We start from the raw sequence: 288,358 nt of genomic DNA on the forward strand, positions 1-288,358 counted from the left end.
ATGGAAAGATTATTTATGGGCCCACGGTATGGGAGCCGAGCGGGGCCTTAACCGCCACGTGCACACATGTTCGCCGAGTCGACGAACGGTAAGAAATAGTTTCAAATTTGGCAAGAAGCCCAAGTTGGGTTTTTTTTTGTTGTTGGCTGCCGTATCCGTTCATTACTGTCCGTTGTATCCTGCGAGGTTTGCGCCCAATGCAAACGGAACCTGTTCCTCGCCGTCGCTCGACAAACAACTGTTGCATTGTCGTACAGGTCCGCTTACGATTACAATGATGGAGCGAACGATACGATAATTTGATATTAACCGTAACAGTCCTCGGTCGGCAAGTCGTATTTCTGCTTCGGCAGCATCCGACTTGAAACAAGTTGAACCGACCCTAATGCTACGCCCAGCAGTGTGGGCCCCTGCTGTCTAAAAAAGACAGAAAAACAGAAACCAGACAGGTTCGGCAGTCTGAAGCACCCCTCCATATAACGCCGTATGGAAAGAGCAGCAGGTAACGGGCAAGTAGCTAGGAATCGGCAAACGCTCACGCGAAAGGGCCCACATAAACCATACGGAACACCTGCTGGAAGCGGTTTCAATTTCGATATCGCATCGCCTGCTGGCTTCGATCGGGGGCCGGTTTACCGTCTGCGTCCAGACGGTGCTGCTGCTGCTGTCGAAGCCATGGCTGGCATCAGCTTCAACAGCGCAGCGCTGTCGGCGGCACCGAAAACGGTCCCCCGCGGGACCCGCGGCTTAAAATTCGGCGAAGGCAAAAACGCTGCGAGCGAAGGAAAACCGGCACCGCACCGCAGTTGGCATCCGACGGCGGCGAAGGCCGTCGGAGCGATAAGCAGCCACCTCATGGAGCGCCGTGTCCGTCGGGAAGGGATTATAATGGTCGCGATAATGCGGCTCCACGGCCGGCCGGCCAAATGCTCACCCCGGCCACGCAGCAGGACCACGCGGGCAGGGAGCATTACCGCGTGCGTTGTTCTACACGATTGCCCATAATTAACTATGCATGATTTATGGAGTAAATATGTTTTCGATCGATCCTGGTGGTCCGATCGATCAGCGGGGCCCCCTGGATCACTGGATCCCGATGGCCCGCGGCGTTCGTCTATCAATTAGATCGGTACAAATTTCATCAAAGCGGTCTTGCCCGGTTGCACCGGCCGGTAGCCTAATTTGGCGTCCGCTGATTATGATCAATGATCGGTAGGGATCACCGGCACGTTCGATCAATCACGCACCCGCAACCCGCGGACCGCCGGGGCCGAGTTCAAAAGTCAAAATTCCCAACCGAGCGGCCGCTACGGAAAGCCGAAATCCGTCCGGTTCCGGTTGGTATGCGGTCCCGTCAGTCGCTCGATCACGATACGCCACGCCGGTCGGGGTCGGCAAAGATCAGAACACCGCTCAGAATCCTGGGGTCCGACGATCCCAACGGCGGGGTCGCGAAAAAATGCGACAAAATTCCTGCACGCCAGCGGCACGACTTCAAACGGCCGGTATCTGCCGCCGTAGCGACGAATTGAACGATCGGGCCAATCGGGCCCGGGACGCAGGAATTGCATCGCATCCTGCGGCCACTGCAGGATGCTGCAACCCAATATCTATATTTATTTCCGCCCGGGAGCGGCAAATCGATTCCCAATCTAATTTGTGAACATTTCTCGGCCCCGGCCGGAACGCCCGGGAATTTCATTTCAACGCTGAAATCTCACTTCGGCCTGATGATCCTGCAACCCGGTCCCCGGCCCGGGCCCGGCTGCATTATTATTTTCATTAAAATACACACCCGACTTGACACACTGCAGCTGATGATGGTTTTCGCGGTATGGCCGTGGGAGATTGTACCACCGGCCGGGCGGGAGAAGAACCGGCAGTTCTTGGACCCGGACGGACGAACGGGTTCGATGCCGCCCGGGGATGCCGATCATTGCCGACATACTTCGGTCGCTTTCGTCTGTGGCGGCGGCGATGTGACGGCCGCGTGACTGATACAACTATCGAAAGTGTTTTGGGGTCCCGGTAATTGCGATCGCCGTCTAACCACGGGCCGAAAAGGACTCCCTTCCAAGGGGTGGACCAGCGCATCTTTGGCGCTATTAGTGAGATATGCTTTGTTGGAAAGCGACAATCGCGCGGTCGGTTATCCTGGACTGTTTGTGGTTTTTGTTTTCTCGGGAAAAAGGTTCCCTTTTTGAGTTGGACAAATAATCTCACGGTTTTGTTGACCCAACCCAAGGGTGCGGAACAAACCGGGAACAGTAGGTCCTTATTGTTTCGGGAAACATTTCCCTGGGTTTTTTTTCGAACAAATTAATCAAAAGCTGGCTCATGAAAGAAGTCACAGTTCCAGCTACAAGAATTATTCATAAGCACGAGCATTATAAAGTCTTTACTTTCGAAGAAGCGCAAACACCGAGAGATGTTATCAAGCTGCGGCCATTTCTTCCACCTTTTCTGGTAGCCAGCGGGGGCGAAAGAAATGCCAACGGAGAAAGCCAATAATAGAAAATCAATTAATATCCTTGGGCCATTTCGTTGTGTCACTTCCGCCCAAACGTGTGCGCCGAGCGGCTGTCGCTGTCCGTTCGAGGCTCTCACCTTTCTCTGCCGGCAGCTGGCGTGCTCCCTGTGGAAGCTGCGCCGGGTGGTCGATTGAGTGGCCAAACTAACGCCTCGGTTAGCACGCACTCACTTGTCAGCCGCGTGCAACAGGTGACACGCTTCTGGTCGGGAAGCGAGCTCTCGGCCGCACTTGGCGAGAGCGTCTGGACGTCTGCAATTATAAGCCAATTAAAGGATTCCATTTTCGGTCCGGAAGCCACATTTGGAACCCGCCGGACTTAGTTCCGAATAGCTGTTCGCGCACAGCCGGAACGAAGCGGAGTGGTTTGCCACAGGACTTCGGGGTGTCCTCGTGGGAGGACCTAACCCGGGGCGGACGAGGGCGTGTGTGGTACCGTTCCATGTTGGGTTTGACTGGTGGCAGCGGTGCGGTGACCAATTGTGGAACTTGCATGCACCGGAAAGCTACACCCAAAGGGCCAGCCCAGGGATCCGGCCACCTTGACCATGGCCGTGCCACGGCCATTTGGAGTTCGCGCCAAAGCCGGACACGGACGGTGTTTCGATTGTCCCCGAGGTCACCGCGAACGGTGTGGGTCTTGCATTGAACTGTCAGCGGGAAGTTTATTTTTTTTCTCGCCCAACTCGAACTCTAACCGCACCGCGCGGATGCTGCAAAATGGGATCGTAAATTGAATTGTGTGCCATGCTATTTCTATCGCACGAAAAATAGTAAAATCCGTGCGGGAAGCGGATCAACTGGTGGTGGCTAATAAGTAATGGTAATAGTCGAAAAAAACTTGGAAGTAACATGATCGTGTGATTTTTTGTTGATATTTAACTGCCATGTTGAATCCTCTGGGGATGGTTAGATGCAGAGGATGGCTTTTAATTGCATTTGAATAAATTAAACACTATAAAAATAATATAAAAAATAAATCGTTTTATTGGATCAGTTTTAAATGTTTGTTAACCTTTCTCTGCTTTAGAAAGTATCCGTCAAAATGTAGTCGGTTAGTGAAGAAGCAAATTAGAAGAAAGCTAGATGTAGATTCATTCCTTTCGCGGTGTTTAATAAATTTTTTGAATATATAGTGTTCAAGAAATTATTTTTACTTACCCGATCATTAGGCCGAGAGGCTTAATTGAATCCATGCATGATAAATTACTAGACCCTAAGTATGGGTCTTCATGATACGCGGCGGTTCACGATACCCGTCCTTATTGTTTGAAGCACTAGGATTTCTGGCCCGTTTGAATGAGTAAGTATGTAGCAGCATTTGTACCGGATCTTTTCTATTAGTAAAAATCTGAGATCAACCAACAAAACCGAAGACAAATGTTACATGAATTTGGTACTCCGCGAACTGTTAGCACTATTTGGCCGTGGCCGTGCTCTTACATTAAAGTCCGTTAGGTCGTCAAACAAGAAACGTTTGATTCCAGCAAACCCATCTGCTTCCCGCTCAACGCCTGCCAGACAAACGCCCGAAACAGTGCCGTAATATGCATTATGGATTTCTGGAACCAGCGCCCCGAAGAACGGAACAGAGTTGCGAAAACGGCAACCTGTGCCCCCCGTCGAGAGCGTCGCGGTGTGTCGCAATTTTCCCTTCAAACCTCCAAAGTCAACACGGCAGTGGTGCCATTTAGCTTGCCCGCAGATGGACGGGGCCCATCACGGCAAACCGGTTCCGCAGTTCCCACGCTTTACTAACGAATAATTACATAAATCGTGGATGCGCAAATGCGCCTACCAGCGGGTCGGTGCAAAAATGGGAAAAATCAACAGGCGGCAGAACACGGGTTCTATCCTAGCGCACGGACGGCCCACGGTGGGACGGTGCCATATGCAGTGAAGTATGTCCAGCGCTTGATGATGCCCTGATGAGCATTTGCGGTAGGCGAGCCTCGCCCGGAGCCCGAACCAATATATGCCACCATCCGGAACACAATGGCGGCCTTTCTGCTCGGCCGACCGATGCTCGCCGATTCACACGCTTAATCTTCACCTACTCGCCCGAGGAGTGCCCGACCTTACACCGGACACCGGGCAGACGCTCGCCGCTGGCCGTGAGATTGTTTTACGGTTTGTAGATTTCGGGTTTCCATTGTTCCGTGTCGTGATGGTGGTGCTCCCGTTGCATGCCCGGAATGGGCGGCTGGCCGGCCGGCCGGCGTTGTTTATATGTGCATACATTTTCCGGTCATTTCTCCCGGTGGGAGACCCACCCGGGCCGGGCCGGGCCGGGTGTCCGATGTTCCGTCCAGGTCGGGTAATCGCCGCTCGCTGCGGCAATGTCAGCAATCCGTGTTTCTATCGATGTACTACACCCGCAGCGGGCGGAAACGAACGCCATCTTAAGAAAAGCAGCCATCATCATCATGAACAACGTCATCATCATCATCATGTGTGCGACGGTAAATAAGGTGGCCAGGGTGAGCAATATTCCTCGCCGGTTCGCCGATGCCCATAAACACATCCTACACACTTGACTGGTAATTGTGGGAATTTACGCATCGGTGACTTTCTTCAAGACAAGCACCGAAGCCCTGGCGGGCCTTCGGGTTGAGTCGGACTCGGCAGCCAATATTTTGTACTCCTCGATTCGGAACAACATTTCTGATGGTGCGTTTCCACGCCAAAGTTTTGTTGGCCACTTCGTCGGGGGTGAGCTCCAGGAATTCCAAAACTAATATCCAATCGAGCCGGCGGACACTCCCCACGGTGCTAGCGATGGGTAATGGTGAAAAATCATCGAAAAATGGGTGGAGTGCAATAAAACTCGGACCGGCCGGCCTGGGTCCTGCTGGGTTCGGGAGCCACGGCAGGTGAGCCAAACGGTCTGCCGAATTCGGTGGTCCGGCGAAAATTAAGCAACGCGAAGCCTAGAAGACGTCGATTTTCAACGCGCCAAACGGGCGCGGCTCCGGGAGCATAAAAATGGGAGCATAATGTTGGCACGGTTGGGGACGGGGAACGGAATGGTGCCCAAAATGACCGTGGCAGCCACTGATTGCTGCAACATCCTGTTTTCGGGGATGATTGGAATTCCTGACTTAACTGCCACACATCCACACACGGTGCAGCCGGGCACGCAGAATCCCTACGAAGATCCAGGCGATCCAAGGCGATGGGTTGAACTGGAATGGGCAATTTTTATCTTATCTCGGGTGGCTTCCCCACCGGTCGCGGCGGGATGCACTTCCAGTAGCATCGTCAGAGTGCAACCGTAACGACCGACGGTGATGGCGTCGCCGAGGAAGGATGCAATTACGGCGACGACGATGACGACGAAACGCAATCCGCGAAGAGGCCTTCGGGATACGCAAACCGGTGGCTCGATTCCGGCTGGCCCCGAGCCAATATCATTATAGGCATATGATTAGAATTGGATTTTGTAGCCCGCTCCGCTTCGCGCTGGAGCCGGGAGCCCGGAGGCTGCCGGGCTTCTTGGGTTTGCCATAAACCATGAATCAGTGCGCACGGCGGTCCGCGATCGATCGATCGGAACTGGGCGCACCATCGACACAGTGTGGTTCAAAAGTGGCGAAAGGAACCCTCCCGTTGAAGTAAGCGAACTAAATTGGGTTAGACAATTTATTAATTGTTTCTACAACGCATGTTTGAGTCAGCTCCAAAGAAGCAAAAAAATTGGGGATAATAATTTAATGAAAAGTCTCAAAAGATTGAAAAATTGCTACCGCTGAATCAATTTGACACCAATGAATGAATTTCGCCTAGGCTTATGTTTTCATATTTTTTTACATTATTTTTCATATGTTCCTATTTTTGAATCACTCATATATTAATCGTCTTTGGTTCCTTTGAATAAAAATAATGTTTTTCGAATATCCCAACAAACTTCCCATCTCGATTATGACATTATGATCGCTGATTTGACTATTTCATCATAAAATTTACACCAACAAAGTAACTCGGATTCTAGTGGTGCACCCTGTATTGCCGGCACTATGGGCGTCACACCAAGCCGGTGCGTGATGAGAACCAGTTTCTATCGCCGCCGTGCCCGGAATCGTACTCCGTGGCCCGGGTGACAAGTAATTCCAGTGGCGTTTGCGATAATTCTCCTTTTATTAATAACGATATCGGCGGCGGCGGCGGCGGCCGCGATGGGCGGCGATCGATACGGACGGTGGAACGGGACCAGTGGACCCGCGTCGCCGGAGTCTTAGATACCGGTGGCCGCCCGATAGAGATTGTAATAATAATTTCTGTACTTATTCAACCACGGACCCAGATCCGATCTTCGGCCGGCAGTCCGCCGCGATCCAGTTGTGCGATTGTGTGCGATCGAAGTGTGCGACATATCCCTGCGATATTAATCCTTCGCGATCCACCGGCATCGTCGTCGCCGGTTCGGTTTTGCTCGAGGGCACTAATCTAGTAATTGATTCTGGGGCCCCGCGTCTTTTCCGACGCCGTTCGGTAGCAGCCTGTGTCGGACGGTAATAAATACTGTCATTACACACCACACCACCATTAGCCGGGCCGGGGCTCCTGTTCCACTCGGAGGGTGCCTTTCTGCACCGAGTTCCCGTAACTCATGGGAGAGTTTTCTTATCGCGCAGATTTCGAACTCGCATGCGGACGGAGATGAGCTATGGTTGTCCGCTGGTGGCTGGTGACATGCTTCATCCGATGCTAACGCAATACATTTAAAACCGGCCGAAGGTACCGTTCTGGGGCGATTAAATGGGCGATCGAAACGAAACTATGAATGAATCGGGCGGCCCCGATTAGATGCGGTGAAACCCGTTTCCGCCGCAGGGAAAAGCCGTCCGAAAGAGTGAGCCGGAAAAATACAGTAATTAAATAAACATTGTAACACAACGATAATGATAGCCGCAACGACCGTCGCGACTGCGACAATAAAGCTTTCACGGGCACCCGGCGATGTGTTTTATATTTGTGCTCCGATTCGCTTTTCGCCTCTTTTTGCCTGTGTTTTGCCACCATCCACCTTACCAGGACGGCCGGCAGTGCGGCCAAAGCGTGATCTTGTTGCGTTCATTTCGATCGATCGATCCGGTCCGACTCTCGATATTGCCCTCCCGGCACCCGGACACATGTGGGCCCGCCGTGGCCGTGGCCGGGGCCGGGACATAAACAAAGCGATGTCGTAAACATAAGAATAATTACATAATGACAACAATAACAATAAAATATCCACGCAATTGTTTCCACTCCGTTCGGAGTCGGGAGCCCGAGAGACGGAGCGGCCGCCATATTGCGGTGCCCCCGGAGTCCGAAGATCGCCATCAAGATTGTGTCGCCGCCGTCGCCCGGAATGGGATCAGGGCGGCCGCGAGGACGCTTTTCCCGGGTGCCCGTCCCGAGACACGGACATAGGTGTGTTCGTGTAATTGGGTAGCCTATGCTGTGGGATGATCGTTGTGGTGTTGTTATTATTCCGTTCCTTTCTCATTTCGAAATTCCACCTTCGGCCCTTCGCGCACATATCGATTTGAAAGAAGAAGCGCCCGCTCCCGAGTTGGGCGGAATCATAAAAAACGACCCCACATTAGCCGGCGGCCGGTGGGCCGTTTTGTCCACCCGGCGCACCCTTTTTGATGTGCTCAAAGCGATGCCGATTTCTATATTCCGCCCACCCATTGTCTCCGATTGGATTGGCCACGATCTGTGTGTGTTTGCTTGTGAACACAAATACATATCCAGAAATGCGCACAAATGAGTGGCGTGTGGGAGGGTCGGTATGTGTGGGAGCGCTAGCCGAGCGAAGGAAGAGGCACCCGGGCGTGATGATGGGCCACCACCAGCACCATTCGTGGGGGTCTCGGGCGGCTACTTTTGAATTTTCATTATTTTGCCCACCCGCCCCCGACGAGATCACTCGAGCCAATGGGTATGATTATGTGGCCATCGCTGGTGACGAGTAATGAGAGCGTATTCAAGTGGTGCATAGAAATGTGGCCCCCGGAGAGGTTCTTCTTGTGGTCGGTGTTTCCCTGCAGAAGTGTTCGCCAGTGAAGCGGCATCTAAGAGTCTATAAAATATCGTGATCCTGTATCTTACATTCCCAAGTACAACAAGTTCTTCATCAAAAGCAACAGGAGTCCATAATCGGTACAGTCCATCTGGTCGTTTCTTCGTCGTTTCAAATTCTAGGGTTTTGTAGTACGGGTCTAGAGCCTACGCTGTGGTAACTAGTAGCAATACATAGCGAAGATTCTATCCTTCGCCATTTTTCCTTAATTCGCAATGAGTAAATGAAGGTTACGGGAACTGATCGTTCAATGAAAAGGCAACTGCACAATAATCTTTAAAAAGCAATAACAGATGTTTATGGAAATCTTTTGTTCTTCATTTTGAAGCCCTTACTTGGTGAAAATCTCACATTTTCCTTCACAAACGAGTCGTCATTTCCTTCTTTACGTAGCATAAAGACCACTAAAAACGAGTAATATTAGGTTGGCTAAAAAGAAATCCATTTTTTTTGGCTGAAATTCAAAACTATATTTATCACGTTTCCAATAGTCCGACTTGCGTCAAATATGCACTATTTTGCTGGAAAATTTGTTAGCTTTTTGAAAATATTTTCACAATGCCTCTCTTGCAGAAGATTTAGTCGTTATTTGCGAAAATCTCGAGCAATTCATTTTTACAGTCCTTTTTCGAACTCAGTTTTTCATCCTTCGGGAAATTTTGTAATGCGCGAACAAGGTATCAGTCGCTTGATGAAAGGTTCAGACTATATTGTGGATGCATTAAAACGTCCCAATCAAGCTTCCGGCCTTTCTGGGGAATCGGTAAAGACTTGCGTGACATTTAGTTGTCCTGGTGGAACACAAATCTTCTTCTGTTGGTCGATTCTGATCAATTACTAGCTTCGAACTTTGCAGTAATTGACTTTAGAGGACTGAATTTAGTATTTGGTTACACGAAAGCAACTCAGAATAAACGATTCTCTTCAAGTCCCACCCAAATACCCAGGAGAAACTTCCTAACCGGTATTCCTGGTTTGACCACCGGGTAAGCTGCTTCACCACAATTAGACCACGAATGTTTTCACACAGTTTCATCGCATGTATCCCATTCTTCATCCCGAGTACCCATCCGTTTAAGAAATGCTACGATTTCATTCCGTTTGGCCAAAATAGCGCAGATGGAAATTGGAGCCATTATGTTTTTTGGTGTAAATAGGGTGGCGCCCAAACATCGAGCTTCTTTCTATATCCAGCTTTGCGCAAATGGCTTAAAAATGTTAGTTAGTTAATCTTTAGCTCCTGGTCGTTGCTCTGATTACTAACATGCCTTTGAATATTTCTGTGATTTTATCGATATTTCGTTGACAAGGTGCATCTTTAACATCAAAAGTAACTGAAACAGATCGATCAACCAAAATTTAACCGAACCAGCTGTTAGAATATCGGCACCACAAACACAATGCAAAATTTCAGCGGCCTAGCTTGAATTTTCGCCTTGTGCGGGAATAACCTTTAAAATGTACCGAATTTTCTCTTCGTTGGCCTCCATTGTTAACACCCTGTAGCTCACAAACGAATAGAACAAACAATAAACAATGAAGAATTGTGTACAATATCAGCTTTGAAACGAGCCTAAATTTGAATCTGTACGATTGATACTTCACGAGATATCGATCACTAAAGCCATCTTCCGAGAAAAAAATGGATTTCTGTTTAGCCAACCAAATATTATTTATAATGCTAAAATTGGGAATTTTGGAAATTAATGAGTAATTTTTATTTATTAAGTACTACTACATTAATTTAACAATATGAAATAAATTCGGCCTACTGCTTTTTGATATGAGCTCTCTCGGTTTGAATTCCCTACGGAGCGAGCGCTACCGAAATAAGGGCCGCGATCGCTGCCGAGCCGAGTGTGCACAATTGGAGGCGACCTATGGTTTCGGTCGCTTTGTGTGTCACGGTCGCCACCCTTGGTGGCAGTGTGTCGGATGAGCACATCTTTCCCCTACGAATCGTTCAATAAACCCACGTGGGTGATGAATAATCGAATGTCGATAAGAGAAAAGCTTCATTCATTCGCCACTCGGGACGGGACTTCCAATCAGAACCGCAACACGCCGCCGCACGCCAATAGGTTAACGATTGGCGACCGCCAGTCAGCGGCCACCGAAATGGAAGCTTGCTCTCCGATCCGTATCCTTTTCCGTGCCCAAAAGTCCCAGTTATTCCCATTGCACGATGCTGATCACCAGTCGGGGTTGCCTTACAGCAGCAGGGCAGGCGATTGGGCTCTTGGCAGGCTCGAACACAATCAGCCCGCTCAGGTCCACTCGCGGGTGCCATATTTGTCAACTGTAAAATCGACTGTCAACGGGACATACTATTTCTTTCCGCTTATGTTTTCGCTTATGTTCAAATTGGTCACAGGCGAAAACAAAAACGAAAACAACAACTACCGAGAAGGTCCTACTTCGGAGCGCAATCCTTGTCCCATCACACTTGGGCAGGGCCCGTGCCCGGAGCTGGAGCTGGAGATAAAGTCACACGGAATTACGCTCCGCACCGCACGGGGCCGGTACTTATCCCATTAGAAATGATAATTTATTCTCGCCAATCTATCGTCATTTTTCTCTCTCACTCGTGTGCACGGATCGGCCGGCACTCCCGGCCCGGCCCTACTGCACTAGATCGGTCCGCCATCCAATATATCACTCTGATTGGGATACGCGCGTTCGCGCGTTCGGTCCTTCTCGTCCCATCGTCGAGATGTCACCTTCGGCTCGGGAGTGGGCAAGAGCGTGCAAAGGAGAGACTGCACAGTGAGGGGGACCATAAAAAAGGGGGCCCGCGTTGGGTGTAAAACATGCCGGGCTACAACACATGCCGCAAGTGCGGCGTGTAAATTCAATTAAGGATCCTGGCTGGCTGGCTGGCTGGCTGGCTGGCGGAAGCGCATCCTGGGCTGGCGGGGCGAATACGGTATTTTAACAAGCTCGCACGGCCAGCCGTCCGTCCGTGGCGGGGTCGCCGGGCGTCCCCGGGGATTATGGGCGATGCACACGCGCGATACCTTCCGCGCGCGACGACAGCCGCCGCAGCGGATTCGGATCCGGCCAAGTGGTGAAAATCAAGCGTGGCCAAGATAATCACCTTCACCTACCGCCCGATCGCCCGGGATGCGCGGGATCGCGGACCCCAACATGAAGCGATAATCCGCGGCTAAGGGGAAAGCCAGTCCGGTGTGCCCGTGTCAAGACAACGACACGCACCGGACGCGACATAAAAGCTCATGCGTAGCGATCGAGCATCAAGCGCGATCGCTGAGCCGGGCGCAGACTGATGATCTTCACCTTCGTGGCCGCGCTCGCGTGGACCGATAAATCTCTATCAGCCCGTCCCGGGCCGGGCCGGGAAAGTCGAGGACCCGGCCCCGGGGCGAGATATTTCGGTCAACCGTCACGTCCCGGACCGGGCGGTTCGTGCGAAAAATGGCCGCCGAACCGATATTGGAAATGACGAGCATAAATAAGGCGGGAATTTATTCACTTTGATTAACTTTGGAGCTGTAATAAAAATAAACAAACTCCCGCCGGTCGCACGCGGGCCACACGGACCACGCGAGGCGCAAATCAGGGCGCATTTTTGTGCGCCCCGTTATTTATGTGCTTCGCAGGGCTTTTATTGCGACGCGCCCGCGTTTCATATCGCGCCCCGCGGATGGCGGTGGAGCGTCCTTTCACGGGACGCGATGCGCCCCAGTTTGGTCGCGGTGATCGTCGGTGAATTGGGCCCCGGCCCCGGGGTGGCTGATTGGCCAGACACCTCATCCCGGGCCGTTTTGGTGCGGCCACATTCTGCGCATCCGCCGAATGCGCAGCATCGCGCATCGCGATATGGAAAATTAATTCAATTTTATGGAACGATCCGGGTGGACCACGGAGGGCCACGGAATGCGCTGCTCCAAAAACGGCCCAGCAGCCCGGCGCATTTTTGGGCTTCAGTCACCGAACGTGAGTGGCATAAATTTACACGCAGCGCAAGCGTTCGTCATCAACCGATCGTTCGGGTTGGGGTTTTTTTTTCTGCAGGCGATTCATTACTTTGTGGCCACCAGCCACTCCTTAAGAGGCCGATGCGTGTCGATGAGCCACAGTGTGTCGTCCCTTTAGCATTGGTGCATTCAGCGAACATTCCCAGTGCGCGCCTAGGGGTGCCTTCAGATTGCACTTTGATTTAGCCAAACGTGACCTCGATTGCCCGGGCGGCAATTTTTGGAAGCCCATAGTGCACATCTTGGCCCCCGGAGTCGGACACGCGAACGGTGAACGAAAGGAAGGAACCGGCAACGGCAAAATAAAACCGGACACGAATCAGGAGAGTGCAACAAAATTATTTGCCCGCATTCCACTTTTCGCCTTCGATTATTGGCCGGAGTTCGGCGCAGCTGTCACGAACTACGGGCGCGACTTTATTGGGACCCCGGGGACAACTCCGGGCGCGCGCTATGAACTGGTTTTAATTGGTTGATTTCAATTTGAAATTTAATTGATTGCCGCCGTCCGGTTCGTCGCCGATGCCGCCGTCGAAGTTCTCCGCGAAGATACAGGTCAGCCGAGGGCGCGTTTGGCCGCAGGACCGGGGTCTGGAGCGAACTGTGAACCGAACCGGGATGCAACCGCACTGCAGCGGGCGCAAAAAGAGGTATTCCTTCTTTTCAACTTCACCAACCGGCACTCTGCTGCGGTGGAAATCATTTCTTGCATCCATCACACGGCCTCCCCGTCGCATTCCCGGACGACTTCGTGCGCCAAACACGCGGGAACCCAATTCTGTGGTGAACCATTTTTCATAACTGATGATGAACGAGATTCTAGAAAATTACATTTCATTACGATGCGATTAAAAGTAATTGGACCAAGTGCGACGACGACGACCAAGACGACGATACAGTCCGCGATGGTGTTGCTGCTGTTGTTGTTGATGGTGGCGACGTTTTCCATCGACTTCTGGACGTCGGGCGGCGAAGGCAGGAGCAGCTGGTGATCGATGATTTATCACCGGCGCGGCTAGTGCGCGAAGGCAGTATGGTGCACTTGGCGCACTGGCGTAACCCGTTGCTGGTGCTGCTTCCATAATAACTCGGCTCGGCTGACCCTCGTCAATGCTGATGAATTCGCTGGCAGGATGGCAGGATCGGGCCACTGTTTCGTTGCCCCCGTTTTTTTTCTCGCTCGTTTGTTCCATTTTTATTTTCCGCCCCTGGTCCCTGGGCTGCCTGGGAATCGATGCGGATCGATCGGCCGAGATCCTGGCCGGGAGATGAGATGCTTTCTGATCCGCTGCAGGAGATTAGAAAACCCCCTTCTTTCGATCGGCTCAGCGTCAGCCGGGCCAGTAAAACCAGTCCAGGGTACCAGGGAAGCCCAGGCTGGCGAGAATGGGGTGGTGAGTGAGTAAAAACCCGGTAGCATCACCGGTAGAGATTAATCATAAATAACTCACTCCTCGTCAGGCCGACAACATGCTGTTATGCGAGAATTCCTTTATCCGTTACACAATGCCTCCGGGAAGCTGTAAGCCATAAAAAATGTTGGGCCTTCAGTAACGAGGCCCTGGAACAATCGGGGCTTCGGGATTCGTCAGCACGCCAACGTATTATGCTCTTTTCGGTATCCTTTTCTTGTTAATGCGTGTCAAAAGTGAGTCATAGAAGTCACGTTACAAATGAGTTTATAGGTCCACAAAATGCTTTAAAGATCGTTCGACAAGGTTTCAGACTATCAACTGCACAGTTCTAGAGCCTCGATAAGATGATTGAACCACACACGTAACCCGAACGGTGAATCCTGTTCTGTTCAGCATAAAAAGTGGGGCGGCCCATGGGCAGGTAGACCACACCACGAGGGTGGCCGATAAATCAAACCTCTAAACAAGCGACAACTTTTCTTCAATTATCCGCTTAGGTGTCGCATAAATCAACCACAAGGCGCTAATTAGTCCGCCCTGCCGTGGCCGAACAGCGGAGTCCGAGAGCAGGCAGCCACCGGTACCGGGAGTGTCCACTCAGTTCCGCCAGCCAGCCAGCAGCAGCCGTTGGCGAAAGAAAGGCCTCCGTGCCGATCCGTTGGTGGCCATAAATCTCGCTCCGACGAACCACGGCATCGCGCGCGATATGCTAATGGGTTGCATTTAGCAATTTCTGTAAAACATAATCTTATTAAAGGTGGTGGGTAATCCCGACTCATGTCAAGGTGATCACACGAAAACGGCGAAGCTGCTCCGAGCGGGTGGCCCTAAAGTGAGAGAGAGAGAGTGTGTGGCGGGTGACAGGATATCCGTCGAAGCGGGTGGTACCGGTGTACAACGGTGTGTAGCATGTAACACTGGTACCGTTGCCAAACGTTCTGCCTCCCGGTCGTTCTGCCCGCACCGGTCCACTTGGCCGCGACATTCCAGGCAGGTCCGGCCGGCCGCACGGTCACGGAATTTTGCGAACGCACCGAGGTGCAGGTGGATTTTTTATTGCCGGACCAGACTGCAGAAGAAGTTGTTGGTTGGCGCACTGATTTATCGTCGCCGGACTCATTTATCAACATTCCTCCGACTTGTCGAATTCCAACGGCGCGTTTGAAGGGTGCGATCGTTTCGGTTGGCGGTCGCGTTGCGTGATTCGACCCGGCCGGCCGCTGGCGGGGCTGGCTACGGGACTGCCGAAGACTGCCGTATTTGATTTATCCATTTGCGAACCGAAATAAATATGGAAACAAATCACCTCCGACGGGGTGCTTGCACTATGGTCCGGAAGCCCCCGGGGGGGTTCCCCGACGCCGAAGGTGATATACGTGACGTTTATTGTTTTAAGCCCAGGACCAGGGAGTGGCGCGTTCGAGAGAGTACCGTTCACCCCGATCGTTTATAATGTGCGCCACACTTGCCAACGGAACATCAACATCATAATGTAGCAATACGATTATTTAACACGGCACGGCGTGCCTGGTGAGTGATCGCTTAATGCGGGTCGGGTCCGTTGCCGGGCCGGCCGTTTCATTTTCCGTAACGCTCCTTGCGCCGATGCTGAGCCCATTCGTACCTCATTTACTGCCCATTCGCTGGCCCATTACGGTCGGGATTAAATCCCGCGAGATCCACACCCTTTCTCTCTGGGCAGTGATCGACCGTTTTGCAGGTCCAACCGGCGGACCGATACAGTTCACGCGAAAGGCTAACTCACGGGCGCGTTAACTGAGACGGATCGGTAAACTGCGTGAAGATGAGGCTTTCGCGGGAAATGGATTACGCGGGTCCGGGCGCGAAACGCTGTTTATGGGGGTCCCAAGATTGGGCCCGGCGTGATCATTACTCCGGGTGGCGAGTATGATGGTTTCAAACGATCGCGATACGATCGCCTTTTCATCGGATCATATGGCACCGTTAAGTGTCCGAAGGAACAGCAAGTAAACAGAGGGAGAAAATCGTTTCATTCTGATGGAAAACGCAAACATCGTACAGTAAATCACTTGCATTAACTTTTGGAGAGTGTTTATTTTGTAAACTGATGCCAATTTTATGACTTTCTGTTGTGGGGAACGATGTATATTGAATCGAAACCTGGATTCATTGAAGAGTAATACAGAATTTTCAGAGCTTAGGAATGATTGTGATCTTGCGATCCGAACTTTGGTACTGTTACTTTGGCCAACTTTGGTTTTGCTGTTATTTTGGTACTGTTACTTTGGTTATAACGATTTCAGGGCACTTTGTAAGATTTGTAACACTCAGAAAGTAATAATAGCCTTCAGCCGCGCCGGGTAACATATTCGGGAGTCAACATTATACTGCTTCATAAATAGAAAGACAAAAGAGATCCTAGAGAACAAGATACTCAATTACCAGGCAACATCACTTTAAAAAAGGATAAGGATAGTAAACCAAAACAAGTTTTAAAAACTAATCCTTAGCTTACCCGTTCTGGTACAATATAGTTTTGCGTTACAGGACTCAGCGAAATAGGTAAGGTGAATCTGTTAAACCTGCACCTCATTCAAATATGCTTGTTTTGAGATAAATTTAGTAGATAAACTGTGCATAGTTATGGTTGAATTTAGTTAAGAAAATTGTTAAGTTAATATGCAAATCATATTATGAACAAACAATGTACTGTTGCTTTGGAAGTGCGCTTTTGATTCAATTCTTGAACTACGATTTCACGAACTGCTAACTGTGTGGTTTTACAGTTCAGTAACTTATTATTGTTAGAATGGACAGAGCTGTATGAATCAGCGACTTAAATTGAAACTAACTTTTGCACTCAAGTTGATGCACTGCCCGGGTTCGAACTGACGCCTTTCGCACACCAATCGATCATTCGGTACAGCAATGATCCACGGACTAGCCAGAATACCTTCACGATTCTCAGAAACTTTTAAAAATTTGGATATTTAAATCACAAAATTATTCTCTAACATAAAATGCTCTTACGCTGTTTTAATTTCCATAAATGTATAGAAGGCTCGAAACTAATTTTAAACAAGGCAGATTTGAAGAAATGCCAAGGAAACTAATCCACCCGTTCACTTAAAGTCCACTCAATGGGTGAGTCAGGCTGAGGCAGGACCTTTGAGTAATTTTAATTTTTGGACGAAATGTACGTTTTTATTGATTTAAATTTGAATTTAAGTAAATTGCTGGACCAATATGAGAGTATTTTGCGTACCTCAAACCGTTGTTCATTTCTTGTTCTGCTAAATTAATGTCTCTGTTTCTCTTTTCTTATTTTCACTTTCCCCCCCAGACCAGTTTTTTGTAGGCACGATCATGCACGATCGCACTGTTAGTACGCTAACAACCTCCGGCGACTTGACGTTTTTAACAAATCGCAGCTCTTCATCGCTTCTGACGGGCGGCCACTACGGGGTGGCGACACTCGTGATGGATTACAGAACGCACTGCATCCCCCCCCGAGAGGTCCCCGACACTTCATCAGCCTGTCGTTGCGACTCATTTGCTGCGATCGCACCGGTGATCAGCCCCGGAGGGCGTGTTGAGCGTTTACCGTCTACCGCGCCGTCCCGTCCCGTCAGCTCGTGTCACAACACGGCACCCTGCCCTCCAACGGTGGCAACGGTGGCGGCGGCGTGACTTATTGACAGATCCATTTCGCCCTCGGCAACCCACCAGAGGATCATTGCTTCCAATCGACGGGGGCGGCCAACGTAATTGATTAATTTCGTATAATCGTCGCACGGCGGGTTGGACTCGGCCGGGTCGCGGTGCTAATGATGCGGTGCTCCACGAACGGTGGCACGTGGCTACCGGGGCTGGCAAAGTTCAGTGGCCACCCTTTTTTGCATAAACGGAACCGTGAGCGACTTCCTGCTACTCTGGGCTATCGCACTAGCTGGGCTGCGGGCCTTTCCCGGTCCGGCTAAACGACCAACACAAGGAACAACTGTTTTTGCACCGCCGATCGACCGGCGGGTCATGATGCAGCTGGACCGTAACCGGAAGATCGGCGAGCGGATCGCGGGGGCGATCGCTCGGGGGCCATTATTCTGGAGCGCCGAAAGGAATTTATGCTCCCGCCGGTGCAGCATCGCATAGCGGATTCTTTTGTCGGTCCAGTGGTCACGTCGCGGTGCCGCAACTCTCGTGCTCGCCCGCGTTTTGCATCTCCCGGCAGGCCTCCCGGCGGTCGGCGGAGCGCACACAATGGCAGTCAGCGGACCGTACCGGATTGCTAACGATCGGCACGGTGCGATCGAACCGCGATTATCGTCGTGCATCGGAGCAGTTAGCGGTTCTAAGCGTGGGCCCCCGCCGTTATGCAACATCTGCCCGGACGGTTCCATTCATGCCTATCGGCATCACGACCACTGGCGATAAAGCCAGGAAGGGATTTAATGCCCCCAACCTAAGCCCGTTTGCGGACCCGTTCTCCGCTCCACTTTGCCGATTCTAATAGCGACCTGGTTAGGACCCTTTAGGTGAGCCTCCGACCGAGATGTCGAGCGGTATTCGCTACAAATTGACCACTTGGCACACAGGACTTCTAGCAAACAGCTTATTACGGATTTGGAGTGGCGATTGGACTGAGCGCACAGTTCGTCAATCAAGCACCAATGCAATGACACTAATCGACGCATGGATTCGCCAGCGACAAAAGACCCCGGTAATGGAGTCCGCGAAACCTCCCATTCTGCGGCGGTGCCCATTCCATTCGGCTGCGATTATTTCGGAGACACTGGGCCATACCGGACCGGGCAGGTGAGTGACAGGCCTCCGACACCTCCACAGCTCGCGGGCTTTTTCTAGGTTACGCGCCGACTTCCATGTGATTAATTATTTCAACAATCCGAGCCATTCCGTTCGATGTCAATCGGCACCATCGGCCACCGAAGGCCCACTCGCTGATGTCACCGCGTCCGTCGGTCGGATGTTATTTTTTTCGGAGGTCCTCGTTGCAGAATGGCCAGCCGGCAAAAAGTTACATTGCAGCGGACCAGTTGTTGGGACCGGGTTTTTTCGGGCGATGCGATCGATCGAAACTTGATCGATGGTCGGTCGCGTCGGTCACCACACGGCTGTTGTTGACACATCAATCCTTGCCTAATTCCTTGCTTCCTTGTCCCCAGCTGGCAGGGGCCGGGCAGGTTACCCTTTGGGGTAGATTAAAATCAATCAAACGCGTGTCGTGGGTTGCGTTTTTTTGGTTTTTCGCTACCCGCCACCCGGTTTGGGACCCGGTTTGGCGAAGGATTTGATGCAACGGCGCGCTGGTACGGTACCGGGAAAGAGTGAACGAATAAAATGTAGCGTCCACAGACAACTCGTTTGGACAGTCGGCGTCCGTGGGGTTGGCAGGTTCCCGATCGATGCCCGAGTTAGGTCAGCCGGCAGCTGGTTCGACCTGATCGTCGGACCCGGTCCAGATATCTCCCGGACCGTCTCTGCGCTCGCAACAAGTGTACTCTACTGGACATGGAGAACACTTGTTACCGGATCGATCGTTTGCAGGCCACCTCGGCTACCACGGCGCGCTGACGCTGACGTTGGTCCACCTCGACAGGTTTCGGATTACGGCTCAGCCGGCGGGGACAGGAAGTGCGCGCAGGGTAGGATTTACGGTTATGCGGCGGCTCCAGCTCCAGACTTAACATGCGTGCTAGTGGCCGGCCGGCAGCCGTAGAGCTTATTAGTTTATGGGAAAATTGGAATTACTCGACCGGACTGACCGACCGACCGACCGACCGACCGAAGAACTGCTGATAAATTATCTCGCACAGCAACTCGACACTTCGAATCCCCCCCCGCCGGCGGGCCAGGAGCAAGGAGAGAGAGAGAGAGAGATTTGTTTTTATTTGGATTTGAATACGTAATTGAATCAAGGTTACCGGTTCGCGGCAAGAGCCCCACTCTAGTGGCCTGGCGGGGCCTGGTTTCGCGCTGGGGCCCGGTTCAATAATAAACGCCACACTCATTTATCGTCGAAACGACACCGGCACTTATGTCGAGTTCCCATTCGCACTACCCCCCTCGAGGGCCAGGTTTCCTGGGAGTACACCGGGGGTAAGTGGCAATGATTGAAAGTCGATCATTTTCGAAGTTCATTGTGCTTCCCACTCGCGATCGCGCACGGCTTGTTAGCCCCGGGTTAGCCTTGTTGAACTCAACGCTCTTCCACGGAGGCAGGCCCCAAGGGTTCCCAATTACTCACGCTGGGCTCCAAATTTGCTCCGATTATGAGAATTGTCCGTCCGGACTAATCTCACGGGATACGCGCGAGGTCCAGCCAATCGCCAGCCAGCACGGCACAGTTAATGCTCAGCCGTTCCCCCGTTCGGACCATATCCGTCGATCGGACCAATTGTTGACGAATAATTGAAACTTACTTAATCATCTTTGGCCAACCAGCCCCACCAGGGGTAAGTGGGGCCCCCATTTGTCGTCCGGCACCAAGGGGGGGCTCCGCACAGAGTGTGTCTTTTCTCATCGGCAAGCGGAACCCGGAGCCGCGGGTTCGCTATATCGCTCGGGAGCGTCACTGGGAACGGCCAAGGTGAATGGAACTGAATGATGGAAGTCACGCTGTCTCGGCTCGGCTCGATTTGTAAAAGCCTCGGGAAGCTCCGGCTCGGCCGTGCCTGGGGCCATTAATGATCCTTGTCATTAGAATACAATAAAGTCCCCGTGGCGGAGTCAGGTTCAAGTTCGAGTCCGGGCGCGTCAGGCATTACTAATTTCGGACCGATCAGGTCCATCAGGGAATCGGACAGGATTTCTTTTGTCAAACGCAAAACCACAAAACCGAACCGAGTGGAGACGAACCGTGGTTTCTTGTCCGACGGCCGCTGCACTCGGCTGCAGCTAATTAAAATCGTATTTTCCACGGTGTGCATCGGCACACGGGGGCTTTGAGTGCAACATTGTTGGCTCGGTTCGCCAACCGATGCTGCCCGATGTCCAGCGTGTGATCAATCAAACGCTCTTTCTCGCGGCTCGCCGGTTGATCGCTGCTGGCGGCCCCAAGACTTCTGGTGTCAGAAATCGATACAAACCCACGAAACGGAAGGCCTTCGGGGTGGACTGGACTCTCTCTCTTTCGCTCTCTCTCTCGCCCTAGGTCCTAGACCGGACCGAAGACGCTCTCAGCAAACGGCTCAGCAGCATCCGGGGTCAATCCGGGGCACGGGATTAGACCGAGCGGAGCGGGAGCTGTGAAGTAAATCCCGTCGAGAAGCAAACCACCACCAATTAAGGGCCGCCGGGTTCTGGTCTACCGGATTCTGGTTCTTTATGGCATCGGAACGTATCCATCATTTCTCTTCGCGCTTCACCCTCCGGCCTCCGGCGACCGCCGTGATGATTTAATTCCAATCACCGGCGCGTCAACAGCAAGCCACGGGCCAACGGGTTGGATTTTCGGTGTCGACGTTCAGTGCGACGGTGGCCGCGAGAGAGAAAGAGTCTCCATTTTATGATCGATCACCTTACGCGTGCGGATGTGAATAGAAAAATAAAATTATCGACCAAAAAACATCACGGGGGAGCGAAAAAAAAAAAAAGCAATCGCTAAGAAGGCGGGTTAATGATGGCCGCAATCGCAATGGCGTCCGTGCGTCCACGTATGTGAAATAATTGATGGACAATATCCTGTCGGCGTCCGGTGTCTGCGTTCGCTGGGCACCCGGGCTGAGTTCTCCTAATTTATTGATGTCCGCTATACTCCGCTCCTTCGCTGGCCGGGCGCACAAATGATGCCCCTCGGTCGGATGGCTGGCTGGCTGAGCCCATATTACACGCGGGCGCGCGCGCGTGAAGGACCTCACCGTCCAACCGTGTGTGTATGTGTGTGTCGCCGACGGTCAGGGAAACCAGTTCGATCGATCGCGCCGCTTGATCGGTGGTGATCATTATTTCCAATTATAGTTCACAGAATCACTTGTCGCTGGGCCCCGTTGGAAGGCTCATCGGAAGCTTCGCTTCGCGTCCTCCTCGCTGAGCTGGAAATGATCGATCCCCGAGCGGCGGGGCCCCGACTGGACCGAGTCCGGGACATTTGCCTACGGGACTGGTTCCGGGGTTCGGTCGGCGCCGAGCGAACAGAAGTGCGTGAACGAAGACCCCGAAGGTAGTCCATCATAGCGGGCGAGTCTGGCCAGAGCGAGTGACAGCAGCACCGTTGCGTTGCGTGCGGGTATGTGGTGAAGTATTCTTACCCCACCCCACCAGGGGGTGGACAAGGGTTCTGGGGATTAATCCCCGGGCCCGGTGAGCTGAGCTGACAACCGCCCTCAGACTGGGGAAGCCGAAATGAATCGAATTCCCTCGCCCGGCCCGGCATATCTTCACGATCAACTTCTTCCGTGGACTTCAAAGGGTGGCCACCGCCTGCGTGGTGCGTGTGGAGTGGATCCTTATGCCTTAAGCGTGATCGTGTGACGTTCAAGATTCTTCTACCAGATGACACATCATCGCAGACGGATCATTACGCAGGCGGCCGAGTGTGGGGTGACTTCGAAACGATCGCAATCAGTCGTTCCATTCAATCATAGCGCACTGGGTGATGAAAACGGCAATCATCGTACGGCAAACGATCTTCTTCAATTTGGAAAAATGTGGAAATCATGTAAAAAATCTACATTGGAAACTTTTTCGAATATTTTGTGAAATAATTACAGCAAGAGTAGGTAGATCAATAGAAAGAAACTAAAGAATATGTAAGTAATTGTTATTACCCAAGTCGTTGCATTGATACTTGTATAACTAATGTTCTGGTCCTAATAAATCTCTTGAGGGCCATGGTTACGCTGAGGTCCCTGAAAATTAAGGCAAAAACAATATTTCTCTTATTACTTCCGGGAATTTTTAGGTTTGTGATCGTTTAACAACAATTTTGAATAATGGAATTTACAGTTTATCAAATTATTGTATTAAAGATATGGTCATAGTAACGAAGGTCTTTAAATTATCTACTATGTTCTACGCATAAATATCTCATGTAACGAAGTACGTATTGAATACAATTCTTCTCCAATTTGTCGTCGTGTTAAATGATTAACGATCCGACAGCATCGATTTTGAAGGGGTTTGTGAAAATAAAGACATTCCTTTTCAACCTTTTTAATCGCTTATCTTTTCTGCTATACATACAGAAATTCCTATTCTCTAATTTTGAAAACTTAGGAATTGACGGTCCTTTTTTACACAGCAAAGTCTGCCTAGTATCTAGGCGGAACATAATAGTACGACCATTTCGTATGTTGAACCATTTTTATTACCACCCTTCCATATTAGTCCGTTTCATACTGATTTGTTTTTGCGTAGTCGGCCTCGGGCGATTTAAAGACAATTTTCTAGACAACAACACGTGAATTAAAAAGGCATTAGGTGGGGTTCGGACCGCGAGAGTGGTGAAGATTTCGCACACATACCGAACCACCATCGGATCCTCGCGTATCGAGGGAGTTAATCAGTAATTATTCCGGTCCACGCGAAAACCACACGCTCGGCGAGGATCATAAATCATCCGGCGCGAAAGAAAACTCATTCCACAATGCGGTTCGGGTGGAGACAACAAAAAAAAACGGCAACAACAAGCCGCTCTATCGACACCTACGAGCCACAGTTGGGCCTTCGAACTCGAGGCGACGGTCCGGCAATTGGCGATTGGCAGTAGTGCGCCGACGAAATTGCAGATCGCGACCGCCCCGATCGACTCGATTGAGACGTCAGGTTTCATTTATCATTCAAATGTGGGTCACCTGCCCGGCTCCTGCCACAGTGACAGCGGGCGCGCTCGGTAGCGACTACACTATGTTGCAGGAAATCATCGGCCCAATCCAAACACTAACCTGCCCGAGCGGCTGCAGCCACGGCGTCGACGACGGCGTTTAAAAAATGAACTCCCGCGAGTCCTTTGCGGCGTGATGCATACCGGGGCCACACAATAGAGCCACGGGTGGCTCCTAGCGACGCAACCGTTAGCATCTGTACCCCTGCGCTGACCGCGGACTCGTACGGTGGAGTTTTCCAACATGCCTCTCGGCCGCTGTCATAAAGATCATTGCCCGATAAGATCTGGAGCCTGGGTGCTCCGCTCCGCGTCGGTTAAGCCCGTGGGCCGTAGGGACTTTCGAAAAACCTGTTTTGGGTCGGCCGGCCGCGTTGCGTGCGGTAGCAGGCGATCGCGCACCCCTTGGCGTGTGTCTGTAAACGCTAAACGGTTCGAGTGAAATTCGATCGCGCAAATGAAACAAATCTCGCCACAACGCCGGGCGAACATCATTTGTCCACCTCCCGGGGTCCGGGGTTGGCGATGCGTGCGTGCGTGCCCCGGCACCGGCTTCACGCAATGCCTGTCCGGGTCGGGCGTTATGACAGAATTTCTACGAAAGATTTGATACATTTCACAGCCAAGAGGCCACATTCCAACGCACCGCGCTGCTCAGCTCACATTTCCAAACCATGGTCCAGGAAAACCCCGACGACGACGACGGGCGAACCCAGACGCACCCGACGGAAGTGGCCCAACCGGGCGATTCATCAAACTCGCGATCGGGATCTGCGCCGTGGCGCCCACACTTCTCAACCGCACGATCGGACGTGTCGATTCGTGCTCGCGAACGTCAGACGCCTCTCGCCGAGCGAAGCATAATTAAATCAAGTGTCGCACCGGTTCCGATAGCACTTAAATCAAAAGCTGTGCGCTACAAATCGTGTGCAGCCCCCCAAAAGTGTCGAGGGGGGTGGCTCCAGGACCGGCTTAGACCCCGGGACCGGCGGGGCCCGAGCGAAGCGAACGACTCGGCGGCGGTGGCAGTGGTGACATGGAGTAATTTAATATCGACAACCGGCCACTATTTGCACTCGGTTCGATCGGTAACGACGATTGGTTCGTGCTGTGCCGAGGTGACCACACGAAGCGCAAATTGCGGCGCAAAACATCACGTAATTTATGGCGCGCCTCGACAACCCGGTTCGCGTTGTGAACTGCAGCGTTCGAAAGACTTCAACGCTCGGGCGGACGAGGAACTCCCGGAGCCACGCCAAAGATGCTGGAAATATGAAAAAAAAAAACGGATGCAGTTCGTGTGATCTATTCATTTGGCGACAAACAGAACGTACAATCGAGTGCATTTGACACCCGGCGCGGCCACAACGCCTCGCTCGGGACGCGGGACAGGTCGGAACTTTCTCTTTCTTTCTTTTAATTACTATCCAGGACCGATCGAAGCCAAGGGTGACAATGCTGCGAGTCGCGGTGTAAGTCACGCAGCAACGTGACCTGTCCGTAGATGGCCAAATTTAAGCCTCGACGGTGGCCCCGACGGTGGCCCCGGCGGTGGCCCCGGTGATCCGGCGATTGATTGAAGCTCACGTCACGTCACGGCGGTGAGGTGGGAAATTAATTGGATCGCCCGGAAGGGAAATTACATTCGCCGGCCGCAGACGGTTGGCCCAACATGGCTACCGAAATAACGTAAATGCGCCATGTACGGTTCGCCAGGATGTGAGCGTGTTCTCATAGAAGCTCCGATACCGATCAGCTGACAGCTGATGCATGGCAGCGCTCGCTACTCGCTTTGTTTTGACATCCTAATTCAGGCGGCAAGTGCAACCGTTGGCAGTACCACCGAGACCGGGACCGGGACCCGAACGAATCCCAACGCTAATCTCTTTCGGGCACAAAGCGAAAAGGGTGGCACCGTCGGGTGGGCTCAAAAAATTCCGATCAAACGATAGCCTCCGCGCGAACTACTGGGTCCAGGTTCCGGTTTCGGCCCTGGCGAACGGCATTCCGAACGGTGGGCTCCCGCGGGCCACGGGGTGGCCAGGCGCTGGTGACCCCCAACCGGGAACACCAAATAACCTCTGGCGGGTTTGTGTCGGATTTTGTGGCCGGGTGGGTTTATTGAGTGATAAACGATCGAACCTATTAACAACTACAAACTGCTTCCAAATTAAAATTTCATCCCGAAACGACGGTGGTGGTGGTCGGCGCGGTCTGAAGCTCCCGTCACGCACGGCGGAGTATGGACGTGGGGCACAAAACATTGGGGAAACATGGGGGCCAGGTAGCCAACGGCGGTCAGCAGGAGCCAACCAAGTCATCTGATTGATGGACGCCAAACGGCGGAACGGTCTGTTGTTTTCGGTTTTCAAAATTTCGGAAAGCCTAGGGGTGCTGCGAATGTATGGGCAAAAGGCCACACGTCCTGGATCCAGTGTCCGTCAACATAGACAACCAAAGTACCCAACATATTAGTGGAATATTTATTTATGTAATTATTGCACTGAACTCTGTGGTTTAGATGAAAAACATAGAAGATGAGTGAGGCATATGGATGACCATTTCGACATAAGGAAAAGAAAAAATTCGGAAAAGTTATAAGATCTAGAGGTGTTTGAAGTATTCTTGTTCACCAAATTCATTAGACTAGGGCACTGTTTTGAGGTCCGGACACAGCCAGTAGCCACTGGTGGTCCATACCGAAGAATACTGCGTTTTTCTACCTTTCACCTGAAAAATACAATTACATAGCTGGTAGGACCTTATCATTTGAGGAATTATGAAAAAAAATGTAGGTCTGGAAACAGATAGAAGTCTCTAGGGACCAAATCTACTGAATACGGTGATTGCTCCAACAATTCGAACTTTAATTCATGGATTTTTTCCATTGATAAAATACTCTTGTGAAACGTGCATTGTCCTGAAGAAAGAGCTTTTTTTCTTCTTTAAACGGTCACCAAAATATTCCAAATTTTTTGTTTTACCAGTCTGCAAGTAATTAACAAACAAAAATTTTTGTGCATCCCAAAACACTGATGCTAAACCCTTTTTGGCCTATTTCTGGATACGAACTCGTTTCGCATCGCAAAAATCAGGTTCACACCGCTCTTTAGCCTCTTGTTTTGATGCAGGGTCATGGTGATAGACACAGCTCTGATCCATAGCGATAAGTCGCCGCACAATATTCTCTTCTTCCTTTCGAAATGCCCAATGAGAAGCCTGGGGTTTTGTAATAAATCTCTTTCAGTCGCTCGACGGTTTTCCAATATGATATCCTCTATTTTTTCTTCCAATTTTAGGTGTTGCTACCGATTTTGTCAAAGTCAAAGATCGTGGATCATCTTCGAAGACTTGTGAAGGCCAAGGCCAGCGCAAGTAACGAACTCTATTCAGCAATGCAAAAGGGGACCCGCTATAGTCCTTATAGTTTACTAACGCATCGTGTTATATTGAAAAGCTTGCATGGCCAGCATGAAATACCGGCCAAGATGATGCAACGTACTCAACTGATGCAGCGGGTTGCAATCCAAATTGAACGGTAAAAGGGACCGAAAAGGACCGGACATCAAATTGGCTTGTTCTTGAAGAAATCATCAGTAAAGAATGAGTCGAACAGTTAAACAAAGACGAGTAATGATCGAAAGTGTTTGTTCGGGTGATAAAGCTTTGATTGTTAGCATGGCGGTGACGTGGACAAGGCATCTCACTTCAAATTCAGCAACTCATTTTTGTTCTGTACTAATTGAAGGCGAAGAGTCCTTATATAGTTTCAACATTAGTTCACACATTTCCGTTGCTTTTAAACCTTCCAAAAATATTCAAAAACAGTACTCGAAAATAAAGCTGACTTTCGGGCTCAACAGCCGTTTCGATTCCCTTTCCGCCAAACATCGTGCCCAAGCGTGTCGTTAAAGCCATTACCGTTTTCGTCACTCACTCGCACGCACTCGCCGGTCTATCGGGCAAGGACACCGCTTGCTCGACGCCCTCGGTTTCGGCTCCGCTCCGTGTTGATTGTCACCGCGGCACACGAAGCTGTCACTGGACCGCACGGGCGATAGAAAAACACCTCCCCAATATGTAATAGCCCGAACACCGCCCGACTGGCCAGCCCGCCCGACCTAGAACAAAGAAGTCAATTAGAATACGATCGAACGCGGGGAAGGCCAGTCTCGGCGGGCCCGATCGCCGGTCCACCGACCAGGCTGCACGTTGGCGGACGGGTCGATTCGACACATTTTAATTTATCTACTTTTCTCATGATCTCGGCGCCCTCCACACCGGGCGTGCTCGGTGCCCGGCTCGGTCACTTTCCCGTCCAGCACACCCTGTCTCTCTCCCCCCCTCTCTCTCTCTCTCGTTGCTCGGTCGCCTAAGTGCGATTAAATGTCAACGAGGGGAAAAGGCTTTAAATTAAATGTACACATGCGATAAAAGTATACTTTACGCGAAATATTGATATCAATAATGTACGCCTCTGCTGCGGTCCCGGGCCGCGCCACGGCCTGTCAGCGTGTCGCGCGGGGCGAGATTTGTCCCGGGCGAGACGTCGTGCTGAACTAGGCCGCAGGAAGGAGGGGGGCCCCACCGATCCGCCGGTTCTCACGCGAGATGTACCGGTCCGTGCGGAATGGCCGGCGCCCATCCGAGCGGGGCCCGACGATATCGAGCGAAATAAATTCAATATTAATTTATTGGAAGAATATTACCAACATGATATTGCAATAAATCTCGTTTAAGATATGTTTAGTCGGCTTTAATTACGTGCAAGAAGGAATTTCGTTCTTCCTTCCTCTGCGTCCGGCGTCGTGGGTCGCGCGAGATGCTTTCTCGGGGTGAGCTCGGGTCGGGCAGAGGAACAGGATCCCACCTTCGGGGCGCATGGCACGGCCTGGCTGGCCGCCGGGGCGAAAGCAGGAAACCTGAACTGTTAACACGCGATATTGCACCATGTTGTCGTCCCGACCGGCCGACCGACGGCTCGGTCTCGGTGGAAAATCTTAATAAAATACCCGTGTCCCGGTCGGCCGTAGCGGGTTTTGATAAACGGAGCTCAGTGTTCTGACCGGTCCTCGCCGGTAAGGGTGCGCAATACCAGAGAAACCCCCGAGAGAAACGCGGCACACGAAAGCCAAAAGCCTGTGTGCGGTGAGGCAAGTGACCAACTGGGATCAATTTGATGATTGATTGTAATTTAATGCCGGGGCTACGAACGGCACTTCCGGTCACCGGCGGGGCACAGATTTCGGTCGGTCCTATTCATTACCCTGCTGCTTCCGGCGAGTGCCATTCTGAGTGGCGCTCGGAGCGCATTAGTTCGAGAATTGAAAAATAATTGCCACAGGAACGGCGATCAGATCAGCGAACAGCATTTGACATCATCAATCACGCGCTTCACGAGGGCCCCACTGCCTGGAGTTCCGTTTCCGACATCGGTCGCGTCTTCTTCTTGGGTCTAAAATCATAATTAGTCGCGTCGGAGGAAGTCGGATAAGCCATTAGCCCAGCGCACTGCACCCCATTCCTGAGGGCGCCTGGAAGCTGCGGTTGCGATCTGCTAAGTCCCTTGTGGCGAAGAGCGACAGCTCGACGTGGTACATTGTGCCACATAGTTACACAGGTCCTCCACAGATCGGACCTGCGACCCACGGATGGATTGTGGAGGTAACCGCCCGTATGTGAGTGGTCGAGTTTCAAAATATTGTGATCGCTGGCGAGGAACTGTACCGAACCTGATCCCGAACCGGCTTGACGTGGCCACAGGTGTTTGCGAGCGCGAAGGACGACACCGTGGCCTCCAACCCGCCGTGCCCAATGCTTCACGGCCTAACAACGGCAGGGCGAACGGCAGGCAGCTGCTCGGCGCGTCTGGGTAATGGATCGGATCGGAGAGCCCCCAATTCAGCCAGCCTTGCCCCGGCGAAACAAAGTGGTTTCGCCAACATATGCTTCGTGGGCCACATATGGCCTCGGGTGTGGATTGTTCCGATTATTGGAATGCCTAGAACACACACTGATGTACACACGCGGGGACCCCTTTGAGACGGGGAGCAGCGTAGCAACCGTTGCCTCATGACACAGGTTGTCATGGCGACACCGTTTGACAAGTCAATTAATGGGCCAGTCTCTGAATGGCCGGCGTTTGATAATAATTCATATTTTGTCCTTTGAAACCATTCGAACCCCCGTCCCCCACCGTGCCGCTCCCGTGCCGCTCCCGTGCCTTCGGTTGGTGCGATTTGTCGCCGAATGCCGCCGATGGCCGCTAATTCAGGCAGGGACCCCGGACGACAGCGTGCTTTGTTGATACGCGGCGAGCCTTTCGTCTCATTTTAATCATCGGTCCGTGGTATAATGAAGCGAGCGTGATTAAAGCCAACCGATGCCATGGGGGGGACCAGCTGAAGTTTGTTTTGGCCAGCTCAGAGTCCGTTTGTTTCGAGCTCCCGCAGGGGGTTTCGAGCACCAGCTGCCCGTTGTGGGGCCCGAGTGGTGCAATAATCCGTCGGTGGCCTCTTTTGGGCCTCATATGTTGTTACGGTTCGGTTGGTTGTATGTTGCTAATTTAAGGAAACAGACTAAAGAAAGGTTAGGCACCCAATCGGTATGAGTGTGCCCGGTTCGCCTTTCGACCTAATCATTCACGACGTGGCATTCGCCAAAAAGGAGTTACATTCGAAGTTGGTCGCTCGCCTAAATCGAAAGCTCCACAGAAACGTGTTTCGCTATCACTTGCATAAACACGTTGGCTAACAGGTTCCAAAGAGCATTGCGATTGCACTGGGTACGAACCAAAATACGGAAGCTTTCGAAGGTCCTCTAAGATGGCTCAATGTACGAGGTGTGTTCAAAAACTTTCGCCACTTTTGAATTTTCGCGGGCTACGTACATACGATTTTCGGCGTTAATTTTTTGGAGGCGTTAAGTTGCTACACATGTCAGTGACTTATGGTAAAAAGTTCGGTCATTTTGGGTAATCAGTTAATTTCTCTACAGCTGTTTTGCTTAGACAAGATTTGGCTAATCGTCGATTTTTCTCTGTTCCAAAAAATCGGATGGCAAAGACATTTTATCAAATTTTGCGTGGAAAACAAAATTAAGAGCTCGGACGCAATTGAAATGTTGACTGTGGCTTATGATGAAGCTATTAAGACCAAAAGCAGCGCTTATGGGTGGTTCAAAATTTTTTGAGAGGGCTGAATAGATGTGAACGTCGAAAACCCAAATTTGGTCGAATGTGAACAGTTTTCGTGGTGCATTATGAGTTGATGCTAAAGGATAAAACGGTCAATAAAAAATATTTCTTGCAAGTTATGCGCAATTTGCCTGAAGGAATGCCTACCAAACGCCGAAATTTGTGGGGAAAACACATCGTTGTTTCTGCCCAAATTTTTTGCCTAAACAACACTTTAGTGATGCTAAATTTCAATCTCTTCATTCCTCAGATCTGGCCCCCTGTTATTTTTTGCAAAACTGAAATTACCGTTTTGTGGTCAATTACTTTTGGAGTAGACAAAAATCAACGATGGACCAAATCTTGTCCAAGCTAAACAGTTGTCAAAAATTGACCAATTACTCAAAATGGCCGAACTTTGTATCATAAGTCACTGACATGTGTAGCGCAATTCAAAAGTTGCGAAAATGTTTGAACACACCTCGTATCAGCGAGAGTGATGCTCTAAGGGAGATGCATAAAATAATGTAAGGCCACCGGAACGACGCCTTATCAGTGAATTGAGCAGCGCAGAGAGTTGATATAAACACTCAGCGAAAATCTAGTCACGCCACCCAGGCGATGATCGACAGAGTTTGGCCTCGGTAGGATAAGATAATTTGATTATTTGATAATTTTAATAAAGATTATTATCGATTCGGCCACGGATCCAGCAATCTCTTTGCAAACCGTATTCCGTGCACAAAGTTAAGGAAAATGTTAGACAATTAAACCCACACAAAAAAGTCAGATTCTTGAATGTCCCAAATTTGGTCGGCTGTCAGAAAGCGACATAAAGACTTCTTTGGATTTATTTTGACGTATTTGATCGAATGGGTCGGTGGCCAAAATAGTACATCACTGCTGATCCTCTCTACCGATAAACCCATGTAGTAGGTGAGTGAGCTTTGCTTAAAACGCCATTTGTACACTGGTTTCGCGGTGCGGTGGGCCCCTTAGTCGGCACCCTCCCCAGGACAAACCGTCCGCCAGATATCAGAACCACAAATGAGCCCGAAAGAAGCTGCGAGCGATATAAAATTTAATGACAGGGCACCTTTTTGTCGAACTTTTCTCCTCGCGGTCGTCGGCGGCCAGGATGCGAACGGGGCGGGGGGGGACCCGTAGTTGGCTCTGGGTCTCTGGGTCCGTTTTTCGGTGCTGCGCGCTGATGTCCGGTAATTTAATAACCCGAATTCGCCTTTAAATTCGAAGCCCGGGCCGGGCCGAGTACTGCCACTTCATTTGTGCAAAGTCGCTTCCTCGGCTGCCCTCGGACTTGTCATAAATAAACTGCCAGTCCGCCTGGGGGGTTGGGGAAGACGGGTAACAAAGGGGGAACCAGCCGAGTGTGCACCGCCGGCGCCGCCGAGTGTGCGCGGTCGCCATAAAGTTGGGGGGGCCCATTTCGGAAGGGCAAAATGGAAATGGCAGGAATTAAGTTTCGAATTAACCGCAACAACATGCATACCCCGCCGGAGGAGACCGACCAAATCGACCAACGAAAACCACACGGCGACGACGACGACGACGACGAAAGTCCTTTCGCAGTTAACGAAGACACTCCACCGCCGTGGCCACAGATGACATTCAAATGCTACCAGCGATGGGCCGGTGCCGTGTGGTGCTGTTTCGAGGCTTTTTATCGCTTCATCAGGCGGGATCATTTCACCCGGGGGTCCGGTCGGAAATCAAAACGATGTAATGTACACACAGCACATTCACAGGTTTGGCGCACATTCGGCCCCCTGCACGCACCCTGCCGGGTAGGACCTTTTAGGGAATCGGAACGTCTAACGGGTTCGAACCGTGGTTGATTTAGATTTAACCGCCTCTTGGTGGCCTTGTTAAGAGAGCGAGCGATCATCCGTAAAATTAAATTATAACCACAGTTGGACTGGACTTCCGTTCCGTCCGCCTGATCCGTCAATGCTCGGTGCAGAGAAAAAAAAACCGGGCGAAACAACGCCAGCAAGCGTTTGACAAGTCACGCTCTACTTCGAGCCGTGCGCCTGTGTAGCTGTAATTGATTCCTTCCAGCCAACCGATCGGCCCCGGGATCGCGTGCCACGGCAGGAAATTCGTTCTTTAGCCCCCCGGGGGACAGGGCAGGGATTCTGGGCGATGGTGGTTGCACCCGGTTCATTGACCAAGCGGCCAGCCAACTTTGTAGCATCGCCGTGAAAGTCGTGAAAGGTGGCGTGCAGATTTTCCTCGATCCTCCCAACCCGGCCGGGGGCCGTGGAAAATTGCAGGAAACACAGTCGAATCGGCGGATAAATTGAAAGCCACGGCCAGTCGTGGCCCGCGAAACGGAAGCTACCGACCGGACAAAGCCCTAGAATGGCAGATTCCTTGCCATTGTCACTGGCGCATCAGAGTGGGCCCCCCTGTGAATGGCCGATCATTAGCCGGTGTGACGGATGGTAGGCAATGGGCCGCCGATTGCGATCGGGAGATGGGCAAACATAAATTGCACATTCAGCAAATGATCGGGTGCATCGGTCAGTGATACGGTGACTCGTGGAATCCGTCGTCATCCCGATTGTCTGTCATTCCCGGGGGGGCACCGTCAATAGAACGCGATTCGTAATAATGTGAGCCGCCCGTGTGATTGCTCCACACGCTGCGAATCCGACTCCGCCATTGCCATAAACCGTTATGGCAGATTCTCATTATGGCACAGTAAATTCTTATTACGCGTTCTGCTTCCGTCCAATGGGCTCGACGGCTCGTTCTGAGGGCCACTTACCACGATCCGCGACTTATCGGCGGCTCCCAAAAGCCAGTCGCCTGACCCCGGACACCGGGAGAATAATTCTACTTGTTATTACCACCATTACGGTGAGAATAAATGTTTCAATTAACGATCCCGTGCCCCGTGGTCGAGACCGACAGTGCCTCCGACGTGGGCAAAGTGTCGGTTAATTCGAACCGACCAAACCGGACCTCAATCGCTTCCTTTTCCGAACGGGCTGTGGACGTCGGTCGGCTAATTCCATCGCCCGGCGAAGTGGCCTTAAATCGCTGGGCCCACTGCTGGACGGGTCACATTTCAGCACCTCATCCTGATCATCCGCCAATCCTCTGGCGCGCGCGCCACGGTGTTTTATGTTGAATGTTATTTTATACGCACTTTTAAACGGCGGCCATCAATTCGGTGCAACGGCCGAAGGATATGGGGCGGTTTGGCCGGCTGCAATTCGATGCGGTGATTCGGTACACCCATTCGGCGGTCAGCCGAACAGCGTCGCCGGGTGCCATAAAGAAAATGATTGAAGGCATCCTGCGGCCCATTAACGTGCGGCGTGAGCTACATGACCGCAGGGATCGGCTCGGCTGTAGCTACAAAGTATCGTCTGATCGTCGATATGGCTCCGGGCGTCCGATCGTTCTGGGACGACCGTGCTCCGATTGTGGCACCGATCGGCCAGATCGTTACCCGGTTCGGCCGCACCGCGGAATATCTATATATTTCGCCCAACTGGCCCGCTTTTATGGCAGAATAAATACACCCTTTCGTTACGCCTCGTTTCAACGGACGGACCTTCTCGCTTCCTGTCCGATCGATTTCCGTGTCCATGGGCGGTGTTGGCCGTGCTCCGTGCGGTGCGTTGTAACAACATTCCTAGGCGCACCGTAATCGTTAGCTGATCACACGGGACGCTGGCGGGCTTCGACCGACTCGGACATGAATGAATTCTAGCGGTAGCTGACCCATTCCTAGAACCGGTGGCCGGCTGGCTAGCCCACGGGGCGATTCCTCTCCGTCTCTCCCGGGTCTCTTTGGTACAATTATAATGCCATCTTCTCGAGCCCTGGAGGCTTCTGAAACAGGAGCCCTGGGTTCGACCGGGCGCCGGGCCCTTTCTAAAAATAAAGCAAATCCCCGCTGCCTCATTTTCGATCCGATTGCCACTCGGCTCGGACCGGCGGCGTGACTTTCTCTTCTCGGCTCGGTCCCGGCGGCGTCCCCCGATGGTTTATGGTCTCGTGAGCGGTGCCAATCGTTCACCAATCATCCTCTGGCCTGGCTCGGCCGGGTCACGACACGCTCGTACGGCTGCCGACTCGTTAGCGGGTCAGGTGCACCCGGACTGCGGAGATGATTTGCGAAATGGCCAAGCGGCCGAGTCGAAGCAATTAATTAAGAAATTTAAATTAACCGAAACCCTGATGTGAGGGCCTCCTGATCCGCGTCCGTGGGGCCGATGATTGTCAATTAGCCGAATCGGCAAGCGCGAAAGGGTCCCACCGCGAACCGGAAGAATGCTTACATACTCTCTGCCCCTCTGGGTCCCGGGGAGCTCGCAAATAAATTAAGTTGTTTTATTTGCGGCCTAATCCCTTTTTCCGTTGGTCGTGGAGCTGGGCGGTCGGTGAGGAGGCGATGACGATTGAATTGGCACTGGGCTGTGGTTCGGAAGGGGAAGTCAGGACACGGTGGATTGGGGCAACCACCCAAACAATACGGTCACGATTCCAACGAGATGGCAGCTCGGAGGGCATAAAACCACCGAACAAACGGGCTCAGTGAATCGGAACGCGCAAGTCGCGCGACCCATCGCCGGTGGTTTTCCACTCGGTTTTCCACCCAACCGGGTTGGCCAGGCCAACCACGATGTCGTTGTCGTCGAGATGGAGTGTACGTGATAACACGGTTCCCTCCTTGTTGGTGGTAGTGATGCTCCGTGACATCGGACCCAAACGGTACGGCATTCGGAGTGGCCACGCGGTGCTCACTCGGATCGTGGTGCTGATGTTTCGGGCGCGCTAATAAGAAACTTTCTCGCGAAACATATTAAAAGTCGTTTAAATCAAAACGAAAGCCGCCCGGCTCGGTCCAGTCCCGGGGCCGTCAAGAAGCGCAGTCATTACCATTAATAAATTCAACACTCTACCAGCACACCGGACACCGGACCTCGGGAGCCGGGAGACTGTTGGGCCGGTCGACTCCGGAGTGGAAATTAAAACCACATGCCGATCGCGCGCGCGCTGAACTTAATTTGTTTCTATTTCTCTTCGCTGCTCGGGTCATTCTTGGCCAGCGCCACGGTGCAACGTCGTTGCAAAACCCGACGCGATGACACTGCCACGGCCACCGGCCGCTTCAGGACCGCCCGAGAAAGTCATTCACGGTTCATTAGAAATGAAAACCGTCCAACGGGTTTCGGGGTCCGTCCCGGGGTGGATCGCGTCGCCCGCGAGTAGTTGCCCCGGCTTGGCTTCGATTTTTCTGCCAGTCATTATTTATCGCCACCGCCTGGGTGTCCTTCTGGCTGGACCTGCCTGCCCGCTGGACACCGCTGGCCCCGGGCGCGACACCCAGCGTGGCCCACTTTGCCAGGCAGGGCCAACGGAGCACGCCAACCAAGCGAGCGATCGAGCGCCTCCGATTGCGGATTAAAAATTACCCAATCCGCAATCGGCCGCGGGCGCCGCATTCCACTCGAAAGCGATTAGAGTCGGGCCGGCATGACGTACGGTTTTAAATAACAATCGTCGTGGATTATCCATCGCGTGGTTGGTGAGTGTGGCTGGGACTTCTGCCCGGTGGCTCCAACATTCGGGAGACACTAATTAGAGCGGTGCGCAACATTGTGCCCGATGCGCAGCTGCCGGGCCAACGGTGGAAGCCAATCCGCAACACGTGGGTCAATAAGTCCGGACGATGTCTTGAAGCATCCGGGTGTCACTGCACTGTGCACCGCAAAGTCCTAAGGAAGCCCGAAAAATCCAATACGACTGGACTGTGGAATGTTGATTTGAAACTTTTTTGTGATTCTAATTCCGAGCGACAAATGTTTTTATTTTAAGGCTGCCTACACAGTCCCCAACATCTGTTTCGAATTATGCGTCAAAACAATAATTTGTATTACGGGGCCGGCGATACGGGTCCTTTCGACAACAGTTGATAGTTGATTATTCGTTTTTCATAATGACTGAAACTATCAATCTTCATCAGAATCAAAACAAGTGTTTTGTAGAGGTACAAAAAGAGGATCGGTAAAGCCTTGAAAATGGGGCACGACGGCCAGGGCGACCATCAATATTAACTGATGAGCTACAGATCAATAAAATCAAAGAATTGGTTGCAGAAAATCGTCGATTTACCATTCGAGATCTCACTGTTTTTGTTGGAATATAAGGTTGGGGGAAAAGAAATAGACACAGAAGGCTTTCGGTGAGCAAGTTCAAAACAAGAGTTTATAAAAGGTACAAACTGTTCAAAGAGGATCGGGAAAGCGTTTGAAACGACGCACGGCAATAAAATCAAGGAAAAAAATTCTAAATCGGCGTCCGAGATTTTATTAACATTTTTCAAAAAGTCAAAAGGATCAGTGGAATTTTTCTTGAGTGACCATTTGGGCCTCAGAACTGTGAAATGTTGAATGGTGTCAAAAAAACGAGATGTTATGGTGATTATTTCGTGATCATTCCTTAACAAACTCGACCCATATCGCAACCACCGTATTCACTTGCTTTATTCCTTTGCACTTATTGACCCACGTGCTGCGTCCGATCCATACTGCCACCTGCAGTTTGGCCAAACTGCACCGCCACCACCGCTTCAATTAAGCTTCCCAACGAGGACCACGCCGGTAATGTGTTTTTAATTTTAATTCCTCGAATTATGACCGCTCGAATTTTCGCCATGGTCCTTTCGTCAGCGTGCCGATGTCAAGCGCCAACAGTCTGTTCGCGCGGGTTCGGGCCCACAACCTGCCCGCAACTTTAATCGGAAATCTCAGAGAAAACGCCCCGCTCGAAGGAGTGCATCAGCCTCGGCGGAAGGCGGATTAAATTGAAATGTTCACCGTAACGCGCCTCGCGCTGATCCCGGGGACCTCGCCTTTCATCCGCAGCTTATCGTTCCATCCCACTCCACGCCAGCTCCCCCAACCTGCGGGGGGGGTGGAGTGCCAGAGCGAGAAGTCGTGTGGCGTGTGCTCAATTTGTGGCCAACGTTGACCTGCCGGGGTCAGCGCCAATATTTGCTTTTAAGTTGTTATAAACGGGGTAATTTTGTGATCATTATCGGGCTGATTTGATTTATGCGAACCGGCCGCCCCCGGCCCGCGGTCGAAGGTCACCGCCGGTGCAGAGGGTTCCAGAGCGCGGCCGAATGCCGAGGGCGACGCGGTACAGGTCGTCCCGGTGTCCTGGGTCTTTGCTTCCTCTTCCTCGCCGGGCAAGAAGACGCTGCTCCACTCCGAGCGCATAATGATCGTTTATGATCGCACCCGGGACATCACGCGCCGTTCTTGCTCTCTCTCTCTCTGTCGCTCGCTCTCTCTGTCTCACTCGTTTTTACTGCGCATCGTGCGGTGTGTGTCGATGTTTCCCATATTATGTCGGGCCATCAAAAATTCTCGCAACATGTCGTCCCGAGCTGATTGGGTTTAATTTTGGGACATTAAATAAGGCGAATAATGTGTTCCCGGGTCGTCGAAATGGGTGGACCAAGGACCAAGTTCGAAAACAACCCGGGATCGTTTAGGTTTTCGTTTCAATTTCGGAAGCCATTTTGGATCCGACTCATCATCGCGGCGATCGATCTTGGTTGGGAGCGCTCGATTAACGAGTGCCCCGGTGATCGGTGAGGCTGCTCACCATCCGCCTTCTATGATGCAATTAATCGTCACCCGATCGTGGCCGTGCTCGTATTAATAGGTTATGGGCCACGGGTTTGATGTTGTGTTTATTGTTGTTGACGTTGTCGAGTCCATCCGCTTGACCGGCCGACGGCGAATGGCCGGTACCCACACTTCACTTCACTGACCTATCTTTCTGGCCGGTCGACGATGGCGATCCCGCCGGCTCCCGGAAGACCGAGCGCGGCCATCCTCACGGTGCGACCGTGAGAACGCCCGCGAGATCCCGCCGTCCGCAGGGGCTGATAAATTAGCGCGGTCCCAGGGCGCGTAAAGCTTTTAGAAGATCGATCGAGTTTACCGTGCGAGCGTTATGATGTTTCTTATAGATATGATAATTGCTGGTCCTCCCGTGCGATCGCGACCGAAATTAAGCCACCGAAGTGGCACGCCAGCAATTAATGCTTTCCTTCCGCGCGACAGGACGGCCCCAGTGACAGGATAGGCCCCGTGTCTCGGAGTGATTTTATTGCCACGGTCGTGGTCACCGTTTCTCACAGCCATCAGAAGCGGAGCGAATCGAGAGATGTCACTCCAGGATTGTTGTTGGAGGGCGCATTACAAAGTTGCGCTCGGCTCGGCAGATCACATTTGCAACAGTTGTCGTCTTATGAAATGGTGGCAGCCCGGGATTAACAGCATAAAAGGAATACGCACAATGTGTCCATCGGTAAGTGGCTATTCTGCCGGGCCATGTTGAACCCGGGACCCGGGAGTGAAAGTGCCGTGTCGTGTCGTGGATCGGGAACCGTTTCTCGATCGATTCCGGGTGAGGGACAAAGTGGTTCGGCTCCACTTCTGGGTCGGCAAGCGCGATCGATTCGGTAGCACTCTGGCCGGCTGCTGGTGATCGAGATATAATGGTGGCAGCCCACTGCACCCGGCCACCGGTCGAACTATCAATCGTTCCGATGATGGTGGTCCCCAGCTGGTGGATTAAGCCTGCAGCGCACCCGGTGGCTGCGATTTAATAAGCAAATTGCACACATCAAAGCCGACATTGATCGATACACATTCGATCGGATGTCGGACTTATCGGCCGCCGCCAACACCGATGCCCGCTGGTGGCCAGGTGGTCGATTCGCTACTTTTAATAACTTAATTAATAATTGATACACTTTTGATTAAATATTTATTTAAATTGATACGGCGTACGAGGCGACCGGGCGACGGGAGAAGCACCGTAATGATTGTTATTACGTGACTCGCAACTCCATTAACATGGGCTTTGGCAGAAGCAAAAAAAACCTCCGTCACTTTCGTGCCGATGACGAATGCCGATAATCTCCCCCCATTAGTCGCAATGCGGTGGACGGATCCCACGCCAAAATCCATCAGCGAACCAGATCCGCGTCAACGCTCGATGTCACGTCGCGTCGATAGTGATCGAGCGCAGAGTAGAACCACTTCACACAGCCTTTGGGTGGCAATGCATTTTGTAAAACGCAAAAAGAAAGGGGGTTTCAAACGCCATTTTCGGTGTCGATGCGAGATCGCACCGTGGACCCTTTTCCAGCGCGAACGAAGCAAAGTACGTGCGCACGCAATACGCGATTTAATTGCGGGTGAGAACACGGCCACTATGCAAACGTCTAATTAGTACGCGCTCGTTCGAATCGTTAGTGGCCAGCGCAGACCAGCGCAAACTTTAATCGCCGTTCGGTCAACTACCACCGCCGAGGAGCCCGGTGGAAAAATTCAAAATTAAACGGTCCGGGCAGGGGAGATTTGATAAAAATGGCTCGTGTTTGCTCGGTGAGTAAAGGCCTGGTGTAGACTCCTGGAGTCGTTTCACCTATTTATTAGTTTTATCCGCTGCTCGACACGGCGCGTAACGAAATCCGCAGCGTACAACACCCCACGATCGACATCGGGATCCGTTTCTAGTGGGCCTGGGCGATGGAATCCGAGAGGCGCTCAATGCGCTGGGCCGGATTATCGTCCAAAGTCCGAGGCAGCGAGAGAAAGACGGGGGATGTTTGTAGCACTATGTGATAATTAATAATGTTTTACAACGATAAATTACCGTGCACGAACGGAAAAAGGTAAATAGCGAGCGTGAAAATGAGATAATCGAGCTTGGATTCGAAGAACAAACGAAAGACTTGAAGCGACGAACCCGGTTCTCGTTTGTATGAGCGTTTCACAACTCGCTGGTTTAAGGTACTAACCGTGATGCTTAGGGAACCGGACATTGCTCATTCACATGAATGGTTGAGTAAACACAGACCCGTACATTGTTTGGAGGGCAGGATCCTTCAAACAGACTGCTCTGTGGCGGTCACCGTTCCTATAATTTATTATGACAAATGAAAGATCATGATTCGACTTTCAGCACCTTGGCGAAGCTGTTGTTGGTGCATTCGTATTTCATTCTTTCGACTGCCACACAATTCGATGCAAATGTGTTGCAACGGGCCGACCGCACTCCAGCTGCGTGGATGCGAGGAGAACAAAAATCAATTTCCAGTTGTGATTCATTTGCGCGAGCTCCGCGCTCCGAAAAGCTCAAGTCTTCCTCAACAATGTACGGCGAGCGTCAGTTAGTCAGCTCGTCGCCCGATAGCCCGGGTTTATCTTTTTTTTTTTGGGTCGCCCGAGTTTGTTGTCAGAAAACTCATTCCAGAAGCCGGAGACCTGTCATTAGCATTGCTTCGGCCTCATCTTCACCGTCGTCATCGTCCTTTGGCGCGGTCGGTCGTCCGGTTTTTCGCGCCGCTCACGTTATGAATATAAATGCCACAATTGCAGGCCGGGCCTTAGTGCCACTGGTTTTACGCGGGCTGAGCTATGAAAAAAAAGGGGGAGACGAGACACCGCATGATTTCGTTCTGCTGTCGACTTTGGCTCAGCCCCAGTCAAACCGGTGTCCTGGTTAAAAAATGAGCATTCATTTTTTCTGTCATGTTCTGACAGGCCCTGACCGGGTCCGGACCGGGCGGCATAGGCCGGAACGAACCTCACCGCGCCATCTTCCGGGGCCAACTCAATCTCATCCTCTTGCTGCTGCAAACTGCGATCATTTGAAAAGATGATGCTGAGGGGTCGCACTTGTCGCACCACAATTTGAATGATGCCACAAGGAATGCGCAATCAAACGCACCCGGCTACAGCAGCTGAGCAAAATCGGCCGTTCAAACGGTATCGGTGCCAGGTGTTTTGATAAGGCGACCGTAGCATAGGAGGTAACAAATCAATGTTTTTTTCACGCCGCCCGAAGCGTACGCATAAATTTAGCAACATTAAACGCTGCGCACATGCCACTGAGTGCCGTTAGATCCATTGAACCAGCAAAGTGTCCACCTGCTGGCCACTTTTTATTGACCGATTTGAACCGTCCGTCCGTGCACATGACACGTGTTTCGTTTTTCAAACAAACAATTTGAGCGACCATAGCCAATTACCCCCCGTTGGCCGGGGCACGATAGCATAGTTATGCTGGCTGGTGGCACCTCAATTTGATCGAATCGCACTTCGCAGAACAAAGACAGAGGCACACAGCTGGGAGCAGCTGGCAGTGCCCGGCAGGGGACACTTATTTCGCTGACCGGTGCTGCTAATGTTTGTCGAGTTGATGTTACCGGAAAAAAATGGAATCAATTGAACTGCTCATCATCAAATGGCCACGTGCCTGTGAACTGGACGCTGTATCCGAGCAAAATTGAAACGAAAACTGACGATGGTCTGACTTGAGAAGATCTTTTGCGGGTCTCATAACGTATTAAATTTTATGTTCTTTCGCAACGGGTGATTTTGAAAAGAAATCGAGCAAACAAATAAATAGGGGCACAGTCCAGGGGACTAACCGGTAATTTTGGTTCTCCGCTATCGAACACGGAGTTAGTTCTGCGTTCCGCATAGTTTTGAACCAAGAGCCTCCAAAAGAGAATGCCACTGCAATCGATAGATCACTTAAATGGTCCCCAAATGGCAAACCCGAGCCCCCTTTAATTCGCCAGCATACACTACTGGTCAATTAAATAAGTAAAAGTATTTACACTGCGTTATTTGATCATTTTACAAAACCTATTGCATTTCCAGATATTACAATGATAGCACACGATAGTAGTACTAAAAATAAGACAAACATAGTCTAAAAGAAGTGAAAAATTCTAGGAATTAGCTTATTACAATAGAAAGCAGTTAAAAGTACCTGGCCAATAAAGTAGGTAAATGTGCGTATAGGGCAAATGCTAATGAATTTACACGGTTTACACTTTTCCTAATATCAAAAGTCAATATTATATATCAAAATTAGTCAGTATCCCGTGTATCCGCCGTTGTTTTGAAGCATTTTCCTTGGCAGCGAATCGACCAAATCCTGATCCAAAGTTTTTGCTGGAATGGAATACCATTCCTGCTGCACTTTTGCCACAATTCATCTTTGTTTGAAAAATATTGTCCAGCTAACTTTTGCTTCAAGGTATTCCACAAGTTTTCAATCGAGTTTAAGTCAGGAGACTGACTTTGCCAAGGCAAAACTGATACATTTTTCTGCATCAAACCACGATTGCATAAGCTTCGACGCATGCTTGGCATCGTTTTCTTGTTGAAATACCCATCTCAGTGGCATGTTTTCTTTTGCGTAAGGCGGCATAACGTCTTCCATGATTAATGTATACTTGAGAGTGCCGTATACTCTGAAAAGGGGACCTATACCAGATCATGAAAAATATCCCCAAATCATGATACTTCCACCTACATGTCTTAAATTTTCTTTTGTCAACCTGGGATGGCATTATTTGCCAGCAGGTCGTCGAACATTCCAATGGGAGTCTGCTCAAAACAAATGTATTTTGGTTTCGTCGCTCCATAAAATATTATGCCAATTTTTCCTAACCTTCAGTACCTTCCCAAAAACGATATTGAGCAGCACACTGTTACCTCATCTGTAATTTTTTTTATCGATAGTGGCACTTTTCTTGTACTTAGCTCTGATAGATTAGCTTGTTGCAACCGCTTTAGCTTGTTGCTGGATGTTCTACCTGGAAACAACGATTTTTTTTGACTAACAATTGAACATTGATTGCAGCAAGATCAAATAACCCTATTGCTTACAAGAATCCGGGTGAAATTACAGCGTACAAAACGAATTACCTATTTTGTTGACCAGGCCAAATCAGACTGCTGTCAAAATTAGTGGTAACACATCTGTCACTTTTGACATAAGTATCACCAACATAGCAAAAAAAAAACGTAAACTAGTGTACTAGCGTACAGTATCAGTTTGGTGATCATTGGTTTAGGAGTGGCTTGAGTACAGTTCAAATTGTATCAGCTTCACACAATTACCTATTTTATTGGCCAGCATAAATCAGATGGTGCATACGACTTCATACCATAAACCGTAAAGAACCGTGGCCAAGGACCAAGGTTGCCTCTAACTTCCTCATGGGACACCAGCGACACTCGAGAATGGGCCGTCCGCATACAATTTTCCATGGAATTCTTTCGATTGTGTGCGTACCTACCGACTTGACTTCCTATTTAACCACGGCGGCTCGCGATCGGATAGATCAAAATCGGCCCAACACTAGCCCGCCATTCCTGGAGCCGGCCCGGGCTCGTCGAGGGCTCTTCAGGCGCGTGATTTGTTGACCGGCCGACACCACCGTTCCGACATACATCAAACACCGGGCGTGCGGCCACTCGGGAGAGGGGCCACGTGATCGACCACGCGGTGGGCACCGTGTCACGCTGGGTGAGCGCGCGCCACCACCGCGTAGAAGGCGTCAAATTGTTTGCGCAAAATCGTGGCGGCTTCGGTGCCTTTGACCGTCATCGTTCATTATTGAACGAATTTCTTCCGCACCCGCTGCCCGGAAGGGCCCGCGACAAATCACGGCGGACATGACCGTCCCGTGCCCTTTTTTCGAGCCGTTTCCTTTTATGTTTGCTCCCATTTCGATTCGATGCTGCTCGCCCCGGACCCGCGAGCCTGCCGTGTTCTTCGGCCACCCTTCTTTCTTTGCGCTCGCCCTCGAAACACAGACACACACAGTGGCGCATATTGTTGCCGAGGTGGGGTGGAGATCGATCAGATTTGGATGGGATTGCTTTTTTTGTATCGCCCCTTGAGGTGAGTGTTAACTCATCTCACCGCCACCGGCCACCGGCAGCGGCGTGCGGCGACCGCGGGTGATTTACAAGAGTTTCGCGGAACAAATTCCCGAGATCCCCATCTCGGGGTCCGGGTGCCGTGTTTGGTTTGGGATTCGATTCACTTTATCGACATTGATCGATTCGGCAGGCGACCGACGGCGCGCGCGGCACAGAAAAAGTGATTAAATTACATCGCCATCCGTGGCCAGCGCGAGGGAACCTGGGGGGAGACAGAGCGAGAGAGAGAGAGCCGGTTGCGGTTCGTGTGGGGCTTTTCTGCTTAATTTGAATACTTCCCGTTGAAGAAAACAAAACGTGATTTCTTGCCCCGGGAACGGCTGGCCAGTTGGCCGGGAGCCTTACGAGGCGACTGGCCCATGGCCTTCCCCGGGCAAGACGGTTGCAATCAAGAAGCAAACAATGTAATCATAATGTTTTTCTTACAAAATAACACTCGCGTCCCAGGGCGTCCCGCGAGAGCGTGATCCCGACGCGGCCATATTGTTCTGGATCATAACGATCTGGAGCGGACCGCAGTTCGTGCCGCAGATCTCATTACGGTGATGGGCGAACCCGGACCCGGACGGGAGCGGGGGTTGTTTATTTTTTCAATCGCCCGAGAATCGATGGGCTCCAACCTGCCGCGGTCGCGATCGAGTGGTCGCGGCCGGACACTTGTGCCTTGCGCCGCCGGTTCGTCGCTGACCTAGGAAATTGAAGTCACGCGGCCACATAATCCGCACACAGCGCCAGCGAGCGGTGCGCATCATCAGCACCTTCTCATCTCATTGATTCGATTTTTACCCCCTTGAGCAGGGGGTGGCGGATGAGGTGGGGGGACAAAACGGGGCCAGTTCTATTAGATTGTTTGGGTTTGGTAACAAGCTCCACTCGAACGGGCTAGGCCCGGGTTCAAGTGATGGAGTCTCGTCTCTCTCTCTCTCTCCCGCTCGGTGTCTTCCCGCTTCCCATCAGTGATCCCGGACACAACCTGCGCCACACAGTATCTCACCCACCGCAAGGCTTAAGGGTCCCGGGCCGGGCCGGGGCTGAGGCGAGCGACTCGCCCTCGGGCGGATGGATGGAGCGTCAAAATTACGTACCGTCGCGCGATCGCGATCTAATCCGATTTTATGACGCAGCGAAATGAGCCGCAGCCGCAAAGGCGGACTCCCGTCCCGCGGGGTCAACGACTTCTGGGCGGGGGCCGGGGCCGCGAGGAAGATTAAATTTTTGGAGCCTCCGGTGAACGGAGTGCGGAGAAGCTGCGCGGAGACCCATTTTGTGGCCGCTAAACAAACAACCGTCAACCGGTAACCGGGTTTCTGTAGAATCGGCGCTGCGGGGCTGTGTGGCGGTTGATTCGTGTGGCTCCGGTTACCGGTTCGGAAGGTGCACTCTGACCCGCATCAGGAGATTGATCAGGGCGATCGATATACGGTCGGCCGTCCGGTTGGCCGCAAAGTTCCAATAAAGATCACTCAAATGATAAAAGTTAAATAAAAACAGAAATGCCACGGAAGAACCTGATATTATCTATAATTTTTCTAAAAGAGTGAACTGAAGCCATAGATGAAAGTCCGTAAATAACAGTCTCAGTGGCCTAGTTGCGGAGTCGGCCACGAGTTCAGCACCAAACTAATCATGGCAGTGAAGAGTTGCTGAAGAAATCATCCGGCGTGGCTTTTCATCAAATGGTTTCAATTCAATGTAGGCAGTCCGAACTTTATACCCATCAAGATCTGCGATTTACTCACCACATTAATGCTGATGTTCGTAACCAAACTAGTGTCTAAGAAGGACTTTTTTCCAACATGTGTCTACAATCACAAAGGGATACAATACTATGGCAACTTAGATCATACAATAAAATTTTTGGTTCTTCAACAGAAATTCACGGTCGATATCAAACAAACTGAATCTCAGAAGGCATTGTGTGGAAAAAAGTCAACATTGGAGTCAACTGATACTGGGGGGCTACATGAGGTGTAAAAAGTAGCGTAAAATTAATTTGTAATGCCACAACGTTTACGCTTCGTGTGGCAGCAAAAATATAAAAGCGAAATGTCAAACGTGTTTACGTTCGTGTTTTTGGTCCGACAAAATAGAAATAGAAGAGAAATAAATTGATTCATGAATATTTTTTTTTTTGTTTTTGTTGCTATACCAGCAAATAAGAACTTGAATTATCCTCTGTTTGTAAGCAAAGCGTATGCAAAAAGTATTTACGCTCGGATTAACGGCTCGGCCGACCCGTAAACGTTTTGGCAGAGGCATTAATCTGTAATGTCAAAACCATTACGTTACGCCTCATGTAGCCCCCCCGATAGACTTATTAAGCTTTGTTGGTTATTCAACGAAAGTTCAATCATAGTTTACAAACTATCAAATAAATATTTAGGAGTTTATACAATCAAAAAAGCTGTCTTTCAAGGTACGTATTATTAATAATATCAAAATCAAGTTTAAGTAAATATTTAGACCACTAACTGTTTGAAATTGAAATTGAAGTGATAGGGCTGTGGATTTTCGGATTTTAGACTGGGCTTAATTGTGGGTTAAAAAATAAGGCAGCAAAATAAGGCTTTTGTAAAAGGCTATCGTTTGACGTTTAAAGTTCTGATCAACCTTCGCAACACGTCAATGAAGGACAAGCTGTCATGGCTTGGCAAATTAACTCATTAGAAAGACATCCTTTAAGGTACCAAAGAAATATATTGCGACCTAAAACATGTTTATTTGTGAAGAAACATTAGCTTCCATGCCGGCTAAGTACAAATGAATTTAATTGAAATTTCAATGCGTTGCATAAAAACTAACTGAAGCCATCGGACCGAAATGAATCACGAACCCCTCAGCCTCGGGCACTGCCGGTGGCCCCCCCGGGGCCGTAAACAAACTGTCCCCTTCCAGGGGACTCTCAACCTTATCCGAGATGATGCGGTGAAAAGTATAAGCATCCACTTACAGCCGTCGACCGTCGACAAGCCGGGCCCGACAAGAGACAGGTTCTTAGAACGCCGGCGGCACCGGGCAGAGCAGTAGCAGTGACTGGTAGCGGCCCATCCATCAGCCCGCGCTGGGCTGGGTTGGGCTGGGTCGAATCTGGGCCCCGGCTGGCCACGCTACGACAATGGCATTTTGTAACATCTCCTATCATTACCATCCGGACACCCTCGGCTCGAGCTCGGGCAAATGGCGTGCATTTTAATGTGGAGCAATTAAATCCCGGCCCAAGACGCGCTCGGGGGACCTTCCGTCTTTCGCTCTAGGAGCGCTCCCAGAACATGGCCTCCGGTGGAAGCGGCGATAAAAGAGCATAAGTTGACCGGCAGCGCCAGCATCATCATCATCATCATCATCAGCGGCGACGCCATCATTTGACGTTCGATGTTTAACACCGTGGAGCAGACCGACGGGTCCGCGGGGCTCTGTCATGTCAGTAAACATCCCGCACGCCACCGGAGATGCGCCCATTGTGACACCGGCAACCCGAGCAACAGCAGCGGCCAATTACAGTGTGTTTAATTGCGACAGACATAAATTATCGCTCCCGCCAACCAAGGTTCTTGGGGCCCTGGTGTCGTACCGACTTACCCTCGCCGTCGTCGTCCGGGTCTTCGGGTCCGGCTCCCCGAAGGCAAAGGTTAATGTGACGCGGCCCCAGCCGGACTCGTGGCACGAGCCTGGGGAGCACGCGACGCGACCAAACCCCCGTTAGACACGACGGTACAAATGCGGCACGTCCGGGCGGATCGGAAGACTCGTTGGTGAGATTGATTTCATTCATGGCCGCCGTGTGTAATCGAATTACGACGTGGACGGTTTGACGTGGACCGGATCCGAACCGGGACGACGTTAACCGGGAGTGGTTAATGAAAAGTTACACCCAAATTCCGGGACCGGGCGCAAGTCACGCTCCACATCGACGGCGGACGTCTCGAGCGCGCGCGCGCGCGCCCCGCTCGTGCTCGTGTAATTGATTCCTTCCAGCGACGGATGATGCCGCGAGGTGGGGCCTCAGCACGCGCGCTCCGGTTCTAGGCCTAGACCCCGATCGGTAGCGGTTCATTGACTCCCGGAGGCCGGCCACCACCACAAATCCGGCGTGCAAATTATTGTACACATAATTGAAGATTCTGCTCCCGAGGAGCCTCTCGGAACGGATCGCTCGGGGCTGACCGCCCGCCTGGGTGCCTCGGATCGAATCGGATCGAATCGAATCCACATCGGTTCCAACTCCGGGTTCGGTTTTCTAGCGGAAGTCGAACCCCAACCGGGGTTCCAGGTGCAATTTAGCGCATGGCGAATGCAGCCCGGCATCCAGAAGTCATTGTTGCAGCTAACAAGGATGCGGTGGACCGTGTGCTGGCCGATGCTTATCAATCAATGGCCCGATCCGGTCCGGAGGCCTCTCGAATCGGTGTCAGCTGACAAAGGGTACCGGAGGAGGACCGGATTCTGGACAGAAGATGAAGAAGAAAGGCTCCGATCTAGGCCACGATCTGGGCCACGCTCATGGGCGCACGCTAATTAATAGCTCAACCGCGGAGCACTTCAGCGCCAGAAATTACAGCCATCCATCATCCGACGGTGGCGCACTCGTCGCGTCGTCTGTCGTCGGTGCTCGGTCGGGAGCCGTCCAAAAAGGGGCAACGATCCTGCTTCTTCTTCCTGCTAGCCGGCCCCGGGAGAAATCATACGCCAAGCGACACCGCGCGCGGACACTCTCATTACGAATGTATCAATGTCTAATGATGATTATCTTTCCTTTCGGAGTTTCTCCCCGGACCCTGTGGGGGATGGTGGGAAGGGGAGGGGGGGTGGAGGGAGTGCCGCCCACTGCCGCCTTTTATGCGCGGCCCAGGAATGTACCGCCATGTACCGGGGTCGGGGTCAGACCTTCGGCGAGAGGAAGCCTTTTTTTACGAGCACGTGCTATCGTGCCACGAGGAGCGCCGTTTTTGTGGTGGCCGCGGCTGGGCGGCTGGGCGGCGGTCTTCATCTGCTAAACCGAGCTAATGACAGACAAAACACCTGCCCGTCACCCGCTGGCCCACGCTGACCCGACAATCTCGGGCGGGCGAACATTACTTTTTTACCTCTTCTTCCCAAATCGTGGCTCCTGGAGCTAGGTTTCGTTTCGGGAGGTCGGTGTGGGCCACAATTTAATGTCCCGACCGACCGACCGACCGACGGACGGGAGTGGTGTGCGGATGAAACAATGGACAATGGCGGCTCGTGCGCACGGGGGTTTCTTCCGCACGTGGAGCCTCCTCACGGTAACCACCGCTAATCACGTCGTTTAATGATCTCCGAGAGACCTCCGAGAAAACCGCGAAACTCGCGTATGAGTATTCAAATGAGTCCCAAACTGGCCACTGCCCCAAAACGGGGGGGGGCGGCCGGGGGCGGGGGTGGGGGGTGGGGGGGGGAGTACACTTCTGAGCAGCGAGCGTGACCGGGCCACGGTCCTCCGTCGTGTGTTTAAAAATGGACGAAAATTACCATTTAGTGGCAGGTTGGTGTGAACCATAAATCAATTATTGGCGATTAGCCGGAGCCCGGCACGGGGCCAGCCAGTAAGCGGGTCTGCTGGCGTGAACCTAATTACTCTGAACTTCACCAAACGATCGCCATGATTGATGATGAGCGGTCACACCCGATCGATCGATCGGTCGATGTTTGTGTACGCCGCCGTGTCGTGTGTCGTGAAAGTGGGAAAGTGGCCTAGGGGGTAAGAAAACGGGGACCCCAGCGGGTGGGGGGGGGGGGGGGGCAACACAGACCCAGGACATTGTTTCACAATGATGATGGGTTTCCCCTGCGAAGAGCGATGAGCGCAACGCTTAAAGCCCAACGGCCCACGACAGAAGCTATAAAGCATCGCTCGAACTCGATAATCTTTGGCTTTGGGCCGCGCTGAGCCTAGAAACTACACAGCCCGGCTAATCGTTTCGACAACTCAGCGCACCAAACTACGGCACTCGGCTCCGATGGCAGTAAAATTAAATCATCGCGACCCGCGCGTAAATAAAGTCTGTCCACCGTTCGCAGCGCCCTCTGCTGGGCGGCGACGGCGGCGGCGAGAGTTATCTGAGCTCACGAATCGCGCCCCACTAAACGGTTCTGCACCGGACAGTAATTACCCGCGTGTCACGATTTGCTAGCTAGTCGAGACCGCGAACGGACTCTGAGGCTGCCGGGTCCCGGGTGACTTCAACGCGTCGGACGCAGCGAAACGCACCCCAAGCGAGCGAACGGCCGGTTGACAGATTCAAAGTGATGTGAAAACACTTCTCTCATATTGTCTTATCGCACCCGCTGCATCTCCGATGCTGGGCCACCGTCCACCGGTCCACCAGCACACCCACCTGTCCGCGTAGAATCATAAATTTCACTGCACTCCCGGTGGGAGCCCGGTTGGCCACCACAAAAAGGGCCCCCTTCTCGGGGGGCGCGATCGCAGATAGTTCTATTAAATTTATTATTTTTAATAATCGATACGCTCGTAAATGTTTTGTAATGCCCCGTTCCAAGCCGATCGGGAGCCCTCCCTCGGTGTGCGGCGCGATAGGGATCTCGTCGGAGTCGCGCGGACCAATCGATTCCGGTGACAAGCCTAGCCTAGCCGCGGAGTGGTGCGAAAAAACCCCGCCGATTCGCACTTCGACGGCCACGAGACACGGAGAGATCGGTTTACCCCTGCGCAGGCCAACGGGGTCTTTGCGCCAACGCTCGGTTTATTCCCACAGTCCGGGCTTCGCGCGCGACGGAAGCCTTCTTTTCCCACCGTGTGATTGTGTGCGTGTGATTTGGTGTGCCTGGCAGGCAGGTCGCGTGGCTAGGCCACTTTTCCAGCCCCCAGTTCAGCTTTGAGCCTCAATTCGCCGGTTTGACCTGAAGTGACTTCGAAATGATAAATTGCATCCGTCGGCCGGTCTAGGATTTTTCGTCTTACGCACTCTCAAAAAATAAAAAGGACGGCGCACGTGGGTTCCGCACACTCACCCCGCCCCCGGCACTGTATCCGGTTCGAACGGGAGTCACTGCAAGAAGGTGGCAAAAGTCGCGCGGTTCTAAATCATTTGCGTCGTGACGCGAGCCTGAAAGGGGGGCTCCATTTCGGGTGGTCGATTGGCTCTTTTTGGGGCATGATAAATTGCGATCGATGTCTTAATCGCGTTGCGCTCCGGCCGGGGCCAAAGATCAGCAGTGCGCGGTCAGCAGGCAACCCAGCCAAACATTGTGCAGTTCACCGCCCGAACCCGGCTGGGTGTTGATAAACGTCACTTCTACCGTTTGAGGCTCCAAGGGGTCTCTCTCTCTCTCTCTCTCTGGGGTTTGGAGTGCTGGCTAAGCATTGGCTGTTGTTGATGATTAATGATGCTGCACCGCAAGGAGGCGCGATTCGTGGGAAAGGATGGAAAACAAAGCTGAAGGTATCGGTCGTGTCGCTGATTAGCACCTTCGGGAGCTCCTCGCACACAAAGCTGGATCGGGACACTGGGAAGGGGTTTCGGACAGGTGAAGACAGTAGGCAGCAGTAGGTTGCACCAGTTATCACTTTCTTTCTAATGTGAACCCCCTGGCAGGGGGTCACATCGAATGGGGCTCGTCTCGGATCGTGAGCCACAATGGCGAGTCACACGCTCGTAACTGATCGATGATTTTGTCGATCCGTCAGCACGATTCATGGGTGGAAACTTCAACCGCACTTAGGATTGCAAATATCTTTGGGTTGTCTGTTGTCTTACTCGTTTCACCTCTTTTTGGGGCCCTGAAAACCAATCAAACTCAATTAGATTTCAACTAGATATTTTCAGGAAGTTACACTTTATAAGTCCATACGATTCCTTTATTTGTGTTCATTATTTATTCTTATTGGAATGTTTCCAAATTCAAATGATCATCACCAAAAGTGAAAGATTTCTTTCGGTTCTAAAGCACTCTAAAGCATCGGCTTATATGCGAATGACGTCACCTCGATCCGTGCTGGTGTTCTATAATAATAATAAATATAACAATTGGCCATTAACACTTCAAGACCTTCAAAAGATAATCTTACTCGATTAGTACACACATTAGCTAACATTAATTATGTTTCATTTCATCTTCTATCGTCTACACTGCGCCGTTGTTTGCATCAATTTGAATAAGAAAAAGTCAATAAGTAAAAAAAAACTCATATAGGACCTCAACATGTCGTGTAATTTACAATTGAAAAATATTAGTATTCTTCTAAAACACCGGTTACGATTAGCGGCACAATGTCAAAAATGATTTCAAACACCCTGGCCCGTTCCTAATTTGATCGAACAAGCCTACAAGCCCTCACCGGGGTCTCATTTTAGCATAATGGTTCATAATTTGGTTGCATATTATTTCTAACTTTCGGGCCACATTCCGCGAAGGGTTCAACCTACGGAGCCAAACTAACCGGAGCCTTGCCGTAGCATTACAATGCTGCTGCGGCTGCTGGACCGTACGACGGCCACATGGCGTGGAAGGCGCGCAGCACAAATGGCAGCAGCAGCAGCAGCGGGAGCATGGAACTGAAGAGCAAATAATTACATGGTGTCACATTTTTGCACCCGGGAGACCTGCTGCCGCTGCCACGCTGGTAGTGCGCCCGGGATCAGTTCGGTCTTTTATTCATGCGCCTTCCTGCTGGCTGCCGTCCCGACCTCTCAAATGATCTCTCAGCTGCATCGTTGCATCGGTTGGCGTGAGTGTCTTATGCTGCCACAGTGAGAAGGCCGGTGGCCTGTGCGATGCAACCGTGAATTTGCAGCCCACCGCACGCTCGCTCGCTGCTTCTCGCGGGAGGGAGTCTCTCTGCGGTCGAATCGGAATTTCGAAACATGTGAGCCCCGGCGAGGAATGTACCGATGTAAACAAGTTTTTAATTAGCCGTCGAATCTCCGCATGCCGCCGCCAGGCCGCCTGGCCGCCTGGCGGTAACTAGAGCCCCGAATGCTACCGGATGATTGCAGAGTAGCTCGGGCAGGCGAGGCGAGATAAGCTATACACGCTTCGGGTGGCAGAATATTCATCATCCGTGGGGCGATGTGATTCGGCACCGACCACCAGGGTCCACTTAGATTTAGATCACTTGCCGTCTGGGGATCACTGGGAAAACACAGGACGAACGCGTGATTGATCGAGTAGTGAAGCTATCGCAGTCCGGAGTGCCTGAGAATCCAGCCGGTCTGGGGGGCAGTGTCCGTGTTAAGAACGCCCGCAGTCTGGGGCAGCCGGGCCCATAATCATCTTTTGGGAAATAATAGAAAACCGTCCCGTAATGCCTCTCACACTTATCCATTACAATTTGTCTCCCACTGTGAGGCTAGCCGCGTTCGGACGCAGAACATACTGTGAGGCCGTTTTGGGCTTCCCTACCCACGGCCGTCCGGATGGATGAAGAAAGCTGGCTTCCGAGGCTAAGACCGAGGTTGGCTCGGATATCTTCATCACCGATCTGACGCTGTGCCGTGGCCGTAAAGGGAAGCAACCACCAGCGGTAGCGCGCGTTACGCCTGACAGACAACGAGGTCTGGGACGATCCGGTCTGATAATGAATGACATTTCGGGCCGCACTTCGGGAAATTACCCTTTTAGGTACGGTACGTTCTTTTACACTCATTTTTCGGGGGCTCCCGAGATGTCTTGGCGTGTCCACATTGTCTGGCAGGGGGGCCCGAATTAGAGATCCTCCCACCGGAACTAACCCCGGTGACCGGTGGCCATCGGAAGCTCCCAAGCAGCGGCAATTTATGGTTATTACTATTAGATTGAGGTAATTCACGTAATCAGATTTAACCGAATCGAATCAACCGGGAATCGATGTTGGTTGGCCGCAGGGACTTACGATGCGCCATGGCGGAACGTCTGCGCTGCTCAATGGTTGCTCACGTGTTAGGCTTTGCAATGGGTGTTGCGTGCCCGGGCGGACTACGCGAATCGTCACGAGTGCCCAAAAACTCTGGAATGTCATGCGGAAATCGCAGATTAACCAATTATCACACGAATCGCATCCAGCCGAACGGGAAGTGACGGAGCGTGGTGTGCGATTGGATTGGAACCATCCTCACCCCGGGGGTGTGTGGGGTGGTTCCTGTAAGCCCGTGGGGGGATAAGCTTGCTGACCCGGAAAATCCCACAACCGCTGACCGCTTTCTCGCCACTGGGTTCGTTTGCTAGGCATACTCAGTGGCTGTGTGGCTCCAAAATGTTTGTAAATGCTAAGGGTCAGGTTGATACATTCGTGAAGGGGCACTGCCAAATGTCGTTTGGATGAATATTTCAACACGCAAATTGAGTAGCTCCAATTTCAGGTCTAGGCTATTTAAAATATGTTATGTAACTATACGAGAGGGCAATTTAATTCGCGGAAAATACTTTCGTTGCGGGCAGCTTTTTTTTCGTTAAATACATTTAAAAAATCGCAATAAAACCGTTGATAGAAGATAGAAAAAGGGAAAATACCATTCGCACCTCGTAACGATTTTTTGAAAAAATCCTTGATTTTGAATTTCAAACCAAGTCCCATCAATCTTGCATACCACATGAATTTCTTGTGTGGTTTGTTTCAACCTTATAATCCCATAGATGGTGCTAGTGATTACCCGTTACGAGGTTGGTGTCTATGCTAAAGGGTTTCGAATGCAAGCCGGCAGGTGTCGCTAGCTTCGAAGCCAATCGAATCGATTCAAATTTAAATTACGAAACGTGAAAAGTTAACAATCATATTTGTCGAGCATTGTTTCTGTTTTGGTGTTGGAAGTGGCATTAATAAATGCCACATTGGTTTGCTAAGGTTCACTACCTTCAAATTGCTTTCTTACTTGTGGTAAAAAGCAAAAGTAAACCTGACGCGATTGATGTTGTTGTAATTCTTGCTACAACCAGTTCGCCCTAGCAAAAGTTTCTAGCAAACTCACATCGGATGAAGAAAAGTGTCCTGCTTCCTGCAACAACTATCAAACTGTGTATCCTTCGCCGGGACAGCCGAACCCACGATAATCTTAATTAGTGGGACTGAAGAGCGATATTTATCACCCGAACTTACCGCCGCCAGCCAATATCGTCAGCCACCCGATGTCCGCCGCAACTTTCGGCCTAACAGTGCCTGCGCCACCGTTTTCGGTCGGTTGGGCTTCTTTCCAGCTCCCGGCGTCTTCCAGCTCGGGAGTCGCGGTTCAACGCCAATCATAGCCCAAAGTCTTCGTGGCGTGCACGGCAAGATAAAACTTTGGCACGGATTATTTCGTCTTCACTTTACAACGGCAAATCGCTTTCCGAATCCCGAACCCCACCGGTTCGCTCCCGGTGCTGCGGACGTGCTTCTTACCGACCGGAAGAGCGAGAGAGAGGGAGGCAGCAAGCGAATGTCCCGGGTACCCTGTCCCGAGGCGTAATGCCATTTCTTTTGACAGATCCAGAGACAGCGGGAGCGAAAGTTTTAAGGCAAATCCCGGCTCACGATAGGAAATAATCACTATGTGTTGTCTTAGTGTATTGGTCCTCCGTAACACACTCCGACTCCCGAGGACGACTATGGCGTCCGGAACGGTGCGAGGAGCAAACGCTGGGCGACACTTGAGACTGAGCGGAATAAACAAGTCGAACCAACAATCCGATAAGGCGTCCAATAGGAAGGTACAAAACCGACGCTCGGCGACCAGCGATATGCCCTCGGGATGCTGATTGAAAGTCGAAATTACTTCTGTACTTTCTGCGGAGATTCGGGTGCGGCTTCGGAAACTTCCTTTCGGCTTACGCTGCTGGGGCTGACTAAGAACCGTTGTTCGATTCGGATGTTCTGCCTACAGCCGACAGTTAAATAAATATCCTTTCTGACGGGGCAACAATGCTGGTTCGATCTGTCCAACGTGGCGTTGTGATGTATAGTGTTACCAATTATTGTGTGTTCAAAATGTGTTTTAATTATGAACCGCCGTCTCCATTAGTGGAGATGATTCACCAGTCCAGCGCGTTTCGCCCGTTCTGTTTGCTGTTAATTTCCACAAGAAAAGCGTCGCCGGTAACCGCATTAGTGGGTCGTGGGTCCTGGGTTATTACAATTAGTTCGCAATTTTGTGCCGGCGCCCGACCTTCCGCATCACCTTCCGAGGGTTCCGCGGGCATCCAGCCCAAGACGGAAACACGGTGCTCATAAATTATGACCCGTCTCGATCGGGAGGTGTTAGCAGCAGCAGCACCACCACCATCAAGCTGCTGGAAGGGTTTTCAGCGGGCATCCGGACCCGGGTGCCACAGGTGCCGCTATCGACGAGAGAAAGTTTTCTATTTATTTATAAGCCCGCAAATGAATGCAGACACTTGCAGCAGCGCCATCCGGCCCGGTCCCGGGGCAGGTGCGAATGAAAAATGGAAAGTAAATCCTTTCGCCCGGAAAATGGGCCAGGTTGGAAATTGGGGAGGCGAACGCACGGAGCGACGAAGCAATCTTCGCTGCATCCTGGACCGGCTCCTGAGTGGACCGTTTTTTTTTCACCAACCGGAACCGGAACCCCAGAACGGTGATGAGTGTTTGTGGAACCGAGCTCTGTCGTTGTTTTGTTAAGATTTTCACCAGTGCGCTTTTCACTGAAAAAGGGTTTTCCGGTGCCGCCATCGGGTCGAAATCAAAGCCGCCATTAATTAGACAGCCCAACGTTTCTGTCCCATGTTTTTGTCCATCCATTGCGCGTCCCACACACGCATCGCAAAGGAAGGCGGAAATAAAGCAGAACTCGTCGTCGTCTTCGTCGTCCGACAGTCGGCACGTCGCCCCGCCGAGGACGTGTCTGGAAAAAACCATCTCCGGGAAGTTGCCGGTCCGGGCGCCGGTTACACCGATAAATGAAAAATCATCTGCCGGCCCCCGGGGGTGGACTGAGAAACATTTGATATTCCTCACACGGAATTGGTGCGCAACACAGCACTCGAGCCCGAGCCGGATTCGGAAAATCAGTATGCAAATTTGGGCTCGGCCACATAATCGTTCGCCGCCACGGCCAGGATTGGGGATGGTTCACCCGAAATACGTGAGCATTTATTAAGCGCAGCATGAATAAGTGACATCATCAACTTTTCACCTCCGGGTGATTTCTCTTTGGCGCTGGCGGGGGCCTTTTTTCGTGGGGGGGTCCTGCCGCCCAGCACTTTTTGACAGACGTCAGCCTAAAGTTCTGGCGCCTTCCTTCGGGCGGCCATGTTTCAAACGCCAGCACGTTTCGGCGCTACCGATCAAAGCAGGAACGCTCAACATTATCTTCGCCCGGTCGTCCTGAAAATCGGGCACCTGTCGAATCTCGGCCCAATTCGGGGGCCACCGAGCAGAATGGTTAAATCATCTTATCAATCCGCGCGATCCGGATGCCACGGGTTCGCTGAACGAGTCCTTATTTGCCCTATTTTCGGTAGCTGAAAGCTCCTTCGCCATCTTCGCGCTCTGGCGTCCAACGTGCACTAATTTAACTAATTTTCTTTTCAACTTTGATTACACTGTCCGGCTGGCGGGTGGGTTCGCCACGGGATAACCCTCGGCTCGTCCCGGTTTCTACGGGCTTTCCTTATCTTCCGGCGGTCGCCATGTTGGCGCCATGACGGAAAGCACACGGCAGTGGGTTACTTTAAAATGGTGGTCATTGGTCCTGCGGAGCGAGAGCGTTTTCGTTAAAAAACAGGACGTGGCCGGTGTCTGCTGGCCGTTGGCAATTATTTGGTGGGGCGTGTGAGGCGTTCGCCATTTGTCGAAAAACGCATTCACTGCACTGAGTGACACAGACCATCGAACGTGCGGTGCGCCGGAACACCCTGGGCCGGGACAATTAGAGATGTACGATATGTTTAATTAAATTCTCCAAATAATTTATGACTTTAATAATGAAATATCTGGCGGCCAGCGGGCGACCGGGAAATCGCGGGAAGCGACCGTGTGCCCACCAGGCATCGGGTGTGGTGGAAATGGCGCACAGCATTCCGCCGCTAAATCTCGCTCTCACGGGGCCGCCAGGGCTTAGCGCGCTTAGTGTGATGAGGTTTTTAATGCTAACCTAGATTTGGGAGCATTCGGGCGGCTAGGGAATTCCGCGCCCGGCTTGACGAGGAAGGAATTATTTCATTCAAGGACCCGGCGTATAAATCACGAAAGGTCAAATGTGTGAGGATGGGCTGCGCGGCGTTCCGCCTGACTTATTTGGCATGGGCACGATGGGAGCTAGGACCGCATTCCAGGTGTCCGAATTCTGGCTCAAAGCTAGCGCAGTGAGTTACGCCAGGATTCGAATCCTTCTGAAACCGAAGCAAGGTTGAAAAAGTTCGAGCATTTCCCTGAAAGGGGCAAGCGTGAGGTACGTCGTTCTATTTTGATGAGTAATTGAGACCCAACCAACCACGGGCAACAGATGCCATCCAGTACCACTAAGTAATGTTAGAACTCATTTCACGGTGCCCAAAATTGGTATGTTGTCCAGATACAATGAAAAGTATTCGTGTATAATTTTATTTTGTTTATTGAATTGCATTGAAAGTCCCTCGAATCCACTCGAATAAGGTTTGCAACAAAAGCGCCAATGCAACAGTATTAATGGACCGAGCGGACATCTGAGAATCGCGGATGAATCTACTCGTTTCTATGCTGGTGAAGGATGCGTATTGATATGTTTAAAGCCCCGACGTAATACTAAATGTTCACTACCTTTCACAGTCCATGGCAGTTGATGTTGGTCGAAAATTCGCAACAATCATTTTGCTTCACGAATCAAATCGTGCATATTTAACCTCATCCGAATCACTGTTAAACAATCCTTTTACACGGCAATAATCGTTAGACCCCTTTTATAGTTGAAATCTTTTTTACTGTGAAATCGTTGCTATTGCGGCACAGGGTATAAAAAAAAGCTTTTGACCCCAAGCTATTGTTGCGCCACGGTGATCTGTCTTTTGTGCCGGTGTAATGTGTTATGTTCGATCGAATAATTGCAAACGGAGAGGTGGGTAAAACATGTCACCCGGACCGGTTCAAAATAAATCATAATGCATTTTTATGCGAACAAATGATGGTGCATCGACAATTTGTTTGTTGACACCGACGATGGGGAAACGGGCTGAAAAGAAATGTGGATTTTTCCATCGATCAATTTCCATCTCGGGGGGGACGTCGGTGGCGAGAACTCCAACCACGGGCCTTCCACGTATTCAATCAACGGAATGCAAACGAACGGGCACGGGTTAATGCAGCCCGCCTCCAGTGCACGTGTCCGTCGCGCTCGTGGCAGATGGAATGACCTTCCGTCGATCTGGCTAGCGGGATGGGCTGGACGTAAAAATCTCATCAGAAACGGATGGGGATGTCCCCGCTTTGGACGAAGCCAGTTTGGAGCCTTTTTTATGCTTCCGATGTCATCAATCATTGACTGTTTATTTGTCTTGAGTAGTGAAGCAGCGCAAAAAAAAGGGCGACCAAACGCCATCACGGGCTGGCGCAGGAGAGTATATTCATTAATTACACCTTCCGCTGTCGCGGGAAAACACCTACAAAGTAACAAATCCGTAGCCCGTTGGGGTGACCTGGATTCAATTCTATGCACCAATCGATGGCACTGACTTTCGGCGGGCGTGAAGATTCCGCAGCGAGTTCGCGGCTGGCCGGCCACGGCAGGTACGATGCTGACAGCTCGTTTTAATGAAGCAGTAAGCAAAACAAAGATGAAATTGATTTTGACAACCGTTTTTCCACACGTTTCGCGCGCTCGACACGGCGTCCGACATCAATCAAATCGGAAGCAACGGAATGGGGCCACCTGACCCCCCCGCCGTCCGGGTTGCGGACCAGTGTCCTGTGGAAGCGACGCGGAGAAGACACGCGAATAGTTTCGAGCCCGGACGCAGCCCGAACTCCTTGAAGTGGGAAGACTACAGTTGCACTCCACTTCCGGCCACCAGGCACTTGGCGTGGCGTGGCCGTAACCCCGGTGCCGGAAATTGCGTTTTCCTTTCGCAACTCCTGCACGGAACGGAGCGAACTACCGACCGATACCGCTTTCCCGGCCTGTCGGGGAAATTAAATTTCTGCCGTAAATAAGCATGAAATAACCTATCTTTGTCCGTGATTTCATAATTGAATATTCGCAGCAGTAGTCGCTTCCGAATCGGAATCTTCCGCCCTGCTCGTCAGCTGACAGATGGACGGGCTAGAGGTCGGACGGGGACGGATCACGCTTTACCGGTAGCGGTGGCTGTCCTTTTTCCCTATCGGCCCACCGGTATGACTTTGACAGCAAACGAAGTGTGGAAGACAGGATTCTTCGGTTCCCACACCGGCAAGTGTTTCAAACCGGGCACCCAGGCCCAGGCCCTTTCTTTCGCCCTTCCTTTGCACATCCTGCTCACCGAAGGGGCGAGCCAAAAGGGAAAATTCAATTTGCCAACTTGCACAACACGGCCAAGAATGCTGCACCGATCGTCGGGAAGGCTGCAGTGCCTGCCGACGGAAGTGCAAGTGCACCGCACACCGTTCCGATCGGGTTCGGGGAAGAACTGGGCTCCATAACGGGTCCTTTTGCCGCACCGGTTCGGTCGGAAAGTGCTGGGCTTAGGGAGCGTTTGTTGTTTGGAGACATATTTTAATTTATTTTGAAAATATATCATTACGCCCTTTGATCGTGCACCTTTTGTGGATCTATCAAAAAATGCGTCCCGGGGCCCGGGAAAATCTCTACACAAATTGTCCATTCCATCGGCAATCGCTTGCCGAGTGTTCCCCGCATCCGAACGCAATCGGTGCCATCCGGACACAGATGCAGCTGGTTCCCTCGCTCGATTCGGCGGGCTTGAAATATTGACACGAGCAGGTTGCGTATGTTGCGGGCTGTTTGATTGAAATGTGCGCCATGTGCACGATTTCGTTTCGTTTGTCTACTTTCGAGCCGAACCCGTACCCAATCGAATTGGGACGCAAAATTGTTCCACAACTGAACCCGCGCCGCGCCGACCGATTTGAGACACCGATTAGTGTTTCTTCAGCACCAACATATTCCTTAAATCTGCTAGGTCTCTGCTGCTTGGCAGATCCTCGACGGAGGAAAGCAGTTTTCAAAACAGCCCATTCAAATGCTGAACGCTGTGATCACTCTGGAAGGCTAATAGTTTTTACGTGTTTCTGAGCATTCGCTTCAGTAAATTTAACTTAAAATGTAAATCTATTGCATAGTGTATTATAAATTATATGGAAACATATCCTTTTTAGACAGAAATAAGACACGAAGGCATGCTTACATTTGTATAACAGGAAGTGGGAAAGGAACCTTATAAAATAAGTACAACAACGGTTTAAGAGAACATAATTAGCAACAACCATATACAAAAACCTGACAACCGAGTAAATCCGCGATAAGCCTCCGAAGGGTTGAAAGAGTCATCAAATAATTCTAAACTGTGATGATTCTGATTACATAAGCTCAAGAAATTTAGGTACCAATATGTTCACAATTTTTATTTTCCACTTTTAGCGCAATCATCTTCGATCGCTTCGGCATTTGAAGTTGAACTTTTATTTGCCGCCACTGTGTCAATATGTCACCGACCGACATAACCGCATCACTGCTGATTGAATCATGTTTAATGAGTGTTAATGCCGATTGACGGCAAATGACTCGAAACCTTCCCCAGTGGACAGTTGAATCGTTTTTTTTTAATGCTCGTTGCATGATTAACGTGCCACTCCGGGTCAGCTGCTACACCGAAACATAGAATTTAAAGCGTTCGCTTTGGTCGCGACCCATTAGCGGCCACTTCCATCCGACGAGCCAGAAGCTGTAGTTTTCGGCTTCTGTAACATTCAGACGTTGGGGTCGTAAAAGGCACCGCTGCGCGCCACATCCGCCTGGAAACGGGCCGAATTCGACTGCAACGGCTGGCAACAGGGAGCGAGCGAGCGAAAGGATGTGGCAAACGGCATCCCGGGAGTGCCAGACCCGGTGCCATCAGCGGCCGAAGAAGAAGTTCACTTTACAACTTGACCCTTAAGCACCGTTTTCCGTAACAACAAAACTCTCATCATCTGCACATAGTACGGCCCGCCGGCGGCGACGGCGGCAGCGGCACCGTTGGCCGTTGGTGCCATCCATCCGGCGTCAACGGAACAAGGTGCCAACAAACTGCAATAATGCATTAATTTGATTCTTCGCCCGGCCCGGCCCGGCCCGACCCAACCCGGCCTCCGGTGGCTCAATTACGTGGCCAGACGGGGGAACCCGTGCACTTTTGCAGGATTGCACCCGGCTGCGCCCCCCCCGTTTTGGCCACACGCTGCACGCTGCAAAAGCCACGGGCTAAGTGGAAAACACAAGATTGTGCAATAAACTTTACTTTACACCGGGGCTAAAGTTTCACTTGCGCGGCTTATGATGACGGCGACGATGAGGACGATGAGGACCCGGCCAGCGCCAGTAACAAACGGTGCCCGGAAGAGGGTGCCTCGACAAGTTGTACGGCATTTGGGATGAATGGGGCGGACGTCTTGAGCGGCCTCGGAGTCCGTAAACTTTCACCGAGAGCCAGCAGACACGGGCCCGGCACCGGCCGTAAGTGAAATTCTGACTCCAGCCCGACGATCCGAGTGTCCTTTTCGGTTGGGGCCGCAAATTTATGCGGCAAGCTGACTGTTTACGCAGTTTCAGCATCCCGCCAGTTATGTGTAATCGTTTGCTCATACACTCAATAAGTAATCAAACGCAACACAAATGCGAGTGAGTGAGTGATCCGCTTGCGGCCACAGTCACCCCTCGGTTGGCCCTGTGCCCAGGACATTGTGTAATGCTCGCTCGCTAAAAAACAGGAAACTCGCCCATTCCGAATGAAGCACCGCAAATGCAAAAACTGTCCGCCGGCCGGGTCCGGTTTTTGGCAAACTTTCCGTGATGTGCTTATTAAAAATTCGCAGATTAGTGCTAATTATTTTGTGGCCCACCGTGAAAGAGTGGAGTGGCGGGGACACCGAAAAGGCCACATTTATGACCTGGCGCGAGCGAGGAATGTTCTCGCAAATGACCTTAATTAAGAACCATCCTTCCGGATAATTCTTTACCCCGTTCCCTTGGTCAGCGGGCCGCGTTTCCGCGCCACGTAACAGTGGCCGATGTTTTCTGGTGGTAGAATGCGAATTACTGGATGCCCTTTTCTGGTCCTACTACTTGTGGCCAGAAATGACGGATCTTTTGATAATAAGAGTTATGTGGAATGTCTGGAAATGATTGGGGAATCCAAAAAGAAAGATCGATGGAAATGTTACCAACTTCGTCAACTGATCACTGGGACATCGACCGAATGGAAGCGGGTTTTGAAGGTGCTCCCGGAAGATAGAGGATTTTTGTGGACTGTTTCGAGTGTTGAAAGAAACAGATGGATACGAAATAGATGCAGCAGTGTAGATGTTGAGATGTGTTGAGTAACAACCCCTTTCCCGCCCTTTATTGTCCAAAGTAGTATGTTAATTTTTCGCACGACACCACATTAGTTTGCACTGTGACATTTTTGTGCTCCACTTTCGAATCGAAACATCGGGGTTTCGAGTGTGATAAGGATTTTTTTCCCGATGACTTTCAATGGGAAGAATAATAAAAAGGAACCAGCGCCATCGGAACTATCGTCAGGATCCTTGTGACTTTTACAGCGACAGGGACTCTCCGGGAGTAAAGGAAAAGGCACTAAGCGTAGCAGCGGATGATAATAATCCGCTTTTTTGCGCAAAATTTTAAAACATTAATCCGCTTTACCGTACCGACGGAAATATGCGCCGCTCCAGGCACTCCAAAATGCTGCGCATCATCTTCGCCGGCGGCCAACCCATCCGTCCGTTCGTCGTCGGGACCGCTACAGAGCGAGGAATGGACAAAGTTTCCATTCGCCCCTAACCACGCGGGAGCCGGTGGAATGTGTCAGCCCGCGGCAGCAGCAGTGCAGGGGAGCATATGTCCGCTCCGCTCCGAGTCCGGTCCGGTTCTTCTCCATTCCGTAGTGCGGTTTGTATTGGCCGTTGGATCAGCCCCGACTGTCCGGCGGCTGGCTGGCCCCGGGACGTTACGTAAAATAAACCACCGAACCCGAAACGGACCGACCCCGAACGCAACAACAAGGCCGAGGGCCGGTGTCTGGCCCCCGAAAAGGATAATGCCCCTTGGTGTGCGTTCCCTGGGCGTGTTGATGGTCGCCGTCGAGTGGTCGGAAATTTCCGCCGGATTGAAATTTCGTCATCCAAGTGGTGTATTGACGGATCCCGTGCACCGGCGGCTGACCGGAACCTCCTCCCGGCGAAGTGGAATCCGGTGTGAAAGCATTTAAAACGGCAACAGGAAAAAGGACGCAAAAGGTAATGACGGATGCGTACGTGATGGGCCGGGCCCTTACCCGGTGGCGAGTTGCGAAAGCTGTGAGCTCCCTCTCAGATCAGAAGCGGCTGAGGGTCCTGCCAGCCCATCCGGGGGTTTGTTTTTTGACCGTGACAACGGCATTTTTTGTCCGTTTGGGAGAAAAGGAAATTGAAGTGCTACTTTTTTCCACACACTGCTGGATGGTGCTTACGTTGCGACCGGCAGATGGATTGCCGCTTTACAATGCCGAAGGTATGCCGAAACGCTGTAAAATGAAGCTCCTTTCTACATTTTTACATACTCGTACGGGTGCCACGTATGGCGAGAGAGTAGGGATTAAATTTATAGCGAATGCTAGCATAAAGCATAAAGTAACGGTGCGGCTTACGATGCTGGGAGCAGCACTGACGCCGCCCCCAGGGGACGGATTACGAACAATTATTATTATTTCTTAACGCAGATTATGCATAATTGCACGGCATATGCTTCCTGCCGAAAGTGTTGCACTTAAGCGGTCCGGTCCCGGTCGGCCGGAGGTTTTACAACCAGATGATAGGTGGATCACCGTGCCGGAACCGGCTCGTGTAGACTAACTGGGAGAGAGAGAGAGAGAGAGAGTAATGACAATAATATGGGGAAACAAATAATCCTCAGTGGATCCCGGCAGAGGACACAGGTTGAAATCCACCGATGGGCAAATTAGTTCCCTTTATGTGGCGGTTGAGTAGACTGGAACGGTAAATTACTGCGAATGGTAATAGAAGGGATGGACATTCGCAAATTGATAAAAAAGAACATGCCCAGGAATCAATGTAAAAATAATCCGGTCACATTTGATTAACATGCAAAACAACAATTCAATAGCAAATAAATATATTACGTTCAAATAATGGGACAAACTGAATGACGCAAAAAGTAGATCGAGGACGATAGTAATCGAATGACCTATGGTCCGACGTTCGTATGATCAAAGCCAAGCTACGGAGCTGAACGGGAGTGTCTATTTGACTAGCAAATGTGTAATGTTGTAGTTTAGATGGAGAAATTGAGACTAACTTAGAGATATTGGAGTTCGAAAGAGAGGAATAGCGCACAGTTTGAGGTCGATCGGGGATATTGTTTTGAAGCTCTGCTTATCTGAAAATGTAGTCAACAGGACAGTGAGCCACTAGCGAAATAACAGAGTGAGAAATTTAATGAAAAGATGATAATGAAGAAAGTCAAATTATTCCTACCAAGACAACGGCTTTTTAGGTTCTTCACTTAAACTTCCATCGGCATCGGGAACTAAAGATTAGCGATTTTCCCACTTAAAGTGCCTTCCAACCTCTAGCTATTGTATAATTCATCCCTTGACGAATAACTGTCAAGTCCTATCTCGAGTGGACTCTATTTGAAGTCCACATCCGGCACCAGATAGACTACAAGGGAAACGTACGGATCGTCTCGTCGAATCTCGTACCAGCGATTAGGAAATACATTTTACCGAACGCCACAGCCGTCACGCCGTCAGCTTGCCGACCCTAAGATCGCCGGTGACACGCGGCTCGATTGGTAATCGCTCGCGACCGAGCGCTGTCCCCCTGAAAAAGGACTCTCGGACTCTCGCTACGTCACAGATCTCTTTCCCGGATGGAGGCGCATGATGTTTCAATCAATTGGTAAATAAATCATCAAAGCAAAACAACAAAATGGGGGCCCCACTAACACTAGAACTCGCTTAAAGAACCGGGCCGCCGCCATTAATCTCAATTTGGATCCGATTTTTCTCCGTCACTGTTGCCGGTCGGTCCCGTCCCAGTAGCTCCCGCATCCGCACCGGTTTGCCGAGAGGCCCAGCAGTTTTTTCTCTTCATTCTCCTCTGTCTGCTGTTACCATCAGTCACGAGTGTCCACGATTTTATCGTTCCGAACTGGGCCGGAGCTCGAGATGCGACCGCTCCGATAAAGACTATCGCATCGCAACGATGCCGTCCGAACGGCGGAGATCCGGAAAAATAAGCCTGCCAATGAGCCGACCGGCGTGTTGAACCAGGATCCCGTTTCCGGTTACGCCGTGCTCTGTTGCGTCTTCTCGGCGAGCTTGCTCGCTCCGTGCGCGCTTCGATTCGAATCAATCAATCAAACGGTAATGATCACCTCGAAAAACCGACCACCGTGGTCGTGCCTATCACGATATTGGCCGTATTACTCTCCCGTCGCCGTCGCCGGGGTCGCTAATCGAAAACGTTCGTCCATCCGGCCGGAGCCGGATAGTTGTCGGAGTTCGTTTCTTAAAGTTTGCTTTATGCGATCCCGGCTGGTTGGGTTGGCCGCTCTTCCCAAACTCCTTTCATCTCTTTCGGGGCCGGCTTTTGATCAGGGCCTCCCATCACCTAGAGTTTTCAAACGTCACTTGCTTTACTTCCAATTCACCGCGTCCTCTCAAACACGGTCTTCCGGTTGACCGTCGGGACCGAAACATCCTTGCCCCAGGGGTGGAACTGGGAAAGATTAATGCACCACCTCTGAGGGCATGATCATTCGAAGGGCCTGAGTCGGGAACGCCTGCCGCATAAAGACCCGAACTTGCTCGCGTAACAAGAGCCATTGTGGCCGCAAATCTTCGCACGGAACTCCGGAAAACTGTTTGCGGACAACTGTGGGCGCGCGTAAACTTTAATCGAGAACTCAATCAAATGTCATAAAAAGGGAATTGGTTTTCGGTCGTTCGTTCCCGATTCTCACGCCGACCGGCGGGGCGCACTCGCTTTCAGGAGCTGGCGAGCTTTCCTAAGACAAATGCGAAAACCCACCCGAGGCAAAGGCCACGGCTCTCATGGCCACTTTCGCGCGTGCAAGGCTCTGCGTCGGGTGAGGGGGGGCGACCGTGGACAAAATGTTTACACCGCCATTAAATCGGAAATCTCTTGCCGTGGCGAAACCGTACGATGTACCGATGGGGGCTCGGTCCCCAAATCCTAGCTGCGGCACTCTGTTTGTTCAGGCAAATTTGATTTCTTATCGCTGCGCCGAGCCTGGCACGTTGACACAGTTCCGCCCGAACCTATCGAGGAGCGGTAAGACGGTGTGTAATGGCATTCCGAGTAGCTGAAGTGCCGCCCGTGAATCGGTTTAATCGAGTGACATAAATAAATCAGTTTGATTCGGAATACAGTTCGGGTGGCCATCGGAAGGAGTTCCCTTTTTACGATGATTGTTTCCGTTTTGGTTTTTGTTACACAAAATTCGATTCGATTTCTTTAAATTAACTCCATGCTAAAAGTTATGAACCGTTTGCCAGACAGCGGACCTAAAACATGAATGGATTCGCCTAATTTTTTGCGATCTTCAAACCCGTTTAAAGGGCGGTCTCGTGTAATCTTGTCCTCATCCCACGGTACTTAAGGCTGGCGCTGGAACACACAGGACTCAACGTTCAACAAGTCAACCTCCTAGTCGCCGTCGCCATCGGTCGGTCAGCCTGGGGCTCCCGGCAAATTAACAAAGTCAACGACGGTAGCCTTTATCTGCAGAGTGAAGCACGGTTGTAAGTGAAGTGAGTCTCAGCGTTATGCTGATGCCTTTGATAAGCCCGGCATAACGATCGAACGCCTCCGGATAGGGTACCGGTCCGAGTCGAAGAAGTTAAGGCGGCCCCGTACCGTTACAGTGGCTGCCTGGCCGAACCTGCTCATCGTTCGTCGTCTTGCCGGCTGACAGACATCGACAACAAATAATAATATCCGGTTCCACTCCGGTGGCTCCACAGGATGCAACCTCCACCGTGCAGGCACCCGTCCTGCCCGAGTGCACCAAGTGGCCCGATGCATCATCGTCGTCGTCGACTTTATTACCGGCCCAATATGCGGAGAGGTATTATAATTTTCCAATTTCCAACCCATGCATATTTTGATCGGTTCGGTTCGATGTTTCTTTCAGCAGCGCAAAGACGTGCCGTAGCGTCCCGAGTGCCTCCCGGGGATTTGGCAGCCGAGGGCTCGCCTTTTCCCGAGAACCGTTTTATGGGTAACTACTTGAAACGTTTTAATATCGGGCTCGGCGAAGCAATAAGGCCGTCGAAGGGTTTGTTTTGCGGACCAATCAGGGGTTCAATACATTGTGAAACAAGTGACTAAACTACAGCCACACTAAATCCATTTCAATTAAGTTAATCACACGATCCCATGTTGTACTCATCGCCGGCGTACTAGTTCCGGGGCGATCCGTTGCCAACCGTGTGGGAAATGTATAATCAACCTGCAAATCCTGCGCCACACACTGTGCCACTGCACTGCAAGGATGCACTCCGGATTGGCTCTCCGACGGAAGACGGTTCGTTCAATCTCCTCACCGTCTTGTCGAGCGAAAGGAAAATGCAAAATTTTCGTAAACATGTTTGTTTATGTAGGACCTGGGGAGAACCCGCATCCTTCGGCCCCGGCCACACGACCCCCCTCCAGGCGCCAAAAATTGACTGCCGGGCAGACAATGGCCATCGGAGATGCTAGCCATAGCGTGGCTCCGAAATGAGGAACCTCCAGGTAACGTTCCCCAACAAAGTACCGACCCAAGTGCCCAACCCGACCGGGGCACATGGGGCCGCAGTCAAGGGCTGCGGGCGAAATATTGAAAACTAGTTGCCGAAAAAACGGGGCGGAAAACTATATCCACTCTTGTAGGACATTTATGGGAAAAGTTGCCACTCACCGGACGAGCTCCTCCCCGATATGGGCTCGATGCTCTCGATACGCCACGGGTGCACTTCCCAGGACGAAGTTCCAACATCAATCCCATCACGCTGTCGGTTAGACGAACGAGGACGACGACGGGGGCAGATAAGCGGACCATCCGGTCTGGCTTGTGACGTGTGTGCCACCGTGGACCGTACCCGGCCCGGCCAGGATATTTGGCTCATTTGCGAACTTTTTCAAAGCCACCCCCGGCCACCGGCGCGCTAGCGGTAATTGTGCGGCCAGAAGTACTCGACAACATTCCCCCATTCAACGGGGCCGCCCGGAGCCAACGGAACGAGCACAAACCAGATTATAGGGATTTGATTCCAGTCATGCTCGACGAATTAGATTGTCGATTGGCAGCGAAAAGTTTGCGCCCATTTCATCTCCAACTCCGGCCCCGTGGCCGCTCGGAAAGACACCTTTCCCCCCCCCGGGGAAAGTTCGATAGTTTCAGCCGGATCAGCCGTGCGCTGGCTGGGCTTCCCGCTCCAGGACCGGGCGCCGGGCGCCGGGAACTTTGGCGGTAATCGAAACTCATCAACTAATTACTTCCTGTTTATGTAGTTTGTTTGGCATTTGCTTTCCCGCGCGGTTCGATGTTCCGTTTCTGTTTTGAAGTCCGCCATTTGTTTTTTTTTTGTCGGTTTCCTATCGCGCCTTCACACACTATCCGTCGGCGCTCCGTTAGGATTCGCGCGTGTTCGATTGGTAGGGAATCTTTAAGAACTTCAACGGCGAACGATCGAACCGTGGAGTGTCCGTGAATGTCCGCGCTTTCGTCCCCGCTCCGCGCCATTTCGCCGTTTATCTTCGAGCTCCACTTCCGGTGGCAGGGCCTCTGGCCGATTGCGATCGGGCTCTTTCATCCGCGCGAGTTTGCCCTTCGCTAGAAGTTGTTCATTTGATTTCGGGCCCAGCCGTCTTTGATGGGGAGTTTTACGAATCGCGCCCACCGAGAACGTTGTGTTCGGTGCGGAAAACTTTACTCCGTCCGGCGAGGGTTCCGTCGAACCGACGTTCAATTAGCAGCCCGAAATAGCAACGATAAGCTAATGAAGAACACACACTGAGCGATGCTCCGGGAATCCGCTTCGGAAACGGGGCACTCCAGTAAACCGGTGTTGCAGCATAATGTAATCCATAAACATGGCATTCGGACGCATTTTTCCCATCATCACCCGGGTGCCCGGATGGAGCTGCGTAGTTCTTAAGCCACAAAGTCGGATGATCTTTTTAAGCCTTTCGCAGCACCACTATGTTGCTAACGTTGCCAGTACGGGTGCTGACTTTTAGAGCCACTCGAAGCACTCGGCAAACCGGGCAAATCTGGGCTGGAACTGTGGGCCTGAGCTGAACCCATTAGGGATTAATTCTTGGAAAATCTATCTTCCAATTTCACTCCTGCAGATGAGTACCGCAGCTATGTTGATAATACATTTTCCACTCACAGCGTGTTGAGTGTTCGGGACATAACATTCAAATGGAGCTAGTTTGTGTTGTAATTCACTAATCGCTATAAAATGGGCGTTCGAAGAAGACACTGCCGACGTCCAAACCAAATGGACACACATCCCGAAAATTCCTGAGAGATGGAACGAAGGCGTTGATGGTAAAAGTGCTCACCTAATATAATTCATCTAGATGAACAGATTTAATACTCCGAAATATTCACGGTTTAACCTCGCAACTCCTTCACCTCGATGTAGTTCGCTTGTTGTGGCCGACTCCGGATACGCTCCGAATCGGACCAGCGGTTAAATTAAAAACTCATTCATTAACATCAGGTGCTCCGATGAACCAATATTGCGAACATGTTCGACGTTGAAACGGAGATGAAAGATTCTCGTTGCCACGGCGAGCCACGGGCCCCGAGAGTTGATGCTTATCTCCCGGGTGATTCGCAACCCTGGCAACGTGCCTTTCCTACGGGTTCCCACGAGGCAAAGACAATCCCCAAAACCGAAAGGGATTGTCTTATGCCATCGGAGAGCAATTTGAAATTCATTCTTCCGGCTTCCGGTCCTGCGGAGGACCCGTTTTTATTGCAACCCCACCGCTTGGGGCTGCTTTATGATTGCATCTTGCCGCTCACATCGGACACATGATGCTGGCCGAGCCGGGCTGGAAGTGGTAACTGTCGTCACGGGGAGGGTGGAGTATTAGTTCCCAGGACCGCTTCCGCCGGAAAGCCGCTTATGAGCGGATCGGTTTTTGCGTTCGTTCCTAGACCAGGTTTACCAGGCGGGGTCGGTGCAGTTGCATTTAATTTAGATGAGTTCCGTTACTGGCAAACGTTATTGACTGGCGGGGGGGTTGCTTGGGGCAGCAGACACAAAGCTTCCCCCCGTTGGGGGTTGTAAGGAAGGCGTAATTGATTGAATCATCTCAAGCATTCCTAACGTTCCAGTGGCTCCCGTCGGTACGACGTTTGCTCTGTGTCCTTAGCCAAGGAAACGGAATGCACGGCTTCATGAGGAGATGCGTCGTTTCGCAATTAAGGACACCGCTTTCGAAGCGGGCTCTGGCCTCAAATCCAATATTCAAATACGGTTTATTATATTATTTGTTTTCGGCAAAATATCGCAAGCACGGAAGCGTACCCCGGGACACAACACTGCGAATATGCTCGGTCGGGGGGGCCTCGGCCATCTTCCATTACAGGGCCCGAGCGGACGCCCGAACCGTCTCATTAACCGTTCGACACGCCATTATTGGTGCGGAAATTTTGGTTTCAGTCTGGCCGTTTTGCCCGTGTTTAATTTTATATCGTTATAATTATCGGTCCACGGGCCGGGCCACGGGTTACGGGATGGCGGGCGGGCGGTCGGGCGGCCGGGGTCCCGGCGTATTTTCCTTCGGTGCATGCGGTTCGCTGCATTTCGCTTGTTTAATGAGTTAAATCAAAAGCAACTCAACTCGAGCCTGCCCAGAATACACATCCCACCGCACACGCATTCCGTTAGCAGGGAACCGGGAAAAGACGGCGCAAAGGTGTGCGGGGTCGATGGAATTTCCCGTTCGTTTTCCTTGTTGGTGGTGCAGCATCATCAGCACACACTCGCCGGGGCTTCATCAGCAGCATCGAGTACAGTGGGAGCGATGATTGCGAACCACCCATTAGGACCGACCGTGTCCGGCCGGTTTTGGTACGGATCGGACTGGGTTCCGATCCTGTGGGGAGAGGAGGCTCATTTCCTGCTGCTGCTGCTGCCTAGGCGTCTAGGGGCGAGAATAAATTGAAGGGGACAAGATTATTTATATCGATAGATATCCACGCTAACCCGCCGGTGAGCTCGATTGGCCACCGCACTAGGGCTCGGTTTCCCGAAAGGATCCCCAAAAGGGTTTAACAATATTTTCCAAACCGACCACTTTGGTGGGAAAAATTCGAAGCAATGTGTAAACATGGAATGCTCATCAACCACTTACGTTGAACTTTGGAACTTTATTAAAGTTCCTTTTTTTCAATGTTCATTTTCATGAACGTAAGCTTTTCTGGAACGTCACTGTAACGAGCTAGATAATTTGCTGCGTAGATAGTCGCTATCGGGTGGTGGGATTTTATATTCCGGCGAGCGGCTCAAGTGCCCGTGCCTGAACCTGGCACACCCGGTAGTGTCCTTTTATCTTGGTACAGGGCACGCTGAGTCATTTCCACACTAAGGGCAACCTTCTGCCCACTGGCCACCGGTCCTTGTCGTTATTATTAGCAACGGGCAGCAGCAGCAGTTTCCCATCCGGGCCCAAAGTGGGAAGGTACTGCCATCAGCGATGCTCACCGCATCGTACGCACACCGCACTCTGATAAACCGAACGCATTCAAATGTACTTTATTATACCGGGGGATGCCTCGGCTACGCATCTTCACACCCACCGGACACCGTGCCTCTCTTCTCCCCGGGGGTGGGTGGCCCCTGGGTCTCGGGGCAGGATGTTTTAGTTTCGGTCCAGTGACTTTCCCGAAGTTCGTTTGAGTGGAAAAGTTCCCCACGGACGTGGCCCGAGGCCCGGGCACACCCATAATCCATGTGTCCTTAATTGATCCTCTCACGGTTATCCTTTCGCCGGACGACGACGGAGACCGGAAAAACGGGAACCATATTTTATATTCGCAACCCGGCGAGAGATTACCCGGGAAAGCCCGGAGGGTCGGCCAAGCACCAACATGGCACAACCCCTTCATCAATTACTACCCCTAGCGGCTTTCCGAAACAATTAGACATCCATTCTCACACAGCGCACAGCGTGACAGCGTGCCACGCCACCCAAAAGTCCTTGCGATTCATCACGGCGACCCACATCCGTCGGCAGCACCGATCGATTAGTTTGCGTGTTTGGGTTTACTTGGCTGAATGATGGCATCCGTTTGGCCAACGTTCGGTGCACGCCGAAAAGAAAGCTTCAATCGATCGCTCCGCCATAGGACACTTATCGAGAGGCCTTCGGGGTCCGCAGGGCCAAGAAATGGGGTCGGTCAACCGATCCGGACGGGGCAGATTTGTGACGGGTGGATGATAATCTTCCCCCGGATCCGGATCGGAGGCCCGGTTTCCGATCGGACCTTCTTCGGCGGCGTTCGGCGGATTGCATAAGTTCGGTGAAGCGTACAAACGCGTGAATCGTCGTTCGAATGTGTCACAAGCGGATTTAAGAAATCGAGTTTCTGGGTTCTCTCCAAAATCAGCGAGGTGTGGTCCCCCCTTCGTGGCGTACACTTTAAGCCATCAATCTACTTTAATAAGTTTGGTGGGAGCGATCGAAGAAATCCCATTCATCATCCCATTGGGCTTTGCCAAAAGGCCTAAACGGTCAGGGTCTTGGCGCAAGGGGAGGGAAGCATCGGGAGGAATCACACTTTTTCCCCGAAGAAGTTTAATCAGGCAGCCGGGAGTCTTTGAAGGCTTTCGAATGAAGGCTCGGCGCTTTATCAATTCGCTCACTCGCAAGAGATTAATTAGCCACCGATTAGGGAGCATCAGCAGTCGAACTTTGTCCAACTCCGAAGTGGTTGACGGAAGACCTACCCGGGGACGTCAGTCAGTCAGAGACTGATTTTAAATTCATTACGGACCAGTTGACGAGCCAATACGGCCCCATTCTGTCAGCGACAATCATCTCATCATCTCTTGATAGTTCGCCTTTGGCGAACGACCTGGTAGCGGAGAACCATCGCCATCCAGCCGAAGATGTTTACCGCATAACAATTCTCGGTGCATCGCCGATACAAAACACGGGTGCTCGGTGCCGAAAGCATCGTGACAAAGTTTGGCGGTTCGCGAGAATTGCTGCAGGAAAGAAATCACGCCCCGGCAAAAGGATGCACGAAGCGAAATAGTCACCGTTCGCGGCATCAGGAGCACGGCTTCCCGAGCCGAGCCCGAGGAACGAAAGTTTAATTTCATCAAAAGTCAAAAGTAATTTTTAGTTCACTTCACACAAGCATTCCCTCTCGCCCTCGCCAGCGTCGTCGTCTGGCCAGTTGAGGGTGGTTTGTACGACAGTTTTTCATTAAACTTTTTCCCGCTTGAATTAACTTTAGCCACCTCCCGGCTCCGGTGGGGTTGCCGGCATGTCGGGCTGAGCGTACCGGCCTCGCCAGGCCGTTACTTATAGCAAAGTTCTCCCCCCAAAGCGCCACGCTCGCCTTTCGCCTTCGGAAAGGACCGTTTTCCGTTTTTAGCTCTCATTTAGCTCTCAGACGAAAGAAGAAGGCAAAAACGGGTGACTCCAGGGACACGAAACCCAGCGCAGGATGATTTATAAACTATCCACCGGCCACCGACGTTACTTTTCGACTCCGCCGGTCTCCAAGATTCCAGAGGGAATCCCCCGGCCCGGGCCGGGCATCGTGCCGGGGCGCCATCGTTCACAAATCGCATGTGAATTTGGCATCAAGCATTAAACCGGCGGAGCTTTTATCGTTCGTATCACTCATACTTTGGAGAGTCGGAGGAAAGTTTCCTTTAAGGCGCACACCGGGCCCAGACAAAGTGCTAACACCCAGAAGGGCCTTCGCAGCCCTTCGGGGCGCTTCTTATGGATGGTGGAGGTGAGTAAATAAATTCGTTCCGACTTTGGGGGGAGATCCTTCTAGGACTCCTGGAAAAAGGTGTAATTCATTATCATCGATGGAGGATGCTCCGGGCGACTTACTTCATTGCGCGTGGCCTCCATTTTTCCTGCGACGGCGACATAAAGTTGATTTTAATCAAGCCAAATGGCGATATCTTGGCTTCTCGGCGTGAACTTTGCATGGAGCAGCGTCTGGAGCGAACGATGGTAAACTCGAATCTCTGAGCTCAACGGAGCGTGCAACAAGTTCAACAGTGGCCCATACGTGCCTGGCAGCGACGGGAGCATAAACTTGACGAGCTCACGCTCATAACCCACCGGCGGATTCACGATAATGAGCACACTAACGTTAGGCTCTTTTAACACCCTTCAGACACTCGCTGGCTGGCTGGCTGGCGAGACACAAAGAGAAGCAAAAGTAGTGCCCCTTTTTCCGACAACGCCGTGGATGAGTTTGCCACTCGGATTCTGACTGACAGACGACGCAGGATTCCGAAGTTACGTTAGATTTTGTTGTCGCTTTGCTAAATTAATAACGCTCGTCTCCGTTCTTCGGGGCTGCCAAGGATGCCGTTCGAGGGAAAAATGGTGCACGATATTTTTGAGAAACTGTGATTTTGGAAAAAAAACATAAATTGTTAAACTTTCTTCGAAATCTCAAAACCGAAACCCCTAAACGATTAGTTGTGCTTCGTGTCACTTAGCTCTTTAGATGCCCTGCGTTGTCTAGCCCTCGACCACGCTGGAGTGGTTTTTGATCAATCTAACTTCTCGAGTGGCGCTCCGGACCGCTGGGTTGGAGTGAAATGTGCCACCGAAGCGTTGACTGGCGTCGCTGCTGAAGAACTTTCAATAGTTCTTAATTTGTTTGACCAAACACTGTGCGGCTATCTCGTTGACTGCAATCCACAGCACATCCGCGATCGATATTTGAGCAACTTTCTCAACTCGATTGTGGTAGATATGAACTGCAACGGTCGGATGAAGAGCGATTTCGTTACAAGTTCATCTTATAAATGAATAAACTCCACACAAGATGATCCTAAGCCAGATGGCGATCGTTTGTTTTATCCTTCCGGGCAGCCGAATGCTATAGAGAGCAGTTACTGAATGTTTCCAAACTTAATTTACACGTTCAGCTACTAACATTGGTAAGTTGCTACTTTCGCTCACAGATCCCAAACTTCAGCCCGCAAATCGAAATATAATAAGTATTATTTGCTCCAAAAAATGGCCAAGCCTCGTACGCTGCACGGGCGCCTTTCGATTTTGCCCGGGCCGTAAACGGCAGCAGAACTTAGCCAACCGCAACCGAAAATCATCCCGCCGGATGCATGTTTCCGCCCGAGACGGGATAGGCGAGAGCGAACCGGGATTCCCTTGACGCCGGTCGTGCAGTGCGAGTCGTGCGCCGAAAGGAAATGATATTTGTGCAAAAAGGACGACGGCAGCTGCATGCTGACGATGGTACGAACGCACCAGAGAACGAACGCCGGCGAGCAGCAGCAGCATTGGTTGCAATCGCAAACGAACATCAATAATAGATCGAACTTGACTTTTGCTGCTTCTACCTCGGCGTCCGGCTTCCCGACCGTCCCGAGAGATGGTCAAATTCCATTAGCGAATTACTGTTTGGCCGTGGAAAAAGTGCCAATTTCCGACCACCGCCACCGTAGCTTCGGTTCGTCCTGCGCCGGGCACGGAACTGATGCTTCTCAATTGCATCAGCAACGCAACGAGCGAGGCGATAGAACCTCAGGCTGACGTGCGACACCACAATGCACTTGCACTTTGGCAAGTTGCATTTTGCGTATCGCTGGCGCTGGTAGGTCAAATTCGAGTCGAGTCTACATTCGAGCAGCCGTTCCAGGCGTGGACATCTGGATGAGAGCGCCTGCAGGTAGCAATGAATTTTTTGTATCCCGCTCACCGAAAAAAATGGTTCACTTAATTTGATAAGTCCAACGCGTTTCTCGCGGACAGATCGAGGCTAATTGGAGTGGCGTTGGTCATTTCGTTGGTTGGATCTGCGCATTAAATAAATGGCGTAGAAAACTCTCCGCACACTTAACCACTGGCCGTAGGTTAATGTTCGATTTGGGGCGCTCAAAATCCGGCCCTTAAACTCTGGAACTATTCACAGCCCACCCCAGCTCCCGAAAATCCGATCCGAGTCCCGGAAACCACAACCTGGAGCACCAACAACAGAGGAAGGATTCGGACGATTCAGTGATTAGTGTTTTAGTGCCGCCTGTGGCTGCTCACCGGGCCAGCCAGCCCGACATTCACCGGAGCTAATGTGCCATAAACAAACTACGAAAGGAACTACGGGAAACTTTGGAACCACAGCTCCGTGCTGGGCGCCCAAAAATGCAGCGCCCAAGCTAAAACTTTACCATCGCTCAAACGCTGCAACGGGCCGTGTTTGCTGTGTTGTAAAACTGTATGTAATCTATTAAACAGATTACTTCACGGTCCACCGGTTCTGGAAAATCAACAGTAAATCAACCCCCGGTCCCCGGCACGGACTCGAAATCGGAGGTACTTAGGTTAATTACAGCGCTGGCGAACGGGTTGCCAGTCGGTGTTCCGGTGTCCTGCGCCGCATCGGGACCATCGGGAGATTGGCCATCGATTTCGCTCGCGGGAATACACTCGGTGATAAGTGGCACGAGTTTCCGCCACTGCAATCAGTGATATTGTTTCCCAAGAAGCGCCATTCCGCGCTGAGCTTGTGTCGTCTTCCCACTCGGGGTGAGATTTGGTAAATTATAAATCTTTATTTGCTCAGCCACCCAAATCCCGTGGCCCAAGTGGTCCCAAAATTAAAATCTTCTTCACCGTTCGTCGGCGCAAATTTTCCGAAGTTTCTCTTCCATGCGTAACTTCCCATCCAGTGGACTGGTGCTCCGTCCATTTTGTGGGCCCGAGCAAACACCCGCAACGGTGTCCCGGTGTCCTAGACACTGGGTGGCGCCGTTAATTGCTACCAGCAGCAGCAGCAGATCGACTCGCAATTTGTAACCGAGCGTCTGGCCGAGGAGCTGAGCGTGCCATTCCGGGCGAGATGGTGGCGACGGTTTTCACACCGTCACCATCGGCACCCGAACCCATCGATTGCCCTCCCCGGTAATGTCCTACCAATGGATGGCCGGGCGGGCCGGGTCCACCTATTCAAACAGCGTTCCCGGACCCCCGATTGCCCACCCGGAGAAAGTTCTTCAATCGGAAAATGATGCGAATCATTTGAATAATTTGATCACGATCATTCAACCGGCCGGGGCACCGGGGTGGAATGTCCGCCGAAAGTGAATCGCCGCGAAAAGCAAAAAAATGGCGAAGAAAAGGGCGGAAAAAGCTAGTCCACCAGGAACAGGGACAGCGCAAATGGGAGGAAAAATTTCTAAATCGATGCAAATGAGTTCGACACCGAGCGAGAGGTTTTTGCTTCGCGAAAGATTAGCTGAAAATTTTTGATTACTCGCCAGGACGACACTTGACCGGTTTCGGTTTCGTCCCTTTTTTGGGGAGCCTTTTTGTGTCCAATTTATCACACCATTCGGTACGGTACATTCGCGTTGGGAAAATTCCTATTAAGACGATTGAATCTTCAAGTTTCGTCGATCAACGATTCGCTCAATGTACGAAGAGTGATCAAGCAATAAAGTCCGCTTTAATATTGAGCGGAAAGGTCTTATACGGTCATCAATATTTATGTTGTCCCTTTTAATAGAATACTTCGGGCGATATTATTCCCTTGTGGGTGAGATTTTTGTACGCGATTCGAGATTCTTCGGCGATTAGATCCTAATCATCGAAGCCAGAAGACATGACTAAAATGGTAGGAGGTTCTTTTCTGTAAGATTTACTTTTTTAACATTTATTTCTATGAGGATTTCTAAGAATTGCTATTGACAAAGATTATCAATTTTTACGATTATAATTTTCCTTAATTTAATTCGACATGCTAAAGAATATACAGAATGTGGGAACATTTCTTTAAAATAAGACCAACAATACGACAAAATGTTGCAATCTGTTCGCGACACGATTCCAAACAGAACATAACTAATTTTAGAGTCAGAATCTTCGCAGATTGCGAAATTTGAAAACTCGAACCACACTTTTCGAACACACATCGGCCACAGCACGGAAAGAGCTCACAAAGTTAGTCCCACAACAAATGGAGTCAATAAAATCAAAACTCACTTTAAAACCGGACCCAAAACTGGGCGATCGAAACAAAACGGAAAGTAGTTGAAGTGCGAAGAAGAAAAACCAACCCTCCCGGACCAACCCCGAAAAGAGCCCAACCCACCCGGGACAACGCGCCACAAATATTCTCAATTCCAATATCATTCTCAATTAAGCTAAATTATTATTTGGCCCATCCGGTGGCCCAGTGCCGATGTCCCAACCCATGGGCCATGGGCCATGGGTTGGGTTGGGAAAATAGATAGCAAACAGCAAACACATCCTGGCGCCCGGGTGTGGCGACCACCCGTGCTCCGAGCTCCCATCCCCATCAGTTACGGGGCAAATTTTCCGTTTGTTTCGCCACTAAACCATAAGTAGATTTATGGTTAGAATTTAATTGAAAAATTTGGAAATTTATTCCGAACACCGGCAGGCGGCAGAAGCAACAACGGTTGGGCCGCTGTCCGGGGGGCTCCGGGTCTCCCGGCCTAGCAAAGCGTCGTCCCAGCGGCAACGACGACGACGACGACGAAGTATTCAATAAACACTCCACTCGAAACTCTCCTGAAAGGGACCACTGATTTGTGAAACAAACCTCGACCCGAAAATTGGTTTCCAGTGGATCGTGAAGCAATGGGGGCTGATGGGTTTCTTCATCACTCCGTTGGCACCGGCTGGCTGGCTGGTGGGACTCCTTCGGCCGACCACTTGAACGGCGCTCCGGAACCCGGGGACATCGGTGGGCACATTAAAACAGAACCGACCGGAGGGAGCATTCCAAACTAAGTTTGGGGGTAGTTTTATAATTGATGGTTCAGAACGTTCGGAATCGGAAAAATAGGACAGAAAACAACGGAACTATCTCTCGGGTACGTCAAGCGTGGCGTTCTGTCACGTTTTCGGCCATTATTATGCTGATAGAGTTGGCAAACGCCGACCCGAGGGGTGCGTAAATTGGGTCCAATCACAAATAAGAAGTGAACTTACCGGCCAGCCACAGCCTGGTGCCCCGCACGTTTACGGCAACCTTTAAGAGTGGCGAGCCGTACCATCGCCTCGATGTGGACCACGGCAGGGGCGCGTTACTGGATTTGGTTACATAGGGAATGTCTTCTTCGGGCAGCCTTGGCCCAGAAACGCGCGGCGATCGTAAGGCGCTGCGGTAAGCGCCAGCTCCGCTCTAATTATTTCGATCAGTAAACGCCGTGCGTCCGTTTAATTCGTTGTGATTTGCATCGTGAGTTTGGCGGCCATCCACGTGCGCTCACCAAACAATGGCCAACAAACGTGCCGACTGTGGGCATCGTTAAAATCTACTCCGAAGAAGCCCCGCACGCACGGTATCTGGTACGACCGGGCAGACCAAGTTTTGTAGAAAGAACGAAATTAGACAACACGATTGAATCTAGCGAACTGATCCGATTTAACGGCACGTTGAGCGCACGGCACCCCGCTGAGACGCTCGCAACACGGCAGAGATCTCATTTTGATTCGATTTCCGACTCCTTCCGCCCAGGACCCGCGAGCTACCCTGTGTTTTCTTCTAATTAAAACTTTCGCTACCGATCGGCGAAAGTCCTATCCGGAAAATCCGGACACATCGCACCGGGGATTGGGCGAGTAATCAGTAACAGATAAACGCGCACGGTTCCACAAGATGTGGACTCTGCCAGCACGCCAGACACACGGTTCCGGTTGCAGATCCTGGCCCCGCTGTTTGGAACCGGCGCCGGGGCCAACGCATCACAATGAGCGCCATAGAAACAATCGTTTTCTCACCTTCGACTTCGACACTGACGTTTCGCTTCCATTCGGGTTCTAATTTCTCCGGTTTTTCTCGGCGCCTAGGAGTGATTGACGGCAATCGGCAAGGGCACACATGGCGCTCTTCAAACGATAAAGGAGCCGTTGGTGTCGTTTGTGCACAGCAAACACCTACCCGATCGGATGCTTCCGTTGCGCTCTCGGAGGACGACGGCAAGAACGGCTGCAAACAGCATCGGAACATCTTTGCGCATGGTAAATATCGATATCGAACGCGGAACGCACGTGTTTAAGACAGCCGGGGAAAAGGAGACCAGCGCACTTCGACATCGGCCGGCATCTGCCAATGAAATGGTGTCCAGCCATGCGGCATAATCGATTTGTTGGAGGCGTGTGGCCCCTGATTGACAGCGTGCACTGCAACACTTGTTAAGTGGTGCACTTTTCTACGATGCAACGAAATGCAACTGATAGAAATTAGTCAACCGTTTGGACACATGAACCCTCTGTTGGGTTTTATTTTTCGAACTACAAAACGGAGGGCATCATTTGAGCTTTGGAAAGTTTTAGCAGCAGTAAATTATGTGGGGTCGTAATATGATCCTTGAAAATTTTCTTAATAGTTAGAGCATAGTTTCATCTCAATTGAATTGTAGAATATTTGATTAATTAGGCTAGAAATAAATCCATTGTTTTCTCGGTAGATGGCTGTACTGATCGATATCTCTTACAGTATCGATCATACAGTTTCTAATTTATGCTCGTTGATACTTTACACTTTAAAAAATCCGTCAATAACGACCAAGACTTCTATAAGAGATGCATTATGAAGCTACCTTTAAAATAGTAACAAATTATACAGCAAAACAGGGTATGTTTGATGCCAATCGGACCTTCGGAAACATCTTAAATAAAGTTTTGAATTTGACACAAAAATATTTAATTTATTTTTAGTCGAACTCTGTACCTAGTTATATTCAGCAAGATGTCTCGGTTAGGTCTGTAAACATTATTCAATTCATGGCTCTTTGGTAAATTGTGCCTAACTCGTAATGTTAAGAATAATTTTTGCGTTTGTCATTCTATGAAGTTGATCACTTCACTCGATCACGACACGACCGCCAACCAATCACAGATGGAGAATTGATTAGGATTTAGTAAACGACCAACTATAGAACACAAAAAGAAAAGCATCAATAAAGGACACGTCCAGCAATAGACCACAAACTTTCCCACATCCGACAACCGAGTGTGGCCAGAATAGGGCATCGGCGGGGTGGAGAATAGAAATAGTTAAATCAAGATAATACGGCTCACCCCATTCTTTGAGATAAAAACAGGGGAATAATATAACCTGCGAATGTTTACTTTATTTTTTAAATTGTTTTGTATAAACATGTTTCCTGCGTGCTGTTTTCTGTTCTGTATTCTGTATTCAACAGGAGTAATTTATAAAATAGAGCTTCATTATTTAGCAAGGATTTTAAACCTTTTTAGTAACAATCACCTTTTTCTATACTTTTACAGCTTTGTGTAAATTTAATGTTTATTTGATAGTGTGGGTTAATGACGATGAGCTACTCAAAACTAAGAAAATCCTAAAAACCATCGTAGAGCAACTTCCAGTTTCTCATTTTCAAACATAACGTAACATCGCAACAAAGATCGCCTCGGAAGCTGAGAGAAAAAGAGCTCTAGAGAGAGAGAGAAAGACAGAGAGCACCATCAATGCAATGTTGCACGCAACGTGCCGGATCGTGTGGTTTGAGTGTTCGGACAGTGTTGCCAGGGAGATCGTTTTTCGAATCGAATTAATTCAAACACATTTTCAAATTCCGTTCTAAAGCCAACACTTTTGCTTCAACGATCGAGCAAAAAAAAAGGAACGATTTGACCTTTTCGCTCCCCCGGCTGTCTGGTACTCTCGATTGAAGTACGCGTTTGTGTCCTTGCGCCACCTCGTTAACGGGAACCACATTTCGGGCCCGTCAAAAGCACATTCTAACAGGCTTTGCCAGAACCGAACCACCCACTCCGTGGACGATCTTGGGAAAGGTGATTGTATGATCTCATCTTGGAAGGCCGCCCCAGACGGATTGGACACCCCCCCGCCGGCGGAGTCAGAATCCGAAAGGGAACCTCTGGGGTTGGCCCCCGCCGAAAAACAGACAAACCGCTCGATTGTATTCCGGTGCGGTTCCATCCCCTCAACGAAGGAAGTGGCTTTAAAAAAGTGGCAACAACCGTTGGCAGTGGTCGAGACGGGCCAGAACGCGGGCCCGCGAAGGCCGCGGGTTGGCGGCGGCGGTGGTGGTTCGGTGCGAATCACCTCGTAGAGCACGCACGCGCACGCAACTCGGGCGATGGTTCCCTAGGTGGCGGCGGTGGCGGTGGTGGCGTTGGTGGCCCGTTCGTGTGCCCTGTTCCGACCGTCGAGTCGAGGGTCAGTCCGCGGAGAGATCCCGCGAGTCGCGAGCGCAGCGTGTGATCGTGAGCTCGATCGCTCGGCCAAGAGCCCACGGCGAGAGAATTAGAAGGGAAGAGAAGCTGAGCCCCCAGACAGGCCCCAGAGCCTGTCAGGCGAGAGAGAGAGAGCGCGTTCGACGGCAGCGTTTTTGCTTCTTCAGTTACAACATAAAGAGACAGCAATGAGACGGCGCGACGGCGGTCCACCGTGGCCACCGCGCGGCCACATTGTGAATCAGTGTATGTCGACGGCTGCGCGCGTTCGGAAGAAGTCGTCCTGCCCGGCTGCTGCTGCGCTATCCGTCTGGAGCCTGCGGGGAGTGTGCTATGGTCAGAACCGTCACGCCGACGGTAGTAGTGTTTAGTGCTTAGTGGTCTCTAGCCAGTGCCGTGCCCGTGCTCTGATGCGCCCTCGGGTACACCCCAGCCACCCGAAAAAGGTATCGGAACCGTGTGCGCGATTGTGAGTCTCTCTGAGGACGCCCCCGGGCATCTAATCTCACCCAGTGAACAATTTTGAGTTCCCCGGCGTTTTCTCAGTATGGAGCATCGAGTCGCCAACGAGTCGCCAACGAGTCGCATTCGAGTCGCTGGAGTATTTCGTTCATAGATAGGCCCATACTGAGAAGGCCTAGTTACTCGATGGCAGACTTTGGCGACTCGATTTTTTTTCCCGAACCTGCCCCTTGTCTCCCTCTCTCCTGTGTGTCCCCTCTCTTTCTTCGTTTTCTTTCTCCCAATTCCCCCTAGCCAAAATAACACACGGTTGGTTCCGTTTCGAAGCGTATATTTTCTCTCTTTTTTCGGTTCGCGTACACTCTTCACACTTCACTATAGCGGTCGTAGCAATTTGGTGCGTCGACAATATCACTTGTTGTTGACGCCGTAGACACGTTGAAAAATGTTTTGCGTCCCTGTTGAACATCTGAAACGAGCAAAGCGAAAACATTTCAACATTATTTGATTGTCAGTGAATACTGTCCACTAAACTTACCTGGATTATTTCTATCAGGATCACACGCGATAGAACGAAGAACACTTGCACGCACTTGACTGGAGCAAAATCGACTGCCCGATCTCTCTCGGACTTATAATTTTTACTCGATCTCGCTATCTCTTTTTTTGTATTCCTCTTCCTTTCGCTCGTCTGTTCGTCTTCGCGTTCGCATGGCCCCTCGGCTCTGAAACCCTACCCTCCCTGTAAATGAAACCACCAAGCTAGCGCGTGAAACTCCCCCTCTCCCTCCTTTCCTCCCCTTCCCTCCGGTGCTACCTACGAGCTCGCCCCGATGAGCCGGCCCGCTCGTTGCAGTGAACGTCGCGCTCGCCCTCTCTCGTCCTCGTCGCAGGCAGAGGGGCGTTCGATCTCACTCGCCTCAGCCTTCCTCCGCCGCGTCGCAGGCAGAGGGGGTGGCTCGGGCTCTCAAAATTGTTCACTGGGCAGGACTGGCCCCAAGAACGTACGCTGGGCGCCGAGCACAATGGTGGACCCGACAAAGGCCACTTCTATGCGCCACCCCACCACGTCCCCCCCACCCCCCTCGCCCTGGCCAACGTTCTCTCACGTTTCGGTGCTTGACATTTACACCGATCGGACGCCTTTTGCTTCGGTTTTCCTCGACTTCGCCCTGGCGGCCTCGCTCAGCTCGCGCGCTCTCCTATTGCTTCCCGTCCCGTCGGGGCCGGGCGCGCCGGGTGGACTTTGTTTGGTTTTCGCAACGGCCACCCGCCCGCTCCAGTGTTGGGGCGGCGATCGGGGAGTGTGCGCCACGAATTAGAGCCTCCCGCTGCGAATCGCCCGCGGAATCGGATCGAGGTAACGCGCCCAACACAGCCAGGGTCGAGAGGCCCGTGTGTCCGTTTGTGTGTCCGTTCGTGTGCCCTAATGTGGGTGTGTCGTGGTGCATTAATCATACGGCACAGGTAAAAGGAGCCCGAGAGAGCCTTAGGTCAAGCCCCGTCTCGATGGTCCCTTCCCCGTGCACGGTGATACTCTGTGAAGGGATCGGTCGTCGCCGTCGCCGTTCGGCGTTCTCCCGCAACATTGCGCGCATCTTACCACAACATCATCCACAACATTAAAGCGGCGCGCGCGCAAAAGTAAAAGTTGTTTGCGTGTGCACATGCAAAGTTAGATAATAGCAATCATCTTCGTTACATCTCCATCCGGTAACATCTGCCGTTTGCGGTGGACATCGGCCTAAACTGATGCTCGGTGTGCAAGAGTGTTTGTGGTGATGCTGTGCTCCCTTTCGAAACAAACGCGCAAAAAACCCTCAGCGCTCAGCATAAAGTGATAAATAACCGGAACGGCGCGGTGCCATTCTACAGTGTTTATTGCCCCGTTTTTTTCGCCTTCTACTCCGATTTAGGTAAAATGTTGTTTCGGCGAACGAACTCGGTGGTGCTGCTGATATGTGGATGCCTGCTAATTATAGGTAAGCTGCCCGCTGCCCACCGTCGCTCCGGGTCCGCGGTTGTATAATCGCACCCCGTTCGCGTGGGGCTTTTGGTAGGAAATCTTCAGCAAATGTCGCGCGCTGGTGTGAAGTAGTCCCTCTCGCTTCTCCCGCTTAGGCGTGATTTATGTTTTATGAGACCCCTCCGTCACACACGGGTGGCCTTGTGTCCGGTGTTGAGGATCGGCGTCGGCAGCGTCGTTGCAGCCGTGTCGGTACTCGCACGTGGCCCAATAAGTCCCGCAGAGTCCGTGATGTGATCGCCGACTTTGATGTTTGTTAATTTGCAGTTAAAGAAGTTAAAAAGAAAAAACGTATCCAAAAGTGAACATCGAGAAAAGAAACCTCAATTTCGGACTCTAAATAGTGAAAATGGAGGCTCGGTTCTCAAAACGTATCGCTCTTTCTGAGCACTCGTGCGGACCGCTTGACCCACGTGCTAGTTACGTGGCTCGGCATAGGTGTGGCTGGCTGGACCGACGCGAGGCTGGACCTCGGCTGACTCCGAGATCATTGATTTTGCCTTTTTATTAGCCGACGCCCCCAAATTGGGGTCCGAACGGATCCGTCACTAATTGCCGGAGGCCCCCCCGCTATGATTTTGCATATTTAATTCTGGTAGGCCCGCCCGCCACCTAATGCCATACAATTAGTAGTATTATCATTATTAGTATTATTAGCAGTATTCGTTGCCTTCTGGAGCACGCGCCCGATAAACCCCGGGGGGGGGGTTTCACTAATTCCGTATTTATGGTGGCTAACGAAGAAGCTTATAAATCAATTAAAAACACAGACAGGGCCCGCGCTTTGCGTCACGCGTGTTAAAGATGCGTGCCAGCCGGCGGCGGCGTGAACTAAGCTTTGATTTATGGCTCGTCGCAATGGGCCCCGCGAACGGAAGTCCACTTTTAACCCCGCTCGGGGAGGCCACCCCGGTTCACATAAAACCCCCCAAAAACGGTCCGGGCCGGCGCCGGGGCCACATGGTTCGTAAAAGAGTTTTTAATGACACGTTCGTCCCATTGTTTGCGCACACGATCTCCGATCTTAGATGGCCATGAGGAGAAGAGCCGCAGCAAACGGGGGCGCAATGCGCGAACGTCCAACACGCCGCAGACGGTGAGCAGCGCGGAACCGAGCCAGGACCTCGACGGCCAGCAGGATGTGACGCCGGTCATACCGCCCGGCTTCCTCAGCCCCTCGGTGCAGGAGTACCTCGAGCTGGGCAAATCCATCCCAGGTAACGGTTTCAATTAAGACACCCCAGATTGATCGGACGATGGGCTCCCAAATTCCTTAGCTGACCATCATCCTCATCGTGATCGTCACCGGGCGAACTTGTTTCGTGAGCATCTCGCCATAAAAGCCGGACCGAGCGACTGCGACACACTCGTTTGGCTCATCGTTATTTAAATTTGAAGCGAAACAAGTTCTCCCGGTTGTTGGCACGCGAAGGACAGCCGTAGTTTGAGCGGGTTGCTAATATTTTTTGGGCATTTCGCCCCCCAAAAAACCGGCACAGGTCGACCCGGCACCGATTATCCAATCCTATCGGCGATTCCGTACACCAACTTCTACTGCGACGAGCAGGAGTACCCGGGCTTTTTCGCCGACATGGACACGCGCTGTCAAGGTGAGTGTTTCCCGCGGTCTGTGGCCCTGCGAGGGAAGGTTTTAATCCGTCTGTTCCCTCGCCCAGGATGGCACTACTGCGACATCGACGGACGGCAGGCGACGTTCCTCTGCCCGAACGGGACCCAGTTTTCGCAGGCCGTCTTCGTGTGCGATTGGTGGTTTAACGTGCGCTGCGATCTGTCCCCGCGGCTGTACAGCATCAACGCCCGGCTGTACCAGCGGCCCAAGTTCAACCCGACGCAACCGCACCGCGTCATCACGAGGCAGCTGGTGGACGAGATCTTCAACGTCTGAACGGCAACGGATTGTTTGGATCGTATTTATTCCGCGTTTCGCATTCGACCGCAATGAGAGGCCTGCACTGAGCGGCACCACCACCCTTTCCAGAACCATCCCCCCATCGTATTTAAGTGTAAAAACCGTGGCTTTACCCCCGTTATCCCGTTAAAAGCTGTACTTTGCTAGACCGTTCAACAACCGTGCGGATGTTATTATTATATACAAAGAAACACATATTTAATGTAATAAAACGTGTAAATAATCGTACACCATCAAGCGCCCGACGTTGTTTTGTTTTCCCCACTTTCATTCTTAGGCCGAGCGAGCAACGAGAGTAATTCATAATTCGCCACGTCTGAAGCGCGTCGATACGCTTCGCTTTGCTTCGCAATCTTGCAGACCGAAAATGGCGTTTACTGTTTTCTGGCTCGAACTGAGGCTTTAAAATTCCGACCATGAGCCCCAGGTGGACTACGGATCCTCTAAAATAAAAGACCTTTACACTTTGACTCTAATCCAGCGATAATGAATGGCCTAGTTTTGCCCTTATGAGGCCGAAATAAAGCATGGCCCACTTAGGTTTTAAGCATGGCAGCTGAGGTTTTAAGATCAATCGAGGCAACTCCTGGACTTTAGGTTCGGGATATTGCAAAAAATATGGGACCAGCAAAAGTACTGCCCGGGAGATCTGTCTACGAAGAGGCTACTGTTTTTTCCTTGCATGTAAGCATCCAAACACGTCACTTACACAAAATTTAGTCACTGAAACACGCGCTTCTAGTTGTACGAGAAGGTTCTGACGAGGTACAAAGGATGCTTGCTTATGGACGACGAAACATACGTGAACTTTGATTTTGGACGGCTTCCTGGACCAAAATTTTATCTCGCCACGGCACGGGGAGATGTCCCCTCCAAGATCAAATTTGTATTCGCCAATAAATTTGCACAAACATTAATGATATGACAAGGAATTTGCACCTGTGGACAGAAATCAAGGTTTTCATCACAAACACGTCGATGAACTCAACTCTATACCAGGAAGAGTGCCTCAAAAAGCGAATTCTATCAGTTATTAAGTCACACAAAGGTCCGGTAAAGTTTTGGCCTGATTTGGAAAGCTGCCACTATAGCAGGGATGTCGTTCTGTGATACTTTTACAATAAGGTGGATTTCATCACAAAGTTGAGTTGAAGAAGACTGAAAACGTGATGCGGAATGCTGCAGAGATGGCGAGAAATTGGATCAAATTAGCCGCTGAGGTGGACCAGAAGATTGTGCAGAAAATTATCGCGTGCATTCCAAACAAAGTTCATGATTTCATCCGATGACCGACATAATAAATTTCTGAAATTTTTCTCTCAAAGTACAATAAAATACCTTCAATTTGACACCTTGATGTATTTCCTAAGTCAAACCAACCCGGAGATAGAGCTAATGCAATTGTTCCCGATTCTAACTGGGCCATGCTTTATTGGGGAGACATGTCCATGCGGCCTACCGTTTCGCGATCGTATTTACTATTTCATACTTTTTGGTTGCAGACTTGCTTGTTTTTCTTCGTCCTTTTCCTACCCTGCAGTTGTTGCTTGTCTGCGCCATGTCGAAAAATGGATGGCAATGAAAGGAAGATGCTACCATACGATTTAGGAGATAAAGACGGCGTCGCCGATGAGCCAAATCTTGTCCAAGTAAAACAATTGTCAAAAATTGACCGATTACTCAAATCAGTCGAACTATTCACCATAAGTCACTGACATGTGTAACAACCAAACGACACAAAAAAAAATGAAAAATCGGATATACCTAGCCGGAGTAAATACAAAATGGTCAGAACTATTTGAACTCACCTCGTATTGAGTCCTTGCCGGGTCCTTCTAGCCTTTTGACTCATTTCCATCTATAGCGTGTCCCTTGGCATTGCTAGATACAATGAATGGTTTGCGCAGGCCTTGGTCTCTGCAATTCAATGTTTGGATCATTTTATTTACGATCAGAGAGGCCTCAATATTTCTTCTAACGGTACGTCAAATGCCCAATACCTAAATCATTGTCCAAAAAAAAGGGGCGACTTCATCTTACGTTCGCTTCTCGATCGCGGCATCCAAAGCACGGAGTGATCGCATGAACGCCCGTCCTATATGTTGCGCGGCAGTTCCCATTGCGTTCATTCGTCACGCTTTGCATACTTTCGGCCAGCGGCCACATTCAGCAGTCGGCGCGGCAAAAAGCTCCACTCTTTTGTCTTCGACCCCGGGTGCCGGGTGCGCTGAAGCTCAGCAAAAGCTCCCGCGTGAAGCAGGAAACACCGGCGATCGGCACGATCGGTGGGCCACCGGTTCACTCACGCCACCGTCGGTGAGTGGGGAAAAGTGCGCGGAAAAGTGAGCCCGTTACCGGAGCTCGGCCGTCTTCGGCGTCGGCGGCGACGGCTTCGGACACCGGCGTGCTCGGAAGTCAAGCGCCCGACCTCGCTCGGCGTGGTCAGTAGCGTAGCGGTGGTGCCCCGGTGTTGTCGACGGTTTCCTCGCACTACGCCCGGTCCCAACGCGATCGCGGTCCAGTTCGGACACGAGTGTGCCGCGCGATCCACGATAATTGCCGGAGCCGAAGGCGCGCAAAAAGCGCTCTTTTCCTTCCATTAAAAAGCGTGTGTGATCGTGTGTGCTCGTGTGTGTGTGTGTGTGCTGTGGCGTAACACGGAGCACGGAGATCGTCCTGTTCTGCAGGCTCCGGCCGCCTCCGGAGTGTGTTATGCCATCTTTCGGGTGATCGGTGCCGATGCATCTGCATAGCCGACGAGTGCGATCGCCAACGCGCCAACGCTAATGTGCCACCCCCTGGCGACGCGCCCGCCGCCACTCATAAGCCAGTTTGTCAGCTGTTCCGCGGCCTCATGTGCTCTCGGCCCAGTGCAGTGCAGTGTGCCGTACGATCGTGCCGCTGATCCGCGATAACACACGATACTTTCACTCTCGGGCACCCGTGTCGCCTTTTTGCTTCCGTGGCCCACGACCAGGAGCCTTGCCCGGGACCCCCCCATTACGTGGCCCCCTTCACCGGAGTGTTCGGCCGTGTTCTAGAGCAAAACGGTCCCCGTTCTGAGCGACATGCACCACAGACGACTTCAACGGTGGATGAGGCAACGAACGCTGCAACTATTCATGGTCACAGGTAAGTGTCGCGAAAGGGACACCCCGCACACACACATGCACGTGCAGGTTGTGCCCCCTCACCGTCGCGTTTGCGGTTAACCGTGCGCGGACACCGGCGTGTCATGTTGCGAGTGTCGTAATAAAATGCATCAAGTTCCTGCTCCGGGGTGCCGCGCTTGGGGTGCATTTAAATTTTTCGAAGGGAAACGGCCACCCTAACGAGCGTGTATGTGGCGGGCCCGCTCACTGAGCGGGCTGGCTGGCATTACGGTGATCGTTCCGAGGTTCGACATGGGACACCGCTGGCTGGCACTGTGGCGTTCGGAATGGAACCACTTCCTTCCTTCGCTCACGGTGACCTTTCGACCTCGGGCTTCGGTTCGGTGGTGGGTCACACGCTTTGACGCGGAGCGCAGGAAGTGGAACTAGGTTCTAGGAAGTCGAAATATGTTAAACCCCAACCGGTGGGAACCACGCGGAGCGACATCCAATTCAGGAAAAGAAAGTCCAGGAAAAGACCCCCTGTTTCAGTGCGTGAAATGTCAGCCTCTCGGGCGGGCTTCTGCGGGTTGCTGAAACGTAACGCAAGCCTAGCTAATGCTAACGCAAACACGGCCCCAACACAGACCCCGTTCGATCGCATCCCCGCATCGCAAAACCCGGACACGCGCGCGTGGAACGCAGCGCGAAGCATCATAAGCGGTGCAGCACCACACCACATAACGCCAGCACATAGCACCGAGGACCGAGTGTGGTGTGTACATCTCGCGTACGGCCCCCAGCGAAATGTAAACCGAAACGGCGCGGGGGGGGGGGGGGTCCGAAACAGAAGAAGCAAAAAAATTGGAGTGTGAAATAATGCGCCCCGCGCAGGGTAAGACAAACATCTCACGTGCTTCGGCTCATTGTAGTGGCGCGGGCGCTATGTGACAGGCGCGGGGCCCGGCGTGCGTACGTCTTGCGTGGCCGACCGATCGGCTGGCTGCAATGCAAACATAGGTGTAACGAGCCGCGGCACCTCCACACGTCGTAAGAAGGGCCCCCGGGGCCAGACCGTGGGGAACCGTGCATTACCAACACGCGTCTCGGCGCGATAACGAGGAAATGCACCTCCAGATGCGATGGTAATCACGGCTCCGGAGGGCCCCCGATTTTCATTGGGGATCACCCCCTTTTGGGGGGTTTTTCGGAGGGCGGACGGGCACCGTGAACGGAACGCGGAAGTTGCTATCTGGCGAGATGTTGCATCAGAACCGGGCCGGGCCGGGTTGGGGTTGTTAAGCGCTCAATTAAGGGGTACAGCAGCAGCCGCCCAGCTCTCGAAAAACCGCCCCAAAACGTACTTTCGAAAGACAATACTACCATCTACCACCACATACACAAGCACACGGGGCCGATAAGATTAGGGTTCCCCACGACGAGTGTGACGATTCCGGCGGCTGCAGCCGCCACTGGTTCGGAAATTAAGTTGCCGAAAACCATGCTTATGCAAATGAGGAGAAAACATAAAAAAACGGAGCGCAACAGGAAAGCGGCGCGCGGGGGGGGGTTGAAAATAAACGGCTTAATCTGGGTAACGGAACACACGGGCGCCGGAGGGGCGAAAGGAAGAAAGTAAACATGGCCGGAGCGCGCGAATGCAAAAAAGCAACAAGCCACGAACCCGATCCCGAGGCGGCTGCACACGGGAGGAACTCATCAGCCGCGGGGGGGGGGGCCCCCCGGGAAGTGATCACAGATTTTATGCCAAACATCCTCCGCCCAGCTTCCCGCCCGGCTTGTGCGTCTCCGTCTAATATATTCCGATTCTCGATCGCAAACCTTTTAATTGGGCGGCCATTTCGGTTCGTCTTTGTCTCGGGAGGCCTGTGGGGCCAAAGGTACTAATTACTCATCCCGTGGGGTGCGGGGCCATAAACCCACGGTGGCGGTGTCCGACACAACGTTCATCACCAGCGGGGCGATGATGGCGCACGCGACCCGACCCGACGCGATTCGTTCTTTTCGGTCCGTCTCAATAATTATAACGTTTTACACGGGACAAAAGGGGGGCACAATGGGACTGTGGCGCGGTGTGTGACTTTCTCCGGAAAGCCATTCTCTGGGCCCGGGATCCGGGTCCTGCGGCCGGTAGCGCTGCGAAAAGGGCCCGCCACCGGATAAAAGTTAGTTCCGCAATCGAAAAACCCGTTTTGTGGTTTTCGTTGTTGGTGGAGAGTGGCCGCCGTGTGCCGTGCGCGGTTGCCGGCGGATCCCCGTTCCCGCAGGAACGAACGAGCGGGAATCCATCCAATCCGGCCGATGGGAGGGAAAGTAGAGCGACACATTGTGGCAACGGGCGGTGGCCCGTTGCGTTGATGATGTTGTTTGATTGCCTGCCGGCACTACCGTCCATTCTTTTTATATTATTACTTTTCTGTCATCCTGACCCCAAGCCCCCTGGGCCAGCTGTCAGGCTTCGAATTAGCGCCAAGCGGCAGAAAAAAAAAACGCTGGGCGGAAAAAGAGGGAAAGTTTGTCGCTTGGTGACGCGCGCAGGTCACCGGCACCCGATTCGATTCGTCACCTATCCCGGTGGCCCCTTCCGAGCCGATTTTCCACCTGTCGTTCGCGTCTTGACACGCTTTGTGCGCGGCGGGGGGCGGGCCCCCCTCCCCCGGGCTGGCCTGAGTGGCCGCTGACCCAGATTTCGATTGCAATAAGTGCCCTTGCGTTGATAGTGAGATGCGCCGTTGACCGGTGGGCAAGGTCAGCTTCACACGCCTCACGCCATGCAAGAGAGAGCGAGAGAGAGAGAGCGAGAGAGAGAGAGAGAGAGAGAGAGAGAGAGAGAAAGCCAGGCCGGGCGGGTGAGTGGTGCAAACGCAGTATTGCGTGAACGATCACCGATCGCGTCCGATCGAGTGAGTCGTGATTCGCGACCGAGTGAGATCGCGGCTCCGCTCAGGTGAGAGATGCGCGTATCGATCGGTGATCTCACGTGACGCGTGTGCCGCCGCCACCAACCAAAAGTGTAGTAACAGTTCGGCACGAGTCGAGTGCCGAGGGTAATTGATTGAACCGTTCAACCGAGCGGCCCGTCGTGTACTTCAAATAATGATTTTATTATGCCCGCAGCCACGATCTTGACGCAGCCCGGATCTTGGGGCATGGATCTTGAGTCGGGTCGGTTCACAGAACCATCGGCGCCGGCGTCGTGCCGTTCGTGGGAATGAATGAGACGTGTTCTTTGGCGCACCACTTCCAGAACGCAAGGTCACACCCAGCACGACCCAGCGGTTTTCCTCTTTGTTTGGGCCTACCAAACAGAGAGAGAGAGAGACCCGCGACAGAGTAGAGAGAAGGAAGAAAAAAAACAAATGAATGCAAGCGGAACAAACAAAAGCTGAGAAAATCCTTCACCTCTAGTGACAGCCGAGCTGGGGCCGTTATGCTGCTGCTGGGTGGTGCACCCACGCCAAACACCCTCCGGGGGGCCGCAATTGTGTGGAACGGAGGCCCACCGGCGGGAGGGGGGGACAGGACACATTCCATGATCGGTGAATGGAGCAGCGCAGCGGCACCGGTTTACTGCCACCTAATAACACAAGTCCGGTCCGGTGGTTGATTAATTCTCAACTGGAGCACTGGCCGAGAGGAGGCACTTACCGGGCGCATTGGCGCAATTGGGTTCAAATGTGAACACGATGATGGCCGTCGCCGCCACCGCCGCCGAGGGTTGCGAAAAAGGCTGGCGAAAAAAACGGGTATACAAAGTCCTCGAAAAAGAGAGGAGGTCCTCTGCCGCGAAGTGTGGCGCGAGTGTAATTGACGATCATTGGGCCTGATTTTGTGTGTTGAAGATCGGCCGCTCGGCAACGGGATGGTTCGTTTCACAATTCGAGTGGCCCCCCGAGTCGAGAGCCGGGGTAATTGATTTGGACTAATCCGTAAAAAGGGGCTCGGGCTCCACCAGGCGGTTTCCTAATTTAATCCTCACGACGGCCCGAAAAATTTCTAAAATATTTCATCCACATGCCCACACACGCGCGCGTCACGCAAAACTGCATCACGAGCCACGGCTCAGAATGGCCGCCGGTTGTGTAACGGATCTTTTTCTTCATCTTCGCCCCTCCGTGGAACCTTGTGGCTCGCGGGGCTCACGGCCAACGCACGGCGGCGGTGCGGGTGACGGATTCCGGCCCCGTGGCCGTGGTGCGCAAAATAAAAGCCGTGTGTCGGGTGTCGAAAACGAGTGAACGACCTCCCGAAACCGGCGATCGGTGGGGTGGACAAATTGGTTTCCACCGAGTGACAATTATGCGGAGCGATTTTCTCATTTTCCGACGCACCCCGAGCGTCGCCTCAAACGCTTGCCAATTTGTTGGCCATTCCACGCGCGTAAACGGATTAAAGCCCGAAAATGGGCGGAACACTTTAGCGGGCTGACGTCCATTTTATTGTCCACTTCCCTTGCAGCGCTGTGCATCATGGGATTAGAAGGCACGGTGTTGGATGCATCGCCCCAGACAAAGGACAACGCCTCGCCGGCGCAACGGCCCGATCCGGAGCCGGTAGCTCGGGAGGGACCGAACGGGACCGCGTCCACGGCCGTGCCCGGCGCTGATCGGCAGCGGAGGCTGATCCCCTACATGCAGTACTACGTAACGTCGACGGCTGCGCCCGCGGGACCAGATAATGGCGACTATCAGCAGCCGCCCCAGTCACCATACAGCCAGCTCTATAATTATAGGCCGATCGTGAGTACTGCCTTACGCTATGCAAATGATTGGTAGGATTAAGCCTATTACTTCATCGTGGCCACCCATCGGGTTCCTTCTTATGATCCCTTCTCGCTTGCCGGAGCTGCAGCTGGTGCCCTTCACTCGCCATATCCGGGCTGGCCGGGGGTCTGCAGCTGCGAGCCGAGAGCGAAGAATGGGATCAAGCCAAGAAGTGAGATCTTTGTGGTGCGCCTCCAATTGAATCCAATTGATTGGGCAATTGATCCGGCCAACCGCCCACTTTTCGAATGGCGACTAAGGCGTCCTCTCGCTGTCCTTGCAGACCGTGCCCAGCTCGCGTGACACCGGAGACGGCCGGCCGAACGGTTACTCGCCGAAGCACAGCAGCAAACAGCAGCAGCAGCAACGGCAACCGATCTATCGGCCGGTGGAAGAGGCCGTTCCGTACGACGGTCCCTACCAATCGCCACGTCCGTCACCCCACCGGAAGCCTTACTATGGCGCGAAGCTAGTTCCGGCGGTGGCACCCGGTGGACTTAAGGCGCTTCCGGTCAGCGTCAATCCGTTCACCTACGAGTACAATCACCGCCATCAGAGTCCTGCGAAGGTCGTCGGTTCGCCGCACGGGCCCACCTCGTACGCGCTGGTCGGTTCCGCTCCTCAGTCACCCTCGACCGAGCACGGCGGCCATGGTCCACAGACCGCGCTGGACCACGTGGTGGAGGTGTACGAGCGGCCAAAGTATGCCGTCATCCCGCGAGAGCGCGATCCGTACGAGAGCCCACGGTTTGCCGTCCTGCCGCCGGCCACCGGAAAGCTGTACGGCGTCGAGGTGCACCCCAAGTCACAGCCACACGGAGGCGGTGCCGAGAACGTCGAGATTGATCCGCTCGCCGGGGCCAAGTACTTCCTGCCGACGGTGGCCCCAGAGTCGAGGAAACCTTCACTGGTAAGTCGGGTCGGGTCTGAGCGGAGTTGTGGAGCTCCTATTCCAACTAAACCTCCCTGTGGGGCCCTCCCGTCCAGTATCAAGCCGTGCCGGTGTACAAGAAAAGCCGCATCAATCCGTTCCTGCCCTCCAACACGATTCCCGGGCCCTTCACACCGATGATAAGTGGGGCACCTGGGGCGACGCATGTGGATCCCACCGGGAACCAGGAACCGCGGGTGAAGGAGCACGCGGTACAGGTGACGTTCGTCAAGAGTGTGTCGAAGGAGACGGTACCGCCGGCCGTCGAGTACCAACCGTACGTTACGGCCAGCCCGGTCCAGAGCAATCGGGTGCACGGGGAAGTGTCCCAGTCGCCTTACCTGCTGGTGAAGACGGTTCCCAAGTTCTACTACGAAAAGCCACGGTCAGCTGCACCGGTCAGCTCGACCGCCGCTCCGTACCCGGTGTACTACAAGGAAAAACCCAGCGATGGCCGCAAGCAACACTACAACCATACTGGTACGTCCCGGGGATCCCTTAGACTCCAGAGTTCAATTCTTCACGTCATCTCGGTCCCACAGGTTACACTCGTACGCGGATTCCTGTCGCGGTGATTCGGGTGCCGGTTGAGTCACACCCGGCCAACGAGGGGTTCGCTGAGCCACCATCGAACGCTGGGTACTACAGTGTCGGCAGTTACTACAAGTACCCGGAGCAGGCCGCAGCTCCACCGAGACAGCATCTGACGGAAACCGTGCTGGCGCCCCATCCCCAGAAGCACGTGGTCCACCCGGACCCACCGGTCAGCAAGGCTCCACCGGCCACACCGCCCGGCCAGTACTTCCTCGGGGCGAACTATAAGATCATCAAGGTGCCGGTCAAACAACAGCCTTACCCGGTCGACCAACCGTACCCGGTGTCGTACGCTCCGCAGCGCCTGATTCCCAGCACGACGCCCGTCCCGATCGTGTACTCGACCACACCGAGCACTACGCCCGCTCCGGTTCACGAAACTCCGGACTACCAGCCCGCCGTCTACCACGGTCATGGGCAGCGTCCCGTGCAGTACCAAATCCCGGCGCGCAGTAACCGGACGGAGTACGCGAACCGGCAACGGTTCTACCCGCAGTCGATGCGACACCCGAGCCAACACAAACCACGACCCATTCCGCTGGTACCGCCAACGGACGATCAGGAGCTGGGTCTGCCGGCGGGCAGCGCATCGGGTTCGTTGTCCGATCTGCTCAAGAGCCTGCAGGACAGTAATCTGCTGCCGAAAACGCTCACCCCGGACAACATCGACAACTCGATCCGGACGCTGGTGAAGATTCTGAACAACCTGAAGGCGAACGGTCGCCCGACTGCCGAGCGGGTGGCGCCCGGTCCTGCCTATGGCAGACGGCAGAACCACACGGTACCGGAACCGGAAGACGGGTACGTCGATGCGGATCAGTATCAGGGTGGCAGTCCGCCGATGCTGATCAACAAGATCGTCACTCCTGGGCCGAACACGGGCAAACCGGGCATCGATTACCCGGCGCTGGCCGAGATCCCCGAGACGAGCTTCTCGTGCAAGGAGCAGCGCTACAAAGGGTTCTTCGGTGACCCGGAGACCAACTGCCAGGTGTGGCACTACTGCGACCTGAACGGTGGCAAGGCTTCCTTCCTCTGCCCGAACGGAACCATCTTCAGTCAGGTGAGCAACTCGGGCAAGTGGGCTCCGGCGCCACTTACGTCCTCCTTCCGCCCTTTCCAATAGGTCGCTCTGACGTGCGATTGGTGGTTCAACGTGAAGTGTTCGACCACCGCCCAGCTGTACGTGTTGAACGAGCGGCTGTACAAGTACATCCTGCCCTTCACTCCCAAGTTCCCGGAGGACTACAGTGGACCGCTGGTGGACAAGTAAGTGCCGGGGGGCGTAGCACGTGCTAGCCAGGTAAGCTCTACAACTGGACATTTCCGCTCGCAGATACTTGGCGCTCAAGTTCCAAGAGATGGAGGAAAAGATGAAACAGCAGCGGGCCAAGGGCGCTAAACAGACCGAGGAACCCCTGCCCAACACGGAACCGGATAACGATGAGGTGAACGGCAACCGGCTGGAGGATAACGATGACCGGTACAACCAGAACCAACCGTACCCGGTGAAGTACGTCACGACGGAAGCCATCGCCGAGCGGGCGCCGGTCGTGCCGGTGCTTGCGTCAAAGCCCGTCCCACGACCCGTATCCCCGTCCGGGGCCATCACGCTCGAGGACATCGACGCGGAACTCCAACCGGGTGGTGCCGGGGCGGCGAACGATCGCGCAGGCACGAGTACCACGGCCGGATCTCCGATGACGTCCGAGGAGGCGGATGACCCCGGTGCCGTGACACCGGTCCCAAACTATCGGACGTCATCGCCCGCGACCACGACACTGATCATCAACACCGAGGAGCCGTCGGGGCCCGATCCGTACCAGGAGGAGATGATGATGATGATGCTGGTGGAGCCGGAAGATCGCGTGGAGCACGAGTACGCGAACGTGGTCAGCACGGAGCAGTCGCCACCGACGGCCGCACCTTTGCTGAGCAAAGTGCGACGGATCGAGGTGAAAAACGATGGCACCAGTGGCCACCTAATAAGGACGCCCAGTTACGATCGTAGGCGAAAAAAGTAGAGACCACGGCGTGTGTGCGTTGAAATTGTCGATATTCATCTTTCATCAATACTCAAAACGAAACCTTCAATAAACATTTGTACAATATCTAGTTTTGTAACACACGAAACTGCGGTCCGTCTTGATTCTTCGCAAAGTCTGCCTCAGTGGTCAAAAACTGGCCACAGAGATCGATGAGCTTCGCGTGCGTCTTATCGTATCAGCCCTCGCCCGTGACATGTTGGTGCGTCGGCCATAAGCTTCATTTATCATGGGCCGTGATAAATTAATGCCCAAATGCCAAATTGCGAGAGCCGCACGAGCTCGATGCCGACCGACCGGCAAGAGCTGTTTCGCCAGCGCCCAAGCACGGCAGGACAAACCCGGTTCAACAGGGGATAGGTCCTTCTTATCGCGCGCTGTCACTGTTTCTCAAGACGTAGGGCGCCACCGATTCGTGCCGAGCCGACTCGGTCGGTCAGACGCCCTGCAGCCTAATCGATGCCAAAGACGAACGTAATAATCCCTAGCAGCTCGAGCATTACGCATGATTTACACGAACCCCCGCTTCGAGGTTTGAATATCGGTAATCGACGGAAGGAGTCCCGTGAACAAAGACCAGGATTATCGAAACATTGGGCAGCCAGGGACACATGAGGAACATGAAAAGCCGTTCGGGGCAACGGTAATTAACGTACCACTTCTTATACACTGTGTTTTCGTTGCGTAACATAAAGAAAAGCTTTATTGAACTTTCGTAACGAGCGTTAGGTCACGTTGTAATCCAAACTGCAGTTCTTTCCGTTGTTTCGTTCTTCCACTAAGTATGCTAAAACGTGTTATTAAAACTTTCGTCAGTATAATCAGGAAATGAGTCAAAGATTTGTAATATTGTTTCCGTACAAAGCACATTTCCATGGCAACCAACGCACAGTGCACTGGGTTGGGTGCGGTAAGATACTTCTACGTGCTACTAACGAGAGCAAGTCGAAGAAGGAACGGGCCCTAAATCATGGTACCGGTGAGCTGGATTCGGAGCAAAAGGTTGAGAGAATATTTTGGCATTCAAACTGTCCTTTCTCGGGCACATTCGTAGCAAAATCGCCCTGCAATATTAGTTCATTCCTCAGTTCGATGCGAACGGTGTGTATGTTGCTGCTGGACGCAATACTAATTAGTCTATTATTAACATGTCCACGGTGGACTCTACGCGTACACTAACCTTATTTGTTTTGTTGTGTTGTAACATTACGGTCCCATTTTATCTTTACAGTAACGATACTCGACGAGGTGCAACGGGCGGAATGTTTTAAGCAAATCTTCGTCATCTAACGAGTCGTCCTCGGAATCGGATTCATCTTCCGATTCGCTAATGTAATATACGATCGTCGAGTTCGGGTGAATGATGCGGGAGAAGTTGTCGAATTTCTTGCGCTTCGTTTCGGAACCGATACCAGTGAGGTCGAGGTTTTTACTTGCTAACTGCATCTGTGCTGTGGGCAGCAGGCCATGCTGAACCTGTTTCGGTCGATAAATGACAATACCTCGCTTGGGTTGTCCGTTGGGAACCGGTAGTTCGTAGTGCGGCATTTCGGAGCATACGGCCTTGCCGTTGCAGTCCTGGGGAGGTGCAACGGATGATTTACTTCCATTCTTCCTGTCATCAGTAACCGGAATCGCTTTTCCTAGATCGGTATGATTTACGGTTGTCTTCGTATCGCGCTCGCTGTCCGAACTGGAACTCAGCATTTTCACTTTCACTTTTCTAGCCCGTTGCCGTCGATTGGATTTCTTCTTTAAGGAGGCCAACACATGATCACTGTCACTGTCAGCATCGTCACGACCGTGCGCGGGTTCTTTTGTAGCCTTCATGCTCGTGGCCGATATAGTTTTATTTCCACTTGCAGTCGTTTTATGTGATTTCTTTAACGCGACTTTATTATACGATGCTTGTTTGTGGGCTGCTGCTTTCACCACACGATTTATCGGCTTTCTCGGCGATGATTCGTCGCTATCGGAACAATTTTCTTTGTCTTCGCTACTGCTGTTATCTGCCTGCATTAAGTTTGTCAACTTATTGGTGGACTCATTTTTCCCAGATTTGTTGATTGGAGCGATATTTCGAACTCTCAACTTCCGTGCTTGCTGACATTGCACTTCGTAGGGATCTTTGATTTGAGGGTTTGCGAGTTTCCCGATCGTTCCAAATGTAACTTGTTTCGACGGCTTCGGTTCTCTGATCAGCGAGTGGCCGAAATCAAATCCGAACATCCGTTCCAGCTCAGCACAATCCTCGCTGTATAGTGTGGTGAACGTACTTTTAACCATTTCGTGGACAACGATCTTCTTTTTCGGTCCGTGCGTGAATCTGTAATTTGAATTTTTCATGGTCGAAACCATTTGCTTGCTGGCACTGTTCAGGACCGAAACATTGTTCGCACAGCTAGCATCCATCGTATTGTCACCGTCGTGGTGTGTGAAACGCGTTTCTTTTACCCGGTTCATTACCTTGCTCTGGCCAGCCACGCAATCGTTCAGCCAGTTCATCATATCGGCACTGTTTAGGTGGTCAAAGTGATTGTCCTGCAGAACTTTGTCCAAGCCGTTCCTTTTCCATTCAGTACGTCGCTTTTTCAGTGCCACCGCCAATTGTTTATCGGCGTCTTTCGTGTCGTACGAAGAATTACAATCGGCTTCCTCGACTTCCTCCACATCGGATGCATTACTTTCGTCGGCTTGTTCGGTAGAGGCTTGGTTCTGAGCAGCATTCGTCAGCTCGGATGCGGCCATGCCAGGGTCTTCCTCGTCAAGGGTGATATCCGAAAATTTCTGTAAACAACCGGCAACAGGGTGTGCGGTGATTGATCGTCGTTTTAAAAGGGAAATAACAACGTACCTCGAATAATCTCCGCCAAATTAGATTCCTTTCGATGATTTGCTCGTTTTTCGGTATCACTTGGGAAATACTGCAGATATGCAAATTTGTCCATTAAAACGGCACAGCAACTTGCGCAGTCGCATCAACATCTCGCTGCGCAAACGGATTAGGTGAGCGTTTTGTCTACTTACTTGATATTCGACGTCTTAGAGGCCATGTTTTGTGGACAAGTTGCAACGGTACGATAACGATTGGCGATAGTTATTTGGTTTTGTGGAACATGGGAAGCAAAACACAGTACCAAGCTGATTTCGAAACGACGCTCAGTCTTATTTTGCTTTTGAAAATCGCCGCTTTCGAAAACGGTACAACTGTGCTACTGTCAAACTGTAGTTCGTGAGAAGAGCTTAGATGGCGCTGGTGTAGCTATGCGCAGCAAGTTTGGTCGCTCACGGACGTTTGTCATCCACTCCGCACGATCGTTGCGTGGAGTTTTACCAAAATGTTTTCATCTACGTGGACAGCTTAATCCCTTTAGGAACTTACGACGTACCCTTTATCGTACGACGAGGTCGCTACATCCCTTTACCATTTTAAGTTTTAATTATATACGTTCGGTTTCAATTACATGGTGTCAGCTTTTCTCTTTGTAATCGGAACCCAGAAAATTGGTGGATCGAAATACTAGCCAAAGGAAAACCATGAAATTATGAAAGGTCTTCCGCAGTAATTAAACTTCGTGTGCAGAACAAAGGATACGCACCTCTTGTGTTTCGTGCGCCTTTCGTGTTACGTGGGTCGGTATTATAAATGAAAAATTTATCGATTACCCATATTGTTTGATGTTCGCTTTTAGATCGGAGCGGAAGTACGATACCGGAAGCGTCGAGTTTAATAAATCGATCAGAACTAGCGATGCAAGGTTCCCACCATTCTGTCGCGGCAAAATTATCGACAATAGTTTATTGAAGACCCGTCCCTAGGCCTGGGACTACGTACGTCCGCACTAATAGCCATTGTCCGGTGTCGCGAACGAGGCCCCGCAGGGGTACATTAATTGCGTTCGGTTGCATCCTTGCGTTTCGTGTGTCCGCCGGTCTTAACGACGTCCCGTCACGACATTTAATCATCAGCCCTCGACCCACGCGACCTCATTTCAATAGCTACCCCCCGGGAAAGACCAGCGAACCGCTGGTGCCCACCATGAGTTCTCCACTATCCGTATCCTTTTCCGAACAGAGCATAACATGAACGGTGCACGGTGCGTTACTTCCGCATTAAATATTCATCAGGCGGGCAAAAAGAAGGACTATGTTGAATAGCCAATCGATGGTCATCAACGCAGAAGCTTCAGAGACAGAGGAGAACGACGCTAGCAGGTTGTATAATGGGGCAAAGTTCCTAGCATATTGCTCTGGTGGCACCATTACAGGTGCTCAATAGTTTGAATTAATTTTGAAACATAATGAACACACTTTGATAAAGTAAACACGAGGAAAACTTTTATATACTCGTGTACGCGCTGAAAAATAAGGATTAACTATGCCAAATTTATTACCGATAGTAGTTAAGGATCGCACATGACCGAACGATGTCACAGCTAGTGGTGGCCAAGGAAACCAACGCGGCCAATCGGGCTGGGAAGCAAAAATTACTTGGAGAGCGTTTCATTTTCCAGTTAGTTTCTACGTCGCGAGGAGGACGTCTTATCATCATTAATCGTGACTCGAAATGGGGTCGAAAGCTGACGCTTCGAGCGACACGAACGACAGAGGCTATTAACCGAGGGATTCTCGGTAACTAGGGAAAGATCCGGCACTGACTAGACTCACCAGATGACACGCTAACAGACCCCGGTGTGCAGGCATGGGGTGTCACCACACAAAAAGGTCATTAAAATGTCTTGAAATGGCAGAAATTATCTCACGTGACAGGGCGATAAAACAAAGCATCAAGTGGCTTCCCCGTTCCCGAGGGCCAAAGCATGGGGACGGCTCATTTTACGGATCGTTGAAAATCGGGAAAAACTACCCGTAGCTTAAGGAAAGAGACGTTCTTTGTTGCTCTGAAACTCGTTTTTGCTACCAAACTTACCCAACATTGGTTGTTTTTTTTTACATTTAGATATGGCGAAATGAATCATAGATCATCGTTTGTCATGGCCATGTTGGAAGTGATATGAGCCATTGGCCTTAAAGAACGCGAAATTTTACAACTCGATTCGGGTAGCCCTTAGTGGGGCCTGTTTGTTGCTACGAAATGCCCACCACAAAGCTGCCCTCGAGATGGACGTGAAGGCGGCGAGTAATTAAAAGTTCACCACCTCCAGAACGGGCAGGCTTTTCCGGTCCGATCCAATAAAGCACTCATAATAACGGCGTGGCCAGAGCAATTACGCTCAAAGGCGGTGGTCGTTAGCAGCGAGGAAGCATGGTCCGAGAGTGTGGCCCGGTATCACGCCAACCTGCGCCATTTGCCGTCATCAGCAGCGAAAGACAGCATGCGGCCAGCCTGGGTGAGCATCTTCTTCTGCCGAATGCGAAGGAGCAATAACAGTCCATCGGTGAACTAATTTAGTGATTATGCAAATGAACACCTCACCGAGCTTTGGTGGCGCCGGTCCGGGCCGTCCTTCTTGCCATCCGCTTTCTTCAAACAGCAAGGATCGTCCTGGCCTCTGATGTCTTCGAGGCAGTGACAGTTTGCCGAGGCGCAAACGGGCCTGGTGTCAGGGCTAATTGAAGAATAATAGATAGTTTCAATATCCGATCTGAGAAAGCACGCGCCACGCCGAGCGGCGGGCTTGGAAACTCTGTCATCTTCCATTTCGGAGACCAAATCAGCGAACCGGTGACGATGGCCATCAGTGAAGACTGACGGTGGAGGCGCCGAGTCCTGGTGCTCTGCGATGGCTTCCTACCGTACCGTGTCGTCCACTTTGCGCTTCCCTTTTCGATCGTTCTCGGTTGTGCAAATAAGGACACGACCTGACGACGCGCCGCATCGGTGAAATCATCTTGCCAAGACATTCGAATGATGGTTTCACAAGCTCCGGTAACGTTTCTTTCGTTCTGATCGTCGTTCCCGGTGCGGGCAGCGATTTTGACCACACGGACAATGGGCAGCAGACTGGACAGGGGGAAAGAAACACAACAACAATTCGCATCCTTTTCATTTTGTGATTTCACGAGTTCACTTACCAAAAAAGAAAAAAGTTTATTCTTATCAAATTTCAAAGTAAACATATAATAAGAACCGTACAGAAGGTGGCAGCAGAAGAAGAAGGAGCAAAGAAGTTTTGGATGGTTCGATTTTTCCTCTCTGTTTGACCGCGACCCTACCGGGGAAAAGGAAACACCGGAAATGGCAGCCGTTGGAACCGGAAACGTAACGGGACGTAAACAAAAGCGAAACAAAAAGGTTTAGAAAAGGACGCATTATCCGAGGGTCCGTCGCTCCTCTAAGCTGGTCTCCGATTGCTGATTGGTATTGGAATTTTGTTTTCTTTTATTTTCCGGCGCCTGGGTTATGGTGAAAAAGTTAAAGGATATCTTGAGCTCCAGGGCTCGCAAAACCCTCAGCTAGGGCACCGAATGCCTTTGGTGCTTTCGGGGCAAAGTTTGTGGGGGAATCGTGGAGTGATTGTGGAATAAAGCAGCACGCACCACCACCCGGGGCTGCAACAAGATTTTGGGTTGCTTTTTTCAGCAAATCAAACCGTTTCAAAACGAGGCCGGAGATGGAAATGGAACAAAAGATATTATACACAAAACAAAAAAGTCGGTGAAAAATTTTTTCTTCGCACACCGAGAACGCAATTTCCGGAAGTGAAGGGCTATTTGCTATTAACTCTCGAAACCACCGAACGATGCGCTCTTTGCTGTTCAAAACGCGAAACAAAAAAAACAGACGGGAAAAGAAGAAAGGCCCAATTTACGACTCTCGAAAAGGAAACAATTGGGATGCTTTACTCCTCTTTCTTCACGAATACACATCTTTTTCTATACGACACTCGTCCGCATCGCAGTATCTCCTTCCGATGTATATAATATATATATATATATATATTCATATATAAGTACCTAGTGTATATAATATATAGTTAAGTTTTTCTTCTTTTCTCTTTTCATCATCGTTCTCATCTGTGTATCCCATTTTTGTTAAATCGAATTTCGTTTCTTTTTCACTAATAGACTTTTTCACAATGTCCACGCTGACTTCTGCCACGACGCTGTGTGAATGATTTTGCTTCCTCTGTGTTTGTTTCACTGTTTGATGCTTCTTTTTTCGTTTTTTCTCTGTTTTCATCTTAGGTTTTCCTATAAACTGGCACATTTAGTGTTTCACTTATCGCTCTCTCTCTCTTTGTCTGTGTTTGTCTTCTCTACCCTCTGTGTGCGACTTCTTCTTGCTGCGTTAATCTAATTTATAATTTTGTTTCTGATGCGCGTCCGGAAAAGTCCGACTTTTTTCTTGTTTTATACATTACGCAACCACGCGGTGAGAAAACCGAAGCTCGCTCTCACCTCATTGTTGGCTCTCCTTTTGCCTTTTGACGAACGGAGTGCGAAAGAACGCTTGCTAAACGATTGGAAACAAATTAAAATTGGCATACACTCTTTCGTAGGGAGCAAAACCATTTTTTTCTCCATTGTTCAACTTTCGTTCCCAGTTTCTTCTCGGGTGCTTTCGGTCGCCACACGTAACACATTGGACAATAACTCTTTGAAACACTACGAGAGCACCGATTACCGGTGGTGCGACACAAACACGTGTGGATTGTGTATGGAGAACAGTTGTCTCTCCCATTAGCACTACAAAAACTTACGCACTACCACAACTGAGAACAACATAAGTGGAAGTAAAATGGAAAAGAAACGAAAATCTTCTACAATGGGTGGCAAACAAAACAAAAACTCGTAAACATGTTGGTATAAAGCATGTTAAACTAATCACTACCAATGGTTCGGCTACGACATAAGACCTCTCTCCTTCGCACGGCACGGATAAACAGCGAAACATTTACACACTACATTTTCGATTGAGAAAAAAAACGTACCTTATTGACGAGTTTAATATTTATACAAATAAATTTGGTTTCTGCCGTTTATAATGCGACGCTGCCTGACTGGTTCGCATGCGTGCGCCCATACTTTGCAACATACTGCAAATTTACACTGTACAGTTTACTAATGACGACAACGACGACGATGATGATGATGATGATGATAATGGTGGTGGTGAAGGTGAACTACGTTTGAGTTCCTACACCCCGTGGTTCTGATCTGGGTTCATCCAAAATTGAATTATCCTACACTTACAGTTGTATACCAGAACACTCACTCACGCGCCGTGTTTAGTACGCTTCTACGCACGCAGCTGTACGCGTGTCCCGTGCTCCTTTTAATTTTGCTAGCGACCGATACACTCCCGATTCACACAGCTTTTGTAATTGCAGTAAGCTACGTGTCGTGTCCACTAATCCACTGCCCATAGCTCTCACTTTTAAACATTATTCAGTCATTATTACGGTTTGTAGCACTACCGGCCGTACCAGGAACCCAGTTTATGGAGTATCATTTTGCATTATGGTTGGAGTAAGTAAGGAACCAAATGGTCGATTGAATGCATGAAGCTGAACGGTGGACGGCAAAATTGGCAAAGCTTCGTGACGGTGGGGTTCACATCCACTCGGGATTGCACGTTGGTTACACATAAGCTAACAGATAAATAGATTTGGCGTATTGTGATTGATTGTGCAGTTTTAATTAGAAATTAAAAGCACAACACACATGCGAGGGCGCGTATCGCGACAGCCTCGACGGATCAAATATTGAGCTGTCTTTAATGTTGTTAGTTACGAATGAAACTGTGGTCGATCCGGCCAGCCCGGTGATGAACGGCTTGTGTGACGGTTCCACAGCAGCAGAATGGCAGATGGCTTCAATTAGGTAAATAATTGTAATTGAACTAGCTGTGGAGCGGCGAAGCGCACCGAGTGCGTGCAATCGTGCCGGTCCCCGTGTCGTGTCGGATTTACATAATGAAATAATTAATCATAATCAATGAGTTTAAATCAGAGGTAACTATCGTTCACTCATTCACATTCACACCTTATGGGTCGAATTAGGGCTTGCGGGTCGCTCGAATGTGAGGTCGAAGTTCACGGGTTAACGCTCTCCACAGTGCAATATCGCGTCCACCAGCCTGTCCCAGGCGGCCGCTGGCGACCCAGTTTTCCGCAGTTGTTTGATCATTTGCATCTTACTAATAACCGCTTCAGCAGTGGGTCATCGGATGTAAACCACCGGTGGTTTCGCCGCCACCGGTTCGCGGTTCGCGCGATAACTCATATTGCGCTAATACTGCGCTTATGAAAATTGATAGCGTCCAGCTGCGCGTATTTTGTCTAATAAACACCGAATCATGATGGCACACATCACGAGGACATAAACCCTAATTACAGTGGAAATTTCTGTTCGGCATCACGACTCCCCGCGACTCTGCAGTGGTGCAAAGCTCCACAAACTGGGCGCCTGGACGCGGGATGATAATCGTTTCATCGTAGTGTAGCCACATGCCCTCAAGCCACTAGCAATTCAGTACCAACTTGCGCCGTCCAACCGCCCGCTGGTGGTGGATGGAATTTTGCAATATGAACCACGAAAGCGGAGTGGTCGATTGTGGTTGCACGACATTCAGCTACTAGCCCTGGACAAGCTCCGTTTCCATCAATTCAACTAATTAGTACAATAGTTACAAATAAAAACAAATTAAACATAAGCCCGGGAAAGCAAACCAAAATCGGCATCGTTTCGTCCACCAAAGAAGGGGCACGAGAATGACAGAATTGATTTTTAGGAGTGTTAAAGGGTGGAAGGAAGGAAAAAAATTATCAGCACCTGACACACCTAATGATAGAGTAACAGACGATGCGAAAGTGATAGAGCCAAAGATTGAATGCATGAATGAATAAGTGACATTTAATCCAATTTCACATAAATAGTCCTACGTAAGTAAGCAACACACAGTTGAGTGTTTGTTTTCCGTTTGCCCTACATTCTCGCACGTGCTGCTATCAACTCACTCGAACCGCTAGTTTGTGTCGCCTAAAATGAGCTACATCTTGCATGGCAAAGTGTGTGGTTTAATCTGGTTAATCTGTGAGTGAGCTTTGCTGTTTGTTCGTTGCAGTTTTGGCTATAAAAGTTACAGCAACACCATACACAAATGAAACCGGTAAACGTGCATAGTACAGAGATGGTACACAGTACGGTAAGTACGAAAAACATCGAACAAACATTGATCCTTCGGTATTATCAGTGCGACCTCTGTCTGTGCCTTACACTACTAACACCTTCCCCACCTTCACAGAGTTCGGTCAATTATCTTTAAGATAACAGTCAACACCCAAGATTTCCTTCTAAAGCAAATGGGAAATCACAAAAATAACTTGCCATTCGCCTACACACACTTATCCAAACGCAAGCCTTTCGGAACATTCTATCTTCTCGACTGCACCACTCTGTTGCATACGAATGTGCCTCCCTAGTTTTGTAGACTAGTTTTGAACTATTTTTCAAACTAATGCGCGTCCTCGTTTAATGAGGGAGGTGATTTAGAATAAAAAAAAAGAAAAATAAACTATCAATAAGAATAAAATATAAGCAATTTAATTCCCCAGTTTTAAGGGAAACATGTTGCGTACTTTTCCGCAACGTTCTAAATGTTAAAAACCAACAGTTTATACGTTCAGCGCATTTAAGGATAAGGAAATATGGTAATAAAACAATTGAATGATGTGTCTCTGCCTCGAAAAAGCTTGCAAATACTTTCCTCTGCAAAATGATGACAAACGTGCGATGCACGGAAAACATTCAACCTTCTGGTATCCGATTGCGTAACTTAAACAGTGAAAGTTCCAGTACAATAAGTAATATTGGTTTAACGATATTGGTAGGGATCAAAATACGTAGTGGATGAAAACGAGATATAAAAATGGTTAAACAATAATTCAAGCATAACGAATCCAAACTAAAGCAAATTGAAAAATGATATAAGAAAAACCGACAAAAAAAACTCCCATCCATGAGTAGGACTCTGCCAAAAAACAAAAAAAAGATCTGCGGGGATCGTAAGCATTGTGGTAAAACAGTTATCTTTTCCTTTTGAAAAGCAGTCCAAAACCAACCCAACCACCAGTCGTCGGTTCGCACAAGCTGCCTCATGGTTTGCATGAGTTTGCAAAAATAACTAACTTTCACCTTCTTCGTATGGCCTCTTGGTGTGTGTGTGCGTTGTCCTACAACGTTTTGTTTGAAACTAAATAGCATTTACCGCCAGTAAGAACACTAAGTATAAGCTTAGACGCGCAAAACCACACACATTGTCTGGGCGATCATTCGGTAACTCGCAGTTACAATCGTCAAACAAGGATGAGGGACGAACTAAAAATTTAGATATGCTAGGTCCGGTATACGCGCGTCTGTACGTTGCGCGGTGTAGTCCGAAAATTCAAAACATAACATTATGTTCCAGTAGCTCTCTCGGTGATCGTTCTGGAGATCCGTTGGGCCCGCGTGATGGTGTTGGTTCGCTTGCTCTTTTCACCATTGGCGGGCGCTCTGCTGCTCTCTCTACATTACCGGACCGGATGGAGGAACGAACGGTGAACCACTGCAGCCAGCTTCGTACACGGGAGAGTCTCCGCAGTCCGGATTCGCCTTCCTCAGGACGGACTGGTGACTTTGGTCGTTCCTTGGCCGACCGTGGAACTGCCGCTGAACAAGAGGTCGTTGGTGGTAGTGGGGATGGTGATGATGCTGTGGTTCTTAGTGTTGGCCATGGTTCGTCGATTGATTGTTGCGCTTGCGATGATGGTGGCGGTGGCGGTGGCGACGGCAGCGGCACAGCACCGAAGGAGCCGCGCGTTCACTGTTGCCGCCAGCTGTTCCAACTCCTAGTACGGCTTCGAGGCGTCCTTCGAGCGCTTCAGCTGCACCTTCAGCCGCTTGGTTCCGATCTGGAAACCGTGCATCGCCTGGATGGCGGCCTGGGCCGACGACACATTGTCGAACGACACGAAACCAAAGCACTTCGATAGGTTCGTCTGCTTGTCGATGAACACCTTCGCTGACACAACGTTACCGAACGGAAGGAACGTCGACGCCAGATCAGTATCGGCGAATTCCTGTGGCAGGTGATAGATAAACAGATTGCAACCTTCCGGTCCTGTGGCGCGTGATGATCGGTGGGCGAGAGAGAGCAGAAAGATGAAAGGCAGAAAAAACATGAATTAACACTTGGCTCACGGTGACAGGGCAGGGCTTTGAATGTAGAGATCGGATGTGTCACGAAAACCAAAAAAAAAAAATCCGGAAAGGCTTTTACTGTCCACCCATCCGAGGAGTATTTTACGCTAGCGAAAGCCGGGAAACCACATTCGCAAGCACCGGTGAAATCTTAAGCTGCAGCCATGCGCAGGCGCGGGGTGTCGGCTTGGCCATGCAAACGTACCTTCGATCTGCTTTCCGGCAGCGGCTGCCACCGCCGCTTGCGCTAGCGTCGGTGTAGTTAAAGGCGTCGGGGTGAATGCTGCAGTGGCTGCGGCGGAGCCAAACTGCGGTAAGGCGGCGTATGATGTCAGGCTGGTGGCGGTCTCCGCTCCGGTAGTCCCTGTTCCGGCCCGGAAGGAGGATGAAATGACAGCGCAAAACGCAAAGAAGAGTACCACTTCGATTAGTGAACAAGAAGCATTGAGGCGATGATGATAGGGTTTGTTTGTTTGTTGTTCGATGACGGCAAAGCTACTGAGAAACCAGGCAAAAGGCAAATCAAACACGTTCGACTCAGTTTTAGTATCGAAAAATGGATATCGTCATTCCGAAAGAACTTTTCAAAACATAAACGCCATTTCCAAACAAACAGCAGTAACAAAGCGCCAATAAAGGAGAGTCATTACCAAGAAAAAGGAGCGAACGAATCGAACAAACGGATTATATTGTTGGTAGAGTAGTGAAAGTACAACGAAGCTACGAAAAAGATTCACATTTTAACATGCACTCAACCGTTGGCTACTGTTCAATATGTAATTGAATAATTATTTGATGCTATTTTATGTTCATGTTTTTGTCTCGTTACAACTACTATTGATCTGTTAGAAAATAAAGAAAAAAGCTGAAAGGCAAATCGAATACACACTGCCATATTAAGGTTCATGCGTTAATGATAAACACTCAGCGTAGGTTAGTTTGAAACCAGCAGTCAGTAGTGCTACCCGGTCCGATAGTGATTGGTGCGCACTGCTCGGAACAAGGATGTGTGTAACCTTGTTAATGCTGTACAAATTAATTTATTATCCTCGCGTTACCGCTGCATTAGGTTCTAAATAACGAGGAAAAATAATTACATATTCCTCGAATTGAGCCAAACCCCGTTTTATCATTCAGGTGGACTCAGTCTGTTCGGATGTTCGAAATCTCCCCCTGATGCGCGCCCCTGATATCGACCGAATCACGCGTCGATTGCAGTTCGTCCGGATTCGAGCGAAAACCGGGGAGACACCCACCCCATACGGCGAGCTAATTAAATTTTTATGAAGTTTCCGCGCGTTTTTCCACTCATTTAGCGAGAGTGGTCATTCCTTTCGCACCGCAGCGCTGCGGTGTATGACACGTGGTGTGTGCGGGGCCGGTGAAGAGTGCGCATCGTGTCGTGTGCCCCTCATCATATGCAACCACCGGGGGTGGTGGTACACCACGCACAGGCGCGCTTTGGGGATCCTTTGGCAGGCAGCAGCATACACATTATGACGGATCGGTGGCCGGTGACCGGAATTGGTGCGCAACTGCGAGCCGGGTGATGATGATGGTGGCGATGACGGTGGCTCCCCTCCGGCAATCAGGCCGGGTTTATATCGAGTTATACTTTACACATCCTGTCCGCGAACCTTTGAGTCGGTAGTTCACGTTAAGCCTCGCAGTCGATGCAGTATCCCGAGTGACAGAAACGGCAATTTGCTTCACTTTTACCTTTTTACAGCCGCATAAACGATGCGCGAACGTGGACGAGAGGGCAACGCGGGCGAATAATTATTGCCATTTTAATTTTTCAACACTTTTAAAAGGGTTTGTGGTACGGGACCTGATTAAATTTTCAGCCTTGTGGGTCTCCGGTGAGTGGTGAACGTTACATTTAATAAAATTCGAATCAGATTAGACACTCTACTGCTACCGGTGATGCGTGGAAAGTCTGCAAAATACTATGGCCATGCAATCTTTCTCCCTCTCCCTTGCTCTGAGGGGGGAAGTAATGTTGTCCGAAAACATATTGCACACCCGCTTAAGACTACAATTGTTATCAAAACGTAAGCCAAAGTGGTTAATGACGGTAAAATATCAGAAGAAAGAAAAAAAAACAGTCGGAACAGGTTACATGCACCGATGCTGTCAGAAATCTACACGCAAGTCAAACTTACACACGCAATAGTAATGGTTAATGCTTCCCTCCGAACAAGCTGATTGGAAATAAGAGAAACAATAAAACTCCACAAAGCGCTACCGAAGGCGAACAAACAGTGCAAAAAAGGAAACACTCCGCGTCGTATCATATCGTATACAAGGGAAACAACCGTTAGCAGCCACAAACGCATATGCAAAGAAAACTAAGACCCAGTCCAGGAAAGAAAAGCCGGTCGCATTCGCGGGAAACGGGCTGAAGAACGGAAGTGGGGCTCACCTGACGTCGCTGTCTTCCCTAATAGACCGGCTGTGCGAGGAGATCGGGAAAAAGCGGAACAGTTTAAAGGGTGCGCGCGTGGATTCGTGACACAGAATGGGCGACAACAATCGCGGATGTTGGTTGTTGATGACGATGACGGTAGCCAAGAAGAGATGGAGCGAAAAAGAGAGAGAGAGAGACAGGGATTGATGAGACACCATGAACCGGAAGGAAGCCGGTTTGCCGGTTGGTTGTGCTCGGACTGCTAGAAAAAAAAACCCTCTAAAACTCCGGAAGTGGCGCTGAAGGGAATGCGAAATTAATTTGTTCCTCTTCACGCCTTGATTCACCCTGTTGGCCATTGGCCCCCCTCCATTTTCGGGGCAAGTTCAGGCCAACGCGATTTTCATGAAGGGTTCGAGAAATCGACACTAATTTAATTTAATATTACGCGCAGGTACGCGGGTGTCGGGCCAGCGTCGTTTCCTAGCCAGGAAGAGGGGAGCCCGCCCGGGCTCGGACTATACACTGTCCTATCCTGTCGGGGCCAGCAAGAGCGACGGCGGCGCTGAGGCGAGTCCACCAGTTGGCGAATCCATTTCGGTGTGATCATAAAATCGTTTATTGCCTCGACAAGGAGCACTTTTATGGAACCGAGGATGATTGCGATCGTCCATTACTGGCAACAAGCAACAAGCTTTCCAGCACCAGAGGGCGAAGGACAACAAAGGGGCGAGGGGCGGACGATGCATCCCGGCACGGAAGTCGAACGGACCCCGTGGAATACACCGGCGAGGCCTAGAGCGCGCGCACAGGTGAAGAAGCCATAAAACAGATAAAAGTAAAATCGTTCATCTTTATAACTTTTACGACTGTTTTAATGGGACATTGTTGTTGGTGGTGGTGCTGGTGTGCTATGATTTTGCTCGACCGGTCCCCCGGTGTTCGTCAATTTCCACGAGCGCGCCTTCGATATTAATTTTCCTTTTTTGTGCTCCCCCCCATCTGGCGTACTCTGGCGGGTCCACTGCGACCCCGAGGGGGACAGGAGTCACGGAAGCGGCGGATTGATATTCGACCGGCCGCAACGGAACCGTTGTCGTAAAAAGTTATACATCCCACCCTCGGCCGACACAACACAGGGGGAGCGCCGTCCAAGGGAGTGGTCGCCATCGTAATGTTCACTTGAAGAAGGATCTTCACGCTTTTTGCCACATCCACTCGGGATGTGGCGGGATTATTTGTGTAGCCACCCGGCCGTCGGCAGGTCCCGAATGAACTGGCTGCGAACTGATCCTCTACGGGGCGGTATAAGTTGTATCATAATCATATCCATTTTCCAGGACCCGTGGCACGCATCCCTGCCAGCGGCCAAAGTTGGCCGGACGGTACTTTTTAAGAACTCTAGTGCAAACTTTACTCTCAGACTTTAGAGCGGGCTCTTTACGTTTATCGCTCACCGATCCCCTGTCGGGTCGTTTTGGGCGGAAGATAAAGCCGGATTAGGCCTCCCACCCGATGGCCTACCGTCGGCATAAACTATGCATGAGAGGGCGACGATGCACTTTTCACTGCTTCCGTAGCGTTCTCTCACTCGGGCCAATATTTTACTTATTTGTGGCACAAAACATTAACAAATAAAGTAAATCAGCTGCGTTGAAACTTCTTCCGCCGAGAACCGGAAGCGCTGCGTCAAACGTCGATCCGAATGGCGTTAATTACGACACTAAAATGGTGCATAAATGATGCTGGCAAATCGGGTACGCGGTCACCCGGGGGGCAGCGGTGGCTCACGGTCCCACTGAAAAATGCATCGTCCCCATTATGCGTCAATCACCGGTGCGCCGGTGGTCGGTTGCAGCTGATACTTACACAAGGATGTCGCTGCATTGCTGATGGCCGAGACCGGTGTCTGGGCAGCTGCTGCGGCCGCAGTTTGCAGCGACGGTTGCGCCATTGCGGCCAGCGTCACCAGGTTCTGCATCGAAAGAGGTCCTAGAAGGTTGGCGGCAGCAGTGGCGGAGGTCGTGTCAGTCTGTGCGCTTAGTCCTGCGTGTGGCCATCCATCCGTGCAGCAGCATCCGCCCGTCCGAAGGTGAGGGTTTCCCGAGAGAGAAATGAGAGAAAATACTACCGTTAGCTAATCCTTCTAGGAACACAATCATCCACGCAAAACCTCCCCGAAAACCCATTCATCTTCGTCACAATCTGCTAAACGGCGGTGGCAAGGTGGTGTTTCTTTCCTTTCGATGTGAGACGCCCTTTGCTGTGGTGCGAGACCCGCTGGTCATCTACACACGTTCTGCCCAGAGTGTTCTTGAGACGCCCGGCCAAGCGGCCACCGGCTGCGAGTGTGCACGTGCGTGACGGGCGTTAAATTCGTTTATTTATGATCCATTGAACAGCGAAAAACTTGCGCGACGACATCGGCTGAACACCGGTGACAAAACTGGTGGGACACCACCAACCAAACCCGCCAATGCCCTCGCCATTCGGCCGCCGAACACAAATGGAATGTAGCAACGAGGCCCTCTCTTCGGGTGACCAGTGACTGTTCCACAGTGTGTTAGGATTTTTCTCTTAAAACAACTCCTGCTTCACTTCGGTCGACCGTTCAACCCAGACCCAGAGTCTGTCGGACAACCCCGGACGGTGTCGGTGGACACGCAGAGGATATTAAATCATTTCTAATTCCCATTTAGGGGCGACGGGCTTTTGATGACTGCTATACGCTACGTTGTGTTCCCGTCCGTTTCCGTCCTGTGTGTCCCCCGTAGAGTCCTTCGCTTGTCGACGCGAGCGGTCATAACGAGAGAGAGCTGGGCACTGATTTGCCGCTACGCTACCACCGAAGGAGTGCTGCTGCTGCTGAGCAGCTTTCAGCAATTGCCTTGTTTTAATGAAGGTCCGCCGACTAACCGCTACCGTACCGGACCGGAACCCGGCGTGGACCTGGGCCTCATTTTGCGCCTTTTCAACGCCCGCCACCGCGCAAATGTGTGCGTTAACCGTCTGTGACACAGTGTCGCATTACTGTGTGTGAAAATGTCCCGGCATGTTCGAGGCCGGTGCGGTTCCGTGTCGGAATCAAAGGTGCGCTTCCCCGGTTGCGACGATAAAATCTCGCCACTAATGTAGACCACCCTACAATCGCTCTCTCACTCTCTGTGCGACCTACGTCGACGGTTGGTTGGTTGGTTGGGCTGGTCGTCCTTTTCGGGCCCGGCGGGCAAAAAGGAATTTAGAAACAGGTAATTATGTAACCGAGAGCCGTCCGTTTCGGGGGTTCGGCAGGATACGATGGGCCACGACGGCTGTTCATTATAGTGCCGCCTAGTGGATTAAATCGATTAAGGCGAATGATTTGTTTGATTAACCTGCTGTCACTGGTCACGGGACATTAGGCAAAGATTGCGCCGACCGCCGACCAGTAAAGGTTGATTTAGTAGCAGAGCTTTGGGGCTTTTGGTGGCAGATAATTGAAGGCATGCATCCCATATCCTGGGTTCCTCTTCCCGAGAGCTCGATTTCGAAAACGGCCCAAATCCGATGGTTGGGACATTGGGAACGAGCGGAAAAACGGGAGCACTCTAATCTTCTTCCCGTGGCCGGCGTGTACTAAAAGTAGAGTTTCATGTTTTTCACACCCGGTGGCGGGCCGTCAGAAAAGTGAAATACATTATTCAAATACACATGCCACGGTCCGCACAACGGGGCGCTAGCTGACGTGGCTCAACGCTTCGTTCCCAGAGGAGCTGCGCCGTGCGTGACTTTCAATTCGTTAAGTAATTCGTAAGAAACCGGGGCGGATTCACCCATCGGGAGGGATCGGGATGCTGCGGCGTAACGCACCTTGCAGGAGTTGCTGCTGTTGCGCGACGGCTTGCAGCTGCTGGAGCAGCGTCAATGGCGGGGAGATGGCGTCGGCCGCTAGGAACGGTGTCTGCTGCTGCGGTGGGTTCGGATGGGCGGTCGCGGTCAGGGGCGTTACCGACTGCGTAATCGGCTGATTGATGCCGGTAATGTTCCACAGGTTCGACTGCATCTGTTGCATCCGCTTGGCGTCCTTTTCCTTCTGCGTGTCGGCAAACTTCACGACCAGTGGCGCCGAGCAGCCTTCCATCGTTTTGCTCTGGTGCAGTTGCTACAATGGAAACGAAACGGAAGAAGAAAAAGCATTACTGAAAAGGACCTTTCGATATGGGGAGGATAGATGCGACGAAGTTTGATCACTGGGGCTTCTTCTGTGAGTCAGCAAAGTGCCGAGGAAAATGTAACGAGAGTGTCTCAAACAAAAAACGAGACGAATCGACATTGGTAGTGTTATCTGTTTGAACTTTAGCAACTGATTCATCCATCTGATGGTCTGCTGACTTTCACCATTGGCAGCGGTAAAAAGAAAGCTTTTTTTCTTTCTAAAAAGGATTGCTAGTCAACAGATTGTGCTCTGCCTTCCACGTGATCCTAATGTTGGGTCAAGTCTTTTGTGCAGCTCTGGCACGGTTTTAAATGACTTTTTCGGTTTTTGAAAAAAAATTCATCATTTCTATGTTAATGCATAATGATTCTGTAAACTTCCACTATTTTTAAGGATAGATTGATATCTTAATCGGAGTACACGTTTTCAAGCCGATCCATAGGAAGCTTCTCATCATTCTCTTACAGTGACGTTGATATTTCCTCGAATTTCTAAACTTTCTCAAAACTACGCTTGATTGGTGCAAAACGATTTAATAACCACTTGAAACCATCCAAACATTGTCGCGGCACCTTTTATGTCTAATGTGTTGTCGCTTCCCACAAACGACAATGAAGGATTATTTTAGATGATACTTAAACGCTCGAAATGTCGCCCTCCGTTATTGAAAGCAACGACACGTGGCCGGTGGCGCAGTGCGAATGTGAGTGTTAATTTCTTGCCGAATTATTCCTAATGGTAGTTGGCGGTACTTTCGGCACGGCCACGCGGTTAGTTGCTCCCTTGCGCCTCGTTCACGCGGTGCGGCCTTCCAGGTGCCAGACACAGACAGCTAGAGGCACCACACACCGCCACCGTCGTCAACCATGAGCTCGTTTGGAAATGTTTTCATCTTCACCGGCCGGCGGGATAAAGTTACCGGCCCGCTCCTTCCGCAGGGAGTCGGGGCCGAGACTCGTACCGCAGCGGAATAGTCGACGCCGCCGAACAACCGAAAGTATTATTGTGTCTGTAGCACGGTGCTTAAAAATCATAAAATTTACATAGAGCGGTTCGTTCGTTTCTAATGATCCAGTGGCGTCGTGTGTGTTGTCGGTCGGATGGTTGGTGTCGTGTTTTTCGTCACCAATCGGCAGCCAGACAGACAGACAGACCGGCAGACGCCGGTCGGGTGGCGGCGGGTTTGCACCTTTAATCGCGAATCGAGGGGTGGGCTCTGATACTAAACAAAAGCTCGTTAGCATAGCGTGACAAGTGGTCCCGGCTGCCGCACACCGCGAAGGGGACACCGAAAAATGCTGAACCATTTTGCGTTGGAGGTGGATGCGCGCCTCCGGCTCTACTAATGACACTCGATTGACGAGACGGCGACTTGGGGGCTCATTACTTTTACTGCGGCATGTTGTTGCTGGGCAGGGCACATAATTATAATCTTATGAAAAATAAAAGGAACATTTGCGCCAATAACACAACCGTTATAAGCTCGTTCTCGGGGCGATGTAAACGCGATGTAGAATTCATCGTCCGGGTGCCCGAGCCAATTCGAGTATCGTAAGAAATAATCGTAACAAGTTGCCACCGTGAAGGAGAGCACAAATGGTGACACGCCGCGAGACCGGGGCGAGAGCGCTCCGAACGGCTCGCAGCCTTTTTTGTCGATCCGCCGCCACCCGCCAGCAATCCAATAAAAAATAATAACGACCGCGTCGTCCGTCCCTCGCATTTCGCGCCGGAAATTGATGCCATTGCTTTCGAATGGCGCGGTTGTGGTGCTTGACTTCTGCCACCCCGCGCACACAAAGTCAGCTTCATTACACACATTACGGTGGGAACGGAAAAAAGGGAAAACCATTGCCTGTGCTTCTTCCGTCATTTTCCAGACGCCAAACTATTGCGAAAACAAAAACTTTCCTCTGTCATCTCTGCTTTCGGCGGTTGCGGTAGGAGACGATGCAGCAGCGCACACCAAGGCGCTTGGTTTTTTGTGTTGGTGCTGAGAGGTCGTGGGGTTGATAATAGTGGGGTTTTCGCACTTCTCTGACTCGCGAAAAAAACAAACTTGTCAAAAACAACCATCACCATCACATAAACGATGATTATTGTTATCGATGTTTTGCATATCGTTATGCTGCGCGCGGTGGTGGCGTAATGCTTCTTCGTCCTCTAATGGGGTCCCGCCCTTTGGTTCACAGCGCCGTTTGCTCCATTAGCGCGGGTCAAAGTTCACAAATTGTTGATGTTTTCTTCTCCACACCCATCGATTTGGGGAGCCATGAATTTAACCGCAGCATTAAGGCTTGGATGTCAGCTCGGTGGCGCAAATAATTCATCCGCGCGATTCATTATGTATTCCAAATCATTATTTTTAAAAACAAAATATTTGAAAGGGTTTGCTAACGATTTGGCACCCTTGCTTCCGTTCGGTGCGAGGAATGATTGCAAAAGAGTTTTCAAAAAATAAAATTCTTAAAATGCAATCACACAGTAGCTGAAATCGGGTAGGTTCTGCAAATTAAAGCTTGGCCATATTCTGGAGCACATGCGGGAATGGCGAGACGGTGCGATGTATGATAAAATAATTGGAATCCCCACACCATCTGTAATAAGTCATTCGACCGCCGACTAACAGATTAATATCATAAAAATCGTTAATTCCACATCATCAATCATAAAATCGTTTGTTATCCCACACACGCAGCATCCCTGCGCCGTACGCGTGTGTGGCTATTCATTCGAGAGGTCGGCATGAAAAGGATAACATATCCTGCCACCGGTCAGGCCGGGCCGGTTGTTCGGGGGGGGGGGGGGCTCAGATAACGAATCATTAAAAACACCGCCAACTTTCTACCTTCCGTTTGTTTCCCCGCATCCGATGCCAAGCCGATATCAGGCCACCGGGGCCTAGCGGTGGATGCAATTTATGTTTCATTCGGGAAACTCTCGCGTGCCTCCCCCGGGTTGTATCCATCCGAAGCCCCTGAGTAAAAATTGACCAGCACAATACAATGACCGGAACGGGCGGCCTTGCGGGCTCTGTTTGATGGGCTCTCATCTGGCGATGATTACTCAAATCCAAATCCCAATCAATCGAGTCAATGGGCAGGAAAAATTTGAGGAATATCCATTTTCAATTTAATTAAACCCCCAGCAATTAATTCGATTTCACTTAGGGGGCCATTACCACCGCGCACACGGCCAACACGTGGCCCTGCTCCCCGGGTGTCTTCATATTTTGTTGAGTCTTTTTACGCTCAAAAGAATCGATCCTTTGATGATTAGTGTGATACGCGTCGTGGGGTCCATCCGCGCGCTTTCGGAATTGCGGCGCGGAGTAAAAATGGTGCAAAAATAGCATTACACTAATTGTCACTAATTGCGGCGTATGTTTGCGTCGTTGAACCACACTCTGTATTTATCTCCGACCGGCCACAGTAATTGATTGATGCGTGAAATTGTAACATCATTTCTCTTAAATCAACACGCGCGCGCGGCTTATTCGCTGGGGACTTTGGCTTTAACTGACCAACTGACTGATGTCCACCTGCATTACCAACCCAGCAGCGGCAACAACGGAACGATCGGCAGAATCCATTAAACTGATACAGCGAAATAAATAATGGCAGCGAGCCCCAGTAATGCGTGCAAGCGAATCGAACCGGATGCTGCTGGCGGTGTGGCGGTTACGGAGCCGCGTGGGGCACCGACCGAGCTTCTTCCGCCGGGCGTCCTTTCGTCCACGCAATTCGGTCAGCATTACTAAATGATAGCCACCGTACGGTGGTGGTGAAAGCGATAAATAAATAACCCATTTTTTACATGCACCCAGCACTAACGGTTCCACACCGCGGCAATCGGACCATCCCCGCGCGTTCCGAGCTAGGTGGTGGTGGTTATCACCCTTTCTTCGAAGTCATAAATCAAATCGCAGCTTTGTGGTCCGGGTTGTACGCTGGTCTGGCTGGCTGGCTGGCTGGCTGGCTGGCTGGCTGGCGGGGAAAAGCTACATTGGCAATGCAGCAACAGCAAACACCACTCTGGAAGACGTCGCCTCGCACGAAACGCCAGCATCCGGTGGAACTAGCTCCACAGCCCACACACGCGCGGCTGTGCGATGTGGTTTACGGTGTTGCGAACACAATATGATTTATTTATTGTCGGGCAACCACCGACACCCGGCATTGACCGGGAAAAGTGTGTGCGTCCCGACATCCCGAGGCTCAATTTGTAGTGAGAAACTGTTACGGGGGGTTAGCTTATCGCGTGATTCGTGCACTGAGGGGTCGAAGAAAATTTCCTACCCCATCACGAATGGGACACGCGTACCGTTGATTCGGAAAAAAATCGCGATACTATGCGGCGGAGGTTTACAGTGCGAGGTGCAAGTCCTTGAGCGACCCAGTGCGACCGGGAACTGGGGAAATTCAATTAATCTTCCCTGGTTAGCAGACACAGGTCCACCGGTCCACTAATCTACTCACCTTAATCGCACTGATCGCCGACTGCTTGGTAGCGAATGTCACGAACGCGCAGCCTTTACTCTGCCCGGACGGGTCGCGAAGCACCGTGCACTCCTCGATGATACCATGGCCCGAGAAGAGGTGCCGGACGTCGTTCTCGTTATACTTTTTGCTCAGCATTCCCACGAACAGTTTGCGTTCTGTGGAAGAAATGAAAGAAATAATGAAAGGAGATTAGTAAACGTTTCACCCTCATATTCGAACACATGGAACCGATGGAGGCGCATGGTGCGTTTCGGTCGGCGTTGAGTATTTGAATATGCGCGTGTTAAATGAGCCATTTCGTTGCTGCTCCTACCTCGTCGGTGAAATAAAACCAGAGCATTCAAAGCATCTGCCTTAAACAACTCCCAAACCCTACCGTACCGTATTGATGCCGTTTTGCTAGTGGCGATAATCCTTGTCGTGACATCGGTTGACAATCAACAGTTAACGGTGCGTCGAAATGGATCTCCTTTTCACCCCTCGAAACGAACCAACTTGTCGTGCCGCAGGCAGACAGCGGACAAGAAAAGAAATTCTAATGAAATCCTCTTATAAATTTATATCTCACCCGGAACCGCCTAAGTTCGCCTCGCGTTTTGCGTGCTGTTTGTTTGTGGTTCAAAAATGGCGCCACAAAGCTAGACTGGCGTGAAAGTTATTCCGACGCACGTTTCGACTCGTCGGGCCGATTTTTGGCTTTCCGCAGCACCAACAACCATGGCCAACAACAAGAGAAAAAAAAAATCATTCCGTTAAATCAGCTTTTCGGTTGCGGTCCAAAAAGTTCGCATTCTCCTCGGTCGCCACGCTTGAGCGCCAGTTGTTGCGTACACTTATCAGTTTTAATCTAAATGTATATGAAAAGGAACGGTGCAGAACAAAACTCTGCGACACGGAGGAACCCCGGGCGACACACTTCATTTGATTCAAAGTTGTTTTTTATGTTAATTTATTCACCCGTCACCGAACGTCCTGCCTCTTCGTGGTGCGGCACAATTTGTCCATTTTGATAGTGAATTTTAACAGCGCAAAAGAGAAATAGCGCGCTTTCTGATGGAATTTTCTTCGGCCCATAGGGGCATGGCGTAAGCTGCCTTCATCAGTGTCATCTTCACGATCATCGTCGCAATGTTGCCAAAAAAGAATGTCGGAAAAGCGCAATGTTGCGAGAGCAAAGGTGCAATCGCCGAGGCGTAGCAGTAAATTACCGGGCTTTTTTTTCATTAAACCGCAATATGGAGGTGATAGAGAGAGAGAGAGAGAGAGAGAGAACAATGCTCTTCTTCTTAAGGAACGATCCCGTGAAGGCGGAAGCGTTGCACACTTTGGCGAGTGAACTAAATTTCATAATGGCTAAATTATACCGCACAAGCTGTTGTTTGTTTAGCTCGAGCGAACAGTTTCGCTCCCGTCGGTTGGTCTAATCCGGATAAATTATGAACCGACGGTGCGCACTGGTCGCAAGTGTTACCCACGGTTTTTTTTCCTGTACGGCAGCGCCCACCCGGAAGTGCAACAGACACCGATAGCCGAAATGCAGCAGGACGACAACGAAACTGTTCCAACATCCGTCGGGCGATGCTCGAGAAGAAAAACCGTACAATTTTGGGACGATAATAAAAGGCGAGATACAGGAATAAATGCAGCGCCGGAAGGAGGAAGTACACAGTTCCTTAACGGTGGCGTAATCATTTTGCCAACGAGCCGAGAGTCACCTCCAACGGCAGGCTCCGTATGCTGCTCCGAATAGATAATTGGCACGACTGGTGGCAGTATTTAAATTATCCATCCATTCATCACACATGGGAGGCAACATCTGAGAAATGCGGAAAAGGATGTCGGCAAACACGGACTTAAAAAAACGGAGAAAACCACATTGTCAGCCCATGTTTTGCATGTTTCCAGTTCGGTTGCAATAGTTCCCCGAGAGCACACCAAACGACACCCAGAATAACACTGTCGTTCGGGGTTAGGATAAGCGGATAACTGAAACATTGATAATCCGTTTACGACGATATCGTGTGCAGCAGCAATGTAGCGGTTTGCAGGGATAAACAGCTTCACTGGTAATCGTATCATGTCATGTCGTCGTACCTAATCATGCGAACTAAGAAGATGACCGTGAAATCTAACTGCACTTTAATTACGTTCGGAAACGATTATCGAGCTTCCCGTCATCAAATGGATGGAAGGCACCAACCGAATTGAGTTAAAGCATGAGCACCTCACGGGCACCAGTCTGATAAGTCCATAGAAATGGGGTTCGAATTTCTACCAAAAACTCACATCGATTCGTAACAACAGCGCAGAATAACCGCAACCCACTATGCTCGTTAGCCGGTTCACTGCACGAAACAGTGCGCCCTCAAGAGTGCAGTTGCCAGACCGGGTTCACCTATCAAAAGACGCCCTTAGATTATGCGAAATAATGATACGAATACGGCGGCCTGTGATTTACATTTGTGGAGCTTTGTGCTCCATTCCTGGCCGCTATTTAGCGCTTACTATTCTCAGAAACCACCACCGCAACGGAAAAGCCGTGCAATATCCTTTCATTATCGCAGCGCGTCTCTTGGTGAAGGATGTGGGATGCAGACACGACCGTGATGGAGAGTTCGGAGGCGGCAGCAACCATAGTGTGGCGTGACAAAAAGGCGAACGGCAAAACAGGATAACTTTTAATACACTGCTAATTGGCAATTAGCGAAGAAAATTCACGATACACACATATTGGTATCGCCCGCCGGTTGTGTTCCAGCGCATTTCCCCGGTTCACCTGGCAACAGCTGCCCCGCCATTTGAAGGGACCATCTCGACGGATTGACGTGCTGTACAATTTACCTGTCCGATGCCATTGACGCGGCGGCGAGAGTTCAATGGTGGTACTGTTCAACGGAATACGTACATAAGTCGATGTGCTTTACCTCACAAGGGTGGTCTTTGTTCGGCAACAATGTGTGTGCATGTTCGCCTGTTTTCAATAATCGTGCCTAGGGGCTGGGTGTGCGCCTTCGCCGACGCATATTTTCCATGAAAATAAATCAGTTCAATCGTATCACAATATGCACGTGGCCCTAAGCCGTTTACGAAGCAGTAACTGATGCATAGAACCTTAGTGAATGGGACCACATTCCATTAATCCTTGGCCCTGGAACAAACTAGGTGCCTGCATATGAAACCAAAAAGTTAACTGAAAGTAATTGAACAAAATGATCATTCGTCATCTGCTGATTGGACCAGGTCAACATAACCCGCCGGTGCCATGGAGACGCATGGTGGGCCGTAGTTTGCGAAACCATACCCAGAACAATGAGTAATTTGAAGCGAAGCACAAAACAAGCAGACGGTTGAAAGTCGAAAACAAAACACTTCGCGCCAGATATATTTGCCACGGACGCTGTTGGATGAGATGCGTTTCCCCGTAGAGCTGTTCGTGTTACCATAACGAGCGGAATAAACGACGTCGTTAGCCGAGGCGCAACAAAAGCGGTAATCGAAAATTAGTACGTTACCGATTGTGGCGATGCAGTGTTGCTTCCGGGGCATTCGTAATAATGATACGCAAATAGATGCACCTTCTGACATCGATACCAGGAGGGCTTGTTAAGCAGATTGTTTAGGTGTTGAGCTGAGCGAGTTACGTTGCTTTCTGGGGAAATTGTACAGTTCGCAAATCCGCAGGCTGTGGGGCCATTAATGCCAACTGTGTGTGCCACGCAGCTGCTGCTAAAACCATAGACCAACACATATTCCTTCTATTTTTGCACGGAGCACACAACAAATGAATATCAAATATATCCTTCAGCAGCAGAGGGGGAACCCAGCCGCCGCGAGACATTGTTGGGCCCCTCCACTGGGCAAATGGCGCCACCCATCGTACGCGACGGGCTTCAAATGTAGCTCCTGGCCTCATACGCACACCCCAGCAGCTCATCCATAATTATAACGATAGTGATTTGTCAAAATCCTACAATCTCATATCCGCGCGATAACTTCGTCCAGTCTGGACGCCGGTTGCGCCTGCGACTCACGTCCTCACTGCGTGGTGCGTGTTTATTTTCGGGTATTAGTAGCCCCCCCGCAAATGGTGGAGAAATTCGCGATATGCGATATATACACGACGACTCGCACCGCGCGACTTTCCTGGGCCCGCCGCTGCCGCTCCACACTTCAGCGACCGGAAGCAGCGTCACGCGGGCGCGGACGCGGAACAATAGCATAATAAATGTGCAAACAACCGCCAACGGCAGCACTAACTGTCAAGGTGTGGGGGCTCTCTCTCTGACTCTGTTGGGTTGGGACACACCGAACATAGCTCCCACACCTAGTCAAACACCGACAGAGAACACAATGGCACACGCGCGCGCACAGACACAAACACACGAGTAAACATATTTTCCCAGCAGCCATCATCCGTAAAGTTGGCGTATCAGTGAGTGTTTGTTTTCCCGCGCGGGCGATGCGCTTTTCCAGCAGTCTCGACTGCGCGCTCCCCGTATAGCCGTCGTCTCTTTATCTGCCACCAGCCGGGTGAGTCAAACAAACCGGGGGACACCCCGTGAGCAGCTTCTCCGATGAGGCCTCGGTACTATATGGCGGCCCACATTCGTACTTGGCGAAAACCCGCCGAGAGGCAGAGAAAGCGAGAGGCGGAGCGGATCTATTCGATAGTTGATTTTTCCTCTCTTAAATCAACAATAACGAGGATAAACACAAACAATCGCGAAATGATACGTGGCCATATGGTGGTGGTGGTGGTGGTGGCGGCGGCGGTCCTGCCGGTCCTGATATCAAGAGTGCCCCATTGTCCTTCCCTGACATCGGCAGTCATACGATATTTACGTCGTTTGGGGCTGGGACGTTCGGTTGGTGGAAAACCTGGACCGGAAATGGTGGATGAATTCCGTCAATTTGGGCAACTCGCTCTATCTCGGGACACGGGGCAGAACGTGAACGAACCCATCATCATCTCTCTTCCGGGCGATCGTTGGCGTGTGTTTGGTGGAGAAAAATATTTACATTCCTGTTGTGAGCGATGTGAGAAGAATTGGTTGTAATTACACGAATTAAGCCTCGCACAGTCATCTCGGGTGACAGCAAACATGCAACAGTGTGTCTCTGGTCACCACAGCACATCATCACCTTGGTGGCTGGGTGCCGCGGCCTCATCATGGACGATGGATTGGCTCCTGGACACGCACACGTACAGGACCGCTGTGTGGCCACGCTCATTAATATTTGTGTCCAGCGGCATACTATCAATCAATTTGCGATGACCACCGGAACGGAGCTGAGGTTTCCGATGACGACGCACAACATGGACGCTAATGATATCGCAGAATGCGAGTAATTATCGCCGACGGCGACGGCCAACGGGCGCTGGTGATGATGAAATATTAAAAAGTCTATCCAACTCTAGAGCCAAAGTGTGTGATTCGAGCTGAGCGCAGATAAACATATCTAATCGGGGACGGACTGGTGATGAATGTGAACTGGGCGACCGAATGCAGTCACTCCCGTGGGGCTTCCGGAGAGAGACAGGGAAAGCTATTTTTCAAGTCGATTACAGGGAACTTGGCCTCTGGAATCTACTTCGAAGAAACTCGTACGATCAAACTATTAAGGACGAGTGGCATGGACGGGCGCGTGACGTCCGCCGGGAAGGGCAACGGGCACAATTTATGGCGCTGAAAGAATGAAAATCTTCTGGCCGAATAAATTTTGGACCAAACGAGATGAAGTCCCTTCATTTCCGTACTCTCACACTCTGCCATAGCTGAGCGCGTTACGGTCACATCATGGAAATGTTTTCCTTTTTCTTTCTAAATTCGATCCTTTCCTATACAGCGGACCCCGGCACGCTCTCGCTACTTAACTTACAGGAAGTTTCCAAAACGAGCATAAGTTAATACGTGAATTATATTCATGAGAGGTCGGTCCTGTTTGAAGGAGGTTTCGTTCGCTGCCTTTGTCACCGTATCATCGGAAGTCGGTCTGCACAGCTTGGTTTTCAGGAATTTTGTCTACTTCAACCAGCCCATCTCGGCAAGGATCAGAGACAGAGCGAGAGCAAGAGAGAGAGAGAGTTGGTTCATTTATGGTCATCCAAGGGTCAATCCGGGCAGTGGGAAAGCGAATGTGGGTTTTATCCAATGACGAAAATCCGAGACACACGCACGGGAAATGAAGTAGTTCGTCCTCGTCCGGGTCCTTGTAGTTTCGCTCAACGCCAAGTTTACTTTTCGCTTGCCTGCGGCAGGAAGGGGATTGTTTTGTGAGGCTGTTGGTTGGGGCGGGTGGTGGTAGGTGATAGAAAGATTTATACTGACATCTATTCACTCACAAAAAAGGGCCTTGCATAAAATAGAACTCTGTCCTCGCATGGCGGCGGCTAGAGTTTAGTGGTCTCGGCGGAAGCTGGTCCGACACATGGGATCATCGTCTGCGTTCACGCGCCGTTGAAGCCGGCGACGAATCTGCCATGCTGTGGCATAAATTGGCCATAAATTTCAATACCAAGTGATTGGCCATCGTACATACAATGAGCCGTCGATGGGCTTCGACGCATCGGCGCGAAAAAAACGGAACCATGTTCCAAGATGAACATTTGGGCACGAAACGGAAAAAAGCACGTCTCTATTCTGGTTAAATATTTTATTGTGCGATTCCCTCAAGCAAAAACAATAGAAAATATTATCTTTCCCTACCGTGCCACATGGAAGAACATCAGAACTTGAAATGCAGTGGATCGTTCTTTTGGTTGCTTCGAGCGGTGCGATTTTCTCCTAATGGTAGCGGCAGTTAAAATCTAATTAAAACCACATGCGCTGGGGCTTCTAATTTTGTCCGCTTCACGCCAACCGTTGGCCGCGCAAGGATGCAGCGCACAGGCTCTACTGGCACAGCCGGCGGCAGTTGTAAAAACAGCGTCATTCCAATCAAATTTTACGGGCCCTTTTTGAGTTACATACAACATCGTGCACCGTACTCTAAATGGCCAGAGGGCACACAATAATGCTCTAATGCAAGCGATGTTACAAATGCAACGCTCCACATTGCAGTCATTCCATTCGACTGCAGCAGGCAACAAGGGGAATGGCGCAAACGGCAATGGTAATCGTTTGTCATCGTCGTTTAGTTTTCTGCTAATGTCCTCAAAGCGCATTTGATGGTCGACCACATTCGGAGGGTGATATGACGAGTAGAATTTCTTTAATTCAAACATGAAAACAAAAGATGCATTTTATGGTGCTTTTATCGAAACACAAGCTAAAGGATGGAAACCACTTTAATCAATTTGCTTTTAAAGGCTCCGTAAAGTACGGAGGATTACGGTTCAATCTTATACTAATCGCTGTGCACGATGCACACTGCATTCCAATACATAAAGTGCACTAACCAAGAGCACGACAGAATCGATACGTATTTATGCTCGTAAACCGGCGCTCATCAGAGGTACCGTGTAAATATTTGTTTCAAATAAGGCTCCGGCAAAAGTTGGTCCCTTTGAAGCAAACTCATTAAAACTTTCGAACTAAATATCAATCAGTTTGCCAGCAAACAAACGGTTCGGTTCTAAATTCGTAGAACCGTCGACCGTATTTATTGGATGTGGATTTTGATTTCTAGCTTCAACTACAATCATTGACGTCACATGGACCCCACTAGTGCAGGGTAATAGAGTTAACATTTTATTAAATACACTCAACAAATGCAACAACAAATGAAACAACCATTACTTGCAGCAAATGTTGAATCGCATTTCCCGAGAGTACCCGCCACACCAGTTAGCCAGTGTACGCTTCTGTTATTTCTGTTGCTTGAAATCTCTCGCGTGTTTTATATTTATTTCTGTTGATTTTTTCACTTCGCACTATCATTATCCTCGTTGGCCAGCACCGAACCGGGGAAAGGATTTGCATAAGCACTGTGGCGCACTGCAACTGCCACGTCGCATTTATTCATTCATTACCGCATCTTGTGAACGAACAGGAAACAACGCAGCGCGCGCGCTGGGGAAGCCCTTGCCAAATAGACCGCAAAGGGTAAAATCATAATTGTACTGCGAGCACCGGAGGTTAGAGGGCTAAAGCGTGGAAGAAGTGCGCCAAAAGAAGCGGATGGTGACATAGTGGTGTAGCGGTGGCGAGCAACAGTGGCACCATATTTTGCCAACGCCACACCGAGCCCACCGAGCCCGGTGTAAAGATGCCCGATCCAGAGAATCCAGCGGCACGATAGTAGTGCCAGTGGCACGGAACATTCTCCGGTGCCCCCACTGGATGGAATTAATATTCTTTATGCATTCCAGCGAGAGCGCCAAGCCCATCGGGAAGTGCGACCACCGCCGAGAGGGCACCAGAAATCACGTAGTCGTACTTAAAGTTTTCCAGCATCCGCTGGATAGTTGGACGGATTTCATGGATCGCTTGCCACCACAGCCACACATACACACATAGACCATTTCCTGTTGGCCGATCGTGACAGGGCAGATTGTTGGATGGCAAAGAACATGCCTGGCCTTGTATGAAATATTATTTTTAATGTCAGTGCACATTTTAATTTCCCCCAAACCACCATCAGAACCGGGCCATTCCGGGCGTACAAACGTTCTGCGGAGTACAAAATTATTAGTTGTTGAATTCATTTGCGACGGATGACGACAAGTCCGTGGGCGCCTCTGGTTTGTAGCATGTTTATCACCGCTCCGTACCCGTCATGCGACGGTTACATTGCATGTGAACCAGTCCAGGCTTCCGTACAGCATATTTTCAACGCAAGATGCTTTTTTTCTGGTTACGTCATGGCCACAAACTGGATTTTGATGCGCTTCTAACATTTGGAAATGCCTTTTCAAGCTTCTTTTTTCCGTATTCTTGCAAGCGTTACTACTTTCGAGTGTCAAAAGTGCACATTTTCCTTGCTAAATAATTCTATAAACTTTTTGGGACATAACTAAAATTGTCTACATTGAAAATTTGACTTTGGGAATAAGGCTACTGAAGTACTGTTTTCGTCTTCTTATTTGATTATACAGCGCAAAGTTCGCGTGTTTGAAAAAGTATTTTTCCAATCAGCTTACTGTCCGTTTATTAAAAAAAGAGTTCGTGTGTCACATCGAAAGACTGCGCAGGAGCTGGGAAAGAGATTACTACTTTATCCTTCGTGGCCGATGCCAGGGTATGTTTCGAAGCACAGGATGTTGTTGCTTTACAACGCCGTAGGAATGGCCCCGCAGGCTAAGCGCGCATGATGGAACCTAATTGATTTAGAGTTACAGAAATATTTGTACTGGTGTTAATGGATTAAGTTTAGCCCCGTTGTGTAAACGGTGCGCCAGCGAGCACCGGTGACACCGATTGGCGACCCAACCACCGACGACATCGGTGGCGTGGTGAAAATGTTTTGCCTGCGTGGGGCGCTCTGCTCCATTGGAGCATACGGAGCGACGGAGCTGACAGACTTTTGGGTTGGCGCTACGGTAAAAGGTGCTGAAATTCCCAGGTGAAGTGGCGGTCTGCGATTTCTCGAATCAACCCATACATCGCAGTTAAACACCACGGCGCAGTTGGAACATGGGGGCTTTGGGAATGTGTACACCACGTGGTGGCCAAACGATGGCCCAAAAGAGCGCGCCGGAGAGGTGGTAGGTGGGAAAAGGATTTGAGCTAAATCGACATAAAACTTATCGCTATGCTACCGCTGCCGCATTTGTCCGCCACTTCGAGGGACGGTGTGGCGACAGTAAACAACATTGGCATCAGCCGGCCGCCACGCAGGCGATGGAATTGAATTCCTGGATTTGCTGCCGCTAATGGACTTCGTAGCGCACCATTTACGATACTAGAGAAATTTGATGTGCGACCAGCGAAACGGCAAGCGTTAGCTGCTTTCGCAAGCATCGAAAAAAAAGATGGTGTCAAAATGGCAGCTTACAGAAGAGAGTGTTGTGAATGCAAAATGCACAGCAGACAGGCAATTGACGAACAAAATCGACTAATCCGAATCACACCTAACTGTCAATAAAAAAAACTATATGTAGACGTAACGAAATAATTCTAAATTCTGTGTATCCGAAAATGTGTTTAAAAAGTTCTGTGTTTCGCTATGACCGATGAAATGTTTTGTTGGGCAAATGTTCATTAGTAAACATGATTTTACTAATAACCCGTACATTGGAACTAAAAGAGCAACATGCTTCTATACAGAAATGCTTTCAGCTCTCCGCTGCTCATAAATCCCTTTTTTTCTAGATCATCATCCATTCATTCTGTTGCATCGGTTCCATTCTATTGCTGCAGTCGACGGCATTGTTGTCCTGATTACGGCAGCAAAAGTGCTGTTTTCTTTTGCTTGAATGAGCACCGAGAGCCCTGTGGGAGGAAAGAATGTCTCTGTTCGGCTGGGATGGATCAGCAATTTATTTCGTCGGTCTCGAGTTCCAGACTTCCTTTTAAACGTAACATCAGCTTGAAAGGATCCGAAACATGACTGCACACAATAGACTATGTTTTAGCACTTTATCTTTCGCTCGGTACAACGACGGACAGGTTTTTTGTGGGTTTGTAAGAACGAAGGGAAGATAGCCTTTTCAAACCGGGTCAATCGTGTTCCATACGCTATGCCATTGCATTTTGCCCCCAAAAAATTGGGATGTTATTTACAGTGGAAGAACTGCAACTCTTTACGAAGTTTCTTCTACTCATTGTAATGGTAGTCGATTTTGAAGCCAAAGATGATCGATTACTCGGAAGCACATAATGCCAGAGGTTCGCATATGCTCGCATAACGCGTACGGCAACTGCTGACGAAAGAGAAAATTTTAGTGTCTCGTCAACGGCGATGGTGTAAGCAACTACCTCTTACCCATTAATACCATTAATCACCATCCCACATCATCATAGTCTTCATCATTCCAAACAACAATGACAAGGAAATGCATACTTTTCCTTAAGGCAGACAGCAATGTACAGTGGACTGCAAGTGTGCAACAACACTTCTGAAACTGAGTGATACAAATTGAAGTAGACTCTCTGATTTCTCGCGGCTTATCATGTTAACAGACACTCTTCGTCGAACAAAGTGCGAAAAAATGAATCAAACTTCTCTTCCAGTTTCACAAGTTATTATCGCAAGCATGCAATTTATGCACGCTCGCCCTTCCGGTGGAATTCCCGACCAGCAGACACGTCTGCAATCGGCATCGGATGTAATGGTAGGGTATTCTTATGCAAAAACATGGCCCATCCCCGTCCGACTGTCGGAAAGGAAGCGACACAAAAAATGGCTTCAAATGACATGGGGGACGCTTCTTGAAGTTGCAAGAGACAGCCGCAGCAAGCAGAGGAACAACAATCGAGCCACCAGAGAAAAGGGACAATACAAAGCGGGCTGCATTCCATTTAGCTCTCATCATGGCAGCATCGTCGGGCAGCCAAATAACCCCCGCTTGTTAGCCAAAGAATACCATTTCAGTGATCCCCTCAGCTTGACGCCATTTTGTCTTGTTTCACTTGTTCTTGTTGGCCTTATGCTGGAACAAGGATTCACGCATAACTTCACTCGAAGGGGCCGAGTTTACGGAACATGTCAATGATCTTTTGAATATGCACTCGCCGAGACATGCAAAATTAAAAGATTTATGAAATCAAGAAATGGTTCCAATGACTATCTTTTCGGAAGGTGACAACGTCGACCGGCCTAAGTTTCGTAGAACGTAAAAAACATTTTCCAAAGTGTTCACACCATTTTTGATATTCAAGAGTTGACATAAAACTATACGAAAAGACCGGCAACACCAAAGGGCCGCCGGAACAGCGCACAGACCAATTCGATTGCTCACTACAGCGCCACGTCCAAATCCCGAGAGACTGTGGCCAACAGAGAAACAAAAAAAGAAATCACCAAAGTTAGTGTAATTTTGACAACCGCCATAAAACCGTCCTTCCTTCGGTCCAGTGTGCTCTTGTGTCAGCAAAAAAAAAAGAAAAATCCCACCAACGGAAGGCCTCAAAAAACCCCGCCGCGGGAGAAGGAGGCACAAAGGTCCAGCGGGGTACTTTCTCATCCGCCTCCGGGAAGGACGGAAAGAAGTGGCGCTTTTTCAACATTCCGTGTCGTCAAATTTACTGCGTACGTGTTCGGAATTGAAGAAAGGCAGAGGTCCGCGTCCGGACCCTGGGCTTCCTTTTGGGGCGGTGGGTCGCCCCCCGGTTTTGGTGTTTGATTTCTTTCTGCATACCGTATGTGCCGCCGCCCTCCCCACGGGTCGGTGCTTCTGCGTTGTGGTTTATGGGTGGCGGTGTGCATTGTGACCCTTTGGTTGTCCCCCCGGGAGCAGACTTTCAAAGGCTAAACGTGCGGCAAGAGACTTGAATGCACCATCGCAGTCATTCGTCATTACCATGCGCCACGCAGTTGTTGGTGGCGCAGCACAAAACGTAAGTTTCTATTGAAGTGTTTGACAGCTTTTTTGTTGATTTGAAGTTGGAAGTAAAGATGCATCATTTTATGAGCTTTTTACATAAAATGCTGCATAACATTTTGACAGATCCCACTTTAATATTAAGCTTTGTGCAGGATATGATGTGGTAAAAAACATGGTACAACCAGCGATAAATCTCACAGTTTCACACAACTCAACAATGCAACATTAACGTCCGCCGAAGTTTGATAAAACGATTGTTCCCTTGAATATCGGCCGGCCATAAATGTCTCTCCCAAAAACCGACCGCGGCCGCTTTTATTCCATCGGCCGCCACAAGAGGACAGCAAACAAGAAATACATTTCAATATTTTAATTCGAACACTTGCATTCAGCGGCGGTAAATTATAATCCCAAGACGCTTGTCGCTTGCGGTGGTGCGCGGACACTCCGCCCGACTAAATATATTCGACTCCAGCGCCGGCGGCGGCTGCGGACGTTGGACTCCATTTAAGATTTGCATATTTCATAATTTTTAATTTCACCGCCGACACACACTTTAATGGTTTTTGACGCGATTTTCTCGTGCCACCCACCCCGTCCGCGTACCGACCACCCCGCCACCCACCCACTTCAGCCGGTCGTGGTCCACTCGAAGAAATCATCAACATGCATGGAACGGGACCGGGCCGTGTTTATGTGGTGTGGGGAAGCGAATGAAGAAGGAACCATTGAGGTGGCAAATTTTTGGCTTGGTCGCATCAAACGTGGCCAAATAAATGGCCACAACCCCGCCTGCCTGCCTGTCCGATGAGTCCCTCCCGTGTGCGGATGAAGTTTGTGACCGGCGTGGAGAGGGCGCTGGTGGGGTAGCATGACTTTTATGACCCGTGCACTTGCTACACACCACGGTGGGCCACCAAGACGGGGCGGCCCAGAAAGTGGCAGGCGCGCAGCAAAGTGTCAACGCGTCGCTGGCCCATAAAAGCCGTGCGCGAGGAAGTGACTGGACACGGGATGTTATTTTTTAATGCGTTTTTCCCTTGGCAGGGAGATTTCAGCGCTCGGGAGAAGCTTTATCGTCGGTTTTATTGCAGTGTTTATGATGGTTTTTGCTCAAAAGTACCCTCAAAAGGCACCTCCCTCTTGGTCGGTCCGGACCTTTGCTTGCTTTTTAGTGTAGTTCGGCAGATCGGTCGGAGTCAAACCACCGGAAGGTGACCGACGGAGAATTTCGGACGGACTGGAATGTACAGCCCTCGAAACGGCTCATGTTTAGCTTGGTTCGAACATTGCAGCAATGCGCTATTTTGTACAAAATGCATCGCCCGTTTCTGTAAAGTGCGCTGAACGAAAGAGAAAATTGTTCACAAAATTAAAACATAACATTTATTTACGAGTTAATTCGAACATGATCGCGATGCGAGAGCAATCCTTTCGATAATCACTCAAGTCCATCACATCAGATTTAATGTGATTGCGCAGACCAAGATGTACTTGCATTAAACACGGTCCTTCGGCTGGGTGTTTTGACATCATAATAATCATTATTCGACCGACCGACCGGCTACAGTAGTTACCGCAATCGTAATAAAGCCATAACTGGAACGAAATGGCAAACAACACTCCAGAAACACCGGAACACCAGCCAACGATATGGTCATTATTCAAAGCAGGCATCCGCTGCCATGTCGTCTTTGAAGATCGTGCCGAATGCAGAGCCTGTCGCGGCGAACTTCTTGCGAACATACACAGCATGAAATTTCGCCCAGTGGGTTTTCCGCAAAACAAACAACCGGTGCCTGGTGCGCTGCCGAAGTTGGCAGAGTCTAGCGGCGTCGCATAATCAAGGCTAGTAGCAGCAGCAGCAGCAGTAGGTGTCAGTAGGTGGTATCGTCCCTTTGACTCACATACACATTCGATTGCTCACAGCGTAAACAATACGCGCGCGCGTACACCGGCCGACCGGGGTGGTGGAATTTTAATGACTTTGATGTAGGTAATAACAATGATATATGCGCATTGAACGAAGCAGCCGGTTGGACTGCTGACACATTGGAACTGATGGTTCTCTACATCCCGCCCGCCACCGTCGCTCCTTCAACCCGGCGTCGGCGGTTAACTTTCGGCCAGGAGCGCACATCCTCGTCGCTAACATCGACAGCGCTGTCAGGAGAGGGTTCAGGCATCAGACGGGTTCCTGGGACGTCCTGGGACGTCCTGGGACGCAGTATACCGCAAGGAGAAGGTTAACCAAATGATAATGGATGCTTGGCACTTTCACAAGCATCAAGCGGAAGCGGGCTGTGGATACTACTATGTGCCCTTTGTTAATGCTTCTATGCGAGCCGCTCCCCATTGTAAACCACCTAGGGGGGGTATCATACGGTGGGGTAACCGGTGACGCACGGAAAAGCAGAACTCGAAGGACGCTCCGTGAAATGACAAACAGAAACGAAACTCTTTAGCTCACCAGACCATGAAACCGACATTCAAAACGACACCAATATGCAGAGAGGCGTATCGTCGTACCACTCTGCACTCTGGGGTCGTGCTGACGTGCTGAAAGGACTCTGCTGTTTGATTTCCTGATGTAGCCTTCCCACTTCTGCTCTACGGAAGACCTGAAACCTAGTTATTTCCAACGTGTGGTTACACGATTAAAACATTGATTGGGAAAACACAAAAAGCTATCAAAATGCGTTTCTGTAGAATTGTGTAATTTTAAGCCTTTCATGTGGTTCTTTTTATCCTAAATGATTGGCCAACGCTTCGTTAGAATGCAATCGCGTTTAGCTATTTGCTCTACTTTCTATTGATTTCTCTTCTCGCAGTTCAAGAGCACTACGAAGGTACCACCACCCATCAACACACCCCAAGCCATTCTTTTTCCAATAAATTAATAGCCATCTGACTTTAATGTCCACCCGGGGACTTACGTTGTTCCGTGCGTTCACGTTTGTTTCAAGAGGGGCCCGGGTCTGAGAGCAAATAAACCATCGCCACACACATGGCTGTGGCGCAGATAGGTGTGTGGTGTTTATGTCCTTTTACTATCCTTGCCCTATATTCCGCCGGGGCTCCAAACGCATGCTGTCGATTCTGCAGTTACTGTTCTAGGACCAGCTAATAGTGTCATCTGTTGGCTCTTTACGACAAAAAAGTGTACGCGATTCGACCAAGGGTGCACGGATTAATGTACGGTGCGTGACTTTCGATGGTCCTTCAGGATCAGACATGAATCATAGCCGGGAAACTGATAGTGAAGAAATAACATAGAGTCTGTGACCGAGAGAGTGGATAGTAGAAACTATCATCAAATCAAATAAAGGTTTTGTGTCGCTTTGCCGTGCCATTCTTCATTGTTTACTGATTCAACATTATTTAGGTAAGGTTGAACTACCTTCTCCGAACAGTTTAAGAATAGAGAGTAAATACACACCCTCGTATTTTTTTTTCTATTAAAATACTCTTCTGCACGACAGCAACGGGTGTCTAAAATAATGTATTATAGTAAAAGGTTTACCCACCAACGTTGCAATGTACAATGTTTAAATCGTGTTGCTCAAATGCGGTAAGCAATTATGCATCTCTTATCTCTAGATATCCATGCGAAAAACTCTAGTGACCATTCACAAAGGCTCGCTCGTTACTGCATTTGCTGTTGACAACAGTCCAAAGGCATGCGACTGCAAGAGCTGGTCCTAGCTGAGACGTCCGAACCTTGGTGGTTTCACCTTTTGAAGGGGAAAGTCGGGAGAAGACAAGATCTCTTGCTTATGCGCATTTACATGTAATCATACAAATTGAAGCCATAAACCAGAAGGGTTGGCAAAAAATCTGCAAAACAAAAAGAGCCCTACAGCGGCAGACCAGAAACTCAAACAATCTAACTATCAGAGAGAGAGAGAGAGAGAGCGGAGAAAGAACTTCCCAAAAAAGAATAAATGGAAAATTAATTCTGTTTTTAGTTTATTTTATGGTGATCTAGTTCATGTTTATATGCAAGTGAATTACGCGAGGTTCATCCGAGGCCCCTTTTATTCTCTGGGTGCCGTGCCCTGTTCCCTTCATCTGTTTCCGTTTCATTTCACATTCTTGTTAAGTTTTCTGAACGCGTTGAAAGATTCACCTTTTTCGAGAAACTTTTATATGCTGTGGCTGTATTTGTGACTGTGAAGACAGATTAGAATAGTTTTATCTTAAAAAGATAAGAAAAAAATGAAGTTGAAAAAAATTACTCTACTCTAATTCGCGGTCCAATGAAAAGAGGGGCATACCAGTCTATCTCAACAAATTGCTTGATGCTTTGACCTACATCAACCACCGGTTGTACTTTATAACACCCCGGTAGCGCCGTCCCGTTCCGTTTGCATTGTCCGAAGCAAACACAGAATAAAGTGGTCCCTTAATTCATTATTAAATCCAATTTTAAAATACCCAAATTATGCAGATATGCTCACTGGCTTGCTTCCGGTACGGTTGGCATTTCAGCAAAGGCGAAGGCGACACGCACGTTCCTACGCAGAGACGCGGAAAAAGGGAAAGCTCGAGTGCTCGCGCGATGTTTTCAAGCGCATGGCCCCTCGGGTTGCCGGAATTTCAAGTACCTAGAATATGTAGTGAAAATAACTGAAAAACTACAACTTTAAACCCTTTCGGTCCGCTGACCAGCCGGTGAAAATGAAATGGAACCTAAAGGCATCAGACCGACTTTCACATGCAAATTTTTCGGAGCCACTTTTGACGGCAAGGACAAGCGTTGCCCGTAGCTCTAATTGAATTAAAACACAACTAGCCACGAAATAGAATTTTCGGGTAAATACTTTCGGTTCCCGCCCAACGCACCGTTTTGCGTTAGTTAAAACTAATTTCTAGCGCTCATTTCGGCAACTTTGCCGTCACCAAAGGGGCGAAGGACGTTCCATTTCCCTCCCAGAAAACTGTGGACTTTCACGGAAACTCGCTCCTGGAGCGACAGCAAGAAAAGAATAATCACGCCGGAAGCATGCTCCATCGAAATCACTCTCGCCACTCGGAGTTTATCAGCGGAATGGTGACCACGGTGACCGGCCCCGGCTTCCGAAAGTGGGACTGTGGACCGCAATCATACCGCTCCCCCCAACGGGCGGCCAGCCGGGAGATTAATTCTGAAAACGTTTATTAGTGTGTGCGGGTGTATGTATGTGTCTAAGCTTTGGGAGCATTGGTGCCGGTGTGCCCCACTGAACCCTCACTAAAGACCTTTCGCTAACCCCACGCTATTGAACTGGGTCCATGTGCTCCCACCGGCGCCCGCTCCAGGACACTACCTACGAGGTCCATGAAGCGAAGTTCGGACGCGGTCACCGAAAAACCTCGTCCCCAACGCGATCCTTTGTACCGCATACCGCCCCGCGTCCGGCGAAGGACTTCCGCCGGCGCCATTATTATTCATCCCTCATAAAAAGGACCTAGCCCATTGGGCGCGTGTTACGCAACAGTGCCACCATTCGCTAGGGTAACTAGGTGGACGCGAAGTTCTATCTGGGGGTCCCTCGGATCCCTTCCGTTCTTACCTATTAGTCTCCATCGGCACTGCCATGGACGCGCGTGGTTCAATTTGAGTGAACATACCGGATGGTCGTGCGCCGCGTACGTGTGTCCGCATTCCTTTCCCCGAAAACCTCAAACTCAATATTGTTCCAGCGGAAAAATGAGCGGTAGCTGGGGGGTCGGGAAAACAGGTGGAAAACAAGCCGAACACTGGAGAAATGTACATATTTCAAGAGCAGAGATTAGTGCATTCCGATTTGTGGTAGGCAACGTGCTTGCGGTAGGTTGCGTGCCCCCAGCACGTGTACCCCAGTGACATACATTCGGCCGGCACTCGGGCACATTCGTGCCCATATGTTTCCTTTCCTATCGATTCAAATTACCCACCCGATCGTCTCCTCCTGTGTGTATGTAGAGTACGCCTCCTGTGTGTATGTACGTGTAGAGAACTAGGACATATTGACACAAATACATCCCCGACGGAGCTAGTGCGGGTCGGACACTTCTAACATTTTAAACTTAGTTCTGCTTTACACGCGCTACAAACGGTTCCCGCTTTCATCTGGCTATGCGAGAATATTAGGCCCCGAACTCACCGCTCCCGGAACCGCAGGACTATCTTTTAATCTTTGATGTCCTTTGGTGTATTGTTTGTAATATTATTAATGTAAGAAAGGGAAAACAGTATAGACTGGAATTTTCTTCCTTTTCGTAACTTTATTCCTCTTTCGTAGTTGAGATCACAAACGTTAGACCGCTCTGGTCTGCTGCTGTTTTGCGACTGACTAAATTCTGCGCTCCGACCTCCTTTTATACTCGAAGTTGTTCTCGGGGTTGTCCTCCGCTAACTCTCGCTCGAGACAACGCCGAGACCTGCCTTCCTACATTAATGAGAGGCCCCATTATCAATACCAACCCCGACGGACCAATGAACGGCTGGGGCACTGTGCATAAAGAGAACGGACCCAGCACCGGAGCACCATCCACAGAGTCCGCGGTCGTGAGAATCCATCATTTTGATGACCGGATCGGGACGACATCGATTTTTTTCTGCTCAATTATGCTTAGTACAGCGCCACTCAGCGAAGCAGGACCATTAGCGTGACACAATGATGTCAATTTCGTCGTGACGCTCCGATAGAGGATGGTACTCGTAACGAGCTAGCGTGGTGGTGGCGAGGCGCAAAACGCAACAATCACAGTCCGCACCGTCGAACCCCCGATTGGTACAGTTATCCCCTCTGCGCGGTCGCATGTAAAATATTGTGACCGAACGCTAACAAGCAGCCCATCGCAAAAGTTGCATAATGTGGATCGGTGCTTCCCTATTTGTTCGATATGCCAACGGGGGCCGACCTAATCTGCTTACGCGGCCTCGAAAGCTCTCTGGTTGGCGAACGGCAAAGAAACACACAAATGGTGGATGTTATAACTATCAATTTAAATACTGTTTACGAGTGCACTCTAGATAACGCAAATGACAAGGACATTTGCGAACTCCGCCTCGATTGAACCCGGTTCGATATTGATTGATTTCGTTAATAGGCCTTCGCAGGGATATGATTTAAGCCTTATTTATGGAAAAATCGAGACTCTTCGAGAAGACAGCCGAAGCCCGTGCCGGAGTGAGAGCTTTCAAAATCCTCGCGGGCAACCGACGCTTAATTTGGCGTCCAACAAACGGCTGCTGATAGGGATTTTGTCGCACTACGCCAAACTCATAAACTAACGAAGAACGAGTCGCGGTGCGTACTCCAGAGGCCACTGCCATAAAGAATGGGTAATCCAACCAGAAAACTGAAGACTGTATATGTTTTGCCCGTAGTCCCAGTCCATCCGTCGTCTACGAAATAAAATAAAAAAGAACATTGAAATAATGCTCTCGTATAGCCGTTTCCCGCGAATCGCTCTTGTTGCTTGCATATGACACACCAAATTTTACCATAACAATCGTCCGTTAGTTAGTAGTGCCCACCACCAGACGACGCACCAGAGCCCATCTGGCGGCGATATAAGGGTGCAACAGAATACGAAAAAAAAAAATCAAAATGCAATCACCCCAGTGGGAGGTGCGTTGCAACTGCATCACGACGGCGGCAGTGGCGGTAGCCGCAGCATCATGCATCGCAAATAAAAACATTTTATTTCGCATTTCTCTTTATGCTTCCCGCTTGCTTAAAAAACAAGTGCTGCGGCCAGGTCACATCCTACTCGGGCGAGGGAATGGAAACGAACCAATCGACCCATCACTCCACTCGCGGGCCAGCCTCGGGAGCAGCAGCCCGAGTGGCCTTGTTGTGCATGTGCAGCGGCGGCAAACATTGCAATTTTATTACCGCATTACCGCAAGGGTCGGTCGCAGCAATTGGAGTCGATTTAAAGTGCACTAATCGCCTTCACGCTGCGAGGCTTGCAGCGCTTGCTGGCTGCTGCTGCCAGCTGGATGATCTCGAACTGGGAGCTGTACGTCACGTACCGCGGGTATAATATCGTGGTTTGGCCCTCCAATGTCAAACTCACATCCCACCAATATATGCATTTCGCTGCTCGCTGTTGTGTCTATTTATTCCCACATCTCCCATACACCCCCGTGAGCCAGCCATGGCCAGTATGAGTTGTGCAAAAAGTGCCACACACTCATCGCTGCAGGGGAGATAGATTTTAATTTGAGCTATGATGCAAACCTCGGCCCCGGCGATACAAACGCCGGCAATTCACTGTCCGCCCGGGGTGCCTCTCCCTCTCTCTCTCTATGTCGTGCGTTGAATTGCAGTTGAAGTGTAACTGCATCGTTGGTGCATCTCATCAATCCACTCTATCGTTGTGCGCATCGTAATTTAGCCGAACCTAACGTTCGGTTCCGTAGGAATAGTACCGGCGCCCACTGGAACACTGTTCTCCGGGGTTCCGTTTTTGCACACCATCATTGGCTGGTCATTGTTTCGTTCTCCCATTTTTTTTTTGCCACAAGCCACCGTTAAATCTAGCTAATGATTGTGGGGCTCCGCTGCAGTACTTTGTTGTAATTGCTTGATTTGAAAACCTACCGCTCACCAGCACCGCTTTCTGTTCGTTAAAGGGCCATACTTATACCAGTAACTTGTGCGCAACAACGTTCGTGTTAAGAAGCGAGGAAACTCACCTGCAAATAGAAAAAGACAATATTGGAAAGATTAATATTTACTGCGCAAGTACGGAAAATGTTTCGGCTACGACAGACACGATGGGTCTTCTGGCGAAGTGAGCGTTTATTTTGTTTCGGAATCACGCAACACGACGAGAATATTTGGTGGATGCAAGTGAATGGCCCACAATCCGTATCACAGAAACCGTTTTAATCAAGAGACACAGTCGGAATAGGACAAATAGAGCCGAACCAGACAGTTGTATAACCAGGCGAATTGATGGTCTGTATAAAAAAAATAGATCATAACTGCCAGTTACCAACACTGTGGTTGTAGCGGCTCTCGTCGCTACAGTAATAATTGTCGTAATTACTGCATATGGTTGTTTGATGTTCCCGTTGGGCCGCTCCCGGAGCTCTGACCACTGCTACATAGGCGAGGGGGTGTTAAAGAAGACCAAGGGGCTGCCGCGCTCTGGCTGTTAACCAACAGCTAATAAACATGTCACGCAAATCTCGTTAGGATTATGACATCAAAAGTTTCACTCAACCGTCCACGGCTGTCACACAACAACTGGGGCAATCGCCACAACGGCACGACGACAGTAAGCCTTCGGCCTGACGGCAGATCCTCTCACAACGATAATGATGATGAACGACAGAGCACGAGGATCGTGCGGGCACAGAAATAGAACTCACAGTCTTGCGAATAATGTACTCTTCCAGCGCAACTGCAACGCACGGTGTCGCGCTCACGGATGTGCAATGGGCGGCGTTAATCCCGAGCAGCTACTTGTTGTTGTTCCAGATAAACGTCATTTAACAAGCGTCACCTCCAGCGGAAAGTGCCACATGTGCGCCGAGATTGAGAAGAAACTAATAGCGTGTCAGCGGTCGGGCGCCAGAATCCCTTTCGCTTGGCGTCGTTCCGGCACGTGTCGGAATTGGTGACACGCACGCACGGTTCGGCGCACGTTGGAGGAAGAAGTGGTAGTGACTTTTCAGCCTGACAAATTAGCTACCAGATGTTTCGTCGGCGCCACGTTTACAAGGACATTTTTATGCTTTGAAAATGAGCCAAAGTAACGAATGGTGCGCGGGGGTCCGTCACGAACTGAGATGGGAATCGCTTGGCTTGGCGCTTGGGAACTAGTGTAGTGGATGTACCAAGGAGACGTCCCCGGGCAGCACAGCATGTCTGGCTGTCGGTATGAGTTATACCATAATCGATCGAGGCATGTATTTTAATTCAATCACGCAGCAATTTAATTCAATCTTGACGGTAGGAAAGTAGATCCCTTTTATACAGTTATCCAAAGTAGAACTTAAAAAATTTTTTGTAAATATTACAACAAGAATATCTTGTCGAACAATTGGTAACTTAGCTTACGGAATGTACAAAATGACGGCCCACCAGCGTACAGGGATTTCAACCAAAGCTTGAGTGGCTAAGGGAGTGTTTCGTTAACCATCCAGAAAGTCCTTCCATTCGTGGTGTAGAAAACTCGTTTCCCTATAATACGATATGCAGCGAAAAATCACGTTTCGAAATTTTGCAAAATTGATCGAAAAAATGCATCTCAAGTCAAAAGTGCAGCAATAACGAGAACGTTGCTCAGGGCTCAGAGCTGTTGCCGTCGATCGGGGGTATCGGGAGTAGAGGAGATAAATTGCACCGGGAGCGCTGCTACCGGGACCATATACACTGTGCACTTTCTTGACAGAATTTTCACCAACTACGTGTACGTGTGTGGGGGTGAGTGCACATTTTGTGGGAGCATGTGGAACTTTTGGCCGCACGCAAAACTTTCAACAAACGTTGACCATATTCAAAGAATCAACCCACAACCAAATGGATGGTATGCTGCGCTGCTACGGTTGCAGATATTTCCTGGTTTCGACGAAACCCTGGTTTTCCAAGTTCTTCGTCTACCCCACCCGTGGGGAGGGGGGCAGAGACAGCGCTCTGGACGGACCACCAACCACCAAACCCCACTCGCATCGAGGAAACAAATTTGACTTTTCCGGTCCCGAAAATCGCCGGAGAAAAGTCGTTCGTTCCGACACTGCTTCACCGTTCCGCACCGAAATGTGTGGAATCTTTCGTGAACTGCTACTTTTATTGGCGCATAAATTCATTTGCCACTCTCTCGCTCTCTCCGGTCGAATGTTTTTCTTTGCCCCAGCACATCCGTGCCGATGATAGTATGCCAATGCTGCTGTTTCGCAAGAACTATGTGTTCCAGATTCCGGTAAACGAGCGGGCAAAGGCTGCTGCCCTTGGTCACCAGTCTTCCGAAGATAGTGTGCGCCGGGTCTGGCTCCTTATTGTGGGACCCCCCATTCACCGCCGATCGGTAGCAACCAGTTGGCGAACCAATCGCATGATTTTCGGCGTGTATGTGTTTTCTTGAATCGATTGCAGTCGGAAGTCACACATAAAGTCTCCACACACCGAGGGGCGACGGGAAACGCTTTCCGTTGTGGTAGATTTGAAATCGAGGGTTCTTTTGGCATGTCGTAAAAATAAATTTTCCCCCTTAAATGAAGAAACGGATAAGCGAGCAGAAAAATGCAGAATAACTAATCGAAAAATACGACACACGGTGCCCTCAACGCACATAAATGGACGCTGGAATGCCACCGCACAAGTGTGCGCGGCGAGAGTTATTGCGTCGATATCCGGCGGAACCAGAAATGGCTAACCCCCAAACTGCAACGTTTTATCGGGTTTAGCCGGCATATAAACATGTCTTGCGCTAAATTGCTGCCCCTGATTCTGCTTCTGCACACTAAATTCTAACCACTAATGAACTTCACAATTAGCTATGCTCGAGCCTAAAAGGAGCTTTCATAAGCATCTTTTATAAGCTTACGGAGTATATAATTAAAATAGAACGAAAAGATGACAATAGATCGTTTTCTTTTCACAAAACACACAAAGGAATAGCAGCACTCAATTCCATCAAGTGTCCCTTCAACCTTAAATAAGTTCGTCTTACTGCGAATCCTGGAAGATAAATTTGATATTCCTCTTTGAGCCACCTTTATCCAATCCATAACATTGACAATGAATCGATTCTAAGTGCCCTCTGTAGCACTCTTTATAGCTCCATACACCCACACCCACCGTCATTTTCCAACTAAACTTCCAATGTGCCCAAGTTATGCTACACAGGACGACGCAACGAGCAAGTTCGAACGGCTTCACCTCGAGTGCATGAAGGAAGCCTTTTTTATTGGTTTTTCGTAACTCTTTTGCACAAAAGAATCTTATGGAAGATTTGGGATCCAACGAATATACGAAACAAGGACGCGCGGAAAAGCCGAAAGACTTAAAAGAAATCGAATCAACGACAAAAAGGATAACCCCGAAATGGTGGGTCTTACGAACTTTGGAACAATGACCTAAACCTGTATAGGAAGTTTTGTCGAGTTAATTTTTGTAACTCTGTCCGGTGCAGCGCGAGGCCAGCAACTGCACCACTTACTATAGACATATTTTTAAAGGATCTGGAGCATCTTTTAGGAGCATCGATTGGCACGTCGACGTTTGCTCAATTATTTCTTTATTTATTGCATTAAATCTGCCAGTAAAAAAATTATCGCAAAATTGTAGTCGTGCAATGAACCAAAAATTGCTTGCGAAATTGCTTGGTTTGCGATCATCAGCGGCTGGCGTGCTGAATAACGCCGTCGTTCAATCGGGTTTTCCTTAAACCATTTTCGATTATTGACTTTGCATTTCCTGGCCAAGAAACACATGCTGCAATCTTGCACCGAGTAAGGGGGAATGCGATGAACCGACAGTGATAACCGACAGAAAGCTGAAAGCAATAAACTCCCGGCGAGATTTATTTGAAGCCCTTTGCACGAAAAGGTTGTAGAAAGAGCGACGATAAAACTTCGCAGGGGTAAACAGCAGATTCACGACTCACAAACCAATGCCCAAGACCTCAACCAAAGCCTTTCCCACAATACTGCAAGTGTGTACATGAAAACAAACCAGAGCAGCAGCTGCTACAGAGGCAACGGAAACACCAATCCAGAAAGAATGGCTTGTCAGGGAATGTAGTATGGTCGTTGGGTGTTGGATGGTATGTCTAAAGGGCTTTTAAGGCCAAATAAATGCTGATGATATGAACTTAAAAATGAAAACTGTCAATAACTTGTATCAAGCAAGAATTATAACGAGACTGTTAATTGTAAGCCTCTCTCTCTCTCTCTCTCTCTCTCAATGAAATAAAACATCTCATTTTACTGGGTCTTAAAGTTTGTATGTTTTTTTCTTCTAATTGTTAGGAAACACGTCGATGATGCTTCAAACGGAACGAAGAGGCCACCGTGGGTAAAGTAAACAAACTAATCGATATGTAAGCTAAGACCATATGAGAAGCGGGCAAGATTTAAGATAAACAGGTACAAGATCCCTCGACCTTACGTTGCCCTCCAACATTTCCCTCGTGCAGTCCATCGCCAAGAGATGATGCGAGACGCCTCGATAGTTTATTGGGGTTACGGGCCGCAGCCACAAGTTGGTCGGCAGCAGACCCTTCCGTTGAAGCATCTTCGCCTCTTCGTAGGTCCATTTCATCATAACGACCAACCTATAATAAAGTTATGATAGTGCAAAAAAAAAACATTCTTCGTTCCGTTTTCCCATTCTTTTCAACCGTCCGTAGGCAGCTATAAACTGTCAGGCGGCAGAGGAACGTCGTAGGATCGTCGAGAGTATGGGTTATATGCTCGTTCTTGCCGGGTCAAAATGCGTCCATCTGGAGAGCGACCCCCGGAGCAACCGGGGCTGACGGATGATCATAAATGGGACGGTTGATCAAAACTTTTAGTTTGGAGTGGGAGTTTTCAAGAGTTCTAGCGGCTTGACTTCCAAAACAATTTTGCCCAATGCTGGTCGCTCCAAAGCGGTGGCGCGTTACACACGTGGCGCATAGATAATGGTAAAAATAATCTAACCAGGGGGCTGCACAACGTCAAAAGTCTCTTGTCATCAGCATGGTTGAAATTTGTTAAACTAAGTTAGCCAAAGTTCAAGAATGTGCTCGCATTTTCCGGTAAACGTCTTGACGACGTCACTTCATCTCACAGGGGACCAACTAAGGACACTTTTGCTAAAGACATGCCACAGTACAATTGCCAAATGATTGTGCAATTTGTCGAAAAAACACAACCAACTATCGTGTCCCTCTTGCACTGTCATCGAGAAAGATGTACTGCGCTGAAGCAAGACAATTCTATTACAGACACTCAACATACACCCAGCACACCAGAGCAAGAAGTATGTCACGTTCCACAGAAAACTTAAATCATGTTCCGTAGGTGAGCGAAAAACCATGAGCGGGTGTGTGGGAAAACGCCCAACGCTGAGTCATTACATTTTACAATCGACCACAACGATGCGCTTCGCAGTTGCAAAAGCAGCAGATCCTCTGCGCGATCCTGACGACGAGTGACACTGGGAAGATAATTGCTATTCATATTACACCGACCGAATTACGCAACAATCGACGAACCTCTTACGTTTTCTTACATCCTTCCTTTTGACCAAAGACGCGACCAGGAAAGTAATGCTACGTCGTACTTTATTCGTTCGTGGGGTGGTTTAATTAATGCAGACAAAAACGATAGTGATCGTTGAACGAAAGTCCTCTCTGCCGGAAAACACAAAGTGGCACGAGCGTGACGGAATTGCTACCCGAGTTTTCCGCGCCAGCGAAACTGGCCATTCCGGAAGAGTATCCAGCGGCTAGGGACTGCAGTTGGCGCTTGTGCTGACCGACCGTAGATCTCAACTTACTCGCTTAGCACTCCCAGCAGGATCTACTTAACGGTGATGGCTCTCTGCTCCCTTCACGATCCAGATATGCGCCTCGCTTAACAATCCGCCATTAATGCTAGGACCAGGGCGAGCACTAGCGGGCCGCCGGCCGTCTTGGCGCAGTGGTTCGTCCTCCAGTGGGGTCGTCATCGTGAAGTGCATAATAATTAGAGCACACCATCGCAGTAGGCGGGTGGTGCCAGAATCAATAATCGCTCTCCGATAAGCGTGGAGAGCAAATCGGAAGGCCGTGCGCCCTTCCTTCAGCTTTCCCACAACGAAATGGCGCTCCGTTCTGTCTCGAGAAGTGAAGCATGAAATCCCCTCGGAGTGCAGTGTACTGCATCTGCAGTGGGGCCTCGTAACGGCCAGTTGCACCCCGGCGCACTCCGTTGAGTACGTCATTAAATTAATGAGCACTAATGAAATAAATGTCAAATGCAATTGAATTTTTTACGATTATTTCCACACCCTCCCGGCGAAAGTGGTCGAACATCGAATTCCCGAAAGGAAACGTCTGTGAATAGGCAGGGTGTGCGATTGAAGTTGCGATTGAATTCTTGAAAACTTAATGTATTCTTAGTTTGAAGTTACAGAGCATCAGAGAAGTCCGGAGAAGTTACAAATCAGGTCAAGGAAGTGCGACAAACAATCGATCGTATCACAGCGTATGTGGTTAGCGTTTGAGGACTTGGTATCAGGGATTACCGACAGTAAAATCCCAAATGTCAGACATCTTAACAGCAGCTACTAACCTGGCACTTGGTACGGTGTCGGGGTCGGTGCCGGAAGCCAGTAGGCCGCACTGATCGAAGGATACGCTTTGCTGGACTCTTCATTGCGCAACGGACAGATCGGCCCGATTCCACCGCCTGCTCCTCCTCCTACACCACCTACACTCACTCCCGCACATGGGCTGCTCGGTGACTTGGTGCGGCTTTTCATGTTTAAGTTTTTGGTTTGCGTTTTTCGTATTTGCAGAAGATTTGGTTTCACAAGGACCGTGTCGTTACGCCCGGGTAGGATACGTACGAACGATTTTTGGTATGAGATATTTTAGGGTTCACCGTTGGTCAAATAAATGTGAATTTGGAACGTTGTTTTTTTTTGTTTTGTAATGTTTTTTTAGAAACGATTAGCGGCGTGGTTTTCGGCGAAGCAATTTAATGAGCGCCGCGACACGTGGTGCGTTTGAAAGTACCGTTAATCGACAACCCAGCCACAGTGCCGTGCACGGGTGGCACACCGTTGCAATTTGCACACATACACCAGAGGAACACGATATACACAAACACACACAAACACAGTTACGCAGTTTCCACGATTGCGCAATATCGTTGGTCGTTGGTTTAGGGACGGATGGTGCGATTTTTGGTCATACAAAGCAACAGCAGCGCAGCAGACATGGGCCGCGACAGGGTGGTGAGGCGAAGGAAAAATTGGATATTGAAACAACGGATGATAAGGCGCGATGGTGATGGGTGTTGAGAGATAATACTGTTCAGCGAATATAACAATTACGCAACATAACACACACCATTCCAGCTCTCTCTCTAATCGCCGCCTCGAATAACCTCAACCTCTGGTATCGAATGAACACGGAAGAAGAACGTTCAGTTTGTGATATTTTCAACGAACATTGTGTGGTGAACAATAGTAGTCCGAGTAGCACATTGTTATGCTATTATTTCGGTATCCTATGCCGTAACTGTTATGAGATTATTTACATTTCGTGTTACAAATATCAATAAAAAAAACTGAATAGCTCTTTAATTACGGTGGTCACAGTATGAGGTTTGGTGCTGTATTAGTACACTGATGAACATTGAACGTCTATCAAGTGTTCGTTATGTCCCTTTTTCGGGTGGCAAGGCTGCCGCAAGTTTCGCTGTCCACACAGCATCGATGCAACCCTCTTCAATCCTTTCGTTCGGTCTTTTATCCGCCGTACGCTCACAGCGAACCGTACAGCGCAATTGATTTATACGTCATTAAAATCATATGCACCGTTGATGATTTTTGTTAATTATCAACATATTGTCGTATTACATCCCTCACGACCCCAGACAGGACAGGAAGCCGCCGTATTATCGATATTTTTCCGGCATTTAATTTCCACCGAACCGCCGAACCGCCAAACCACTCGTCCCTGTTTGCAGCCGCCACCGCCGTGTGGTCTCGTGAGCCGATCAGTGGGGCAGCATTTTATCATCGACACATAATTATGTTGGCGGCGCATGTTCGAGGGGAGCGCGCAGGAGTTGCAACATGTTGGTCGCGAGAGCATGTATGGTAAATTATCAGCACTTTGTTGCGGTAATGGGGAACTATCGGCCACGCCGGATTGAAATATGGCTCCGTGAGAAACAAATTTTCCGCTTTTTTGGCCTTCTCGCACAAACAACAATCACATCACATTGATATTATTTTGCCCAAAGTCACAGATATGATAGATACTGGTGGTGGTGGTACTGGTGGTGCTAGGCTGGGCTGCAGGATGAAAATTACACTCGATTATTACACACAGAAGATAAACGCGCGCGATAGTAGAAGCAGAGTAGAAGAAAATAAAAACAGCAACATAATAATGAAATGTGCACAAAAACCAATAATAGTCACATCAGAGAAAAATAACAAATATGTCAAGAACCAATTTTTCCACTCGTGACACGGACGTGTTTTCCGTTTCATTTCCATTAGGCAATACACATACAACGTAACTCCTAAACAAACCGACAAACAGCTACTTTGCCTACATTTTCAGTTCAACATTTAGTGAGCCTTACACCAAAAAACACAAACGAGGACACAACGCCTTGGTTACTTTCACGTTCTCGCTACGCGAACAGCATACATTTTTCGGCCACATGTACCAACTCCACTCGATCGGGGTTTTTTCAGAATGGAGTTCTTTCCCTGTCCTTAATACATCGTCCTTTTACATAACACAGAGAACACAAAACGAATAGTGGCGAAGCGAGAACGGGAAAATAGAGCGAATTAGCTACATTGTCCTACAGGTACATGATGACACAACACACAAAACACACCACAGAAAAGCACACAAAAACACAAAAAACACACAGAGAGAGAGAATATGTAAATTGGGTTTGAAACGGCTCGCGCAGGATGAGAACGATCCTCGCAAGGACACCGCTTTAAAGTCACGAACAGACTGGTTGCCGATCGGATCGATCGGTAGCGAGCGAGCCGAAGATGAGCTGCCAACGGCGAACCGGCAGATCGTCGAATGATCTGCGAGCAGTCAGTCAATCGCCGCGACCAATCGACCGACCCGAAAGTAGCTCGCGGTTTACGCGGTTCACTTGGTGCTAACAACGGCAAACACAGCTTCACCACCGTCTCCGTCACCGTCGTCGCCCTCGTCGTCGTCGTAGTGATCGTCGTGTCACCGCCTCGTGCCGTCAGGGTTCGCGTGCTCGCGCCAGGATCGCGCTGTGGGTTCGAACGGAGCCCATCATGCCATCGAGAGTTTGCAACGATCAGCGCGCGCGAGGATGTGCGGAAAATACCGCCCGCGGTTCTAGACGGTATCTCGGAAAGTCGCGAATAGGTACGAAAATAGGCAGACCGATGGCAGAAAGACAGCGAACCGAACAGCGACCATGCTCCGTCACGAACGCCGGAACGAACGATAAAAGTTCAATTAATTATAGGCTACCAGTCGCCAGTGACATACCGAAGAGACGAGGCCGAATCTGGATCACGGTGGTAGATGGGGGTTTTGGGTCTGCGGAAGTTGCGGCTTTGGGGTTAAGGAGCATGAGTTAAAGTCAATTCACAAACGAGCTAGCAACGGGAGATGTGCTGGGTTAACCGGATGGATGGGTTGGAAGCCACAGAGCTCGGAACGACACTGACAGGCAGTTAGCATAGGCACAAAAAACACACACATACACACGCACACACTTACGCGACATTTGCAAGTCCTCAAACCACGGGGGCGGTCGTGGCCCCCGCCCCGATCGGATTCCATTACGATCAGGACGCTAATTATAAACCACAACATAACAACAGCGACAGCGGCCCAACATCTAGAGCGGTCGGCTGGTCGCCTTCCGCGGCCGACACCTTTTTCCTTCGAAGCGGTTCGGAAGATCGAACTTGCATCGATTCAAAAGACGAAGGCGCTAATTTTAGGAAGCACTTTCAATTGGCGATAAGCAGCAGAGAGCGAGCACCGAGGTTTCGCTGGTTCCGCTTACGCCAACGACGACAAACAGAACATGAAGAAAAACATGATTAGCACACCGTGCCGCTGCTGCTGCTGCTGCTGCTGGTGACAAGAAGTGAAGCAACACTAATGTCTTGGGTAGAATGTAACTGGAATTGTCACCACCGTCACACCCATGTTTGGTTACTTCCACTGGTGGTGAAGTTACATTCATGATCCTTTATTTGACCAACGAACAAGAAATTATATAAAAGCAACTAAAAAATATGTATTTGTGCATTACAGTTAGGAGAGGGAGCGCATACTTTGGCCACTGTGCTCCATGTTGGTACAATCAATTTCACTCCTGTGTTCGCCAATTCCGGAATACCGCTGAGTTCAACGACGTCGGTCATGGCGCATACCTTCGGCATATGTTGCACTTACCATCTTGAGCCCGCTTGTTGGTGAACAAAAAAAAAACACACCAAGAAGAGAGAAGCCGAATGGTCGATCGTGCAAAAAATGTGCCACGTAGTGGAAGATTTATGGAAAATCTTTCTACTCGATCCTTCTCACGGAACGAAAACAACCTAGCAGCACTTTGGATGTGGAATTGTGGAACTTTACGGCATCGCGAAACACATTCCAGCCAGCCATTGGGTGAAGATGATTCGTCACATACCGGGACGAATATGCATACCGACACACGGGGACAAGCACGGACGAATTTCCCACCGTTCGCATACCGGCCATTATCCTGCCGGCTCTGCTTGCGATCAGCAAACACGACGATAACGAACTCCTCCGTGGGATGAAAATTGCATCGCAGGGAAGCGAAAATATCCTTCGGAATAGTCGAGCAAAGAGGCGAGGATGGCGGGATGGTCGGTTTTTCTTATTGCTTGTCTGGCAGCAATATATGCTCGGGTTTGCGTTGAAGGATACCCCTCAGTGTCACCAGCCGACGGCATCCTGCTGAGCGACGCATTTTTGCACAACAAATGTCGTCAACATAAATGTGAAGAGCATCCGCACACGTACCAGAGGACAGGTTAAGCTAATGCTTATGGTCGCAGTCCCACCCGGTGGCCACCATCCAGACGGTGGCTTTGCGGATAGCTGAGCTACGCACATGTTGCGAGATATGCAAAAACAATAATGCACCAGCACTGGCTGCCGCTGGGTGTCGTCTGATTTGGCTTTCATACAGTTCTGGTGTGAAGGGTCGCAGGATCGGTTATTGATTCGGGGCCCCCTGGGAAATGGAAACGAGTGGAAGGCCACTTTCATATCTTGATGACATGGAAACGGGGAAAATGAGGCCACCCTGGTGGTTTCTGTGCCTCTCGGCACCAGTGCCGAGGGTCCGGCTAAGATTGAAACGAGGAGCAAAAATAAATAAATCAGCATTCAATAGTGGGCAATTTCGTTCCGCAGCATCTTCCACTTTCTCTTCGGCATCTTCAGCGCTGCAGCCAAGACAAACATCAGAGCGAAGCTACGGTCGCGCACCAGCCAATCGGTTGGAAATGATGACTGGCGAGACCTGACGACAGTGCGCCGCATCGTCAAGCGATTCAGCACCGGTTTAGGCCCTCTGGCATCCCGGTCCAGGCTCCCCCGGCCTAAGCAAAAGTGTCTTCAACATCACAAATCCGGAGACGGCTTCCGAGATGGCGATTGAAAAGTTCGTCACAAAAACAGCTCATCGCAACCCGACACTGCCTCGAGTGTTTGCTGAACGGCAGAACTTAGTGGTAATGAGTGGAGAAAAAAATGTTGAGATGAGTAAAGATAGCCAGCAGCTTCTGCGGCAAGCAAATACAGCACCGGCATGTACGATGTTGGTTCCGAGCTCTGCAATGCTAATATTAATGCAAATAGAAATCTAAGATTACCTTAAAATTCTACATTAAAGAGATTCACTGAACATGCTAGCTTAAGCCACGCTTTAGAATGAACTGAAGAGTTATTAGCAAGGATGAAAAGCATTATGTAGCAACGTTCGATCTTACTTTCAACACCAAAAAACATGTTAACATCAATTTAAAGTGGTCGATCGTGATCACGGAAAGAAATATTGATTCATGTTCGTACAGAAAAAGGTTAAGTTAAACTAGACTTTGAAAGATAACTTCTGTCACCGACAAGCCCAACATGCATTGCTGTCACTTTCATCATCATTACTATGTAACCGTGCGGGCGATCTAAGCATAGCAGGCGGACTGCGGGCCTTCCCCGACAAAGAGCCTTCGAAGGAACCGGTTTCCAGTGCCGATGATGAATGGAATAGTAAAAACGCCGCGACAAACATGGTGCACCGCTGGGGAGTACCGCCAGACATAACACGGTTCTCTCTCGCTCTGCCCTCGTGATCGTGCGCAGCATATCATGCCGTGACATAAACTAGCGGTGCGCGAGACGAAGATCGCGCAATAAAATGCGGGTTCGGGAAAGTTGCGCGATGTTTTGGGGGCGATCGTCGGTTTTTAGATCGGGCGATCGTCGGTTTTTAGATCGCGCGATACCTCGCGAAGCAGAGAGCGAACATGTCACAGCCGCGCTGACACACTCGATCGTCAACGGTGAAGATCGCTCTCCGTCAATCAGGCACAGCGCAGCAGTAACCCTTTCCGTGACACTTCGATACAAATTTGAACGTCGCAAGCATTTTGATGGGGGCCTAAGCCGTTCACAGCAAGCCCGTGGGGCGGACGACGACACGGGCGCAAAACGCTTTTAGATTCTTGCCCCGCGGGCACGCGTTTTTTGGACCTATCTCAACTGATGGACGGATGATGGGTAGAAAAGCAAAACCATCGCAAGAAAAATGGGTCCCATCGTCGAGCAGAGTCGGGGTCACGGCAGGCGACATTCGACAGTGCGCGTGTTTGAGATGTCTATTTTAAATGATCGTACACTTTTTGATTCATTCTTTTCGTGTGCCACGGACGAAGGAACTGTGTGGTGAACGGAATATTTTCATCCGAAGACAACACCGCCAACGGGGACAAAACAATCCTCGTGCACGCGGGACGATCACAATATTCATTCAAGTTTTTTTTTTCTTTAATTAATTACAGCCTTCACGAAAAAGAGATGCGGCTTGTAGGTGACAAGAAGGCATCTCACCAGCTGACGCCGGAGATCAAATTTAGAATTACTCAGAAACGCGGGCAGCTGAAACCAGTTTAGTCGATCGACCACAGACACGACGACCCAGCAAAGAAAATGTAAAAATGATGATACTTTTTTTTTGCAGGGGAAAAAATCAATGAGCACAATACATTCGCAACTTTTCACATCTGTTTAGTACCTCTCCACCGATGCTGTTTTGTAAGAGCACACGCCTCCTGAAGGGTGGCACCCGCGATCCCCGCGGAGTTGGTTAATTTCCTGTCAAACTAACTTTTTAGCGGAGTGATTTAATGTCGTCGTTTACCTGGGTGCAGCAGCTCACCATTGAAAATGGCGGCAGCTGCAGCCGCTGATGCAAACCTCCGCCCGTTGTTCGCTGGGCTGAGCGATGGTATATTGGCTAACGATTTACGACGCATGCTTTACCAGCTCCTCTCCGGATTTGAGTGACTCGAAAAAAAAACCACACCCACCACGCCCGGAGCACAACAATCAACGATTAATTAACAACACACATCAATCGCGCTTAGCATGCGAACGACGAGCCAGGCGGGCGGTGGGGTTCACCGGGTTGGCGATGATGATGAGCAATTGTACTTCGATTTTCAAGTACACGCCACACAGCAGCAACCTACTCCTTTCGAGCTCCATCCTCCTCGGCCTACCGCAAGCGCAAACACAACCTCTGGTTACGGGCGCCCTGGCCGAGGTGAAGGAGTCTCAGCTACGCCTTACGACGCCGATACGCCTTTCTGCGGGCGACGACGACGACGACGACGACGACGTTGTGTCATCGTTGACGATTTTCGTTGTGTTTGCAAACGACTCTTCTCGAGTCAGCAAAGCAAATACAAGATTGCCTTAGCATCTGCCACAAAAGCCCCGAAATAGCCCAATTCGTTGCACAGGGCCAAGAAGCATGGTTATGAAATGCCTGGCCTATGCTGGCTAGTGCGTGCGTGTTTTTATGAGCACCGAGCACACAGTTTTCCGGAATGCATGGGATCCATTTTACAATTATTGAAAAAACAGTATAAACTTCATTTCGTTGAATAGTAAAATTTCCAGTCTTGGTGTTGTTTTGTAAAAAACCCGACTTTGGTTTCCACTTCTTATTTTAGTTTTTTCCCCTAATTTCGTTTCTGGTCCCATTTTCGGTACCAGGGTTTGTATATATTTTTTTTTCACTTTCCACTACGCTACAAACGACGATAAATCAAAACAGCCGGGAAAAGCTAGGCCAGCTCTTTGCCGGGTTATTTTCACAAACAATATTTTCAACTTCCAGAGTGGCAGTGGCAGTGATAGGGAGCTGTGCAAAATATTGTCAGCTAAAGTGTCGACTCTGGCATTTTGGCAGCATATTCTGGCGCAACTGCAGACGGCGCATAAGCAGCGCCGTCAAGAGACAACAGGCGCACACAGACACACACAAATGATTCATATCCACTTTACTTTACCGTCAGCAGAACTATGCAACCACTCCCTGGGCCGGGTTCAGGCTGGCGAAGGGTTTGAGTATTTGATGAACTGCTGATTGGTCGTAAATTTCCTTCAGCCCAGCTTAAGTACCAAAATGGCCATCCGCCAACCATTGTACTTTTTCCGCGGTTGACTGCTTGGCGGATGCAGAAAAAGCCTTCTGGGTTTTCGTACGTTCCATAAGAGCTGTAGCTACAGCGGAGCATACCCAGTTGCAACTATTGTCGATTTATTTTATTGACTAGAGTTTGAAAAATAACTCTTTGCATTTAACAAAAAATGTATTTTCATTCAAAACCATAACGCATAATTACATTACATCACCTTACTCTGCGGTTAAGTTCTTAGCAAAATAAAAGGAGCACCCTTTCATACGGCGAAATATCTCGTATGGAAGGATTATGACGAGAGCTCTGATAAGACCGGAGAAGTGGGTAAAACGAAAAAATAATACGGCACCGTGGCAGCACCATTCAGAGAGCATGGCCCAAGTGTGTACATTACGGACTGCAAAAGAGGTGTTGACGAGTGCATTTTGCGAACGAGCGGACGGGCATCGCACCGACATCTCACATTTCGCCGCGGTGTCTGTTTCGTGGAACCGAATGCACCAAGCGTGTGCCTTGCCTTGCGCCTCAGCCTACATGGGGTTAATGTTGGCGGCCGTTGCTGAAGAACCCACTGCTGTGCCGTCGCCGCTGTTGCTCATATGCGACGACGGCACAGTGTGTTTTGCATTATCCACTCCATAATCCATTGTTTTCTAATTTCGACCAAGGATCTCTTCTGTGGAATGCAATCAACTGCACACAGTGCACGCCCGTGCGTCTCGCGTCTGGTGAGCTCTGCGCAACGATTCTTCAAAAGAATCCGACAGCCCCGACAGCGGGTCGTCGGGATGGTTTTGGTGCAAATTACACGTCTGTCGATGACTACTTGCAGCAGTTTTTGCGCGCCTCACAGCACCAGCAAACCAGAGCGGGTTAGGCAAAACAAATAAAGGCTATTTCCAACTGCTGCTCCTGCCGATTCCTATCCTGTAGCCCTGTGTGTGTTGTGGCAGACTGATCTTTATAGACAGTTTGGTAAACTATTGCCACCCTGCGTAAGCACTCCAGAGTAAGCTGCTGGGTAATTATAAAACATCAAACAGGATTTCCCCGAAAACGGCTTCGGATTAGATAAATTCCTGGGCGTCAGGGCTGGGGTATATAACGCACACCGAACATCACGACGTTCGTCATGTTTATTAATTTTCATCACCCCGTGAGGCAAATTCCTGTTGAACATCGGAGCTAAAGCCTCCTTAAGACAAATCAAACAATCGCCACGGCCAGGCCCGAAGGTGTAGTTTGAAACGCTTCGAGGGTGAAAGGGACATATTTCGTCGGAAAAGTCTTCTAATGAGGCTCACGACCTGTGAAACACACACATACGCATACATCAAATAAGCAAACAAAACATATCTGATGGGAGGTCTTTAATTATGAGACGGCCGCTACGATGTGCGCCCCACCGGTTGACGGAGGTCGTCGTCGGGAAAGCGACGATATTAGTCAGTGACCCGGGACCGGTGCGAGCATAAACATTACTCCCTCCGACGCCAATTTCCGCAGCAACGACCGCAGCAAATAATTGGCCTTGGTGGTCCTCTGCTACGACATTCACGCCCAGCTAGTCCTATTTGGCCACCTGTCTCGGCCTTTGTGTGTCAAGAAAATCTAAAGTGGAGACGGTTATTTGAATGTTTGTCTACGTCAAAGCATCGGTCGTTTCGGGGTGAGATTCCTTTCGTGGCCTGACCTTTCGCCCTAGACTCACTCCTCGAATCGGCATCGTCTTCACACACCATGAAGCGTCACCCTATCATATAAATATTTAATTACGGGGTGTTTAGTAATCTTTATTGTGCGAGTCATGGTTACGAGGGATGATGTTAAGGGTCGAAGGCATCGAAGAGATGATTATGGTTTAAATATTGGCCACCTCGGAGGGATCACTCAACTAATATCATAATCTATAAAGCAGATTTGCTTCGGAAACAAATTAATAATATTCATTATTTGCTTCCAGTAATTACGTCAGAGAAAACACTTCGTGTAAAACGATCATCAGAGGATTGCTTCAAGAGTTGAATTACACGGCACTATAGCACGTGACCACGCCGCTGATGCCGCTGGGGTGCTAATGGGCGAAAGATGGCAAAGAGAAAAGGATCCATGGAGAGTTCAGCGACGAAAAATGCCTCAAGGCATCGTAAACGTCTGCTCTCTGGGCCAACACCTTTCTTTTTTCCCTCCACCAATCGAGCAAAAAAAAGCCAAACGAAATAGCTACGTCGTTATGGTCAGGCTAATAGAAAATGGGAAGCGCTGAAAGTAAAAGCCAAAAAAACAACAACCAATGACGGTAACAGGTGCACATAGGAGCATTAGCGACAGCCGCGTTAGAAACAGGGCAAAGCTTAAAGTTGGAAACAATTTCTGCGAAATCATATAAACAAGCAACGCCCAGCCCACCGGAGTAAGATTTATGTGCTGTGCAATCAACAGCCGAAAACTTATTTCATTTAACATTTTTATTTGATTAATTCGTCTTCACCTTGCCTGGCATTGGAACCGGCAAAGCTAGAGTTCGCCACACTGCAACAACCTGTTGGTAGCTCCCAACCAATCGATCGTCGGATCTCACGTTGCTCACGTGGTCACTCGACAGTCGTTTAAGCCCGCGACCTGCTCGATTATGTCAGCACCCGCCCAGTATGCAGAACACACAGTACCACTTCCTTTTCCGATTGCGTATCCCCGATCGGGATGGGGCCAACCTGCGCAGTACACGGCTACGTTCACACTTCGCCACACCGATTTTGGGCGATGGCGACGTTTCCGTCTTTCGGCGAGGAAGAAACAACTTACTCATAAACCAAATGTCCGGCGGTGGTGGCACAAGCCAACTTCTTGGCCTGGGTGGTGGTTAACGCCCGTCCCGGTCGGAAGTTTGCGGTGAAAGAAAAGTGAAAACCGTCTTTGCAGCCAATTCCATCGTCTCTCTTACTCTGGGACTATAGAGCCCCGACAACGAAGAGACACCATTTACATATGCCGCCGCCGCCAGCCAACCAAACGCATACCCGTGGCAAGCAAGCGCAGTGCGCATACTTTGCGGTCTACGCCAGGCGAACGGAGTGTGCGGGTTTACCTTCGGACATCCCGTGATCAGGTTTCGAAGATAGCTGTGTAGTAGACAGAGTCGGAGCCGCTACTGCTGAGACAGGGCTAGAGAGAGAGTACGTACTCTGTATGCCAAGAGCGACAGCTTCAATCGACGGGTTACGTCCAGTAAATTGACAAACGTACGGCGCGCTATGCGTACGGCATACCGAACGCCAAAGAGCCTCTAGGATAGGCCTCTAGTTATCTTCGCTGAGGCCAAAGATGTAGAGAGCATCAGTTATGCTAGGATCGATATATTTATCAAATAAATTGAAAAATTGCACTTGTTAAACGTAGCATTTGTATGAAGCTCTATTCATTCACCACCACACGCATAGTGATTCCACATTGTTTGTTGCTTTTTTAAGTACCGCCTAAGCACCTATTAAGGTACTACCACCCTCCCCCGATGCAACGTGATCGTTATGATCGCAACTTAGCATTAGTAGACATTAATATAGGGCAGAGGGGCACGCGAGGCCCTGACGTAACGCACACAGACCCCGAGCCAAAACACAACGACCGATTGTTCCCACCCTACCACACACACCGCCGTCGTCGTCGTCGTCGTCACAACACAATACCCCTCCAACGGCCGCAGCTAACGGAAGACGATGACGGGTTACAACAACCGCCAACAGCGCGCCATGTACACGCCGCCGTTGCCGTCGCGGTCACGGGCTCAATAAAATAGTTATGCTGTGGTTTGCCTCCTAGCGGGTGGAACGCACCGCTCCCGGCTGCCCCGCGACGAGTGTTACCTGACGGACGAACTTAACGATACCTCTCCGTTGTCCGCGCGGCGTGCCATGCAAAGATGGGCCGTTTCCGTTCGATGCATACACTTCGGTCGCGTCGCGAAAAGCAAAAGTTACCACACCTTCACGGGTTGAGTTTGCCGCCGCCGCCGCCGTCGTGACAATGCTGATAAAATGGCGATGGCCACGCGTCGAAGAAAGCAATCAGACAGCCGAGCAAGACGACGACGACGTTGCGGTGACGTTGGAGGGCAGTAATAAAAATGCAGGCCCCGGCAAGGGCGAAGGAAAAAACACTGGAAACGCGAGAACGATAAAAGCCAACAGCGAACAGCATAAAATGCCATGTTTTGATTTTTATGCTTCGCGGGCCACGCATACCATCCGCTTGCGTCATCGTGCACCACCGACCACCGAGTCTTCGGCAGTTAAATAATGGACAGAAGGAAGTACAAATGCACACGAACCCGACGGGGGCGCTTCCGTTTTGCGGGCAAAAAATGACAGCGATTCTAATGAAGATGTCTAACGAAAGAGAGCGCGACGAATCGCCACGGTAACACGTGGGTCAAAAATACATGTGGGTCGATGGTTGTTCCTTATTCGGAACAGTCGATTGATATATTTTACCCTGTGCGTTGCATAATGCAGAAAAAATGTTAAACGAACGCCACGCTCTAAACAAATAATCAAACAGATCTAAGCAGATTAACATAAAAAAACACATAATGTGGGTGCATCAAGCTTCGGACTTATTGAACCATGTGATATGTGCGATATGAACGATGATCCCGATCAGCAGCTGGCTGAGCCCCATCACACAATCGAGATCATCATCGCCAGCGAGGCATTCTGTTGAAGAATCGTCAAGAATGTGCTTAAAATAACAGTGGCCACTGTTTGGCACCGCGAAGATGACGGATGAATATTTCGCGCATCATGGCACAAAGGAGGGCACACAACACAGTCCTTTCCCCCGGCCGTCGCGGTCACTTCCTCGTTCGCGGGATTTTATGACTCAGTGTTTCATCCAATTCAATCTGCACGAAGAAGTTTAATGCTTGAACGCATAAATACTATCTAGCGCCCGCTTTGCATACCAACCGGAATGGATACGCGCGTGTATACCGCGCGCTATCCCCGCAGCGACCTCCACCCGCAGAACACGTGCGTTGATAAGTGTCTGGCATCCCGGGGGCAATTTGTTGCGGCTGCGACAATGTGCGATGCGGTGCAGTAGCAAAAAGTGAACGAATGAAATCATCCTTGGGGAGGAAAATGGGCGTCCTGAGCATAATTAAACGTTCGAATAGTCAAGCGTCGGGCTGGGGCTGCAATGGCGTCTGGTCGGTTGTCCCTCGCACGGGTGGTGGATAAACGATGCGCACAAGTAGCGCACAAAACCGATTTAGCTCACTTAAGTTCATTTGTACTGTCGTTTCCTCCGTGCGGTCGCTTATCTTCGTCCGTCAGCCGACACCGGGGCCATCAGCATCCGCCGTTAAGTTGTTAAATGGCACGTTTACGTGCAGTTTACGTTGCCCGGCGAGAACTACTGGCGGAGACCGTTGCCAGGGCCGCGATCGGAGACAAACCGAAGACGGCGCGCGCCCGCGTTGCTTTAAGCCGACCCTGCCGATGCTGGAGAACGCGTAAGACGGTGCGGTGCATTATCTCGGGTGCCGTCGTCGAGACGTCGTGGCCATCTTTTATAAAAGCTTCACTTTCAAAATATTGTTCTTCCCAGCAAAACAGGTCGCTAACGTAACGCACGACACCGCTGGGGCACGGCTAATGGATGGGAAAATAAAACCGGCACGGGGAATTAGCATGCAAAATTGAAGACAGCGGCCAACACACAGCAGCAGCGTTGGACACAGAAGCATCTCGAACGGTGCTGTCCCCTTCACGTTACTTCAATCGAGCAAAATTTTCCTATCGCCGTGTTGCGTGCAACCAATAGAAAGACCCTGCCATCTTGCGGTAGCTGAGGGCTACAGTGTCTGAGGCACGACCGAACACGCGTGACCCAAATCGGGCGCACTTTTAATGAGTAATTAGAACCGGCGATTGTAAAACCCACCACCAAGCCCGTTGGATCCGCGGATCGTTGGGGATCTTCATGACCGAAAACAAATCTCGTAAAGCTGTTTCCTGTCTATAGATTTACGATGGACACAAGCAAAAACAGATCCCCCCGCCGTCTGATGCTAGTTTTGCAATTTTAACAACTACAGTGTCCACTAGGTACGTAATGTGGTACTCGGAATTAAACACGAACAGCAAACAATTATCGTTTGTCGAAAGCATTAAACCCAATGTCTAGCCATGAGGATGAGGTTTTGTTATTTTCCGGTAGTGAGCGCGGAGCAAAAAAAAAACCTCGGAGACGGTTTCCTTGAACAAACTAACAAACGTGAGGGGAAACGCGATCCAAGAGCGATCCATTTCCGGAAGGCACGCAACGGTTAAATAAATAAAATGCACTACACTCTAAAAACTCTACTCAAAACGGGGCCGCCATCGGCCGGTGAAGTAAGTTGGGTGGTATTTTTATTTTGGCGCTGTCTTTCACAGCCGTTTGCCAAAGAGCAACACACAGCACCGTCGTGTGTGCCACCATATTTCCTAACTCTCAAGATTTTCCAGATGGCGACCGCCGTGTGGTAGGGACGATCCAAATTTTTGTGGAAAACGATTTTCCCAAAACGAAAGCAGCCATCGCTGCTTTCCTTGGCTGTGGAGCATACGAGAATCATTCTGGCTTCCCGGGCAAGAAATGGCAACATTAAATATAATTTATCCTTCATCGGTTCGGTTCGGTTCCGGATGCGCGAGAACGTTCAGTGTTCCTTACGCATTTCGACACTTTGTCCCTCTACGAGTCTGTGTCTCTCCTTCTCTCTCTGGCTCCCCCTTTCTATCGCTGCTCTGGTTTGGAGTGGTTATTCTGGTCGTTCACAAATTTTTTACCATGCGTTCAGCTCTAAAACTGGACACAGTCTGGCCGCACAGACGGCCCGCAACATCACTTTCAGTGCTGGAAGGGACACTCGATTCCGACTCGGCAGGAGTGTCGTCACGAACAGAAATAGCTGCCAGAGCGCCACCGGAGCAAAGAAACCATCATAATCGATGCAATGGCCCGTGAAATTGTCCACGCCGAGAGCTGTGCGCTCCGTTGCAACGGAGCACCGGGTTGTGGTGCTCCCTCTGTGGTTGTTGCTTGCATCGAATGGCTTTCCACGATTCCGTTTCAGCGAAAGAAGACCATTAAATGTATGTTATTAATTATTGTTATTAGTTCCGCGGCGCCACCGCCTTCAAGTGTACTATAGTTTCGTAACATTTAGACAGCACTCAGAATGATATTAGATGTTTAAAAAATTTGTTCTAAAGCGACACTAGAGCTCTTCCAGAGTGGTCGGTTGGAAATAAATGTACGGGCTGGCATCGCGGGCGTTAAATAGTGCTAATAATAGTGGCATCGCGGTAGAGCTTAGTCGAAGGCAGTCATGCAAGATTTACCCATGGTGTCCATGAACCGGAGGAGCTAACTCTGAAGATACTCAAACTCGTGACCGTTTCGTTAGCCCAATTCAAACCTCTCGCCTTAAGGTACCACCCAACGGCTTACTGCACGCGTTTTCCAGCGCGTGCGTCTCGTCGTGACGGCCCGAACGCTGAGACGCTAATCACTTCGCGGTCACGAGGACTCCCCGCGGGCCGAGATTATGTACAAACCCAACCTTAAACACACAGAAATACGAGAAGAAATACATCCGACCCGACTGGATGGCAAAAAACAGGCGCTGTTAGAAGTTTTCACTAGTTAGCGGCCCGGGCACACTCATGAAGATTATCTAAGGCTCTCGAAAAGAAAAAAAAAGCTGACACTTTTTAACCTCTTACACGGCTCTGTACGAACGACGCTGGCTCGTTTGCTCAGCAAATATGCTATATGCTCCACACATGCACACAAACACACTCATACGCCCCTTTACGAGGGCCATCGACACACGGCACGGCGTTGCTGGACGGGTGAAGTGTAATTTCAAATTCAAATGACACCTCCGGTGAGTTGATGCGTCTCCTCGACTTTAGGCATTCCCGGGCCGATCGCACACCTTTACCGCACCGCACGTTCTTAAACTGGTTGCTTGCAAATGATTACTAACCAAAAAGAGGAGGGTTGAGCAACGAACCAATCGCTTGATAAGTGTATTATTTTTCCACCACCACCCGGTGTAGCATGGAAAAAAAAGATCCCCGACGGAAAAAAACCAAACACAATCCTCGGGGACACCGAACACCACCAGCACCCCGATCGGTTGAGGCATCCGCGGCTTGGTGATCACTCACTCGACATAGGACGACGGAGACGACGGACAGCACATCGTTGTTGCTGCTGATGGCAAGGATGGCGAGGACAACAACAACGACGACGGTGACGACAACGACGACGGGGACACTGCCGCTGCGATTGTGGCGGCCGATGAAACGGCCACACCGGCACCGAGTAGCAACCGGTGACCGCTTCCGGTCGCCGTGGCAGTAACATCCGGCGGAAGGGGCGCTTCCGTGGCCACCACGTCCGGACCGGACGCACCACCGCAAAAGTGTAGGAGCGGCGGAGGGCCCATCTCCTCAAAGTGCAGCGCCTGATTCATTTCGATCGCACGGTCGTGCGTGACACAATTTCACGGGAGCCCGGTTTTTTTTTTGTGCTTAAAACCTAGCCGGTGCTACTACTTTTTTAGCACTGCAAAAAAAACCGTGTGACTCAACAGCGATCGCGATCGCAACGCAGTCACGGACTCGCGTACGCACGAACACTACACGCGCTCACGAGGCTGGCGCTTGAATTAGCGAATATCGCGGTAGCTGCACCGCCGCACTGCACCGCTGCAGTAGGGCCGGCTCGTGGGGGTTGCGTGCAATTGCATCACACAACAGAAACGGCGCCAACAGCGCCGGAACAAACACTAACCGAACGGAGATCACGGCGATCGACGGCGATCGATGGCGATCGAACAACGACGACCACGACGACGACGACGACGGGAACAAATCTTCTGTGAGAAGGAGGCGCGAGAAGCCAAACCACAACCGCGCGCTGCGGTTGCGACTGCGGTTCGAGCGCGGCGCGTCGCGTTCGTGCTGAAACAAAACTCGAAGCCCAACTAAGCTAATATATATTTCATACACGCGCGCGTGCAATGAACAATGACGGCGATGGACCGCGCGCGTTTCAATCATTCCCGCGTGTGCTCTCTCTCTCCCTCTCTCTCTCGTTTGGTGAGCGCTGCTCTCGCTCCTGAGGCCGACGCGACGCGTTGCGTCGCGATCGCGACTTTAAACGCGCGCGACGATCGCGGCGAAGAGTCTCTCTCAGTCCGCGCTCTCTCTCTCTCTCGGAGTGCTTCGTCGATCGTTTTGTAAACAACGTCGAGACAGCGAAAAAGAGACGCACGATGACGGCGATCGTCACACGTGTCCCGGTCGAGAGAGGGCGAAGTATCCGCAGAAGCCGCGCGCGCCAGGTTCAAAGGTGTGTCACAACGGTTGTGTAGTTGAACGGAATTCAAATACACCGTTGTACCAAATTCCACGCCACATTAGTTGCGTTTGAATAGGCTCCAGAGACTGGGCCACTAGCTGCACCCTTTAGCATATCATCCAAAAAAAAGGAACCGAGCCCAGGGCAGCGTACGCAGCGGACGGTGAAGATCCCACACCATGACGAGCCGCAATCTTTTCCAGCTAATCTCGATCGTCGGAAAGTGGTTGGCTGAGGGCACATACCGTCTTCCGCTCATCTGCTGCTGCTGCTGTCAAGAATCCTTTTCTTGCTTCTGTTCGTTCTCGGTCGCCCGATTATGATCCGGAGCACGTTTCAAATTAAATAGAATGGAGCATGTTTGTGTGGGTGTCGGTAGAATTCCTTGCGAAGGAACAAGAAAGATGCACAACACCTCTGACAGAGAGAGAGAGAGAGAGAGAGTGAGGGTCCCGTGGCCAGCAAAAGCATATGCCACCGAATGTTCCACAGCCGAAAAGAAAGGTATATAAATCACAACGGACCGCGAGTTTGTCATCAAGACCTGTGCGGGGAGTAGGAGAATCAAAGAATTTCAAACAAACGACTCCATTATGTGAGTATCGTGCGCGCGAGTTGGGATTAGAGAAGAGATCCCGGCCGTGTGGAATCGAGAGAGCAACGGGATGACCTCACCCCGAGCGAGAGGAGTGACACTAAACGAACCCCCCGCGATCATTGTGTGCACTCTGTCCCGCACACATACGCGATCTATCGGAGATGATCAGCCATCGGAGGCTGGCTGCTGCAAGCCGACGATAGATCGGCGCTCCCCGTAAGATCAAGCCTCACTACGCTCGAGCTAACCTCGGAACATCGTTCGGTTGCGGCAGCAACAACCGCCACCGGGCGCCTGGAATGTCCACTGGGGGGCCCGACCCCGCTCCTTGATGCAGTGTAAGTGCTGTGTAATGGTCGCCCCGCAACAAATGGCCACCGGGCGGTAGAAACCCGGGGCAACTCTCTTGCGCTCGAGAGACGTTGACAGAAACACGTTGGCCCCGCAAACAGGTCCGGCGGCAGATTCAGGTGCCCCGCCGTTCGCGCACAGGCACTGGGAAATGGAAAGCGAAACGCTGAGCCACGGGACCACGAGATGATAAGTGACTGAGCGCGGTTGATCCAATCAGCTGTTGGTCACACTTTGGACGCAAGTAAGCAAACCCTGACACACCAAGTGTCTTACGAAACGTGCCAATAAAAATCAACTTCAAAGCCTAAACAATAACAAAAGCAACCCAGCGATATTGAGTTCTGCACATCACGGTATGCAGGAATTGTCCCTATTAAAATAGATGAAAGGCTTAAGGTGCAGCACACGTTGTCAATTTTGGTGCACCGTCGTCGTCGTCGTCATCGCCGTAGTCCTGATTATAAAAGGGCTTCGGGAGCAGCAACAGCAGCAAGTCAATGTCGGGAGAGATGAAAGCAAATTAACTGTGGGTACGTGGTGCCGGTAACCTTGGTGTCCAAAGCGAAGCCTTTCCGCAACACAGGAGTGAGGAACAGGAAACGGTTGGCGTTGGTGTGTGGCGTTGATATGGCAACATATTTTCTATTTCCGGTACTTCACTTCAAACGGTATTCAAAATCAGGATCATGCGTCGGTAGGCGGCCGGCTTTCTTCCGTAGACTTCTCTCAAATCTATGCTTCCTACGCGTCCGCTCCCCGGGAGTAAAGCAATTTCTTTCGAAGCCACTACCGGGCTTCGAGGCACTCGCAATTCATTCTCTGCCCCATATCAAAGACCGTGAATCCCGTGAATGGTGGCCAAGCTTCCCGCTCTGCGGGGAACTTCAATCGAGCAGAGGCGTATGGCTCAGCCGAGAGAACACCTCTGAGTGCGCCACTATTGTTCCCTAGGTCAGATGATCTATCACCTCCTTAGTGCCGGGGGGGTCTGAGAACCCCCCAGGCGGTAGCAGGTTTTGCCTTGGTTGCGTCAGTCGCAAACGTTTTCATTCTGGACCCAGCACACAGAGGGCAGCAGCGAACATCAAATGTTCATTTCCAAAACAAAAGCATACCACAAGCCTTCAAAGGAACAAAAATAAGCCATCGCCAAACGGGGTCTTAAATGGACCCGGGCCACCAGCTTTCATGTGCCGGTGTGCTGCCTGCCTGTCAAGCTGGCTGACTTCTCGGTTTTGTCTGCAACGAAACACTCCGACGCGTCCAACATCCGGACCTGATGACAAATCGGAAATGGTTTGGCCACACTCGCCAGCCATTCCTGGCCAAGAAGGGGGCCACCATCAAACCGACAGCATATGTGTGAGTGGGGCCGCGCGTGTGGGGGGCTACCGCGCCCCGAGTGATAAGTAGGGTGTACGAGTCACCAAAAAAAGGCGAACGAAGTTGCACCCGGGGAACACACTTCCGAGGTGACTCTGTCTCCTCTGTCGTTGCCGCAACCATGAGGTAGCATACATTACTTGGCCCTCATTTGCATTTTTGCCAACCCCGCACGGGTTGGCTCGCTACCTGACCGGTGCATGAGCTTATGTATCTTATGTGTATCTTCTTCCAAGCAGTTCGTCATCGGACTGGAATGGCTACCTGGCGACTCGAGTGTGACGCAGTGGCGATTCCAACAAAAATTCTCCCCAAAAAACCCCTGGACAAGTAAGCTCAATGGGGGGCCACTATTAAATCAAAAGCACTGCCCCATTCCTGGATGCTGCATCCTCGGAGGACACGCCGGATACCTGATTGCCTGATGGTGAAAGATCATCTAATTTCCCTCCAGAGACAGAGAGAGAAGGAGGGCCAACCAGCCGCTTCTCGGACGTTAGACAAACAACTACGTTGCAGATAGGAAAGGCTTCCTCTTTTTGCTTTCTCGTTCTCGGAAGTTCGCATAGTGGTACCGGAAAATCCACCCCCACGGGAGAAACCTTGTTGTGTCGCCTTGATTAAATTTTCCCCGAACGTCAACAATTTTCCCGAGCCACGAATTCCGGTCCAGGGTGTGCCGGATGGATGGAGCAGGTATCAACGGCACTCTGGAACAGGAGCGAAAGTAAAAATGAGATGCACACAAAGCTCCTGACCGACCTTTGGCCATGATGACGGCGGCGACACATTAGCTTTCCGTCCATTGCTTGCTTGACCGTGCTTAAATGGCGGTCTTAAACATCCGCTCCTGACCCATCCCCGGCGGGAGCAAAACCATAATTAAAGGAGTAAACGCCACTGCAACCACCCGACCCCGGGCGGCAGTGCATAAAGTTCATGTTTCTCTCCATCATCGTCCACAGCACGCGCGCGGTTTGGAGAGAGTACTGGAAGTTTGAAGAGGAAAAAAAACATCATAAAAGAACTGCGCCGCCACACCGGGGTAATGCGATACTGTTACGGAAGCAGCGGAAAAACTGAGCATCGTCCGGCGCACCGACTTCCGCCGCCAACAATTGCTGGACCGCCGTCAGGTCCCAGGTCGGTACCGCCTCACTTCTCGGTGTCAGTAAGTTAAGTCTGTCAGTGTCACACACCACTTCATTTTAACTCCTGCCAGCTGACGACAACCTCTGCCATGTGTCCCCCGCAGGCAGATCACGAATGATGGGCTGGGCTTCGTTTACTGCCACCGACTCGCAGCGGCGGCAGCGGTGCGCCTCTGTGTCGCTCACTTTTAAATCCCCAAGTGGACAGCCCAGAGCGGGGCAGTAGCAGCATCAGGTGCTTCAGGTCACGCCGGTGGAAGATGATTAAATTTCACTTTCCGTTTCTAATTAACATTGTAGAGTGCGGACGTGGGGTGTCCACCCTGCACTGCAGGGTACGGCCAGTAGCAGCGCAGCAGATGGGGAGTCCTCCTGGCGTGGTGACGCTTTTCCGTGGAGATATTTTTATAATTTCTGCATCGCCTGCGCCGGCTCCAAGTCGAGGAGCAGATCGACGGGGCCCCATCATCACGGCGACGGCGCCGTCTTCGAACGAATCGAAATCCAATTTTAGAACGTCTCTCCCGCCCACAGTGCACGTCTCCCGACCGACGGACCAATTGGCCGGACGGATCTCCGTCCATTAGTATGCGCCCACTGAAAGATGGCGATTTTCCGGATGGATGGCGCGAAGAATGGTACGATCGCCGAAGACAAGCCGGTGCGAGCTGAAACGATAATTAAGTGGTGGCCAAAACATGGCAGCCCAGCTGTTTAGCTGCCGGCGACACACCGTGTCGCCTCGATTTTCCAACCCCCACGCGGCCACTTGAGACGCGGACTGCAGAGTGCTTGTGTGGCCACATTTGCGAACCACCTACGCGCTCGTTGCGGATCGTGTAGCATCGCCCGGTATTGATCGCAAGCAACAAGCGCCAGGCCAGCAGAAGATCAGCCCGTCCTTCTGGTGGCTGCCGTGAGCCAAAATAATGGCGCGCTCTGATTAATTGCCCCAAGCTCACACCGTCACCGGCCAATTCGCGGAAACTCCCAACACTGGCTGGGCGTGTCCGACGCGTAAGGCGGAAAATAAAAATCGACCGTTGAAAAATGGTGACAACATCCATAATCGCACTACCGACGGAACCGCCGAAGGTGTCAGAAAACGCATTCAGCATAAATTAACAGGTCAACCGCAAAACATGGTTCTGGTGGGGTAGGTCGCCACCCGCCCTGCCCGTCCGTTGACATGCTGTTGTTGGGTTGTTTTGCTGCACGTTGGCTGGAAGGCGACAACGGAACTCGAAACCCACAGCGAAGCCAGGTTGGCCGCCGTGTAGCCGCCATCTGGCGGATAATTGACCACCGGTGAGCATACAACATAATACCTCCTGATGTTTCCGCACCAAACACCGTGTGTCTGATGACGTGGTTGAGCAAAAGCTGAAGAAGAATCGAAAGCATTCTGTTCAGAGGCACAGAACGGCATCCTGATACCATACATTGAGCCTACCATGAATGGAGCATCGTAAATATATCTGAGTTTTAATTCCTTTTCTGAGAGCGTCTGACTTTGACAATAGAAAACAAAACAGTTTGCAATAAACAGCAAACAACGATGAAAGAAATCCGCTTGCTCCTTTGTCCGTGGATCAGACACAATGGCTCCATCCTTGCTCCGGTAGCTCCATAAACCCGGCCGCAAATGTGACGAGCAATGACGGAACCGTCGGAGAATGCTTTCGTCTTGCATTTGTATGCCAACGTCCTTCGATGAACCCACCACAGAATGTGAAAGACAGTTGCTTCGGTTGCATCTGGTCCTTCGCAGAACTGCTAATCCGAAACGAAACTGTAGCGAGTCTCATCCTATTTTAAACCGACGTAAAACAGAAAATACTCGTCACGGATCGAATCGAATTATTCGGGGGAGATGTTTTCTTGCGTCCCCAAGAAAAGCGCGCTTCTTGTGGCGAACTTCGACAGCATACGCCGAGTTTCGGGGTGCAGCTGCATCGTTGCGTTTCGAGGACGGTTTTCACGTTCGTGTAAAAGTGCATCGTCCGCTCCGTATCGATATTCACCGAACTCGACCACCACGGATGCAAATGACAATTTTACACCCTATAAATCTTTCACCACACGCTCCATCAAGCGCCCTCCGGTTCCGGGGCCCAGCGGGCGAACTTGTGCGCCGTTTAAGAAAATTCGATTTTTCGGCTGCCCAGAAGATCGAGTCGATGGTGGTGCAGCTTCTTCCCACCAAGCGCACGGTTTCCGGTTCGATGGATTCAATTCCAGAGAACCGCAAATAGCCTTCCTTTGCATGGTAAAGTTTAGGTTTAATTAGTCCGTCGATCCGAGTCGGTTGCAAATGCGCTTGAGAAACTTCTAAAAGAAAAAAAAATCGAAGTGTAGATATTGAATTGAAGCAAACTTTTTCTGGGCTGGAGTTGGGCTGGATGTCAAATGAACTGTTTTGCTATGCCATTTTACCCATTTTATATCAATTGCCCACCGAGGACCGAAATAGAAATAAAGAAATATTTCTCCGGTTGCAACGGTTCGGAAAGCTTCAAATGTTTCGTATCACCAAAAACCCGTACACCAAACTCCAGGCGGTGCTTTTCCGGCGTGTCGTAAAAAAGCCGAAAAACTACCGCCCGGCGCATGACACAAATCTCACAAAACAATATCGGCGCACCGGGAACGGTAATGGTGGGCAAAACAATGCTCGGCGCAGGGTAGAACACAAAAAAACGTATAATCAAAAACTAGTTACTGCAGCCTGCGGCAGCTGCGCCACGCCGTAGTGTTTCGGGCCGTTTTGAAGCACCGTTTTCGGGGCGGCCTTTTTATAACCTTTTTAAACCATAAGCCGCAGGACTCTGGACGTCGTCGTCGTCGTCGCCGCTGGGTCGAATGGCCGCACGAAATTGCAGCTCGGCCCTGGAGCATAAACCGGCCAGGTGGGGGCGCTGGCGTTTGTCGCCCCGCCGGCCGTTGGTCGGTGCTAGGCGTTTGATGGCGTTTTTAGTTTATAAAGCATGCTATGAAATGCCTCCCCTTTTCCGGGCCACGCCGGACGATTATTTTGCTATGTTTTATGTAGTCGCCCGGCCTGGCGGGCGGCAGGGCCGAACAGTAAAGCCCGACAGTCCCGATGCAAGTTACAACTGCCCCGGTCCAGGCATTGGTCGAGCTTAGTAGCCGCGGTGAGCTTCTGGCGTTCGACAAGTTTTAACGAGGCAGCAGAAAGAGAGCGAGCGACAAAAACCTTCCGCCGGCGCAATAATTGTGAACCCTTGTGCCGCGTTTGTTTCCGGCGAAAACAGTTCACCGACGCGGCCACGTCACTGGCGTGGTGTGGCGGCGAGCGGGAAAATGTAGCAGGATGTGAAAAATTGTTTATATGCAGTACACGTTCATAAATTGTTTCAGCATGTTGTGCCGTGGCCGTTCGGTGCAGCAGCGACCGGACGACGCTTTGGATGAAAATTGGAAAATCGAGCAACCGGGCGATGACATGTCCGAGTGGCAAGGACGATTTGGCATGCGAGAAGGATGGCAAAATCTAAAACAGTTTCTTTTGCACAGCGAAGCGTAGTGCAAAATCCTGCCCAACCGGTGCTCGGGCGCATAATAACACTTTCATGAGAATGTTACCTAACCGGGCGGGAGTTGCGACACCGGAACATGCCAAAGGTAACATAGATGTCGCAAACTCTTGCCAATGCACCGCGTTGCTTGGATGCTTTCTTCAAATCGTCGATCACATTGATAGAAAGGTTTTTTTACCGTGCTTTGCATCACGACCACAAAAATGAGTGTTCGCTCGAATCAGGTAAACTGCGGAGGCACTAACCTAAAATATGAAAACCATATTAGAGAAAATATCAGCTTCTCCACAAATAAGGAGTCCTCACCTTCAAAGATTCCGGTTCGTTTACAGTGCGAACACCTCTCCTCTCCGGCTGAAGCCGCTCTCGCTGTGCTTTCTGGTGCGGACCTCAACCTTCTCCAACAGAGCAACCAAAGGAAGCAATAATGGCAACTTTGACTTGCTGGAATGTGCCTCTTCTGGCTTGTTGGGACGGGCGGCATACTGGCAGATATTTCACACTGTTTCACAACACTTTTCACTGGCCACAGTTTTCCATTCACGGAAGTGTATCGCGAACAGCAGATAACCCGCCGATCCAGCTGGGCGCCAAAATACAACTCCAGAAACGTCAAACGTCAACTGACGTTTACACTCCAACGGATAAATTAGATTAGTAAACAAACGTATGTTTTTCGATTTCGAAACAATAAAAAGTGCTTTTAAAATTAACGCAAAATGACCGGTTTTTCGAATTTATTCAACGTTGGTAAAAATAACACTCTAAAATGTCTATAAAACGTTTACAATATTATTCACCCTCCGTTCCTGCAGTGGTGTATCGCTTGGATCGGTTTCTTTCGTTCCCAACGGCCCCGATTAAAGTATGCAAAGGCCAAAAAGGTTAAGCAAGAATATTCGACCATAATTAAATTAGGCAACATCCTGCCGCTCGACCTTTCGCGGCCCGCGGCAGCTTCGTTTAAGTGAAATTAGCAAACTACCAGGGCCAGCGGTGGAACTGCATACCACAACCCCAATTTGCGTCAATAAACATGCGATTTTTATTTCACTCCGCTCTTCGCTGATGCAGTCCGCGGGCTGGTCCATTCAGGACATTTGCAGCAGCAAAAATACAAGTCGAAGTCAAGGATTCGCGAACCTTTACGGCGGGGGCTCTCTTTCGGTTTTTCAGCCTGCGAATTGTTGCGGTTCCCGGTCACAAAGGGTCACCGCCGGCCGCGCCATGCCACGCGAAAAGGTTCCACCATCAGAATAAATGCAACATTCAAAAACCAATCTCCAAAAAGGAAGTTCCCGGGAACCTTTCCCCAGTTTCGCTTACCTAGCCCGGGGACAGGCAGACGGCTCTGTTTCAGGCCAGAGCATCATCAGCGTCCTTAATTATTAAAATTAAATTTAATGAAAGAAAATCATTTCCATCTGAATTTTTCATTGCCTTTTCTTCTGTTTTCATTCGCAACCTTTTTTTTGTGGATCAGCCGTTGGACAGCGAGGCGGTTCTGGAGATGGTCGGAGACGTTTTTCTAACCGTTGGTGGCCCCATCGACTTCAGCCAGGGTCTGAAGTGGGTGCAGAGTTTCGGACTCTGGACTCTGGCCCTTCATTACGTTTTGTCCCGCGTGAAGCACTGCGAAAAACAAGGCTTTTCACCGAATAAAAATTTGCAACGCATTCGGGGAACGAGGTTTAAAAAAGCCTGACGCGCGACTTTAATTACAATCGAAAATCGAATTACCGGTACAGAACTGGGAAAGGCAGGAAGAATACGCCACCTCCGCCAACACAAAGCACAAAATGGTCATCAAATAATTTAATTGAAGCCTTTTGCACCAAGTTCTGCGTGTGTACAGAAGCTTGTGGCTTCGTGTTAAGATATTGCCCATGGTCGTTCGCGGAAAAGGCGGCCCCCTGATGGTTGGTACTGTTATCGGTTACTTCATTTCCGTCGGCGGTTCCGGGCCACGGGGCAGAAGCGAGCTCATTTCTCATCAATCTTGCTTGTCATTTAGTTTAGTGGCTACTTGAAGGTTTGCCGTTTTTTTCTGCCTTACCTATCTTTAGCGGACCGTCGGCGGTGTCGTCGTCGGACGCCGCCCTCTGGTGGGCAAGAAAAGTGACACTGATAATTGAATTCTTCAAATTTCCGGACCAGCGCGCTTCTCATTCGGCGCCTGTCTCAAACTCCAAAAGGCGACCATTTTCCGCGCAAGGAAGCCCTTTTTTGTGCCCTGAGCCTCTGCGTGGTACCTCTGCGTTTTTTACCAGTGTGGCATGTCTGTCTCCTTGCTCTCTCGATTTGTCGTTAGCATGTCCCCAAAGTGTTTCGCAACATCCGGCGGCCCTCAAGTTGGGGCCCAAAAAAAAGGTTTCCATACAAAGTGCGAAAATGAGCAGAAAGTAGATTGAAATTACCTCTTCAAAGCGCCGCAAGTACCGCACAGGTGCAGGTTCCCGGTTCCCGCAAGCGCCCCTGTGTCTATGTTGTATTTGGAAAATGGAAAATGAATATTTACACATTTCTACACCGGCTACCGGTTCCATTTCCTCCCGTTTACCGGTTTTCCCGGCCGAATGTGAGCCGACTTTCCGACCGGGAGGATGGTACCGTGTCTGGAGAACATTTATCATGTCCGATTCCCCGCAACGGTGCTCCTGGTTCCCGTTGCCAACGACCCGTGTGCTGGTTGACCAGAAACAAGATAGAGAGACAAATTTAAGCACGAATACGGCCAATTCGCGCCCTCGGTGCATTCACGTAAGCTGCCGGTGAGCTCACGAAAAGTTTAATTGGGAAAGTTGTTGTTATTTGTTCAAGCATCAATAGATTGGCTGCGAGACAAGTTTTGGCGGGGGACCCCCGTCTACTTCGAGGACTGAGGAAGTCGCTTCCCACCTACGTACACTCCGGACCAAGTCCTTGAGGGAATGGCGGAATCGGTTGTCTGGTTCGGGACAAGGCCTTCGAATGTTCGAATGTTGTGGTAATCCACTGGTTCCTATGTTAATCCCCTGCAACAGGGCGGTTGGCCAACCCCCCAGGGGGACGCTGACTTCTAACTCTTTTGCCCATTTTTCAACGACCAGGAACAATCACAACAAACATGGTCCATCCGCCTCCGGATATACACCATTTAGAATGCAACACACGCTCGCCTCGTTCAGCTTCGAAACGGCCAGCGTTGCATATTTATGGTCCAATGTCCGTCCGTTGAGCAGAGCAAAGAGAGCACCAGAGAGGATCCATCAGCGTGTTGTAAAGCGAATCGTAATCGTTATTTTAGCAGAAGATATAAACACAACCCGCAAAACATACAAAGCCACTTCCGGGCGTCGGAGTGAGTGAGTTCCCCGATTATTCGTGGCTGCCAGGATGTCTTGAAGTGGTGCGCTCCGGCTTCCCACCGAGCAGAGGGACCCGGGCGCGTTCGGTAAGGATTCACATTTAATTTAAGGCTTGAGTGCCTCGGTATGTGCTGTGGTTGGCAGAAAGCAAACCTTACATCCGGTCTGCGAGGACCAGAACCTCGGCTACCGGTTGGGCGGCGCCAATGAGGCTTAACGGAATTGAAATTGACACTCGCACCAAAACGGATTCCAACGACACGTGGCGTCCTTTTTTTGTATTCCTTGGCGACTTGAGGTAAAGAAATCATCAAATTGACTCCATTCGATTTTGGTGCTGGTAATAGAGCATGTCCTCGGAGTAAGTCCGGAATTCGCGTGATTCACATCTCACATCAACGACTGTTCCGCGCTCGATTAAAATTAATTACGCTACGATCTTCGTGAGAAACCACAGACACACAATAACTGCTTTTCAACTTTACGATGCCGAGAAGGATCTTCATGATGAGAGATCGGTTGGCAACTCAATGTCCAATTCCGGACCAATAAAATCATTGCTTCACTTACCGTTTCGGTTTTCACTGTCAGCGGGCTTCATCTGGATCGGATGGTGCATCTGTAACGAGAAAGCGAATAGGCCATTTAAAACCACTGGTAAGTACTGCGGAGAACCCCGGAACCGCTGTGGCTGTGCTGCCGTTCGTCGGTCGCCACCGGAGCGAACTCGACAAAGTGCACCAAAAACCGGACTAATTCGTTTCTAATCTGACAGCGATGATATTAGTCGACGGACGACGCAGACATCGACAGCGCCAAATGGATCCATTTCCAAACTTGCCCCGGGTACCCCCAGCGCCGGCGATGTGGAGTTGTTGATCGCGCAGCACCGCATTCTGGCAGCATAATTAGCGTAATGGGCAATTTATGGAGTGAACAAGGCGCGCTTGCAAACATCATCGGCGAATCAGATTAACGCCTCGCCGACCCAGAGAGAGAGGGCCCACCCTACACATACGTCTTGCGGGCTGGCGGATGCGTCGTAATTAGCAAATGATTCGCCGAGCTTGGTCTGTACGATGGCCGATGTGTCCGGGAACTAGGTGATGAAACCATCGTCATAACTATTACGGGGTCACCGCGGAACGAGCGCCGCCATGTAACTTTCGGCAGTCAGGCATTAAAGACATTCGGGTAAGGTAAATGCTTAATGGTAGATTTTCTTTCTCCGGCCACCTTCAACCAAGCGTTCCCGAAGGCCCAGCACTCCATCACGTAATGGCGACGGTAAAGCAAATATTTCCTTAATTAAAACTTTCGCTCCTTCCGTTCCACTCCGAGGGAGGTTGTGTTGGTTTGGGCATTACAATTATTGTACTGCAGCGAGAAGGCCGGTAAGAGTGTGTTCCGGATGGGAAAACTCGCCAAAACACTACAACAGTAAGCCAACCGACAAGGATGGGCCAACGGTGCTGGCCTCTGGTTCAGGATCTAGTTTCATTATTTTAGCCACTAGGCCAATCTTCTTCATCTCGCCTGTTATCAGTTGAGATTGTCGGTGACTGTTTATGAGAGCCTCAGCTACGGCCCAAGCGTGGCATCTTGGGAAAACACACCTCAGCCCAGCGGAGAATTTGCAGGGTCCTTGCGAGGGTCCTGGAGCGTGAAGTTTACTTCTGGAAATATAGTTCGAGTGCTATTGTTTGTGAAGTAGTTCCGAGAGACTGCCGGGTACTGGGCATTCGAGTAAACGTTTGTGCTGTTGTGTGCGTTTGTGAACTTCTACCAATCGGGCAAGTGCTTGGCAGCGGCGGCAGAAAACCGTCGCAATCGTTTCTCGTTCTCGGAAGCTATGCAAACTGGCAACGACATTCGGAACTGACGCTTAAGCCCGTGTCGGTACTTGTGAACTGCTTGCGAATGGTTTTTCGTACCATCCAAACGAAATGCTAATGATTGTTTGAAGCACATAAATTATCACTAAACTAGTGACCGATGAATAATTATTCTAAATATTCTATTTGAGATTTCAAAGCATTTTGATGGTTTTCATGAAATTTCCACTTGGTATCGACCAGGCATTCGATTTTCATTTTATCCAGTAACTCAGGACTGATCCTTTCTATTATCTTCTCTCATAATCGAACCTGTCGATTCAAACTCATGGCCAACGCTCGGCGCACCAGGAAATTGAATCAAATCGAAACGAAGCTAACTGAAACAGTGGACCACACCCATTCCTGACAGCTTTCGACGTGCGTCGCAATCGATGTTGTTGACGCCAGTCCAGCACGTTCCTACTCGGAGGTCCAGCTCTCTCTCTGTTGATGTCAATATGCAGACATGCAGAAAATGCAGCCGGACATATGGAATGCACCGTTCGGGCGGTGACTGCCCCGATGAACGTACCATCACCCGATAGACATTATAGGCAAGCTCGTCGCGAAGCTTCTGCAGGGAGTAGGGAGATGTTAGCGGAAGCGACAGAGCTGGGGATCCTTCTAGGAACGATCACTGGAACCGTGTTTGTGGCGCTCTACTTTGTTGCCCAGCCCGTCCATTATTTTAAGCACGGCCTAACTGACATCTAAGGTCCTCTATGCGAGGACCAAAGCTCGGCCACGGCTTGGGTCCAGTGCGCTAATAATACATGCGCTAATTATTATACAATAATTGAGTTTCCATAAGACGGTTGCTGCTGTCGGTGGATGGTTGACCTGATTACCGTGCGCCGCGAATCACTTAGCAGAACTCATCGTAGCTTCCCAATGACGTTTGCCGTCTTGTGGTGAAGGAATAAATTAGCAGCACGAATCCGACTACCCCTTTTGCAGATCTGCGGATCCCGACTTAAGCAGGTGCCGACAAACGTCTAAGACGGTTTCAAATGTTTCATAGCCACTCGTTATAATCACTTAAAGCACTGATTATCGAAACGTACCGATAGGTTCCGGCACCGAGATTCACGCTGTCGCTCGGTCACTGCTACGATGGGGATTAAAAATTCCCAACACGTACCACAGCGCCTAGATTGGGTTCCGTGACGCTATGAATTTGATGGAATTTAGACACCATCACGATATCGCTCAAATTGATCGCTTAACGAGGTTTACATTTCTTTTATTGGCACTCTCGCCGTTCTGGCCACGGCTTCAGCGGCGCGCACCGAACCCTGGCGGCCAGCACTTCTCAATGGCCAGCCGTTTGTTGTCGTTAGTCGGATTTTACCGCCGGTAGAACCAGGACACCGGGCACGACGGGCTATCGATTGGGTAAATTCATTTGGAGAGTAACGAATTGGGCCCGGCCTTCAAAATGCATCCCCCAGTACACGGCGGCTACGTGGGCTGCATCCGCAATCGTCCCGCGGTCAGATCTCGGCGCCGACGCGCCGGACGAGATGGATTCTGAAATGATTCAATTAGGAGGTTTCGATGGCGGTAACGAACGAAAATCGCTCGCCCGTTTTTGACGAACTCTGTGTACGGATCGCTCCCGGGTAGGCCCCACGGAAAGGTCACCCGCGGCACAGAGGCGCGAAACGTTTCGCGCGTTCCGGACACTCTTCAATTAGGCACACTCGACGGTGCGACCGATCCTTGCGCCAGGACACGACCGAACTATACGCACACGCGCGCAGTGTCGCGGTTCGCTTTCGACCACAAACACGCAAACATACAATTTGGCCTCCGTTGGTGCACTTAATTGAGTTCAAGCGACGGCGGTGACGATGGCCCTGGCACACAACGATCAGCACGCTGGCTGGCTGGCCCGCGAATATTCGTCCGCATCGTTCATCGGTTCCAAAAAACCACCCATTTCCGGTCCTTATCGCGCTTAAACTGCATCCTCGTCATCGTCGAATGATCATTATTCGCATTAAGTGCGCTCTTTGTCCCTGCGTTCATTACAGAGCACGAGGCTGGCACTCTTGGAACGGATCGAACGAAGCTAGGACCGAGGGCACGCTTAGCTCGTCCTGGCCCGTTTGCCTTCGGTTCGCATTTCGCCGCATCGTGCAAGGACGCGTAATGTGATGTCTCGCGTCACGAAGAGCGAACCGAACCCATCTATATTCACCACTGTGTCAAGTGTGTCACATCAAATGCTCATCAAGTCATATCGCACAGTGTGCGCCCAACAACTGCTGACTTCATTACGTTGGGGATCTTTGGCGGCCGGGATTTTGCTGATATCCCAACAGCCACCGTGGCGTACCGACGTGGTAATTAAGAACCCTGTACTAGCCGACCAATTGAACGAACCTTAAACTTCACCAGCTCTTTCTCTGTCGCTCTTCAAAATATAATGGCCCAATTCCGTGTAACATACGTCAGTTTAGTAAACTTTTCCCGTAGTCCTGGCCGCACTCAGTGAGGCGGGGAAATTTATTACACCGCCTGTAAGGCGAAGCTGTGGTCCACAGGTGTGCTGTGGGCATCTAATGGAGGCGCCACCGCCGTCAGCGCCATGCACAGGGACAGGAGTAAGTTTCATCATGCTAGCTAGAACCCCTAACGTTGTGCTTCACTCACGACCATCAGGAGCCGGTTCTCTCGGCCTTCATGCAAGTAATTCTTCATTATGGGGCGAAACTTATCCACTGCATCTTAACCATTTTCTGATACACTTCAAGCTCGCTGCGAGAAGTGCCAATCACCATTCGGCCACACTGCCAGGCAGGCAAGCAGCAAGCGAGTGAAGATTTTCTTTTCAAGCTCATTAAGAAGCGTTCCCCGCCGTTCGATGCTCGTAAGAGTCGTTCACGGGACGGCGTATGAAACCAGCTGTAAAGATTTATAGCGGAAACGGCCGTCAGTCTCGCGTAAGTTTTCACTCTACGTGCTCGGAGAAGGGAATGCTTCTGTGTATCCTTTACGATATCCGGTCTTCGTTCGATAAGTTGCTCAATGGTTCTTCAGTTTCCTGCACCGCTGATGCGTTTAACATTGTTGGATTTTCTCTATTCGTATTAATTACAGTATTGTTGCCAAACTCTCGGTAAGTCGGTTCATGCGTAGTTACGCTCTAACCAACGGCTTAGTTTTAATAGGCTTCACGCAAGAAGTACGCAAATTTGTATCAACTCCACACTTAATATACAGACCATCAATTGGTAAATTTAACCACAAGATATGTTTTTAAAGGTATGCCACAATTCATAGCTCTTTCTATTATTAACAGTTTGTGCGCTTCGGACATCGCCGTTATCGCAACTCTCGTTGGTTAGCAAAATGAATTCTCTCCGATTGGCCGTTTCATAATTTATTAAAGCCGAAATCCCGGCTGGGGACCAACTGGGACACAATCGATCGAAATGGAATTACCGAGAGCTCTTTTCGCCTCGTACACCTCGTGTCCTCGTGTACGGTTGCAACAGCATTCACAGAAAACAAACTTATAAAAGGATTAAAATTCGAATAGCCCGGCGGCTTAGAAGCCAATTACGGGGTCACCTCACCAGCAAGGATGTGTTTGTTCACATGCAGACGAGCTGGTCGGCCGGCCCTATGAAGTCGCCTGGATGGGGAGAGCACGACACTGGGACACAGTGTCGTACTCACCATTCCTTGGCCTTGCACCAGCAGCCTTGCTTGAAAGTGCGCACACGTCAAAGAACGCTCCCGAAGAGGGACGGAGAAGCCAAGGACATCTAGTACAGTGCAACAGGTCGTCGGTCGGTCTGTTCGAATCCGGCCCGTCCACCGGGCATCGGAGCACCGAGCGCCTTAAGCACCGTGTACCCGAGTCACGAGTCGTCGTCAGTTCCGGCCCTGACTGCTGCTGTGTCCTTTCGAATAAAACACCGGCGTTCGGTTGTGCTCCAAGTGTCACAGTGCACCCAGTTCGAACGGATTGTGGACGGAGTAGCCGAACGATTTTGTAGTATAATAATCGGTTTCCCATCCACCCCAAAAGGACGCCGACGGATGGCTTTTGAGAGCGGCTGAGTGGCTGAGGTTCCGGTTGCGCAGAGAGCGAGAGGACATCGAATCGGAATATAAATACGAGACAGATTAAATTCAATTAGACTTTCGCTACGGACCAACATGCCGGAGCAGCAGCAGGAGCGTTGTTTTGTCCTTCGAACCGGCCACCGTATCGGCATCATCACGTGCCCGGGCACGTCCTTGCTGCTGTCTGTCTGTCTGTCTTGTGGCTCAAGTCTCAGTGCGACGGCGGTGGAGTCGAATTGGGTGCCAGAAGGCACCAAAGCGTTTCAATTGTGTCGCCGCAGACGGGCCGTGCAAAGCTGGCCGACACGACAGCTGGAATGCCGGGAGCCTCTGGCAACTCCGTCAGATCTACGATATGTGTTGCCTTTAATCCTTGCCGCGCTTCCTGGTGCTTCCCGCCCGGGGACGGATTAACAGGATTTCTCTGCCACCGCACAAAGTATACCCCTTTCTCCCCGTCGGATGGTGTCGGTCTCGCGGTGCCAGAGTAAGGGAGTGTTTTCAGAAGGGTGTCACCACGTCACTACGAGGACGTATAAATTCCACGTAATGCGCTCTCTTCACGGGGAGCACTCAGTTTGACGTGCCGTTGCCAGGATGGGCACTTTTTTCAGCCCAAATCTTCGCCGGTGGATTGTGGTGGACTCACTAACGCTTCGGATCGCCATTATTTGTGTTTGCCCGTCGGTTTTGCTCCCCTGCGATATTTTTTCTCTCCATCAGCACTTCAACGCATCCCGCATCGTGCCGGCCGTTCATCAATTGGCGCCTCGTGTCTAGACTGGGTTCTCCCGGTCGCGCTTCGATGTTGCTCGGGTGTATCCTCGCTGGCGCATGGCACACGGCACGGCAATGTTATTGCTGTTAATTCCCTCACCTGGGAGTTATAAACATGAATTTTAATGGCACAGCATAAACCAACTGTCGACGACGGCGAAGCAGGATCCGTAGTTGGCTTTGTTTGACTTTTTGGGGCAGCCGGATTTTTCCGGTGCACTCCATCGTCGTCGTAGCTGGGCCTTCCGTTTTCTGCCGCACCACCACCCAGACTCGGTGTCGGATTCGATCCGGGCTGATGTGTGGTGCGGTTGGCTCGGGGCCACCTTCAAGAATTATCTCCTCTTGTTGACAATTGGCGCCGAGGGTACGATTGCAAATATTGGTCGAGCGCTTCCGGGCCGGCCACAAGATGGGGTTGCCCCGTGCCGATGCACACACCACCACCGAGTTCACGGAGGAGAGTTCTTGGCACTTGCCAAAATGATCCCCCAATCGACGACCCAGGACGACGAGGGTCTCCCGCCACTAGACACGCTGCTGCCGCGCTGCTGAAGAGGGAAATAATTGCACGATTATGACACCGGAATGGGGATGCGAAGAAGCCAGCCAGCGCTCGCTTTAAGTTGTGCTCGTTATCGGCGCTCCCGCCCGGTCACAGGGGCCGGCCAGAATATCTCCCAAGGACCCACCGAAGAACCTTAGAAGATGATGATTTGGAGCAGTAATTTCTACTTTCGTATCGTGTTGCCTGCCACCGTGCAGCGACCGTAATGGCTTCATTTGGGACCCGTTCGCAGCTCAGCCCCAGTGCTCCCGGGAGCCGGTATCGCAGTGAAGCCATCGAGACGTTGTTGTGTGTGCTTCGTGCTGACTGGGGAGATCCAGGTTCCGTATCGTCGTTCCGGTCTTCGTGCCACGGACCTATCCGTCAGGGGCCGTTGGTTTGAGTATTTCGAAGTTTAAATAAATTGTACATGCACGGGCTCTCTCCGGTTCGGTCGTTTTATGGGCGGGCCATCCCGCGCAGCGCTGGCTGCTGGCAGATAAGAGGCCTTAAAAGTTAAAATGCTGCAAGTTATGTTGGGGTTTAATTGAACGCATGAACAAGATAAAGTGGTCCCGGTGGCGTGACCCTACAGCGAGCGAGTACAGCAAGACCTAAGCCGTGAAAACACTAAGTTTTCTCAACTATTTCTTATTAATTCTTTCTAAAATATTTTCCTCTTACGTCAGTGTATCTGTAAGATCCAATGTGCGCCTTTATTTAATCATGTATTGAATGAAAATGTTTAAACACATTCCTTTTGAGTTCGAAGCATACATAAAGCGAGCTGGATGGACCCTTGCTTTTGCAACGAATTAAATTAAGAAAACGTTAGTTACTCGGACGGTTGGTTAAAGTTTATTGTAATTACAACACATTTTCACCTGAGAGTCGCTTGTTTTTCATTTTCCCTTCAACAACACAACTGGTTAATTCTTTAAGCATTTTATACTTCATTCGTAAAACCGACCCAGAGTGTCCTAGTTATCATCATCATGTCCAACCAAACGAACCCGGTCCTTGATGACAGCTGGCTCATGAAGATACAAGTTCCGTGACATATCTGCATCTGCACGAATCATCAAAGTAAAGTGTAAAAGCTTTCTCCCCCAAAAAACACCCTTCACCGCTTTTCGGAACGGGTCCAGGTGGCCAGAAGTTGGCAAGCAAAGGGGAAAAGACTTCTCCACACCGTCGCATAGGGACAACGGCCGTTCCCCCGAGGGGGCTGATAAAATTAGAACATAATCGTTTTTCAACAGCTGAATTTTCGCAAATTACTCTTCAATCTTTGCCCGACAAGAATCCAGTCTCTCGTGCCGCACCGAGACACTATGGGGAAATGACGGTCATAAACCAATTTAAAAAATTTGATAGTTAGTTAGTTTTTTAGTTATATTTTCCAAAATAGATAAGCAAGTAACCGTCCATTTTGCATAGATTACGAGAATTCCGAGAAGTCGAAAGAGTGATAAAAATTACTCTTTAAACCAACTTTTATCGGCTACTTTAACAATGGAGCAAAATTTTTTCGGAGCCTTGCGTAGAATAAACAATAAAGTCCGAAGATTCCGTTACGCCAAAATGTATGCAACCAGCAGAGCACGTTGTTATCTTGGATAAGTATTTTTTCTATAATCTCGAAAAAGTGGTTGTCTTGGATAACAGTTCGAAAAGTCGGTTGAAAATCGGTTGAAAAGCGTTGGGCTCGTAAGCACGATCGAAGGATTAAGGAGTCCATCAATCCGTTGGCAATTGTAGGAAGGCTTTTTTCGATTTGGCTACCTCGTACTCGCTGGATTTCACCGGAATATCACCGGAACTGAGAAACTTCTCCGGTGGGGCAATGCTGCGCCGTATCGGGAAAGCGGAGAGGAAAACTACGTTCTAAAGCAAATTTGTCGCATTCAAGCAAGTCTGTATTCAAATGAATCTTTGGACCTCATATCCTCGAACCGTCCCTTTGAGCGAGACAGAGTAGGTGTGTGAGTAGTCAGGTTCGACCGGGAAAAAGTTCACATCTCCCGAAGGAATCGGTGCGCCCCAGCGTTTCCGCGACCGCTGCCACAATTGATGGCATTCCCATCTCTCTCTCTCTCTCTCTCTCTCTCTTTCTGCAGGAGGCGAAAGTCGGGCGAGTTAATGAAAATGCATTTAGGTGTCATTCATTTCATCCTCGCTTCCGTAGGCGCCATCTGGCCCCTGGCTGCAGTAGCCAGAGTACCGAAACCTTTCGCAGAACCGGCGCAGCTGATTTTATTTTTGCCCCCTTGTTTTCGCTTGGCAGAAAGAATTTGGTCAGAAAGGTCCGGAGGAATGCTGTGCCCGTAGCACTGGCAGGCCACTGCAGTGGTCATTTCTTTTCGCAAGGTTCGGAGTGGTTTTGAAGTTCGATTCCCGCAGCAACATACTAGCGCACACAGTGTTTCCTTTTGTTTCCTTTTTTCCTTTTTTCCCTCACACAAAAAGCACTCACAAACAAATGTTTTGCACTGTGCTCTCCACATGACCTACAAACAAAGCACATCTGCAGGCTTCGGCACGCTGCTTCCGCGAAGAAACTGCAGCCCGTGGAAAGCTATTAATTTTCAGCTCGTGTCATCCATCTCTCTGGTAGCTTCGGTCCCGTACCGAGGCTCTAAACGGTCGTCAACAGCCATGGAACAGCCAGCGTCACAATGGAAAGCCCTAGGTTGCTGTAGCCACGACGGTCAGTAGTGGCCGGTGTGGATTATCACATCCAGGATCAGATCACCCGTGCGCGAGAAGACGGGAGGGACGATGGTGGCCGATAGCCCATCCAAAGCATGCTGTTCCGAGAACGGTGCTGCCGTGTCACCTGGTGGCACTCCCCATTACCGCGCTTACGTCGTTGTATCGTACTGATTATGGGTTTAAGCGATTATGATTATGTAAATTGAAAATAATAGATCGATTAAAGTTTAATTTCCCAACAGCATCGAGCAGTTTTCCTGCAGCAGTTTGTTGCGCTCGACGCAAGCGATACTGGAAGGGAGTGATGGGTTGGCCAAACCCCAACGGGGTCCATCGATGGCCGGTCGGGCACACTATCGATCTCTGCGAACACTACTAATAACACACACAGCGCAAGCGTTCGCTAATTACTTAATTCGTTTTCATACCGCTGAGAGGCTTAGATGTCACAGTGTATAACGTCGATCCGGCGGTGGCCCCCGGTAACGCTAGGCGTACGGTTTTTCAATTTTTCCCCATCGGAACACAATTAAAATCAGATTTATGGCCGTTACGGGCAATCGAACACTCCATTAGCGTTCGGTCCACGGAGGAGGATGATGGGGCTGGGCTTAAACGCAGCGATCAGCGCGTGTCAATATGCTACACGCAACGGTTTAGGGAGTACCGAGGCTGACCACACGCAGCACGACACCGTGTGCGAGTTTCGTTATGGGTTTTTATCTGTTAGCACCGAGCGCATAAATCAGCAGCTGGCGGCATTTACAAGCGTTAAATTGTATCTGTTTTTGTTCGCAACAAAATTTATGCGCTTACACTCGTGATTTTATGTCACGCAGCAGCATCGGTACATCTGTGACTTTCGTTTCATTTGTAGCAATATTTTTTGCTGTCCACTACGCTCTTAGCACTTCCGTTAATCCAACACGGTGGCTCTAGTGGTGTGCTGGAGCAAAGTGGAACTTTATGAATGTCGTCACAGTGTCACAAGATCGAATACAATTCGAATCATTTTTCTACGCAAGAAAACCGAAAGAAGATTAGATTTAAAAAAGCTCCTAATATTCTTCACAAAATTTCTCATCCTTTTAGCCTGCATTCAGTTGGATTCGTCGATATCCGGTCCTCCGTAGCGCGGGTTGACGATCTATTGATGAAAACCAACACCATTTTATGGAAGGAAGTACTTCCCGGCTCTCTAATAAACTCTAAACTCCCAACCGAAAGCCGTGTTCCCAATCACCGTTTCGATTTTGCACCACGCTTCTCAGTCACGGCGTGTGTGCGGATGGAAGGTGTGATGGCCGGAAGTTGAATCAGTGCTCTCGGGAAGATTAAAGAACGGCATCGAGCATCGTTCATGTACCAGCGTGATGTGTGGCGTACACAGATTGGATGGAAATGGTGGGATGTGTATTAATATAAAATTACAAGCGAAGAAGACGACGATGAAAACGAAGAAACCGAACGACGAGCCGGAAATATGGCAGCGTGCAACGATGTGGGTTAGTCGAACGGGCGACCGGGCCGAACAGAAACCATCGATCGAATGTCGGCCCCGGATGGGACGGCTTCCCAAAGGCGCCTCCTCTTCGATCAGCCCGGGCGCTTCCGAACGAAACTACTACACTTTGAAGTGAATGGGGAAAAGAAAGCAAAAAGCGAACGAGAAAGAAGCACGCAAAGTTCATATTCAAAAACTCACTCAGCGAAAAGCTCCCCGGGCCCGGCACGGCAGCCACTCCGCAGCGTCCCCGGCACCGTGCTTTAAATGATTCCAAGGATTTCCTCATTTTCCTTTCATCAAAGCCCGAGGGCCACCACCAGCACAGCACTTACATGATCGTCTGAACGCCGGCATACATGGCGGCAACCGGTTAATCTCAAGCACTCACCTACCGGAGCAGGGCCCGGCGATGAGCCAGTCGAAGAGCATGTTAATGCAGCCAACGCCACCGCCGCGCGGCGCGGCTGATGATGCCGAAACTCAACAGGATCAAATCATCATTTCGTGCGGCGAACGAAGATTTTTAGCACCACTCCAGATGAGATGAGCAAACAGTCGGGCAACTTTCGATTTTGCACTCCCATTTTTGCATCCCGCTGTTCAGTTATGATACCGGACCGCGCCCGGTGGGGATGCTGTGGATGATGAGCCCTGAGAGGTAGCATCGGCAACCCCGTCCGGGATTTAGCGAATCATCCCGACCGAAAAGTCGATCGTTTCCGAAAACCATTGCTCGAGTCCCTCGGCTCGAGTTGGGCGCTCACTTCATAATATCGCACGGAAAACGGAAATTGTCCTGCTGTGTGTTGTAGCCGTGTATGTTGCCGGCTAGCTCTCCGGCTCTCTATTACGAGAACTACGGGGCTACCCTTAGCGCACTACCCCTCGAAGCCTGAAGAGTGACACGCCATCGGCAAACTTTTCAATATTTGCTGCTTAATAATGACATGAAGTATGTTTCCAGCTTTCCCGATGCCGCTCTGTCTGCCGAGGCCATTTGATGGGGAACCAAACAGAGGAAACAGGCACGGAAGAAAGGGAGTTGTAGTTGACGGCCCGGTCGTTACATCCCAACCCTGTTCTGCCACCCACCGTTTCGTTCGCTTCGTTTCGATGATCCTTCTTTACATGTTTAACTTTCCACGGCCTCTCTGCAGTTTGTGATGGCCGGGCGGTGCCCTCGGTGCCGCCGATGGGAAAAGTTTCATTTGAAAAACAACAATTTGACTACAGCAGGCACCGGCCCAGGGACGGACTGGCGCCATCGGATCCGGGACCCTCTAAGCCCGCTAAGACAAGACGCGCGGCACAGGTGGCCACAGGCGCCGTTCCCGCTGGCTTTGGGAGAAATAAAAATCGATAATCATGAATTATTGAGGCTCTACTCAAAAAGCAATGGCCGAGCGACGGAGGCCCACGTGTCGTCGTCAAGCCGCTTAACAGTCATATTGATTAGTGAGGTACCATCCGACGACGTGCTGCTATCGAACGAGTGCATGTTTGAAGAAAAAAAAAAGCGAACCCAACGCTGGTGCGTTTTGTTCCGAGTTTTAGTCGAGGAGTAGTGCCTCAAAGGACCTACCACGACCATCGTTCGCATCACTCACGCGCACGGCCCATCCGCGCAACAAGGACACACACATCAGAATCAGGTTGCGCGAAACGCGCGAAAAAAGCGCTGTGTGTATAAACGTGTCCCGCGATGAGTCTTTTGATGTGCGCGTTTATGCTCCGGTGGTACGTCTATCAAAAGTAGAGCATAGGATCGTTAGCGGCCGCTGGCAGCGAGCGCGGCGCTGTTGAGTGACGGTGTGAAAGTTATTGAAAAAAAAACCCGTTTAATGATTGTATGAAGCAGGATTTTTCGAGAGTGCTGTCAACGGAAACGGCGCTTCTTTGAGGATGAGTGAGTTTGTTTAGTAAAATATGTTGTGGCACTTGGTGGCATGCGGGCCCGGGGCACAAGCGATGACATGCCGGGCGTCTCCATCAAGACAAGCGTAACATTCATCGCACTTCGGAATGATTTGATACTAGGTGATAGAGGAAGTCTTTACGCGACCGTAAAAGTGAGACTTTGTTTAACTTTAAACCAAGCTGATGAAGTTTATCTACAAAAGTCCCTTTAATGTTTTGGGCCCTTTTGTCCATTTACAAACGCTAACGTAGATAAACTTAATACTAATCCTCGAGGACATCTGCAGCATCAGAATTCCACTAAAAGCTGTGTGGTCACGTTTCACACGGCTGTTGAATTATCACACGCTACTGATAAAAATTATAGTCTAATGTAACACCTTTTGAACGAGCCTTCATTTGATAAGATCATAGCTGTAGAAGCAGGGAGATTAACAAAAGTACTTTTGAAAATTTATTGCACCTTGTTAGTTTTCTAAACTAGTTCTACATCAAATACAGATTCTTTTCAGAGATTTTTTAGGCAAACCTATCCCGTGTATGCAATACAGCAGGCAGTCGTATTTTCCGCAGAGATGAGCATTTGATGGAACGTTTTACCCTCACGACCCCTAAAAGAAGAAGGGTTCTTTTCATTGTACTTCAAATTCAATTCGTACATTTGACAGCAATGCGTTTTCATATTTCATTTCAAACCGATTTTTTGTAACGTGCCTCTGTTCAAATTGTGGCACGCCTGAAAAATCCGCAAAATGTTCGCGTACGGGGCTCTGTCTGTGGTTGACGACTGTGATGTAGTTTTTATGGCAGCGATTCACTCAGCGTTCCAGCAACGCAAATGTTTGAAGAAGCACCAAGAGTGTTAGAGCTCGTTCCGGCCACGATGCGTATGCGTTTCACCGAAGCTACAGATATTCGACAGAGGTCTACCACCGTATCTATTACTCGCGCCGGGCATAACCAACTGCATCGGTTCCGCATGGAGGTTGGTCAAACAGTTCGCAATAGATCCTTGGTGCACACGCCACACACGCGTGTACAACTCAAATACTGGTCAGCGCAATTGCATCGCTGCTGCTGCTACTGCACTGGTTTAGTTTAATAACTACGACCCGAAACGGGTTTAGACTGCGGTCCATTTAGCTTGCCACGGTGAATAAGGTACACAGAGCTGTCCGGTTTCGGGACTACCGTACTAAAACACACAGAGAGCAACGCGGGAGAGTCGCACGCATAACGACCGTAACGATGGGTCCACAGAAAGAAACATAAAAATTCCGCAAGAAACTCTTCTGGCGGAGAACGAAAAACAAATAACGTTGAAGGAGAACGGATACGTTGGGACCCAAAGGACATGGTTTTTCCCCCACGCGTTATGCGGATGGAGGCAGCATAACAGAAAGAAAGAGAGAAAGAGAGAGCGGGAAAGCTGGCAGAGTACTTACCCCGACGAGGGTCTTGATGTTGTGCAGCGCGTCCTGAGCTTTGAGGGCTGCTTTTCGCGTGTAAAACGTCACAAAACAGCACCCTGTGGAAGGAAGAAGACGAAAACAGAGAAGCACGATAAAGCAACGGGACACAATGGCACAAAACGATGACGGTAACGCACGGAACTGGTTCAACAATTTAAACGGTAAACGAGCAACTTTGGTCATATGGTGCACAGCCGATATTGAAGGCATATTATTCGGACACGCCACGATCGCGGACACACTTTTGGACGTGCCGCAGCAGGTGGACTGCGTCAAAGCAATGCGCATCGGGGTAAAATAGTCAGCAATTTTTTTATATACAATGTACATATCAAACCCAAAGATAAACGAAGCAAGACAAACTGAACAAACAGTACATACGGAGGGTGTACTCGATACATATTAGGCATTCCAATATTGATACACGGTGTACAGTGTGACTTGGCATCGATCCTTTTTTGCGAAAGTGATGCCTCAAGCACACCGGAACGAGGTCAGTGGTATAAAAGTAAATAAAACAAAACAGTACAAACACATCAACACGGAAATGGACACAAACTGGTCAAAAGTAGAGATGAATAAATAGCGACGCACAATTTATAAAAAAGGACAACAACTGTACAGCATGTTGGCAAATGGCTGTGGATGCTGGCGAGGAAGTGGACAAAATAAATCAAAAAGTAGCAGCGTAAAACCGACGGTGCAGCGCGCATCCAAACGAAAAGGGACAGAACATGCCCTGCTGTAAAGTTAAATTGGGTTTTTTTTCAAACACTTTTTCCGTTCAACAAAATAGTGCCTTGCACTTTAATGGTTTGTCTGGACGGTACGAAGACGCGGTCCTTCTAGCGGCCCCAGACCGAAGTTGATGTCGAGGGATGGTCGGTTTCTGTTTCGCTCAACCGGCACCACCTTCGCGTAGCCATACGGTTCTGATTATGCTGAGCTTAAGCCTCCCCGCTTCGCACCCTTACTCGAGATGCCCTGTTTATTCACTGCCTGGTAAGTCCCTCGCGTTGACTTGATTCGATTCAGGTTAGGTTTTTCGAGGAAATAAGGTGACAGGGTCCGAAAAGAGATCATCGGACGGATTTGCGTCTGCGGCGTCTTCGACCGGATATTAAAAAAATTCAATCGAAAAAAAAAGAACGGAACGGAAGCTGCAACTGGGGTTCGGTCTTGAAACTAATCCTGCCCGTATCCTGCTGCGGCGAACGGACGGGCGACTTGTTTTGGACATCTCCACTACGCCCGGCGTACGGAGCGCAAACATAAAAGAATACAAAGTAGGGAGGAGCTAGGAAAAAATAAATAAATATAAACTCTTGATCAGTTTTCCCGAGGGCCCACAACGGAATTGAGAGTAATCGAAAATGTGGGGAGTAATCGAAAATTCAGCGACAAAAATGAGATTCGGGTGAGTTTGATGTTTTGGCGCCTTTTTTTAATACATAAAAGTCATGCGGTCGCTATTAGGTGGTTCCTCGAAATAAGGCTCATGTTTTGCTAAATAAACCATTCGTGCGTTTAAAATTTGAAATAGTCTTTATACAGTTTTGAGAAAGAATCTCCAAAAGTCTACAATATCAAGTACGCAGTTTCTTACATTACTCAAATGTGTGATTTTGAAATGTTTATCGATCAATTCAAATGTTGGTACAAAAATGCTAAGCAAAATTAAGAAGACATTACCAAAATACAACCTAATGTGAGAAATTGATATACAAGCGATATCGTTGTGTTATCACAAAGCCATCGGTCAGGATGCCTTTAATTGCCGCATATCGAATTGAACGCTTTCCTCGGTCCATTTGAAGTGGAGCTTTTGTCCACGAACCTGTCATGTGGATGAGTACTTCCAAGCACCATCGAGTGGTTTCCGAATACCCTAAATTTGTTTTCTCCCAAACCGAAGGCTTCTGAAGGCTCACATTGCTTGCAACGCATCTCGTACTCACACGAGTCCACCCTGACTCTTACGATACCGATTCCGATTGTTTCATAATCGCATTGTTTGTGTCATCGTTGCCGTTTCGATAGCATCACAGTCCAGTTTCTGTTGTGGGCCATCGATTTTCTTTGACAAAAATGAAGCACTCAGCTCAGCCACCATTGCGGATTACACTAGAATAGCAATCTGAATCCACACCCTTACGCAAACACCGCATGGAACGGCTTGTCCAACGAACGACCCATTTCCCAGTTCGATCGTACTGTTGAAACGAAACCTAATTAAGTAACTAATCTTCAATGGTGGGGAAGCTTTGCCTTGAGCCGTCTGTCAACGCCAGACACAAGGCGGCATAGCGATGGAGACACTTTCGATGGTCTGCCATAACTCTTCTGGCTAGCTGGGTCCAAACTGGCGATAGGTTACACTCGGGGTGGTGGTAAATGGACTCTGGAGGTCACTCACTCTCTCGTCCGAAAGACCAGTGCCATTCCTGGTGGGCTGATCCAGAAACTGGAAGATGTTTGATTTCACCTCATCACAATCTTATCCGTTTTCTGATACACGAAGCAAGCAGAAACACTATCGTTTGCAGCATTACGGACACCAAAGTCCCGACAGAATGGGCGGCGGCGAAGGACTTGAAGACACGGAAGTCCAGTGCCAGTGTGTTTGCTTTGTGGTATCGCCTTGGAATCGATTCCTGGAAGAAATCGCCACCCATCCCGGCGGTGCCTTCACTCCGTAGTAACCACCCATGAAAGACCAGACTTGGCCGACCGATCGAGAGAGCTGCAGGTTGTCAAGGTACGACACCCCCAGGGCCATAGGCTGCATTTGTTTGGTTTGGTTTAGTTCGTTTGGTTGGGTTTTGTGGTTAAAAGGAAATGAATTCCGTTTCCCCGCCCACTTCCACATTCCCGGTGTGCGGGGAGAATCCGGATCCGGGTCCCGGTGATCCTTTTCAGGCGGCAACGAAGAAGAAAGGAGCTTAAAAAGACCCACAGCTCAATCCCTGGGATCAGTGTGGACGGTGATGGTGTGCAATTTCTTGGAAGATGTTTGTTTAATTATAATTTCTATAGGCCGACCAATGGGGCAGAGAGGCACCGGTCCAGTCCGGAAAGAAGGGATGAAAGTGAAAAATTGCTCTTCTGAAAATCAAGCCATCAACCACACACTGGCTGTGGCGGACCGGCAATGCTCCACCGGAATCGGACATCTTGTCGCTGTCTGTCTTATCAACTCGTTGGGGCAGAAATTAACAAAATCAACGAGCCACAAATGTAGCCTTATTTCCCTTGCTTGGTCTTTCCCGGCTGACCGTTGTTCTGTTTATTGCCAGCGATTGGTCAGACAGTGGCCATGGCAAGACTTTATCAATTTCATCTATCTAACCCAATGTGACTTGGGCAGATCGATGTGAGGCTGGCGTAGAATTATGCAGCCTTTAGTTGGATAATTTCTTCAGACTATCCTGCGCCAAGAAAAGCAAAAAAGTTTTCTTGTTGGTTGAATTCATTCAAAATTTAATAGCAAACTATCAGCATCCTATTCTTTGTCTCTTTAGTATATCAGCTATTGGGATTACTGAACAATGTATGTTTAATATTCTTCCATTAAACTGTGAGACCGAACGTAACGACAGAACCTGTCTACGGGACAACGTTGCGGAATGGATTTTAAGATAACCAGCATCGTCTTATGTTTGCCCCATTAAGGGCATGGTACGACGAAGAAAAGGTTCGTTTAAATGAAATTAATTTCCAATTATCAACCTTCGCCCGGCGCTGGAGTTTATCTTCGTGCCGTCCGTTGACTGCCGAAGATGTACCTTCCGCCTCCCGGCAGCATGATGATCCTTCACAACGATGGAGAGGTTTTCCATGCGAGCCTAGAACACAATTAGGAACCATAACCGATTTTACAACGACGGTCTGGCCCGGCTTGGCCCGGACTAACGACCGGAAAACGTAGGGCAAGAGGCACCAGAGTGCCATCGGCAATTGTGGAACTGTGGGAAAATTGCCGTTTGGTCGGTGGTACTCACCGCGTGGTTCAAAATTTTCCAACCGAACCGCGGGAACACTGGATGGATGGAGAGCGCTCCAGCGAGCGAGGTCAAATTGCTTCACGGCCCGGGAACCGAAAGCCATGACGACGACGCCGGCAAGGATCTTCCGAAGGCTGTAATCGCTTCCGAAGCAAATTATAGGTTCCTCACCGTTCCATGTTCTTTTAATGGGCTGCCGTCGCTGTCGGAGTGTGTCTTCGGACGAGAAATGCGGTCTCTCAATTTTTAAATAACTTATGAATTCCACCATGCCACCAACACGGAGCATATGGAGTTGGTCTTTGGCTAATGTTGCTGCACGCGGTACTAATTCCGCTCCCGAGCGCCCGCTACAATGCACCGCGGCCAACGGTCGGTGCAAACATGGCACAATAATGTTCACTCGTGCGGCCTTCAAGATACTCACTTGGCCGGGGGAAACGATCGCCACTCGGCGGAAAGTTGGGGAAAACTTTCCTCAAGCCCTGGGCTCGCTTGAAGCTGGTAAGGTGGAAAAACACACGTCAATATGTTTGAATTATTAAGGACCACTACAGAGTCCCGTGGTTGGGCGCGGTGCAGCCGTGAGTCGACCGGCTGGCTTCGGAACTGCAACCGAGACTTGATTCAAAGTTTGGTGAATTATACATTGCCAGAGCGGAGTCAGTGCGGCGCGCGGCTGGTCTCCGTTCGGCTTTCGGGCCGGAGGAAGTCAATGTATTATTTTGAGGTCACTAACGGCGGACGCTTCCAGAACGGTGGAAGCGTTCGTCAGACCGACTGGCGTGACTCATAAATTTGTGATTCAGGTAAGGTATTCCAACCGATGGCGCCCCTTCCGATTGGGCACGAACAAGAAAGCTAGCAACATTGTTACAAACATCATCGATGGAACGAAAAACTTTATGACAGTCAATTTCGGCACGGACGTGCCAACATCGAACGTCGATCGATGAACCGTGAACTGCTCTCGTGAGACACTGCCAACCAAAGCACCTGTGGGCGAAAGCTGTCCAGACGCGGATGATCGTAAAACTGCTCCAAAGTCGTAAATATTGTGGTTCTACAGGGAAAATGGCGTGTAACTGCGGAGAAGATTGATCAAAAATAGCGATTCGATTTTATTCGTGCGGGTGGTGACAGAACGCCAAGCTGAATGGCTTCTGGCGTGTGCCGTGTACTTTGACAAGCGGCTTTCAGCGTGGCACCTTTGTGCGGGATTTTACTCAAGGACACAGTCCCACCGGTCCGACCATAATGTAATTAAACGGTGCAAAACACAAATGCCAGCCGACCGGGAATTAGCTTCCCTTTCGTCAAATCAAATCGCGAGTCCGAAGGTTTCCTTTGGGTACGTAAACTAAATCCAAGCCCGACTCCTGGAAATCCACCCGTCCCGGGTTGCGTGCGGCTTATTGAAGGCCCCCGCAGTGCGTGGCTGTCGATCGTGGGTTTCGCCAAAACTAGCGCCACGTTTACGACTGCCAACACTCGGACATGCCGACGTTACGCGGTTTAATTGATTCAATTAAAGCCCGCTGATTCTGGTCGACAACCGGAACCGGGTGTTCCGGTCGTCGGTGTTGCCATTTTGATTAATATTCATTTCGAAGCCCACCGGAAGGACTTTATGCAGCGGGACTGCGAAAAGCTCGAAACCTACCAGGCGTCTCCATCGGCACCGCAAAGACGTTGGTCCCGGGGGTGTCGTCGGTACAACTTCGGGGACCACTTCGCGATCAGCCATTCCACAAGTTGGGTCACCGACGTGCGTCTTGGGAGTCGCTGTAGGCGCACAGAATGGGGCTCGTGAAACTTGAGCCGATCGACAAAAGCGTGCCCGTGGCCGGAGGTGTTGTCGCCGGTACGCCGGGTGCAGCGCGCGCATAAATTGGTCCAAAGTGTCGATTATGAATAATTAAACATTTTCCGGTATTCGCGAGAGTACGGAGGAACCGCAACAGCAACTCGATCGCTTTTGTCCACCAGCGTAGGTTGGGCTATTCCGGAACGTGTAGTAATCGGCTCTATCGGCTCCGGTGAATCCTGACACCGTGGCGCACTCGGAAACTGACCGAGTAACCCGATATTAATTTGAACAAATTTTATTTGGCCACTGCGCCAATAGTATAATTAATTTCGTTTATTCCCGGCATGCTCACCGAACCGTAACACGATCGGATGTAGCCCACAAGGGGTATCGGGTTGGCTTATCGGGTTTAGAGCCGTTCCGGGGTCGGTTGCATTACACACATAAACCAAACAACGGCCCACCCACCGTGTCACACGCTCTCGTCTATGTGTCGATTGTCGCTGGTCCCCGCTAATTTCATTCGGGTTGATCACAAAATGGACGTTCACAGAGTTCACAAACCAGAAGGGCGGGGTGGGTGCGGGCCGCGGTTAGAGGTTTGACCAATTTGCTACACCGCCGGACCCTCCGAGGCCCCAGGGGGGAGGGGGCCGGCCCCGGAACCGGAAGTTAACTTTCTAGGCAATCGACGGTCGACGGCAAACGACACCACCACCGGTCCGGTGTGAAATGAATTATATGCAAATTATGTTTAAATTCCAATTGACATTGTCAAATTTATGGTAATTGCTTTATTATGCCGGCTATCAAAGGTACGTCAGGAGGCTTTCCGCACCACCGTCACTGGCCCTGGGCGGACGTGGAGCGATAGTCAAAGCTGGGCTATGAATCATTTTTGGCCACACTGTTCGCTCAACGTGCAACCATCGCCGGCGTGCAGGACTTCGGGGTCGGTTCGAACACCCAAAGATCCCGAGGCCAGGATAAGCTTAATGACGCGTGACAGTTTCTTTTGTGCATGTTCAGCTCAATCGGGCATGCGAAACCCTCGACCCAAATTCATTCGGCCCTGGCTGAGGGCGCGACCCGGCCACCAGGGCTTCCTTTTGCGTGAGTTGACACATAAATTAAGGAAATTTTACGATGGTCACCGGGCGCAGTCGAACCTAACTGGAACACCTTCCTAACTGAAAAATGGCCCGCCCTATCGGGAGAGGCTTTCAATTTGGGGCCGGAACCGAGGAGCGTCGGGGGCGATGCTGACGCCTTCGATTGCACCTCGTGCAGGCACAGGCTTCGGTGGCTGGCATTTCGGGCCTCGATGGTTACGAGAGAGTTAGATTTTATTGCCACTAATAAAAAAGGCTCGGTGTAAAGGGTGCAAAGGCGAGCTAAAGGGACCGAAGGCGAGCCCTAGGCACTGCTCTCAAGGACAACCCGGTGAACGTTGTGTGAAGCTCCATCCTGTGCGATCGTTATGTTTAATGTTTATGGGATCTCTTGGCTCGGGTCGGCATCGAACACTGTGGACGAACGGGGCACGGAACGGAACGACCAACAGCGGGGGTCTACAGCGGGGGAGACACAGATGTCCTCAACGAATAGTGTGGAACGGCGACGAAAGTGTGCCCATCGCACGCAACTAACTCAAACATTTTTATGCGCACTCGTCAACGGTTAATGCCTCAAATTAATAACGAAACGTGGCACGACCGAGCTGGACATTTTATCGGTCGAACTATTGTGGGCATTCGAAATTTTTACTTTGAATATTGAATCAAAATAAGTATTTAGGATTCGGCAGCGCAATAGGATAGTTATTTCATATTCTAGCAAATCTACATGCTGGATCATATATTCACTTTGAAGTTGCCATCTATCTTCTGCCTTTACAGCGCTGTGTATTTTAGTAAAACGAAACGGTCTCGTACACTAGTTCTGCAAACAGAAGGCACTTTGCGTATGACGAGTGGTTTAACATCACCAGGGAAATTAACCGCACACGTGACAAGAGCCAAAGTTTTCCACTTTTGCCAGAGACGGATAGTGGCGTGGATTATAACCAGCAAGGGCTCGGACTAAGCTTTATGATGAAAACTTTTTCACCGAAGCGGGATTGAAGAGGCTAAATTGGAACATTTTTCCCATGATTACACCAAGGACAGGGAAACTCTTGTTCGCATTAATGTCACAACCACAACTATCGCTATAAGTGACACTTGACACGTATACACACTCGTCGAGGACGGTGAAATATAGTTATACTCTTGATTATACGTTATATACGCATAAAAGGGTCGTTGAGGCAAACGATTTTGTTGTAACAGCTCGTGGTTACTTCCACTCTCTTCAAGGTACGCAGGCGACCAATAACTGTAGCGTCGATTTTGGTATGCAACAAAAACTATTATTCCGTTGCCCAACTATTAACTAGACTGTCGGCAGCCATTAGCTTCAGGCACTGATGGCCGTGTATGTGAGACTCGTGTTTTGTGTTAATAATATTTTATGAACATCCGTTCAGTAGCATGACCAGCTGGGAGTTGGATCAAATTCCACAAAAAAACGGCGAATGATGGCTCAAAATTAAACCGTCAAAGTGCGAATTTGTGATCCGATAATAATTGATGAGCTATTAGGGGCCGAGTTTGGACGGCGTAGCTTCAATTATTCAGCCTTCTCGGGGGTGATGGTGGACGCATAATAATTGCATGGCGCACCCCATCAAAACTGCCAACCAACTATTACTTGATCAATAGTCAGGGTTTTTATGCGTTTTTCCGATTTTCGGGGTTCTAACGCATCAAGCCTCCCGCCACAACGCGATCGCAGATTATGCGCTTAATTAGTGCACGGTGATGGCAACTGCGCCGTTTCGGCACTAGTTCTACTCCAGTATGTCGGAAATTAAATATTTAATTTTCATTTTTAAACCATATTCGTTCCGCGTTTTTTAAGGGTGAATAATTTATTTTCGCTAACCACCCAACAATGGGCCCAGTGGTGTGTGGTTCGGAATCAACTGTGCCCTAACGAACTAGTATTTGCTGAGTTTTGCCATCGCAAATATCTGTCGAACAGAGCTACTATTCGGGAGGGGCTGGGTCGATTTTTTGCGTTTGGTTTCTTTCCTGGATTCTTTTCATGCAAATATGTTTCGGAACAAAAACTGTGATAACTTTCGAATGGTTTATGCAGCTCTGGGTATGTTGAAAAGAAAAAAAAACCTACTGCACTTCTATTCAATTGTACTCCAAGAGCACCGAAATTAATTTATTATCCTTCTTTTGAACCCACTTCTGGTAGGCCGGCCGGCGTGCTGGTGTGTATATTGTGACTCACCATTCCATCACATGTGGCAGCCATGCTGGGTGAAAAGCCACTCGTTTTCCATTCCACAAAAAGGGATCGATCGTGCCGCCGAAGCGGAGCATACCAGAAATAAAAGTAACCGAGTTAAAGGACGGTGCAAACCCAGGACAGAACACGGCGGGGAGGGACGGAACGGAAAATCGATAGCTCGATAACCTAAATATATCAATTGCATTGGCCGAGTGGCCACATACAACTGACCAAGCGATGGCCAAACCTCAGGTTGCCAGCCAGCCAAAGGCTACGCTGCCATAGGACCGCGCCATCGCCCATCATCGATTTGAATAAAGTGAGGACGGCACAGGGTCTGGGAAAGAGAAAGAGAGCAGGAGAGGAGCAGTGAAATGAAACACGATAGAAACACCACTAATCTGCTCGATGGCCGGAGCCTTTCCGAGGATCCGACTTCGATGGGTTGCACTCTTTGCCGAGCAATCCACCGCTCGCATGCTCGTTATCTGTAATTACTTCTAGCAGCATGATTCGGACCGGACAGAGTGCATTTCGAACTAGAGAAGCAGAGGGCACCTCCGGCCGCAACGACTCGCCGCCGCTCCAGAAATTCTGTCAGTAATCTAGCTCTGAGGTCTAATTAAGATTGTCAACTTAATTACTATCGCTAAAGTTTCAGCTTTCACTCCGGGGCGTCATTTTTTCCCTCCGGCTGCCAGCGGAAAATGCTGTCCGACAGGATTTTCTAATGGGAAAATGTATGATTGCAATCCCCTCGAACCGCTCCAACTCCGAAGTGGCCCACTTTCAACCCCGATATCTGGGTGGCGGCGGGAAAATTGGTTGATTTTCGATATCGCTCTAAATTTTATGGGGCACTACCAGCGGACAAACCCCTTTAATGAACCCCGAGAGCTGGGAACGGTAGAACACTTTGAGTTAGCGTCTGCGGATCGTGTCGTATCGTTTTAACGTGGTCTGTGATCGGCACCTATCTCAGACGAGTTATTCCACTTTCTTTTGAGAACGAATAAAAGAGTTGTATCACTTTTCACCTTAAGTTTATTCAATTGTAAGCCCCTTTAAATGTTTTTTAAAACTATGAGAAGATATTTCAACCTTCGACGGATTTAGGAAACTCTCGAACATTCTGTAGCTATTCCATTTACGTCGAGCTAATGGTACTCGGCAATAGCCTTGACATTTATACAGCCCGGTGAACGTGACCCGCAGCTGGCTTTTCTCACGTTTTGTGTCAAATATGGGCCACACTACGCAAAGAGGGCGGCACAAACTTGGCAATCTGTCGAAAACTAGACTCGTCCATTCAAATTTTACCGTGAAGATTTGCCGCGCGCAACAAAAAAGGCTCCAATTTACTTTTTGTGACGTTCCGTTTCGAAACTCTTTTCTCTTCGAATACTTTCGAGGAAAATAGGCGTCATTAAAAATTGAAATACTCCCACCGTGAGTCGATGGGAACTTTTGCACCGCGGGCACCGCCGGGGCCGTTTGAAAATCGGTTTTTGCTTCTTGCCTGGTGCTAGCTGAACAATTCCTCCTTCATTCGTTCCATTTAATGCCTAAAACATGAGACAACGTTCCATAATATCTTTTTTACTTTTCTTTGCGCGGCGAATGAAAAATCGTGACCGACTATTATCGCTCCCTGGTTCGTTTCCTTTCGCGCACTTGAATGTCATTTTATTTGATAACTTGTCCGTGACCGAAAAGGAAAGTAAGGGAAAAATCTTTCGATTAAATTCTATCCATGGAGGAGTTTGATAGAGGTCCGGCTTTCGTCGGCGAATAGAAGTGACGCGGCTTGAATGAGTGAACGATCGAATTTTCGAGGGAAAAACGGCCCGTTTGGGTTGTATTTTTGTCGAAAGTTGCGACAAAGAAATCGTGCCCCGGCCAGCAAAGGTGCTGGGACTATTTTGCTCCCAACCAGAACAGGTGAATCTCGATCAAGCGCACGGCCGGCCGTGGTTCGTGATTTGGTGTTTCGCAAGCAAGGCGAATGGTTCTTTTTTTCTTATTGGGGTTGGACGATAAACCCTTGTACGTGCAACGAAGCACTTCGTCAATAATCCCTTAAGCAGATTGTCAATTTTGCAATTTCTGTAACTTTGCCAAAGGCTCACCCCCCTTTGGGGCCTGGTCCTATCTTCTGGGTCTGAACTTGACGATGAGAAAAAATACCATACGACACAGAAATAAAATGTGAGAAAATGCTACTTTCAGTCGAGCGCAGCAGAGCGGAAGGCTCTTCTTACAACGCGAAAGCCGATTTCTTGAGGATTAGAATTACAATACGATAGAGTTCGCACCACTTTGCGAGCAAAATCCAGCAAAAGCATAAGGTAGAGTGTAATTTGGACTTCAACTAGCCATGGCTGACAGATTATGAAAGATTTAACAATATTTGCACTTTTTGCTACAGGCCTTAGGCCTTCCCGGCCAATTATCTGGGAGAATCATTTTTAACCATAGTTCCCCTTTCGAATATTTATATATTTTTCATCATTCCCCGGCAACATTAAAGACTTTAGTTTGTAAGGGTCGAATTTTGAAGCTGTCGCCGAGAAGAGGGCGGAAATTGTGATTTTTGGAAAACCCTTGGCAAATGGAAGGCAAAACACAATTTAGATCAAACCAACATTTTGACAGCCCTTTCATCTTTCGGTGGGCTGAAGAAAAACCTTCGCCGACTAATTACAAATCTACCGGACCCAAATCAAGTTTCGGTTTCCGTTAGCCACGGGCACCGCCCGTGGCCTTAATCATGAAGAAGCCCACGATGGAGTGAAGCCATGCAAACGAAGGCGAGAGGTGAACGCTGGTAACGAATGAACGCAAATGCCAACATTTAAACCGAAAAGCCCCTGGCAGAAGGTTAACGAAAGTTATGAGCCAAGTTGATCCCTGTCTTGCTGCCGCCAGAACATCACCGAGTTGGTGTTGGGTTTTTCTATAGCGATGGGTAATGGATACGAATAAAAAGTGATTCAAACCGAGCTGATCTACAAATCTGTCTAGATCGCGCAGAGTGTTTCGGCGACCGTGATCAAAGCATCGGAAAAATTACACTCCGTTTTTTACTTTTTACTTTTGTCGTAATCTTTACCAGCCCATTGAAGCCCACTTTTGTGGTTAAAGTGAGTGACCGCGATGTTCGCGGTACTGCTGTGCTCGGTGTATCTTTTCTTGATTGCTAAGCCTACAGTGCTTAGAAGGTTTGGTTACTTATACTTTACCCACAGTTCGCGTTCACCTCGGAGTACCTTAACAGGATCCCGGAAATCTTGTGTGATTATTTCGTCACCTGCACTTCCGCCGTTCATAATCTTTCCAGACACCTTAAGCTCCTAGTTGTTTACCGAGAAAGCCTCAGCATTATCTAATTCATCGTACCTGAACAACAATCTGGTTGCGAAAGCAAGTGAAGCGCGTTTTGATTCAATTTGAAGTTGAATTTAAATTAGGAACCACCTACGGCCACCGAGGGGGATGTTTCAGGGAGCGCAACTGAAAATTTGCGCCATAAGAGGGAACCGAAAAATAGCGCTTCGTCACGTTCGTTGCGTTTTTTGCTTTGTTGCTTCTAACAGATCAGTCCCTTCACGCAAAATCTGCCGGGAATTCTCTAAAAGGTGCCAAGCCAAGCGTACGCTGTCCTGTGCGTCACGCAATGTCATGCTGATGACCGGAAGAGGATAAGAAAATCCCGCAAGAGCGTCCTGGCACTCGACAGTAAGGATGCGAAACGCCGAACAGTGAGGCGACATTCCTTTGAATGGCGTTGCTTCACGCGGAAACGACGAGAATGGCTTCAAAACGAAGCGAGCGAAGTTTCCCGATTTCCCCAACATATTGTGGGCGATTTGATTTCAAAATTTCGTCCCGAAGGGGGAAGAAAATCGAAGCATGACGTCGTGACAAGCGCCCTCCCCGGCCGACAACCGATAGGCAGGCCGACTCACAGCCGAAGGAACATCCGCCTGATGATGAGGTAATCGAAAAATGTTGCTAAATTTTCTGCGGGTGGATTCGAAGGAAATCCTTCACGGGGGAGGCAAGAAACCATCACGAAACCGAAACCATGACAAAATGCGGGCTTTACGCCGATGACGTGAGTGGATTTTGTATCATGGTTCAAACCGCCGTATGGCTGCTTCCGTGTGTATGTCTTGTGTAGGATCCCGCCTTCGAAGGATCCCGTTTCTCGGAGATAGCGATTTCGATGGGCATCAGCAACTAAATCATCGCTGCAATCACGAGAATACACGACGGTTGAGTAATTGAAATTTCTTTCCGCCATAACGTGACCACGTAGGGGGTTGATCACAATAAGGCTGCTTTAGTAAATTTGATGTGAAGTAACGAGTAAACGAGTTCGAAAAGTAATAAAAAAGTTCAAGCCATATCAAAAGTAACTCTCAAACAATGTTCACTTGAGTTGTACATAAAAATATTTCACAACGTCATCTTCAAAGCCTAGGATTAGTTCAGGTAACTGACAAGAGCTCCACCAACTAGGCCAGTGGCACGTCTCTCAAAGCACACACCGTTCGCCTCAATCCACGGCTCAAAAGTGGCGCACTTCACAGCCACAGGGAAGTACTGTCGATGCGCAATCCCTTAAATTTCAATTGCTGAACAAACAGAGATCGTTCCTTCAGTGGCAATAATCCTCTCTAAGATTTCTGTATCACGCAACTGCGATTGAAAAACCCCGGCACTGGCACAAGAGTAAGCTATTTCCGAGTTAAAGTTTATTTTTTGCAGTCACTGTTTGTCCGTCCGATCGGCCTTCGGCACTTGCCAGGCACTGGTCAAATGAATAAATCGATGTGTTGCACTTTGCTCGCACTTTTCCAATCTTCCATGACCAACCTCGGATGGTAGCGAACAACCCCATTATGGTCCACCAAGAGTCGTCCGTCCATCGTCGTTCCTGCGAGCTCGAGTACAGCATGCATTACTTTTATTTCATCTCCCAGGCCATTCCGTTTTGTCCTATTTTACGTCCTTCCAGCGCACGTCAACGGTTCAACACGTCCGGCAATCCGGAGAGAAATGAGTAATGGATTGGAAATCAACAGTTCACTCCTCGCGATCGCCGTCAGCCAGGTCAGCGTGTGCAAGGAAGCCTCTGGGCATTGTCCGACGCTCGCAAATGGGACAGAAAGTAAACTAGGACGACCGGACAAAAGTACCGGTCCCGGTCGGTGACGGGCACACGCTAAAGGGCATCGGGTCACTCGAAAAGTGCGGTTCGAGAAAGATTGAGGCACGGTCCGGCTTTTGCAAACGTCCACCACCGGACAATGGATCACTGTCCCGGGGCCGGCGAGGATGTCAGAAAAACATCAAGGATCTTGCATTCAGTGCTTTCCAAGCGGCACGGCAGTGTCCTGTGTCCTCACCGAAAAATGCTCACGTGCACCTGCACAGCGGGGGCCTCAGCAGCGGCCGATCGGTCGACTATTCTGTGCGTCAACATTCGAACAGAGCCGAAAGAAGTACTGCGGGCATGGCAGAAGCGAAAGGATTTCCAAAAAATAATGGCTCTACCGGGAGTGTGGAGGAAAAATCGCAGCTTGCAATCGTTCGGAAAGTGACGATGATGACGTTCCTGGGGTTGAGTTTTCGGGTTTTTTCTCTCTCTTTTGGGTTGTTAAGGTGAGTTCCTCTTATCATTCTTCCCTTTGGTCGTGTGCACACTGCTGTTAGAAGCTGATCATCGGCAGAAGACCACCCGATGCCGCCCCAGCACGGACTGCAGTCAGAAGTTGTTCCCTAAAATGGCAAAACAGTGTAGTGTCGTCGTGAAAAAAACGCACCCATTGCAGTACAGAACAGTGTCCTTAACCAGGTGAAAAGCGTTTAGCATGAATTCTGAAGCACCATTGTCCGTTGTCACAACGGACAGTGCTATCCAGAAGTCAGCTTTGTGTTGGTTCGAACGATGCGCCCTAAAGCGGGACAAAATCTTCCGGCGGTCTCCGACAGTTGCAAAAACTGTGAGGTCCCGTTTTATGGACCTGTCTTTACACCCGGTGACGAATCAATTAACGGCAATATATTGGACGACGGAACACGAACTCACCCTTGCTTTGGCCGGATGTTTTGTCCCGCAGCACGTTGATCTGGTGGACGCGCCCGAACTCTTCGAACATCTCCTTTAGCTGCTGCTCGTCCATCGAGCGTGGCACTTGACCCACGAACATCTTGATGTAGTCCGGGTCGGGCTGGTCGCCCACGACTTCCTCGTCGTGGTCCTGGCACATCGCCGATTTGCTGCTCACGTCCGAGCCCGGCGTTAGCGCCATATTATTGTTTATCACCTTCGGATTGTTGTTGTTCAGGGTATGATTGTTATTGTTGTTGCTTCCGGGGCTGAGGTTCACGTTGTTCGCATTACTGTTGGCCGTGTTCATGATGGCACTGAAACAGAAGGAAGAAAGCACATTTTAATACAACAATGAGTCAGACTTGAACAGATATAACTTTGCTTTAGATTTATGCTACAAACGACGCCCCAATACGAAAGATAATTTCTACAACTTAATGGCAACCGGCCTAACCTAGATTGGCTTAAATTTCGGCGCACCATTCCATCAAAAGGGCGCACGTGACCATCTTCGACCACCTCTTCGGAGCCGCTGTACACGCTCCCGCAAGGTTTCGTGTTTCACGACAAATTCAATTTCGAGCCGGTCCAGCATCCTAATGATTGCTTCCGTTTTTGCATCGAATCCGGAGCGGTTCCACCCGTAAACGCGGTCGATGGCGACGCTTGAAGACAGATTCGTTCCGTTCCGCGCTGCCACTCCTTTTCCGGTTCATCGTTCGTTATGAAAATCATTTGTCACGATGTAGCAATTTAACGGTAGACTCCCGGGAACGGTTCACGGCCAACGACGACGACCGTCCGTGAAACGTGCTTCGAATTGTGAGATTTTCTGCCCCGATTCTGCCGGACCCAGCCGCTCGAGCCAGCGCAACCAGGGCGAGCCGAAGCGCAATCTAATCTCGTCACACCTTATTGATGGAGAGGATGTTTATGCTGTGGATGTTGTATCTGTGTGTGTTTGTATGGAGCCGGCGAGGGTTGCGGGCCAACCGGGTGGGAGGAAGAAAATGACCGAAAAGAACCATCATAATAATGATGCCACGATACTAGGAAGGATTCCCTCATGGACACGGCGACGCCAATGTTTTCGCTGATGACCATGTTTCTCGGTCGCAATACCGAGCTGCTGCCGCCGCCGCCGCCAACCACTGAAGCGCGAAACGGAGAGCGCATAAAACACTGAAACCCTCGACCTCAACGATCGGTCCCGAAACGATTCGTTGATGATGCCGGATAAAAATTTTACGTCCAATAAAACGAGCCCGGCACGAACGGTCGAGAAGAAAAGTGGCATAAAAAGCGTCACTCATTAACCACGGGCAACATCTGGAGAAAGGCATCGGAGGGCTCTCGATCTTTTGGACGCGTATGACGATCGGCGTGTGGCTCTGACAGCGCTCGATGGCACGTACAATATTAAAAATGACCACAATGTCTCCGGTGAATGTCCAGAGCGTGACGGTGCCGTCTACGGCGACATTATCGTCATCGCCAGCTGGCGCCCACTGACCCGTCCCCGCAATTGGCTGGCATGATTTGTGGGGTGGCTCCGTCCCATCGCGTCGGTCGTAAACGGATAAGCCGTCCTTCAGGAGAACGGTCCGGATAATAAACATTGCGAAAACAGCGATTTCGTCGCCCGGGACAAAACCGATCATGATGAGATCAATTCGTGGTCGCCACCGAAACGCTCCCCCATTGTGGCAGTCGCTGGGTTATCTACTCTGCTGCTCGAGTTTATGAAACTTCCTGCCTTTACGATGCCAAAGATTCCCCGACGGTCAAACGGATGTGTCGGAAACGCGGTCCATTATTGTGACCAGCTCATGCTCCTTCCGTCGGCGGCCCGGCATGAGGAATGATGATTTGCCACCGACCAACGCGACCAAGGAATGGAAATTTCACGTGTTCCGGGACACGTTTCGTTTCGCCTGGCCAGCGCACGGACGTATAGTCACCCCTCTCGCCGTGAGCCCTCGGGCGAGGATAAAATATTAGATTCAATTATTTTCGATATTGCATTTGCGTTCACTGATCCGTGCCGAATTTAATGAACTCTCTCTGTCTCTCCCTGTCCCTTTGCGTAATGCTTGTTGTGGCCGCTTGTTGTGGTACCGAGAGCACGATGCAGCACGGTGCACGAATTGGTCAAAAATAAAAGCCGGCCACAAAGACATAAAACCTTATAGGACTGTGGCCTGGAATGTTATTGTTTCGTGGGAACTTTGAAACACTAAAATCGTGCAATATAACCTCCAAAATATTGCCCATAGTCCTTCCGGTTGGCATAAAATCAAAGCAGAAATCCCTTTCCCTCTCTTTCTCTCTCTCTCTCTTTAGTAGCTCCTCCCACGGGATGCTTGTTCCGGTCGCAAGAAAATAATGATGAAAGAGGCCCAAACCTATTTACCAATAACATGCCCATCGAATGCTGCCCCCTCAAGCGATGATGCTCGTTCGGATGTTCCCAATTTTCCTTTCAACCGTTTGTTGACAGTCGATCTGGTCTGCGCCTATTTGCGCTGATTGGCGGAACAGAAAAGAAATGCCCCAGCCCAGCACAATATCCTGGCCACGTGGCCAACGAGCACCCTCTTTCAGGTGCTACTACGGGAGTAAAGAAGGGGAAAGACACAGTTTATAGGAATTATTTTTTCGATCCTTCAGCTTTAAGTTTATGGGAGCACCACCCTTCGAACGAAGGAAGATAACGATTGATAAACGATGAGTTTTGTTCGGACCATCCTAACCATGCCGATGGCGTCTCGGGCGCGAACGTGCCAAGAACACGATGTTGATGGACCTGCGAAAGGGCGCAATAGATGAGTGGATTACAATTTTCCAAATCACTGGCTCGCACCGCATCCTGTCGATGATGAAGAGCTAACGGAAGCCCGTAACGAATGGACGATTCGTCGATTCCGTGTGGCCCTCCTGAATCTGTTGCCATGGTTGCTACGCAAGACGGCGCCTTCCTGGTGGTGGAAAAACCTTCTCAAGAGCAGCATTCCGGTGTAAGTTAAATTGGATGCTCGGCATACTCCAGCATTTGCATCCGAGGTAAAGAGCCCAGGACAGACCGAAGTACGTCGCGCGTGCACAACGCGGAAAAGAGGATAACAATTCGTGCCCGCCGCCTTCGCGCGATGAAAGTGAAGACGATTTTCGATTTGGGACTAATTGAAAGAAAGAAATTCCCCAGGAAAGTCATTCGAACAATTTTGTCCTCGTTTCCCACCGAAGCGTCCAGCGTCCACGCTTCTCATTACTGGCGCCAAAATAACGAACAGGGGCTCGAATCACAAAGCATTCCCAGGACGAAATGGGAAGCCCAAAATGCTACGGCAGGAGAGCACAATGCTCCTGCAGGAGCGGCAGCAGGACCCTTAATTGAATCAAAGGAAATGGAATTAAATTGATGACAACCTCCGGGACTCTGGGCGTTGTGTGGCGAACCCCCGAGAGACTGTCTTTTTCTTGAACGGCGCATTTTTCTTAGCCACGAGCGTCAGAAGCCGAAAAACGTAATTACGAATAAATTGAGTGATTTAGCAGATGGTGTTGTAGCTGATATAATTTCATTATTCACCGTCCGTGGACGGTCTCGCTGGACGATCCTAAGCGGTGTGGAAATTGCTCGGGGAAGATGTTTCGTGTCCCGGGACGACCCGTTGGAAGCACCTAGCGATGATCCGCGACCCACTCGGGGGTCGTTTGGCAGTGAGTGTTAATTTTCGTTTCGATGTTCGTCTAAATTTAAATCTTCATTGTCAAGAAACGTTCAAGTGAGCTAATATAAGGAGGGCGTCAAGGCGAGTCAATAAACTTGACTCGAAAAAGACGAATTTCTTCCAATCAACGTTACATTGAATTTTCTGAGAAATAGCTTTAACAAAAAATTAAAAGGCTCAGGCCGTCATCATGCGGAAGAGTGAATAGTCAAACCACTCAGTAACACAAACCAAGTCGAAGAACAGAATATGAAAAAAGCATTATGTAAACGCCACTAATTGCCACTAACCGGGCCGCCGATGGTTAATTACTATTCATGCCACAGGGACATGGCTTCACTAGCTAATTAAGAACTATCATATAGTGCCTTTTCTGTCCTTTTCGATACTTAAAGCGTGGGCTAGTCAGAATGAGTTCGCATCGAAAGTCCGAACGCTGCAACGTGATCGAATCTTCTAAGGGCTACACTATCTCGAAGCCCTTTATCGAAGCAAATTAATAAAATTAAGAGTCTGGAGCAATTAATACAAAATAATTTATCAGCACACGTGTTCCGTGCATCGTACCGTGAAGCAGGTACAAGAACTACCATCGTAAGGCTTCGGTCAGCTTGAAAGATAATAAGAAACCGAGAGGAAAGACCACAAAAAAGCTAACTTCTCCGGTGCACGATGCAAACAGCATTGCCCTTTACGTGTCGCATACGGCTGCACCTCTAGCGCTGCGCTTTTCATTGCTTACGTTGCGTCAGCTGAGTGGTGTCTTTATCTGCCGTGTACAGCATCGTCGTGGTGTCTTTTCACCGGCAGGCAATCCATTTGGCTTAAGTTTTCCAACAGCCTGCCACCGGACCGCTTCCGCGCTTTCCTCGCCAACCTGACGATTTAAACTAGTCTGACCTTTCCACGCGTTAACGTTATCTGACCCCAAACAGGCAACTTAACTACGGGAAAGAAACACCCTGCTTCGCCAACAGGAGACACGACCAATGTTGAGGCAAAAAAGAACAGATTACTCCGTTCTCGGGACGGAAGCCCAGGGAAGTCCTCGAGAAGCGTGAGGTGGGCTGGGTTGGTGTGGCCAACAGTTCCGAGCCAACACAAACACAACGCTCCAGGTTCTGGTACTGCCTTGCTGAAACTAATTAATAACATTTTAAAACAAAACTGAGTAAGTCTTTAAACGTTTATCTCTCTTTGAAATGAGATGACTCCGTTCCACTTCGAGCCGAGAGGCGGACGGCGGCTCGGAGGGCGGTTGCTTGGAGGGACGAAGTTGGTGTTTCTTTTGCGCCAGTTGGCTGTTTGCAGTTGGCTTCCACGTCCGGGAGACACCGGGAGCGTTCTGGTGCGGGCGGGTTTTTGGTGTGAAGATCGTGAACATTTCTTCCAGCAAACGGTGCCAGCGTGGCTATCGCTGTTGGCTAACTTCCTGTCTCTGTCTCCGACCGCTCCCTGGATGCCTGGAGGGCAGTGGTAGTGTGGAATTATGGGACCTAACGGTGTGAATAACAGACAACGCCAACCCTACACCCTACTCTGTCGGTGCTACAGTTCGAATCTTCGCACTTTCTCTTAGCCCACGGCTTTTCTAACCTCACGAAAGGATGCCGAGGATTAAACTTAAATACCATTACAAGATGATTCTGGTTTTCAGATCGGGTGCTTCTTTACCTTCACCGAAGGAGCGAGTAGCGTTAAATAGCAACTGTAGAGAAAAGTTTTTTTTCTACAGAACATCGTGCTTCTTACAACTGTAACTTTCACTCGAAACGGTGTGTGACATGTTAAAAAAATAATATTCTAATTAATTATAACAATTTTGTATCTCTTTCTCGTTATCACGAACAAATAAACTAATGAAAGGCCCGAAACCCAAATAAGACTAATGCAAGCTCTTTGGTGGATTGGACAGCAGCACGTGCGCCCAATGGCACGATTTTTTGCTATGCAAATGTATCCTTTAGCGCAGACCGACACTCGTAGTGGATTCCACGCGTCAAAGCGGCGTTAGCTAAAACTTTAAAAAGGATGCAAGCAGGATCATTTTTGAGGTCCTTGTTCGCCTGGTCGTTCCCTTTTCAATAAGCGTGTTCCGGAATCGACGGAATTTCGATCTAACGCTCATTATTCGATAAACCAGACCTAGATAAAAGGCTCCATCAATTACAACAGTTTTACCCTTCATACTCACACGTCGTCAGCTGCCTCGCACGGAGCCTCGGGTGCATCGACGGCCATCACATTGCTTCGGAACAGATCGAGACACTTTTTCTGGTTATCGGTCGCGGCAAACACGAGCAGCTTCATAGTGGGAATAGTTCTTCTGTACCTTGTACGCGCTATTAAAGTGTTTCTTTCTCAGTCTATCACACTCGTTGATTTTTGCTTTACAAAACTGAACACCACGGCTAAGAGCGGGTCACGGACAAGTCAGGGCACACGATGAAACACGGTTCAAAATGTTTTATAAAAAAATATATATATCGCTAACAAGTGACGAGACGCTCAAGAAACACTCGTCTACACGTGATCAACACGTGCTCGGTGTATCTTTACGTAGAGTGCGAACCGAGTGACGCATCCGTGATTCAGCAACAACCGCTCCGATAATGCGCGTTTTTCGGAACGTTCAAAATGCCTTGCGTCTTGGCTTCCCGTAAAAATCGCGATAGAAATTGATGGGTTTTCCTCCGTGAGCAACGTGCCCGAACGTGTTAAAAATCGAGGTTAGGGTTCGGTGTGTTAAAGAGCGAAAAGAAGAAGCAGAAAACCCGAAGGAAGAACGGACGACGAGAGGCACAGATGACCGGTTCGATACGTTTACGATAACGAAATGATCGGGTTCGATCGTAGGTGTCGCCGAAAATGAGGCGAGCGCTCCGAAACAGGTGTGCGTCGCTTGTGTGCGTGACGTCGACATCGCTATTGTCCGGAGTCTGCCCGTGCAAAAGGTGCCCGGCTTTGCGCGGTGAGTTGAAAATACGTTGCGACAACCCTTCTTCGTACGCACAGTCCGGAGCGGGTTTGATAAGCTTATTGAAAACGAGCAATCGGTCTCTCAATCTCATTTACCATTGTCGTTAGTTTATAACGTTCCGTAAGTTTGCTTTGCTTGCTAAGCCATTAGAGTTTTTTAAAGTCAATAATTTAAATTTAAATATATGAGCAAACATGTCTTTACCTAAAGCCCGAGATTGCATTGGAATCCAGCGAATTTTTTGCTATTTCTTTTAAACTACTTTTCGTCACAAATGACCTGTACCTGAATAACGGTTGCTCGAAAAAAGCTTCTCTCGGCCAGACAATGCCGACCGCGTTTGCAGCGTGCGTCGTCCGTCGAGTAGAAGCACTCGGTTGAAGGCTCGGAAGGCCTGTCTAACCTCAGACAGCCTTGGCCGCTTACGATTGTACCGGGCATACCCGGTCCCTCCCTCGTTCGGCATTGTGTGTCTACGCTCAGTATCGGGTCCCCGCTTGTGGGTATGAAACTATTCGCCGGCGTTGGCAGGCTCCACATTTTGTCCTTGGAAGGACATTCGCCCCCGCGTACGAATCGTCTTGGTGTTTGTGAGGATCATGCACCGGTCAGAAAAACAACCATTGGAACTATAAAAATTAATAGTTCCACGTTCTCTACTCATGGTCAACGCTAGAGCCATGTCCTGATGCGAACTATCGGAACGCAGACACTCATGCGCCAGCTTGAAATCGTAAGTACTTGTAAGGCCACTCCAAATGTGTTTCTCGTTTCTATTAAATTTTCCGCCCATTTTTTGTGGATGTCCAAGGCCAAACGAATGATTAAACAGTGCGTCACAAAAAATCACATACATTTTCGGTAATTAATGGTACCTCAAATTTCGCGGTTTTGGGTAAGTGAAACCGGGGAAAAAAAGTTTGCAAATCACCGAAAGTGATAACGTGAGTTCAAGTGCAAAAAAGTGTAAAATGAAGTGCTAAAATCGTTTTAGTGAAAAATCAGTGCCATGGGTGTCGCGTGATGTTTTGCGCGCCGTACATCACGACGCCGAGGAAGGGCGACCCCCGTTGCGCAGCTCTTTGCGTAAGTATTTTCTGTTTTTCGTTCTACTAAAAGCACTTGGAGCCGTGCCATGAGCAGCACAAATGTGCCTTATCATACCCATAAAGCTTATCAAACAAACACCAAACTAGTATTACCCGAGCGGTTCATCGCACCGCCGCCGCCGAATCCGATCTCTTTTCCGGCCAGAACTTTGCCTTCGCACCCGACGGGCCGCGGCAAAGATCCGCCCTTTGATAGTAAGAGGCCATGGAATGGAGCACTCTTCGGTTTACCGCATCAAACTTGCTACTGTCATGTTTCTTGGACTGAGAAGATTGCGGGTCGGTAATGGTTTGAAGTTTGGCGGCAGGCGGCTTCAGAAATGGATCCGACCACTAAAGGAGAACTTGGCACACAGGCCTTCGCAGCCCCCTCGTGGCCACCACCACCGTTGCCGTTTTCTGCCCAGGCTTGGTTCGGTTGCGTCAAGTATTCATATCCGAACCATCGGAAGCCACACGCCGCCAATCACCGTTTCAATTCCACACTCCTTCTCTCTCTCCCTCTCTCCTGTTGGACCTGTCTGGTTGATTTCCTCGGGTCATGGTGGAAACTGTTGAGCCATTTGTGGCTTTTTTCCACTGCCTCTGCCAAATCGCAGCGGAAAACTCCGACTTTGCGAAGAAATGGACTATGTTCCGGGGGTCGAATATTGTCGTTCACCCGGCCAAGAGGGCGGCCAAGAAAGAGTGGAACCGAGGCATGATTTGCTGATCTGGCGTAAACCAGGCCTTGGATCGGAGCCTGCATGGCGACCCCAACAGCTGCGAAGAGGAACGTTCTCTGATAAACTCCTGCGATGCGTTGGCCGTAAGCGCTATTTTCTGACAGATATGATGCCGAGAGCTCGAGCGAAGAAAAAACCCACATGCATGCCAACGTCGCTGGCCACCGTTCTCAACCGAGCACCGTTTCCGGCACCGTAGGGCCTTTATCCCGGAAGCACACCTTTAACCTCAATTTCAACGTGCGCTAACCCGCAAGAGGTGGCTTCTCCAGCAGCAGCAGCAGGTTGGGATTCGTCCGGAATTTTATCGTAAAAATGAGGTTATGAGATAAGGGCGTATGAGAGATATATTGCTATCTGGCCCGGCGACCAGGAAGGATCTTCTCTGCTTCACTCGCCGTCGATGTTTACCCATCGCCCAGCTGCAAACGCAGCGGTGAGAACTGCGCGAGAACTTTGCGTCGCCTCGAGGGTTTGGCCCCATTTTACTAACCCACTTCCGGTATCCGGTTTGGCGCCGCACTCCACGGGAAATGAATATAGTTTCGCTCGTCCGCACCAGCGCCCACGGTTTTTATCGTTCGAGGTTTTCAATTATTCTTCAAGGTGGAAAGCTTTCGACCGGCGCTAGAGGCCCAGCCGAGCGAAGGTGATGGAAAAAGATACTGACGGAATGGTGACAAAGTGTGCTAAAAAATTCCCCGGAAGTACCGCTTCATTTGCAGTCACTTTTTTCCGAGGGCGTCACGGTTTATGACGCTAATAGTTAAGTTTGAGACGACCAGAATGTGTGGCACCGAATATGGAGCCTTAGGATTATTTGATCACATTTAATGACCGGATGTTTGTGAACGCGCATGAATAGATAGCAGTAGAATGTAATTTTAATTTTCATTTCCGAAAGCCTTATTACCGTGCAGTTGTGTGATTCAATTGGAACCGAAATGCGTAATGCAAAAATTAATCATCTATGATAACGCAGGAAAGGACTAAATTTGGGAAAACTTGCACGAGCGGTTGGAAAAGATTAAACCCGAACTATGGTTCAAGCAAGGCTGTTCAAGCAAGGCCGTCGGTGACAAGCGGTAACGAAGCGTGTCTGGGTAGAACACGAACGGACCCGTTCCGAAAAGCGGCGCATTCTTGTCACGTTTCGGCATTGGTTCCGGTGAAAGGAGCATCGTTATTACTAAACATGAAAGCAATCAGTTTCCCATTTCCGTTCCAGCTGATGCGCTACGGTCCGAAGAAAAGGCCCGCCGGATCCGGAAGGCCGGAATCCCACAAAAAATGATTGACTACGGCCCGCAGGCAAAGAAGATCCGTAGCCTGGTGACAGACCCGACCCAATGCTGGTGACCCATCATCACCCACCGGAAGCGCCTAGCAGACCAGAAGACAAAGAACCGGCACTTTGAGCGCCTTACAACGCGATTAGAAGCGAACGGTTGCTTTATTAATATAAGATTCAACTATTCCCGCCGAAGAGTCTTAAGCCGAATCCGGGTGAAAGCTTCAATCACCACGTCACGAAAAGGTGCACAGATCCAATTAGTACGTCAGTCCTTGGTTAGTCAGACCACCGTTGCTTAATGACATTTGATAAAATAAAGTTTTGCGGTCTACGTCTCCCATTCCGGGTGTTTGTTGACGTAGAGCGGTGAAGCGGATGCGGACTGTGATGGCATTTGAATAATTTATGTACCGTACGTCCTTGCCCTCCTTCGGTAGCCTACAGTAGTTTCCTGCGTGTTAGTGCGGTTGTAAGCGACAGGAAATTGTTTTCTAGCTTCCTGTCCCCGGATCAGCATGGCGCACTAGTTCGATTGATCGCAAAACGGCGCCAAGTGACGGTGCACAAATGCTGCTACATCACGCCCTACAAAACGGGACGGAAGGAAGGGACGCTTATCCCTGTCGGAAGTAAGTTAATCGGGAAATTGGAAAAGTGGTTTAAATTAGGGGTTTTGATTTATTTCCCACCGATCGGTAGAGAGAGGTCCCCGGGAAGGAACCGTGTGCGCGCTGTGGTTTCCAATTTATTCCCACAGATTCAGTCGCCGATTCCTCGGGAAGCGCACGCAGTACGTAGCCACTTGTCGAGCGATGGCATTAACTTGCTTCTTCATTAGTTTTCGATTCCGTTCCGCTTTCGCTTCACCAGTGCACAACATCAAAGGTGGTTTCCGGCAGTGGTGGTCTGAAGTGTTTGTCTTTGATGTAATGCACAAGATGTAATCCGAAGTTCACCTGACCGTACCACGCACGGCCGTATCGAAGACGTCGTCCATCCATCTAGGAGCACCGTAGCATCGAGGCAGTATCGGCATACGTCTTCCACACCGTTGTCGATGGCCAACTATAGATAGACCGCTCTTAACCACCGCAAAGTATTGATTGGCTTCGATCATTGAAAGGAAGCGAGTTGTGCTTCGTAATTAATGAACCCATTCATATTCCGGCTTCCGGTGCCGAGGTAGGAACCCTGTTTGCCGGTACTCGGCAAGCTACGGTGAGCAAATTATAATACCTTTCCATCGTTTAGTGGCTCACTGTGGCCCACCGATCGTAGGGTCGAAGCTTGAAGATAGGATAGACAATCCACATGGCGAGCCACCGCACTACATCATTTTACTTTCAATTAGACTAAAAACTCGATTAAAATCCAGTTGGCGACAGAGTGTTATGGGCAATCGTACTTGCAGGAAACGGATTGTCTTTTCCGTATCCTGGCGGCCGTTACGGTTCTTCAAATAACCACCGTTATGCGGAAGTTGTGTCAACTGATTGACCCCCTGGCTGTGCGGAGGCTAATTGGCGGTTGGACGACGATGCAGCAGCAGCCTGAAACGATGTTTATGATACTCCAGAGAAATACCTTCAGGACGTCAACATCCGTGCCTCAAAGTACGCCATTTGAAGTCATATGCTGAGCGCAGGGGCAGCGAATGAATTGTGGCTGCGTTCGATCCGGTGAAACCATCGTTGGGCAACGGAGAAGAGAGTGTACCCATTTATTAGCCCCTACCGATCGTGAGGTACTTTTTACTGCTGATGAACAAGATTCGTTTTGGAGCACTCGTACCCTGCCATCGGCTACGATTCCTAGTGGAAGAACCTTCGGAACGGAGTACTTCCGTAATTGATTTATATCGATTGTTTCCGTAGCGAAGCGCGCGCAGAAGTAGTCGCTTCTGGGACTCTGAAGTGATTTCTGATAAAAAGACTCGTCCTGTAACGTTCCCGGGTCCAATCAAAGGACACATTATTCGACCTTTGGACGTGGTGTTGCCGTCGTGAAACGCAATTTCGTGTACGAGGCGCCCGCAAGGGAAGCAAAGATTGGGCCAATAAATAACAATTCCGATATGCGTCCAATCCGATGGCGGCCCGTAGCCGGGCTTGAGCTCTTCCGAGGATTTGGCCGGGTCGTCTGGAGAAATAGATTTGATTGTGAACAATCAGCGAACGTACCGCGTGGCCATTTTGTTTTGCGGACTTTGCACGGCGATTCCGGTGCGTGCTGAGCTTGACATCGTTGCACTTGCCACGCTCACAGTAACGACGGTGTCCGAGGGTGGCGTGGAGAAGTGTGTGACACTTCGGCACAATAGTCACGTTTTCAAGCCACGAGAGCAACGAGCTGGTGGAACGTGTTTGATTTGGTGAGCCGGCTTCAACCGACCGACATAGCCAGGTCGGAGCCCAGTATCTCTGACTGCACAGCATGGACGAGGAGTTGCCACAGAGTAAAGAGTACACGTTACACGTAGAGCCTTAGCCCGTCTGGCCACACTGATGTAATATTATCTTTTCAGCTGGTCAAACGTAGACAATGCGTTCCGGTGGATCCCGGAACCCAGAATTGGTGGGCTGCAGCGCCTCGACGACTGCCTGGCTTGGAATCGGATCTGTTGTAAGGGGTTTCACAGCTTTGCAAACTTACCACTCGGAAGTATTCATGTTTCCGAAATTACAAAGCCACTCCAGTGGCCAGTAATAATGGCATCCCGCGTGCGCCGGGACGGATATAGTACACAGAGCAATCCGTTGCGAAATTCTTTGCACAGAGCATGTCCTAGTTTTCCACCACCAGGCTCGTGCTGGTGGTCCATCTGTGTGCTGTGCTGTGCTGCCTTCTGCCGTGTCCGTATCAGCGCAGACACATGTCCTACAACGTACAGATTCTTCTCTGAGCGAACCCAGAGTCACGGTAATAATGTTTCACATTTCCTGCTCTCAATTCCGTAGCACCGCTGCCTCGTAGTTTCTGGAGATAATAATCCGGTCATTGGCCAGCCGAAAATGAGATGCAGCATCATCAGCAGCCAGCCCGTTGCGCTCTTTAGGTCGTTCATTGTTTGGTGAATTTATGATTTCAATGTTTTACGGCTTGGCAACAGTTTTCATCACATCCGGCCGGTCCTCGGAGGGACAAAGGGAATTTGGAGTTGCGTTTGATCTGATTCTTTGCGGTTGCGGTTCTAACCATCAGCGAGGACATATTCGCGAGTCGAGAGAGTCGACAAACGAAAACAAAATTCTGCCATCGTCGGAAGTAGTGCTTGTCGGTCAGTGGGTAAAAGGCATCGTTTGCATATTTGTAGTTCCCAATTGTTACACAGTGGGCCGTAGCGGTCTATTGTGCTTCTGGATAGAATGCTAATAGAAAAGTAGGGAAATTGGTCACTCCACTTCAGGTTGAGTAGTTTGTACTCTGAAATGTGGTTTGCTCGAAAACAGACTTTAAGAAAACTTTTCACAATGTTACATTTGTACCCGTCTTACCAAAACCGACATCCAAGACAGGCGAAGAGCCAACCTTATGTCATTAAGTGCCTTTGCAGCGGGACAGTGTAACATAACCGACAAATTTAGCCCTCGCCACATCGGACTCTAATGGAGCCTGCCGTCACCGACGTCCGATGATTTATGGTCCGCATCTGCAAGACAGGAACTACGATGGCCGTCCATTGAAAAGCAACCGAAATCGTTGTTGCCTTCCGTCTGATTTGGTTCTGTGACGTGGCATCTGGGCAGTGTCTGATAAGTTTCTTTTAATCCTTTTTTTCCTAAGCGATTTTTCCGCATCTTTGTTCTTCAATTAGCTTTATTCTAGGCATTTTTTTGTCAATTGGAGAAATAAATTTTATACACCAAACGGAATCCGCCGGCGCACATCTGCTCCGTGCGGCATTGTTTTTGGAGACCAAATCGAAAAACTTCCAGTTTCCATTCGCTCCACGTTCCATGGGAAAATCGACGGATAAGCGCGACTTTTTTCTGCCACCCCCTCATCGTCATCGTCATCATCGGATCGGATCGGAAGAAGCGGATCACAGAAAGAGTGACGCCCCGGTTTCTTCTTTTCCTTATCCTTTCTTCGTTACCAATCCGGAAGTGATGGAAAATTGAATGAAATCGATCCCGATTTTGCTCCAATATCCGGTCGCTGTTAAGACTCCGGGTGCTCACGCGCCACCCTAGCTTCCGGAGCCCGGCCCGCAGTTCATCGAAAATGCGAAGATAAGAAAACGATAAACCTATTAAATTATCTTCATTTTTTTTCGCTGTAGCACCGAACACAAGTTTGCTGCTACGCCGCGCGTAAAGCGAACGTCTGCTTATCGATCCTTTATCGGAGGAATCGCGTGAGCCACACCGGAGGGCAACTTTTAAACGCCGTACATTTTTTATGCGACCGCTACTTTAATGAAAACCTTCCGGTTTCACTCCGGCGGTGCGATGTCTGCGTTCTACCTCAAACAAATGCTCGGTGGGAGCGATGACGGTGGGCACTAGGCCTTGAGTGCTTGTTCCGCCAGACCAGAGCCGTTGGACCAGAAGGGCACTTTACACGAGTGAGATCTACGGCCGCGGCCGGCGAAAGCCGGAAGAGAAAGTAAAACGGAATCGGAAGTAGGCAGGCATATCCGTGCGCCACGGTAGAGGAAAAGAAAAGTGCCACTTAACTGCCATTATGCGATGACGACGACGGGCAACGTCGGAAAAACCACAAGAAGGACACGCGAATCTTTGTGAAGACATCCTTTTCTTTTGCTCTGGTGGGAGAGTGTTTGCAGCGACCGCAAGTGGCGTTGGATTGGCATTTTCACCATTGAGCCGTTAGGCCGGAGTTGGGGCTCCGGGTGAATGGAGACAAAGCGGGTGCGCCACAAAAATGGTCATGCTAGAAGCCAGCCAATGTGTGGGTATTTCCGATGAACATGGTTTGGCCACTCGATGCTACTCCTATTTTTGTCTATTTTTGTGTAACAAAGCAGCTGAAATGACTTTAGTGGCAGTTCAGGCCGTGAAGCTAGAGACGGTCAGCCAGCTAGCTGTCCTATTTCGAAAGTCTCTAACGCTAGCAGTTTGTGTAGCGATACGACAATTTTATTTGCTAAATATACTGTGGATTGGGTCTTGAGGTCATAGTAAAGTCTGAGTTCCCATAGTGAATCCTTCTCTTGCTACGTACCAGCGATGCTTCGCGTGTGGTGCTGAAAACTAGGTTAATGAGATATTGCTGATTAAGCTCACGTCCCATCGTTCAGACGCGTATGAGAGCAAAATCTGGTTCACCTTGAGCAATATCTCAAGCGTCATCTCCGGCGCCCCTTCTAGTGGCACGAGATTTCAAGGCTAAAAACCAACCGCACACTAAACCTGGGCGCTTTTCTGTGGAAAGTCTGGTGGGAAACCATATTCCAACGCCACACGCAGTGGAACCGCCCAAAGGCCTAAGCAAGTGTATCTTCCTTTTCTGTTCCGTCCTTCTCAGGGTTCCTTCGTTTGAAGCGCAGTTTAAAGCGTTGCCCGTGTGCTCAACAAGTTCATCATACACTTCGTGCCGTGTCGCCAACATCTCGAGCCAACCGTGGATGGAAGAAATCTGATCAAAATTAAGTTCCATCCTTCGAGCGTTATCCCGATAGTCAAGGTCGCCCGGAAAAAAATCCTCCGGTAGGCTCCATTCCAAAGCGCTACCAAGTGCGCTACCGATCGATCTCTGATGAAGCCATTAAGGACACGCTACCGCCATTGTGTCCCTTATGGAGGTAATTCACTTTTGCAACCGATACTGCTCGTGTCCCGAATCTAGCCGGAGAGCGTATTTACTAAACAAAGTAGACCCTCGATTCTGACACGCTGACTGCTGTACTCCACAGGCTTCGTAGTGGAAGCGAAAGTTTAGCCCACGAGAAGTACACTCGGGGTCGACTCTTGTGGTGTTTCCATTACACTACCATCTGCGGCCGGGTGGTCCACTTCCGGTTCGTGACCCTTACTGTGGATTACTCTAGCGTTTGCATGTGTATTTTTAGACCGTCGGAAAGTCAAGACGGGAAGAGAGCACGTCTTAATATCTGTGCCTCTCGTGCAAAAATCTTAAACACACTTACAAACGGGCGCCAGCTTATGCGGAAAACTTCATTTCCGCTGCTCTTGCAGCGCAGCCAAGGATCCGCTTTTCCGGAAAGGAGGACGACGAACTGCTACGAGCTGTAGTCATTTTCCTTTCCATTTTGCAGCACTCGCTTCTCTGGGTTTGGTACTTCGTTCGGAAGTTGCTTTCGCGCAGAAGATGCATTCAGCGTCTGGCCATAGCGGCGTTCCTACCGTTACGACGTTGCTCGAGAGATTCGAATTGTAGCCATAGTTCCTGCTAGCCCGCTCGTCCTCTGGTACCTGTTTTTGCCTGGTAGTTTGTGGAGAACTTTCCTTTCCTACAGGAAAACATTTTCTTTCTTCTCCTTAGTGGAGTTTCCACAAGCACCAGCATTCCAGTACACTTAGTTTTGCTTTCTCGGTTCCCGTTTTCATTTTCCCACTTGGCGTTCCAAACACAGCAAAAGTTTAGCGGCGCAGGTAGAAAGCCCGGCTCTTCGCGCGACAGTTCATTCAGACGAACGGTTCTCGAACAGGTGGAAAAGGATCAAAAATTATTCGAAATATTTTCAGTTATATTCGGCTACACGGGTTCTGTGCTTTTCCGAGCGAAAACAGACACCGCCGTGCGTGATTTTTGCTTCGTGTAAGGTACGTTCCGTGCGGTAAGTTTTGTCAATGGATAACTTAATCCCTTTTGGTGTGACGACTTCCATCCTCTGATCAACAAAATATTCCTGCAGTGTAGCCTGAGTTTGGAGCTGCTTCGCCTGCCAACTTCATATGCAACTTCAGTTTTTTCGAGAGATCCTTCCACAAGTTTGGCACCACACTCCGCGCACCGGTTGACGGTTAACACACGATTGTCACGTACACGACAACGAACCGAAAGTTATGCATTTCCGACGCGCTTATTGTCGTCACCAAAACGGCCGGCAGGACACTGTCGAATGCGATGGCGAATTTATTGCGCGAATCATTTCTCGTAAAGTTTAATCGTTTAGCAAATCATTGGCCGCCAGATCCTACCAAGCGGGAATCCGACCCTTTCGGCGTTTATCGTCTTCAAACGGTTCCAGTTGCAGCCCCCCCGAAAACTAGGCTTGTTTAACTTTCGTGTACCGCCTATCGGCCAAGCTTTTGCGCCATTTTCAATAAAAAGAACCCATAACCTGGCGGAAAACAGCATTCTACACCCCTTTTTTGTGCCCGTCAACTGCAGGCGAGCGTAGATTTGGGGGGCCGTACACGGAGATCCTCTGCCCGGCGGCTGTTAAAGGCGAAACGAGATACCCATCTGGTTCCCAAGCTGGCCCGCCGGCGGCTCCGGGCGGATGGCGCCGGGTATTACGATGTCCAATTTTATCGATTCCCCACTGTGGAAGACTGTTTACTGTTGCGCTCCTTCGAACTCGCTTTATTGCTTCTCGAGGCTGTGCCCTAATCCCGCGAAGGCGCACGGAGCAGCGAATTTTTCAATCAATTGAACAGACTGTCATTCGCCATCGCCCCAGACCCGCCACGCCTCGCCAGGGCCTGTGAGGTGTATTTTTATTGATTTTCTCATCCGTTGTTCTAGAAACCAACCCGGGCCGGGAAAATGGCTTGGGGTTTGGGTTCAGCACGCTTGGCACACAGCACGGTCCGGGCACCGTTGGCTCGTGTAATGATGTTTGAGCACCGCTAGGATACATTAACTCGTCGTAACGTTTCTGTTACTTACACATCCTTGATCCATTTTAAATACTACGAACTGTGAATGTCGAAAACTGTTGCTCGAATAGTTTCCGTTTCCGTTGGTGCATGAATAAATAAAGTTTCACTTTCCGACTCAACAAAAACGACACATCTCATTACTGCTGCTGCTGCGCGTGTTTGGATAGGAAGGCAATAGGAAAAGTTTAAAGATGGCAAAAATAGATTCCTTACGAAAAGTGGTCCCTTCGAAAGGGAAAAGTTACCACCTTATTTGAACAAAAGACCACTCTAAAAAGAGGCAAAAAAGCAGGAGCAAAAGAAAAGAAATCTATCATCACAAACGCTTCGAATGAACGAACGGCGGCGGAAAGTCAGAGTGAAACTGTTTGCTGTTTGCCGTCAAGCAAAATGGATGCATTCTCGGCGGGGAAATCTGTGATAAAACAGCAGAATGAAATGAATGCAGAAACTCGGGCGAAGATAGCGAATCAGGTGCCACGGCAAAGCTTTCCACGAAAATGGAATTTGTTTGGCACGAAAGAGCAAAAAAAAAAACACACGTAAAGCATTTCCTTGCAGCAAAACCTAGGATGAAAATGAAGTTCACCTGGCAGCCGAAAGCATGGCGAAACTTTCGGCACCGGTACACCCCATCAGGTACACAAACATAAACGTCTCGAGCAAACCGGTCCGGTCCACAGTGTTTGCTTTCCGTCAATGGCACTAAAACGGAGGGCCTCACAGTGAAACTCACCCCAGAACGGGGAGGTCGCTTACACAATGTGTGCGGTTGACGAATTAAACATCCCCGAGGAAAATCGTTTAAAAGTTCACTCCTCAACTCAACGACGGTGTGGCCGAATCGGCCACGAATGACTTCATCACGTGTTGAATGGGCCCTTTCCGTGCTTTGATACCATTTCCTGCTTCACTTGGGGCGCTTTACCTAGCATTTTTCCTAGACTTTTCCGGTTCCGTTTGCGGTTCACACTGGTTTTTGGAACAAAATAAGGAAAGAATCCGTTGGACCAACTGATAGTTAATTGAGATATTTTGACAAAAAACCAACACCATATCCCAGGAGACAAAGGTTCCACGAACGACCATTCTGCAAAACGATTCCAAGGATGCGTCAGGATGAGCATTGAAGTGCTTGCTTTAAACAGCGCTCTATCCACGCGGCACATTTTCGTTTTATCGAATTATCGAACCGTCCAAAACCGACCGTGAGCTCGGATGAACAGGGCGCCGCTTAGGGCGCGCAAAGATGTCGAGATTGGTAGCGTATCTTCAACGTTGTTGGCATGACGTTTTGTTGTGGCCGTGAAAGGCCTTCACCGCCCAAAACATACAAATGGAAACCGCTCGAGGTGGCACGCGGAATACGAAAATCAAAATATCAGACCACACGACCAAGGCGCATAGACCGGCCGGTCCGACCGGAATAGAAAAAGAATTAATCATAATTTTTTGCCCACGCTTAAGATGGTGGTCACGTTTCCTATGAGCTCTGGTGGTTCCGTTTATTTTTATATTCCGGCCACCGCGCGGAAATGTGTGCGGTGTGCGCGAGCATGCAAGCACCGCCATTTTTCATCATCGACCGTTCGGTCATCAGTGCGTGAGGGAGTGAGGTGTGGGTGGCGCAGGACTCAGCACAAAGGTTAAAGAAAGCGATCCGGACACCCCCCAAGAGGGTGGAAGGACATTATGTTGTAAAAGTGTTTCCTCTTTTCGGCCGGACTGGTTCGGAGCTGTTTCGGGCTCGGGGCAAGTAATTGGCATGAAGGCAGAACTGTATCCGTTACGTTCGTATTAGTCGGTTGAGATGGTAAGGTTAAAACTTATCGGCCCCGACCCCAACGCAAAATTGGCGATGTGTGACACAGAACCCGTAATAATCAGGTACATCACCAAGTAAACTCCTAGTTTTGAACTTTGGAAAAAAAAAGTGTATTAATGTCCTACAATTTGACCAAATGTATCACCATCCCAGGGATCGACCCGGGGTTCCGGATGCTCCGCAAATGGTACAGATAATCCGGCGTTCCGGTGAAGAGAAAAGTTTCGTGGCGTTCATCCGACATCCGTCATGCAATTTGTTGCCCGGATTATCAGGTGGTTTCGGTCCGGTCGCTCCCGTTACACGGCTGGAAATTTTCTACACCAGCACGGGGGCCCAGTGTCGCCTCCTTGAGCCCAAGAGTTGGTTATAAGCCCCGGAATTCGGGATTGAATCAGAATGCAACCATAAATTTCATATTTATTTCAGCTCGAGCGGTCGACCCGGGCGAAGGGCACTTCCGGTATTAGGATCCCTTCGACAGCGAACTGGCTTCGCTCGGCGATGATCAACTTTTGCGAATACCGAGCAGAGCTTGGGACGCCTCCGCAAGGAGGGGGGCGGTCCGCCTAGTGTAAAATCTCATTTGCGGAACAACTCTGATTCGTGCGGACAGATTCGGAAACCTGCCCCATAAAGCGGATTACCACAGAATGCAATTATTCATTTATCGTTTACATTGGCTTTGGACTTGATTTGGTTGCCGGCCCGAAAACGGAAGGGTCAACTTGACCGAAAAGTGAATGTCCGTCCGTCTCGGAAGGGGCCCCCACCGGCTCGGCTGGCCGTAAAATGGGCTAACTTTTCTGACAAGATCGGCCGGAGACCGGCCCATCGGACGCGGCGGACGGCGGAAGTCCGAGTCAACCGAGACTTGCTGGTTAAAAGAGCCAATCCCAGCGCTCCGATGGGCCTGCTGCGTGGTGATGATGATGATGATCCTCTTTGCGGACTTTGGTTTTGTTTCGCATCTCCTAGAGGTGGCTTAGTTTTTGCCTGTCCGCCCTCTCGAGCAAATTCCTTGCGGTCTAAAGAACAGCAAGTCGATGGATTCATCATCTACCCCGGATGAGCTGAATTTTTTGGTTTATATCTCCCGCATCTGGGCCGAGGATGATAAATGATGGATCATTTGACGTGAGGGTAACCGGAAAATTGAAGAAGCGTTAGATGGGGCCTGAGACGGGTTCAAGAAAGAAACTCAATGGGGGAGTCGAATAGAACCGATTTATAAACCTTAGCGTTTGGCGTTCGAACCTTTCAAGCACAGATATCGGATGTGATGTACCGCAATGCTTAAAGCTAAAGGCTTTTATTCTACGAAACCCGTACTACGAATGCAAAAGATTCTCAATGATCTTTTCCACTCTCGGTAAGCTTTGCGACGCACCTCAAGCTGCACTTGATAATGACCCAACTACAATCGAATGTCTTAACCACGACCGTCGAGTAAGGCAGCCCACAAGATGGCTGACGCGTAATGAACTTGGCTGCGCCACTATAGAGATATGCAAAAGCGACCATGCCAAGGTTCTTTTCATTCCTTTCGTTTCCGTTTCGATTTCCAGCCCTTTCACGAATGTCACAGGGGACCCGAGACTTTGGTCCCGGCGAGACAAGAGTCGACTTCAGGCGCTCCGGTCTAGCAGCGTACTCCAGTAATGAGAAGGATCGTTGGCAGCCAGGAAACGAGGAAAATCATTTACACTTTAATTGCACTTGTAAATTATGCATTTTTATGTTTACTCATAGCTCTGTGCGTTTTTTTTGCTTTAGTCCCTCTCTCCCTCTCTTTCTCTCGCAGGCCAGCAAGTATGTTCTCGGTTCATTTTCAAGTTTTTGTTTTATTCCATGCTCCGCGTTTTCATATGGTGCGGCCATTCTTTACTCGACGACTTCTGCCGTTGGTTTGCGCATTCTTGGGATCACTTCATTTTGTGGCAAAGTTTTCCGATGACGTTCGTTCGTTCCCCTCGCTCGTTCTGACACGGTTCTGTTTCCGTTCGCCGAAAGCCCGGAAAGAATGGGGTTTGCCCGGGCTGGAGGGCTCTCCATTCGGTTCGGCTGCTGTCTGAATGGCAATCATAATTACTACTCATCCAGCCCGCACGAAGCCGGTACGGATCCGCAATTTCCATTTCACTATCTGGATCTTTTACAAAATACTTCATCCATGAATGGTAGCAAAACCCGTGTTCACATTTTGCGGTTCAACAGCCAGCGTACCAACGGTTGGTCTCAAAAATGGGGCTTCTTGGAACACTTTTCCGGGGCTTACAACAAACCTGTCGGTAACCCCTACAAGTAATGTTTTTTGCTCTATTGTTTCTGAGGAGGAAACATCATTCGTATGTTTGTCTCGCATATTCGGAGCACCTTCGGCTGTCGGTTTGACTTGAAGCACCCTTGCAGCGGTTCTTGCTGTTATTTGTTAACTTCCATTTCTTTCTTATAATCCGTAGCTGCGACTGTTGAAGGACCTAATAACACCATGTAATTAATATCCACATCACCATTTATATTTAGCGCTACTTTTATAGAAATATTCGTCATTTGAGTAACTCTCATCAGCTTGACACTGTTTATTTTTCATTTTTTTTCCCGACATGAACGTTTTTTTTTAAAGGGTATGAAATCTCTCTTCCGTTTTCTTTGAGTTATTTATTTGAATTTCTGAAGAAACCAAAGAGAGAAACCGAATCATTTTCATATCAGAAAGTCAGGACAATCGATCGGAGGCAAATAAGAAGTGCTTACCGCTCACTTTTGCTTCACCGGTGGCCGTGTTTGCATAATGGCCGTTCATTTGCTTGCTCCGATTTATGATTGCCCCAAAGATGAGCATGTTTGCCCGCAGCCATTCAAAGGCCGCCGTCGATCTCCGTCGTGGACGATGCCAAAGGCATATCGGAAGCATATTTCACTTAAAACCCGATAAATTTAATGGTGTGGAAAAAGGCCTCGTTGCCATTCCTTCGGTACGCGGTGGCACCCAGTGAAAGAAGTAACAACCCTGTAAAAGAATCCATCACCGGCGCGGCTCTTCTGCGTCAACCGAAGGACTCCCGGTCACCGCAATGCATGTCGGGGACACGAGGAACCGTGCACGCATCGGTACGCATTCCGCTGCTGCAACACACGGCGATGACAAAAGCAATTTCTATTCATGCCTCGAAATGTAGCATAAATTGAGGCGATTTGAATAAATATGAATTATGTTTGGTGGCCGATGTCTGCACACGACACTCCGCTCTCGCGCTATCCGGTTCCGGTACTCGGTGGGACTCGGAGAGGCAAATATTTCTTCCGCTACTCCGCGCGTGGCGAACGAAGGATGACGTTGCGGATGAAATATGCTGAACGTGATGTATTATCATCGTGCGCGATTTCGAATCGTTTTGCGAGTGGTCCCGGCCCTTCGCACCGTTCATCCCTTCCAACTTTGTTCGGTTCATCTTTTCTCATGCTAATAATAATGAAGTTCACGTGCGAACTTGTTCCTCGTCACTGTAATACGCCGCTGCACTCTGCTCTTGCTGCTGCTGCTGCTGCGGCGTTCGGTGCGATAGTTTTATAGGAAGCAAAATTTTTCCGATTTCGCCCCACACCGTGTGTTGCCGGGCTGGTCCCGTATCGGAAGGATATCTTCCGGCCCAGCACGGGGCCAGTGCACCACGGGGTCTGGAAGGAGACATTTGAGACACAATTTATGGCCTTGGCTCGGTTTTTGGCCCACAATTTTCTTCGCCGTCTTCGTCCGGCGCGTTTGCATACACCGACAGGGAAGGCCCGAAGGGACCTTTTAAGACCTTTCGGGTGAAAGTCGAGGTCGGAAACTGTGCGATTGAAAACGATGAAGAGTAGAGCACGCCGAATACGGCGAACTGGGTAAAGTTTGGTGCGGCTTTGCATTTATCGATACACACCGGTTGGTGAGAGCACTTCCTCGGGCTCGTAAATAACCCCGGGCTTGGTGTGGTGGCGTGCACACTTCCGGTAGCTGCGTGTTTTTTGTTGCTGTCACTTCCCGTCCTATTTCTCCATTTTAAACTCATCCATTTTATCAATCCACCGGGCGGTCGTTTGCGGACCGTCGGATAGCCCGTATCTGGGGACAGATTTTCACATGCGCTGCGATGTTCGCACCATCGCAGGGAGTGGTTGCGTTTCCGTTTCCGGCACTCGACTATCGGCGTGGCGTAAGACGCGTTTGTTTTGTGAGCTCCGCGATGAAGACGTTGCACGATTATTGTCCCGATATATTGAATTTATTCATTCGTTCGTACCACAGCCGAGTTCGATCGGGGAAAGCTTTTCCGGGTTTTCCCGGTGGGAGCATCAATCATTGAGCCTTCATTTTTTTGGTTTTGGTGCGGAAAAGCGGGAAAGTAAAAACGCCCTTCCACGCGGGTGCTGGCCCACTGCTGACAGTGCGTTCATTAATTTTCTTGATGGATGAAAGCCGGAAAATCAAAGTCAATGCAAAGTAGTCGGTCGAGTGTCGAGTCGGCCGGAAGTTGGCCTCATAAATTGGTGTTTTGAAAAATGAACGTACCGCCAGAGTGCGGCCATCCGGGCCAGGTCCCGGGTCGCATGGCGGTCCTTCTCGATCGACCGTTCCGTCTTAAACGTCGTTACGCGCGGCGCCAAATGAAATTAGCGCCGAAATGGAGAAAATCAATTATCGAAAGTAATATTTCACCGGGCGCAGCTCCGACTCCGGCGCGCTTTGTTTCGTGGCACACCGCCACAACGACCGAAGCGACGCGTCCCTGACGTACGCGGTTCCGTTCGGGTATCGACCTTAATTAAAGGAGCGCACAGGACGTTCCCGCAGGACCGAACACCTCACGGGCGCGTTTCGGTTGAATGCCTGCACCCTAAGACTTGAAGCGGACAGACCGCAGAGACCCGGAGCCACAAATCGGACCAAGATCGCAGGAGAAACTTCGCAAACGGAACGAATCGCCGCGGACCAAGACCGATGACTACGGCGGGAAAAAGTAAACATTCGCTCGCGCGCGCGTCTGGCGGGAGTGAAATGTTACAAGCAAATTGATAAATTATATTTGCCATAAATATTCATTTCCCTGGGAGGAGTTTTTCCGACTTGCAGTGCAGACTTGCGAATGGCGGGCCGCGAGCAGCAAAATCTAGCGGCTTTAATGGTGCCCAAGGGAGATAAGTGCCCGTCAGTGGAGCTTTCGTAGAGCCTTGCCGTCTACTTTGCGCCCTCCTCGGCCTAACTCGGCCTGCTCGCCGGAAGGCTGGCGGCAAGCGAATGTTTTACCAACTTTCGCTTTTCGCCCCGACGCCCAGGAAAGGTGCCCGCGCCGTGGTGCGGCGTATCTTGTGTTTGATCTAGCGTCAAGAGGCGGTACTCAAGTGCAGAGAGAGCCTTGTCCTAGGCCGCGCGACTTACAATGTAGGCACTTTGTGTAGTCCGCGCCTCCTAAGGACTCCTTAAAGACGGCGCTAACCAACTCCGGTTGCGGCAAACTTGTCGGGGGAGATGCAAACTTGATAAATACCATTTGTTTTCGAAAACTTACCCACTTACCGCGGCCGGGTTGCGGCCACGACGGTGGTGGCGGTAGGAAATGTTGTGGAAATGAGACAGTCAACGTAATGGATATTGTAACCATTTCAATGTGTTCGTGGCGGGAAAGCTCACGGGCGAAGTACACATCCGGACGGATGGCGGGAACTTACCTGCGAAAGAGAAAAAGGAAATGGTTAAAAGAAGGTTATTACCGGTGGGTAAGAGACAAAGTGCCCGGAGAAGGTACCCACATCTTAAGGCCACAAAAGCGCAGTGGTTGGAGTACGAAAAGAAATTAACCCTTTTCCGGGTGCCAGACTCTTTTACTTCTTCGTTTTCGCCCGTTTGTCCCGAAGTGACGAAAGATTATTCATTAGTTTTAGCGACATACACAGCACCGGCACACCGGTGAACGTTAAGGAAACCCATTTCCCTAACAGCTCCTTTGTTCCGTGCCGGTGGCGCACTTCGGCGGTAACGCCGGAAAAAAGTGGCCAACACGGGGCCGAGTAGTGAAAAGTGGAATTTTATTTCCACTTCGGCTTCCGAATGGGGTGCACTGTTTTTGTATGTGTCACGTTTCACGTAGCGCGTTCGTGAAAAGGAAAGCTTTCCGTGTGATTTCTAGCGCGGAACCACCGCGGCCCACCGGGGCCGGGCGCGGGGATCAAAATGGTGCCGTGTAGGGTCGCAAACCGAGAAGCGCGCGAAAGGTAATGAAATTGAAATCCAAATTAATGGCCACCGTTTCTCCCCGGACACAACAGCCGCCGCAACAACGGCTGAAACAGCAGCAGCGGTACGCAAGACGCCAGATCCGGCGTAAGGAGCGTGACTTGAAAGCAATTCTAATCACGATTTCCACGGGCCAGGCCGGCTGGCTGAGCCCTGGCAAGCGCCCGCAAGCGGCGAGAGGGTCCTTCTGCTCGCCACTCTACCGTTGAGTCGTTGCAAACGATTGATTATGGGTGTCAATAGGTGAATAAATTACCTCGACAACCATTTGTTTTACAGTCGAAACGATGAAGACTAATGCCTTTCCATTGGCTGTCGAAACGGCGGCCCATTTATTGTATTTATTTATTCCTATTGGTTTTCCACCATCACGTTTCACCGTTGTTGATACAGAGACTTCGAACGCAGCTGATGAGTGCGTCCCCGGGGAGGCTCGTCGGTGCCCAGGTTGCCGTAACATTAATAGAAAATAATTTCAAAATTCATCAACAGCAACTTGATGATGTGCCAACATGCTTACAATTAACAGAATTTGGCTCCAAACGGATGAATTTTTACATACTCACGAGACAACGAGAAAGAAATCATTTTAAAAAAAATAACTCTTTATATCACAAAGTGTTCCAATTTTGGAATATATTGACTTGGAATAAGTACTGTGCTTTAATACCGAATGTAATTATGCTAGAATGTCCGAACATGGTATTTTTTCATCGAATTTTAACTTTCCACATTATGAAATGTATTGAAGTTCTTTTGAATATCATTATTTATTATGGTCCTTACAGGAATTGCTCTTCTTACAAATAAACAGGGGACCAGTTCAGGAACTGATTAAGAACAAAAATAATGAATAAAAAGGGATGCGGAGAAAATTCGTTATCACACTTACTAAGGGTACATACTAAAGCCAAGGAGTGGCTAGAAATTGATAGACGTAGAACGAAGAGCTAACAGCGGGTCACTTTATCCGGGTCATGGTGTATCAATTCTGAGTTCAAAGGCAGGTTGTCGTCTCAAACTTCTAACACAATTCGAGACCAATCGAGAAACAAACAACTTCGTGTGATTTTGGCAGCTGGCTTAAAAGGTTGATGGCGCAACTGCTACAGATGCGAATGCTGCGAATTCGACCTTTTACCTTATGCCTTCAACAGCAACCTAAAATATCGATGTAGGTCATCAACATTAACGAATGAGTGCAAACGCTGCGTCCTGAGAGAAAAATGTCGCGCGGCCAAAATATTATTTGTGACCATTATAACCGATTTTAATTATTGGAATGGTCGGAACGGATGATCAAATATCTTTCTATTGGCACGTTATTAGTCACTTTTGCTGTAGTATTTTATGTTACGACTTTAATTATAGTCGTTGAACTACTCAACCCTGTTTGCTGCCCAGGCGTACAAACTCTGACCAGCGTGGGTATTTTATTCGCCAAACAAAAACCGATGTGTCGTTTTTCGACTGTCCATCAAAGTCATCTACCCCATGTGCTTCTGTGACCCATTCGATGCCGATATGGGTGAGGCTTATCGTGAGGCCCCAAAGCACATCATCGGCCCAGCCCCAGCTGTTGCGCCGAGCATCAAGCTGCCCTACTTTTCCCCTACACATTTACTACCATCCGCTGAAACTGAAACCCATCCACGAGGTGTTGGTTTACTCGCTGTTCGATTTTTACGTTGGGCTCTGCTTCTTACACTGAGCAGCGGCAGGATGCCATGCCATGGGACCCGGGAAAACCACCGACCCCCGGGGCCATCGTCGTGCCCGGGTGTGTACAAATAATAAGGGAAAATTTATTTGAATAACTTGCCCGCCACATAAACAGGGGTTTTAAATGTGGGCTTCGCGGGTAAACTACTGACGCCGCCTGGCGGGTCTCGGGTGTGAAAAGTGCTCCACAGGGCAAAACGGTTCGACGGGCTGGAAAATCGTTCGAGAGAAAAACACGCCGACGACGGTGGTGGCGGTGCGAGCCGCGAGTGATGGGATGAAATTGAGTAAATAGTTAGTTGACGCCGCCAAAACCCCGTCGGCTTAATCAGTGGAAGGTGAGGTGCGCTCACACCCACAAAAGGTAAGGTTTTCACCGGCTCCGGCTCAACCCTCCATAACCTTGTCAAATTAGACGCTCGTGTCTGGCCTGGGGAACGGTTTACCATAAAAGCCGAAAGTGAGGCCGCCATTAGCGAGTGCGATGCTTCAGACACGTTGCGCGCGTATGGCCACGACAGCTTCTCAACGGCGAAACACCGAGCCGCCACTGTGCGAACTTTCTGTCAGAGTAAATTCAGCGAAAAATTATGTTATTCTACCGAAATACCGTTGGCTTATCCGTTGGCTGTCAGTTTCACATATTTTCCAACGCTTTACGTACAGATGGCTCCCGTATTGGGTTTTGCGCAACATAATGGTGATTGCTTTCTAACAAAGGTACCGAACTCCAGTGCGTTGATTGCGATCTCCCACAGATACGGCCGATCGAGGATTAGAAACACAAAAACAAGACAAAGTAACAAGACGAAAAATTCTGATTGTTTAAAATTATGTATTATAAGATAAAAGCAGCAAAACTATGGTTCGCAATAAATCGTGAACTAATTGTAAATGACTCCAAAACAGGGAGTAACGGGTCATAATGGGGTGTGACGCTGTGATGCAATGTTTATTGCTTTTCGTCAGGCTCATCGAAAATGGATTGATGTTAGCACATCAAATCACATCATGTCAGATCAGCTGATAATATTTGCATCCATTTAGAAAATGAGCCTCCCAACCGAAAGGACGTTGAAACTGTTGTCCGCTGAATAAAATAATGATACCGGAAAACCATAATTGTAAGCTAAAACAGCATATTGATAAGAGTGGAAAATTGTAACATGATAACGTTAATATTTGTACTCATCGATTCAGCAAACTGTAAATAGAAACATGAAACAGAAAATTCAACTAAAAAGCATCAATCTGCATAATCCTTTTGCACTCAACATGTTCAAACGGAAAGCATACCAACATTCGCCATCCGCCATAACCGCCAGCTGCTGTAGGTGAAGTTTTTTTCCCAGCGAACCTTTCTCGCGTTTTGCCGAAAACTTTACAACTCCAACTCTGGCGGCCCCTCGAAAAACATGAAAAAGCAACAAAACAATCAAACGGTTGTTGCAACAAACGCGCGCCGAACTTTTGGCGTACATCGCCCTGCGCCTTGCTGATGGATTGGTGGAATTGACGGCTGATTCGGTGGTTTCGGAAGGTACAGCAACATGTTCGCCCCAGCACACGGCAGACAATAAGGTAAACAGTATATGGCCGCCATCAGAGGGATGAGATGCTTGGAATGTTGATTATGAAAATATTGTTATTAGCCTTTCAAAGGACCAAACGTTGTCGAAAGGTTGCTCAAAACTACAGCAGCCAAAGAGTGTAGCTCGACAACTCGACAAGATTTGGTTCACGCAACATTTCTCGGAATGTCTGGCTAAACCGGAAAATACAAAATGATGCTTCCGGTGGCAATCAGTCAAATGTACAACGTTCAAACACTCCGCCAACGGCCAAACACCGTACAATTGAATCGTTGATTGGAAAACTAAAATCCTTTTGCTGGCCTAAATTATATCAACACCGAGAAGAATCGGAAAGATCAAGGAACGTTGTCCAGTTTTTTCCGAGCCAGCGCAAATAATGCGATGGCGGCATTTGATTTTGTTGACTCTGGGCTCAAGGTGACGCATTTTCAATCGAACAAACTGCCCGCCTTACCTTTAAGGTCGTTCGTTCCCCTCGAGTTGCTGGAAGACATATTTTCCATTCAACGCCTCTTGGAGGTGTTTGGTGAGCGTGAAAAACGACGTGAAAGTTTCCGCCTAAGCACCTCGGTCGCCTGTAAAGCGTGCGCCCCGAAATCGAATCGGCAAACACGTTCTGCGGATCGAGTGTTGGCGATGCGCTCTTTTGATTTGAAAGCATCACTGTTCGCAGGACGGAAAGCTCTACGCCAGCGACCTTGCCTTGCCTTGGTCACCGCTACACCGCTCCCGAAGTGTCCGAACGGCCGGGTCCTTTCAATAACAATGTCGGAAAGTGCTTCAAAAGCATTTTAATGCTTTTTGCTTCTTCGCCCGCCACTTCGACGTCCGCGTCGGGGTGGAAAAAAATGGATGGACGAAAAATTATGCCGGAAAACGGGTCCCCGGCCGGGGACCTACGTTCAAGACGTTCGGGAGAGTGTATCGATCGGAACAGGACCGGCCGACCGGCCGGACGGACGGGAAGAGAAAAATGCGTAATCCAATTAAATGACTTGGTTTTGGTTCCAATTTTGGGTCCCCTGCGGGTTTCCTTGGGCTGTTTGCCATCGCTCGTCGACGTCGATTTTTTTTTCTTTTCGCTAAAAATTTGTATTTTTTAGGTCCAACCTTCGACGTCCACGCCATCACCGAGTTTTTTTTATTCAGCCCACTGACAACACCGGACAAGGACGGAGGACGACATTTTGGCCAACTTTGGATTGCTGTTATCAATTCCGGTGACGATACCTGGCGGCAGGTGAGATTGAGCTGGCTTTTGGGTCGACGGAAACCGGTGCTACAGCTTTTTTTGTTTTGCTTTGTTGGAAAAAGTATTTTATAATGAACTTTCCCGGAACACTGGACAGTGTTTTGCAAGCCCTCCCCAACAACAACAACAACAGCGACACCTCAAAGTGTTGATTTGATTTTCCACCGATTTTCATCCGGGTTATGAAAGGAGTTTTTGGAGGGAAGCGACCAAAAAAGCGGATGGATAGACTCGCACCTCGCGTCCTGCCATAAACGTCACTTAAAAGCCAACAAAGTGTGAGTACTTTACTTTATTGATCGGAATCGACCGTAACTTTTCCGCCCTAAAACGCGCGCGCACAGGAACTCCTCCTTAATGATCCGAAATAATTTGATGTTGGTCTATCGCCACAACGTTCCCGTGTTCGCTCTCGTTTGTCCTTGGGCGTATCATCCGGCCCGAGGTTCTGGTTGCCCCGTCACACTCCGGTGACGTTGCGCAAAAGCGCCGTCGCTCACGTTTAAAACTGTAAAGTGGTTAAGCGAGTGAATGTAAATCAACAACCGGGCGACTTGTTCCCGGGGTTCTTCGTGCCCCACGTCACCCCATAATGGGTTCTCCGGTCTTCGGCCGTGTTAAATACTTCCTCCGTCCGGGGAAAAACTTTCGTTGTATCGCTCCGGCAAGACGGTTGGCGTAGCTCCACTAGCAGTCTTCCCTCACAACATAACGAGCCGCAGTCCGCAAGTGCCGTTAATTATTCACAAAACCTTTTCGGTTCACCACTGGGGCGGCCGCCCGGTCCAAGGCTCGCGGCAGCTGAGCCACAGAGCATTACTATATCTAGTACCGTGTCCCCAGGCGTCACGCCACCACGCCGCGACAGATCATGGGTAGTTAAAAATTGCCCCCCCACTGATGAAGGCCGCAAGGATGCCGTGAAAATGTAGCAGATTGGTTTTTGGGGGGAGCGAAGACCTTAAATTACAAAGCAAAATTTCCCCAAACTCTGCGCGGGAACAAAGATTGCGCTCGATCAGCATCTTGTGGTGTGGTTCCGGACGATCCGCACGCCACACCACGTCGTCAGCATCGTCGTCGTCGATTGATGCCTTCATTAAAATGCAAATATCTAGCTAAACACTACACCGACCAACGTGTGGCTCGCCCGCCATTAGCGTCAAGGGCCGAGAAGGCAACTCCCGGGCCGGGCGAAAGGACTCCCGGGCAAAGGCTGGCAGTTTGACAGCTCTATGCGGAGTGCCCACTACCCTCGTCATCGGGTTCGTCACAGTGTTGACAGCGTTTGCAACAAAGACTCCCCAGCTGGCTGGCTGGCTGGGGACCCTCTTCTATTTCTACTGAACAATGCAGTTTTAGAAAATTTCCCCCAAACATCACATCGGAAACCTCCGGCCCCATTCCGGAAAGGCCCTCTGGTAATGCGAAACCAATTGCGTATCTTCGGTTTATCCTGCGTAGGCCGTCTCCGAGTGCCCGGCTGTCCCGGACGACACGTTACACCGGAAAGGCATTATTATATTAAATATTTTATCCCGCATCTTCCGACCGCATCGGGTTTTCGGTCCGGCGTCACGCATTGGCAAATCGTGTCCTCTTGCGCGTGCCCCCTTGCCGAAAAACTTTCTCCAGCGCCGTGCAGTCTCGCAGGACATCTTACTGTCGGCGTTTCCTGCTCGCCGTGGTGTGGCGCATGAGCCTCCTCCGGTTGACTTTGTCAACAAAAACACCGAGATGGGGGGCGGCGGAGGGTAGCTGGCCCCTCTTTGGGGCCGACAGAAAAAGTTTCGTCCCCGACTGAACCCCGGCCACACCGCTTCCGGGCGCCGGCGTCGTTCCGCCGCCGCGCCGGCATTATCCTTAATGATGGTGACAAAACTTTTGTGAGCAATATTTCAAAACGGCAGTGGTCCAAGTCCACACGAAGTAATGTACGGCCGCCCTAAGCTCCGGTTCTACGGACTTACTACAACCGGATACCGTTTCATCGGGCGCCCGTCTACGCAGCCAGCATATCTAAACTGAGGGGCCGTGGCCATGTGGTTGTTGCGACTTTCCGTTCGAGAACGCGCCGCACGGTGAACTATTAAATTTATCGCGCTAACGACGTTTAAATTCCACCTCAAGTGCCCGGTTTGAAGCCGGACGGATGGCAACGGAGTGTCCAAATTTGGTGAAATTGAAGCTAAACAGCCAGACGGAGTCAAGGATTTTGTTTCCGGGAAACTAACTACCCGACCGGGCTTAATGCTCTGGCTGGGAGCTTCGAATGAAAGCACAATAATGAGGACGCGCTGTTTCGCTGGTTTATATCACCGAATAGATTGTCCCTTTCGCGGTCCTGTCAAGATAATTATGGTGGCCGTTGGGCACTCGCCTGTACCGGCACGGTGTCGGAGAACCCCACAAATTGGGTTTCCTACAAAAATATGGCACAAAATGCCATTTCTTGTTGCCAATTCTTGTTGCTATGTGTTGCTTCCCGGCGGAAAGAAGGCTTCTGAAGCACCGTCAGAAGTGCCGTTGTGCGTGATTCAATTAAGATAATATTTACGGTTACGACTTAATAATGAAGCCGGGGTGCCGTTTGTGAAGCCCGCGGCTTAACCAGGACTCGCCAGGATTTATTGCAAAGCAAAAATTACGACTAACCTTCCGTCGTTTTTTTTTTCGTTTCGACCACCTTTTGACCAATTTGAATACGAAATGAGGTTTCTGCTGCTTCGAGCCCACACGTGTGCACACGTGACGTTGGCCTAACCGCCGTGACGTGTTGGAATGATTAATTATATCAGATGGCTTCGGTACCAGCTGTCACCGGAGTTAAGTGACAGCATCGGCACCTCATTTGGCGAACTGAAATTAAATTAAATTTGATTTCTACTCTCCGACGTAGGTTTCCAAATCTTTGAACTGTTTTGGCACCTTCCGCGAGGCCGCAAAATTATCCGTCCAGCAGTGCTCCCAGGACCGCATCATGCAGTTTGTAAAAGAATTCATTATAGAATGCACAAGCGGTCGACAAGTGTCACCCGGCGGGGTGGATTCAGTTATCGCTGACCTCAGAAAAAGTCTCATTCAGAGACCCTCTCCCCCCCTCCTCCCAACCCGAACGGCCGCTTCCCCAAAAAGTGCTTCAAAGTATCGATTTTCCGGTCATTTCGCGGATCGCCTGTGGTCTGCGCTCTGTCTTTGGCCCCTGGCCCCGGGACGGCTAAATTGATGGAACTTGCTCAAGTTCGCCCGCAACCGCCTGCGTCCCCTCGTTCTCTCTCTCTCTCCCTTCGTGCGCCTTGTTGCGCCACCCGAAGTGTGACCCGCACGAACGACCGAGCGGTCACAGAAATTTATGCAAATTTATTCAACACTTTCGGCCCCGCTCCACGAGCGGGGCGAGCTGCCGAAGAAAGCTGAGGTGGGGCGAAAATCCACGGCCACCGCTCGCCTGGCCCCTTCGAGGAGGTCCTTGAAGCCATTGAGCCCACCCCGGGCCGAATGTGCGAAGAAGGAAAAAATTGAATCAGATAGTCTCGATAATACCGGATACCCCACGGCGGGGCCGAGTGCGCGCGCGGGAGCGAAAACACATGAGAAATGGCGCCCGTCGTCGGGGCTATTAGTCAATGCAAATCATTTGCGCCCTACTTCCGGTGTTCGTCTTTTGAGGCCGGCGGCCCCACGGGTCGTGTCAGCAACAAAGCCGAGCACGAACCGACACTAATGGGTCCGAGCGAGCGAACGAGACGGAACCGGCAGCAGCAGCAGCAGCGGTTGCGGTTGACGGAATTCCTGGTGCGCTGATCGGGGAGCTATCAGGACGAATCCATCGGCATCCTGGCCGGTCGGCGGAGCGCCGGGCACCAGCGCCGGCGCCAGTGGCACCGGAATCAAGTGGAGCAAATTGCTGAGTGATTTCTTTTCTGCTGACGGAGCATTGTTTTCATCCCGGGTCCGGGCCGGCCCTCCACCCCCGCCCGGATTGCATAGAACCTCGAGAGCATAGCGGAAGCATATTCACGGGGCGCGCTGCACGGCACGGTAAGTGCGGAATGCTGTTTTTCAGAATGTTGTTTGAAGTGAATGAGGAAAAAGTGCTTCCCAAAGTGAGCGCAACCGTACCTCAAGCAGCCCTGATGAGGCGGTTTCATGACGGTTTCGGAACCGACCGGTCGTCGCCACCCAGCCACTGTGCATTCAGCAGCACGATCATGATTGGATTTGGGTCAAATTAAGCCTTATGCTGGTTCGCGGTGAGCCTTTCTTTTGTTCTAATTGAAGTGGTTTCGTTTTTGTAATTCCCGCTGAATTGAGCAGCTTTTTGAGGGGGTTTTAGAAAAAAATTCATTGTTTGTTATTAAACGAGACGAAGATCGTTGTCGGCTGCTGCTGCTTAGGGACAGTTCACGTGCTTCTATTGGGCACTATATGCTATTTTTTTTAGCTTGAATGCCGAAGAAAGCCATCAGAAATGCAAACATCGGCATCGCAAGGTTATGGTTTTTATATTTTGCGATATTTATCAATAGTATTGAGTTGCGGTCAAGGTTCCTAGAAAAGATCTGTAGGGTTTATTTCACCATATTTCATTCCAATGTTTATTTCACACTATGACATCGATGATCCATACGGTGAATTTGGATGCACATTTTTTTTTTAAATTAAGTGGCAATTTCTACGCCCCAATCTCGAGACGACGAGATATATTTACTGTCGGCACTCGAGTGACCCGCGGGTGGATTTCTTAGATCCGAATAAATCCTATAATCATTCGCTGGAATCGTGTCAACGATTTTTCCCGTGAACAGGCAAGTACGGCCAGAGCTCACCTAGAAAGGTGGCCAAGAAGAAATTTCTAGAAAGCTGCCATTGTTGACACTCGCCACCGCCAAACGAACCCCGGACCTGTCATCAAAGGAGAGGATCCATTCGTCAGCTACTACACATCCTTGGCCCGCGCTTTTCATGATAAATGCGAGAAAAATGATTTAAATTGCGGCCGAAAATGGTGCACTTCCGCGGTCCCTGCCAACTGGCCCCGTCGAAGCTACTTCCTCGTTAGTGGCGAACATATTTTTGACATTTCGTTCCTCGCCCCTCCGCCGACCGAATCGGCGGCCCTCCAGGACCATAAAATCGTGACGCGTTTCTCGCGAAATAATTCTTGTCGGGACGGTGTTACGCAACGAGATGGAACCGTTGTCGTAAAAAGCGGTAAATGATTCCCAAACCGGGAAGGGGGCCCGCACCGCGGTCGAGGTGACGCATGAAGTGCGTGGACTGGCGGAAACAAAAACCGCCTTAGTCTGGGGTTCCGTGGTCTTTGGGGCTTCCTATTTGGCAGCCGGCTTTCCACGACCCGTGCCGTGCCGTGCTGGTGTGTCCGTTGCGAGCCCCGTTCGGACGCAACGGAACAAAGGCGAACCCGGCAGAGGGGCAGCCGACCGCAGGGTCGGAAGAAAATTCCAACCAACCATCGCAGCTGCTGGGGAAAAGAAAACTCACCCGGAGTCGGAAAATACCGCAGTGTGTAAGCTTAATGGTTAGGCTGCGAACGGAGCCTAAGAGAAACCCAAACGATAAATAAAGAAAGCCGAAAACCGAGGTCGAGAAACAGGGTGGCAAAACGAAGTGTCCTCAAAGAAAACCCTCGCCGCCTTCGAAGCCGCGCGCGGGGCACCCATCAAATGTGACAACACAACAAAAGCCGTAAAAAGCGATGGATCGCCGGAGTTTCTGAAAATCGCAGACAATACCAAGCCGGGGTGGGCCGGCTCAACGCAATCCTTCCCGGAATCGACACGTAGATCGAGTTGGAAATGAAAATTTTATTATATGTCGGGAAACCCGGGCCAGGGCCTTCGGTGGTAACGTTGTGGGACGAAACCACGACGACCCAATCGATGAAGCTCGGCCGACACCAACCGAAGAGAGAGAGAGAGAAAGATAAAAATTCGCAACGAAGAACGAAAAGCAGAAGAGCATAAAGTCCACGGTCGAGAGGCCCCACAAACACACATACACTCCGGGATGGGTTTCATATTTTTATGGTTCGTCCTTTGCGTCGTCCCGGGTTTCCGTCATCCGTCGGGCGGCACCCTTGTGCATTGATTTTCACAAGCGGTTACCAGCGGTTGATTTCCCGGAGCAGCGTGGCGTGTCGTACGCACGGTCGGCACTGGGTATCATCCTTCATTCGACTTTAATTTTCTGGGGGTGAACGATGATTTTACACCGAGCATCAAACAAGACGGCACTACAGACACACACAACGGAAATGGGACGAATCCTTTTGAAGCACCGAGTGTACCGACGGTTAGTCCGGGGCATTGGTACACGGCCACATGTAATGTATCTCAATCCATTCTGAGGAATCCATCCGAAGAACGCAGGAAGCCGGACTCAGACCGAGAACACTTCTGGACGGCAGATGGTTTGCTTCCTTATTTTTTGCCGTTACGGTAACAGGAACAAGCTGGTGGTAAACTCGTTACATCCGGGGAAAACCGGTGATGGAAGGTGGATCTTCAAAAAATATGGATCACAATAAAAGCCACTCGTAAACGGGAGGCTAGAGAGGTTCCTCTTCTTTATTTTTGTTCGCTGAGCAAACTCGAACGGTTCGCGAAATGACGATTATTTAGGTAAATGGATTATGATGAAGGTGCTTTAGCGCGATATCAACCGAGCCATTGTGGCCAAGAAAGATCAAACGCTACGCAACGCAATTGACGATAAATCTTCTATTAGGCAAATCGTTTGAAGCCGTTCGAAAGTTATGGTGCAATTGTTGGAACCTTGTCAACCTGTGTGTTCTGTGGAAATCGATTGACATTTACCATTTTTTATGTATTTTGAGCCAACGTTTCACGATTGGTTGTGCTGTTCGTGGTCGGTTCCTTTCGTTTTAGTTTTTATATCTATACAGCGAAATATTTTGATCATCGAGGATGTTGTTTAGTTTAGGTTTCTACCATTAAAATTCTGAAGTTTGATGCTTTGTCACAATCAATCCTTCTCATCATCTTCATCAATCACAGTGAGATTTGTGAATTCGTGTTCTCGAAGGGGTTTTTTCAATCATCTCTGATGTTCGAACTGTCGAATTGTTTCATCTCGTTTGTCAAGCATCTTTATATCAAAACCGTCATTAATGCTAATCAATTCATTTCATTTCGTAAACACTAAGACCTCTTGAATTGTAGGCACCATTCCGACAATTTCTGTGATGGTTCCTAATAAAAAGATGTTAACCGATTAATTAAGAGCTTATCGTCTACGGCTTTAAATTAGCTTCAAATTAAATCTCCATTGAATTGAATTTCATCTCAGATATCGCAACTCGTTACTGACATTTAACTCCTATCAGGACCATGCCTTTCGTCTTTTCATCGTCAAACAATTTTCCATTTTTCCAATGCCCAAAATACGGAACATTGTAAACGTTGACTGAAGGGCAGCAATGAACTGCGCCGCTTAGTTCAAACCCAGACCCCATCCTAAATACGCCCTGCTCAAGGACACGGTGAGTGTGATTGAAATAAATTAATCCCAAACGAAGGGTCCGGTAAGGGCAGTTTTACGGCGTTTGCAGTTAAATTGTTCACCTAAAGGGAGACGGTCCACTGAGCGGTCACCACCTAACAGAGGGCATCAAAGACCGTGCGGGTGAGCCCAATATTCGTTTTAAAGTCACTTTTGATGCATTAATATCGACTTTATTGTCGCTCGTAAAAGCCGTAGCCAGCTCGTTGTGTGGGAAGAGCTCATCTTGCGATTGTGCCAGTGTCCCATCTCATCACAGTGCGGCCAGGAGCGACCATATGAGATGCTGTGCTTATCCGGCAGAGTTTATGCTCCGCTTCCGCTAGAGAGCCAGCTGCGTACGTGCGTGCCTGCGTTCGTGTTTGCACACATTAAGCCAAGATTGGGTGCGAATAAACGCATTAAATGTTATTTCATTTTTCTGTTTCCTCGCCGTCGGGCCGGTCCACGATTATCCTTGCCCGGGGTGTGCATCCGCAGTTCGTTAGCCGTTCCGCGATCCCGGGGCCCGCGCGTTTGTCAATCGTTTCATTTTGCACGCGCTCCTCTCTCTATGTTTGAGTTCTCGCGCCCATGCATTATTCATTTTGGCCGCCGGTGTCTGCCGACGAGCCAGAAGCCAGCGATAAAGCGAACCGACAGCCGCCAAAGAGATCCTTTTATCCTTGCCCCACACACACCACCGCAAGAGGAACGGAACCCCGTAGTGGGATGTGGGTTGGAAAATGGGGTGGAAAATAATGAAAATAAAAACAGTAAACAAAGTCATAGGGCTGGCTGGTGCGCGCCGGAGAAGGAAATGTTTATTAATACACACGGAACCGTCGGCGGCGGTCTTGGGTTTTCGTGGGGGCGACGCTGGGACTACCCCCGAGTAGGGAGTTTTCCGGTCACGAAAAAGGACCTTTTTTCGCCACAAACACAAGCGACCGAGGGGCGACGCACACACTTGGAAGCTCACCCTGCGCAGACGAAGATAACAATTAGGATTCTACGATTTTACGAGTCCGTGCGTACGTAATTTTTTGCACCGGGTTGGGAAAAGTAGAGGAAAAGTTTTCCACCACACTCGGAGATGCGTATGAGTGCCGTGCACCAATGCACGATAAGACTACCTTTCGATGGGATTTTCTTGCGGACGGCAGAATGAATGTTTCTCCGACTGCGCCGCAGGGCGGGCTCATAATTTTCAACAGTTTACGATAAGGGTTCTTTTCGGCGCACGAGAGCATGCACACGCCCAGAAGATTAGGGGCCGTCCTCCCTCTCGTACTGGCGAGGGTGCTGTCACGCCGTTTGAGGACCGCAGTTCGAGTCACAAAAACGTCCGAAAGGGTGCGCCCTTCGCCGGCGATTGTTTGTGGTTTATCGTTTGGGATGCAGATTAGGGGGACGCAGGAGCAGAAGACCTCATGTCCTTCCGGGAACGCGTGTTGTGTAAATTAAAGATTTGCGGTCAACAGAAGCACCGCACACCGGACACACAATTTCCGGCCCGGAAGCCATCTCCGTCATACAGCACACGTCCCGTGGCGGCTTATAATTTTGTATCAGGCTCGGGGACCGAAATGGGACCTTTCTCGCTTAATGCCGCATGTCAGCTTTTGCATTTAAATACACTTTCGCACGGAGATTATATTGAAACTCCTGGGCCGTGAGATGAATCATACTCACTCGATTACGTTTTGCCCTGGTCCCGGTTTTTTTTGTGTGGTCGCCATGATTCACTCATGAACGAGATTAGCATAACGCCCGGTAGGAACGCCTTTCCTCCCTTAGGACAACGGAAAATTAATATCAATTTCAGGGCAATTTGCAGATAATGATGCCGTTCGGGGAGCCCTACAGCGACTACCAACACACATAAAGCTGGGCGAAGAAAATAAACGAACCGCGCTTCTTTTGAGGCGGACCGTGCGCAAAGATGTCGATTTATGGCTTTGCTTGTGGCATCTCGAACGTCGGCTGCGTTCGCTTCAAAACCCACACGGCGGACATGATGAACGATTACTACCCATCCTCTCGCTCGGCTGGCCATCGGCAGAAAAATGGACCTTAAACGGTTTGATCCACTTAACAACGGGTCGGTTTTTATGAGATCCGTGGTTCAACAAATGAAAAGTGTCTTTCCTTCATGAGTCCGATAAATTTTGTCTCTTTGGTATGTGTACTATTGTTTCAAGAAAAATACAAAATGTCTTGTACATTTTTATTAAATTGGTTCCAAAGATCACAGCCCAAGAGTTCCCAACCTACATTACAATTTACGTTACAAATTATTACAAAAAAACGAACTTCCTTTATGGAAAAGAGACAAACGCCCGTCAGTGGCATTCTAAAAGGCTGATTGATTGGTGCATGATTTTTCATCGGACACTGTTGCCGCGCAAAGACCTTCCGCGTCGAGTTCATTGCACCGGCATCCATTGTTTTCTTCGTCCGCGCTTCACGAAATAGAGAAAATTAGACTCTGAATCTGTCGAACGGGCCCATGGCTGCGTTTGATTTATGCTGATCGTTCGCGGAACCGGCATTCGGATGGAAAATAGCCCAACATTACTTGCAACATCCTTGGCAGCAGCAACCGACCGAGCATCACCATTTATTTCCTCTCCGCTTTCGCCGAAAAGGCGTTTTTTCCGCGCCGGATCGAATGTTGCTTAATGACTAATGGCAGATCATCCATTTTGTTTCGTTTATCCTCTGTCATTACCCGGGACCCGGGCGTAGACCTAGGCGGCGGCCTTCGGAAACGCTGGGCCTGAAGCCGTGGGGCGTGAGGAAATAACGATTTTCCATCACGTTTTCACTTTAACGATACCCTACATCCCGCAAGCCAATCCCGGAGCGGGTTATTTGGCCAATAAGCAAATTGAAAACGTTGAAACCATCGTAGGAAAATGAACGCAATGAACGTGATTGCCATTCGGGATCGAAAGAAAGTGCCTTTGGTGGGCGATATGATAAATGTTTGCAAGCAGATTCATTTCCTGCATTTCCTTATTCCTCTTGAAGGTAGAAAATCAGCCAAGCAACAACCTACCGAACGGTGGTCGAGAACCAAGTTTATCCTTTGGTTCGCAGAACAATTGGCTAAGTTGGCGCCATCGGAAAAAAGCAAAAGTGAAATTAATTATTACGAAGCATAAAAAACCATCCGCGGCAAGTGTAACGACTCCATTTGTTGCCGGTTTCCGTGGTACGACGCCTTCCCGGAAGATTCGGCCTCCGACGGAAGGCTGCGCCCGGGGGTGGATCCTGTTTCTCACGAGGCTCGTCGGCAGACGCTACTCGCAGAAGGTAGCGCGCCAAAAACAGAACCATAAATGAGGTACCGTATCGTAGCGAGGGCAACACAATGTGCGGCCGCTGGAAGACACCAAAAAGTGGGGAAAAATATTCTCGGGTTTTCGGTGTTTGTGGGTGTTGTATTTGGCGAAACGCGGCCCGCCGTAACGAAGAACTTGCAGAGCCGTAAATTGAATTCGATGCGAAAGTTGTTGCTTTCTGGCGTTTCGTTCGAATGAGCCGAAGGAAAGGATGATTTCCGGTTGGGTTAAATAAAACAAACCTCCACCGCTCGTAGATGTGGAAGAAAGCAATCTGAAGGATTTGAACCAGAAAAAATGCGTTCACGACTAAGGGAACTGAAAGCGAGAGACAGAGAGAGAGAGAGAGAACGCGAGAACGAGAGGACAAAGTTTACCCAAACAATAGATTTAATTATGATGAAAATTACAATTTTTCCATCTTCGATCATGCGTTTGCTTTTGCGTTTGTTGCCTTTTTCTTTCATTTTCTGGCAGCATTTGCGCCACGTGCTGTGTGGGTTAACCAAGATCCTTATCCTGCCGACAAGGGTTTGACAGTCCGGCCTTAGGTAAACTGTTCACACCTAGCCTTTTTCTTTGTAACTCAAAGCGATACCGACATTGAGCCAATTCGTGATATTTTTTATTTGAATATATCCGTTTGTTCTTTTATCAAATACATCAACTTGACACTCTATACAATAGAAGTAGTTAGGTAGTCCTGAGTAATGTCCTGATGACCAATTGCGCTGCTCTCGTCAAGGCAAAAATCTTACCTTGACTAATCAAATAATCAACCATCGATCGCTTTGTGATAAAACAGTTAGAAACTTCCTACCCAAACTGCAACGTGGCCAAAAGAAACATATTTTCTGATAGCAATCACTGTTCCTGGTTTTCCCACCGAAAAGGACTCCCAAGTGTTTGTGAATCACTTCCCCCTTCCACTCCGGCGATAGTGATTGCTGCATCGTTTGTAGATCCACCCTCGTCCACGCCACCAAACGCGACTAACGAGCCCACGCGAAATGATTAGCCATTTGCTGGGACGTCAAACAACACATTTCCATCCCGCAACCTATCTCCGCAACACTCCGCAACGACGCCGGGCCAGTGCTCCCCGGGAAATCCGGGAGCATAAACCCGGGAATCACTGGGAAAAGTTTCACCGCCGGCAGCGGGAAATCGAGACACTGACACAGCCAATTAGTTGCCAATTAGCGGGCGAGCGTGGAATTCGCAGTTTTTCGCCTCCGGCATTGAACCCGGCACCGATGGCATCGTCCTGGGCCATACGGATGCGTGCGGAGAGCCATTTTTATCCCCGGTGAAAAGTGACATCACCGGTGGTGCCCTCACATGCTCAGGCTCAGGCGCACGCGGCAAAACTTTTCCCCACCAAGGCAATTCGCGGGCAGGCAGGCAATGTTTTTGGCAGGACGTGGAATGAGATTAATGCTTAATCTCGCAGTTTCCCCCCAGTCATCGGGTCGCATCGGGCCGCCATCGGGCGGCAGAGTCTTGCGCATCGGGATGGGCAATGATTTTGACGAGCGGCTCGTTGTTGAAATGGACTGTCATCGGGGAAAAAGTTGGCCTCTGGTGCGCACTCGCGCTTAATTCATGCAAACCCAGTCCAAACAGTACCCAGTCTGCTTCCAAGACCGTGTTTATGCAAAACCGTTCACTAAAGTATTAAAAAACTTGTGTCTGCTTCGTGGACCACCAAGAAGCCGACGCTCCGTCTTCATCCATGTAATTAAACTTGAGCCGTGAGCCGTCGCACGGCATGTACGGAAAACCAAGGCCGTTCCCGGTTCCAAAGGAAACACCGACCCCCGGCCAACGAATTCGATCCTTCGCCCGCGTCCTGCTGACACAACCAGACAAGCTGTTCCGCGTCTTCGAGTGCGCCTTCCGATCGGGAGAGCCGAGACCCGGGGACCCCTACAGGGCCGAGCAAACTTTCAAACGAGATCGGATTAATATGTTTTTCTTGGCACTTTTCCTCCCCCCACGGAGCCACCCGCCGACTCCCCCGGGTAAAATGTCCTCGACCGCCCATCCAAAATGAAGCTCCGGCGGCTTCGGTCGCTTATTTGTTTACACTCTTCGGGCGCGGCGCTCGTTCTTATCTCGTTAACTTATTTTTATCATGGCTGGCTTGAGAAAACGACACTTTCCACCGGGGCGCCCGTCTCGAGTGTCCCGTGACGCGGCGTGGCCACGATGAGCCACCACTACGAAAGCGGGTCGGGTCGGGAAGCGATTAGAAAAGTCACCACCGACGAAAAAGGACACTTTTTGCTCGGTCGTCCCGACCGTCGGGCGTAATGTGAGTTTGTTCAGCGCTTTCCTGGGCCGTGACCGAGACGAGCGGAGAGCCAAAACAAAAACGGAACGCTCCGGCAACGGATGTCAGCGCAAATTTCGCTTAACCTTGTCACTCGCGATCGATTTTACGCTCTGCGGAAAAAGAATACTGATTCGTGGTGAATTCTGGCGTAGCAATTAACACATTTCAGCTGCTTCAGCCGAGCTTCAACGGGCAAGCAACAGATACTAAGTGCCTAGCGGCACGCAGCCAATCTTAATCTTGAGAATCCTCGTTATCGACCGTTACCCGTGCTGTTAGTCACATTTTGCTCTGTGACAATTACAATGCACATAACACTTTGGTCAGACTGTATCCATAGTGGGAATCCAAAATAGACTGAAAATTGTTCGTGACTTGAAGGCGCAAGTATGGGTATGGGTTTTTATACCGATTTAGTTTGCGAGTCATGCCGGTGGTGACTAGAAATGAACTAATTTCCACCACATTTGGTGCTCTTCATTCTGTTGCTGGTGCTCATTATCCTCGTTATCAGTTCCAAACCCAGGTTAATGTTTTGTCCTTTGGGAACGTGAGAACGTATTTAGACTCTTTGATTTTTTATGCCTTCAATTTTCGATTAGTTATTATATTAAATACCAGGCACCGCACACAATGAGACATTCGACGTATTTAATAGCTAAGTATGTTTGTAACATATGTAAAACATGCTCATGGCACAATTTTGCTTATCATTTAATTTTTATGTTTTCTTTTATATATACTTGTATATCACATTTAGAATTGTTTTATTTTATAAAAAGTATTTCTATTTGCCTCCAAAATTAAAACATAGACTCTGAGTCATATGGTCTGCGTATTAGATTAGATCCTGCGGAGATTGAAAATTTGGTGGCGCCCTGACACCCAAAAATTGTGTTACTTTAAGCAAAAGCAACCAAAATTAGAGTGTGCAAGTCATATATCTGCGTCTTTAGCACTTACCGTATGCGAGCAGATCGCTGACACCAGCCAAAAACCAGTTCCTCGAATGGCGAATCAAATACACTCGATTCATAGCCGCATGGATGGTCCAAAAACGCGTACTTAACAACCACAAAACACCACTCCTTGCTGTGGAGGGTTTGGCCGGAAAACCCCAGGTAACAGGAACCGCCCAAATGTGAATCGAAACCTACCGAACCGTCCCAATATGGACAAACCAAGTGTTCCACTAGGCAGCCCGGGCCTTTAATGAAAAATGGTTCATAAATTTCCACTTCGCCCAACCACCGGCTCTCAGTTCTTTCCTGCACAATGCACGCAATAAAAAGCCTATCAAGGTGTCGCGCGCGCATATTATGCGCCGTCGTTATGCGCCTCCACATCGTAACTCCGTGTGCCCGGGGCGATGGGAAGATGCTTTCAATCTGGCTCCGGCTCCACTTCAATCACCGGGCCGGGGAAGCCGAAGAAGCTTTTATCGAGCGCGGCCGCCCCGAAAGTGGTTTCTTAAAAATATCACATTTCGTCCCGCGCTCTGGAGGCATCGCGCGGATTGGAAACGGCCTTCGTTTGGCTCAAACAAGGAAAAAGGAACCGGAACAGAAGGAGATCCGAAACACCACATTTCCGCCCGGGAAGGCGGCCCGTCGTCTGGTGCTGCCACGGCCGGGATCAACGCCAGCGTCCTTTCGAGCGAACGCCACTCGGCACCATTAAGGTGGCGCAGAATGTGGTATAAACATTATTTTTTATCACCACGCCCGTGTCACTTATCACCTAGGCCCACCCACTCGGTGGCTGGCCGTCGTGCGTGAAAAATAATACGCATAACGAGATCCGGAGGACCCATCATCTGTCGCAGGCTCAGGTCACCGGCCGGTCGACCGGTCGCCCGTACGATCAGCCGCGCCCGTATCCAATGAAAATTTATTCCACCACTCGATTATGTTTATGAAACCAATTTGCGCCACCGAGAGTAAACAGATACATCAATTCTCACCCAACCTCCCCCACCACGTGGTACGTGGTCTGCGCGCTTCCCCCGGGGGCAACACCAGAAGTATCCTTTTTCAAGTCCGGTAACGTGGTCGCGGCTTTTAGACGTCGTTTTGGTTTGGCTAATGGTCGCCCGGGGATCGGACCGGCAGAGAAGCTGGTTGGCTGGTGTGGTGGTTGTATCCTCACAAGAAAACTGTCCGCCCTAGCGTGGTCCCCGGGTATGTCAAGGGATTTTCCCAGGGTTGGCCTGAGAAGTTCCTGGTCCGGAACTGCACCTGCATGCTGGCTGGCATCGGGTTGCTCGGGCTCCCCCAGCACAATTGAAATGTTTGCTTCTCCACGTTCCATCAATTGTTGCCAGTGGCTCTGGCGGGGCTGGTGGCTGGTGACTCTGGTGGCCCCCCTCAAACGGCCAGCCCGGTGCAAGGAATGGCGAAGGATAGAAAATCAATTCATGACAGGCGGAAAACGGATAGTGATTGATTCAATCGAGTGTCCCAGCCAAGGGATGTAGGAACGTGGCAGGAGCCCAACAGTGAAACCCTCGTCCCGGTCCCGGTAGACTGCGCGTGTCGGAATTCGTTTCCGGCTTCCGGTTGATTGGCTCGGCTGATGTGCTTCGACACTGGCCCCCACCCGACTGGCCGAGATCCCGCTTCACGGGGCCGGAGTCCTTCGGCGGAGGACTTGTTTTCCCCGCAACCGGACTGACAGCGAAATGTGTCGAGTTTCGTGCCAATTCTTCGAGCCACGGGCCAAGAATTGCAGCCGGCGCGTTACGGCAGAGAAACAAACACGAAGTGTTGTAAACACGGCACAAGTCGATCACGATACAATTTTACGCTCGATTTTACGGCGAAGGCACTGGCGCTTAAAACGCGGAACGTGAATGTTCCACCTTCTCGGAAAGCCCCAGCGAGACTGCCCGGGGCCAACAAATCTCAATCGTTTATCTGTTAAAATTCATAAACCCTCACCCAAAAACAGGGTTGCCCGATATCCGGAACCGTCCGACCGTTTTGTGAGTTCAACACAACAGTTCAACAGGCGTGGGGCGTCCGGAGGTCTGCCGGCATTACTCCACTTGCCACTTGCTTCGTATTTAAATAGACGATAATAAAATAAAATTTAATGATTATTTTATTAGACGCCAGCGGAAATGTGCATCGTGCACCGGAAGCGACACACCAGTTCGGGCTCGGCTCACTCCGGCACCGGGTGCCGGGCCGGGACACACGAGCCGGCAGGACGATTTGCACCGCACCGCTATTTCGTGAAGTGAAACATTAATTACAGCGACGCTTGGCAAAACTTTTGCCCAGGACCCTTTTTTCATCCGTCGCGCCCTCGCACGGTAACCCCGAAGCCCGAATGTGGGCTCGCTTCTGGTGGTTGGCTTTTGGGTCTCGGGAACTCAACCCCGGGACGTCAGAGTCGTAACGTCGACGGTCGGCGAACGAAACACCAACCGCTTGACGAACAGGGAAATTCACTTGACGACACTCTGACGACGTCATCCAGCGCTTCGGACGGGGCACCGGTTTTTCGCCCCACGTCCACGGCCTCGAATTCACTTTCAACGTGAAAACGGTGACGACGTTGACGGTGGCCGACTACAACCACCGTCAGTTTTACGTTGCGGCCATAATGTGTACCGAGAGAACAGAAGGATCCCGTTTCTAATGCCTTTTAAAATTACATGGCCATTTACCCACGCACCGGGGGAGGGCACTACCGGGGTAGACAGGCAGGCCACAACAACTTCGTGTGCCGGGCGATGTTGGGAAATTCCGCCGAAAAAGGGATGGATAAGTGGTACAACTTAATCCAAAAAGAGCTCAGCCCAGGCACAGCTCCAAACCCTAGGACTCGGGGACCGAAAGGGTTTACGTAGCAGCGAACCGAACGCGACATGGATCTGTGGGCCGGGAGGGGTCAGCATCAAAACATCCCTCGCACCGTCGACGAAATGTGCCCGCCGGAGCGCCACCGGGTTCCGTTGTTCGTCCGTAAATCTTGAGTAATCCAATTATGGATGGAGGAGGCATTCATCTAATTAAATGCATCGATGAGTTGGACCCCGGAGGTCTTGGGAGCACCATTGGCCGAGTCGTCGTCCGACGCTTCCCAAAAACACAAACCAAACCAGAACTCATCGTACGGGAGTGCAGGACACCCAGCGCCGGATGGCGGGTAGGTAGTGTTTGGCCAACGGTACTCATCTTCATCATCATCATCGCCAGCGTCATCCACGGGAGGCCGAACCGGCAAAGTCCAGTCCAGTCCAGGACACCGTTCTGTGGTCGTTTGGGGTGGCCTGCCCAAAATAACAACTATGTACCAGAAAACCAACCAGACGATACTCTCTCCGGACAATGTATTCTGTCCGGACAACCAAACGCTGAGCATACACCGAGGGTTGCCGGTGTCGTCTTTAAAAAAAAACCTCATCATCATCAGGGAACCTCTTTCGGGGAGGACACTGCTTTAACGAAGGATACCGTTTTTGTACGGAGCATGCGGGGACAATATTATGGAAACGAGCACTGTCAACGAAGCCTCGTCCCGTGGTTGATTGAGCGGTTCAAACAAGCCTCGGTTAGCTCAAGTTCTTCTGCTCGGACTCGTGGGTCGACAACCGGTTTAGGTCCGGCCAATAAGAAGCGAGGGTCCTATGCTGGTCCAATTTAAAATCAACCCCAAAAACCCCAAATGTAATCCATTGATCCGGGTTTTTTTCTTCTTCAAATACACTTTCGCTTTTTGGAATGAAATCGTTCGAATCATTCGGACACTGGCCTTCGGCCTCACAAAATCCCCATTTAATTAACCAAACTTTGTTCCAAACTCATCATCATCATCATCAACAGCAGCAGTAGCATCATTATCAACATCATCACTACATCGTCATCCAGTGGATCGTTAAAGGTTAACCACATGGACAAACCGATCGGCAAAGAATGTCCCAAAACCACGAAAAGTGGGTTCTCGTCCGAATCGCAGTTCTTCGATTGACGGTGGCGAGTTCGTTTTCACTCGATAATTGACCCGAAAACTTTGACACCACAAACGCCGACCTCCGGGCGAAATCGAATGAGTCCTCTGTGGGTGGGCTGCAGCACTTGGCCTCCGTGGAGTGGTGTATCGAGTGGAAACTAATCCACTGTTGACCGCTGACGACGCCAGACGACGGCACGGTGCGCACCCGAAACGGTCGAGATTTTGATGATCCTTTGGAGATTTCGGTCTGCGTGAACTGGTAACCGACGGACGGCAGAGCACTAGAAAAAGAGACCGGTCCGGCTCCGGTCAGCTTCAGTGGACCAGAATTGGTCCAGAAATTGGTCGCAGCTCGAAGAAACCGCTCGGTTCGGTTTTGAATAAATCGCACTGAATTATTTCGCACACCCACACAAGAAGCCACGAAGTGGTGTCCTTTGTGGCTTTTTTGGAATGCGTCCAGCTCCGGTCGGAACCGAAGCTGCCCCCCTTGGACACGGCGCCGTTCGTCGATGACGAACGGTTGAAAGAGATTCCCACCACCGGAAGTCCATTTTGTGTCATTGAGCCACATTGCGCACGACCGCCGGGAAGACTTGGTGCGCATGGACAGGGAGTCACCTCGCCGAAAGAGTCCACCCTTCGCCAGATTGGGACGGAGAGCATGGATTTCGGGCCCGGGCTCGAAATCTAATCAAATAAATGTTGCATGAGATATTTCCGTTGTACGACAACCGGATGGCCGACGACAGTTGTTGCGAGAGAGCCGAAGCCTCGGAGCCATCGATGGACCATCGACTCCGGTGTTTTGTGGCCACCGGGTGTGCCGGGTTCGGGAACCGGGTAACCGGATCATGATGCTCATTTCGAGGCACCCGAGAGCCTTGACATGGTCTCCTTCGGCGGATCACGAGGATGTTTTCGTACCCAGTTCGTAGTGTCCAGTTCCGCCGTTGGGTGTCATAGTTTTCCGCTTCAAACCTTGGCCATCATCTTCATCGGTGCGATTGGGCCATCGTCATAAAAGGCACCAACCCCAGCGCCACTCACAACGACTCTTCCGGCTATTCCGGTGTCCGCAATTCGGCTCGTGGTGGCTCGAGTGGAAGATTGGGTTTTGAGCGTTCGCTTCTCGGGGGTTGAGAGCTTACGGAATAATGCATCGATAAGTGGTTGGCGATAGCGTTGGCCGGATTGAGATAGTTCCGCAATCGTTAGGATCGTCGGCCCCGGGACCGTAATTTCTTCATTGCACGCAAACTGATCGATGCGTCCTCGATGCGGGCACCAAATTTATCGTCAATGTTTGTGATTTGGCATAAAATATGGTACGCAGTTGCTTTTCGATTCACACGAATGACGAGACTGCGTTTTATATTGCCTTTTTAACGATGTCCAGTTCGTTCAAACCGGGGACCCGTTCATCAGGGACACGAAATCGCCCGCCCAACTGGTGGTCCCCATTTAATGGACGGCACACGGAGAAACACCATTACATCCGAACGCGGTAATTTTGCTGTCCCCACCATCGTCATCATCATCATCATCACGCTCATCATCTCATCAACGGCCCCGCTGCGTTATTATCGACGCAGGAAATCGAATATTAAACGACATGTTTTTGATAAACGTAATCAACAAAGTTTCTTTAATGATCGATCGTAAAACGGTTCCCCGTGCGTCCTTCGTCCTGCCGGCAAGGATCCATTTCCGATCCCCGGCACTGCTGATTGCTGGACATCGTCGCCGGAGCGCACCAGGCGAGAAATTAATAAAGCACTTCCAACTTTTTATTTACTTTCGCAGCAGCAGCTCGCTGGCCGTTACTGTGCCTCAGGCCGGCCATTTTCTTCCCGCTTGGCTCCGAGGACAAACTGCCGATACGCCACCAACTTCCGGCTATCTCCTGTGTTTGTGTGCGTGTTTTCTCCGCTTTCATTCGGACATGTTGTGACCGTATCGTCACAATTCCATTCCGAACGGCAATCTGGTTCAGGGACTTTGTTTTGAAAACCACTAAAAACGCACATCCGTTGTGTGTGCAGCCGATGCACAAGAAAAAAAACGGAGGACATAATGCAATTGTCTCAGACCATATTTTTACGTACCGGTGATCGGAAAAGTATGCAAACTGCAGCGAAAACCGTGCACGAAAACGAGTGACACGAACGATTGCGGTGCCAGCCAAGCTACCCAGTTGCTGGGTGTCGTGCCAACCCTTTGAAACGGTTATTTTCTGCCTTGACTGGCACCACCGAAAGGTACGTCTAAATCAATTTGAATGCAGCTTCGAATGCAACCTCCTAACCGAACTGCCCGTTTCGGTGCATGCGCGGCGAACGGCATTAAAACTAAATTTAGGTTTCGGCGAATATGTTTTGCCAATGTTGTGTCAGACAAAGTCGATGGAGCTTTAAGTGGTACGTTCAACAACAAAGCACAGAACGAGCGTGACTAAGAATTCGCTGCACTCTACACAGCTAGCTGTTTAAAGCTTGCGAGCCAGCCTCGAAATAATTTACTTAAGAGCACCACGGCGCACAAATGAATTGTTTGCCTTTTAGTGCCACTACGGGACTGTGCTGTGCCGGGTCCACGCTCGCATCGAGTGGCCAAGTGTCATGGCAGCAATGCCACCCAGTAATAACAACGTCGCCGTAAAAAAGTTGAATTAAAAATTAATATCGACAAAACGACAGCTTGACGCAGTCGTAACACGGTGCGGCCGCACTGGGAATTGAGTGGCAGCCGCCGCCTAGCTGGCTGAAAAAGGATAACAGACGGCCACGCACGTGGTGCGCTAGAAAAGCGGGGCAACCGTCACCTCCTTTTATGATTATAGTTCCATAATTTTATCGCGTGTTTAAAATGAAAACTTTCACGGCTGTTGCCCGTCACATGGCTTGGCTTCGCGGGAAGGGTTTTGGTTAGGACCGGCCCCCTTTGCGCTGAGGCGCTTGGCTTCCGACACGGAATGACTATGGCCGGCCGGGTCCTCGGCACCTCCGGTGGGAGAAGTTGAAAACACAGGCGGACCGGTTTCAACTTCCAGTCCAGGCCAACACCAACCTGGCCACAGCCAAGCCACGGAACGGGAAGTTGCAGAGAAAATTGATTTTTGACATTTGCAAATCACGTGCGCCACGTACTTTCAACGGAACTTTTACGCGCTGCACCAATCAGGCTTCGGAGGTTCGGGGTGAGGCTTTGCATGGGCCCTTCCTTCCTTCCGTCGGTGGACGGACTCATGCAAGACGGCCCGATAGAGAGGCTCGTAAACTGGCGCCAAAGGTTTGAAAGAAAAATCGCTTTATTGCTAGTGCAACAACTGTCCGGAGAGTGCATCACAGAGCGATGGAGAGAGAGAGAGAGAGAGAATCAGAGATCCGATCAGATCAGAGAATGACCGAAAAAGGCCTTAAAAATGCCAAAAAGGGCGTTAAAAGTGGTGAAAAAAGTTAAAGGTTAGGTTGTTCAAATAAATCTAACAAAAAGAGAATTGTTCGTTTTATAATTAGGACCCCTTTAACAATTTTCTGCCACAGTCATCAAGGCTCAGCAGTCTAACCACTTTCACGTAGTACTAGAAATTTAACCAAAATTACGATGCATTGATTACTTAAATTTGGAAAACTCAAATTGGCATAAGTTGATTATTAAAACTGACTGTTCAATCTGATTATTGGAAAAACACTTGCTTCTTCTGGAGAAATTCCTTACCCACAATAATGGTACATCAACAGTTTATTTGGCAATTGTTAAGCTCTCCAAAGGTAGAACTCTTCGCGAATATGGCGTGCGGATAATTGCAGTGGCACTGCCCTTTGCAACTTCGCACCGAGAGAGACTTACCTGAAAGTAAAGCGAGAACGAGAGAAAGAAAAATAATATTATTAAACTTTCGAGCAAACTATTTGCTTAAATTGATCGAAGGCTCCCACCGGTGAGAGCATCAGCTGCACGGGGAGCAACAAACAGAAAAGGTGCCGCCGCAGCAGGCAGACCCAACGGAGTCAGTTTAGCCGGACGCCGGACGGGGTTAAGTCGAAGTTGCCCGGCGAAGGTACCTCTAGTTTTAATGGAAGTGATAAATATTTCCCCTGACACCTAATCTGCCTCGAAGATAGATTAAAATAATTTCGCCCCACCAACGTGTGCGCCCCTCCGGTGGCCATAGTTTCTGCTTCATTCGATTCATACGATTTTTCCACGCCATTTTTCTTGTGAGGCCACAGACCAAAGAGAGCGAGAGAGAGAGGGAGAGGCTGGGCGGAAGATTTACGGTGGTCCAGGGACAAGTGATGGGGGAATTGGCATTGGGAAAGGTGCGAAGTTTTTATTTATTTTAGCTACTTTGTGTCCAGGAAAATCGGTTTCCGATTCCACCCCCGAACGGCGGAAGGATGCCGGTTTATGTTCCGAAACGGAATGGAACGAAACGGTTTCGTTTTCTCGATTAAAATTTACAGCCCAAAGACGGGCTGCGACGGGGGGGTGGTACGGGTACGTGGCGCGGGAGCGTTCAGCCGAAGGGGTGTTTGAGCCCCAGAGCAGTGTTGCCGGAGCGACAGAGCACCGCAGGGGAAATTGGGAACGGTTCCGAGTCCGGTGTAACACGGATACGGCAAAGGACGATGTTTACTTTTATGCTGGGCGGCTTTGGGGTTTTCTTTTTGCTTGGCCAACCACCCGTTTTTCCGTTCTTTTTCGGGGTGTTTGGAAACTGCACAGAGCAGAGTAGGGGTGTGTGAGAGGGAGAGAGAGAGAGAGCGACACCATTTTTGTTTGGCTTTGGAGCGTATGTTTGAGATTAGGTTTATTACTGTGAAGCCAGCGCAGAACTTTATTTGGGGTCGGGAACGCCCCGGACAGTGGGGTTCGGATGGTAACCACCGGTCTACAATGCGGTTTTGTTATAAATTAGGGTTCCGGCCGTAAGCCCAACCCAGGGTGGGGTTTCCCGACTTTGTTGAGGATGGTCGGAGTCAACCTCAATGGTCCATCTCTAACCGGCCGGAGTCGATTACCGAGCGACTGAGCGCATTCCCAGAAACACATACGTATACACTTTTTTATGCTGCGCCTGATGCCGATGTGGACACTCGTCACGTGACGACGAATTAACGTAACATTAAACACAAGGTGGCACGATGGCAGTATAATTCTTCTTCGTTAGGTCTTTTATTGGTCAACCGTCAACTCAGGAGCAACTCGCCCAAGAGAGCCCAACGGCCCATAAAACGTGCGCACAAAAGTGCACGATTTATGGCGCCAATAAGGCGCCGCGCGGAAATCAAATCTAGCTCCCGGCCGGGCTCGTCAGTCAGCATGGGTACGCCCCGGGAATACGCAACAGCGCCAACGCCACGCACGAGAAGCCGTTTGATGCGTAACATTTTTACCTCCATTTTGCCGTACGATATTGCTTCCGATTTTTTGATTGATTGATTCCAATCAGCGTGGAGGCGCGCGAAGCGGATCCATCGCCCACGAGGAACAAACATCGGATCATAAAAAAATCATATTTTTCCACTGAAAAAGGCTGCCATCATCATCGGCGGATGTGACGACGAACCCTGCACCGGACCGTGTCAACCGAACCCGAATGTCTCCTGCCTCCGTCGAGCATATCCTTCTTCTTCTTGGAACCGATGTACCTCGGTTCCCCTGTGTGTGCGTCGTCGCCTAGCTCTCGGAAAAGTCGATGCTGTCAGCATTGAGCAACAACCGCATCCGCTCGAACGAGCCAATAAATTTTGCGCAATCGAGAAAGCTACCAAAAAACGTGCGCCGGTGAAAGCGAAATGCTAAAATGACGATCGTAATCCTTCCCTTGCCGGAATTTTCCAGAATGCGGAAGACATTCCGACGGGGCCACAGACCGGGGTCGGCACCTTCGAATGTGACGGTGAAATTTATGCAAATTGGTAGCTACGCAGCACAATCGGGTGCTGATCAAAGTTGTTGCCGATTTTCTATCCATTTCCGGGGTAGGCGACCCGGGGCCGGCCAGCCCCGCACAAAAAGGTTGTTTGTTGCCGATTTTCTTATCACTTTATCACTCTTTCAAATAGTTTTCCCAGATTTCTTTTCCACGCGGCTCGGAGCGCTCTGCGTCCAAGTTCTCCTGACGGTTCATAACTCAGCCTAAGGAAGCGCCCATAGTGTGCCGCTTACGGGATGTGCCCGTCCCGTTGGGCGGCACACGCTTTCCCGGGCTCGGCTGGGAAAACTTTCCATGTCCCCGAATACCATTTGCATACCGAACAGTGCCGACCCCGGTGTCCCTTTCTTTAATCAACCTCTCAGGGCTTCCTTTATATCGCTCCAAGAAGCCGACGAGCGCTTCTTCCTTCCCGAAGATCGCTTAGCTTTGCTCGTGGCCGAGAAAGCCGTTTCTGAGAATTTCCACCAACGGTGGGCGACAGCAGCAAATGCGTCAAAAGGCCAGATTTCCACCTTCTACGCAGAGAACCGTGTCCGCATATCCTTCCGTCGCCTTTTGTTCGCCGGCCGCTTTTGGGCGGTTATCGATTTGAATCGAAAATAAGGAAATAACTTTCCGCAGCAATTTTCAATCCCTCCCCGGCATTCGGTGACCGACCGACCTCGTGTGACGTTTCCGATAACGATCGAGACGAACGATGGGCGGAAAACGGACTCGAGACAGGCCAAAGAACTGGATGTGGATGGCCATTTCATAAATCTACATATATAAAGATGACTCCATTTTTTCGTTGTTACCGATTGCGGCGAACCGCAACCAAGAGCTATGCGAAGAAGATGAATGCAGATAATATTAAAGGGACATCTCCAAATTTAAGTTCCTTCACCACTTTGTGTGGACGTAATAATCGCCATGCCAAACGGTGTTCAACTATTTCTACTGGAAATGGATTCCGATTGTCAATTGCTCTTTACTGAAAACTTGACACAAATAATAATGATTAATTTATTATTTATTTCTTAACATTAATTTAAGCGTTTCATTTTTACTTCTGTGCTTCGTGTTCTTTCTGTTTTCTTCACTCCGTTAAAGTAAAAAATGAACGTCAACAAGGTCCATTACTTGGTTTTTAATAAGTAAATAAATCAATCCCATCTTAATTTGGAATGATCAGGCAAGTTTAAGTAATTTTGTTAAATCCACTCTATCAAAGTGGCCACCGTTAACCGGGCGACGGAAGTGTCGTGCTCCGTTTTTTTTTTATTGTCTTCCTTCAAGTCCCCTGGAAGCCTGGAATGCCAACATGAATTGGAAGCGCTTTCGGGTCCAATTGTGGCGGAATATCCGTCGCCAGCACGCAACCTACCGTTTTGCGAACGCAACAAGACGCTGACCGTCGGGGGGTTAGCTTTCCCGTCAGCGGTCCCCCTAATCGGGCTGGTCGCGCTCGGTTGCGTGCCAGCATTACGTAAACTCCGGGACACCCGGGTAACGACCGGAACTCATTCGTCTCGCGACGCCAACCGAAAAGCGCGCGATGAGGAGGTCAAAAGCGTCGCCAAGAGGTGACCGAAGCAGGATGCGGCATAAGGAAATCGTCGGTTAGCCTTGGGCTCGCGCAAAAAGCGCAAAATCGGAAATTATTTCAGAATTTATAGTTTTCAACACGTCATTTTCCGGATGTTTGGCGTCTTGTCCGGCCAACGCGAGTGGCGCACCGAGGATTAGCCACCGCCAGTGAAGGCCACAGGCTTCATTTTACGCCCTTGTGTATGTGTGGTGTTTTTGTAAGTCCTTTCGCTTCCCTGCTGTTGTGCGGCCACGCTTGGCCACGGGTTTCAACCGCGCAGAGGTTAGGCTCTCTTTCTGTTCTGCCGTTCACTTCAAAACCCACAAATCGTCCAGCGCCCAAAACGGGCCGCTATTGCCGTGCCCTCCAGGAAGGCCAGGTCAGACCCAGCAAGCAGAGCGTCGTGTTGCCGCGTTGTGGCACAGTTTGAAAATTAATCAGCAAACATCAGACTCGTTATGCTAATTGCGGCAGGCCCCGGGAAGTGAATCGGGGCCATAAAATGGCAAGCAGCAGCCTATCCGGCGGCCGGTGTGGAGCTAAAAAACAAACGTTCCTGTTTCGCCTCCCGGCCGGCAGGCAGCGTGAGGTTTGCGAAAGAGACAGGACTTCCGCGTGAAAGCGAAAGCATGCTGGAAAAAGCGGGAAAATTCAAAGAATGGGCCGCACCAAAAAAAAAACGCAATCGCAGGGCGAAACTTTTGGTCCTGCCCACCACGGGGCTAGTAACGCCGCAACGCCACAGTGGCACACAATCAGCAGCAGTGGCAGCGAGAGCCGGGAAAAGTTTTTCCCCCGAGCGTCATGAAGCCACGACAGGGCGAGTTTTTCCGTGCAGCCAATTTCGCTCCGTAGGTGCGTTTCCGTGAGCGAGCGCGACCCAGGGCGCTACACGGACCGGGGGACCCGGGGAAGTCCGAAGGGACCACCTCATTAGCATCGCAAAGCATGTGAAACTCGGAGACCCCGGGGAAGCACTTTTTTGGTCCCACTCCACCATCCGATGCCTCCGATGGTGGACAAACTGTCACGACTAAACATTCGACGCAACGGGAAGGATCAGACTTTGGGACGACTGACGACTGGTTTTGCTCCGGGCGAATCTGTTTCGATGAAAGATGGACCGGTGGCCATCGCACGGATTCAGATAACAGTCCGGTGACGGCCTGCGTCCGGAATGGGATTGGATTTTGGTTTAGTTTTTGGTTTTTCAAAATCGAACTCCTTTTGCATTTTCCCGTCGATTCGCTGCCAATTAAGGTCTAAGGTAAGGGTATTTCCACCAAAAAACGTCAAATGAATAGCTTCTTTTGAGGTTTCATCCAGTCACAGAGGGAGGCTTTCAAATGCCGGATGAAAATCTGGTAGAAATGTCAGCTTTTTTTAAGGGATAAACCGAATTTTTCCTGATCCAGCCAATGAATATTTTCTACCAACAAACCGAACAATAAGTTCGCTAGCCTTCGTTTGCGTCTTTACGTCTTTTGTCCGGTTCAATCGACTCCGCGAATGAACTTTGACATCCATGGCAAGTAGTAGTAGATCCGAATTCGTTGTCCAACATTTCGATATTTCATACTAAGAAATTATTAATACTAAAAATCATGTTAATTATTTAAAAGTAACCTTATCTTTGCGTCATCCTCTGGACTTATTAACCAATGTGTTTGGACTAGCTCGACAGGGCACACGGCCCCACTCTGAATCGGAAAACCTTGACCAACAGAACCTTGACCACGAACCACTCGACCACTTGGCCTAATCACACGACGATGACGTCGTCGTCGTCGTCGTAATTTATGCAAATCTTGATTCGATTTGCCTCGCACAAAACAGTTCCTCATTGTGCGTTACAAAACACACTCCAAACGGGTTCGGCCCCTCGATTTCCTGTGGCTCCGACTCGACCCTAAGACGACGCTGATGGATTGTTCTAGCCTTCCGGCGTCGGAGAGGCCATCGGTGGCGTTTAATTTTTTGTGACCATTCCTGTCATCGTTAGCGCTAATTGGAGGGGAGCACTGGTGTCGCCGTCAATCACGGACACCGGCCACCGAAAGCCCTGGCGATCCTTTACGAGATTTCCAACGTCCCTCGCTTTTTTAACACTACCACGAGCGCCAGTTATTTAGCTTCCATGCCCCTTTTTTGCACTTCTCGCTGTCACTGTCACTGCGCAAATGTTGATTTTATGAATTAAACCTCGTTTAATCATTCACAGTCACTAATGATACACGAGGACTACGACCCGGTGCCCGGTGACTCGTCGGATGGCGTTTGCATAAATGGAGTACGGCACAGACAATAATGGAGTGCGGACGAACTGAAGGCAAATAATTGTGGCGCCCCGAAGATCATTTACAGTAATCGGACACAGTCGGAGCCGGGCACGAGCCAGTGGAGTGTTTATAAATATTTGTACCCTGTTTCCTGACTCAGCACGGTACGCGACGCTGCGTCATGATCACTCTATCAATTTGGCCCGGGTCGTTCCATGCTGACGAGCATAAATATTCGATTTCTATGCAACATGCAGCCGTGCCGTGGCACGTGCCGTATAAATAAAAAATTAATGCCGCTGTAAGCATCGCACCGTTCGTGTTTAATTATGTTGTTGAACACAAGCATCACGCCGTTGGCACTCGGGTACTAATGGCAACCGAGCATCGCAGCATAAACCCCGGGCGCACTTGACACTGGCCGAACGGCCGACCGGCAGCAAGCAGCCGATTTCGGTGAAGCTGAGAAGCAATTTGTTAAACGAGCCGAACCGAGCCTGACCGAGAACGGACGACAACCTTGGATCCTTGGTCCTTGGATGAGCGGCCATTCAGCCATTCAGCCGACAATCAGTGCGCGCCTTGCGCCGAGCGATGCCCGACGAGCACATTTGCTCACTTGTCACGGGAAGAAGCACCTCTTGCCACCGGTTATATAAAACCCATGACGTGGGTTTGTTTGAAATGGTGATTAGTTTCAGATCTATCGTGTCCGTCGGCTTGCAGTGGCCACGGTGCACCGCGTTCCCCGAATCGGCGAATGCAGTCGGTGCCAGCGAAATCGAACTGCAGTCGCGACCACGAGGATGGCTGCCGGAAGCCCTAAACATAAAATCCCGTTAACTCCGGGATTGGACGCCGCTGGAAATCTACCAACACTTATCAGTCATCCGTGGGGCCGTTCGCTACACCAATCCGTTCCGTCCTCACGCAAAAGGATATGCAGCGCATCTCTCTCTCTCTCTCACTCACTCGAACGTGCTTCTTCAAAGCGGACAGCGAATTGATTCGCTCGAAAGCCATACCCTGGATGTACCGACGAAAAGTGGGTTTTTGGTCAGCCGAACTGGCCAGCACACGGAAGCCTTTCCCATTCGCAGTGTGTTTCCACAGCCCTCGATCGCCGGAAAATTGGGTGCCCATGCGCTGGCCTAGTCCGAGTCGATACTAATTAAATGAAACCTCACCCGTTAAGTGGTCAGCCATGGCAGCGTCGGCCAATGCGGTTGCTGGGCCACACATCAACACGCCATCGGCGCATCCGCCAGGTTGCCAACGGGCCTTGGTACGGTGGTTAAGCAATCCCACATTTCAACTCTGGACCATGCGTGATCCGTGGATCCGTCCGAGTTGGTAGCGTATAGAAAAAAAGCCGTCGATCCTAGAGAAAGTACGTCGCTGTCAGATTTCATCAAAACATTCCCATCAATAATATTTACTGTCACGTCCATTTCTCAATACTTTCACTGTCAGTCTAATATTTTCCCATTATATTGCTGCCAACGCTGCGACGGCCCACGATAGTGCGGTTCGAACTAAAATCGCCGACGGAAACCGGGAAAGATAATAATCGCGTAACCGCATCCGTAAATCTTCTTCTTCCGAAAGAGAACCCAGAACCAGGCATCGAAGGCCCCACCAAAACAGACCCAAAAGTTCCCTTGTGACCGGGCAAAAGAAAAGCCGGATTCGCATGATGGGTAGCAATAATGACTTGATTTCGCAAATCGTCGTTAAAGGACACGGAAAAGGTCACCAATCCGGTATCTTCCACCCCGGCGCAGGCAGACCATTAGCTTCCGGACCTTTCGAGTTCGAGTGGACATTACTCGGGTATCGGATGGGCACGCATCGCATCGTCAGCAGTAAAAACAGACCAACCCGAAAGGAGTGTTGCCGGCCGGGTAGATTTGGTACGCGTCAGCCGATTTTCTAGTCTTCCGTTTTTTTTTGTCCAGCCCCAAAAGGACTCCAATTTGTAGCAGCAGCACCACCACTAACGGTCGAATCTGTCCGACTCGTGTCCAACTGTGTCCGGGCACACATCCATCTTACGCCTTCCTGGGGGAAGGTTGCAGATAATTTATCAAAAATAATTGCCGCCGAAAAGGAGCCAAGTCGTTGGCTCCACCGGCCGGCCCGTCGGTCGGTCAACCGAACCAGTCAGCAGCATTTTGGGCTGAGTCAGTTGACAGTTATGTGACGAGGTGTCGATGATGCTGAAGTTGTAGGCCGAGCTCCAACAACCCGCCGGGTGTTCGCGTGATCCGGGGGAATCAAAAGCTATCAATCGCATGTGTGGCTCCCGCCGCTGGCTTTGGCCGTGAAGAGGGTCCAGACTCCGCCGGCCGGACGGAAGAAAACGAGCCCCTGAACGATGTCTGATTTAATCCCCGCCGCCGACGGCCGACGATTGTCGGAGGACTATTGCGACCTGCGACAGGATCGGCCCAGTACCGGCTGTCCCGAGTATCGGGGACTTTATTTTGTGTCAACCGGGCGTGGGTTTGATACCCGGGGTCATGTGGTGAACAGAGATCCCCCGCCCGCCCCGCCCCGCCCCGCATCCATTGACCACGCCTGGGTAAGCCGGTAGATGGATGAAAAATCGACTAACCACCACTCAATGGACGACAAATGATGAAAATTTATCACCCGAAATAAGGAAAAAAAACCGGCCAGGACCACCCGAACCGTACTGGGTTGGTGGAAAGAAATCGTTTGATCAGCTTCCCCCGGATCCGGGTGGCCGGAAAGCCCGGCGGACGAAATAAGAGGAGATTACACCTTTTCCAAATCGAACATTTTTCATCCGTCAGCGCAGTTGATTAGGCAGGCCGGGGCCAGTGGCCCCGGAAACCTGTCCGAGCGGTCCTCCAGCCCAAAACGGTTGGTGACGTTTCGATCGATGGCGATGTTTTACGAAGGTAAATATTGCAAACCCTGCTCAACGGCACCGGCACCATTACCTGGAACAGTGTCCAACCGGACCCGGTCCGGTTCGTGGGGCAACCATGGGAACACAATGGAACGGGCATTAGGCTTGCCCCGTGCTTCAGAAGAAACAGATTAAACGGCACCGACGAGAAGGATGCCTGAGAGTTGACCGAGAAGAAAAAAAATCGATCCCTCTTTCGTTTAATCCTAAAACCCGGACAACGAGCGAACCATGCTTCCGGTTGAGCTCTCCGGCGGTTCGTTATTCGCTCGTCTTGATTTCGGACAAAGCCGGACAAACGGACGGCACGCCTCGGCAGCACCAACCCGGAGATCATTTATGAGCTTCATACGAATCATGTTTCGGAGTTTATCTGGGTTGCTGATGGACGTCAGGGTGCTTCTTCCAGATTCTACCGAGAAGACCGGAAGACTGGACCCCAATTGGGCGTCCAGCAGGCGTTTCAGGTTGGCATAAGCGATAGGGAACGGTACTCGTGCTTTTTTTCTGCGCTCGCCCAGCAACACCGAGCCAGAAGCCTGAGGAAAATTGTGTTTTCTTTCCCTTCCGCAACCTACGACTTCCGGCGAGCGCTGGTCCGGCTGTCGGATGATGGAGTGTTTGAAATAAATAAAAGAAAACCTACACACAAGACGTGGAGTGCAAGCGTCCTCGGCCGCACGACACGACACGGACATAGGTCACGGATGGTACGACAAGGAACTACCCTAAACGGTTCAGATATCCGGTAGGACCGTTTCTTACAGCGGCTGCAAACGAATCGGGCGGATTTCCATGTTGTAGCTCATGAGGTTGCTGGTGATGAAAGTTGGGGATTCTCGTTTTTGGGGTTATGTTTTATGGCCAATATTTTTGACGGAACGGCCGCAGGCGCCCACGGAAGGAAATCAATTGGAACCTAACTTCTTGACCTACGTGTTATACGTAGGTCAAAAAGTTCGTAAGCCTGCTAACGATCTGCTGCTTACTGCCTACCAAGTGAGTACTGCGTTTCATTCGCACTAAAACATTAAAACGAAATTAAATGGAGTTTTGTGTCCTTTAATGACAATGGACGAAACATGGATCCAGCATTGTTTTCCAAATCATTTTGAGGTCGCCACAGTCATGACCATAGCTACGAAGCGTCCAAAATCGAAAAGGTTGGCTATGAAGGCACAAAGTGTCAGGAATGGCTAGAGCAACAAAAATCCATTACAAGCGGCAGAGTTCAGAGATCCTTTTTCAGAGCCTAGAACTAGACGTGCTTAGGTAGAAACTTCCACTTAGGAGTCGATTCACCCATCGATCCACCCAGCGCAGCGCTGAAGGTGATCTTTAATGAAACGCAAATCAGCACTCCAATTCGAGCACACCAATCAGATTTCCATCAAATTACCCCGACGGGTTTGGCTCGCAAGCCGGAAAGTCAGCCCCTTTAAATCTCCAGCGAGAGGGCTTTCGAATGATGGCGGCGCATTGGCGTTGGGCCGGTAAGCACCGTGTAAAACCGCCGGATTATCATTCACGCGAAGCTGTAAACCGCGCTTTTTCCACAACCGTCTCAACCATCGCACGGCCATAATCAAATTCCGTCGAGGATTGACCGACAAAAACAGCAATCTTTATCATCGTGATTGACGCTTTCAATTTTCGGCCCAACGTCTTCGTGGCCGCCAGAGAGTATCCCTCTAATCCTTCACTGGCTTAGGGTGGGATTAGAAGATTTTCCATTTTCTTTTTCACTGTGCCTATTGCGGGCCCTTCTTTCTCGGCTCCGGCCTCGGGCTATCATTAATATCGGAGCGTTTATCAATACTTGGGTACCGAATACTTGGGCCTTTCTAGAACCGGCCCTAAAAGCGCCTCTCAAAGATACCGTTTTGTTGCCGGCCTCAAGGTTGGAAAATTTCACAACCCACCATAAAAACTCACCGGCCTCGGTGGCGGTTGGAAAACTTAAACCGCTACATCACTTCCGCCCAACACAAACACAATAATGTATGTAAATCACCATCCGTTCTCCATCATTTCCCTAAGAATGGCTGGTGACTTTCGTTTAGCATTTTCTTGATGCTCGATGGAAATGGTCGCTGATACAAAACGGGGCCCACCAACAGGAAAGGCCGGTTTTATCTAGGACCCTCGAATCCGCGTCCCCCTGGGGCCCGAGGTTCAACGGAATAACAACCCGAAAAGCCTCGCGTGCTTTGATTTTCATTCGATTTTCCGCCCAACGGTAACGCCAGATCTGGGAACAGCGCGCCATTGCGGGCCAAATCTCCGGAGGTGGTTGGGTTGAGCACCGCAAGAGAGAAGAAAAAAATAATCTCTTCAACTTGGAAACAAATTCTCCGTTCCCCGGGACCGTCGTTCCCGGGGCCATCCCGTTCCAACCGGTGATGGTCGGGGTTTCGCTGCGGTTCACCGATGCGCGATGACGCCGCTGCCGGCCCGGGTGGACCTTTTTTCCCGCTGCCATCCCCAACCCACTGGAAAGCCTTTGAAGCCCCCTCGCTGGATCACCCGGAGTCCCGGAAGTGTACTCTTGTGGCCGCTTCCTTTCCGCGTGACGGTGTCCGTGAGTTTTTTTGTTAACTTCTACCCATCCAGAAGCTGGACTTTTTTTTTCTGGCACGTGTTGGCGACTTTTGTTATGTTTCAGGAAAAAATCTGCCAGAAATGAGGCACGGACCAAAAAAACACATGCAGCCGCTCTCGTGGGAGTCTCGCGACGGTCGCGGATGGTTCCGCAGAGCAGCAGAAAAATATGTAAATTATTTAGCGAAATTCAGCTCAGCAGCCCTCACCGAAATCCCGGGACGGCGGAGCGCGCGCGCGCACGTTGACTGTACCCCATTCATCTGGATTAAGTTGATCAAGGTAAAAATGAGCCGAAAACGGACTCGGGCCGGAAGTGGGGGCGCTGGGAGTGGGTCTCCGGGAAGCTCACGAAATAATCACCCGGAATGCGCCATTCCGGGACCGCGCGTAAAGCCCGTCGCCGGCGCCGAAGATGGCAATGTTTCGGTCCTTCGCAGCGCCGTCGTTCGAATCCGTTTTTTCTTACGCCTTGGCATCGGTGTCCTGGCCGGGGCAACGAATTGCCTGCTTGAAAGAACGACACTGCCCGGAAGATGTGAGAGCAAGAGAGAGAGAGAGATGCGGGAACACTGCAAAGGCATCATCGTGCGGACGAAAACGGAACCGCGCGTTTACTTATTCATGCAAATATTTGGATCTTTCACTTTCTTCCAGCCCGGAACGGGACGGCGGGTTCCAAAAATCCGTCCAATGTCACCAGCGGAAGACACTGCAACCGTGACCCAGAAAAATAAATTAAACACATACAGCAGAACTCTGATCGTTCAATAAACACCGGCGCGCTGGCCGTTGGGCCGATGGCTTTTGGCTTGATCTGCACGCCCCGGCTTTGGGCTTTACCGCCGGGGGGCCGCCAGCATGACGGTTTGTGACTTAACTCGAGAATTATGCGCCACGATGCCTACGACATTTTCATAAAAATGGCAAATAAACAAACTGAGCGAATGCAAACGATCCGCGAGGAGCTTTCGACATAAATTTATACCGGCCGAACGTTTGAAATCTACAATTCAGTGCCGTTTTTCTAATGTTTCCTTTTATATTTCAACACCACTTCATAGATCGTTTGCCAAATACTCAACTTTGGGCGAGATGAAATGTTAATCTAACACTAACCTTTTCTTATGTCGTGCATAGAATATAGTTATCAATCATGTTAGGATATAGTTAAGAATCATCGAAAGGCAAGTGTGAATTTATTTCTGGTCTGACATTTGATAAATGAACCGTTGTTTAATTTAAAGAAATTTTTTAATTGATGCTTTCTAGATTTCTAGGCGAAAACAATTTTTAAGTCATTTTCTGAGAGTTAGAAACAAGTCTTAAATACTCAGATCTGGCGAACCCATTAGTTCTCTATCTTGTAGTTGACTGCGCCAGAAACATATTTTTTTTATATTGAGAAAATTAATTAATCTTCCAACTTTTCCCTATTTTAAAACATATTTAAACAATTTTTCTGTCTGAAAAATGGAGATCATCACGCATCCGAACACATCATCTGTGACGAAACGAACGGCAGTAACGAACTTTTTCCATGACCTTACATAAATCAGTCATTACTTCTTACAAAAGACATCAAATTAAAACAAAGTGCCAGTACCATTTGTGTGATTGTGTTTTTGAGGATCTTTATCAAATTACCCAACTGTGAGTGGGCTAAAAAGGATGTATGTTGCCACGTGTGGTCACAAATGTGAGATTAAAATTCTGCGCCAACCCGACGAAGGTTTAAGGGCTAAGCTCGGTGTCGGTGAACCCTCGCACCGCATCTACTTAACGCTGCGTTGGCGTGAGCCAAGCCCACGCACCTACCAGGCAGTAAACATAAAAAGCAAAGTGAAATATGGTTATCATAATAAACGAAACGCTCTTTCTTCACTCGAGAGGGCGACGTTCTAAATTTGTACCAAAGTACCAAAGTCGGTGTTGAAGTCGCTCTGTTGAAGCTTCCTGCGGCACGACGTTCGAAAGTGTCGGATCAGCACTAATTTCACTTGCCGAGGACTCGCACGTACTGTCGCGACGCTTAGACGGAAAGTGCTTAGAGAAAGTTGTTATAAAGTTTTACTCATTCTGGGAAAAAGGCTCCGCCGAGCGTACCGGGTCGTCCGACTCGAATGCACCGCGTCAAATTGTGGACTCAGACGCGGGCTTTTAAAGTGGATATCGACCACGGAATCGGGACGCGAAATCCCATTCCGACGCGATTCAATCACGCTATCGACAAAAAAAAACGGTGCTGGCGCGACAAAATCTCTCAAACAGCTGTCATGTCCGTTCCAGTGTCACCCGGCACACACGCGGATGGAGAGGTGTCAGCGGAATTGCTGAAGGATGCCAACGAAAAAAACGAGGAAAGTTCTAGTCGCTTCGCCAGTAAGTGACGGCACTAAAGCTTAGGGCGCCACACACAAGGACACCCCACTTCCAATCGATCCCGGGCACTTGTGTGGGTGTAGTAATAAAATCTACATATGTTTTCATATCGCCGTCATATCGTAAATTAATTGATTTCGAAACGCACGGCGTTCCACCGAAACCGACCAACAGCCAGCCCGTTCCAACAAGTTCCTCGCATTTCCGTGACCGGGCAAGCCGACGGGCGAAAGAGAGCCCTCTCCAGCGGGCCGTTGTCACATACACTCTGACACACTGAGAGTCCCTGGGCACAATCGGGCACACCTCAAGTATGCGCCAGCACACGGCGGCCCACCACCAGAGTGGCTTCCGATACGCCGGAAACGCGCACATAAGTTATGCCCCACAAGTAGGCCCCACAACCCGGGCCGGTCCGGTGCCCTGGGCTCCGACGCAGGTGTGTCCGCGTCGGTGCACCGTGTGGGGCGCAGGAAAAACGAACCGTACAGCCCGCCACATGATTGCGACTATCAGACAAACATAACTTGCCGGAACGTCCCGGGACGACAACATGGGGGTCCTCGTCCGGAGCAGCCTGACAGGCTCGGGCATGGAACGGTGGAACTTTGTCGCTGTAGGGTCGAGCTGTGGCGCATATCCCTGTAGAACATCGATTGGCAGTCATGTTCGACCGCCGGTGGCCTCGCCGGTGTAGAGCGTCGCGACTTTGTTGTCCCATCGAAGTCCCAGCAACCAGCAACCCGGGGTTGGAATCGATCGTCGGGACCGGGCGGCCGGGGCACTGGGAATTATTATTGCTATCATTATGGGGCTTTCTGATGATTATTTCCGAATGCAACGGTCTCTGCAATTACGCCGATGTTTGTCCGATGTTATTACTCGCTGCACCGCCGGTGGACAGTAACATTAGCAGTAATATCGACCACGCACACTCGCAGCACGGAGCCAGCGGTCCCCTGGGTGGCACGAAACCGAATCCAGCATCGATTCTTGACCTGTTCCGAAAGACCCGGCCACAGGCAGGCTCCAGGGGCTCCGGTCGACCGGAAGGGCGGAATCATACAGGCCAGCCCAGACTCCTCCCGAGGGGGGAATGAGAAACTTTCACATTTGCATCGTTTACGGGTGTGCATCATCCGCCAATATCCAGTCCGAGTAGATGCTGCGATTCGATCGGGCGAATCGGCAGCCATGGCGTTCTCGTTAGCCTCGGTACTCGGTCGACAGGCACGAGATATCGGATGTCGCTCGTGTTTGCGCTCGCCCGGCGGATGCGGCACATGCTGATAAACCGCACATGCGATATGAGCGACTGCCGAGGTCAGCAAGAAATGGCACATAAATCGTCAGAATTTTATGACCACACGTAGCACACCTGGAGGAGCCCAAGCCCAAGAATAAGTTTTACGGTTTGGGCTGCCGGTGAAAGTTGGGTTCCATTCAACCGTTAACCGGGTTCCGGGCGGTAGATGCACCACACAAACCACGACCTGAAAATGGTTCTCTAACTTGTCTTCCCCTACCCCGCGGTGAGGCCCCTGCCCCTGACTTAGTCTGCTGGCCAGATAGACAGACAGACAGACGGACAACAAAACTTCTGCCCAAACTCGTTCATTATCTTAGCCGGGTGCCCCGCCGGTTCGACGAGACACACCAGGACCAAGCCACCGTACCGGGGACGAAGTTCCTAATGTCCAGAACCGGGACAATGGCCGTGCCAGAGGTCCGTATGTTGGGTGCGTCTTATCAACATCAATCCAATTTATGGGGATCGCCTGCAAGAGAGCGAAAGTTGGCGCTAGACGAAGGGAACCGGCGTCCCGGCGCCAAGGAAATGTCTCATTTCATCCCTCGACGGTCCCGCTGGCCGGTTAAAGTTTGACCCAAAATTATGATTATTGTTTTCCTTTCACGGCACACAACCACACTGCAGTTTTTGGGGGGGTGGCTTAGAGCATACTTTCCGAGAGTGCACAGGACATAAAACAGGCACCGAGCAGGAATCCCAAGATGGCGTGTTGGGCAGAACGGCCTCTTTATGGCCCAGGCAGCCGAGCCGAGCCGAGCCGAGAAGGGAAAAGTTTTTATTCGCCATTATCGACGCTTGGTGGAGTGTACAACAACTTCAGCCGTATGGTTCGTGCTGACAGTTCTTGGTCCAGGAACCGTCACCAGGCAAAAAGCCACTCCCGTTAGTTCAAACTGAGCCGCGATGGCGATTTACTTGGGAAACTAATCCCGTCCCGCCATCGCGACTTCTCTTATCATTCTGGCATCGTATGAGTGTGTGGGTCATCTATCTTTCTTATCACGGCGCAGTATGTCACGCAGCCCAGCCAGGCATCGAGGTGCTAATAGGTTCCGGGTGCCACGGACCAAACCAACCCTTGGACCACGGCGAACCTAGTGAAACAGCGATACGGAGAGCGTATGTATGGAGTTGACTTACTTTTCTTTTGACGATACGCCCATCATTTGCACGTCGTCCACCATTATCATGTCGCTGGTGCCGTTCGCGGTCCGATGGTGGCTGATGAGGGCGGTCGCCATGGGGGCGCCGGGGACGTCGTTGCCAACGCCCCCACCGGTCGGACTGCAGAGGCCGGCGATGCTGGTGTTGCTGCCGTTGGCACTGCCGGCACTGTTCGCGATGCTGCCGACCGCGAGCAGGGCCACGGCCTGCGGACTGAGCAGCGCCACCGGAACGGGCGCCGTCGCCGCGGCCGGCGTGTTGTTGACGACGTTGCAGTTGTTGTTGTTGTTGCTGAGGCCCGGCTTCTGGTAGGGCAGCTTGGTCCGCAGATGGTACCCGCTGAGCAGCTTGTTCGTGTTGCCATTGCTGTCGATCAGCTCGCCCGCCCCGGCCGCCACCGGCCCACCCGACAGGCTCCCGTTCGGGGTGGTGGGCGAATTTTTGCCCGACCCGGGCGAGATCTTGCCGGCGATCGCCTCGAGCGAATTCAGCATATTCATGGCGGGGACGGTGGACCGCGCTGGAGGCCGGACACCACTACCACCAACACCAACACCGACACCACCAACACCACCACCACCACCGTAAGCACCACCGTACGCGGCGTCCCGGGCAAGCCAAGCGGCAGAGATCACGATGCGGCCGGGGATGCGCTGCGGAAACGGGCGTTCCGCAACACACGTTCCGCCAGGAAATAGGAAAACACACGTGGGCACACCAACCGACACACGCCACTGGAACTAACACAGACACTCGCACTCTCAGCTTCCTTGAAAAGGATCAAATTTCAGGGAACTCTTCTCCCGACTGCCAACTTTGCTTCAACGGACTTTTACTTTTTCTCGTTTCTAATTTTCTTCCGCTTGTTGTGCAACTCTTTTTTTTTTGGGCCGCTTTCCCTTCGCGGGAAGCTCACGCTACGCACAACCGCAAACACAAACTCGCGCGGCCCCGGGGCTTCTCAACCGCCGAAACACTTGTTGAGATGTGGGGCAACTCCGTCTCCGGGGGAACCTACTTCTTCGAAGGGCTGGCAAACACGCAGGCTGGAAGAGAGTGGAAGAAGAAAAATAAAGACATGAAAAAATGACGTGTGCACGGTGGTCCTGTTATCTAAGATAAACATATGGAGTTTCGGAGTGCGCGGCCAGGTTGGCTTTCTCATGCCTGTTGTAATCAGCTCCACGCAAAAGCTGGTCCCTGTGCACGCACACACAGGCAGTGGCAGCCGCACCTTGCAGACAGCTTTCGGGGCCGTAACTGGAAACAATACGTCATCGGCAGTCAGCACTTGTTATCCTCCAAATCTTCATGCGCGAATTGCGCAACGTGCCCCACCAATTGGCGTCTTCCCAGAGGCGCTGCCACGTGAGCCTTCCCGTCACAGCAGGTGAAGAAAGCAGTTCTGACGAGCGAACAGACGGCACAGGACGGCGATGTGTGGAGCGATAGGTGACACGGTTGATTAGTGACTGAACGTGGGCTCCGGGCTCGCGGGGCCAGGAACAACCAGATATTCTTCGCAGTTCCGCGGCGGACGGGCAAAAGGCCATTGGAAAGGGGAAAGGGGCTCTAACCGTTGTCGTTATCTCATCACCGGCCCCCTACGCCCCCCTGCGCCCTTGCTTGCCGTTATCTCTGTTTGCTCCCCGTTGGCTCGGTGGCTTGGTTCAGGTTTTACTTTTCCCAGGCGCGCACCACACTTGAGCGATGGTTGCCTAGCTTTTTATCAAATTTATTGTCCACACATGCGCACGCGGGGAGGAGGTGGGCACAAGCACACGGGGCGCGGGAGAAAAAAAAAGGCGTCACAACCCGCGATACCACGGCGGCCGCGGAACGAACTCCTCCAGAACTTGTGCGATGGAGACCAGATTTTTGACATACAAGCTCAAGGCCTACTTGATTTCTCCACTCGCTCATCCGCTTACGAAACAGCTGCTCAGTTCAGGGGTTGGTTTTCCCAAAAATCCCCTACCGACCGGGCTGCTCCGTTGAATATCTGTCTCGGGAGTGTTACGTGCCGTCAAATCCCAGACCGCCCAACGGTGTGCTGACGCGGCCTGCTTGATATTAAAATGCACGATTACGGAACACGGGTGGAGGTCACCAGGGGGACCCAAGTCCCGGGCCCGCCGAACTGACTGACTTGTGGTGCAGTTATCTTTTCCCCACGGACCCCTGGAGGACGAGCGTTGCGGCAACTCCTGCGAGCTGGCGACCATTTTGGATAATGAATAAACAAAGCGTGGAAAAAAACAGGCCCAAGTTCGGCCGGAAGGTGAGCACGCAAGAGGAAAAGCACACGATGGAAAACCACTCCGTTTTAATTACAGGCCATCCGCGGGCTGGGTCGACGGAAGCAAAAACTAACAACCCGAACGTCAGGGGCTGACAGTTGCTGACCGTCTGGCGCGGACCAGCGGACGGAACACGGGAACGGATAAGCAAATACACGGCCAAATAAACACCGCGGTCAAGGCAGGACAAGACGATCCTTGGGGCCGGTTTTTACGATCCGGCCCTTCTGTTACGGTGCTTCTGTTCGCTCGCTGGCGGCACAGTGACAGTTGTTGTGACCGGCTTAGCCAATTAATATTTCATAAGATCTTAATGAAAAACCGCCGGCACACAAACAGCGCGCATCATTTGTCCATCGGCCGGACCGGGCGGTGTACTTGTGCACTACAACATAAATCTTGGATCTTCCCGACTTCCCTACAGCCTGAGAAAGTGGCGCGTCCGTGCCAGGTGCGGGACCTCCAGAAATAGCTACAGCCCCGGGCCCCCGTCGACAAATTGCGTCGCCGAGTCCAGTCTGGGTCTTGCGTGGATGGACAGCAAATTATTGATAACAATCCCCTTCCCCCCAACGATTCTCCGCCTCCGCCATTGCGGTGGTGGTCCGCGATTCTTGCGATGGAGATTGTGATTATTTTTGGACAGCTCCGTTCCACCTGAGCAAGAAGTCCTGGTGACCACCATATGCTGGGGCCCTTCGGCTTGTCCGTTACTCGATTCTTCCCATTTCTTACTGTCCCCGATTTTAATTACCACCTTTTTCTTGGCCCGAACAATCGAATGCTGCCTCATCTCGCAGAACATCACCAGGGCACGTTGACGGGAACGTGGCCGTTCCAAGAAGTTGGTCGCTAATTAAAATCTAGCGCTCCTGCCGTTCGTGTGCTTCTTAGACCACTTTCTCGCATAGCAGACTATCTTCCCGCACTGTCATGATCCTGCCCAACGGAACCGGAAAAGACGGAAGACGTCGCTGCACGGTGGTGGTTAGGAGCGGAGATGCAAAAAAGCGTGCGCTCTCGAAGCGGAGTCGATAAATTATTGAGTCGGATCGTTAGTTTTACTCGTTTGTGGCCGAACGGACGATGTTAATGGGCGAAAGCGAGAACGGAGAACATTTATGGGAAATCATGTATTTGAACTACGGCTTCGCCTTCCGCCGCGACCACCGCCACCGGATCCTCTCTGTGGAGACGTGGAATTCACAATCGAACGGTACGCTCCGTAGTCGTCGTCCGAAAGGACATCGTGCTGTGGTGGGGCGAAAACAGTGCAAACGAGGAATTCTCATCTCGCCACCAACAATCGGGGACTTTCGTCCGGCGTAATCCGCTTCCGTTGTTTGCCGTTGGGGCATGGTTTGCTTTCGGGGATTTGGTGGATAGAAGTAATGAATAAACGGGATCGATTAAAAATACAACAATGGTGGCCCCTTTTGGTCCGCCTGAATCTTTTACTTTGCAGACTTTACAGACAGCCATTAGTTTGTGGCCGAAAGCCTGTTCCGGGCACATTTTATTTGCTTGCGATAAATAAACAGCACTAGCCCCGGATTTCACTCGGTGATAATCTGTGTAAAATAGTCCTTCCATATCCAACCCGAGGGCCGACAGCTGACTATTTTAAATATCAACAAAAAGAATTGAAAAATAGAATGAATCGGAAATGGCACATTAACAATCAACAGCGGTCATGTCTCGGGAAAGCTGACGGGTGGCTTCGTTTTTATTAGTTTTCCGCCTTTACAAGCATAAGTGCCACGATCCCATTAGTGAATGCCACCTTTTTAACGCCATCATTGGCTGAATTAGAACCATTTTTATCGGAATTGTTTCGAGAATGTTGCCCGTAAACAATTAATTTCTTTTACCAAATCCTCAAAACAAGCACTTACCGAATTATTCACGGAATTCACAGTTTAACGCTTCCTTTTATTTTGCATTTTACTTTAGCTTAAAGCTCAACCTGTTGTGTACGTAGAGAAAGCTTCTAAAATCTGTCACAGGACGGACCTAGCAGAACAAATTCAATCCTGCAGGTAGCGTCCACGGACAGTGAGTCACGCTGCTCAGCAGGATTCGAATTAAAGCGCTGTGAAATAGTTAATGGTAGTTTACCATCTTCAAACGGTACATCAATATTCATGACTAATAGTGCGCAGATGTACCGGTGCTTGTTAGGGCATGGTACGACAGAAACTCCGTGGTCGTAATCGAATCCTTCTCGACTATTGTTCCTGCACCAACGCCGGCCCCGCCGGGCCGCCCCACTGATTCAGCCCTTGCCGAGTGTTCGTTCACGAACAGACACCGGGCTGATGCTGATTCACCAGTCGGCAACAATGCAACCGCCGAGAGTTCGAAGCCATTCTTTCTCTGCGCTCTCTGGGTGCGCTGGACAACATATTTCCTTGGCACATAATCAACTAAATATTCTCTCGTGCAAATGTCCCGGCGACCCGAGCGCGGCCAGAAACGAAGGAACGAAATGCTATTCCCTATGCTCCGGTGACTCCTAATGGAAAAATTCAATTTCTATTATTAAATTTAATGACGGATTTCCATTTCACTCACTACCATCGGCTGTTTACTGGCCACCAGCGCCACAGCCGTGCGCCGAGTGGCTACGAAAGTGGAGTAAAAGCTCGCCCTTTTAGGATTCGATTCGTCCTGGACCGATCTTTGCGCCACCAGACTTCGCTGCTTTCCCAGTTTTTCCGTGCAACCGCTTTGTCATCCGCTCCGCTTTTCCGGCCTCCGTGGGGAGCTGACGGTTTTCTTTCCGTTCGTTCACTGCTTTGCTGCGCTCTCTCCGCAACGCTGCTTCGACGTATAATGACATTCGACCGGCGAGCATCGGGCGAGGAAAAAGTTGTGTTATTCCGTCCGCTATGCTCACGTGGGAAAACATCGATCGTCCGGGTTAACGCGAAGAGATGGTGCCCGTTGGACTTTCGCCTTGCCTCGGTCGCCGATTAGGGGCTTTAGCGCTGACCACTCCGGGCAGCCGGACCAGAAGCTCGAGCACGGGATGATCTACATTAAAGGTAAAGGTTAAAGCTCCACTCGGGACAGTTCGTTCGATACTGGGCGGACGGTCCGAAGGTTATGACATCCTTGGGCCGCTAGACGTACGCTAGAGAGCCCCACTGGGGGCTACCGGGAGTTCCAGGACCAAGTGCTCGAGATGGGAATGGGTCCGATTGAAAAAGAGAACGAAACTTGTCGAAATCCTCCGGAGAGCTTTCTCGCCTGATTATGTTTACCAGCAGGACCTTGGGTCGTTTCATGAGGCTCTCTTGGTGGTCCGAGCGGAAGAAGTATATATCATAATAAATAACCCAGCCGGGCGGGCCCAAGCATTGCCATGCTCGGTGCCGGTGCCTCTCAGGGCGAGCGTGAAAGTAATAAAGCACAAATTGATTCAATCAATTGACATGGGCCCCCCCGTCAGCAGGGAGCTCTAGAGCGGACCGGTCGACCCATTTGCCGGGAAGACATTGTTTTTTCGTTGTATTTGCTACACCACCTAGGCGACCACTAGAAACTGTGCTGATCGAAATTCGGTTCCGCATAGTGTCGAAAGCCCGAACGACGTCATTCGCTCGAAATGAGCTTCCATAGGGCTTTGGGTTACGCAACGCCCAGGCTACCAGGAGGTCTCCCTCAGGAGGTCTTCGTCAAGGCTGACCCGCCCTCCAAGAGGGCTGATTGTTGATGGCTGGTTTGCGTTTATGATGTGACCGATTAAATATTTATCCTCTACTGACCCGGCCTAGGCCATTTCCTCCCTGGCAGTGTCCTCATTTTGGATGTCCATTTTTTTCGTACATGATTACACAATATATCCTTCCCTTTTATGATGCCCTAGCGTGAGCAGGGAATCAATTGTGTGGTTCCATTGTTTTTCTTATTTGATTGGCCGTGTCAATCATGTCCAAAGCCCGTGCCCGTTGCCGGAGACCAATCAAATGGCCGAAGAAAGCCGCCCAAACCCATACCATTGCCCACGGTTTTACGATGTTCCGGGGCAACTCCGGGGGCTCGCCACAGGGCTTGGGAAAGGGAGATAAAAAATCAACCTCTACCTAGCGGCCAACCTGCACCTCGAGTTTCCACCCTAGAGGATATGCCCGAATAAAAAGGAAAATTGCTTTCCAGTTCTTGTTCACCTTGTTCCATCAAAAAGGGGTTTTTGCCTCATCGCCCACCGACAACGACGGGGACGAGGGTTCGCTTATCGATTGTTGGACCCGTGCGCTGCCAAAGGACACCCCGCGGGCCATACCGAAACCACTGGCTGGCTGGCTCGATGGCTGGGTTGGAGCGGGGGCCGCAACAACAAAAACCGGGACCTACCCTTTCGCATAATCCGGGAGCGGGGCGAATCATATCGATGGCATTGGCCGTACAGCGGGGGCCCTGGGCTCACAAGAACACGACCCATCAAGCTCAAGACCGACGATTGCTGTCACGATAAATTTTCCCCAAAATGACATAATAATAACGATAATATGGTCGGCGCAGTCGGTCGGGCGACGCTTCGAGTGCGATTGCTCGCTACACCTATGGAGATTTTATGTAAGTCCTCCCGAAGCCACCCATCGAGGCCATGAGGGGTGCCGCCGTGGGGGTTGTCTGCCGGGGAAGGTAGAATTAATAAATAAGCAACTTTGGTCTACTTAATCGTGACCCTCTACGGCCAGCAAGGCTGTCGTGAGTGGCCGCCCGAGTCGACACTTTTCGAAAGTTATTTTTCTTTTCTGACACTTTGATTAATGCACTGTGTTGCTGTACTTTGCGGCAGCATAAAAGAGTTAAGTGGAAACTAATGACGCTTCCAATTTGCAGTGTGGAGTCCAAAGAATCCTTTGAAAATTTGCCGTCAGTTTCAACATTTCGTTCCCTTGGCCTCGATATGCTCTGTGGTTGTGGATTCATCTAACGCAAAAGAATTGTTAGCGTTTTTGATTGATAACTTCTTACCTTATTTAAAAAGTTGCTAGTAAAAAGTTCATGTAAGTTTGTTATCCTCGCAAAGAGTCGTGCCAATTATCGGTTTGAATATTCCCGCTGTTACTATTCCCTACAAATTATGTACTACTGAAGGCAACACACGGGAAGCTGTTGTCTTTGCTCATCGTGCTGTGGTGCAAGAAAGACAATTCTTGGCGTCTACGGAGAAAATTTTTTATGACAGTGATTCCGCCATAAACTCGAGTCATATCGTTCGGCAATCACAGTATTTGCCTGAGATAGAACCAAGTGCATTCTGGCTATTCGTTTACCATTCTCCGTGGACAAAGTTTAAAGTTGATAATGGAAATAGGAGCAGATGCGGAAAAATAAGCATAATGCCAAGTAATGACATTGACATTGGTTTAAAAGAATATATAGAGACAATTTAAGGAATAATTTAAACAACTGTGTAAAAATATGTTTTTTAATTCTATCTGATACTTAAGTATTCATAATAAAAGAGTAACATTAATTTATTACACAACTCGTAGCAATTAAGCATCAACATGAAAAGGTACTTAATGAAAAGATAAAGATAGACTGAAGAATTACCATTTATTGGTTATACTAATTGCTCTGTTCATTTCGGTGAGCAAACCAAAAAACCGCTGGTTACAGTAAAAATACATTGTACTGTTTGTTGCCAGTCTCTGGAATTCTCACCAGCCTCATTGTTGGTACAATGCACAGTCCATCTTCTCGTCACTTCATCACTTCAGGGGGGAAAATCATTTTTCATCGATACAAATTTAATTGATTTTTATCCACATTTTTTTTTTCAACCGGACGCCGGCTTTTGAGGTGGGTTCGACAGGCGAAAGAGCTGTCAACCGCATCGAAGATTCGGACCAAACCGAAACCGAACTGACAACGGGCACAATTGACACAACTGTAGCATGTCAGCGTCGACGTGACCATGCCGCCGCCACGCAACGGCCAGCGAGTGTATTAATAATTAATTTTGGCAATTTTTTGTCATCCCGCCAAAGTCGAGGAATTCGGCACAAAGGTATCTTTTCCACGTGCATTCCGACAGTCGTACGACGGACTGGGCAGACTTTATTAATGTTGTATTGAGATTAATTGAATTCCGTTCGCTTGATTTGATTACGCCGACAGGAGCGAGTTTCGTCCCATCATTGAACCCTTCCACCCGGTCCATCCGGGATCCGGAGCTTTTCGGGGAATCACAGACATTCCGAATGGCCGTCCAAACCCCCAAAACTGCTGGCACTGTGAAAAGCTCGCGGCTCCACCAGGCGTCGTCGTCTGAGGTCGCTGAATTTGCTGACTGTGCACCAATCGCCGACCGGTAACCGGAGCATACTCGACTCCATCGACACTTTCGACCCCGAAGAACGGTGAGCACGCTGGACAGGCGAATGGATTTCAACTGTCACTTTCAATTTCTTGACAGCGCTACAATAATCGTGCACCAGAGTGGAGGGTTGCTGGTCAGGCGCACGGGCGGCACGGGGGCATCAATTATTGCTGGAGAGTTCGAATTTTGCAGCTGTCAGCCTGTGCAGAGCGCTTCTTCCGGCGATCGTGCCCACCGCCACCGTCCTGCGCGCTAAACTAGGGTTTATTTGTGTCAATCAGTGTTTTCTGATTCATATCCTGGCCTTCCGAGCCCTTCATCGTAGCGCCAGCGTCCTTTGCAGCCGACGACAATGATACGTTCTCGCCCGAAACTGCCAGCAAATGCCAGCGGTCAGCCAGCCAGTGTCCGGTGTTAATTTATTCTAACCATAAGCCGGGCTCGGCCCGAGTCTGTCTTCCGAGAGGACACTACCACTTATTTTACACCCGACTAAAGGGCCTAGACAGGGATGAGTGCACGTTTCGAATGGGCCCCATCCTTGCCGATGCAGTCGGTTCTTTTGTGGTCGGCAGCCAAAACGGGGGGGTCTCCAACATGTGAACCGGTGGTGGCCAACAACATAGCAGTTTTCCCGGCATTAATTTTCACAATTGTTGCTCCCAGCGCGGGGAAACAAAACGCGCGCTTGTTGCTGACAGAGCCAATGCAATGGCTGCAGCGTGAAAATTAATAATTAAATTTCCCACGCAAGCCTTCGGATCATTTCGGGCCGGCGGTTCGATTGTGATTGGCCGGCTCGAAACATTGTCACCGAACCGGACCGCCATCGATCCGGACCGGAGCGGAGCCACACAACCAGCCCTGACACGCGGTGTCCGTTTCGATTGGTTTTGTGTGCAGCGCACCCATCTCTGACCGGCCGCGGTACGGGGCTGGTGTCACAAATAATTGAAATATCTATTCCAGCGGAGTCCCCGGAAGCGGTTCCTACAGTTCCTGCGTTAGTCTGTACGGGAAATTCGATCGGGCTGGGAAATAATAAATGGGAAAAATAAAACACACTCCGTACACACGCTGCACCGGGGGTTGTGTCCTGCAAACCGCACTCTGATAGGTGTGTCCCGCGAAAACGGTCTGCAGTGAAAGGGGCCGCGTCCTGAGCTGGTGCCGGCATGTTATTTCAATTTCCTCTCGAAGCATTGGCGCGACAAAAAGGCTCGGTGGCGGACAAACCCTGCTCGATTTCGGGCCCAATCCCGGGTGTATGTCGTGTTACTTGCACCGTCTGCGTCTGGCCTGGCGTTTCTATTTGTTTCAGTTGATTGAATTATGATGGTAAATATCGTGATGCTTTAAGTTGCAAGAAAAAATCGCGTTCCGATCGGCTTTTAATTTAAAATAATAAACTCGATGTTTGCTCCGCCATTCGCGAGTGCGCTCGAAAACGAGCCTCTCTCTGGTTCCTATCTGTCCGATATTACCATATGCCTGTTACTTCCTCAAGTATTTTATGCGAGAAAGTCCACAACCAACCGATTAGATCACGACGAGTCACGACCTCCTGTTTCTAGTTTTTTCCGCGATCCGACGCGAGAATGTCCGTACTACGGAAATATTTGGACATCACGTTGCGTCTGCATGTCACGGGCCATGCATACCAATGGCCGGTGAGCTTCGAAAACGTATGCGATGTTCAG

At 50.1% G+C, this 288,358-nt stretch overlaps 4 protein-coding genes across 6 annotated transcripts; 2 read left to right on the forward strand and 2 right to left on the reverse strand.

The window, feature by feature from the left end:
• The first annotated feature begins 84,681 nt into the window (after window positions 1-84,681).
• LOC131210354 (uncharacterized) lies at window positions 84,682-88,995 on the forward strand. 3 transcript variants are annotated; one of them, XM_058203587.1, is made up of 5 exons: window positions 84,682-84,852; window positions 86,774-86,839; window positions 87,912-88,100; window positions 88,383-88,493; window positions 88,560-88,995. In XM_058203587.1, the coding sequence occupies exons 2-5, from the start codon at window positions 86,779-86,781 to the stop codon at window positions 88,787-88,789; spliced, it is 591 nt and encodes a 196-aa protein (XP_058059570.1). In that variant the 5' UTR covers window positions 84,682-84,852; window positions 86,774-86,778; the 3' UTR covers window positions 88,790-88,995. The 3 variants fall into 3 exon arrangements, with proteins under 3 accessions (XP_058059570.1, XP_058059568.1, XP_058059569.1); XM_058203585.1 differs by having other exon boundaries at window positions 84,682-84,841; XM_058203586.1 differs by lacking the exon at window positions 84,682-84,852 and adding an exon at window positions 86,155-86,217.
• Window positions 88,996-91,881: 2,886 nt separating this feature from the next.
• On the forward strand, window positions 91,882-100,238 carry LOC131207931 (uncharacterized). The gene is made up of 7 exons (XM_058200566.1): window positions 91,882-91,945; window positions 96,385-96,665; window positions 96,973-97,599; window positions 97,677-98,100; window positions 98,163-99,277; window positions 99,341-99,483; window positions 99,551-100,238. The coding sequence occupies exons 1-7, from the start codon at window positions 91,882-91,884 to the stop codon at window positions 100,236-100,238; spliced, it is 3,342 nt and encodes a 1,113-aa protein (XP_058056549.1).
• Window positions 100,239-101,325: 1,087 nt separating this feature from the next.
• Window positions 101,326-103,355, reverse strand: LOC131207932 (uncharacterized). The gene is made up of 3 exons (XM_058200567.1): window positions 103,287-103,355; window positions 103,114-103,183; window positions 101,326-103,046 (listed from the first exon to the last, which is right to left on the reverse strand). The coding sequence occupies exons 1-3, from the start codon at window positions 103,310-103,312 to the stop codon at window positions 101,466-101,468; spliced, it is 1,677 nt and encodes a 558-aa protein (XP_058056550.1). The 5' UTR covers window positions 103,313-103,355; the 3' UTR covers window positions 101,326-101,465.
• An 8,350-nt stretch (window positions 103,356-111,705) lies between these two features.
• Window positions 111,706-215,288, reverse strand: LOC131211399 (CUGBP Elav-like family member 2). The gene is made up of 9 exons (XM_058204841.1): window positions 215,253-215,288; window positions 209,301-209,638; window positions 194,018-194,100; window positions 179,723-179,771; window positions 123,490-123,668; window positions 118,666-118,957; window positions 116,686-116,862; window positions 112,612-112,770; window positions 111,706-112,326 (listed from the first exon to the last, which is right to left on the reverse strand). Exons 2-9 carry the CDS (start codon window positions 209,629-209,631, stop codon window positions 112,055-112,057), a joined length of 1,542 nt encoding a protein of 513 aa, XP_058060824.1. The 5' UTR covers window positions 209,632-209,638; window positions 215,253-215,288; the 3' UTR covers window positions 111,706-112,054.
• Between the last annotated feature and the right edge of the window lie 73,070 nt (window positions 215,289-288,358).

The sequence above is a fragment of the Anopheles bellator genome, chromosome 2, assembly GCF_943735745.2.
Source record: "Anopheles bellator chromosome 2, idAnoBellAS_SP24_06.2, whole genome shotgun sequence".
NCBI classification, from domain to species: Eukaryota; Metazoa; Arthropoda; class Insecta; order Diptera; family Culicidae; genus Anopheles; species Anopheles bellator.

Coding starts and splice junctions, on each gene's coding strand:
- LOC131210354 (XM_058203587.1), top strand. CDS start 86,779: ATGTTGTTTCGGCGAACGAACTCGGTGGTGCTGCTGATATGTGGATGC. Junction 86,840..87,911: donor TGGATGCCTGCTAATTATAG/GTAAGCTGCCCG, acceptor CTCCGATCTTAG/ATGGCCATGAGGAGAAGAGC. Junction 88,494..88,559: donor CATGGACACGCGCTGTCAAG/GTGAGTGTTTCC, acceptor TCCCTCGCCCAG/GATGGCACTACTGCGACATC.
- LOC131207931 (XM_058200566.1), top strand. CDS start 91,882: ATGCACCACAGACGACTTCAACGGTGGATGAGGCAACGAACGCTGCAA. Junction 96,666..96,972: donor TCTATAATTATAGGCCGATC/GTGAGTACTGCC, acceptor CTGTCCTTGCAG/ACCGTGCCCAGCTCGCGTGA. Junction 97,600..97,676: donor AGTCGAGGAAACCTTCACTG/GTAAGTCGGGTC, acceptor CCTCCCGTCCAG/TATCAAGCCGTGCCGGTGTA.
- LOC131207932 (XM_058200567.1), bottom strand. CDS start 103,312: ATGGCCTCTAAGACGTCGAATATCAA. Junction 103,184..103,286: donor TCTAAGACGTCGAATATCAA/GTAAGTAGACAA, acceptor GCATATCTGCAG/TATTTCCCAAGTGATACCGA. Junction 103,047..103,113: donor TTTGGCGGAGATTATTCGAG/GTACGTTGTTAT, acceptor GGTTGTTTACAG/AAATTTTCGGATATCACCCT.
- LOC131211399 (XM_058204841.1), bottom strand. CDS start 209,631: ATGAACACGGCCAACAGTAATGCGAACAACGTGAACCTCAGCCCCGGA. Junction 194,101..209,300: donor AACATCCGGCCAAAGCAAGG/GTGAGTTCGTGT, acceptor TTCCTTCCACAG/GGTGCTGTTTTGTGACGTTT. Junction 116,863..118,665: donor ACAGCAGCAACTCCTGCAAG/GTGCGTTACGCC, acceptor GGCCACACGCAG/GACTAAGCGCACAGACTGAC.